This window comes from Equus przewalskii, chromosome 7 (genome assembly GCF_037783145.1).
Source record: "Equus przewalskii isolate Varuska chromosome 7, EquPr2, whole genome shotgun sequence".
Lineage (NCBI taxonomy): Eukaryota > Metazoa > Chordata > Mammalia > Perissodactyla > Equidae > Equus > Equus przewalskii.
Window position 1 is genome coordinate 55,822,214 of NC_091837.1, and position 244,236 is coordinate 56,066,449.

General features: G+C 37.0%; 1 protein-coding gene and 1 long non-coding RNA gene across 4 annotated transcripts; both read left to right on the forward strand.

Moving 5' to 3' along the window:
• The first annotated feature begins 12,993 nt into the window (after nt 1-12,993).
• LOC139084924 (uncharacterized) lies at nt 12,994-45,551 on the forward strand. Its single transcript, XR_011542863.1, has 4 exons — nt 12,994-13,059; nt 39,586-39,655; nt 41,078-42,066; nt 44,482-45,551. It is a non-coding gene; the product is annotated as an uncharacterized lncRNA (long non-coding RNA).
• Nucleotides 45,552-59,357: 13,806 nt separating this feature from the next.
• ASXL3 (ASXL transcriptional regulator 3) lies at nt 59,358-228,126 on the forward strand. 3 transcript variants are annotated; one of them, XM_070627554.1, is made up of 12 exons: nt 59,358-59,539; nt 90,775-90,857; nt 125,219-125,327; nt 126,571-126,679; nt 142,092-142,213; nt 150,590-150,707; nt 151,660-151,779; nt 161,930-162,093; nt 208,606-208,702; nt 210,605-210,710; nt 214,933-216,889; nt 219,676-228,126. In XM_070627554.1, the coding sequence occupies exons 1-12, from the start codon at nt 59,486-59,488 to the stop codon at nt 223,387-223,389; spliced, it is 6,753 nt and encodes a 2,250-aa protein (XP_070483655.1). In that variant the 5' UTR covers nt 59,358-59,485; the 3' UTR covers nt 223,390-228,126. The 3 variants fall into 3 exon arrangements, with proteins under 3 accessions (XP_070483655.1, XP_070483653.1, XP_070483654.1); XM_070627552.1 differs by having other exon boundaries at nt 59,377-59,539; nt 90,775-90,861; XM_070627553.1 differs by lacking the exons at nt 59,358-59,539; nt 90,775-90,857; nt 125,219-125,327 and adding an exon at nt 174,848-174,920 and having other exon boundaries at nt 126,619-126,679.
• Nucleotides 228,127-244,236: the final 16,110 nt, after the last annotated feature.

A 244,236-nucleotide genomic window follows, 5' to 3' on the forward strand; every position in this document is an offset into this window, starting at 1 on the left:
CCCAGTCAGAACAAAAAGAAATTAGAAAATAATGTTCAGGGAAGATTGATAATGGTAAAGTAGAATAATTCTATTTCATAAATACATTTGGCAGAATTATTGTCCTCCAAGAGTACAAATATTTTAATGTTTTGCAGGAAAAAATAAACTAATTTTTCCCCACATTGCAGTGAGAAAAGACCTAAGATCCAAATTTGGATAGTTTGGGACCGTCTTAACGGTCCATTCAATCACAGCACGGTTCATTAAGTAGATTGTGCCATGTTAGGATGGACTTGGAAACTAAATCAACTGAAAAACAGCTGATTTGTTGGTATGGCCAGGCATAGCCTTAGAAAGTGTAATAATTTCCTCAGATTTTTATAGGACTATTTCATTTAACAGAACTTCACTAATTCAAATATATGAAAATTTTACTGAAACTCAGATTCTGCCTTATCTATGAGGAAAGGACAGGCTAAGCAAATTCCCAGGTGAAGAAGATCCTAGGAACATTCAATCTGTTTGCAGCAGCTTTCAAATGCTGTGGTAGTAACCAATTGTACCACAGCAATTAATGTGCTCATTACAGAGAGACAGCCCCTACTCTAGTCCGAAAAGGAGCATCAGCAAGGCCTCTGTTTGGCAGGGCTTCTCGCTTAGCTTGAAGAACTGAAGGTACTTAGAAATAAGATTGCATGTTTTTAACAAACCAGAAAAACTTCAGTTTCATATGGCTGATTATTCCCCAGATTTGGGTATCTCACACACCATATTCATCCTGTGAAACATAGCAGCTGCCTAACATAAAGCTCTTTTGAAATATAATTAATTTATAAAACAGGTGTAACTTCTACTTCTTTGTCTCATTTTTCAAAAAGAGGCTCACATAATCTGTAATTCAAATATTATGCCAATTTCCTAATTGGTTAAATTTTACCAACATTGCTATATGAGAGGAAAACTGGTCTATGGAATATTTGAAAGAGATGAATTATTGATTTTTAAAGTTAAACACACTGTGAAGCTGCTTAGAAAAAAGAAGAATCCATGAGGGGCAGTTTGTCTTTTTAGTACCAGCTCCCTTTTCTCTGTTGACTGTTTTTGGCAGTCTACCGGGTTGCTCCCAGTCATATGGCATTTTATTCCAAAAGTTGTATTTGCAATGCCAACTTCTGTAGGACCCGGGTGCTTAGCAGTAATGGATTTAGATGAGCAACTAGCATTACTGTGATGGTGGCACAATTTTGCAGTGTTTTCCTTCTGCTGTAATAGTTCTCTGCTTCAGTACCTATTCTCCTTTATATTTGCCCAAATTTATTAAAGACAATGAAAGGAAATATTTAGTGAACTCATGGTAGCCAAGAATAAAGAAAGGAAGGGTGGGAGAAGGGAGAAGGAGAGATAAAAAGGAGGATGTGGGGGAAGAGAGAAAGATGAAAAATCAGAGAAAAAGGAATTTGATATTGTTGGTATTATAATGGGCTCCTGAGAGGCACCTGCAGAGGATGTAAATCTGAAAACCTAGGTTACAAGGGCTTCATGGCTGGAAGGGAGCTCAAGGGGCTTTCTAGGGTATTGTTAATATATTGTTTCTTGATCTGCTTTCTGATTATACAGGTAGGTTCAATTTGTAACAATTCATCAAATGGTACACATATGATATGTGCAGTTTCCAGTGTGTATATTATATTTCACTGAAATATTTTAAAATAAAACACGTGCTACAGGGGAACATGCATTATCTTTCATCTGTTTTCAGTTTACCTGGATGAAGTGCCCTTGAAAGTGACTTAAGGCCATCTATCAACTTCATACTCACATATGATCTTTTCTTATTGAAGAAAAGATACGATTGAACTTCTAAGCTTAGGTTTCAATTATGGCCGTAGCTCTTTAATAAATTAGTGGTCTGAGACAAGCCCCCCCAAGGCTGTTTTCTGTTTTTGGAAGATGTTACAGGATCATTGAATAAGATATTAGTTCTGATATGGTTTTCCCTATGGTGGGATGAACAGCCAGTCTGTTGTTTTCTGGGCTTTCTTGCTCTGGAAGTAACTAACTGTCTTCTTTGGATTTCAAGATCCATCCTTAAGCAACCCTCAAACTGGTCTTTGTTTGAAGGAATCAAACTGGTATTGTTTGAAAGGAAGCTGCGATTTTGGCAGAGTTGGGAGGAGAGAGGGCAGCTGGTAAATTTTGAGGAAGAGGGCAGAGATAGTTGGAGCCCTGCATCTGAAATGGATGGAGGAGAAGCAGGTTTTGTGATCAGTTGAGTTCTGGTTGCACTCCCATGGGTCAGTCCACAGTATCCATGGTAGCTGAGAGCAGTTTCTCAACCTTAGCCTTTTTGATGTATTGGACCAAATAATTCTTTGTTGTCAGGAGTTATCCTGTGCATTGTAGGATGTTTAGCAGCATCCCTGGCCTCTACCCACTCGATGCCATTAGCACCTCCCTCCCAATCAAAAATGTCTCCCATCATTGCCAAATGTCTCCAGGAAGCAGGGAGGGGGCAAAACCTCCTCACTCCTGTTGAGAACTGCTGGCTTACAGCAAAAGTGCTAGATATTGAACTTGGCATGCAAAGAATGGAGGGAATAAATGTCAGGAGCTTCAAAGCCACTTGCCTTTAAGTGAGCCTCTAAGATAGACTAATAAGCACATAAAATGATGCATATACAGGCTTAGTCAAGTTCAACGTCTCTAGATTGTGTACACCTAAAGCTCATATCAATCCCAAGGGTTGGGTGGTGGAGGACGATTCAGAATTCACAAACCCTGACAGGTGGGGATTAAGCTAGATTTGATTTGATTTAGAAAACTAAAGAAATGTGACAATTATTTTATGTAAGTGTCATTGTGCCAATCTCTACCTGGTAAAAAACTTAGTGGGGCTGGCCCAGTGGTGTAGTGGTTAAGTTTGCACACTCCGCTTCGGCGGCCCAGGTTCAGGGGTTCAGATCCCAGGCACAGACCTACACACCACTCATCAAGATGTGCTGTGGAGGTGTCCCACATACAACACGGAGGAATGTTGTCACGGATGTTAGCTCAGCAACAATCTTCCTCAAGCAAAAAGAGGAAGATTGGCAAAAGACATTAGCTCAGGGCCAATCTTCCTCACCAAAAGCAGAAAACAAAAACTTTGCAATGTTTCTAGCATACAGCAGCCAACAAAATTAAATGTGTTATTATCATCCCAACTTTGTAGATGATGAAAATGCGTCACAAAGAAGGTAAATAACCTTTCCAAGAACCAGAGCTAAGTAATAAACAAAATGGGTACTAAAATGAATTACTCCTTGTGCTCTTACTCTTTGTTAACAGTGTTACCAAAATTGATGATGGAGTGCCTAGGAAGTATCACTTTACCACTTCAACTTAGAAAATACAGCAACTGTTATGTTCCTAACACCCATGTTAATCATTTCAGGGTAGAAGAAAATTATATAACCCAATTTAATTTTTTCCTTGGACAGTCAAGACACCTGAAACAATACAAGAACTTGCCAGAATGAAGGTGCTTAAGTATCGAAATGACAGATCCAGCCTATATGCGCTAAAAACATTCAGAAAAAGAAAATCCAAAATGGATTGAGGTAGTTGAGGAAGGCGTCATGGGATCTGAGCTAGAAATTTAAGAATAGATAGAACAAGGAAAAAATGGGGGAAAGGCTTAGAGATCAGGAAAACAACATACGCATTTCTACTGCATAAAGGCCCCACAATCTGGTCCTAATTTTTATCCCCAGCCTCCATTCTCTTTAAAGCCCCTACGGCCTTTCCCTCTACATACACAGGCAAGCCTTCAATCACACAATTCTTCAAATGCGTCACACCCTCTCCGGACTTGCGTTCTTTATATAAGCTGTCCCCCTTGCCTGCAATCACCCTGTTCACGTCACTTAAATTCCTATTTTCCCTTCAGATTCGAAACTCAAATTCACCTCCTCATATTTCCCAAGAGAAAACCAGCAACTTCCTCTTCTCTATTCCCAACTCTGTCATAGTATCTATCATCTTATTTGGTGATGTATGCCTACACGTTCCCTGCAAAGTGTCAAATGCAGAATTTCTTATAAGTATACCTGCGTTTATCCAGCATGATCCAAAATTTTACTCTGCCCTTTAATTGAGCACCATCAAGATCTGCTCACACAAATATTCACCAGACCCTTTAAGATCATTTTTAACTACACAACTAGTACACAATTCCAGTTTCATTTCACATTTTCAAAAAAGTTAGACCTAAGTCCATAATCCCCTTTGACCTTCATCCTCAATCCGAATGTTCGTTCCCATTCCGCTGAGTAAACAATATTATGTCTTTGGTGCATATTTTGACATGTTTTTACCTTTAGTTAGTGTGTATGTGTGCTGTTTTAAATTACTTTGTGTTTGTTTTTATTTAGGTGGCATATTGTATGTATTATACAATATGTAACTTTTAGAGTCATCTGTGTTGATAACTGTAGATTGTGTATTTTAATTCATGGACGCTATTCTATGAAGGTACAATCCATGTTTGGCTTAAACTTCTTTTGGAAAGACATAGTTGGTTCTCAGTGTTTTGATAATTCAAATACTGCTGCAGTGAACATTCTTTTGCCCCCAGGCACAGATATCTAGAAATAGAATTTCAAGGTCACAGACTCAGAGAATTTATTTTTAGTCGTAGTTCCAAATTTCTGCCTAAAGCAAGTAAATCAATATATTCATACCCTAAAAATAGCCTAGGAAGGGACCTGTTTCCCTCCCCCTCCTTTTCTTTTTTTTTTGGTGAGGAAGATTGGTAGTGAGCTAAGATCTGTTGCCAATCTTCCTCTTTTTGCTTGAGGAAGATTGGCCCTGAGCTAACATCTGTGCCTATCTTCCTCTGGCTTGTATGTGGATCGCTGCTACAGCATGGCTTGACGAGTAGTGTAGGTCTGTGCCCAGGATCCAAACTCATGAACCCCAGGCCACTAAAGCAGAGCACACCAAACTTAACCACTATGCCACCAGGCTGGCACTCGTTTTCCACGTTTTTACTGACACTTTTTATTGCCATTTTTTTTCACTTTTGCAGAAAATAATCTTTTTGTTTTTATAAACATTTCTCTGATTAGACTAATTTGGAGATGGTTGATATTCTCCTAATATCGAATATTGGCATTTATGAACATAGCATAGTTCTCAGTTTATTTAGATCTATTTATATCATTGAATAAAGTTTTATTTTCTCCATAAACGCATCTTGCATTTTTTAAGGTTTTTTTTTTAAAACCAGGCATTTTATATTTCTGTTTCTGTTGTAAACAGGCTTTTATTCTACATTTTAATTTTTAATTTATTACCAATGAAGAATAGGAAAATTTGATTTTTTGCATGGGGAATTTTATCCAGCCAACTTGCTAAGTTCTTGTATTATTTCCATTGTTTTATTAGTTGATTCTCTTAAATGTTCTAGGAAGACCATCATCTTTCCAATCTTCAAGCCATTTTTTTCTTTTACTGTTTTAGCTTGAATCTCTAGCATAATGATCAAGAATAGTAATGATAACAGATATTCTGTTCTCGTTTCTGATATTACTGAGCATGTTTCTAATATTTCATTATTGAATATAATATCTGCATAGGCTATTATCAGCTTGAGAGTATCTTTCTGTTTCTCACTGAGTTGTTACCATGAATGTATGTTAGGTTTTATAAAATTTTAACCAGCATCTATTGAAGTAATCATAATTTTCTTCTTTAGTCTGTTAACGAAGTGAATTACCTTGATAGAATTTCTCAAACGGATCCATCTTTACAATGCATGGATAAACTTTCTCGGTCACTGTATCAGTTAGGAATTGTATTCGGCTACTAATAAGAGAGAACTGGCTATAGTGGATTAAACACTGGAGGGCTTATATTTCTGAAATAGTCAAGTTTAGAGTAGAGCAATTGCTGGCATTGGCTCAGCAATTTGAGGATATAAAGGAGAAAGTCTGTCTTCTCCTGGTTTTTCCTTGTAGTCCCAAGATTACCACTAGAGATGTAGGCATCATGTCCTCATTAGAGGCAGGAAAAATGAGCAAAAGGGTAGTGAGGTAATAGTAGTTTCCCAGAAGTCTTAACCTACAATTTCTTCTGACGTTTTATTAGCCACCCAACCTCCAAAATATTCAGATGAATATTATTTTTAAGCTGGTCATATTAATGACTGGATTATAATTAGGGTTTTGTTACTAAGGAAGGAGGCTGAGTGTTTAGTAGGTAACTAATTATCCTCACCACGGTCATAATACATTGTTATTTTAAAGCATTGCTTTATTTGATGGCAATATTTTATTTGTAACTCTGTGTCTCATCATTGGTACAACTCATAAATCTCATTCAGATTTCACCAGTTATATATGCACTCATTTGTGCATGGAGGAAAGGAGGTGTAGCCCCAAGCAATTCTATCACTTTAAGTAATTGCTACCACAATCAAGGTCTAGTGGTTAAGATTCAGAGCCCTCACTGCCATGGCCTGGGTTCATTTCCCAGTCAAGGAACGACACCACCCATCTGTTGGTTGTCATACTGTGGTGGCTGCATGTTATGATGCTGAAGACTATGCCACCAGTATTTCAAATACCAGCAGGGTCACCCATGGTGGACAGGTTTCAGTAGAACTTCCAGACTGAGACATACTAGCAAGAAGGACCTGGCCACTCACTTCCAAAAACACGAAAACCCTATGAATGGCAGCAGAGCAGTGTCTGATACAGTGCTGGAAAGTGAGAGGATGGCACAAAAAGACTAGGCAGGGTTTTGCACTGCTGTACCCAGGGTTGAGTCGGAATGGGCTCAAGGCACTCACAACAACAAACCATGACCAAGATACTTAATTGTGCCATCGCCACAAGACTCCTCCATGCTACTTTTTGACAGAGACACTAACTGTTGCCACCCCATCCTAATCCTCAGCAATTGCTAATCTGTTTTCCATGTCTGTAATTATGTTGTTTTGTAAATGTTATATGAATGGGATCATGCAGTATATATCCTTTTGATATTAGCTTTTTCTCTCAGCATAATTTCCTTTAGTTTCATGCAAGTTATTGCATGTTTCAGTAGCTTGTTCCTCTTTTTATTCCTGAGTAGTATTCTGTGGCATGGACCTATCATATTTCGTTAACCATTTACTCACTGAAGGAAGGACATTTGCATGGTTTCCAGTTTTTGGCTACTACAGTAAAACTGCTAAGAATATTCATGGACAAGTTTCTACATGAAAATAAGTTTTCATTACTTTGGCATATATACAGAAGAGTATAATTTCTGTGTCATGTGGTAAGTCCATTTTTAGCTTTAAAGGAAACTGTCAGAGTATTTTCCAGAATGTCTGTAACATTTTATATTCCCATCAGTGTTGTAGGAGAGATCGGGTTTTCTACAACCTCATCAACATTTGGTATTACCACTATTTTTAATTTGGCTAATCTGATAGTTGTGTAGTGATATCCCTCCATAACTTTAAATTGCATTTATCTAGTGACTAACGATATTGGACATATTTTTATGTGCTTATTTTCCATCCGTATATTCTCTTTGGTAAAACGTCAGCTCAAGTATTTTGCCCACTTTCTAATTTGATTTTGTTTTTTTGTATTTGTTTTTGTTTTGTGAGGAAGATTAGCCCTGAGATAACATCTGTGCCAGTCTTCCTCTATTTTTTGTATGTGGGATGCTTCCATAGCATGGCTGATGAGCAAAGTAGGTCCACGCCCAGGATTCAAACCCAGAAACCGGGGCCACTGAAGCTGAGCTCGTGGAATTTTAACCACTTGGCCATGGGGCCAGCCCTGATTTTTGCTTTTTAATATTGAAGTTTGAGAGTTCTTTACATATTCTAGACACAAGTCCTCTGTCAGTTATGTGATTTGCAAATACTTCTCTCACTGTGTGACTTGGTCTGTTATTCTCTGAGAGGATTTCACAGAGAAAAGGATTCAATTTTGTTGAAGTCTAATTTGTCAACTTTTTCATTTTACGGATCATGTTTTTTGGTGTCAAATCTAAGAACTCTTTGCTGAATGTCAGCAAGAATGGTGCAGTAAGGACCTCCAACAATCCTCTTGTTCATAAAAGCTGTGATAAGACACAAAATTGTCAAAACAAACATTTTCAGAACAGTAGAAATTAACCAAAGACATTCAACAACCTGGCGAGTATTTCTTCAAGCATATTGGCTGTATCTTGGTAAGAATAGTGAGCTTTGTGCTATTTTTACTTTTTCTAGTCTCATGACCCTCTCATCAGCCCATGGTAGCCTTGAAAACCTATAGCTCCACTATCATGCTGAAAAGCAAGAGCTTAACAGCCAATGGAGATGAAAGAACAGTGTTGGATCTCCTCAAAAGCCCAGTTCCCAGATAAGTGTTATTATTTGACCTGTCTGGTAGTTTCCTGTGCAATCCCTCTGGCAAGGATTGTTTTTATTTGTCCTAACATAGATCTGGCCCAGTGCAGATAGCCTTTTCCCTAGGGGTGTTTGTCAAAAACAATCAGCTTCAATTGTTTAATATCCCAGCTACCTGAGGTGGCAATAACAATTATGACAAACATCAAAGAAATCCAAAATCTTAAAAATGAAAAGCTTTTGAATGATATGTACATAGGTGACTTTGTAAAGCTCTGACATCTTCTTAGGAATCTGGAAGGCTGTGGGCATGGCTATAAAAGATCTGAGAGGGTCCTAAACTCTCACCTCTGGATGAACTTGAAGTTCTGTACAAATAGGAAATAAATGTTGGGGTGGACTTGTAAACTGCCCGCCCAAACATTAAAGTAATGTCTCCCAAATCACACAGAGGCCTTTTGCAAAATCCAAGAGACTCATTGCTTCAGGCATTTAAAAACATCTCTATCTAATCATTAGCTAACCATTAAGCTAACTGAGCACAGATTTCAGTGGCCATGCATTAAGAAGAATACAAACTTAAAAGAATTTATCCAAGAAAGCTACAAAACAAGCAAACTACGACAACAAAAACAACAAACAGCAACAACAAAAATTATTTTAAACGTTCAGTTTTCAAAAGAAATAGACTATAAGACATGAAGAGAAATAAGAAAGTATGGCTCATACTCGGGGGATAAAAGCAATTAATAGAAAGTTTCACTAAGGCTATGCAGATATCAGATTTACTAGACAAAGATGTTGAAGGACCTGTTTTAAATATATTCAAAGAACAAAAGGAAATCATATCTAAAGAACTAAAGGAAAACATGCACCTGGGAATGTCTTAAAATTTTTATCTTATTTCAGATGTTGTGTATATAAGAACAATGGAGATTGAAGTGCAAGATTTCGTAGAGTTTCGGTTTTCCTCAGAGACTGTGTGGATTCTTTTCTCTAAGATCAAAGACTGATTATTCAGAATCTTCTTAGAGTCAAGTTGAGCTGATGTTGTTCCTTCATTTTAATTAGATTGGTTTCTCCAGTTATGTTCCTAACACTCAACCTCTTACACATCTGCCTTTTAATATAGTCACTATTTGAACTGGGAGGGGATAGCTGCATTTTTGAGTCATTTAGTTCACTTTATAATTCAACTTAGGGCCTTAGAATCCAATCACTATATGAATGCACAGGACTAAGCATTTTCCCTCTGCCTCGAACTCCTTTTCCACTCCTGTTTTCTCTGTAGAATTTGGGAAGGAAGGGCATGTTGTGAAAGAATTGTTGGGCTGATCAATTCATGTTGGGACTTAGGGCTCTTCCAGATCTCAGTTGATTCCACCTCATTCCTGCAGCCTATCCATCTAAAGTAGATTGATTCTCCACCTGCCTTAACTCAAATGAGATGTTCACCTCCAGCTGTGGAATTTGCCTAAACCCTATGCTCACCTAGGAAGGGTTTGTTTCTCACTTCCAAGTGGCTATTGTTGTTGGTGTTACCGTGGAAGCAAAATTGTATCATAACCATCCTACATGCTAATCAGAAACAAAGTCTCAGTTTACTTATTAGTTTTTTGTTTTCTAATAAATATATTTGTTTTACATTTTTCTCTGAACTACAATTTCCCATATGTGTTTCTATATATGTAGTTAGCTGTCATTTATTCTAAATCTAAATATTAATGATTCCATTTTGGTGTTCTCTTTGATCTGTGACTTTCTTTTCCAAGTTCATTGGACAACATTATTATTGGCAAGATGTTTGGCTTTCATTTTGTTGTCTACTTTTATATTTATTGCATTTTGGTCAAGACATAATGCATAGTTTGTTTCTCAATTTTGGGAAATCTGTTCAAGATTATTATAATTCTAATACACAGTTACTTTTGTCTTCTAAAATTCTATAGTTTAAAAAACTATAACATCTATTTTGTGTGCAAATATTTCTTTAATCAAACATTTATGATATCTAAACCTTCTAGAGTTTTATTCACTTCATGTCTATTAATCTGAGAGAGATATTTTTAACTCTCCCACTATGACTGGATTTGTCATGTTTTTGTTGAATATTGTGAGTTTACTTATTTTGTAAGGATCATAACTATTACATTATTTTGAGGAGGAGGGTTCTTTTTATCAAAAAGAAATACCTCTCTTCAATCCTTTTAATGATTTGTGCCTTAAATTCTGAATGTTGTTGATAGAGTTAAACTATTTTCTTTTTGTTAGTATTTGCTAAAATATTTTTTCCTATTTCTTTATTTTCCATCACTTTGTTTTAGACGTGTGTCTAATAAATGAAATATAACTGTATTTTTAATACAAAGAACTAACATACTTTAACCAAACTCTTTTTATTTTCATTGTTAATTTATTTGAACTTATTCCTGCCATCTTATTTCGTGTTTTATATTTATGATATTCTTTTTTTTAACATTTATGTCTATTACTGGCCTGATTACGTTTACTTTGTTCCATTTACTTCACTATATGTATAAAAGTTTTACAGTCTATTTCTAGAATAGTGGTTTGCTTTAAATTTTTAATATGCATGCAGGATTGAATTTTTTAATAGCATTGAGATTTAATCTGTTCTCAGTCTCCCTCATATACTTAGCCTGCCATCTTGAAGCCAGATGTCTTTCCCAGATATGTGAGGTTATGCTTTGCTGAACATTTTGGGGAGGTATATTTCAGTTGTATGTCAGCGATCATCTATGCCTTTAAAATTTCTCTTCTCCAAATCTGCATTTCAGTTCCCAAAGCTTTGCTGAGTCCATACATTCGTTCCTGACCTGGTAAAAATGACAGTGAGATCAGAGGGAAATTTCCCACCAACCTGGTGAGATAGGTACTCAGAGCCAGAATTATAGCAACTAATAAAAAGGAAAGAAAATGAGTAAGTAGCTTGTTCTGCACACAAGTTTTTGGGTTAGTATAATTACTTGCTACATACTTAAAATTCAGCAGGAAAATATTTCAAGAAAAATATATCTTATCTGTAGATTGCATATAAGGAAGACAGTGCAATACCCCTAAAATTCTAAGTAACCCCAACTCAGAGATTTAAGATATATTTACCAAGTACCTATCTGTGCTACAGCTGCTTGTACAGAAATGAACAAAACAGGCATGATCTGCAGACTTTAAGCAACTAAGCACACAAATAAATACACTTGTATCAGGAGGCCCCAGCAGAGACCAAATGTTTAGGGTTTTTACTCCTTTCCATAGAGAGAGATACCAAAAACCACAATAGAATCATGCAAGAAAGGCTTTCCCATCCTAAAGAATAAGTTTAGGGACCTCGGAAGCAATGAACTATTGAATTCAGTTTTCTGGGGATAGTTAAAGTAGTTAGACCTTTTCTGTTCTAAGCATTGACAAAAAATAGTTGTCTTACCTCTAAGGAGTGGACTCCCCAGAGAGAATGTTAAAATATATACAATTCCACATTTTCCATCCTCCTCCCATAACATATGTGTGTTTATCTAAGTTACTGAAGGTGCTCCTTTTCACTAGGGGAGCTGATGCCTGTGCCCGCCTGGGCAAAGATTACTGGATCTAGGTCCCTTGGAAATGTTTGGACTGAAAAACTTCCAAATAAGAGGCTGAAAACAGAAATGAATATAGTTCTATTTAGAGATATCAAATTAGCAAATCATTGCAATATGAAATGGTGACAGGTGGGCCATGCCTTGCATTGATAAAAGATCTGCTTTCCGAATGGGATTATGAAAAGCTGTGAAAACAGGAATCATATATTTGCCGACATGAACAATTAATTAAACTAGCATCATTAGCAAATAATTAAACCAGGAAAACTAAAGCCAAGTTCATTAATCATTTTAAATTAATTATGACAATGATGTTAATAACAATTTAGCGTTTGCATTTGAAAGAACATTTTAGAAAAGAAATATGTGTACATCAGAGACTTAGCAGTAGTGACTCTCAAAAAGAAATATGAATCAGAATTTCTTTGGGAGAGGAGACTGGTTACAAATGTAAATTATTGAGGCCCACCCCCAGAAATTTAAATTTATTAGCTGTGAAAAGGGTCCATGAATCTGAATTTAACAACCTCCCCACTCCTCACACACACACACACACACACACACACACACACACTGCAATATTGTGATTTATAAGAAGTATATATATTTGGTCATTCAGATGACTGAAATATATTTCTCAGACATATTTGGTTTTCATCCTGTTTCTGGCTCACAGCTTCCAAAATCCTTAGAACATGCTGAGCCATAAGAGCAGTGAGAACATCTTTTGTTATAATCTTAGGTCGCTCATACTCAGTTCCTGAAAATGCTTCAGGGCTATAAAGGTGAAACAAGTGTCTTGTTTATGTTAATGAAGGTGACTTTGGACTCCATCCAAGGATGGGGGCTAGTTGCCAGGAGAGCTAGCCATGTGGTTAGAGGATTGGAACTTTCAGTCCTACCCTCCAATTTCCCAGGAGAGGTGGGGGGCTTGAGATTGAATCAATTGCCATTGGTCAATGACTTAGTCAATCATGAAGCCTAATGAAGCCTCCATAAAAACCCAAGAGGAAGCTCATGGGCCTTTTTTTCAGAGACCTTTCACGCTGGGGAACCAGAACATTTTCATGTCCTGCCGTCTTGCCGGGCCCCAAGCTCCATAAGGTCAGAAGTACCTTTGTTCTCAGAAGCTTCTTTGTTTGGGTACCTGGTCCTATGTACCTCTTCATGTGGCTATTGATTCTTTTCCTTTAATATTCTTTGTAATAAATTGGTAATCTAGTGAGTAAATGCATTTTCTTGAGTTCTGTGAGCTGTTCTAGCAAATTAATCAAACCGGAGGTGGGGGTCGTGGGAACCTGATTTACAGCTAGTTGGTGAGAAGTAGAAGTAGCAACCTGGACTTTTGATTGGCGTCCTGAGTTGGAGAGGTTCGTCCAAACGTCCAGTTTACAGTTGGTTGGTCAGAAGCACACGTAATAACCTGGGCTTGTGACTAGCCTCTGCAGTGGAGGGCGGTCATGTGGGACCGAGCCCTTTACTCATAAAATCTGATTCTATCTCCTGGTTGTGAGTGTCAGAATTGAGCTGAATTCTCAGATGCCCTGCTGGCATCTCAGAACTGCCTTTTGGTGTGGGGAAGCCTCCACACACACATTGTAATTGGGTCCAGGAACCCTTTCCCTACACACAGAAATGGTCATTCTGATGCAGGTAATTAATTGGGTAGATAACACTTGAAAAACATCAGTCAAGAAGGAAAACACTGGTAAAAATAAGAATCATTATATTATCTATTGTGGGTTAGCATTTGAACACTTTCGTTATATATATTTTATTTTAAAAGTTATTTTATTGTTAGATAATAAGGTTTAATTATCTATAGATAGTAATATGAAAAAAACTGTAAACTAATAACATTATTACAAAAATACACTAATATAATTAACTTAGGAATTCTAGATCTGCTTTCTAGTAAGATGCTAAAATGGCAGGATAGTTGGCTCCCTTCTCCAAGAGTAACCACAGAGAAACTAGATAGGTAAAACATCAAGAAAAAAAGAAAAGTCTGAAAGTCCTCTAGGGTAATGGAGGAATTGTTTTGCAGTCAAGTGTTTGGGAGGGCATTGATTCTAGACTTTAGCAGGACAGGGTTGACAACTTGGGGTTATTGTGGGAGAGAAAAGTAGAAACAGCATAGCTAGAGTTCTGCTTTTGTTTCTTCCTCACCATTGCCTGGGTAGAGTGTCCGTCCACAGCAGGGGTGATAAAGAATTCTGGTGCAAGTGTCTGCAGGAGGCAGCTCCTGCCAGAGAAATAGAACTTTGGGGTCATCAAATTAGCTAGAGTTCTAAAAATGGAGACTAGTGGAGCATCAATACATGGCACATTTGTTGAATTTTGAAGCAAATGGAGTAGGAGGCAAAGGAGCTATAATGGAAACCAGAGATGAATTGTAGGCAATCTCAGGAAAGAAAGACCTTTCAGGGGAAGTGGCTCCAGTGAATTACCAGGACCAGTGAACTGATGATCTGAAGCCAGTTTTACCAAGGGAGCATTTTACTGCTTTGGGGAGTTGGTGCTATAGGCTGACTGTATACGTTGTTCTGGCTTAGTAGAACAGAGGCCTCTGCAGAGAAAGCTGAGCTTTCAACTAGCACATTGGATTGGAAAGATAAAAGTAGAAAATTGTGGGGTCTCAACGCAGAAGTTGTTTCCTTTTAAACATTTATATAATTCTGAAGCTCTTCAGTGCAGAAAACGAAAAAGTTAAGCCAGAAATCTCTCAAAGGATCACAGATTTTTATGTCATTTTGCAGTGCTGAGAGGACAAAGACTAATAGCAGGAGAAGCCCTGATGAACAGAAGTATACTGTCAGTGAAAAGCCCCAGGTTAGGCCCTAGTGACAGCACAAACCCAGGGTAGCCTACCAAGCCTTTTAACAAATGTCAACCAAGCACCCAACTCTCTCTGCCTAGTATAAAACAGGTAAAATACTCTTGGGGGTATGATAACATCATCAGAAAGAAGCAACAAAAAATTATTAGTTATGCCAAGAGACAAGACAATATGACCAAGCCAAGGAGGAAAAAACAGACTATAATAAAAGATCAAATGTAATCCAGATATTAGAATTAGCAAAGACCTTAAATAATTATAATTAATATACTCGAGAGAATAAAGAAAAGGTTGTAGAAAATATTGAGTTTCATCAGAGACTTGCACAACATGAGGAAAAAATATATAACTGAGATTCCAGAACTTTAAATATAATATCTGAAACTAGAAATTTATTTAATAGATTTAACGGCAGATTAGAAATAGCAGTAGACAGGATTAGCAAACTGAAGGACAGATCAATGGAAACTCTAAAGCACAAAAAGAAACCTATCAAATGTGTAATAAGAGTCCCAGAAGAAAAGAAGAGAGAGAAAGGATCAGAAACAATACTTGAAAAAGTCATAGCTGAACATCTTCAAAAATCTCCAGGAATTCCTACATATAAATTAAAAAATAACCAATCCTAATCATGTCACAGTAAAACTTCTAGATAGCAATGGAAAAAAGAAAATCTGAAAAGCAGCAAAAGGGGGGAAAAGACACATTACCTTCAAAGGAGGAAGAATAGGACTGATGATGGAAGCTGGAACACAATGCAATGACACAGTTAAAGAACTGAGAAGAAAAACAGCCAACCTACAGTTCTTTATCCAATAAAAATATTCTTTAGTATACCTCTATGAAGGTAGAGAAAAAAAGATTTCAGATAAGCAGAAGCTGCTAGAATATGTTGCTTGCAAACCTGCACTAAAAATATAAAGCAATTAAAATTCTAGAGCTCAGCTATGTGAAGATCTTGGACGTCATCAATCCTGTCCTTACAAGACAAAAGCCTAACCTACTGAAAACCAATGACTTTTCTCAGATTCTTTACAGAATTGGGGTCACAGGGCAAACCATCACCCTGAAATCTGGAGACAGAGGTGAATACAGAGAGTAAGAGCTGAGATCTTACCTGGAGCAGAAGCTGCTGGAGCCAAAATCTGTTGGGAACACAAATGGAAATTATGATAAATTTTGGATGCTGAGTGTGGACTAGCTTCAGAGCGAGAAACTCCTGGAAAGCCCCACACTTTCATGAGTTTTTCCTCCAGGAACCCTGGCAGATTCTAATAGTAAAGATCTAAGAAAAATTCTCTCTTGTTTCTGGCATAGGGAGAGGAAAAGTATCCATTTTGAAATATACCCAGAGCATTCTCCATAAAAAAGATCTACTCTCCAAGGGAAAATACTTTACTAGAGCCTTATCCACACAATGATAAAGGGGTCAATTCTCCAAGAAGACATAACAATCTTTAACCTGCATGCGCCTAACAACAGAATGTCAAAATATGTAATACAAAAACTGACAGAACTGCAAGGAGAAACAGAAAAATTCACTATTACAGTTGAGACTTCAACACCCCTTCATCAGTAATTCCAGCAGTGAAAAAATCAGTAGGGATATAGTTGAATTGAACACACTTTCAATTAACTTGGTCTAATTGACATTTGTAGAGTACTCCATCCAACAACAGCATAATACACATTCTTCTCAAGCTCACATGGAATATTGACCACGATAGACCACATCCTGGGACATAAAACACAGCTTGACAAATTTAATAGAATAGTAATGTTTCAAAGTACGTTCTTAGACCACAATGAAATTAAACTAGCAATAAATAACAGAAAAAATAGATTAAAAAAATACTATGGTGGAGATTAAATAATACTTTTCTAAATAACAGGGGGGCCAAAGAAGTCTCAAGTGAAAATTTTAAATGTTTTGAATTAAAGGAAAATGAAAATATAACTTATCAAAATTTGTGGGATGCAGGGGCCGGCCTGGTGGTACAGCAATTAAGTTTGCACATTCTGCTTCGGCTGCCCAGGGTTCGCCAGTTCAGATCCCAGGTGCAGACCTCCGTACCACTTGTCAAGCCATGCTGTGGCAGGTGTCCCACATATAAAGTAGAAGAAGATGAGCATGGATGTTAGGTCAGGGCCAGTCTTCCTCAGCAAAAAGAGGAGGATTGGCAGTGGATGTTAGCTGAGGGCTAATCTTCCTCAAAAAAAAAGTGGGATGCAGAAAAGCAATTCTTAAAGGGAAATTTATAGCATTGAATGCATATATTAGAGAAGAAAAATATATAAAATAAAAAACCTAAGCTTCTACCTTAGGAAATTAGAGAAAGGAAAGCAATGTAAGCCAAGGCAAGGAATTTAAGCCAAAAGCAAACAGAAGAAAAGAAAAATTAGAGCAGAAATCAATAAAATTGAAAACAAGAAATTGATACAACCTATGAAACCAAAACCTGGTTCTTTGAAAAGATCAATAAAATGTATAAACCTCTAGCCAGATTAACCAAGAAAAAAAATTCTTCAGCGTTAGAAAAATGACCCCAAACAGCCACTTAGAAATGGAGAAGGCAATGAAGAGCAATGAAATAGGTGGATACTTATAAAAGTAAAGACTGTACAAAATAATAATAGTATTGAATTGTGAAATTTAAAATACATGCATAATTAACATGCATGACAACAGTAGGGCAAATGATGAGAGGTGGGTAAATAGAATTCAAGTGTTCTAAGATATAGTATTATCAGGGAATTAATAAAATTAATAATTTTATTATCTGCATTAAATTGTATATCTATTTTCTAAAGTAGAGATCTCTAAAATAACCATTAAAAGAATAGTAAAAGAATGTATAACCAGTTAAAGATGGAAAAATAAAATAAAATATTTTATTAATTCAAAGAAAGACAGGAAAGGATAGAAAAAGGAACATAAAGAGGTCTGTCACATGTAAAGCAAATTGCAAAATGGTAGATATTGACTGAAGCACACCAATAATTAAATTTAAGTGAAACAAATATTTCAATAAAAGAGTAAGAATAGCAGACTCAATTTTAACAAAATAACATGGCAATTAGAAGTGATACATCATAAATTCTATGACACAGAACATTTGAAAGTAAAGGCATGAGAAGCATTACCAGAATTACTTGGGGACATTTGATAATGATAAGGAGACAATGCATCAGATAGACAAAAAAAAATCCTGTCTATGTGTGCACAATTACATATTTAAATATGCATCAAACAAAACCTAACAAAACTAAATGGTGCTCTAAACAAATCTACAACCATATTGGAAGATTTAAATACGCCTCCTTCAATAGCTAATAGAACAACGTAAGAGTCATCCCTCTTAATTTTTCTACTCAAAAGACAAAACTTGAAACCCTAATGAGAAAAGTTTTCCCAAATGAAGAGTGATTATTTGTGGTTTTCTGACATTTGGACCTCTGCAATCACAGACCATATCTTTTCTACTCCCTTGGAACTTACAGGGCTTTATAATATGAGATCTGACCTACCATACTCATTATCTGACAGGATATCTGATACCTCCCAGAGGAAATTTCCTCACACAATGAAATAACAAGATATTTGAGAACAACTATTTGCAAAGAAAAAGAATGTACGACATAAAAGTACTTCAGAAATAGAAGCTTTAGAACAAACAAATCAAAAATTTTAAATAAATCTAACAAATTAAGTATATTAAAAGATAAGATATCTTTAATATAAACTAGAATACAAACACATTAAAAGAACAAACAGGAAAAACAATTTGAAAATCAGATAGCTGATATAAAGGGCACAATGGTTATACTGATATGAATTGATATAACTGAGGGAGAAATTAGGAATTGGAAGACCTGGTTGAGCAACTACCCAGAAGGAAGAAGTAAAAGATAAAGAAAAAGAAAAAAAAGTTAAATATTGAGATATGAAAAAATAATAAAAATAGAATTAAAAAATTATGAATAATAGAACCCCAAGAAGGAGAGCATAACAGAAATTGAAAGGAGAAAATTTCTTTTTTTAAATAATGGAGAAACATTTCCTGGAATTAGAAAATAAATGAAACAATTCATATTGCAAGAGTTCCTGGAGTATTAAAGAAGAGAAATTAGTGGGAAAAAACACCTGGGAATTAAGTATATCAAAGACAACAAGAAACCTCTAAAAGCTTCATATAGGAGCAGATCAAGGAAAGTGATCAGATCAACAACACATTTTTCAACAACATCACTGGAAGCAGTATGAAGATGGAATAGTATTTTTTTTTAAAGATTTTATTTTTTTCCTTTTTCTCCCCAAGGTCCCCTGGTACATAGTTGTATATTCTTCGTTGTGGGTCCTTCTAGTTGTGGCATGTGGGACGCTGCCTCAGCATGGTTTGATGACCAGTGCCATGTCCACGCCCAGGATTCGAACCAATGAAACACTGGGGCCGCCTGCAGCAGAGCGCGCGAACTCAACCTCTCAGCCACGGGGCCAGCCCCTGGAATAGTATTTTGAAGATATCGAAGGAAAGAAATTTGGACATGGATGCTTAGACCCAACCAGACTAATTCAAATATTACAGCATGACAAAAAGGATTCACATGAATTCAAATCCTTAGCTTTTCCCCAAAAATACTCACTGAGAAGAGTTTCAGATATTTTTTTAATAGCATTTAATAAAAAACATTTTTATTTTTCAATAAATATATGAGATGCTACAAGAAATATGAAAAAGAGATTAAGCGTGTCAATAAAGCTTGTTTTCTTTAAAAACACAGTGAACTTCAGAGAAAAGAAAATATATACATCTTACCCAGAATTAAAATCTAGATTACAAACTGAAAAGGAAGAAGGGAGCATGTGGCAGAGTGAAGGGAAAGTATTGTAAATCTATCATCTTGTTCAAGCTGAGAGATACAGACAACAGTTGAAGACAATAAGTAAAAAAAGTTTTAAAATAGACATAGAAAACATGGAATAAGATAATAAACCAAAATATTAGAATTAGTTACAAATACATTATGAAATAAACTAAACGTAAATTTTCTAAACTCACTATTCAAACCACCTTTTCAGATTGGATTAAAAAAGAGCAAAATCAGGGGCAAGCTCAGTGACGTAAAGTGCTTAAGTTCGTGTGCTCCGCTTAGGCAGCCCTGGGTTCTCAGATTCAGATCCCAGGCTGGCCAGGCACTGCTCATCAAGCCACACTGTGGTGGCATCCCACATAAAATAGAGGAAGATTGGCACAGATGTTAGCTCAGCAACAATCTTCTTCAAGCAAAAAGAGGAAGATTGGCAATAGATGTTAGCTCAGGGCCAGTCTTCCTCATACACATACACCCCCACTCCCTCACATATACACACATGAAGAGCAAAGTCAAGATACATATCATTTACAAGAGAGAGTTCTAAAGAATAAAGGCATGCAAAGACTGAGACTTAAAAATTTGAAAGCATTCTATCAGACGAATGTAAGCAACCAAAAGAAATCTGGTTTAGGTAAATGGCTATTAGAAAATTGTACTTAAAACCTACTGACATATACAACCAATGTATAACTTATCTTGGTATGTCCCACTATGGCCCCATCTTCTTGCCCAGACACGTTTCTGATCTGTGACACAGGGAAGGGTGACCAAAACAGTGGCAGGCAGTCTGACGGAGCAGAGCAGAGGTAGCTGGAAATCTGCAAGACATTGTAATGAAGAGGAGGGAACTGTGCAGAAAAAGGACCCTAGAAACCCTCAAGTCTGTTCAAAGAATGATCAAGAAGGTGTAAGCTGAATATTTCACAAAGCTCACACAGAGCTGGACACGTGTATTCCAATCAGTCAGAATAGAGAATCTGTGCAGAACACCCGAGGCATTCAGAAGAGGCCCCTGCAAGGGCATATATCAGTAGAGGGCTAAATTTCAGAGGAAAAGCACTATAAATGCACAATAAAAGTCTTAAAAACAAGCTTCCAATGAAAAAATAGAAAATCTGAATAGCCCTATGTCGCTTTAAAAAATTGAGTTTACAGGTGAAAAGCCTTTCACAAGAAGACTCTGTAGATGGTTTCAGTGATAAATTCTACAAAACATTTCATGAGGAATAATACCATTCTTATACAAAACCTTTCAGAAATTAGAGGAAGGAGGAACACATGCCAACTCACTTAATGAGAAAGCATTGCCCTGATACAAAAACTAGAAAACTATATTACAAAAGTAAAAGTTAACTTACAGGCCAATTGCCTTGATTGATATTTAAAGATCACTGCCCCAAAACAATATTTTATATTGTTTCTTTGCTAAATATCCAGATTTGATGTCCTCAGGGCAATGCACCATTGTAAGATTCTGGGTGGGTGAAGGGCAGGTGAGAAAGAAAAATCAACATGATTTTAGGAAATGGCATATATGGAAGTTCATGATCAGGAAATTGATATCTTTAAAATTTGTGTTACCTCTGATGTACTAATCTTGTAATGCTAAGCTGGATTGCTAATAATATTTTCCAAGTATCTGCTCTGTTGCCTGAACGGGATTTAAACAGAGGGGTAGACCTAGTCTCCTAGAACTCTACTCTGCTCTGCCTTTTATTTAGTTTATAATTGTGTTTTATCGACCTTTCATTTCAACTAGATTGTTTTTATTCACCAGCATAATTATCCCCAAGAAAATTTGACTTAAGAAATCTCCATTATAATTTTTTCTTCAAATATTTATTGTAGTCGTGGTTAGTTCCCTTAGGCATGAGCATTCTGTCCCCTTCTGATGAGCCGACTATCTGATCGTGTTGTTAGAATCTTGTAGCATCTGCCTCTGATAAAAGTTTCATGCAAAGTACTTACCACAGTTCTTTAAGGATAGGGAAGTGGGACTTTACCAATTCAAAAAGAATAGGTTGTTTAGTATTTTTATGCTTGCCTGCTAATAAATAGTTAATTGTGGCTTAATTTGTCTGAAAATTGATTTTATTATAGCATACAATCTAGGAGAAAATTGTTGGGGAGGTCCCTAGAGCCCTCACCTACCTCAGATTGTTGAAGAATTCAATGATAGGTGGACAAACGGGCTTGGATCAGCTCAAGTGACAAGAAGACCTCTTTAACATGAGGGTTACGAAATCTTACTTCTTACCCCTTTCTTCCTTCTCCCTTGTATTTCTTCTCTCTTCCCATAAGACAGATATTCTAATATATGCATATAGAAATTCCAATGTACTTAATCCCCCTTCAATAGGTTCTTAATGATTTTTTCAGCTGTAACAACTTCCTGAAAAATATGGCACTTTGATCATTCAAAGCTGGAGCACCTCTTCCGGCAATGCTACAGTGGCCTAAAAAATGTACCAACATTTTTAAATAATTTAAATTTTAAAATATTTAAGCATGAGGAAAATCAATTTTTAAATGTTGGTTAATCGCATTGATTTTTCAGTACCTCACGCATAGCGATTCTTTTCCTTCAAGTAGAAATCAAGTTCATTTCTTTACATAAAGGCACACACTACATCTATTTCTTCTTTGAAACTGCAACCTTAGCTGCCAGCTAAGTTCCTTGGGGGTTTTAAAAACATCAATCAGTTTCACAGCAGGAGCGAAAGCACTTTCTGAGAGAACAACCTCAGCTTAAAGAAGAATAGGCTTTGTCATTTTTTGAAGGCATACGTTGAGTTAAATTTAAGAAATTGCAAGAAACAGCTTTTCACTCACATCTGACTTTATTTGAGGAGAAAAAAAACCAGATTAGGCAAAGTGACTAAACACTTTTCATTCCCAGTTATGTCTCGGGACTGCGAACAGTGAACTCTGGTGATAGCCACTGGGAAGATTGGGCCTGGGGGCATGCCACTCCAATCCTACAGAAAAAGACTTCGTGTCACAATGCTAAGACAAAAGTACTTTATGATTCCTACTTCTCCCTGAGTGGAAACGTATTTCAGCCTCAGGTTGGACTCTTGACAGAAAAGGACCTCTAAAAATCTCAAGTGAAAGCACTGGCTTTTAGTTTATACAACTTGTGTTTTACTTATCTTTCACTTGAACGAGATCGTTTTTACTCACAAATATAATAAACACACACAAGATCTCCATTATAATTTTATCTTTAAATATTTATTACAGTTATCATTAGTTTGTTTAGGCAGAATGTGGTAGTGACTCAATTGTATCTTCTTGGTATTTTAAAGGAAAATAGAGTTTTTTAAAAGAAGGATGATAATTTGACATATCTAATAAAGCTTGGTTCAGAGTAACTTGGTTTTTACCAGTATTTTAAATAGGATGACTTGCTTCGCTATGTCATTGTCACAATATTTTGAGCAATATGCAGAAGAATCAAGGGGACACTTTTAGTCAATTAAGATAAATGTAAAAATGTGCTATTGAATAAAGCTTGTTCATTTTTTACTGTTTTTTCTTTCACAGCTATGAAAGAAACTACCATGCTATATAACAACTGAGCTATTGCTGTTTCAAAAGTTTATAAATCTGTGTGCAAAAATGCATTCATTTGTGTGGCTAAAATACGAAATAATTATTTGATAATTAACATTTAATTTCACCCAGAGTTGTTTTAAATAAACCACAGATAATTACCTCTGAAAAACCTGTAACACTTAGAAGCAAAGAAGAATGCTTTATTTCTTCTGTAATTTTAACTAGCTTTTATGTCTGAAAATGGGGAAAACAGCACCAATTGTGAAGATAGGTTAATGTTAATAAAATCATTTGAAACCCTCATTTTTAGGTTTATTGTATAAATATAAACGTATGACTAATGAGAACTCGTGTACTTTGAAAGAACAACTTGAGACTTTCCATTCTTTCTTGCAGATGTGTGCTCATGTTATTTGTCTTGCATTATTTGTTCTGACTGGCTCTGGTCTTTGAAATTATCCATTTTATCCAGAATTTATTTGTGAGAATTATCTTTAAAATTCAAATGTGCTATTATTGCTGTCATTTATTTAAATAGTTTACTTTTTCCATTAACAAGGAAAATATTGACTGAATTGGAAATAAAATAGCCTGATGATGAGTGGAGAGCCAGTGGGGAAGGGCAGCAGGAAGTGTGAACACTGTCAAGGAGGAGAAAGCATTAGTTGAGCATCGATACGAAACAGTTCAGGCCACTTGATTTTTAACCCTCACAGATACGTTGTCAGGTAATTATCATTTTCCAGTTTTTACAAAATAAGGGAACTGGAGATCAAGATTAATTAACTTGCCCAGATCAGTTCATCAATGCAGAGCTATGGCATGCAAAGCCAGGTCCGGCTGACTCCGAGGCCTATGAGATGACTAAATACAATGCTTTGATCCTTCTGCAGAGTCCTGTAGAGCTGATCAAGGACAATCTCCAGAAGAAATTGTGAAGGGGACAAAACTTTGATTTAATGTCTCAAGGATTTTTAATGCTTCATTTCCTATACCATGTCCCACATGCAGACATAGCCATTCTCACATTCACCCCAGGAGCCATCAGTAATGCGTTCCCAGTCCCTCCCACTTCTTCCTGCCCTGTTTTTCACTATTCATTCATCTAACTGGTCATTCATTCATGTATGCATTCATTCACGAAATACTCAGTGTTTACTATGTGCTAGGCACTGTTTTGGCCCTGAGACTACAAGTGAACCAGAGGAACCCATCCTTGTCTTCGTGGAATTACCATCTAATAGCATGTGAGAACAACCGTATGGAGATACTCTAATTGCACAAATAATAAATTACAATCACCCCCATTCTCCGCATCTCCATCATTAACTCCAGTCAATGTTATCTCTCAGGAAATCATCTGAAAACTCAAGTAAAATGTAAATCTGTGCATTGTATCCTGCCACATTCTCACAAGAGTCCAGATACCAATTGAAAGGTGCCAAGGGGAAGGGGGAAGGAGAACACATGACGAGTCTCTAGAATAGGACAAGAAAGGCCGTACTAATCAATGGAGCAAAAAGAGATGGAAAATGCACAGCTGAAAGAAAAACGCAGGTGTAGAGAGAGCCTAGAGAAGTGGATTACGGAGAGTCCTGATTTGCAAAATGAGCTGTGTACCATCTGTCTCTCTGCAAGACTCTAAGCCCCTTGAAAGAGGAAGTGGGCCTTATTTACTATTTATTTGTGCATCGTCGCTGTGTCACCTAGCATTCTGTTTGCACAGAGTATGTATTCTTTAATATTTGTTGAATGAAGAACAAGGAAGGGAGAAACCCAAGGTATTGGCCTAATCTGACTTAGTAATATTAAATACTAGTGATAACTTAACGGCAAGTTGTTAAGTACATATAACTCCATGCCTTCTGAATCCCACCGGACAAGTGAGTTGAGGGATCTGCTTGTGGCTTTCAATTCTTTGGCCCATTTTCTGTGATAATCATAAAGTCCATGTATTAGCCTGTGCTAAGACATTTTAGCTGTGGACTCAGCTGAGGACCATGAATGTCTATAATGTGTAATTTTCCTAAAGCCTATGATTGACACAGTAGTCTCTTGACTTACCCTCATCCCTCAAACCGTCCATGTGTCCAGCTGGATATTGTGCATTTAAATCAGGCTGACCCACTCAAGGGCCTGTTGGAAGTAATCCCTTTGGTATGCTTCTCTTTCCAACAGCCCCTTCCCTGCACCAATCCAGCGCCCCCCTGATTTCTGACATTTTGATTTGGTCTCTTGTATCTAGCCCCATGCTCAAACATTCCTCAGGACAGAATTCAATTCTCATCCGTGGACCTCAGTACTCTCTAGGTCAGTGCTTGAGATCGCCTTTCAGTTCTTCCTGCTCTTGGTTGGCTTGGATAACCATTCATGTAACCCAACCCCTCTTCCCGGAACTGCATTTCAGCCAGCGTGACCTGATATCCTGCTCAGGCCTACTCTAACTCCTCGGGAAGAGGAATTAAACTCTCACGTGCCTAGGACTCTGAATTTCCTGCCTACGTGGATGAACAGCTTGAAGCTTGAATTTAGGTTGGATTCCACAGTTGAACTCTCTCACCATGGATTAAGCTCATCCCTGCCTTTGTACTCAAATGCACACTTTGTTATCTTTTCACCCCTTTTTCTCCTCAGGTTTGGCTTATCCATTAGGTCAGCTTGGAAACAGGTGTCTTACTTTTCTCAGAATTTTTCACCACCATGGAGTCCTTCTGCTTCTTAAACTCTATGCCTTAACATCCTATGAAAATATCTGCAGAACCAATTAACTCTCAAATTGGGTAGAATATAGTTGGCCAATAGGATTTGCTATGCCTAAGACTTTCACGCTTCCCTCGTCTATCTAGCATTATTCAAGGAAACCTCAAATCATCCAGAACAACACCACCTTTAGACTATCTCTCAATTCTGAAGAGTCAACCCAACCCTCCCAGGAAAAATCTAGCAAAAGCTGTGGAGTAGGTTTTACCATTTTAGAAAAATATGAAGATGAGGCTTCAGCCCTAGAAAAGTGCCTGAGTACTGGAGGAAATACTAGAAGCCCGTGCTGCCTCTTCTCTCAGATGGTGTCCTGGGATTCTCGGATTTAAAAAGAACATAGCAGAAATGCCAGAAATGATCTCTTTCATGACTCTGAGTATTTGTGAGTCGAATGTTGGCCTGAATGTCTCTACACATCTTCGTTATCACTTTCTCTCCGAGTGTTCAGGAAATGGAAAAGAATTGACTCAGTTCAGCTGTCACTTATATCAGTGAGGCTAGTACACATTTATCCTGGTGCAAAAAGGTCTTCTAGTTCCAAGTGGCACTAGAATTAAGATATCTGAATACTTGCTTACCTGAAGGAATTGTTTCAATTTAAGACATATTTGCTTAAAAGAAAAAATAATAGATACAAGTAAGTTTATCCATGGGAATCTTTTATTTTGAATTCCACAATATTCTTGTGCCAGAGCATGTGACCATTTCTTCAATATATATCTAAATACATATATTTCTTTATTGCCTAAGGGGAATGTCATGTCTCTTTTTCCATTGAATAAATGCATATTTAGTTGTGTTTATAGGAGAATAGAAGAACATTTGGGCAGAAAAAAAGGAGGGTACTCAAGGGCAAGTGTGACTTTCTGACCTGAGATTTATGGTCTCTCCTTGATTTGGTGACAGTTATGCACGTAAATCTTTGTGCACTAAGAAGCGAATCTGTTCCCTATGCTCTGTGTTAGGTGGGGGAAAAGAGAGCTCAGCAAGAACAGATGTGACCATTCGTTACCCAATGAAAACAAGTAATTGCCATGGCAACTAGAGAATATCATGTGGGACACAAACTGACCTCTAAGACTCAGAGTGCTTTATGCCATAGGAATTGCATCTGTATACTCTCTGCTTGCGATGTAGATTTCCTTCCTATGTGAGAGTACTACAGTGTTAAAATAATTTCGTTCTTTCTCCCTGTAATACCCTTGAGTTTTATTTTGATCCAAAATTGAATAAACAGGAAAGAAAGTATAGTCCTTGATGTTAGAACTACAAAATGTACTATTAAGAGAGGAAAATAAATGGTGAACTACCATGAAAAGATGAAAGGATTCCTACTTACAAACAGCTCAGGGAATAAAAAGCTCAGGTTATGTTTGAGCTGTCCCTCAAAATAGCTACACACTGACCCAAAGCTGTATCCTTAGTCCTATTTGTTTAATCCCCGTACCAACCGCAGGTTCTTTCAGGTGGAAAAGTAATGACAAAACTGAATGGATAAATTAATTCCTGGAACAAATGGATGTGTATGTATAACGTAGATACATTAAAGGTAAAAGTAAGTAATTAAGCATTTACAACGTTTAGTACTTCTCTAGTTACAAGAATTTGTTGTAAGCATATGGCTCAAACAGGATAATTATAGTGTGATTACTCTGGGGTTAGCAATCACCAAATTACAAACAATACCCAAAACTTAACTTTTGTGTGCGGAAAGCTGGGATTAGTTCAGCCTTCACTGGCGAATTTCTCTGAATGTGAGAACAGTTTTCTAGGAGTTAAAATTGGTAAAACTTCTGCAAGTTAGATTCATTTCCATTCCCTGCCACCTGCTGAGTGGAGTCCCCAGGAAGAGCAGCGTGTGTGGTGGATGTGCGGGCTTGCCCTTCTCTTTAACTCACTGGTTTAAAGAGGCTAATTTAATCATGTTCTTACCTTCCTGCATTACAAAGGAAGTTGCTATTATCTAAAATCTGAGTACTGACTGCCTAATGTTACTCATTGCTGGAAGGAAAGGAAACATGCTAGTTAGGAATACTGTTAACTTTAATTCTGAAAAGCGAAATACATCTATTTGCTCCTGGAGCTGCTTTGATTGTGGTTCAGTAGAAATGGCCCTGAATTAGAGTAAATAGCTATTGATTCTGGCTGCATGTCCTCCGTGGGTACTGGGTCTCAGCCACAACATTCTTTGGATTTTTAGCTCTATCATGTGTAAAGCAAGAAAAAGATTATTTCCAAGGGTCCTTTCAATGCCAAAATGTAGCAACTTTGTGAAACTAGTCTTTAATCAGTGACATATAGTTCCATATCTTTTAAGAATTCAAAGTTCATTGATGTCATTCACCAGAGAAGCAAAATAATTATAATGTATTCCTAATAAGGTCATTCTTTCAAATACATTTTTTCCTAAAAATTAAAATACTACTTCTCAACCTGAAAGATAAAATGGAATTATAAGTCAAGGTGAATTGGATCATGAATTATTGATATCATATTTTCATGGTCAATCAGAAGAGATATTATAATCTATATTTTTAATAATTAAAAACAAGTCATATATATAAAATACCATAACCAATGTTAAAAAGATAAGCAACATACTAAAAAATATTTGCAATATAGTAAACAAAGATATTGTTTAAATCTAGAATGTATGAAGAATTCCTGCAGATAAATAAGAAAAGACAAAAGATGCAATAAAACATAAATAAGAGATATGAACAGATAATTTACAAAAGAGAAAGTCTGAACATCAGAAAAAGTGCAACTAAGCATAATGAAATCTCCCACTCATTGTGTTGACAAATGTTAAATCTCTGACATCATTATGTACTGGTCAGTAAGGAAACTGAAACTTGATTCACACCTGATGGGAGTGTACATTGGTATAACTGCTTTGTTCAATGCTTTAACAGAATCTAGCAACATTGAAAATATCCATACCTTACAACCCAACAATTTTCACTATCTACCCTAACAGAAAAATATCTCCCACATGGTCATAAAGAGACATATACAGTACAAAATCGTTCACTCTAAAATTGTTTATAACAGCAAAAAGATGGCTGTCAGGACAGAAATGGGTTAAAAAAATGTAGATGATTAGCAGAATGGAATAGTGTACAGTAGTAAATTAAATAAAGTTGGTCCCTACATCGGCAAGGATGAATTTTTTAAAAGCCAGTAGCAGAATGACTGAGCAACATGTCATCTATATAAAAATCTTAAAGCACCTACAAATAGTATTTTATTCACAGCTGCATACATACGTGGGTGAAAATATAAAATAAGAGCTGATAGAACTTAGATCAAATTCATAGTAATGAAAAGTGGAAGGAGGGGAATGGTGGACAGTGGAAACTTTTTCCTTTTTTTTTAAATGGGAATTTTACTTTTACTTATAATTTTTCTTTAAAATTTATGAAGCAAATAACACAGAATGCTAGTGCTGATTAATTCCTGTACATGCATGTAGTTGTTTATGATACTTCTGAGCACTTTTCTTTATTTTTAATTTTTCCAAAACTTATTTTAGAAACATGTGATTTATTAGTACACTTAAGTACTTTTATCCTTCAGAGTAAGTATAAATATTTAGGACTCTACAAAGATATTTAACTGAGTCAGTCATAGAATCTATAATTACATTTTTTGGTATTTGTTGATACTATTATTTTCTAATCATACAAGGGATAGTAAAAACTAAAATGACCACACTGCCCCTTTACTTAATTTAGTATAGGATAGAATGACTTCATTCAACAACATTGATGAGCTTAACAGATTAAACATAATCTGAGGATACAAATCAAAGAATGTCAAGAAAGTGTCTTCGAATTCTCAACTCCACTGACATGGGAAAGATGCTGTCGGATCGTCTTCTACATATTTGCACATTAGAAGAGAACTTACAAACTGAGGGACCAGACCAGAGAATTAGTGGTCTGATAAATGAACATTTCACATTTTTATTGTATTTGAAACTCAAAGAACTGACAGATTAGGGCGTTGGCTTGCTTAACATAACTGAAAGACTCTAAATTAAGAATATTTAAAAGCATTATATGTCACAAGTGAGTGGGATTGCAGATTTTGCTGAAGTGTGATGGATACCGGCCCGGTCCTTCACTGTGATTACTCAGCTAGGGGAAGAGTAAAGCCGAGTTCTGTGAACTTAAAGTCCAGCACAAAAGAATCCCCAGGGATATGTGACATTTACATTGTCTAAGAAAATGTAGAGAGAAATATTGTGATCCTGTGTAGGATATTCAGACATTAAAACAGCAGATTTTAAAAGTTTTAATTCAGATATCAGACCACTGCAAATTACAGCGTTTCCTGGATGCTATGCCCTTCAAAATAATCTGAATAGTGTCTCTTAAAGAAACAAGGAAAAAATTACCTGTACTTTGTAAAGAATGATAAATGAAATGATGGAAGGTGGGTGGAAGCCCATTAGAGGATAGTTTACAAGCTTTCTGGCTTTGAGAATTTACCATCAAAAAGTTATAAACGACTGAGCAAGCAAGGGGGAAAAAAGTCGAGCAGATCTAATTCTCAATAGGGCAAGGTTTTTACTTTCCTGATTATCTGAAACCAGAACCAATAATCTTGTTATTTTTTACGTCAGTAAGTGTTTCTCTGAAGAGGAGTAGTCCATTTACAAAAAGTGTACTTATCTGTGAAGGAGCTTATTTTCAAATATGGATCTTAAAAGAGTAAATATAAGGTTTCCATAATTGGAGCCAGCCAGTGCATGACAAAGGAACCAGGGATAAATCTAGGAAAGCGAAGTGGGAGAGTCAGAACAAGAGAGAAGGGGGAAATAAAAATTAAATTGGGATAAAATAGAGGTGGTTTGGGAAAGAATTTAAGCAGGGAAGAAAGAAGAAAAATATCCAGGAAAAGAGAAAGGGGAAAAGACCTAGTAAATCTGGGTGTTGTTGACTTTATAAGCAATTATGAAAACTGGCTTCCCTTAAATGGGTGCAGCTAATTTTTCAGGAGGACCCTGATCTTCAGATACTCACACATACAGCAAAACACTTTTCTTCAAATTAATTTCCAGAATCCTGGGAGCTAGCGAGTTATACCACATTCTGAAGAAAAGGAAAGAGAGGATTTCACTGTTCATTTTAGGACTTAAATTTAGCCTCAAGAGACCCCTCACATAAAAGTGTTAGGCCAGAGACTCCAGCAGAAATTTCTGGAAGGATTCCCCTCACCCTCTATTAGCTATGAAATAAACACCTCTCTAAAACCCCTGAAATTCAAATCTACTTGTGCTGTGTTTAAAGTAGGATTAAATGTAGTTGAAGTGGTTCAGAAGTCTTGGAGGATTCAGGTAACTTTCTCACAATAGAATGGGTTCATCCTGGAAGTACTCAATCATAGAGTTAACAGCTAAAAGGCAGATAGCATTTGAAGATTTTCATCAATATAGGAGAAAAAAATCAGGAAAAAAATCCTTCCAGATAAGGAAAGCACATCAAAAAAATTGTTTCCTATACCTTTTTCTAAAATTAGATTCAGTAACCTGATGGGGGATAAAAAACCCCACGGGGGGAAAATCCTTCCATATTAAAGGTCATTGTTCTAAGACAGTGATTTTTCAAACTTAAGCTGTATCAGTATCACCTGGAGAGCTGATTAAAACAAAATCCTGGGTCTAATTCAGAATTGCTAATTCAGTAGATATCAGGTAGGGCCAAGAATCTGTTCTCATGTGCTGTTGCTCTTGCTCTGGGGACATCACTTTGAAAACCATCGATGTGTGGGATGCACATAGTTAAACACTCCCAATTTTGTTATGGAAATTCTAAGAATTTTACCTATTTTAACAGAATTTTGGTTTTTCTCTTTCCAGCCTTCCACTTTTTGGTGATGGTGGTACAGGGTACTAGGGGGACACCTAGACAGACGGGACTACAGGATGAGAGGAGAAGGATAATTTATCCTCACTGAAGTATATTTCCCAATATTTCAACACGAAACAGCCCTCAGAGGTCAAGGGCATATTCTCTTAGAACAGATTTATTCACCAGACCCTCCAGGAAGAAACTTACCAGAAAACCATTAGGAATTGCCACAGATCATCATCACACATGACCATTCAGGCGCAACAGATTCAGTTTTTAAGAATTTGTGAGTTTAAGGAGCATAGTTCCAGTTCACACAGAGTTATAATTTAGAAAAATGTTCCAGAGTGCTCTGACATTAAAGTAAAACATGTTGAAAATATCAACTCCAGAGAAAAATCTAAAGTAATCTCTATTCCAACCACAGCAAAAAATTTATTGATCTGTATGAAGAGAAAGGACAAGAAACATGAGACCCCAAAAATGGATGTCAAGTGGGTAAGCGGTTAGATGTTTATTACCTCAAAGCAATACTTCAAATGCCTCTTCTTAAGACATGTATCATTGTTACTTGCGTTTGAGTCCTTCTTACAGCTAGACTGTAGACCCCTTGAGAACAGAGAGCATGCCTAACTTGTCTAATATTTTTCCATGACCATAACTAAATTCTGATTTTTGAGAGGGAAAATCTATTTGTGAAACGCAAGAAAGATCTCCTTTACTCACTGAAACTCAAAGTATAGATTGGAGCTGTGTAGGCTATCATATTTTCCGTAGCACAAATGCTCACTAAATTCTTAGCTGCCTCATTACTTCAGACCTCTACTTCAGAGAGTTTTCTGGTAAAACTAAGGGTAGGAAGTATTCATCTCTGTATTTTCACATTCTGCTGATCTTAAACAGGTTATGGATTAGGTGAAAATATCAAGTGACCCAGGTAAGGTACAAAAGCTAATCTAAATCCAAAAGCATATGCTCCACAAGCCCTTCTCCAAATGCTATATCAGAGCTTGGAGATTCATGGCAGCTTCCAGCCAGTGATGCGCTGGGGCTGAATCATATTAGCCCATGAGAGCTGATGGTACACATCCCTTCCCCACTCTGCATTCAGTGACAGCCATATTGGAAGTTTGAAATAGGCCATGATGAGAATATTTACAGAACAGAGTTGGCAAATCCTACAAACTGGGACTTCTGGTTTTCTGGAGAGCCCATCGTGGAAGCACACTATTGCTTCCAAGTCAACACAATTGTACAGCATGTGTTTGTGGCAAGTCAACAGGTTTCTGGACTGATTGTCCAGAGTGTGTCGCTGTTTCTTGTCTGTGTTCAAAAGGGTTCATAATATTTGGTGAAAGTGCATATGCACTCCAACTAATGCACTGCTGTGGCCTGTGCAGGCAGAGAACTTTAAGAAATATCAGGGAAACTCTCTCCTCAAACATTTGTCAATTCTGCAAAGGGCTCGTGGACTACCTAAGTTAAAGAGGCCAATACCAGATGTTTGCTTTCTGCATGTAGCAACAGTTTATCACCAGACCCTTGAATGAATCAACTTTATTTTACAAAGAAGCACTTTACTTATTTTATAGGATAACCTCAGCAATATGATCTTACGTCCTTTAACCTCTCTTAGAGCTTTTGTTTTCTTATCTTTAAAACAGAGAAGAAAATCCCTTCTTTGTTTATCTTAAAAGTTTGTTGTAAGAATCGAGAGATAGAAGCGGATCAAGAGGTAAAAACTTCCAGTTATCAAATAAACAAGTCATGGGGATGTAATGTACAGCATAGGGAGTACAGACAGAAATACTGTAATAACCTTGTATGGTGACATGGTAGCTAGATAGGGTGGCGATCATTTTGTAACGTACAAAAATATTAAATCACTTTGTTGTACACCTGAAACTAATATAATATTCTATGTCAATTTTACTTCAACTAAAAAATAAATAAAAATTAAAAAAGAATCAAATATGTGAAAGTGCTATGTAAACTTTGAATATGTAAATATTTAGTGTGAAAGGCATTTCTTAGAAGTAGTAAAGATAGCCACGCAATTTTACGCTATTTTTCTCATTTCTGATTCATATTTTGAAAATAACACATGTATCCCTATAGATAAGTTAAAAAATGCAAATTTTTCTATTTTAAGATACTATTTGGATACATTCATTTTTGAGGTTATACAACAACATCGTATACTCTTCATGTATGATTTAAAGAAATTACTGAAATCCTCCCAGATCAAAACAGCAATAGATAAAATAAATCTATCAATATAATATTCAGGGAGATAAGACATAGAAGGAAGTGGTTAATGTCAGCCGTTTACATTCTCATTTGAAGGATTTCAAAATACTCTGTCAACAATAAAATTACTCCCACCTTACAGTATTCATTGTATTTCTCTTCCAGCCTGCCTCATTTAATGAAATAAGCCACTTACTTAACTTCCTGGTGCACTTCATTAAATTAACTCTAAAATGTCTTGTTAGAGGTAATTTAGCCAAGAAAAAGCTCAATATTGTATTCATTAACATCCATTTAGTCAAAGAGACTGTGGTGGATTTACCCATAGACTAGTCCAGAATGTGTAGAAGAACTTCAAAGACAGAGCAGTAAATTGATTAGGGGATGAGGCAAAGAAATTTGTTTTTAAAACCTGAATCACCTGGCCAATTAGCATAAAATCAGCCTGTGGCTAGGACTATTGCAATCAAATGATTCTCGGTTCAACCTGCCAAAAGACCATTTTGCCTAAGGCACAGATCTTAAATAATGGAAGTGTCTGTTTTCTTTAAAACTACCACATGGATGATTCTATACGAAAGACATAATTAAGACAAGGAAGTTTCAGAAATGAAGTGAATAATTGCTCTAACGCTTTTAGCTCAAGACAGTCACTCTGAAGCCATCCACAGTCCTTTATATATTAGGGATACCTGCCCTTTAACTGTGCTGTAAATTGTAAATTTGTCTCCAGTTTGTCACTTGTCTTTAGATTGCCTTATTGTGTTTTTGTCCTACAAAGGTTGTTTTTTGGCTAAATATAGTAGAATTTACCAATTTTTCAATATTACATCTGGATTTTGAGTCATATTTAGAAAGCCTTTTCTATACCCAGGTTATTGGGGAACTTACACATATTTCCTTTTACTACGTGTATGTGTTTTTCATATTTAGGTCCCTGACCCATTTGGAGTTTTTGTCTTACAGATGGTTTGTGATATGTGTCTTCATCTTCACCTTTTTCAAAACGGCTAGCCAGTTGTCTCACCACCGTTTATTAAAAAACCTATCTTTGCCCAGTGATTTGTGATACCATCTTTATTATACACTTAATTTCCATATGTACCTTAGTCTGTTTCTGAAATTTCTATTATCCATTGGTCTATTTATGGGCCAATACTATAGTGCTTTCATTTTAGAGGCTATCTCATGTTTTAATATGTTGTGAGGCTAGTCCCTTATAGTTCCTTTTTCATTATTTTTCTAGCTATTCTTGCGTGATTATTTTTCCTCATGAAATTTAGTATCAAATTTTCTAGCTGCATAAAACTAGTTTATTGGTACTATATTGAATTGTATAAAATTAACAAATTACTTTTGGGAGAACTGACATCTTTATGATATTGATTTGTTCTGTTGAAGAGTAGGAATGTGTTTCCTTTGTACACACTTGTATTTGTGTATTTTTGGAATACTTCAAGATTTTCTTCATATTGGTTTTGCTCATTTCCTGTTAAATTTATTTCTAAATACTTAATTTTCTTTAATGATTGAAAGTGGGGTTTTTGCTACCATTTTATCTTCTAACTGGTTATTTATATATATCAAGATCATTGGGTTTTGAATACCATTTGCATATCCTGCTACCTTACTCATTATTATTTTTTTTTTTTTAGATTTTTATTTTTTTCCTTTTTCTCCCCAAAGCCCCCTGGTACACAGTTGTATATTCTTTGTTGTGGGTCCTTCTAGTTGTGGCATGTGGGACGCTGCCTCAGCGTGGTTTGATGAGCAGTGCCATGTCCGCACCCGGGACTCAAAAGAACGAAACACAGCCGCCTGCAGCAGAGCGCGCGAACTTAACCACTCAGCCACGGGGCCAGCCCCGTTACTCATTATTTTTATTGTTTGACAATATGATAATTGACTAATGTTTTTCAGATGTACTATAGTATTTTTTGCTAACAGAGAATTTTTTGCTTCTTTTCTAATTCATATGTCTCTAATTGATTTCTTATATTTAATTGCCTTGGGTAATACCCCCAGTATAGCGTTAAATAATAGAGGGGAGAGTGGGAATATTTCCCTTTTCCTGATCATTCGTATACACACACATACACACACACACACACACACACCGTATATATATATATACGAGAGACAGAGAGAGATAACCAACTTTGCATTCCTGAAATAAATAACACTTAATTGACATTATCATAGTGGACTTATCTTTATAAATATTTTGTTTATAGGTTTGTAACTTTATTTTTGTGCTATCTTTATTTGGTTTAATTATTAATTTTAAACTAGCTTCAAAAAATTGGGGGCATTTTTCTTCATTTACTCCACTCAAAACATTGTCTGTAGCATTTTATTGATCTGTTCTTTGGATATTTGGTAGTTTTCTTCCAGGAAACTAACTGAGCCTGGTGCTTTATTGTAGAATACTTCCTTAATAAATTTTAAAAAAATTTCTTCTGCAGAAATTAATGTTTAAGCTTTTTGTCTCTAATGGGATGAATTTTTATATTATTTTCCTATATTTATTCATTTAAACTAGGTTTTGAAATTTATGTACATAGAGTTTTTCAAAGTGGCCTCTTCCAATATTTTAAGAAATAGTTCTTCTGTTTCAATGTTATTAACTTCATGTCATTTCTTACTTTATATGTTTGCGTTTTCTCCATTTTTCTTTATTAAGTTCGCTAGAAGTTTGAATATATTGTTTTTCAAAGAACGAGCACATTTATATATTAGTTAGAGCTATCAATTTTTGTTGCTTTAACTCATTAATTTCTTTTTTAAAAAAACACTTTATTGAGATATGATTGACATACAAAAAGCTGTACATATTTAATACATACTACTTGATGCATTTAGAGATACATATACACCATGAGACCATCACAATCTATGCCATAAACATCCATTACCTGCAAAAGTTGCCTCCCACCCTCTTTATTTGCTATCATTGTTATTATTTTTATGATAAGGGCACTTAACATAGGCTCTTAACTTAACATGGCCCTCAGCAAATTTTTAAGTAGACAATGCAGTATTAACTACAAGACACTATGCTGTACAGTAGATTTCTAGAACTTATCCATTTTGCATAACTGAGACTTTGTATACTTTGACTGATATCTCTCTACCTCCCCCTTGCCTCGGGCTAACAGCATAATTGTACTACATAGTGATCTGAGAGGCTGTTTATAACACTTCTCTAAAAAAATTAATGATAATTTGTATTGTGAGCTAGTATATGATTAATCTTTGCAAAATTTTTATGTTTAAGAGTTTTATTCTCTATTATCACAGTGCAAAGTTTGATATACATCCATAATGTATACTAATTCATTACATTGTTTAGGTTTTCTGTGTCCTGACATATTTTGTTCTTGTGTTAAGAGTGGTATGTTAAAAATCTCCTATTATTAGTATTTGCATCTATTTCTCTTTCAGATCTTCTGTTTTTAAAGACGGATGCTCTGTTATTTGGAGCAAAAATGTCCATAACAGTTATATTTATATCATACAACACTGTTTTTCAAATCAAAATGTGTCCTTCACTGTCACAGTTTAATGCTTTTTTAGTTGAGTTCTACTTTGTCTTATACAAGAATTGCAAACTGCTTTTATCTTATGGTTCTGCTCTTATCCTCACTTTTGTTTATATCTTAGATCTACAATTGTTTACATTAAATGCTCAATGTTAGTGTTTTCCTCAACTTTTCCCAGTCAACTCTTAGACAGTTTTGTAAAAGGTGTGAGGTTTAGGTCAAAGTTCACTTTTTGGTCTATGGATATCTAGTTGCTCCAGCATCATCTTTTTTAAAAGAACTATTCTTCTTCTGTTGAATTACTTTTGAACCTTTGTCAAAAATGTATTAAGCTGTACTTGTTTGAGTTATTTCCTGATTCTCTGTTCTGTTCCATTGATCTATGTATCTATCCTTCTGCCAATACCACCCAGTCTTGAGTAATGTAGTTATATAATTTGTGAAATAAGAGTAGACTGATTCCTCATACTTTATTCTTTTTTTTCCAAAATTTATTATGTTAGTGATTCTAGTTCCTTGCCTTTCCACATAAATTTTAGAATAACCTTGTGTATGTCTACAAAAACAATCTTATCCTTTTCAATGCTTTCCTGGGGATATGTGAACATTTTTTAAGAATTCTGTTTTGATTTATCTATAGTGTTTTCTAGTGTCTCCATATAGCTTTTTTTAGTGATTGCTTTAGGTATTACATTAGATATATATAACTTGTCACAGTGTGCTAATGTTGGAATTTTACCAGTTCAAGCAAACTTAAAAACTTTATCTCCCTTTAGGTACCTTCACTTTCCCCCATTTATAATAAATTGTCTATAATATACCTACATACATTGAGAACCACATTAGGCACTGTTATAATTTTTGCTTAAACTAAACATAATTTAGAATACTCAAGAGAAGGAAAGTCTATTGTATTTATCCATATTTTTGCATAGTGTGTTCTTTCTTCCTTTCTGAGATTCAAAGATTCTCTTTTATTATTTCCTTCCTGTTTAGAGAATTTCCTTTAAGCCATTCATTTAGGGTCTGTTGGCAACAAATTCTCTTAGTTTTCCTTTATCTGAAATACCTTCTTATGGATTTTTGCCAGATATAGGATTCTGAGTTAACTATCCTTTTCTTTCAGCACTTTAAAAACGCATCTCACTTCCCTCTGGCCTCCACGGTTCTTGATGAGAAATTTGCTGTTCAAATTGGTGTTCCCTTATAAGTAATGCATCACTTCCCTGGCTGCTTTCAAGATTGTTTGTTTTGTTTGTTTTTAGTTTTCAGAAGTTTGACCATGATGTACTTTAGCATGGATTTCTTTGGGTTTGGGGCTCACACAGCTTCTTGAATCTGTAGATTTTTTTTTTTTTTTTTGCCAAGTTTGGGAAGTTTTCAGCCATTATTTTATTGAGTACTTTTTCAGTTCCACTGTATTTCTTCTCTCCATCTGGAACTCCAATACTAAGTGTTAGATCTTTTGTTAAAGTCTCACAAACACTGGGCCTCTGTTTGTCTCATTTTAGTTTATTTTCTCTCCATTGTTTAGATTGTATGATTTCTATTGTTCTATCCTCAAGTTCACTGTTTCTTTCCTCTGTCCTCTCCATTCTGCTGTTGAGCCATCCGCTGAATTTTTTATTTCACTTAATATATATTTTAAATCTAACATTTCCATTTGGTTATTATTTATATTTTCTATTTCTTGCTGAGACTTTCCACTTTGTCATTTGTTTCAAGTGTTTTTCTAATTGCTCGTTGAAGCATTTTTATGATGACTGCTTTAAAATCCTTGCCAGATAATCCTGACATATGTATCATCTCAGTGTTGGCATCATTGATTGCATTTTCATATTCAAGTTAAGATTCCCTGTGTCTTGATATGAATGATTTTTGTGGTTACCTGAAGATTTGGGTATTATGTTAGGACACTACATCTTATTTAAATCTTGTGTTTTCGCAGGTCTCCTCCGACACTGCTCTCGTGGACGACAGGAAGATTCAGCCTCCTTATTGCTTATTGGTAGTGGAAGGTCTGGATTCTCCACTCAGCCTCCTTTAACACCTGGGCGAAGGGGAGGGTTCCTTGTTACTGCTGGAAAGAGGGGGAGTTCAGGCTTTCCATGTAACCTCCACCATGAGGATGTGGCTATCACCCCTGAGCGCTTGTGAAAATCCCAACTCTCTCTTAGGTCTCTTCTGACACCACCCCAGCAGAGAAGGGAAGGGCTACCTTGTTACCACCAGTCGGGGGTGAAGGTTCAGGCTCCCCATAAGGTCTCCACTAACACTGCAGAAGAAGGGAACATATTTAACACCTGGCATGGGTGAAAGTCCCAGATCTCCACTCAACCTTTTCTGATACAACCCTGGCTTGGGGCTAGGGAGATAGTAGACAAGGGGGCTTGAGGCTCTCATTATAATCATGTGAGAGGGGAAGTATAGGCTCCCCACATGGCCTTTGCTGGCATGAGTGGGGATGTAGCCATAGTTTTTTCTGGGTTATTTGGCTGGAATAGAACAGTAATTGTCTAAAAGTGTTCTGTCTTACTAGATTGCCCCATTCCTATCCCTTTGGCTGGAGAGAGGAGGCTTTTAGTTGTTTTTTTTTTTCCGCCCTGCACCCTTTTGGTGTTTCTGGGTAGTCTACTTCTCTAACCTTGTTCGGGATATATGAGGCAAAAACAAAACCCAAGGAACTCATCACTTTAGGACTTGAGTCCCAAAGTTTCCAGTCAATTTTTCTCCTCTCTCCACCTTTCAGAGTCTTCTTATATTTGTTTATATATAATGTCCAGGGGTTTCTTAGCTGCACTTAGCAAGAGAAATAGGGAAAAATTATGTCTAATGTACTCTATCTTCCCCAAATCTGCTATCCTCACAACTATTCTCTTTATTTTATAAATAGGTTCAGCATAAGCCTAGATAGTTGGTTTTCAAAATATAAACATTTGAAATTAAATATATTTGTTCTTTCATTTATCAAATATTGGTACCTTAAAAGTAGTCATAATAATAGCTACCAGTCATTAAGTACTTAGTGTATGTCAAACACTGTGTTAGGAACTTTAAAAATAATCCATTTAATCTTCAGAGCAAACCTATGAGGTAGGGATTAAGGAAACCGAGACTCACGAGGGTTGTACAACTTCCTCAGTTCACACAGGTTGCAAATGGTGGAATTTGGTTCCAAATCCAGGTCAGAATCTGAAGTCCTTTATGTTCAGTAGCTCCTGTAACTGCCTTTAGGAAATCATAATCCACTAGACAAAGATAAGCATGTAAAACAACTTAACGGTTACTCTGAATGCAAAGCTTGACTGAGTCGGAAGCGTTCGCATACTATCTTCCAATGGCTCACAAACATTTTAAATAGTATCTTGCAAAATATTAATGCACTTATCTTCCATACTGCAATCAGATTCTTCCTTGGCTCTTTCTCTCACATACTGTAGGCATAATCTCCTTCAAATTCAGAACCACTCCTGACTGAGGAAGGAAGCCTACAGCACAGCTGCTATTGTATCATCCAATGGAACTTGGAATAGTCAAGCTCATACCCGGGATGTTATGGTCCACCATGACTACTATGTTCCTTTGTTCCCTTCTTCTCCTCTCCCAACAGACTTCTCCATTGTGAACTAAAGCCTAATCACATACGCCAGGGCAAGCCCCACATGTACACTTGGCTCCTGGTTTCAGTTTGCTCTATCTGATTGTTATCATCTTGATTTCCAATCCATGAGCTGCATGGTGCAATACTCTGCTATAGCATGAATGACATTTTCTTCGAATGACTCTCCTAGTACTTTCCTGCCAGACCATCTTTCCAAACGGTTGGATCTGTTGGGTTACTGTTACTCCTGGCAGATCTGGAAAGACGCCTTCCTGAGCTCTGACCCAAGGCAAGACTTCTTGAAATAGATGTTCTTCAAGGCATATTATACCTCCTGCTACTGTCACTGCTTGAATCACACTCAAGTTTGAAATATCCTTTATACCTGTGGTCTCCAAAAGAAAGCATGTGCCTGTCCCAGGGAACATGTAAAATCATGTATTGAGGAGCTGAAACAAATATTAGGTTGTCTATATTTCTAACTTTTTCTGAAAAAATGAAAGGAAATAGAAAAAATTCACACTTTCCTATTTTTAATACATAGTGTGATGCTGGTATATATGTCATAAACATAATGTCAGATATCCTGAAGGAAGAGAAGAAAACAAGTTACACAACAAGAAGCTCCTCTAAATCACTGATTCAGTTTCAAGTCATTCAGTGTACCGTGAAGTAATGGACTGATGGAATATAAAGTCTTTGGTAGTAGAATCTTTAGAACGTCTTGTAAAGAAATCAGGAGTGACCATGAAAACTTTTTGTACCATCAAACAGAAGTTTGAAGATTATTCAGTAGTTGAGTACTTAAAAGAGTCATGGAGTTTAAAGGTGAGTTACACATTTCTTTTTTGAACAAAAATACATTTGTTCCAATTTTGCATATCTTTTATACGCTAATACATGGCTGTCAACAGTACGCTATCCACAGAGATTAAAAAATAAAAATTTATATATACTTAGCTATTGCTTTAAGAGAGAGATACTATTTTAACAATAATTGACAAAATTGCTGCTTTATCAAAAGAATCTCATAGAATAAAAGAGAAAGTTGAAAATAGACGTCTGAAAACATTACCATCATTAAGTGAATTTTGTTGCTGAAACGATATTAAGTATTCCAGCTCTAAAGGAAAGATTTTCATATTTGGTCAAATTAAAAGAAAACTTGGAAAGAGAATTATCTAACCTGTTAATCTTCCAAATGAAGAATTTCAGTAATTTATTTTTAACCAATTGCTAAAATGATTGAAATCCAACATCTTCCAATTAGTCTGCTAAAGCAACTAATTGGCATTGGGGAAAAAGGAAATATATTCATTGAAATTCAATGAAAATCTTTGCATTATTGGTGAATGTGGTTGGAAATGTGTATTTTTATTTAGTAAGTGCAGCTGATGAGATTTTCCTTCCATTAGTTTTATGAATCTTTATGAAGTATCTTTTTCAGTTCTTTAGCCATTAGACCCGAGACTTGAAGTAAATCTAATTTAGAACTAGCTTTAGTTCTAATTTAACAGTTAATTAATAAGTTAATTTAGAATTAGACAATCTTTTAAAAAATAAGATATTTTTAATTACAGTGTTCTCTCTAAAAACTAATATTGATTTTTTTTTTTTTTGAGGAAGATTAGCCGTGAGCTAACTACTGCCAGTCCTCCTCTTTTTGCTGAGGAAGACTGGCCCTGAGCTAACATCCATGCCCATCTTCCTCTACTTTATATGTGGGACACCTACCACAGCATGGCTTGCCAAGCGGTGCCATGTCCGCACCCAGGATCTGAACCAGCGGACCCCAGGCTGCCAATAAGCAGAATGTGCACACTTAACTGCTGCACCACTGGGCCTGCCCCAAAACCAATATTGATTATTTGTATTTCAGTGAGAATAAAAATATTTGGTATCATTTCCATATGACCCAGCTATCCTACTACTGGGTATTTATCCAAAGAATGTGAAATCAACAATTAAAAGAGACTTATCCACCCCTATGTTCATTGCAGCATTAGTCACAATAGCCAAGATGTGGAAGCAACCTAGATGCCCATTGACTGATGAATGGATAAAGAAGATGTGGTATATACACACAATGGAATACTACTCAGCCATAAAAAAGACAAAAATCATTCCATTCACAGCAACATGAATGGACCTTGAGGGTATTATGTCAAGAGAAATAGGCAAGACAGAGAAAGACAAACGCTGCATGATTTCACTCATAAGTGGAAGATAAACAAACACATGGACAAAGAGAACAGATTAGTTGTTACCAGAGGGGAAGAGGGTTGGGTGGTTGGCATTGGGGTAAAGGGGAACATTTATATGGTGACTGACAAATAATAATGTACAACTGAAATTTCACAATGTTATAAACTATTATTACCATAATAAAAAAAATTTAGTGTCATTACTATATTAACTAAATAAAAAAGAACAAATATGTCATTTAATTTTTAGAACCGTCTTTTTATTTTGTAATTTATGTGTTTGATACTATATAAATTGGCTACTATACTAATATAGTGTACAGTAGTATAATAGCTGGTGTAGTGGATTATGATTTTTTAACTCAGACAAATATATTGCAAGATGACTGCATTTGACCCCGTAGGTACCCGCTAGGTCTTGCCTGAGGCTAATTGTGCCCTAGGACTCCACGTCAACGTGAACGGGAGACAAAAAAGGAGCTCCTCATCACAAACTCACAAATTTATAGCTAAAGCTACTTACAAATAAAGACACAAACACACACAGAGCGAGTGCAAAAGAAAGAATACATTAATAATTATTGAATCTATGTCGACAATATATGTGTTCATTGTTTCAGTTTTTAGCTTTGTTTAAACACTTTTAAGGTAAAAAGTTTGAAGAATAAAGCTCTTTATGTACACATCTAGTATAAAAAATTAATTTCCAATATTAATTTATTTCCTAAATATCACTTCTATACAAGTAATTATTGGGTTTTTGTCATATGAAACATGAATTTGAAAGGAAATTTTTCTGATATTTGCTTTAATTTCCAACTTCAATCTGCTCATATATATATTATATATATAATTATTAGTTTCATTTACAGCTGGAGGGTGATGTTCACTGAGTAAGAAATGTCATAGAAAGTATTTCCCTATAAAACAGTTCTAATACATTGGCATTCTAACAAAATTTATTCTTGGCAGAATACATTCTACAGCTGCTATTTATATTCATTCCATTTTAATATTTTCTTTATCAATTTGTAAACAGGAGGCCAGATAAAAAAGATGAAAAACTCAAGAGGGTTGACGCTGCTTGAAAAAAGGTGCTGAGTGCTCTTCACCACGGGAACCATCCAGAAGACAAAAATGTACACAGATTTCCAAAACAGCCTTCCAAGTCTTCAATGGCATAAAAGTTGAATTTTAGAGGTTTTCTCCCTTCTGCACATGTATAAACTGAGGACAGAAACTATTCCCTGTGAGGAGTCTTCTATACATATATCAAAAGATTTTGATGACATTATAATAACCAATTGAGTGGAGCTGGGGCAGTTTGTGATGATTTTGGAATCTCAAGACATTTACTTTCTGTTATAAAATATTAATGAAACAGCTGACAAGCCAACAAAATTATAAAGGAGCACATCTCACAGGAGAGAAATTTGTTGACATTGATTTGGACTCTGAAGTGGGTTTTATGAACTCACAGTTGTGGACGTGCCTACTATTACCTCCATGTTAATTGTGTATTCAACAAAGAGATGCAGAGTTTTCAGAAACAGACGTCATCATAACCTCTTTCATTATTCAATGTATTTCAAACCTATGAGGCAGGACAGGGCTTGGGCTGGTGCTACTTTTATTTGCTTTTAAATAGAAGTGACTTATCTGGCAAAATAAATGTGCAAAGTTTTTTGTTGTTTTGCTATTAGACATTTGTGGTTTAAATTTTTTTATTGCTGCAAGAATTCCAAGGCATGGTGTTTTTTATTAGGAAGGAAAAAAATGCCTGATGATGATCAGAAACACTTTCATGCATGGGGGTGGAGGGGCGGTACAGCAGTATAAGTTGCTAGAGCCACAGAGTTTAGGGCAAGAAACTGACTTCTAACTGCTGGGAACTGAAAAGTGACAGACAATAATACATCCCAGCAGCAGACTATATATATATTCTTTTTCAGTTCTTTATGGTACCCTTCTCCCTAGCTCCAAGAGCTAGGATGATGAGCTGCAGTATCAAAAGCAGTCTGCAATTCCACTGCATCCTGGGAAAGAACAACTGACTTCCAGAGTATTTAATATTTACTTGACTACTAATCGAACACTTGTTTACTTATCTCCTGGGTATTTTTTGCTTTGTTTTTTTTTATACCGACAGAGCAATAAAGACCTACTATTTTCACAATATATGCTTTGTGGTGCTGGGTTTTACCTGAGTAAGCTATTTAGAATATTTTTCTTTTTATAGGTAAATACGTACATCCGCAAATCAGCAGGCAGAGTTAGAGTAGAAGACTGGAGAACTCCCAGCATACAGAGGCACATGTGTCCAAAACATTTTGTTTGTATGAATCCAGATTCCTTGTCTAAGATTTAACTTCAACATTGACCTCGTTAGCACCATCTTTTAAACAACCAAATTAACTACATATACATATTAATAATTGTGTGTCAAATGACCTTTGGGAAAGTTTCAAAGATATTTCAATGGAGAAGGAACAGTCCTTTCAACATATGATGCTGGAACAATTGGATATCCATATGCAAAAAAAAAAATGAACCTAGACATAGACCTTACACTTTTCACAAAAACTAACTCAAAATGGATCATAGATCAAAATGTAAAATGCAATACTATAAAACTTCAGAAAAAAACATAAAAGAAATTCTATGTGACCTTTAGTTTGGTGGTGAATTTTTAGCTACAACACAAAAATACACAATCCAAGGAAGAAAAAATTTGGAAATTGGACAATTAAAAATTTAAAACTTCTGTCCTGACAAAGACTCTATTGAGAGAATGAGAAGACAAACCACAGACTGGGAGAAAATATCTGCAAAACCATATCTGATGAAGGACTTCTATCCAAAATACGCAAAGAATTCTTAAACTCAACAATAAAAAAATCAACAAAAAATTGGGCAGAAGATATGCACAGACAATTCACCCAAGAAGGTGTACAGATGGCAAATAAGAATATGAAAAGATGCTCAATATCATTTGTTATTAGAGGAATGCAAATTTAAACAATTAGGAGATACCACTACACACCTATTAGAATACCTAAAATCCAGAAAAACTGACAATAGGTAAGGATGCAGAGCCACAAGGAACTTGCCTTCATTGCTGAAGGGAATGTAAAATCTTACAACCACTTTGAAAGACAGTTTGGTAGTTTCTTACAAAGTGAAATAATAGTCCTACTGTATGATCTATCAATTGCACTCCTAGGTATTTACCCAAATGTGTTGAAAACTCATGTCCACACAAAAACCAAGTGTTTATAGCAGCATTAATCATAACTACCCAAAACAGGAAGCAACCAAGATGCCCTTCAATTGATGACCAGATAAACAAACTATGGTGCATCTGTATAATAGAATGCTATTCAGCAATAAAAAGGAATGAGTTATAAATGATATGAGCAATAAATGATAAATGAGCAATAAAAGATATGAATGAAACTTAAATGCATATTGTAAATGAAAGAAGCCAGTCTAAACTAATTAGGCTATATGCTGTATGATTCCCATTACATGATATTCTAGAAAAGGCAAAACTATAGAGATAGCAAACTGATCAGTGTTTGCCAGGGGTTCAGGGGGGAGGTTTGTATACAGGAGGCACAGGGGATGCTTTTAAGGTAGTGAAACTGTTCAGTATGATACTGTAATGATGGATACGTGACGTTATAGAATGATGTAGTGGAACGCAGAATACGATATGACAAAAGAACCTAACGTTATTTCAAAAGTATGAAACAATGCCATTAAAGGGGGTGGAGGGAAACATTGTTAACCTAACTAACTTTGGAGATGCATGGAATTAGTGAGAGTAAAGTCAAAAAGAACTATACAGAAGGACTGTACTCTACTTGCTGAAGTTTTTTCCCTTGGGGGTGCTGGCTAACAATTCTAATATAGCCACACAGGTATACTGGAATTGACCAATTAAATCAACACATGGCAGATGGTGGGAGCCAGGTTTCTCACTGCTGGAGTGGAAGGTTATAAATAATCAAAGAGAGAAGGCTAGACTGATCCATGTGGTAATGAATTAGTTGAGGACTAGTTGTACGAAGTCATGTTTAGCTTAATATAGATACAGACAGTTACATTCAGAAATATAGATAGAAGTATATACATAGGTTGGTATTCACACATATATTTCCTTGCTTTTTCAGCTGAGAGGGGCTAGCAAAAACACCTCAGGAGCAATAAGCATGCCTAGCACTCACATCTTGGTTTCTAATACCCTTCACCAATAAAAGAACCAGGCCTTCTTGGGCTGATGTGGTTGGTAGCGGTCAAGTTGGCGTGCTCTGCTTTGGCAGCCCAGGGTTTGCTGGTTAGGATCCCAGGTGTGGACCTACACACTATCCATCAAGCCATGCTGTGGCAGATGTCCCATACATATAGTAGAGGAAGATAGGCAAGGATGATAGCATAGGGCCAATCTTCCTCAGCAAAAAAGAAGAGGATTGACAGCAGATGTTAGCTCAGGGCTAATCTTCCTCAAAAAAAAAGAAAAAGTACCAGGGCTTCTTGGAGAAATGGCTGATTCTGGGACTGGGGCAGGAAATTATAAGATGAACCTGGAGTGTCTTATAGCACCAGAAGGTAAGGAGGTGATTAAAAAAAAATAAACAACATAAAAAGCAAAAAATACAATAATGAGAGTATATCAAAAAGACATAGGGGCCATCTGAAAGAGCTCCCAATGGCAAAAATTAGAACAATTTGAGCACAAAAATAAAGTTGCATTGATTTATAACCAAAGTATAAAATATTCATGACTCCATAATGATGTTAATAGTAATTGGAGAAATAAAATGCAGAGAATAAACAAATCTCTCATGCAGAAGACTCCAAATAATGTGTGCCCGTCTCTCAAGCATGAGCTACACATAGTAATAACCTTCCAAAAAGTAAAGTATGGAAAGGAGGGTAAGAAAAGACTTTGCAGTGGAGAAATCTGACAAACACCACCTCAGGCAGATGATCACGGGAATATCAACAAAGTGATAAATCATGTGACAGTATGTACTCTTGATACCATGTGATGAACACGGCAGTTTACCTTTGTGGTCTTCCTCACAAAAACCCAAAACCCTTGTCTTATCTTGAGAAAAACATCAGACAAATTCCAACAGAGGGGCATCCTACAAAATTCCTGAAAATGTTTCTGACCAGAAGTCCTCAAAACTGTCAAGCTCACCAAAAACAAGGAAAGTTTCAGAAATTGTCACAGCTAAGACAAGCCAAAGGAAACACGATGACTATATGTAATATGCTATCCTGCACGGGGTCCTGAAACAGAAAAAGGACATTAGTTAAAAACTAGGAAAACATGAAAAAAGTATGGACTTTATTTATTTAATAACAATGTGTCAATAATAATTCATCAATTGTGACAAATGTACCATAATAATGTAAAGTATCAGTAATATGGGAAACTGGGTGTGGGCTATAGGAGAACTCTCTGTATATCTCCATGATTTTTATATAAATCTAAAACTGTTGTAAAATACAAGGTTTATTAAATAAACATATATACTCACACACAAACATGAAGGAAACGGGAGGCACATGGATAAATTATGTCAACAATTTAACTGACTCAGTATCTTTCTTTGTGGCATATATATTTCAGCAGAATCACAGATGTAATAAAAATATCTAGCCTTATTTTCACTTTTTAACAAAAGGAGGAAAATATTTTACAGTAGAAAAAAATGGACACTGTTTTGCTGAAGTGTGCTTGGTTAGAGTAGGTGAAAATAAGAAATTTTGACTCACATTGCCTAAAGTTTCATCTCAGCTCCGTCACTTGAAAGTTGTATGAACTTTTGCAGTATACGTAATCTCTCTGCAATCTAACTCCTTCATCCGTAAAAGAGGTAAAATATATGTATACAACTAATAATGTTCTAGCATATAACAAGTCCTTATAACAGCCCCTATGGTATAATAAATGCTCAATAAATGTTGGCTGTTGTTACAATTGGCATGACCCCAAGAACCATCCATTTCCACATATGTATTGTTCTTAACATGGACAAATATTTGACTATATTGATACATAAAAATAAGCCAATAAAATTTATCTAAATGTAGCCTTATAGATGCGAAGGTCAGAAAATTCCATATTGATCACTAAGGCATCAAAAGGGAGAGTCCAAGTGCCTCTCCTTGCTTCTCCTCCTTCACTCCTTTCTTTCTCACTTTTTCCTTTCCTTTTTCCTACTCCTTTCAAATGTGGGAGTGACAGTGATTACAAATGAAATACAAAGAAAAACGGAGAGGTCATATTATAGAGTCCTGGCCTGAGATGGTTGGACTTAATTGGGCAAGCCTGAGAATTACATGAAACCAAACTGGTGATATATAATCACCTCAGTATTTCTAACTAACGTAGTGATCTTCAGAGTCACAACGCTTAACCAAAATAAGTGAGTAGAATAAATGCTGTCTTTGTTGCTTGGAAGTTCATGCATTCGGTTTATTCAGATATTGGTTAACAACTAATATGTACTAAACCCAGGGCTAATCACGGTGCAACAATACTAGCAATCAAGACACCATTCCTGTGCTTAGAAAAAGTATCCAGTTAGTGTGGAAGATGGTGAGGGTTAAATATTAAACAGGAAAGCTATTTAAAGATGTAACGGCTGAAACATTTCCAAATCTGGCGAAAACTATAAATTCAGATACAAGAAGCTCCACAAACCCCACAGACAAGGAAAAGGAAGCAAACTACACCAAGAAACTTTATAATAAAATTGCTCAAAACCACTAATAAATTAAAAAATCTTTTAAAACAGCCAGAGTAAAAAAGACTCATTATGAACAGAGGAACAAAGATGAGGACTACTGCAGATTTCTCACCAAAAATAATGCAATGAGGGGCTGGCCTGGTGGCACAGTGGTTAAGCTCACATGCTGCGCTTCAGTGGCCTGGGGTTTGCTGGTTCGAATCCCAGGCAAGGACCTATGCACTGCTTATTAAGCCATGCTGTGGTAGGCATCCCACATATAAAGTAGAGGAAGATGGGCATGGATGTTAACTCAGGGCTAGTCTTCCTCAGCCAAAAGAGGACGGTTGGTGGCTGATGTTAGCTCAGGGATAATCTCCCTCAAAAAAATTAATAATAATAATCCAAGTGAGAAGACAGTAGAGGGATTGATAGGAGTGCATTCCCACAGCCTCCTCCCACCTTTTCTTTGGCAGAAATTAACAAGTCGATTCTAACATTTCTGTGAAATTTGAGGAAACATGAAGAGCTGAAACAACTTCAAAAAAGGGAAACAAAATTGGAGATCTTACACTAGCTGATTTCAAAATTTATAATAATGTTAAAATAATTAAAACAGTGTGAAATTGATGTAAGGACATATATACAAAAGTGCAAACTAATAGCCCAGAAAAATATCTACATAATTATGGTCAATTGACTTTGAACAAATGTGCCAAGGCACTTCAATAGGGAAAGGATATTCTTTTCAACAAATGGTACTGGAATAATTGGATATTTATATGCCAAAAATAATAAACTGATAATTTTACCTCATAGCATGTACAAAATCCACACCATAAGTCAAAATTAACCATGTATAAATATTTATGAGCTAAAACTAGAAAACTTCTAGAAGAAAACATAAGCAAAATATTTGTGACCTTAGGTTAGGTAAATATTTCTTAGGTATGCCACCATAAGGACATTACATAAAAAAAAATTGATACCTTGGATTTCATCAAAATTGAAATCTTTTGCTCTTCAAAAGATACCATTAAGAAAATAAGAAGAGGGGCTGGCCCCGTGGCCGAGTGGTTAAGTTCGCGCGCTCCGCTGCAGGCAGCCCAGTGTTTCGTTGGTTCGAATCCTGGGTGCAGACATGGCACTGCTCATCAAACCACGCTGAGGCAGCGTCCCACGTGTCACAACTAGGACCCACAACAAAGAATATACAACTATGTACTGGGGGGCTTTGGGGAGAAAAAGGAAAAATAAAATCTTTAAAAAAAAAAAAGAAAATAAGAAGAGAGGTCATAGACTCAGAGAAAATATCTGTAAATCATATATCTGATAAAGGGTGATCAAAGCATTCTAAAATTAGATTAAGGTGATGGTTGTACAGCTGTATAAATTTACAAAAATAAGAACGGCGAAACATACAGTTACATTGGGTAAATTTGTGACATGTAAATTATACATCAATAAAACTGATTAAACATCAATAAAATAGAATTCAGGAAAATAGAGTGAATTAATAAATAGCTTTTCAATAATTATAGAAATTGAATTTGCTGTCAAAAACATTTACACACACACAGACAATTATAACCCAGTTCTAGGTGGTTTCAACAATGAATTCTAACAAACATTTAAGGAAGAAATGACATTAATTCAACAAAAATTCGGTAGTATTTTGGCTTACAAAGGAGGAAGAAACTCTCCAACTGGTTTTATGAGTTCATCAATACCATGATATTAAGATATCTCAAAAACACTACGAGAAAATAAAATTAAAGATCAATATTCCTCATGAGCATAAAGACAAAAGTCATTAACAAAATAATAGAAAAATGAATCCAGCGACATATAAAAGTATAATAAGCAAGACCAAGTGAGATTTACTGTAGAAATACAAGCTTGGTTTAACATTAGGAATGAATCAATATAACACATAATATTAACAGAATAATAGAAAAAATCTATGATTGTCTCAATAGATGCAGAAAATATTTTGATAAAATTTAAAATGCACTTATAAAGGGAAGGGAGAAACTGTTAGCTTTCTAGGAAAAGAACTTCCTCTATCAGATAAAGGGCATCTACAAAAATCACACAGCTAATATGATATTAAGAGAAACATAAATCTCTTTACCCCAAAGTTTGGGAACAGGCTAAGTGTGTTTACTCTCACCACTTATATTCAAAATTGTTCCAGAGGTCCTAGCCAGTGCAATAAAGCAAGAAAAAGAAATAAAATGCATTAAATAAGAAAAGAGGTATGACTTCTATTATTTGTCAACAACATAACTATAGACATAGAAACTCTGCTTAAATCAATAATAACACTCATAAGTGAACTTAGCAAGGTGACAGTATACAAGATCAATATTCAAAAACCTATTTTATTTCTATATATCATCAGGAAATAATCCAAAAATAAAAATAAAATACTATTGCCAAAACCTTGGAAAATATAAACACTTGAGAATAAAAGACAGGAGAATATCTTGCTGGGGTATCTTGTTGGGGTAGACAAAGATTTCTTGGACAATGCTTAAAAGTCCTAATCATAAAATCAAAAGAAAATCATAAATTGGACCTCATTAAATGCACCAAACACCATTACAAAAATGAACAGACAAGAATAGAATAGGCAGGAAAAAATACTAACAGTCCATTAACAAACCAAACTCATCTATGGTGATCCAAATCTGAATGCAATTATTTCGATGAGGCGTGGGAATGACTGGAAATGGCATAAGGAAACATTCTGGGGCTGATGGGAATGTTCAGTATCTTGTTGTGGATGATAGTTACTGAGGTGCATACAGTTACCAAAAATCACCGAATGGAATAGTTGAGACCTATGTATTTTATGTTAGTTACACCTTAAGTAAAAAAACAAGAAAGAATAGTAATAAAAAAAAATAGTTTTAAAATTTTACCAGAGCAAAACACTCTTTGCCTGGATAGAGAACTCAACAAGAAGTCCACAAATAGAAAGGGGGAAGGAATTAGTTTTACAAAAGGAAATTAAATAAATGATTATGGGTGAGGAAGTAGAGTTGCGATCTAGATATTTTGGATCCACTAAAGAGTTAATCACCTCTTGGTCTAAAAAGGGGGAGAGTCTCCAGAGAAAAGAATTTTCTACTAAAAAATGCACACTGATCAAAATTCTTACTAGCAACTCAATCCAGGTATTGTTAAAATGCATGATTCATTATTTTGACATCTAAATGTCATAACTATCTTTGATCCTTTTCCTTGGGGATACCTTGACTAAATGTGATAGAATGGTGGAAAGTCAGGGGGAGTGGGTGAGCAAAGAATCTCTCTTCCTGGATCTCCCTACTCTTACACAAAAGGTAATTATGCTTAGCTCCACCCTCACCCCCCTAAGCCTTACTGGGGCTCTGAAAATCCTGGACAGATTTCAGACACTGCAGGGTCATTGTTCTCTTTTCTGAAATATAGTCCTGCTGCCTTTCCTCACTGCTAGGTGGGTCTCTGAGTGGACGTGGCAATTCCTGCGCGCGCACACACACACACAGAGACACACATTTCTTTTCTCTCATCACATAAACCAGTAGACAATTGGATGGCATTTCCTTGGCTACAATGGGCTCCTAAGAGATCTTCCAGTTATTCCTGCTATTTAGTTAATCAATCATGTCACCCCATGGTTACTGGAAGCGTGTTGGCTAAGATGATCAGCCATGTCCCCTGCAATAAAACTCAACGGGAAAGCAATAAGAATTCTTTAGTTACAAAAGGAGCCCTATCTCCCCATCATTTCAATCCATCCTTGTAAAAGTTGGAGGATATTTTCGTTTGAGCTTTTGGTCCTATGCATGCAATAGAGAGGAAATTCCACCACTAGATGAATGCCTGTATACTTTATATACTTTACTGTACAACTTAAAATAGCAGCGAGGTGAAAAACTACTGGAATAAATTACTTGTTAGTGATTCTTCCCAAGTGCTTTTTCAGAGGTCTCAATAACAAAAGTCAGCCTTTTGGTAAACACGGAAACTGAGGCAAGCGGAGTATCAGTAACACGGCCAAGATTCCTTTGAATTACAGAGTCTGAGACAGTAATTGTAATCAGAATTCTAGTCTTCTCCTTTGAAAGAACTAAGAACATTCTTTCCACACAAAGATGAATTTAGCAGCATGTAATTTTGCTTCTTATCCACTAAATGTGGGATTGAATTAGAGTTTACCTACAGAAATCTAATTTGTAGTTTTGAAAATAAGCAAAAAGCTGTTAGACTGCAGTGTTGATATTCTGATCACATTACATATGCATAAGCAGATAGTATCAAGCAAAGCTTTATTTACATTTCGTAAGTGTTTTTTCATTTTGTGTAAACTAATGAGTGGTGCTGTTAGGGAATATGTGTATCCCTCTATGTGTAATGGATTAAGTGTGAGTCCTGTTAAACACTAGGCCATAAATCAGGCTGTGTTCTCTATGCCTAATTAAGGGTTTAAAGGGGAAAAAGGTAAATTCTTGAGTGAACAGCTGTACTCAGAAGCAGAGTTTATTTCACAAAGGAAGCAGATAGATAAAGCAGAAAAAAAGAGCAATTTAAGAAAGTGAAAAAGAGGAAAACTATGAAAATACTTTAGCCACTTTATTCTGCTTCTCCTCAGATTTAAGAATGCTTTAGCTGCTAAAGGGTCCAGACATAACAGGAAAATTATTTTTCAGTTAAAGCCCTGAAATGTAATAATGATACAAATTTACCAGAGAATTAAAAATGAGTGTCAAATAGCTCTAATCAATAAAAAAAAAGGAAAACCATATGCATTGACAATGCAAATAAAAGCAGCTGCGCAAAAGTTTTGAAGAAAATTCACGCTTTTTTCCTTTTTAGTTACATATATCTCTATAATTAGAATACATTGAAACCTTAAAATATTAAACTGTTGTAGATTTCACGTCAAAAGCAAAATAATCACAGTTAATCCGCTCATTTCCTAGGGGAAGAATTGTCGTGAGTTTAGATAAAATTAGTCTCAGAAATATTATTAAAACAGTTCTGTATGTTCCTGGAGTGCAGCTAATGTTTATATTCATAGAATAAACTGACTTTAAATGACTATATTGAAAGATTTGAAAAGTGTGTTACAGAGGACATATGGGATTAGAATAGACAAGGTCAAAATTCATTGGCCTTTAGGAGCTTCACTCAGTAATATCTGACTGTACATAATTAATAACACTGATATTTGGCTTTATTTCACTTTGTGTTACTCCTGAACTGCTCAGTGAAGAAAAGGAGAGGGGAAGAAAACCCAAATATATCTTGATTGGCTGGACTTTTATTGTACTTACAATAAAGGGATTAATTTATTAAATTTCCAGTCACATTTTTTTTTATCCAGTAAATATTTATTGTGGCCCAGATTATGACAAGTAACTTGCTTAGTGCTGGAGATTCAGTGAATCAGGCAGTGGATAGAGGAGATGAGGTGACCACCTTTATGGAATTTCCTGACTAGTCAGATCCTAATTGATCATTAACAAAAAATATTGAAGAAAATAAGATTGTTAAGTGTTCTTATTTGTAGAATCTGGAGATTCTGTTTATGCATAGTAAATGTAATTCAGAAGTAAAGCTCATGTTGCATGATCATCAAGACCACCTAAGACCTCATCCATCTCCCCTGTAATCCTTGCTTCCATTTTCTCCCCTCAACTTTTATTACTCCTTCCCCACCCCACCTTCTGCTCTGTCTTGTGCCTGCTGGTGGGTATGTGTGGGGGAGGGGTGGGAGAGATTTCCATTCATTCCAGACTTCCACATGCAATGGGAGTGTGGGATGGCAATGACAGCAATTTTAGTCTCTTATTTCTGCTTGAAACACCTAAACTTTCCCGTATTTGGTTAACATTTTGATTAGGATCCATGGTGAAACCTTGTATTTCCTGAGAGACCAGACATGACACAACAACTTCTGTTCCCAAATTCTTAAGTCTCTCTTCTCTTAATATTGAATTGTTAATCCTTTTCCAGTACGCCATCACTTCTATTTTGTCTTATATCAATTGCCATTTATCACTGTTTGGGTTTGATCTGGAATGAGTGTTTATCAATTGTTAAACATGCTGTAAGATGAAACAAAATAACATTCCAGGAAATGAAACGATCTGCTGGAATTGATGAAGGAGACGTGCACAACAGGAGTCTGAATTGTTCAATTCCAAACCTAAAAGCAGAAATGGAAATAAAGCAAGCAGGGAAATGGAGGGAAGGTGCCGTTCCACGCCAGATGAACTCCAGAGCTTTCTCTATCGCTGTATAACTGGGATAGGGATCTAAGAAAAGGAAGAATTTGTAAGCAGTTCTAACTGGAACTTGTGCTCTTTGAGTTATTTCTCTCTCCTCATTTAAAGAAAGGGTTCGTGAAATACATGTGTTCTTACATAAAATTTAAATGAATCCTAGCGGAGCTCGGTAGATATCATCTACCCATTTGAATATTTTCTTAGTTCTAAATTGTCCTGACCTTTACCGCACTTATATTTGGAAAAGCTTCTCTTCATTTCTACAAATGTGAATGTTCAAATCCTACCCATCCTTCAAATCCCATTTCAAAGGACATTTCCTTCTTAAAGGCTTCTTTAGTCTCCCCAGCAGAGAGTTCTTTCTTTTATAAATTTTCACATAATTTTACTTGTACATTTCTTGTGACATTCATCACTTTCTACCTCTGTTAAAAAAAGATATGCATGTAGTTTACCAAACTATAAAAGGTCTGCAGTCGATTCACATATTCCTTCCTCCTGCCACAAACATTGGTGAGAGAGTGAGCGAGTCATAAGGAAAAGAATGTACATAGGTAAATGTAGAAAAAAAGAACACAACAGTAACAACTTCTCTAGAACGGTGGCCCACCTCTATTCTGGTGCTCTGTGAGATATGCTATTTTGGCATAGGATATTCATGAGTCTTTAACCATATTTACCTGCTATGGATTATTTATACTCAAATACCCAAAAGTAGAGGTAGAATCTAAGAGTCACTTCATAATACTGGTTATTTATACTTGGCCCACTGTCAAAGAATGGGGACATAAACAACACCTTTTTGTTTTAGTTTTTTTAAATATACATCTTATATCTGCTTAAGTGGGACGATAAATAATAAGTTACTGCCAAGCAACTGAATATATGCTTTCCTTTAGCTGGCTCCAAAACTTCTTATTAAGCACTATTTCACAGAAAATAACAAATTGTATGTTAGGCTCTGATTGCTTAAAACAGGTATTTCTGAGTAGAAAACATTAGAATGAGAACACTTTGAAAATACATCAATTATTTTAGCCATAAAGAGACTTCTTGAAAATAAAAGCAGATGTGAACATGATTCAAATGTAATACATTTGAAATGTAAAGTAAAAATATAATACACCTGGATAGAGTTATGCAAATTGCATGGGTAAATTTTTCCTCCGGGGATAACTTCAGTGTGTTCTCTAAATCCATTTTTTTAAAAAAGAAAAAGTGGAAATAATCTTTGATATTTCCTTAAATTGATGCACAGTTTTTTCTTATTCTAACGAATTAATAAGCCAAATATTTTTAAAGAATTAACATAATTAGCTCTTTATGATTATGAACTGCCTCTGCTTGATTTTTGGTAATCAAACATTTTTATTACTTCAGTCATTTGACACTGTTCTCAAAGGAAACATCTTACTATAATTGTTCTCATTCTTAGACATACGTCTTTTCATTAGATGTGGATGTTCATTTCCAGTTACGAGCATTTATTTTTAAGCACTGCAGTTTAGAATAATAGAAACAACATGGGATTGGGGTCAAAAGACAAGTTCAGTTCTTTAAACTGACTTAGCAAGAGATCTTGGGTACAATGTAATGTTTTTAAGCTTCATTTTCTCAGTTGTGCAGTAGAGGGAAAAACAGATCTAACTGTGTCGTTTTCAGGATTAAATGAGATAATGTATATGAAAAAACAAAGTACTATTTACATTCCATTAGTATTACATTCGGGAAATAACCTTACGTACATAACCCAGTGTGAGTGCCCTGTTTGTTTTTTAGATACTCAAGATAAACAGACACATAATTAATGTGTGTGTCATAGAGCCATTTCTTTCTTTGCTTAACAATAACTACATTGACCTAAACAATTTACCAGCAGTTTAAGAAGTCAGAAAGTTTACAATAAACTTTGAAGTCTTAAAATATTTTTTGGTAGTTCGCTAACAAGGTTAACAATCCAACTCTTCATGCACACCAAACCTGGCAGTTATAAATAATTTTAAAACTACGCCAGCGTTAGCTGTGCAGTTTTTACATATGCATCATGTTTTACGCCACAGAATGATGACTGTAGGCTATCAAAAATAATTAGCGCTAACGCAGGGCATGGCATCGCTCCACGGCCACAGCTCTTTGGTCTTGCATTGTTTATGATGATGTAGGTGGCACAACGTTGTGTCAAGTTGCACGTTCAATATCAGTTCTGTATGAGAAGAGGCTGATTTTGTACCCTTTCGACGAGGCTGTGGGATGCCACCCAGCCAAGCAGAAAAGGGTTAAAGGAGTCCAGCAGAGGGGAGTAGTGCGGAGTGAGTGTGTGCGAGAGTGTGTGTGTGAGTGGAAGCGCACAGAACACAGCATCTAGTTGCGGAGCGGACTCGTACACAACTTCCGAAGGCCACTCTGTCCGCGGTCCTCGGCCCTGGCGGGGCCTGCACGCAGCCGCCAGCGCCCGGCGGGGTTTGGGGGCTGCTTTGGAGCGAGAGGGGTCTCGCGAGGGTTTCAGGGCGTGGCTGGAGTGGGGGGCGCGCGGCGAGTGTGCGCGGGTGTGCGCGCGCGAGAGGGCGAGTGTGAGCGCGGTGAGTGTGAGCGCGGCGAGTGTGCGGCCGCGTCGCCATTCCCCGTGACGTCAGAGTGTATTGTTGTGAGCGGGGCCGAGCGGAGCATCCCCGGAGCTGTCACCGCGGCGGCCGCGGCGGCGGCGCAGCGCGAGCCCCGCACGAGCGAGCCCGGCCGGCGCCGCCCCCGCCCGCGTCCCCAGGCCCGCCGCCGCCGACGCCCCCGCCCCCGGCCCGCCCGCCGCGCGCCGCCGCCGCCACCCGCGCGCCCCCACCCACCCCACCCCCTCGCTCCATCCCTCCCACCCGCCGCCGCCGCCGCCGCCGCCGCCCGCGCGCCTCCCCCCGCGGAGCGAGTGCGGGTCACCGGGTCACTGGGTCATTGTCTCCGCGCCCGAACCCCGAGCACCCCGTGGAATCCCCCACGTCATCATCAGAACCATCAATGAGATGCAAACATGAAAGACAAGAGGAAGAAGAAGGACCGCACCTGGGCCGAGGCTGCCCGCCTGGTACGTACCGCCCCCCGCCCGCCGCCCGCGCGTCCCGCCAGCCCCGCCGCTCGCCCCGCGCCGGCGGACACCGCCACTTTCAGCCCGAGCCGCCGCCCGCTCGCCGGCCTCCTGCTCTTTGTTATTCCGCGGGAGTGGGCTCGCCCGGGGGCCCCTGTGTGTGCGTGCGCGCGCGGAGGGGCGCCGCGATTAGCTCGGGGAGCCCCGCGCCCGCCGCGCCCGGGACCGCCCGGGACACTTCTCCCAGTACTTCGCTCTCGGGCTCGGCTGTGCCTTCGCCACGGGTGAATTTCCGAGCGCTCGGCCCCGCTCGACTTTCCTCTCTGCCGCTCCGGAGACCTTTGTGTGGCAATTACCACTCCCTCCCGGCCCCTCCACCCCCCGGAATTTCATCAATAACTCTCTGTGCACGGTCTGTGTGTATGTTCGGCGTTTGTGAGTTCATACATTTTACACGTGCATGCACAGTGTGTGTCCGACTCGGACTTGTGGGGCGTGTGCATGTGGGCTAGGTCTTTGCGTGTCTGTGTGCCGTGTCGTGTGCGTTAGGTACGCACACTTAGGCGTGCATGTTTTGTGTGGCTCAAGTTCGTTTATATTTGTAGGTATTGTGCTGTGCTCGGTGTTTGTGTGTACATTCTGTGCACGTGTGTGCAATTTGTGAGTGTGTCGGGGTGTGTGTGTGTTTGGTGAAGTTGAGTCGGTGTCATTTGTAGCGGGAGGTTATTAAGAGTGTACAGCTAGGTATGTTTTACTGCCGGCTTCCTGGGCGGTGTTACTTGGCTGCTTTTCCTTTTCTTGAACCTTTCGGAGCTTACATTTTAATCATCGAAAGAATGTCTCTATAGAAATGCTGGTTGGCAGAGGGGCGTCGGCGTCTTTGGTTTGGTGCATGTGTATGTGTGGATTTTTCTTTTTTTTTTTCACATCTTCTTTTAAAGGACAGCTGTAAATGGATTTTTTTAAAGGATATTTCTGTACAGTGTGTCTCACGGGAATGCAGGGCATTACATTTGAAGCTCAGCCTTTCAGGGTTTTGGCTTCGTAAATTAAATATTTATTCACCAACTTACCGTCTGTTATAAATTGGCCAAAAGAAAGCAGACTGCATGCAACCGGGGGATGCAGGGGAAGACCCCAGGACATGTTCTTGAGTTGACTTTGTAAAGATTGTTTTGCTATAACTGTGGTCTTTTTTTGTTTTTTTTTTTTAAGCTTTTGAATAACTACATCATGCTCAAGGAGAACATTTGTCAAAAGTAATTATCTGAGTTTGGTTGAAGGGCCTTGCTGGTATGTCTCTGGATTCTAGCAAAGGGTTTTAGATAATTGGCTCTCTTGCCCTGCGAAGAAGTGACAAAAGTCTTTCTTTTAATTGCAGTCTAGTTATTGGCATCGGAAGTGGCCAGGCCCCTTTACTTCGTCTCTTAGTTTGTAGAAGTGTGTGTTATGATTTCTCCTCTTATCTGCGATTGTGTTAATTACGAAATCACTCACTCACTGTGGATGAATGGGCAGGTGATAGTCATTCTCTAATGAACTGCATCTGGGGGAGGAAATTTATTTGTGAGGACTCTGTGAAAAGTAAGCAGTAAGTGTTAAGTAGACGCCAGATTGATGTTATCACTGAATTTTTGCTAGAGCATAGTACTTATTGTTTGCCCAGCCATTAATTCAGAATTGTGTGGGGGTGTGCTAGGATTCTGAAATGCATTATTCAGGTTCCTTGGAGTGGCAATTAAGTAGTATTATAGCGCTTCAGTGTATGTGTTTTAAACAAGTGAAAAATGAGTTGATTTATAAATATTTTTAAATAATGATTTGTGAGTTAACCGTATCTGCCTGCAGAGAATTATTTACTAAGTAACGTTATTCTGATGGAATTTAAAGCTAACCATTTGTATTGAATCCGTGTATGTTACTATTCTTGAAAGTAGTATGGTTAATTTGATCTAATCATGATATATTGGTATTGATAAATCTTGAAATAGATTTCTGAGTCACAGTTTTTTGTTAGAAGTTGCATTTTCCTTTTACAAAGTTCATTGATGGGAAGAGACACACTGGGAGTCATCAACACAAAAGAATTAATGATAGACCAGATGTCTCTATTTTAACCGGACATATTGAACTAGTAGTTATGGTAATTTTTCAATTTGGTTCAAGTTATTTTTCCCCTGGTAGTTGTACAAATGTGTATGTATTCAAAATGTGACAGTTGAAATAAAATACTGAATAAAATAGAAAGTAATTGTACTGGAAATATCCTTTTCAGAAATTTGTGATTTGTAAACGTGACTTATGATCATTCTCATTTTGTGAATAAAAGAGAAATGGATCCATTTGGGTAATAGTGACATTTTTTATGTTTTCTTTATGATTACCTAAATGCATATAGATTTAAACTCTCTTCCAAAATTGAATGAAGAAAATTTTGTTCTTATAATTGATAGTATTACTTTACACGCAATGAAAAAGCAATGCCTTTTTTGGGGAGGGGGCATTTCTGTGATATAAATACTATCATACATATTTTACTCTGCCCCTGCTGATTTTGCTGTGGTGGTGGTGGTTAAGGACTTTTAGCCTTTTCTCCCTCAAATGTTAAACCAGGTATCTGATTTTAAAAGCAAAGACTAAGGATGGACTGAAAAAATGCCGCTCGGTATGTGGTTCTTGCAATATATGAACTAAAGAGAAAGTATCTAAATTAACCTTAAGAATAACCTTCCAATTCATACAGTGTGTGTATCTATATCTCCTACTGGAGTGTGTGTGTGTGTGTGTGTGTGTGTATGTATGTATGTGATTATCTTGAACAAGAAGATATCAGGGGAGAGGAAATGCAAAGTAGATTTTTTGAACTGTGACCAGGAGCTTATGTTTAAATGTAGCTTTGCATTCATTTTTAAGGAAAATGTATATGGAAGAAGAGCAATGCTTTCTAGAGTAACTAAGAACTTCCAGTCAACAGCAGAATATTTGTTTTCTTTCTTTGTGAGAAAAGTATATGGTCTCCAAATCTGTAAACTCTGGCAACTCCAGGGATTTTGTTTGGGAGAGAGATGCAGCTCTCCAGCTCTACCAATTTGCTCACACAAGTCTGTAATGTTTGTATGTGGTGGGCTTGCTTGGCGTAGGAAAGAAGGAATGGTGCTGTAAGTTCCCTGTATTTTCAGGAATGCAATGATTATTAACAGGCTGCCATTTTAAAACAGTAATACCACATCTTTTTTCTTTTTTTTTCTTTCTTTCTGCCCTGCATCAGTTGCAGAAATTTCAGCCTTCTCCCCTCCCCCTCGGCCCTCTGCAGTTGTGGTGGTTACTTTGCGCATTGCCATTTAATATGGAGTCGGCTCCCAAACCAGATGCATTTTCATCTGTTTTATCTGCTCTTCTAAGGTTGTAGAGTCTCAGAGGATCCCACAATCACATGGAAGTATCTTCTGTCTTAATATTTGTAGACCACAATAAGAATAAAAATCAAAACCATAACTCATGTCGAGCTGGGGCTTTGACTTTAATCCTTTTGACTTTTATCTCAAGTCTTCACTCTGTTACTATAAATACAGTTTAAACCATTGTGAAAGGATCTTCATGCTTCTTTGTAAAAAATGGGGATTTGACAGGACTTTGTTTTACTGCACTAAGGGGTTTCTTTGTTACTGGCTTAACACAGAACATACTGTTATTTATATATTTATTCTAGGTTAATTCTTTTTTTTTTTTTGACACGCAAAAATGTTGTTGCTTTGAGAAGCGCTTTTTGATAGTTTCATCATTTTGTTCTATAGGGAATGCTGCTGTTAAGATAATGGTTCAATGTATTAATTTGTTCCCTGAGTTTCCTTCTATTTGTTTCATTCTTTACAATCTTTGTTTGGTCTCAGTGGCACCTGAAAATAAATCTTAACAATCTTCAATAGCTTTGTGCTTGGTAACATGGCTGATTTATTTGCTCGTGGTTTAGATACATTCACACAGATAATGAATATCAGTGGGTGGTGGGTTTTTTTTTTTTGGTAGTTCAAGGTGACCTTTGGAGAAACATTTTAAATGGCAAATTTGCCTCATTGTTGGGAGAAAACAGGCACATATCCCTTTATGCCATAGCAGGTTTACTGAAGGTTTTAAGTAGATTGAAATTTCATAAATCAGATTGTATTAAATATTAAGTAGGGGGTTTATTAATTAAAGGAAATCTGTATGAATCTTTTGCACAGAGAAGGTTCGTTTGCTTAGTGCATTGTATCTTAGATAAACTGTTAGGGTTTCTATAAAATAAAGCTGAATGATATTGGTAGCTGTTAAAACAGAAAACAATTCATAATTGTTAATTTACTAGTTGCCTTGCCTTTGTATTTTAGAAATAAGTGTAATTTTCCAGGGATGATGAACGTAAGGATGGAGGGGAGGGCATTGGTACTGCTTTTGGCGTTTTCTCATTGTGCTAGTGGTGCTTGGGTTTTAGGTGACGATCAGGCCTTAACAGTTGCGAACATTTTGACTTGAGATTTGGGGTAAGCCCCAAAGGGACACATGAGCATAATTGACAATGCTTATTGGCTTACAAGCCTGACTAACGTACTTGGCAAATGGAGTTTTATTTCCAATCTCTTACATTTCAGTTGGTTTGATTCAGCTGTTTTCTGTGATCTACACAGAGACAGCATCATCTCTTTATGTCTAGGTCTCATCGTCTCTTTTTTCAGATATGGAAGCTAAATTTTCGTTTTGCGGTTTGAAACATGGAAAAGACTTTAGCAAGCTCTGCGCCTATTTAGAAAAAAAGAGTTTCAAGTTGGAAACAAACATGTTTGAAATAATGAGAAATGTGAACTTAGGTCCAGTGTTTAGGTTGTTAATTTTTTATTTCCTGCTGACATGAAAGGGAATTTTAAGAATTGCTTAAGTTTTTCTCTTTGACAAATTATTTGGTAGCAGATGATTCCTTGGGTGTCAGAAATGGCCTCTTCTTGGCATACAGTAGTTTTCAAACTTGTAGCGTTATAAAGGAATTTCACCACAGAAAAGCTAACTTGTAAAGTAATTAAATTTAATGTTTAATAATCTAATAGTTTAAACACTTCACTGAAAGACATTGGAAATGTGAAGTATGGATCCTAAATATTTTGCGAACTCTTATGTATATGCTTCAAATCCTGGGAAGGATACAAATACATATCCTCAAGGAGTGTAGAGTTCAGTAGGAGAGACAAGAAAAACTGGAGGGTGACTGAGCAGACACCATCTGTAGGTGTCACATGAATGATCAAGCAGGTGGTAGTTTACAGATTTACAGAAGGGAGAAGCAGTATGATGTGTGGTGATTGTAGAAGGCTTAATGGATTAGGTGAAACTTGGTTTGTCTTTGAAATATGAGTAAGATTAAAGAGATCATGAGAAGAGAACATTCTAAGAAGGGAGAATGGCATGGGTAAAGGTGTAGTGCCAGGCAAGAGGATGGGTTCAGGGGGCAATGAGCAGAAAAGTCTAGAAATATCAGAAGACTTGAGGGGATAGGCACTGCAATAAAGTTGAATATTAAATTGTGATCAGGGGTTTGAAAGTCATTTTAAGACAGTTTTACCTTGTAAATTATAGCGTGGAGCTAATGGGGTAGATGGTAATAGAAAGAGAATTAACACACACACACACACACACAAAACCTGAAACGAAAATCCTTATAAAGAGGGGACACCAGTGGTCTGGGGGTGTCTCTGAATGCTTCCATTGCTTGGTAATAGAGTCTGCAAACAAAATTGATGTTAGAAACGTTTTATTATAAATAACACAACTTAATTCTGTCCCATGTCCTTTGCCAGTGCGGCTAAGTAAACATCAGTAAGTAATAATATACATTACATTTGTAGAAAACATACACAGAGCACTCTGTTTTCTGAAGTCTCTTGAGATCAGCAGGTAGCTAGGGTTACCTCAGTAACTCAGTCTCCGAGTGTGTGGTTTAATGATGTGCCGAATCTCATCACCCTGTCTGTAAGGAGCAGGGCTGGAACAGGATCTTTTTAAAATTCTGTGCTGTCTTTCTGTTTTTTTTTAAATAATACAGGCATTTTAACTGTATGAATTTAACTGATTTGTTGCACGGAGGCATAGGGAGGATCCAAGCCAACGTCAGACTTATTCTCTGCCTTGCACATTGCCTGCTTTTTATTTCTGCCTTTTTCTTTAAGCATCAAAAGTCTGCATGAAATTATTATTATTATTATTATTATTAATCTATAATTTAAAGTCCTCCCCCACCCCCTGACCCCCAAAAGTTGTCAGTAGATGCAGGCTCCTTCCTGATAGGGCTGGGGGGAGGGGCATCTGTATAGAACCACTTTCAGCTATTTGCCAGCACTGAGTGCCTTGATTGTTCTGCCTTTGTCCGCTCACAGTTGGGAGCTGTGGAAATCTAGCCAGGACTAAAACTTTCCCTGAAGAGCCCTTGGGGAACAAATAGAAACATTATATGATTAGCCACATTGTTTTCATTATTGAATAAATCTACATAAAAGGGTAGCAATTAACAGCTGTATCAGCCTGAATTTAGACACCTACCTCTCCTCTTCCCTCAATATTCCCACTTGAAGTGGTAACAATTAACTGTTGCTGGTTTTAATGTCAGCAACTGACAACACTAAATTGGGAATAGGCACTTCTCCTGGTTGATTGACATATAGCCCTCTGACACATTCTTATGTAGTTTTAAGGCAAATTCATGCCCTGGGGTTAGAGCCAAAGGGCTTGTCAGAACATTGACTTTAATAGCTGAAATATATAACTTAAATGCCATCTAAGACCTTAGCTTTGGCGGAACTTTAGAACCTGAGGAATTCTCCAAGGCAACGCAATTTATACTTAGTGGACGACAAGCTTAGATATTCGAAGATACTTTTATAAGTTTCTAGATGTGTAATTTACTTTTTGATACAGTTATTTGCCATGGGTTTATTTTGCATACCTTTAGCGTAAATTAGTCCGTGAAAAACTAGATAATGATTTTTAAAATAATTCCACAATTGGTATTTTTTTTAGCAAGTCTTCTAATTTTCTTTAGGTAGTCAATAATTGATTTCTGAATATATTATTTATGAGTTAAAGAAGGGAATAGGATGGACCCACTTCACCTTATTCAGAAGACATGACATTTCCAAGATTTTGTTAACTATCATGTATTAGAACCTATTTTAATAATTTCAAGAAGCTGGAAATTGAGATGGGGTTTGGGGGCTTGTTTTCCAGCTCAGTCATAGAGAAGACAAGATATAGTGAGGCTGTTGGTTATTCTTAGTTTTTTTTATGTGAAAAATAAAGGACTGCATATGTAATTTGTACATATACCAAAAGCTTGTTGACATGGCTGCAGAACCAAGTCACTGTCTGGACCATCAGGACTCTGTATGACCCTCTGTCCTACCTCCTTCCTCCCCTTCCCCACCATGCACACACAACAGATACGCTCTTATTTTAAAAAGTATTTATAAGAAAATTGTCTGCCTTTAAAATATGTGTTATAGTATCTTTATATTGTGGTCAGAAAGTGTCCTAATGTGTTTCCTAAATCCTTTCTCTTTAGTTTAATTTCATGTCTCTCTTAAATCAATCCTAGAAATTCAATTAAAACATTTTACATCAAACTTCTTCGATGTTCTTGTTTTTCTCTTCCCATCATTCTTCTTTCTCTTTCATGCTTGCTTGAGGGTCCCTTTCTCCTGTTTTTACCCTTTAGTGTTGATGTATCTCCAAATTCTGCCTACCTACCTCCTTTTTAGTCTCATTGTCCCCTTCCTTTGGCAGTCTCACCCACCCCAGTGGCAGTTTTCCCATAATGAGGACTCCAGCCTTGATCTTTTCCCTAAATTTCAGACTTATATTAACAGTTCTTATTGTTTATCTCTATGTACTACGGATATTTCAAATGAAGTTTATCCAGTTCTGTTAAACACTTATTGAATACCTTCCACAAAGGTGTCATGCATAGGGCACACAAAGAGGAATGTGATAGAGTTCCTGTTTGGGAGGAACTTATCTGTGTGTGCCTGAACATGTGGTATCTGTGGAGAGTGTTAAATTCTGTCTTCTAAATACAGCTCACAGTCCACTCCTCTTTTCATTCACTATATTTTATCTGGTTCTGACCTCCAATTTCTTTTCCAAATCTTACTTACTGAACTGTATTTATCTTTCTAGAACAGATCTGATCTTACTGAATCATTCCTCTGCTTAAAAACTTTTGTGATTACCTTTAAAATCCAATAGGTCATGAAAGCTTGTTTCAATATTAGCAACACTTTTTTGTAAGTGGTTTATGATTGTTTCCCCTAATATGTAGAATTTAGAATTTGTTCTCTCCATTATACATCACACCAGCCTTCCCATCTTGCAGCAATTTCTACAGCCTTAGATTTATTTTATATTATTTTAAAACACAACAAAGTATTTTTAGCAGTAGTTAATTAAATATCAACATTTTATCAACTTCTGTGTTCAACTTTATTTCTTGTATTATACTCCCCCTTATTTCTAAATTGCCTCCTTAGCAGCTTTTTTTTAAAAGTGAGAGTCTCTGGGTTCATAAACAGAGACTAAAATGTTTTTGTTTTACCCATCCCTTAAAAAAACTTTTTTGTTAAACTTTTGTATTTTGAGTTAATTATAGCCTCATATGAAATTATAAGAATTAAAAAAGAAAAGAGTGAGCAATGGCCACTACCTCTCCTGGTCATCCATACCCTCTCCCTAAATCCTTTCTATCCTCATAAATTTAATCTGAATACAGGCAAGATTGGGTGTTTAAAAGTGATCAAGAGCAGCCTTTAGAAAGGATGATTCCCCAAATATGCAGATTGCAATTAAAAAAGAGATCTTTTCACAAAGCTCAGCACATCTTTCATTAAAAGTAAAAAAAGTGCAGAATCTTGGTGGGAGAAAACAAAGAGATCCCATGTTGCTCTCAGCTTTGGGTGCTAATTTAGTTAGTTATAAAAGTCTCAGTTGACAATTTTTTACCCTTAGTACTTTGGAAATGTTTCTTCATGATGTTCTTGCATCAGTAGTTGTGATACCTTGTCTGTGGTGAGTTTGTTATTTTTTAAGAGGTAATATGCTTTTAGTATCTGAGAGTTATTACATGTTCTCTTTAATCTTGAAGTTCTGTAGTTTTAGTACTGTGTCTTAAATTTTTGTGGGTGGATTTGTCTTTATTCTGCTTGGTACCTTGAGTATGCTTTTTTTTCCCTTTTTTGAGTGTACTACTTGTTGCCTTTTTTATGCTTTAAAATTTTAATCATGTTGTGATATAGAATTTACTTATTGTATTGTATTCCCAACAGGCCATGAATTCTTTGAAATCTAAGAGTTTCCTTAGTGTCTAGCAGATTTAGCATATCTAGCTTATGGGTTGGAAATGATTTAAGAAGAATGTCGAAAGGACTCCCATAATACAGAACAGGATACAGCAATGAATGTGTTGGCTTTATCAGTCAGAAAGATGGGTTACAAGTGACAGAAAACAATTCCTACCACCAAGTAGAAAAGGAGTTTTTTGGAAGCCATAAAGTAGTTCATATAATTATCAGGAAGGATCCGAAAACCCAGGCTGGAAAAGTAGGCAGGGATCAATAGAGGCTGGGCAGCAAAAACACACAGACAAAGTCATGCTTCAAAAATAGTCTAGTTGGGATATTGCTGTGGGCATCACCACCACTACTAATGGTCACCACTGAGACTTAGTGCTGACATGAGACACTACAAATTCTCCCAGTGTATCATACAAATGTATCATAACCTGCTTTGCCTTTGCATCTCATGCTCAAATTCAAATTCACGGGCAGATGGATCTCATTGTCAGACTCTAGTTCCCATAACTGTACCTTAGCTGCTAGAGTCTGATGAGAAGCTGTGTATGGTCTCTTCAATACTGTAATGGAAACATCTCCATTTGTACTTTCATAGCAACATAATAAAGTCAACAAGATTAAAACTGACTGCCTCATCTCTTTCCCACCTCCTGCTCCCAGCAAGCCTACTCCCCCTTTCTTTCATCTCTCAGTGAAAGCTACCACCATCTTCACAGTTGTTCAACTGGAAACTTTCTTGTCATCATTAATGCCTTTTTGTATTTTTTTCCCCTTTTATCCAGTAATCACTGAGTTCTGCCAGTTTTATCTCCTTTTATTTAAATCTTCAAATCCTTTTCTTTGCATGCTACACTTACATCCATTTCCACTGTAATTTACCTTGACACAGACAGTATATGGGTTAGGGAAAGAATATAGATTAATGATGGGCCTAAAAGTCTGGCAGATTTGTGTTTGAGTATCAAATCTGCCATTTACATGTGTTTGACCTTGGGCAAATTATTTAACGTCTCTGAATTTCAGTTCCATTGTCTATTAAAAGGGAATAATAACATCGAAGAGTGGTTGGAATATTTAAATAAGATGATGCGTATAATGTGCAGTGTCTGACGTTACAAGATGCCAGTTAATGTTAGTATCTGGTAGTTTCTATCTTCTCATTAAGTTGCTGCAGCAACCTTATAACTGGTTTCACCTACTCTAGACTTGCTTCCACTCAGAATCACTGTCCTTTATTAGATGCATAACCAGTTCTTTAAAGATAACACTGGTTCGTGGTACCCCCTTGGGTCTGACTCAGTTCCTGTAGAAAACAGATGGCATTATCTTAAAGGGGTGATTAAAGAAAGTTAGGGCACAGTCAAAGAAAAGAACAAGGGATAGTGAGGTAAATCAGGAGTATCACCAGCAGGAAGTTGTTAGTACCCTTAGACTTGAAGGGCCAAGAAGAGCAGGGAGTGGTTACTGTAGTGCTGTGGGCTATGATTGTAGGAGAAGGGTGCCTGGCAGGAACTGGCTCTAGATAGTGGAATGTAGCCACTGCTAGCCCTCAGCCCTGCAAGGGGGGACATGGACATCAATACTCTGATTCCTCTCTCCTTCCACTCATTGATCTCCAGTTGGTGATTTCTATTGGCTGACCCCATCCAGAAGCCAGAGGAGATGGGATCTCCGTTGAGGAAATTTGTAGATATCAATGTACTGGGTCACAGATCTGGGTGGAGAAGGGTAGAGACTGAATCTGGAGCTGCTAATGGGGAATGTCGAAAATACTTTTTCGAAAAACTTTTTAATAGCTTCCCATTATTTTAAGAGTATTGTTCTACTTGTCGCAGAATACTTCAGGTTTGTCTTTTGCATACTTCACCAGTTTCGTTGCTTGATTCTCTTTGCATTGGCCTTCTAAACTCCAGTCATATAGAAGTACTATTAGATCTTTGAATTTATCATACTGTCCCATATTTTGCCTTGACTTTGTACATGTTGTTCCTTCTCTTTGTAAAATTCTCCCTCCTCACCCACTCCCTTCTTTTTATCTGGTAGATTCCTGCACTTCAGATTTCAGCTTCCTCTCATAAGTTGTGTGTGTTCCCAAAGCACTTTCTAATTGTGACAATATATTGTAATTGATTGTTTACTTTTCTTGTTTATTATTGTTTCCTGAGTGCCTAATGCACTACCCTATGGTAAGTTGGTGCTGATTATAGTTGAACAAACTGGGTGAATCAAAGAAGATTTTTCAGGGGAGCTGTTAAGGTTGAGTCTTTAAAAGTTTTCAACAGATCTGTAGAACTATAAAACTTATGTCTTCTTGATTTTTTTCTGTGTCATTGCTGAAATGTCACTGTATAATCTAGAGAAGGGGTCATATTTCCCAAGAATCAGTTGGACAACTGATGGATTTTGAAAGTCTGTGTCAACTTTTAGCCCACTGGCACCTTTTATTTCTTTGGGATAATAATTTGATCGTCATCATGCTTAATGGCACTAGAAAATATTCAGTTCCTGCCATTAATATGTTAGGTGCCATGTGAATGAAATAAGATATGGACCTTGACCTTCGGGAAATTAACTTAAAAAAAAAAACAAACCTTAGGGCCCAAGAGATACTTCTCTGTAAATTTAAAGTTATGTAGTATAGTAGAAATTCAATAACATAAATCTTCCATGTTTAATTTTAATAAAGTACAGTGATGATCTATAAAGGCTTGCTATGACTGCCAAAACATGAGAAGAATTACCTAGTACATTAATTACAACACAGATTGGAATTGTGTGGAAAGTAAATAATCTCCTTTACACATGTAAATGAAATATTTATAGGCTTGGTGTCATACCCTCCTTTTGAGAGTGTAGGTATCTGATATAATGATGTAATAATCTTGGTACATCAGTTATAAAATATTACTATTACTACAGTAACGCTAATAATAATGGTTAATAAGAGCTATTACTTATTGGGTAGTTATATGCCTGACATTGCACTAACTTGTTATATGCATTTTAATGTTTAATCCTAAGAGCAAACCTAGGAGGTGCATTGTAATATTATTCACATTTTTTAAATGAAGAAATTGAGATTTAGTATCTGTTAGTTGAGTTCCTCTCAGTTGCAAGTGAAGTAAATTTAACTCAAACTAGTTTATCCAAAAAGGCTCACATCACTGAGAAATTACAACTTCAATTGTAAGTGTATATAGAGATTTAGAGAATGTCATCAAGGTATTTGCATTCTGTCCATCTTTTGTCTTTGTCTTTTCTTGGCTTCCTACTGTGGGCAGGATTCCACCCAAGTCTTGGGCAAAGTAAGATTGTCACTAGCACCGCAGACGTGTATCCCCCAAGCTTAGCACACCAGCATAAAAAGAATCAATCCCTCAGGCTGGCCCCATGGCATAGTGGTTAGGTTCATGAGTTCTGCTTTGCTGGCCCAGCGTTTGTGGGTTCAGATCTCGGGTGCGGACTTGTGTACTGCTCATCAAGCCATGCTGAGGTGGCACCCTACATGCAAAATAAAGGAACATTGGCACAGATATTGGCTCAGCGACAGTCTTCCTCAAGCAAAATAAGGAGGATTGGTAACAGATCTTAGCTCAGGGCCAGTCTTCCTCACCAAAACAAACAAACAAAAAAACCAAAAAAACGCAACCAACCAAACAAAAAGAATCAATCTCTCTATTATTATTATTGTTATTGTTATTATTTTAAAATGCCAGTCCCAGAGAAGTCTTCACTTTGTCCAACTTGGCTGATATACCCATCCCTCACCAACAGAAATGGCCAAGATCAGGTAACATGATTGATTGTCACATAAGGATCACATGAAGTAGAGGATAATTACACAAAAGCACCAATAAAAGGCAGATGACAAGTATATTGGGAAAACAAATTATAAATGCCATTGCCTTCACTCCAGGGAGGGTGAATTACTTTGCTGAGCTAGTAAGTAGTGGAACAGTGATTCAAATCCATGGTTGCCCAACTTTAGGGCTCTAGACCTTAAGTATGTTAGTGTAGACATTTTCTCATTTATTCTTTCTGGTATTATTTTTATGATATTCATTTTATACTTAATGTTAAAGCCAAGGCAGTCATTGCAAAGATTCTAAGGATTTCTTTGGTTTGTTTCCTCTGAAACTTACTTTCTTAATTTAGAGGCTAGAAGTTACAAGGGGTGGTTTCTGTTCTGTTTTTTTCAGAGACCAGTTTCTTTAGAGTTATACGTGAATAATCCATATATAGTATTTATAACACAGTTTAGCACAATTTAGGATCTGAATTCACAAAATATATAATTCTAGATAAAGCTTCCAGGCACTTTCTGGATACAAGTAAATATTTTTATTCACTGTCTAAATGCCGCATTTTCTTCCTCAGACTTGATCATGATCCTTAGAGGATGTTAGTTTAGCAAAAGAGAGCAAACTTTTCTTCTCCATCATGTAGATGCTCACTCATTTCTCTGAATATTGAGGTAGGATCAGCGTAAGATAATGACTCCTTGTTTCATGCAGATTCTGTGGATGTCACAATCCTGTGGCTGTCACTTCTCGTCTGTTCATCTAAGGGCATTTCTCTTCTCCTAGAACTTAAATGAAACCAAGATAGTACTTTAGAAAATTTCTTCTCCTTCTCCCTCTGTTATTTTTTTCAGCATTATGGAAATTTAACCATACCTCTTCAGCTTGGATGAAGGTGGATGGTTGCTGAGAGTTGATGTTTATTCTTGTATAAAGAGAAGAACACATTTAATCGACCAAGATCTTTAATGAGGAAATGAGAAAAATAAAGACGTTTAAACGTAAACAAAAATGTTATCTCCTATTCTCATCCTTTCTCCAATTTTTATACATCTTTCTTGTCACTTTTTAGCTAATACTGTCTTCACAAATCAAGTTCCAGTGACTAAATAGAAGTAGAAGGACTATCAGCAGGAAAAAAATCAATAAGCAAATGCAGATACTGCATTTCCTTTTAATCTTCTAATGACTCTGCTTTTTTTTTTTTTCTTTTTGTAGAAGTCACTATTTACTGATCTCAGCTTCAGGGTAGGAAATGCAAGATTCATGAAAGTTAAACATTTTCTCATTTGTTAAAAGCTGCAGTGGAGAATGAGGCCTTTCTTATTTGGTCCAGTCTTCCCACTTCATCTTTTCATGAAACTTTCTCTCTTAGTCTATTGGTACAAGGTGAGAGTAGGAGGCAACTTTAGGGAAAGAAACAACTTCAAGTACATTAAAGGTGTCATCAGAAAAATGAATGGTGACTAAACAAACAGTAGGACTTTAATATAATGTAGTGTTTTGTTATAATTTTTTTCTGTGTATTTGTGCATTTATCTTTGTGTTGGGTAGAGTCCGCAGAAAAATAAAATGGTCTTCTACTAAGTTATTTAAAGAAAATCTTTCTCTGTCTTTAATGAATGGTTGACTGGATATTTCCTTAGAGTCAGTCGTTTGGTGCATAATTCTTTCATATTTCCTTCTTGGGGACATGTGGTGGGGTGGTACTTCTTTCCCCCTTGAAGTTAGGCATTTCATATGAGTTGCTTTGTTTCCTCTGGCCTGAAAGTTTTAAGAGCCAGTGTTTGATTCTCCTTATTTCTTTCTGGGCTGTGTTGATCGCAGAAGCTTATGACAAGATGGAATTTCAGCCAGCCTGGTTCTTGGTGGGACATATAGATTTGAGCGAGAAATAAGCAATTGTTTTAATCCACTGAGATTTCGAGGTTGGTTTTTGCTGTTCTGTATCCCTGCCTATCCTGACAGATACAGTCCTTATAGCAAAACAGGTGTTTTCATTCCAGGCCGCCTTTCACCTTTGTTTTGAGAAACTAATTGCATAATTATATGCTTAAGAGGTAAGAAAGGCAAAAGAGGTTAAGTCTCTTTTTTTCTTCTTCATTACATTAAATTGCTTGTAAAATTGTCCTCTCCAGTATTTATGCTTTGATATTTTTAAACCAGTAAACAATAGAGAATTTTCATTACAAGGAAAATTCTTTTACATTCTATCTTAAGATAATTCTGTTTATATTTTGCCATATAAAATAATTGCTTTTCTTTCCATCTGTCTACTGAGGAGGAAAGTTTTCTAACGAGAAAGAGTGGAACAATTATTGTTAAGAGGGAATTGAATTCCAAGATAGTTAAAGAGATAGAAAAAGGGCACCTGGACATTTTGAATGAGTTCAAGTTCCCAAGTCCAGACAAATTGTGTTTCATTGAAAAGGCATGGCCAGATTTCCACACCATTGAGAAGAGGAAAGCAGACACTGTAATAACACCTCTTTCTTTCTTTCTCTCTCTCTCTTTTTGGCCTTGAGGAGTGCTGGTAGAGAGGCGCACCCCTGCTAAGGGATTACGTTTCCCAGTCTGTCTCAGAGATTCCTGTCTACATTTCCCTTCCATGGAGGGCTCAGTCGCCCTCGGGCTGTTTCCCACCAGTTTCCACTCTTCTCTAGATACAGCATACAGAACTCCTGACAGCTGACAGACTCCCCATTGAGCCCTACTCCTTCATGTAGGAAAAGGGAAAAAAAGTGAAGAAAACTTGTCTTGAAAGCCTGTAGACTTTCATACCACAAGGAATGTGTTGACCATATGCATCTTAAACCAGATGAACAATGTTTGTCCAGCCCTTCAACTCCCCAGTATGCAGCCATACGTATCTGTTCTATGTTGTAAAGTAAAAACTCAAAACCAGATTTCCTAGAATTTTCTACTAATCTTTCGCTGAAATGGGGATAGACAATCCCTTACATGTTACATTATCCCTTACACGTTAAATTATATTCTTCATTATGGCATAGTTTATATGCAGGAGACATTGATTTTCACAGTGAATTCCTTCAAAATTTTTTGGCCTTTATATGGGGGTGTAGCTACTTAGTTATAATTCTTATAGGAAAGTTCACCAGTGAATTGCTAGAGTCACAAGACAGACTTTCATCATTCTGTTTCAGTTCCCAATAATATGGAGATGATGTGTTTAAGTTTATATTTCCTTTGCAGCAGGAATTTCCTACAGAATATCCCAATGTTTGTTCCCCTGTATGTTCTCTATACCTGATGGCAGGCGTACTTGTTTCTTAAAACCTGAATGTCAAGGTACTTAACAGAACTTTCAAAGCTTTCTCTACAGATAGCTTCCACGGAGAGGATCTGATTCCTTGTGGGCCTCGTGCCTACTGCCTGTAGTTGAGTGAACCTGAGAAAAACATCTGGCCTAATTTATCTTCAGGCGTAATTTAATAACGCTGAATGGTGACCTCTGGGAAAAATCTGAGTAAGACTTTATGTAAGTGCTAATTTAGAGCTGGTTAATAGGTAACTCTTATGTGTATCTCTTTCAAAGAGAGAGATATTTTGATCACATCAGAGTTAATCTTTTTTCTTCAGTCTGACATCTAAACATGACATTATAGTATAATGAGCTCCCAGCCTGGTTGTATGCAGAATTCAACTGGTAAAATCCGGATTGAGGAAGGCTAGAAAGCAAGAGGGACTATCTGATTTCATAAAGAATCTTTTGTGGGCAAAAATAAGCTTTAGTATTCGATTGCCTCCTTAAAGAGACTCAGCCCATGTTTCATATCAATAAATATTGGCTGATTGAAACCAGTTCTGTTTGCTTTGTGCCCTGATAAATATGGCCTTCATTCTTCTAGCACATAGTTTAAGAAACAGGATGGAAAAGGAGGTAGATGGAGAGGATTGGAAAACTTGGTTAATATTGAGTTGGATAGTAAATAAAGTAGAATATAAAGTATCTATTTAGCATAAATTTTGATGCAGATAATTTATATCATAATTACTTGAGTATAGTAAATCTGATGGGAGATCTTTGATTTGGTTTTTAGTATAAACAGTTATGGTAGAGTTTTATCCATGACTCCAATTGAAAACAGGGAAGCACATATCACATAAGCCTTTTGGCCTGTAGAAGGCCTCTAGGTCATAATGCAAAAATCTTAGAACACCTGCTTCATATTTTTAAAATGTTGGCCCTCTTTTTTGAAGCCTGGGATTCAGAGATTCTTTCAGCTATTACTCATCTAAGTTGAGTTCTAGGTAGACCTCTTACTGCTAGAATTATTTATAGCTTTGCCTGGTCAGTTCCTAATTTTATACAGTTGTTTAATTTTTTAACTATTGTCTCTGAATGGATCAAAGTGCATATTTGATAAAGGGCTAATAGTCTGCATTCACAAATTTTATTACATTGAAAATTTAGGTTGCCAGTGATGAAGTAAGTTTTAGCAATAGCTGCTCTTCTATTCATCCTCTAAAGGAATCAAAAATTAACATCAGACTCAGAAACATCATATATTTTGTACTTTAAAAAATATTCTATGAAAGGAACCAATTAAAGTCTTAATAGTATAACAAACACATTGCTTATTAGCATTTGGTCATGAGCAATGACTAAAACCCAACTCTAACCAATATGGTTAGAAGGAGAATTTGTTGGAAGACTTGTATAAACATAAACCAGTATAGGAGAATAAAGGTCCTCATTAACACCTGGAAAGAAGGAATGACTGTGTCCAGGATTCTCTTGTCTCTGTTTTTCTCTGTACAGAAGCCTTCTTTTCTGAGCCTGGCTTCTTCCACATGGCTAGGAACATGGCTTTCAGCAAATCTCAGCATCTCGTCCGTCACCTGGGGTTATTACCAGAAAGCAACTGAGATTTGTTTTCTTTAGTTTTAGGCTAATATATCCTGGGGAAGATCAATGATTGGCCCTCCTTGTGTACTTCCCCACCCACCCCCATCCTATCACCCCATCATTAGCAGGTAACTCTTCAGTATCTACAGGAATACGACAACTGCCATTAAATCAAAGTGGGAAAGGGCATTTTTCAGAAAAGAATAAGGAGTTGTGCACAGAAAACAATAAATTGTGTACATCAGTCCTTGTCATTTATTCATCTCGTTTTCCTTCATTAAGCAAGTTTTTATTAAGCACCTACCATATGCCAGTTACTGGAAATAAAGCAGTGACCAAAAAGAAAAAAAAAATACCGTGATAATTTTCACTACTTCCATAGAATCTGAATTATAATACCACCGCTGGAAATAGGGTAGGCAAGGGTCATTTCTAGGTAGACTAGCATTTTGAATGAATATGAAAGAAGACAAATGGTTTAGTCTCCTTCCTTTTATTTGAAATCCATTTCTAAGTCAATTAGATGTTTGCCACCCTCCCTCCCCAGTTGTGGTAAACCAGAGGACAAGTGTCTCCAGAGATGGTGATGACTTGTTTTATTGTATTTCGTTTTGGTGTATGTGTGTACTTGGTAAATATTTGTTGAATCAATGAGTTATTGAGGAGATAATGCTGTTGTCTAACTATAGTTAGGAGAAAAGGGTTACTATTAACTGTGGCAAAGCAAACATCATTGTCTTTGTCATTCTTCAACATTCAAGTGGTCAGAATCAAATAATTCCATATAACAAAGTCATTTTCTACACTTATCTCGAGATATATTTTGCAACTAATTCCTTCTGGCAGCTCCATCTGGATGCTGTGTCATTTCAGACTAGTCTGTGAGAATAACACTGAAGAATTTTCCTGACTCAGGTTGAATGATGAGTCATGTTCGTTTTCAGAAAAATTCAGTACACCTGTATTTTATTTTTTCCGCTATGCCTTGCAGTATAAGGTATATAACTGTTTCTGTTGTTTGAATACTCATTTTTCTTTTGGAACAAATTTTTAAATTAGTTATTAAATAATATGTAATTTATATAATATATACATAAATTATACCATATAGAGATTGTGTTAATGTACAATTTAAAGATTATGAAGATATTTTGCACTTCTAAATACAAAAATATAAAAAAAGGTATCAAATTTCCTCCTTCAGCTTTTGCTTTCTACTACTCTCCAGGGTAACAGTTGTTAACTGTTTAAATGTTTTTATGTGATATGAATGTGTATGTGGGGGTTTGTGTGTGTGTATATGTGTACACCACATACACTTGAATATCTCTCTATACATATTGTTCTTCAACTTGCTTATTTTTACTCATTACTTCCTCAGGGACATCCTTCCATGTCAGTACATATTCTCTTGGTAATGGCAGTACCTTATTTTAAGGGGTGTATTTGCCTTCATTTATTTAACCATCTCCCTGTTAGACTATGTCTTTTTAACAAGAAAATTCGAATAATGCTTTGTTGAATATGCAGGATGGGCTGTGAATTTCTGTAAGAAAAATACCTAAAGATGGACCAGGTTCATCAAATGGGACCCCCCTACCTTTTACATTTTAGTACTTCTGTTAAATTACCCTCCAAGTAAGTTTGCACCATTTGCTACAAGGTAGTATATTGTGAGGGTGGAAGACTTGGAGTCCACATCCATGTGTTTGAATCCTGGCTCTGATTCTCACTTGGGAATAGTCTGGTATAAGTGAATTAATATATCTGTGTCTCAGTTTTCTCGTCTACAAAAAAATAATACCTACCTTAATAGGTGATTTTGAGAATTAAATATGTTAACATAAGTCAAGTTCTTATAAAAGTGCCTAGCCTATTCCTATTGCAAAATGCTGTCTAGCATTATGTAAGTACTACCTGCTGTTATTAACACAAGCACCTTGTAAGGATTCCCAAGATATGGAAATTTGGAGTCTCAAACGATTGCTGCTTTTGAAAGTTATTCTGAGGAGAATGCTGGCTTTGACTGCAGATTTCTATGTAGATAGGTGTTTTGTCTCCCATATGTGGACAAAAATACATGTTAACCTCCTTAATTGTCATAATGTTGTATTCTGCCATCTGCAGGTCTAGTTTTCAGTGACTTTATCTATCTATAGTAGTAAAATATAAATATAAACTCCAAGTTTTTAGAGTATCTAATCTTAATTCAATCAAGTTTGAGCTTGGGAAGACTATCTACTTGGATTATTTCATCTAATTATTCTCAATTATATTTTTATGTTATATTTAGATTTTTATGAGCGATTCTACAGCAAAATTTATACATGTTCTGTGCTTGCTGTTTCTGGAACTCTCATTGAAGATCTTATCCATTACCACCCAGTTCCTATATATGAATTCCCATATGAGACAATTCTATTAATTTAGAAATAGGAAAACCTTTATCTGCTCTGACAAACTAATGTTTCTTTCATTCAGTTAATGAGAATTAACTGACTACCAGACAGCCGTTGTGGCTCTACATTTTAGCTGCCACGAAATTAGTACAGTGTTCTAGATCAGAGTCGCAGCGTCTTTATCGTTGGGCATGATTTCTCATTTTTGAAAGAATTCATTGTATTTTCTCCTTTAAATTACTGCAGAATTTTTCTTTTAAGATTTTATTTTTTTCCTTTTTCTCCCCAAAGCCCCCTGGTACATAGTTGTATATTCTTCGTTGTGGGTCCTTCTGGTTGTGGCATGTGGGACGCTGCCTCAGTGTGGTTTGATGAGTAGTGCCATGTCCGCACCCAGGATTCGAACCAAGGAAACACTGGGCCGCCTGCAGTGGAGCTCGAGAACTTAACCACTTGGCCACGGGGCCAGCCCCGACTGCAGAATTGTTTTAAGAAGGTGTGATAAGGAAAATAACATAGACGTTATATCCACTGTGTTTTAGGTAGGATAGGAAATGATGAAACATGAGCTCCAGGACGATACACTGAAAGAGTCTGCACATACGATCAGGAGTGCTGCTGCTGATCGTGGGGAAAATCATGGAGAGCAGAGAGTGATTGTCGTGGAATTGAACCACCTGGGTTCAAATCTCGGCTCCACCACTTTGTAGCTGCGTGACTTTGGGAGAGTTAAATTAACTCCTCTGTTACCTCATCTGTTATCTATAAGATGAGGGCTATAATAGTCCCTATAAAATAAAATGGTTGTGATGAGGATTAAGTGAGCATGTATGCATGTTAGAATAATGCTTGATGCAGAGTAACTTATGTGTAAATATTTGCTATTGTTATGATTATAAAAAGAAGGAAAAAGAAAATTTTTGAAACCACTGACCATTGAGCTTTATTTCAACTCTCAGTGAAATTCTAGAATGTATTATTAAACAAATGACCGTGAGCACTTAGAAATGGAAGTAGTGATTCCTGGAAGGCATTATGGATTCTCTAAGTTAATTCATGTCGAACTAAATTAATTTATTTTTGATAGGATTATTAGGCTAATACATCAGGAGGATTCCTCTGTTGGAGCCAAATTTCAGCCGGTCATCTGACATAGTCTATTGTGAAACTCTTAAACGTGATGGACAAATGTGAACGGGGTGATAGTATAATTAAATGAATTTGTAGCAGATTGAATGTCTATAGACAAAGTATATTGATTGGCTAATCAGTATCACTCTGAAAGGAGATGCCAGGGGCAGCCACAACTGTTTGTTGCTTTGTTTTCCATTGTTCAGCTTTGTCATGAATAACTGGGAGGAATACATCAAAGTCATGCTTGTCAAATGTGTGAATATCACAAAATAAAAAGGGAAACTGAACAGTTGGACAAGAGAATAATGATTCCAAAAGAACTTTATATGCTTGACCAACAACATGCAACTCAAAAGATGAAACTTAGATAAGTATTTCTCAAATTTGTGGATGCCGCAAAGTTTAGCTGTTAACCCTGCATAATCAGATATTTGGGAATAATAAGATTTTGGAGGCTGCAAAAATATATTGAAACAAACACTAGTGCATTAAACAAAGACACATTTGTGTTTCACAAGTTTGGGAAATACACTACAGAATTATGCATGTGATTTCAGAAGCAAATGTTCAGAGAAAGACCTGGAAGTTTTAGTTGATTGACAATATGAGGACTGCTAAAAAGAGAAGGTGTCATATTACATTGTATTAAAGTAATTATAGGAGTTAGATAAAAGGGAAGTAATAGTTTCACTATATTACATTTTGATCAAACTATATTTAGAATATTTATCAATGATATTTAGCTAACATTTCAATTAGTATAATTCTTAAAGATGTGCTGTATTTTAAAAGAGACATTGGCAAACTCAAGAATATTCAAAGAAAGGTGGTTTGGAAGGTAGAGTCTGTAAGCTATTTTATGTGAGGATTGTTGGAAGAAACTGAGGATTCGTTAACCTGGAAATAAAGGGAGACTGGGCCTCAAGTTGTTTTTTCTATCAGGTGGCAATATATCACATGAATAACTTACTGGACCCCATTTAGTAAATTCATATAAAACAATTACCTTAATTTAAGCTTATGTGTTAGGAATGTGCTTGTAATTTCTTACTAAATAATTCTCACATTCAAAGGCAAAAACAGGTAGTAGAAGAAGTGATGGGAAGCAGAACTTTTACTTGATGCACAGAAAAAACTTTCTAATAATTAGTAGGTTCTGAATAAATTGACTACAAATTTCTATAATAGAAGGATTTCTTTCTTTCCTTTTGGTGAGGAAGATTGGCTCTGAGCCAACACCTGTTGCGAATCCTCCTCTTTTTGCTTGAGGAAAATTGTCCCTGAACTAACATCTATACCGATCTTACTTTATTTTGTATGTGGGATGCCACCACAGCAGTGGTGTAGGTCTGCACTCGGGATCTGAACCTGTGAATCCCAGGCTCCTGAAGTGGAGTGCACCGAACTTAACCACTACAGCACCAGGCTGGCCCTGGGATTTCTTTTTCATTAAAGAGGTGTTTCACTTTTTGAAACAGGTTTCAGATATATCATCATTTAAATAATTATTAATATTTTTCTTTAATGTTTTTTAGAAATTGTAGAAATTTTGGGTGTCTCTTGCTGTCTTCTTTCTGTGTAAAAAGAGAATGTCAGCTGTTTAACAGATTAGAAACTGACTGAGGTAGAGAAAAGTTGCCAAAATCCTACAGTAAATGAGAATTTACCTCTCAATTGTGTAGAATTTCACTGGCGCATTCAGGTAATGATCACTCTCTGAACTATTCGAGGCCTCAGAGAGCCATTTCTCTACTCTCAGCTGTGCTCAGGTGTGATGAAGCTGAGCAACTAAAATAGTTTTGCTGTAAGACAGAATTTCCTTCTGATGGATATTCTGTGATACTGTATATCATAGCTTCTTGAAAGTTTGTCTTTAATTATGTATTGTTGGAAGTAAGTTGTTACTGCTGCTATTCTCTATTTTTACTTGATTTGTAACACAAGTATCACAGAATAATTTGTCCCTGTAGTGTGCTATTCTTCCTAGGTAACAGGAGCAGTATCTAAAAGAGTGCTATAATATGTAATCCCTCTTGTTAAATACAGGGAGAAAGGCTGTTGGGTCATGAAACTCCACAAAGCTTGGTGCAGGTTTACCTGTGAACCTACGGTGGAATAAGTTTGGCAGTGTCCGGTGATGAGAGATGGCAACATGTCACTAACCTGAGTTATAGAAACTCTGGTGCAGTTTATGCAGGAAATCTCAAAGAGAGACTGCATCTAATGTCCATCATTTTTTTTATAGCTTTCTTCTTTGTATTGAAAAGATTCATGTTTCCAGGCTGTGCTCATGTTGGGGCTTCCCCCCGCCCCATCAGTGGTATTAGCTAATGTTTAATAACATACTGCTGCGGGCAGTCATTTGGCATGTTGGAATCGTAAGTGCTTTACATTCATTATCTCATTGAGCCCTCACAGAATTTTTATAAGTGAGGAAATGAAGAAACTGAGATTCAGGGAGCTTAACTATCCTGTCTAAGATCAGATAGCTACTGAGCAGGGGTTCCTGGGTCATCTGACTCCAAAGCTCATAACCCTCGTTATTATTCTATAAAAATTCCTAATAGAGCGCGGCTCAAAACATCTCCCAGAATCAACTTGGTCTTTATCGAAGCCTACTTAGTAAATGCTACAATCTGGGAATACGGACGTGAATGAGGACCAAGGCCCTCGATCTCAAGAAGCTTGCGGTGTAGCTGGAGGAATATAATTAAACAGATAATGCGAATTAGTGACAGTTTTGACTGGGGCCATCAAGGGAAAGTACAGTTTACACGTTTTTCTGAGAGTTCAGGGAAATATCTGATTGTTCTTAAGTGTGAAATTGCTGAAGTGGGGATTATGAGGTAGACATTGTGTATAATATGTTGACTGTAGGCACTCTGTTTCTGTAAAACTCCTGTGCGCGAGGAGAAGCAGTTTAACTTAGTGGAACGAGCCAACTTCAGTGTCTGATGCTCTAGGACCCATCACTTACCAGCTCCCAGCTTCGAGAGCACTTGATCTTTTTGGAGGCTGCTTTTTTCCTAGGTGAAGTAGGCCTGATTCTCAAGGCTGTTATAAGAGAATTTCTGTCTCTTTTAAGTCATAATTTCACAAAGACTACTACAGCATATAATTTCCCGTAAAACGCATGCAAGTAGAAGAGAAAAATTGTAAAGCCTTAGCTAGTAACCACATATGTTAGGAGCAGAGAACAACCTAATTGAGCTGCAGATATTGGGCAGCTGGTGAGGTGCTGTCACTTTTTATGCGATTTATTTCCTCCTCTGACAACTACGGGTGTTCCAAATTCGTGTTTCTTCAAGATGACATGAACCTTTGAGGTTTCTCAAGAATAGTGGAAATAGGGAATGTTAAATATATGAGTTCTGGAGTCTATTGTAATATATGTAAAGCCCCTGGAGACGTAGCACAAAGGAGTGGTCTAATGAGTAGTAGTGGCTCTGTTATATTTAAACACTGTCATCGTCAGTATCATCTTGTATACGAGTCCTGTCCTTCCACTTGGTTGTTTTTATGACCTGGGACCGATTACTTCAATTTTGTGCATCTCAGAGAAAGTTAATCCTGCCTCCTCTATGCATATCACTGAGTAGTTGTAAGGGTCAAATAAAATAATATATGTTGTGTGGAAGCAAATGAAATAATCTGTGTTGTGTAATTGTAATTGTAGAGAGCTATATAGTGGTTTATTGCTGTAATCCCCAAAATATCTGTCTAAGACATGAGACCTTAAACAGCTAAACATTTTAATGAACTGCCAGTATGGATTGAGGGAAGACACATTAATGTTAGAAAACGGGAGACAGCCTGGTGTTTGATACTCGTTTAGAATTCCACAAATCTAAACATATATCATTGATGTGATATTAAGTTGTGGAAATCTTTTTATTTTGCAATCAAATAAGCAAGCTCAGAAAATTTTATTTCGGGCCTGAAGGACCAAAATTTTAACCATTTGATGAACAGTGGTCTAACGTGTTTATCTGGGATACTTGAATTGACTTTTCTGTTTGAGAGACACCAAGGGAATCTTGAGTAAGCCCTAAAATCTTTGAAACATTTCATTTATTAGATTAAAATGTTTGAACCTAAAACAGAAAAATACGTTCTTAGCATGGCCTGTGCCCTCGATGATTTGGTAAACCATCTCTCTCCTCTTAACTATCTCACTATCCTTTTTTTCAGGGTTTTTCCTCTCCCTCCTACTGGGACATGTAGAAGTCTAGGGGAGGAGGTTTCTGGGATAAGTTTGTCTTGCCTCAAAGCTGCATGAATCCAGGTGTCTTTGAGATAGACTCTGATGTAGTCAGTCATATAAGTACAGATGAAATCCAGTGGTGTCTATGCCCATTCTACACATCTGTTCGTGTCCTCTTATGCATTGCTAGGAAGGAAACTCGTTGTCTATGTGCTCTGCATCCCTAGCCATGGAAACTCCCCTTTTTGGAGAGCAGTGCTGAATTTGAAACCTCCTGGGGAGTACCAGTGCAGAACAAAGAAGATCGTTGAGAACTCAGAGGACTTTCATGCTCAGAGAGTGAGAGTTGAGTCACAAATAGAGCTGTAGTACAGGGGAACAATTTGTTTTACAAAGAAAGAAAGGACATTTTATGTAAAGATTGAGCACTGTGACAGACTCTGATTTGTATAGAAGAGACAGTGATAGCTGGCCAGTGGTTTCTAATTACAGTCGCTGTTGGCAGTGCTAGCTTTAATAATTCCAACTACGGACATTCTTAGGGAAACTCACCCATTTTAGGGGCTCGGTTTTGAGGAAATAAATTATAGAGCAGCTCAGTTTTCAGCAAAAATTTTTTTTGAAAGGGGCTAGAAAAGATCAGTTTTAATCCAAAGTAAATAATGTGGGAAAGAGAAAACATAGAGCTATTGAAAAGGAGACACAATTCACATTATTTGTAGAAAATATGATTCTGTACTTCTATACTATGAGAACTATTAAGAATTCAACTAGCTGTTCATATAGATAATAATTATCACAATTCAATGGCTTTTATATGTATTAGCAATAAAATGTGAGAATATTATATGAAAAAGTATATTCATAGTTGTAACCAAAAATATAAAATAATAAAAAGCTTATTACAATTTATAAAATAAAACTTAAACACATGGAACAATATGTGTAAATTTCTTAAAAATTTAATTAGATGTCTCATTTAATTCCAATCTAAATTTCATCTGGAAATATAAAGAAATGAACAATTAAAAATTTAAGAAGGAGTAGTGAGAGCAGTGTCCTATCCAGATAGTGAAGTGTATTATAATATTACAGCAATTTAAAACAGTGTGATGCTGGCACAGCAATTGATTGAAAGATCAGGGGAACATAGCAGGACTCCTGGACCAGCCCCAAGGACAGTGGTTTGCAGTTGATTCCAGAGACCCTGAAAATTCCCAGAAGTGCCGTTAGCCGTTAGAGTATGGTGGCTCTGAGCTCTCTCATCTCCACCTCAACAAGAACAACTCTGCTTTTGTGCATTTTACGTATTGAGTTCCCACATTTATATGTTAGTTTCACATGCAAAAGAATTTTTGTTGCCCTTACATTAATATATGGTAGAGGATGCCTCACTAATGATGACTGGCTTATGAAACAAATTATGTTGGGGAAACTTTGTAATAGGAGGTGGGGGCTAAAGCTTCACCTTGGTGGAAAAAGATAAATTCCAGATGATTAAAAATTAAAAACAGGTGCCAGCCCATGGTGGTTTAAGTTTGATGCACTCTGCTTTGGCGGCCTGGGTTCCTGGGTTTGGATCCCAGGCATGGACCTACACAACTCATTAGCCATGCTGTGGTGGTGACCCACATACAAAATAGGGGAAGATCAGCACAGATGTTAGCTCAGGGACAGTCTTCCTCAGCAAAAAAATAAAAATAAAAAAAGTACTTGAAAGAAATATTTGTAGATATTTGTATATTCTCCGGACAAAAGTTTCTAAACATAAAGCAGTAGAAGTCACAAAGGAAAAATCTGATGGAGTTGTTCATGTGAAAACAAAACTTTGCACATCTCCCTAAAATATCCAGAAAATAAGCAACAAAAGGAATAAATATCTATTATTAATATGCAAGACAATATTATTCTTACTGTATAAAGAGCTTTTTATGCATTAAGAAAAACAGACATATCCCTAGTGTTATATCCTGTGTTATTAATTTGAAAAAATCTTTATCCTCATTAGTATTTACAGAAGTATAATTAAAATAACAATGAATTACCACTTATTTGACCTACTAAGTTGGCTAAACAGATAATGCTTGATACTGGCAAAGTTGTGATGAGAGGCAGGTTCCGTTCTGCTTCGCGAGAGTATAAATTGTTAAAATCTTTCTGGAAACAGTTGGCAGTGTATCAAGAAACATGACAGAGCTCACATACTTTGACTCAATAATAGTTGAAGAATGTTACATTTAATATAGTCTTTGGAAATTTATTTTTATTAATTGAATCTTTAAAACAACGTAAATGCCTATCCTCAGTGAAGGGTTATGATGCTCCTTTTGAAGAGGCAGTTACATGGAGAAAAGTAAGACAGCTAACAATATATATAAATACTTTATATAATTATAATTATCTTAAAAATAATATGTATGGATAGAAGACACTAGAAGGAAAACAAAAGTGGTTGATATTCTTGGTTGTAGGCTTGTGGGTGCATTTTGTTTTCTATAATGTGGATCTGAGTTTGCATTTTTCCAGGTTTTGCTATCAGAAAGCAAAATTATTTCAAATAATTATCATCCATGGAAAAGTTTAAAACTGGATTTCCTATTTTGTCACAATTGCATGATTATGGCCCAAGCCAGTTTGAACCTGTTTTGATTATCTGCAATATTTATTGGCCCTATTTCTAGAAAAATCAGATTACGATAAATACTCTTAAAAATTGTGACTAATACTGCTCCCTTTCTTGCTGCATTGCGTCACTGGCCCCAGTTTCTAAAGAGGTAGGTATAAGCTGGAAAACAGTTGGAGGAATGTGTTACCTTCAAAATAAGTATTATGTAACCCTGAAACATGTTCCAGGACTAGTTGAATTTGAAAATATCAAGAAGGGTAATACAGAAGGTATAATTTTGCAGGACATGTGAAACTATAGCACTTCAGAGCTGAGAGACTGTTGGGGCAGTGGGTGGTTCCTCCGTCTAACATTTGGGCCTAGGAGCCTAGGATGCCATTTCACTCCGACTGTGGCTTCTTTCCTCCGTAATGTTTGGGTATGCCTGCCTGCGAGTCTGATTCGTGTCTCTGCCATGTGTCACATGATTTTGATGGTATCAATGTTTTGTTCTGTGAAGGTAATTTCTCCCTATCTTTTGTTCTATTAATGTTCACACAGCTAGTTCAGCGAAGCTTGTTCACACCCAGGAGCCTCTCCTTCTCTGTCTCCTTTCTCTGTCTTGCAGGAACTGAGGGTGGCTTCTGGTGTTTTGTGTGCCTTCATCATTTCTTCCTGCCTCTCAGCCACTTCATGATGTAATTCTTGGCACTTTTACTTCCTTTGTAGAGTAGGATGTGATGTCATAGAGAAGGGGACAGGGCTATCCAAATTCTCTCAATTGCTGGGAGGAGCTGCCCAGGTGTGCTGAGGGGCCTGTACTCAGGAAGAGAAACAGGGAATCCTCCACAGTGAGTAACCCCACTTTCAAGTGCACCCAAATTTCCCTTAAAACATTGCCCAGTACACTGGAGTTTCCTCTTCAGCCCTTTCTGGATATAATCAGTTTGCCTTTTGGACATTCCCAGTTCAGCTCAATTTTCCTCCTCTCTCTCCCTTCTCCCCTCTCTCCCTTTCTGCCACCCTGTGTCTCTCCCCGCCAGTTTTCCTCTTCCTTGCTTGCTTACTTGTGTATGTCTGTGTCTATTGACCTTCTGCCCATATCTTTTATGAGACCATTAGTGCCCCCAGCATTCCTGTCATTTGGGATGTTGCCCACCCTATATATAGTCCATGTGACCACAGCATCTCCTTTCAGTACTTCATAAGTATGCACTGTTCTACTTATAGTTCTTCTTATTTTAAAAATTGTCAGCTTTTTTGTTTTCATGTCTATTTCTTTCCCTCCTTTCTTTGTGATCTAATCCTTTCCCCTTTTCAGCTCTGTTATGTAGTTTCCTTCTTGCCTTTTTTTAACCAATGTTTTTACACTTTAGTCCTCTTCCCTATACAGCTGTGCCTGTTTCTTTTTTCCCCCTTTCCCAGTTTTCAGTGAAGCTCTCCAGTCTCCTCCTCTGTAAGGACGATTTTCCTTCTTTCCTATTGACATGCTTGTGGCCATACCCTCTTTCTAGTGTAGCTCGGATTTCTATATTCTTTAAAGAATTTACCAACTACAGTAGAGGACTGACCTGGACTTGGAAAAATGGAGAAAATTTTCTGGGAACTGGAAAGGGGAGAACAGGCAAGTGGCCCTAATGGTAAGGAGGGGCAGGCTGTATACAACTCATTGGAGGACCTTGATGAACAGAACCTTTGCTGGTGGCCTCGTTGAAATCTGGCCATTGATAATAGTAGAGATGACAGAGCTATTTTGTGCAGATATAGGAGCCTTTTCAATTTTTAGGTTTTAGAATGACCCTGTTAGTTCTTATTAATTATGATCCTTCCAGTAAATAATCACAAATTAGAACTCTAGAATCTTTAAGTTTCATGGGGCCATGACTTGTGCAAGAGCTTCTGTACAGCATCTTTAAGTAGGTGTCATCTACCCTTGGAGGCAGTCATTGTGAAGATGTGTGTAGACATGTTTCTTGTACCCAGAGGTGGTCCCTGTAGTCCAGGTTGGTGAGCATTCCTGTTTACTGCTTTCACTCCGTGTAGTTAAGTCCCTGGATAAATAAAGGAACTTGATTTCCAGGGCTGATGGTCTAATGCCTGTGGAAGTAATGATGTCCCATGTATTCCCCACTCTTGGCTTAAAAGAACTCCCTTCCACTCAAAAATAAGTAGGACAGAAGGGGAGAGAAAGAAAATGGGACTCAGTTTGTAAAACTGAGATGGGCTGAATGGGAAGAGGAAGGGGTTTACTTGAAATTAATTGGAAAAGGCAAAAGAAAGGAAACTGAGCTGAACTGGAAAACACACTGTAAGGAGTTACTTGGGTTTCTGGATGCTTCTTTCCATTTTGGCCATGAAGGATTATTTTTTCTCCTTTTTTTAATACAAAAGAGGTTGATCAAAATATGAACCCACTGAGGTTACTTCTGATCAGCACTTAGTTCTTTGCTGTGGGTAGTATTCAGGCTCCATGTTTCCAAGGTCCTGGAAATTTAGGAGACATTTTAACAGCCTGAAAACATGTCTTTAACATTAAAATACTAGCAATTTTTAATAAAGGAAATTATATATATTTATTAACTTTTTTTTTAGGTTTCACATTTCTTTTTTTGGTGTGTATGCCTTTGTGACATTTTCTGAAGAATGGCCTTTATATGTTGTAGAAGTTGCCATAAATGTCCAGAAAAAAAATTACATTCTCATTTTGGACACCTGAGCTGTGTGATGAGACCTTATTTTGATATAACAGCCCCTTCCCCTTTAAAATTTTAAGGAAACATTGCATGATTCATACAATTTTCATTTTGTATGCTTCCATGCAATAATCTATGAATCTTATGTTTATTTTTATTTTTCAGGCACTAGAAAAACACCCCAACTCACCAATGACAGCGAAGCAGATATTGGAAGTCATTCAGAAAGAAGGATTAAAAGAAACAAGGTCAGTATTCATATTTATAACATTTCCTATTTTTATTGATTATTAATTGCCACTAATTGCAAAGCAATAGGTGTATCTAGATTTTGATGTTGTAGTTGATTGTGAATTAGGTAACTACTTGGAAATTCTTTTGTGACTGCCAAATATTTGGATGACCCAAAATTTCCTTGGAACTGCCTGTTGGCTTAATAAATTACCTTGAATCGATTGGTATAGAACGTACTTTGTTAACAAAGAGCAGCACTGTGTGAATTAGCCACTCGGAGTTACTCCTCCTACTCTTTCTTGTAAGAGGAGATTGTGTTTCTGAGAGTGAGTAGCAAAAGAGAATCACTTTTACAGGCTTAATAAATAGATCCCAGGATATAAAGATGAGCTCACTCTGATAAAATTTAAAGTGCCAATGAATGTGGTTGAAAATTTAGTCCTCTTATATTTAGAACTCCTCTACTTGGAGCATCATTAATCAGCTATTGAGCCTTTTTTAAAAATAACAGTTTTATTGAGATGTGATTCATACACCATAAAATTCACGCTTTGAAAGTATACAATTCAGTGGTTTTCAGTATAGAGTTGTGCAATCATCACCACTAATTTTAGGACACTTTCATTACCCTAGAATGAAATCCCATGTCCATTAGCAGCCACTCCCCATGTCCTACTCTCCCCAGCCCCTGAAACCACTAATTTACTTTTCGTGTCTGTGGATTTGCCTATTCTGAATATTTCAGATAAATGGAATTATACAGTATGTGTCCTTTTGTGACTGGCTTCTTTCACTTAGCATAATGTTTTCAAGGTCCATCCATGTTGCAGCATAAATCAGTACTTCATTCCTTTTTGTTGCCTAATAATATTTCATTGTATGGGTATACCACATTTTGTTTATCTATGATTATCCCTTATTTTTATTTCTTTATTAGTTTTATGGTTTTGGCTTTTGTCAGTAGTTTAGGGCCATATTGATGATATTACTCAAGTAGAGAAAAAGAAGTTTGCTACAGGATAAAATAACCATAGAGTTGTCATATGTGTATGTATCATCTGTGTTACATAGAGTGAATTTTTTTTGTGTGAAGTTGTCTACCTGCAAGCCATTGAGCACACAGCGGTTGAAAGTTGGTGACAATTCAACCTGCTGAGTTACCTTTCAAATGTTTTGATTGATACTGAAATAGAACTGCTGAGAGAAATGAATATCCTCCTGAGGCCAACTTTTGCTAAAAATCCGTATTACCTATAACTCCTGTAACTGTAAAGTGTGGGTGATATCGGCCTCTGGCTGTTTAAAATGCATCTTTTGCAAGTTCGATCCATGAACATCACAATTTTGTGGGGTATAGGACTCCTAGGCTCAGATTTCCATCTCTATTTTGGAGGCTTTTTCTGCCTGAGATAACGTAACTACACTGTGTTTGCAATAATTGTTTCCCCACAAAGTGGAGGCAACAGTAGGGAGAAAAGTTGCTGACAGAGCCTATCAGCTCTGTTAGAGGTCTGTTCTTCTAAGCCAAATGTCAGTGTGAGGAGGTAGGGAACAAAATGGGGACACCTAGAAATTAATTTTCTCCTTGTTGCCCATCAAAAACCCTGAAAATATTTATGCCATTTAGAAAGCGCTGAAAATGTTTGTTCTACAGCCAAAAGAGAAGGGGTAAAAATCTAAGGATATCAAGTCCTGTCGAATGTGGGCTTTGTGCCAGAGGAATCTGCCAACGCAGACATAAAAAGCATCTCCTATAAGCAGACATTTGAAATTTGTTCCTTATGATATTCTTCTCCACAGGAGTGACTACGCTGCTGTCAGTTGTTATGTACCTTGAGATATAAAATTCCTGTACCATGGCTCTGAACAGCATTTTAATTATACTTATTATTGTAAAAGCATTACTTCGTATATTTCAAAATGCTAGTCGTCCCAGAATGGTATATTAAAGGGTTTTAAGCAGACATAGTTAACAAAACAAAAAATAAAACAGCTTTGAAGAGTAAAGAACATTGAAATGGAAAACATAACCTCATGTTCCTCTAAATACAACCCTCCCTCCACACCCTCGCCATTAGTGTCCTTCTGTAAAGCAAAAGAAACGTTCATTGTTACGAATGCTGATGAACCAGTACGGTAATATTGAAAGTACCTGCAAGAAATGCACAAGTTGAATGGGAAAGGGAGTAGGAAGAGAAAGAGACCATAGTTCTATTTAAATTCTATTCTTAAAATCAGTTCTGCAATGAAAGGCCTCAGACTGTGCATTTTCTGTTCTCCTTTCTCTCTACGTTTCTTTCAATCTCCTTCCTCCTATGAGCCGTCACCTCTTTTGGCTGGTCTATCTATAACCATTTTCCCCTTGTTTTCTAATTCTATTTTGCTTATTAGAATCAGCTCTAAAATAAAAGTAGGTAGATTTTGAGTGAGTTTTGGGCTTTCCTACAAGTTTTGTATGTTGTTTTAGGGAGTAGGTTCTGACATTTATTTTGCCTACTTAATGTACTATTTTGCTACCTTCCAAGGTCTTAAATGTTTTCCAAATATTTGAAGTAGCTGAGTAGATGAAGTGTAACTATATCTATTTTTCGTAAGTAAAGATACATTTAGAAATTCCCTCATCAAAAGGTCAAACATAGCTGTTTAATTTCTAGGTATTTATTAATGATGTGTTTTTCTAAAGTGCAGGTTTGTGATGTGCCCTGATTAAATGCAGGGGAGCGGTTGTGAAAGTTACTAATGTGGCCGTAACCCTTTGGTGGCCTCCTCTGTGGATGAGAGGTCATGTCAACGGTCCTCCCATGAGCAGCCCACCACGGTACCTAGCATTTCTAGGAAAGAGAAGGTTGAGTTTTTATCCATCATCATTCTGAATCTGGATTTAAAGGAACACCATTTGTTTGAAGTATCGTGAGGGTCCAGTACTGTGTGCCAGGTAGACCTCCTGGAGCGTTTACCTCCCTGTGCTGTAATTTTGCTCTTGGACGTTTCCCCACCAGTCTGTGAGTTCTTCATGGGCAGGAGACCTAACACTCCTGGCACTCAACAGATACTCAATAATTATTTGTTGAGTAAATAATCTTCTTTCTCAAGATGTCAATTTGCTGGCAGTTAGTGATGACTTTGGCTTGCATTTACAGTTAGAAGCTTTTCAATGTTACATGTTGTATTTTTCATCCTATTCAGTAGTTTGTTTGAATCAAAAGGAATCTAACAGTTTTGTGGCCATACCATTAAATATATGCATTGCTGATAGTCTCCAGTAAATGATCTGTGAACAAGTAAGGTTATTGTGCGGTTGCTTGTTTTCAAACACTGTAAGTGCTGCTGGGTTAAACTTGACTGACAATAAGGAAATACACCAGTAATTTTGACAAAGCCAATGTGAGTATTTGAATGTGTTCAGTATATGTGATAGTTAATTTATTTGATTGAGATGAAACTCTTGACACTTTATGCTATCTTTTCCTCTTTTCAAGTGACGCTTTAAATTACATACTTTTTATATAGACATGATAAAAAGAGGACCACTTTTCTGTCTCATGTTCTGTGTATCTTCTTCATGTTATTGATGGCATGTGTAGTGTATGATTAAATCCTATTTCAAAAACCCAGACTGAAATAAGTACTTTCCATGTATTTTAAAAATTGCATATGAATATAGTAAGTTGTCAGAACATACGTTTTTTGTTGAAAAAAATTAATAGTATGATCATAGCATGATTTCCTAGAATTGTGTTTTTTAATGAAAATGTATTTGGTAAGTTTCAATTCCCTTCTATATAATAGCATAGATGATTTTCTCAATGTACTTTTATTCTGGTCCATCTACACACTAATTTTACTGATTCTGAATGTTTTCAGGCTTCTTTTCCTTTGTGTTTGTTTATGCGTTGTCAGCAATTGATAGGACATCGTAGTTTGGAATGCTTTTTGGATAATCAAAATCTTAGATGCAGTCAAACAGCCATGTTGCTTGTATGGAGGGGATAGGAATGTGCATATTCCAGTCTACTGCTTTTGTGGATGGATATTGAATGTGCCTGTTTGGACGCCTTGATTAAACATTCCCTCTTCCTCAGGGAGTTAATGATGCTACTGTAGAATATGGTCTTGTCTGCAGTAATTAAAAATAAGTTCATAGATAAAGAGGAGTAACTACAGTTACCATGTTGGTTTGGATGACTTTTCAAGTTGTCCTAATTCTGCTTTTCTGTTTTTGGTTTGCTTATTCAGAAGTTATGATTCCTTTACAAAGAGGACTGAGGGATTTTTGGTGCCTGAGGATATGTTTTTCTCTGCTCATGTAACTTTTAAAGTGATGCTTCTAAAGAAATGGGTGCTCTGTTACAGTGACACATCCAAGGATGGCAAGGTCAAGGAGTGAGCCTTGCCAAACTTACCTAGCAAGAGCAGAACAGCTTTTCATCAGTGAGGGATAATTTCTTATGTGCTGGCCATTATTATTACAAGATACCTGTCATTAATGCAGCATGAACCATGATATACTTTTCATATTATTTGATAATAGGTAAATAATTTTCTAATGAAGACAAGGCTGTCATAATTTAAAGACAAGAAACCCCCACATAAAGCAATAAAAAAACCCTCTCTCGGATTGGAGGCAGGGCAATATTTATGAGGTACATTTTTTTACGATATTATGGATGCTTTACTTAAAAAAAACAATCTGTGTTAGATTTCATCAACCATTTACAGAACAGCGGCTTATAATTACATATCACAGTAGGGACAGGTGAAAAGGTTTATAAACACCCTCTGTTGTGTTTAGTGTTACTCAGAATGTGGACATATTTTTGATTTTGCAACGTGGAACATTGACTTGACAATGTGAGATTTTGTAATTATTCTGGTATCAATGAGGACTTTTTATTCCCGCTCATAATTCTTAGAATAAATTTGTTTTTAGCTACCTGTCTTAAGGTTGTGCATGTTTTTTGTTTTGCAGTCTCTGTTATGATATGCTGAAATTAGGATCTTCACTTTGTACTGTGGTTTGTTAAAGATGTATTTTTCTAGGGGGATAAAATGTCAGAAAATTCTATTACCATGCATAGTGACAAACAATGCAATTTCTTGGCATTTCTCTTGGTGAGATTTACGTTTCTAATTAGTGCTATAGGAGATGATTCTTTCTAGCTGCTGAAATGTTTTGTCTAGAGATAAGAAAGAAACACAAATAATTTCTACTGCAAAATCAATTCTTATCTCCAGACTCCATGTTGGCATTTTTCCTTTCATACTGAAATGGTGGTCTAGTTTTTTTTGTTGGGGCACTTTAGAATTACAGTGTTAACTCACAGTGTCATCCCTGCCATTTGCTAACATCTAATTCTCTCCTTGTATAAATGGTGTGCACAGTCAGCTACTTAGAGAGGGATAAATGAGACTATGGTGTTATTAAACAGAAATATAGGGCAATCTGTATATATTTATGTGCGTCAATGGGTGTGTGTACATGAGTGAGGGTAAGCAAGCCTTTAGAATAATTTATCTCTTAATTGACATAAAATTTTACTTGTTGTTATTACTCAGATTAGGAATCTCAATCAGAGTCATTGCTAACTCTCTTCTCCCATCCCATGGCCAACTGGTTCTTGGGTAGTGTTAGATCTACTTCCTAAGTATATCTTTCTTTCTTAGTATCCCCACTCTTTGCCATTCATTCTTTGCACTTGTAGTTTCTTAACTAGGTTAATGCAATATCTTCTCATCTGGTCTCTTTAAACCTGGTATCCTTCTTTATAAATCCATTTTTTTCCTCAAACAAACACTACAATTTATAGTAGCATTTCTTGTTTTGTTTGTTTGATTTTGTTTTTATGAGGAAGATTGGCCCTGAGCTAACATCTTTTGCCAGTCTTTCTCTTTTTGCTTGAGGAAGATTCTTGCTGAGCTAACATCCATGCTTGTCTTCCTCCACTTGATGTGGGATGCCACCACAGCGTGGCTTGATGAATGGTGCTAGGTGCGTGCCTAGGATCTGAACCTGCAAACCCCGGGCCACCAAGGCAGAGCACGTGAACTTCACCACTATGCCACTGGGCTGACCCCATATAGTAGCATTTCTTAACTGATGATCCAAAATATTCTAGAGACTATATTATGTCTAGTAAACTATGAATCAAAACATGTTGTCAGGTGTATATTTGTTGATAATTAGATGAAATCGAGTATGGTACTTTTTTCCTAGTCACATAGTATCTGAATAAATGCATGATGTTCTGATAAGGTACTCTTTATGATATGAATGATGAAAGTGTGCATTATACTTTACGTTTACATGAGATTTTGAATTTCTTATCTGGTCATTTTAATATAAGTTTGGTTCTTCCAAAAATACATCACTTAAAATGTTGTTTGTGGGCATTGTGTGTTTTTTTATGCATAATTATTTAGTTTTAAATGGTATAAAACTGGTTAAATAAGAATCCATAATTTACATGTGGATATCACTAATTGTTTAAAAATAACTGTAATCTGTCATAAATTAAACTTTCTTCTTAAAGTTACTTTTTTATAGTGAGAAAGTGATTGAAATAATTCCTCAGGAGGATGATAAGATTATATATTACTGTGGAAGCATTTCCTGAATTAAAAAATAATTGTGTGAATCGTTAACGCTACAAGGTCAGGTTCCAACTCCTTAGGACAACCCTAATCAAGCGGGACTTGGGTGGTGGTTCAGCCTTTCCAGGCAAGCATCTGATCTTACAGCCACTGCTGACCACTTGCATTCTGCTGTGAACTTTCCCCATTATCTTTTCAAGATTTGGAAATTAGAAGTAGAGCCCCACGAGGCATTCATGAACTGTGTTGTGTGTGTGTGTGTGTGTGCACGTCTGCACACACTTGCATGCACTTCTGGCAATCATCACATTGTCCCATAAGAGGCCATAAGATTGGATTGCTGAATGGGGAGGAAGCACTTTTCAGATAGAATGCTGCACACTGCGTAATAGATTTGGAACAGAACTCATCCTGGTTCCCAGATTGAACTCACATTCATAGTGACTGGCTTAGTCTGCTCGGGCTGCCATAACAAAACACCATAGACTGGATGGCTTAAACAGTAGAAATTTATTTTCTCACAGTCTTGGAGGCTAGAAGTCCCAGATCAGGGTCTGGCAGGGTCAGTTTCTGGTGAGGCCTCTCTTCCTGGCTTGGAGACTGCCACCTTCTTGCTATGTGGCCTTTCCTGGGGGTGTGTGTGCAGACAGAGTGAGCTCACTGATGTCTCTTCTTATAAGGACACTACTATTGTCAGATCAAGGCCCCATCTTTATCATGTCATTCAACCTTAGTCACTTTCTTAGAGATCCCATCTCCAAATACAGCCACACTGGGGGCTAGGGCTTCAACGCATGAATTTGGGGGTCCACAAAAATTCACTTCATAACTGGTGATTCAGAATATGGAACTTTACATTTCCAGAATTCATAGCATGCCATAAGAATGTTTGTAGAATTTTGAATATCTGATTCAATTGGAAGATATTCATAACAATATACTTAACACTGTACTGTGTTTCTGTTTTTACATACTCCTAAAATGTGTTTTCTTATGTTATTCCTTACATATAAGCCAATAGAATGCTTGGCTTAAGTTTCATGTTCAAATATAATGTGTATATTCACATAACGTAAATTGATTTGGATTTTATTTGAAGCCTTTGGTAAAAATAGCTGTGGTGACTGCATATAACCCTCAGGCATCAATATTCACTAAGGTGTGCAATTAGAGCTATGAAATGGCCATTCCTTAATACATCTTTTTATTCTGTCAAGCTTGCTTTCTCCATTCTTCCAAATAATTGAACAAAAAAGGTAATTTAGGTGATTTCAGCTTTATCAAGGTTTAGGTATAATTTACTCCAGAAATACTGAGCACTCTATAAATATTTCAGTGCAGAAATAGAAGCCGAAATGGATATAAAATTACATTGTATGTGAGTCTTTCTAAGTATCCTATGCAGGTGAAAATCTTTGGGGAGGAATAGGCATTTAACTGCAGTGATTTTATTTAATATTTTTCTAAGTGGTGTTTTTCTCTTTATCTCTTCATTTCATTGCTTGTACTCTTAATTGCCACATGCCTAAATGATTTCAGTTTTGCTTTGTTGTTTTGAACTTGACATCATAATTCAAATGCAAAACAGTTGATATGCTGACAAGGAGACTTCTTTTTATAGTTGATTTGTTTTCAGAGGAATAAAAATTATGACATTTTGTTAAGCCAAGTTTTCTAAAAGCTACAGTGCATAATTCCTAAGAATAAGTCTTCGTTCTCTCAGGACAATTAAGGACTATTTATCCCACACCTCCTGAGATGCCTATGCAGAATCAAATTGGTAATGTGGACTGGGATTCTGTCTGAAATTCAGTTGATTTCTATTAACTATTTTTTTTCCTTTAAGTTAAGCCTGTTCTAGGTTCTGTGCATGGTTCGTGTTTGGGCTCCCCTCTCTCATCAGTCTGTTGGCAGTCATCTTCTAGCCAGGTTCACAGTACTCAGGTGTGTAGGTGCAAAGCCTTGCCAGGTGCAAAGCAGTCAAATTAGAGGACATCAGGGAAATGAAAATAAAGTTGTGGAAAAGTAGATATCATAACATGGAGTTAATCAATTAAATACCTATTAAATGCCTACTCTGCTCACTGTGTAAGGTCCTGGGGGTTTTATGGAAACTTTAAGGCTGTATTCATTCCATTAACATTTATTAAGCACGTGCTATGTTCTTGAGACTGCAGAAGTTGCTGGATTAATAGGTGAATAAAATGTAGTCCCTGCTTTTGAGGATTTAACAGTATGGTCCCAGACCATTTAGTTAGGTCTTCCAACCTCTCTTCTGTGAAGCATGTATTTAGCCTAATGCACAATCATTTTATATTTTTATTTGAAAAACATTTTAAATTAGGAATTTCTAAAGTCTCTCTTGAATTCTTAATAAAATGTATGATATTCAAACATGTCAAGAAGGGTTGTCTTTACATCCCAAATATAAGCTCATTGAAGTAATGAACTCCCATTTTTGTATTCATTAATTTGTTTAACAGAATGCCAAGATACTATGCTTTATGTAGTATGTCAAGAAAATCGATGAGTAGGAGACTGATGATGAAAAGACTGCCTAATGTTTTTTGGTCATTTACTTTTATTAGGCCCAGTACTAAGGACTTTACATGAATTACCTTAAAAAAAAATACCTTTGAGGAGGATTAATATTATTATATTTCCCACTTTACTGATAGAGAAACTGAGGCAGATGACATTAAGTAACTTAAGAAAGTTCATCCAGCCAGCAAGTGACAAACCTGGGATTTCACATCTGATACAGAACCTACTGCACTTAACCTTTTAAAATACTTGTAGCCTGAGCCTAATAAAATTTTGGTTAAAAAAAGTATTGGTTATATGATTCTATTAGGTAAATACTCTACTACCACACAGCTTTTCTAATTATCAGATGTCTTATATATTACTCACTGAGATTAAAGTCTAGCTTGTACATAGGTATGTTGAGACTCTTTCAGTTTATAGCCTAATTGTAAATAGTGTTGAGGGGTGGAAAAAACATTTCCGTAACCCATTTAGATGTGGGGATGCAAAACCTGAGATAAACTTTATCTGTTATACTTGTCCAATATGAGAAGGATGACTTTTAAGCAAAGATTTAGGCTTATGGACAGCAGCAACACATTTGAAATGTGACTTCGTACTGTTTGTTTTAGAAGATAATGTGAGAGTGGGAAACATCCCACGGTAATGGGAGAACCAAGGACTTCATAGGACTCTCACCGTTTTGTTGTTGATTTGGGCCTGGTAGATTGAAACTTTTGTTTCTGGGAAACTGGCTGTGACCAATTGAAGCATATTTGCTAACAGAATGTAGATAATCCAGAAGGCAATTTTAGAAGGTGGCAGTTACTATGCTTGTGAAACAACTGAATGCAAATGGATGGGATGACTAAACCATGCTTATGCGGAAGAAGGGGAGGCTAAGTTATTAACATTGTTCTCCTTTTAAGAGATGCATCTAGGAGATGAAAAGGAGGCCCAAATGAATAAGTGAGTATAGTTTCAGAAGCAGCAAAACTGCAGTCTTTAAGAAATTTTCTTAAGCAGAGAACAATCAGAGATTCTTTATTGTTACTGGTAATCTGTATCATGACCACTTATCCATCCATCCTCATCTCATCTGTCAATCATACTCCCACTGGGAGGTATAAAAGCACTACTCTTTCCTATACATTTTTGTTTTTACAAAAGGCATACGTAAAACTTCCAGGGAGAGCATGTTCTCCTTCAGACCACTGTGCCTAGCCTGAATTCCTGACCAAGTTCTTCTCTAGTGTGTTTGCATGAAATACAACAATTTGTACAATGATTATTTTTAAATTTGTTGCTTAATTTGTGTTTATTGAAGGTAATCTGCTGGTTGTTAGATAGAGAAAAATGGCCTTCATGAAGAATTGTTAAAACAAGTTATTGCTAGTGGGATAGTCTAATGAATGGCTCAAATCTTAAATTCTTAAGGGTTAGGATTAGCAAAGATCATTTTGGAATTCCCCCACACCTCCATCCCAAGATGCAAAGTGCTGAATCAGGAACACAAAAAGTATTATTTAGAATTAGAACAGTTTTGGCTGCTCAATTCTTTTATCCATCCTTAATATTGGAAATGTTGATTTTTAAAATAAGACTTTATTATTTAATTGACTATTTTTAAACACCATCCTTTTCAGTCAGCTACTTATAACTTTTAACTGTCAAAGTTTTATAAATGTTTGTATATTAGATACAGTGGTACATTCTTATCTTTTCTCATAAGAGAGTGATGAGGAATTGTGAAATAGTGTCTGTAGTATTTTGTGTAGCAGTAGATAAGTATCTAAGTTTTAAATCTAGTTTTTCCCTTACTCAGTTTTCACCTACCTGATCACCCAGGCAATTTCTAGGTTTGTTAGAAGTGCTTCTTGTGATAAGAGAGTAGTGGGCTGAATAATTCCTAATAGTTGAGGAGTTACACCCTTTGGTAAAGTCAGGACTGGTTTACACAGGGGCCATTTACTGTTGTATTACCATCCCAACTTTAAGCCATGCTTTTGGGAATTTATTTGAAAGCAAGCTTCCTTAAAACAGGGCATTCAGAGCAGCCTCTGCTACGTTAGGATGTAATCTAAGACGTGAATGAAGTTTAACTCAGAATTATAACATTTTGTTTCTGGTAAGGACTTTGCAGGTCATATAGTCTTAAACTTTTATTTTACAGATCAGTAAACTAAAGCTTAGAGAAGATGAGTTGTCCACCATAATAGAACTAGTAAATGTCTGACTCACCTTGAAACTTAGAAGAGGCTGATCATTCAGAATTTGAGAAGAATGTGCAAAAGCCCCATAGTGAGTGAAGGCCAGACCGTATAAAGAAAAGAAGATAAATCTTCTATTCTGAGGTACTGTTAGAAGGGACATGTCTTTCAATTGATTTTCCTGAAGTGATGGGTTTTCATTGATCCGGTCACCCTCTATTACCTGATTTTATTTGCCTCCAGTACACATTTGTAACACTGTTGGCAGGAGTCCGGGGTGCAAAAGAGATTGTATAAGAATTTATACTTCAAATGTTGATCTGAAGTTTTCAATTCTGGCCTCATAGGCTCCTTGCTTTCATTAAGACCTTGCCCAAAGGAGAACAATGAGACCAGGGGACGGGGTTGTGGCTACCTTACGTTCCTGCCTCTGTGGGCCAAGGTAGAGAGCCAGTGAGCTCAGTAAGGCACAGTGCCTTAGATCATGTTATTGAGCACGCTTATTCCAGTTATTCTTTGGAATGCCTCTAATATGAGGATGACAAAAGGGCAAATAGATTTGCCTGCAGACAATTTCATGCAAACCAGGATCCAGCACCCATTGTTCTCTTTTCGATTTTCCCTGTGGACTCTTACAGCCCGCTCTGTTTCTTTATTCACATTGTGATATTTATGTTTACTTACTAAATTTTTCTCCGTTCTCTATAAAAAAATAAAATGGATAGAAATTAAATATTTATGTAGTCACAATAAAATTGAGTGGTCTGAGAAGTCCAACGGGTAAATGAAAACATTGTCAACTAAGGTGAACTTATAGCAAAAATCGAGTTTTCATTTATTGATTCTTTTTTCTGGCGTTAATAACTCATTTGAATTTTCTTTATAAATGGATCTTTAGTATATCAATGCAGTATGAAATTATGTAATGATTATTTTATAGATTAAATGAGGTTAAACCTAATATATTTTGGAGGTATCAAATATTTTTTTAAAATGAATTTATGATATGTCTTATTCTTCACTTACAATATAATATTGATCTCTGACCTTTCCACTGCCTTGGGTTGTTAAATTTAAAAATAGATTTGAAAGCCTATTACAGTTTATAGCTAATTACGTTAAACCCTTCACAAATAATTTAAATATTTTCAGATTATTTTTCTTAGGTTTTGAGAATTGGGATCCAAGAAATTACTTTTAACTTGTGTTTACTTTATAGCAGAGCCTATTTGTATAAGCTAGTGTGTAAGTTTGAATGGATATGAGAGAGTCTCAAAATAAGTGGTTAAATTAAAGTTCATTTCTCACATGACAGTCTAAAGGTATATGGTCCCAGGAATGCTGAGATAATTTTGCTACATCAGGCTATCCAGGGAACCGAGGTCCTTCTGTCTTGTTGCTCTGTTATCCTTAGGATTTTGTCCTCATTGCCATGGTCTAACATGGCTCGCCACCAAATCCATGTTTTAAGCAACAGCTGGAAGAAGGGTCACACGCAATCCCCTTGTGGATTTGTTCTGAAAGTTGAGTGCATCAGTTTTCCCCATGTCCCCCTAGGCAGATACATAATTCCAGATACATAATTCTGTTGAATATAGTCTATTGCAGGATGCATGTTCACAGCTAAAATGTGGGAGTCCTAACTGTAGAGAAAGATAGTTATTGGGGAACAACTACCAGCCTCTGCTGTATCTATTTTAAAATTAAATCTCAGGCTTGGGCTTGATTTAAGTAAAATATGTACTATCATGTTTGACATTTGAAAAAAAATTACCTATATGCTTGACTTTATGCAGACGTTCCATATATTTTCAAGTCTGTCTGACTCTCCTCAGCCTGTAATGACCTTCACCATTTCTTGTCCTCCACGCACTTCCAAAGCCCATTTCAAATGTCATTTACCACCTCTTCAGTGAAGAATTCTTTAACTCTTACTTTTAATTCATCATTTTATCTTTGCTATTCCAATATAACATAATGTGTGTGTTCCTTTATTGTAGTATCTAATAAACTCCCTCAAATTTTTTCTTCTTATAGCGGGACTGCAATTTCCTTAATAGTAGAGTTCATGTCTCATTGATCCCTCTCTTCCCCATGGTGCCCTTCATATAATAGGCTTGTGATATTTTCTGATTGAGTGAATAGAAATTTGAGTCCTAGCTCTATTTCTGCTTCTAACATAATGTGTTATCCTGGATAAGTCACTCAGTCTTTTTTTATCTTTCCCATAAAATGCGGGAAAATTATAACTCCTGATCTGCATCATAAGGTTGTTATGAAGATAAAATAATTTGGAAAATGTGATGTCAATTGTAAGATATTTGATTTATGAGCTTTCACTGTTTACTGCATTATTAGGAATTTAGGGAAAATTAATCAAGATTGAATGGGTTGTCAAGTCAAATTTGTATTCTGAGATATTTCCCAGTAGTATTTTGACATACTGGCGCAAAAAGGTTCACATTTCAATAAGGAGTATATAATATTATTTAATGCTTACTTTTTCATCTAAAATTTTATGAGAAGTTGGAAAAGGGATTCTAGTTTATCTGTGTTCTTAACTCAGATTCAGTGATAAGATTTAAAACCATTGTTATGGTTATGGTAGAGGCCAAGTTGTTTTTAATTTGATATCCGGATTTACAACGTATGAATGAGTAAATTATTTTTCATTAAATGAGATACTTTTTGGGGATCTTATTTGTGACTCAGAAGGTGTATTTCTCTAGCTGGCTTTCGTACCTGGGCCACTTTAGCCTTTTGAATATGCATTATTAATGTAGTATTTCCTCTGCTTTCCCACCCTCCAAACTTATATATGTTAACATGTAGTATCCTGTCAGTAATTCCTGCTAATTCTCTAATTGGTATGTTTTTGGGGAAAAAGATGTGTCTCATACTCCTGTGTATTTGTACTGTCCTCCAAATTGTTTGGAATTTGATTATGAAGCTTCAAATATACAAAATGAAATTTTGGAGCACACACTTTAGTGAACAAAACCTCTTTGCTATCTCTGAGAAGATCTACATTTATGTAGGAAATGATGACTTTCTTGGAAAATCTATGTCATTATTTGTGTGCTTCTGTCATTAAGGTTCTCACAGTTTTACCCTTTTTAATATTTATTGAATGTTCATAGTATACTAAGAGTTTTCCATTATACTGAAATAGTTTTACTTCTATTGAACTATTAGTTTACTTATGAGTAGTGATCTGATTTCCAGGATTCTTATAAATTACATTTATGCTAATGCCTTAGTTTCTGTTGGTTGTTAGCATCACTGTCTCCCTACTATTTATCATTTAAGATGCAGATTTTCATCTCCTCTGGGAAACTTTACCTATGATTCCCAGATATAAATATGGATCCTTTTGTGTTCCAGGGGAGGTTTTAATGTATCTTTATCACAGTTCTTTTGTTTCTATGTCTTTCTCTCAGCTTAACTATGAATTCCAGGGTAGCTAGTGACATATCTTACTCATGTCTGTATATCTTGCATAGTTCCTAAATCATAGAGGAATCTCAGCAGATCTTTATTTGGTTGAACATATATTCCTTGTAGGCATCCTGGGTGACATCTGTATAGGGATGATTTGAGAAGACTCTTATACTTACTGTACTTGGTCAGACCCTCAGGTTATGCAACAGGGGGTCAATATGTCAAACATGAGGACCTAAAATTTTAGGAGGAAAAGTGTTGTATATTGCTAAGCGCCAAGTGGACTAAGTTTGAGCTAAGCAACCAAGTAGTCTATCCCTTCTGGTATAATATTCTTTGAGTCCTTTGCCTAGGTGATCCATTCATGTTTTGCATTTTCTTTATGAGAGACATGCCACTTTTTGTTAGATGCAGTTAAGTTAGTGGAGAGTGTTCCAAAAAATATGATGAGTATCATGTTTGGTATAAATCTCAGGTCCAACCTTCTCTAAAAGGTTTCTGGATATTTGACATCAATGGAATAATTGACATAGGAACCACAGTATATACTGAGTGAGTAGAGGAGGCCATGCACCAGATGGACTTTACTGAGCTTTTTCATTTTAGTGCAGACTGAACATAACTGACAAGGATGAGATGAGTCTGGCCAGTAGAGCAAGAGAAATCAAGATTAGATGACAGAACTCTTTTAATTTTAAATGAGATTATGTATAATGAGCAGTCTTATAGATAGCCATTCACTTGATGCAAATAATAATGTAGGGTAAGTACATAGAAAATAATGCGGTGATTTAACCCATTTAATTTTTATTCTAGACACATTCTGGAAATAGAGAAATGTAGTGAAATTTTGTGCTGGGACTGAAAGTGTTGGTTTTCAGTATTACATTAGTTTAGGAGAAAGGGGCAAGCAAAAAGGAAATATATAGTCTCTAATCTTCTAATAAAAGTCTCAAGAAGGTAAAGGGAGTACATTCTCTGGTTAAACTTTGAAAATTCTATATAATGTCTATCATTTTATTTCAAAAGCTTATTAATTAAGAAGTGAGAATGAAAATTGATATTTTTAAAGCTGTTTGTTCTTACTCTTTAACATGTAATAGCTCTTGGGCCTCCATTGTTTCTTTTTTTATTATTTCTGCTATTTGAAGTTGTCATTCATTCAGCCGTTCCTGGCCCTGTCTGCACAATGAGCAAGCACAGGAAGTCCAGAGGTCCTTGATCAGTAGCGAGTCTGATTGTGCAGTCAAGGCGATGGTAGTTAGGATTATGAAAGTGGTGTCCACACAGTGGGATTCAGGAGAAAAAGGTGTGTTTGGTAATACCAAACAGAGCTTCAAGGGTTAATCTGGCATTGCTTTCCCATCTCCTGAAAAAGCCAAGTTTTTTGTTTTTCTTTTTTAATATCAGAATAGTTTGATCCTGTATACCAAGTTTAGAAGATTAGCCCTGGAAACCAATATTGTGTTTTCTCTCTTCCCTTCAGGACACAGTATGTTCCATTTGGGACCACCTCAACTACCTTACCAGGCAGCACCAGGTCTTCATATGCTTTCAGTTTACCCTCTACTATGGAAAGGATCTTTCCTTGAATGTTTATATTTTCACCTTGAGAAGGCAATATATATATACGATGGGTTAAGCAGCTGTAAATAAATATGACATAGTAGAAGAGTGGTTTGTGGGAGTTTTACTATATATACACATATATAATATTTTCCAGTCTGGTTTCAGACCCCGGCATGGCTTGGAGACAGCGTTGGTGTGTATGAAGGATCTTCCTCCAATGAAGGATTTGGGACAACTTTCCATGATGATTATATTAGAGCCTCAGCTGCTTTCGTGTTGGTCATGAGGTGATGCTGAACCGAATGCTTGAACTAGCAGGAGTGGCTGGGATTGCATTGGAGTGGTTCCGTTCATTCCTTCCGGGTAGGTACCAGCTAGTGACGTTGGGTGAAAATGGACATTGAGGGTCTTCCCGTATGGAACCCCACAGTTGTCACTCATTCCCCTGTTCATGTTTAGTGGGTTTGAGAAGACAACTGGATACCTGAAGGCTAGGCAGTGTGATTTGAATGACTGTGTAGAGGTTATGAGGGTTGATTCCCAGGTTGACGTCGCTCACATACGTTATTTCTCTTTTGTCAGTGTGACGGTGCAGACTAGAATCGAAACTGAGAAAGTGTGACTTGTTGGAAAGTGAAAATTCAGGAGGCCCTGGTGTGCTTTCTGATTTCTCTGTGTGAATTACAGTTTGTGTTAACTGTGGCCATATTTTGACTACAAGTTTATCTACACATGAAAATCCTATTGCAATGTTAGGTAGAAATGTTTTATTTTTCTTTCTGGTATATAGCCAGAGCCTTCTTCCCTGTGAACATTGACTACATCTCCATGATCTTTCTTGCTGAAATTGTAGTCTACTTGTTTACGCTTTCACTTGGGGCTCTTTTAAGCAAAGTAGCCTGACTACGTTAATATATATTTTTGAGGGCGATGGCTGATTTTTCCCAGTGAACATTTTGCTCTGTCTTCACTGAGAAGACTTCATTATTCTAAGCTTGTTTTATGAAGAATCAAATTGGGTTGTACTTTAAAGAGTTTTGCAGCATAAATACTGCCTCTCCTTCTCCTTAAACTGCTCAGGCATTTTAAGTTTTTACAGGGAATATGCTCGAGTGTCTTCAGTTTTGAACATTTTCTTCAGAAATTTGGTGCCTCTTCTTGGCTGTTTATTTATGTAATATTATTTCAGTTATTTTCCTTTGGGGTAATGAAACGCTTGCTGATTGTTGAGCATGGGAGAAGTTGATTAGGTCTAAGAGTAGAATACAGGTAAAAAGCTGAAAAGAAGAAACACAGATGTATGTGTCTGTAAATATCATTAGAACTGTCTTTTGAGTGTCATTTTGGCAAAGGGGCAGGAAACTAACATTTATGCAGTAACTGATCAGTGTCAGGCACTGAGCCAAGTGGTTTCTATTTTTTAGCTCATTTAATCCTCCCAGTAACATTGAGAAGTGGGTGCTATTTCTTCATTTTACTGATGAGGAAATTGATGCTGAGAGAAGTTAGGTATCTTGCCTAACTTCACACAATTATAAGTGGAAGATTGGATATGTGAGCCTGGGTCTGGCTGATTCCAAAGCTCAGTCTTTCCATCACAGTCAAATGTTAGACCACAGACAAATGTTAGACTTGAAGTAGGGGTCCCAAAGGAAAAAAAAAAAAGAAGAAAAAGAATGTCTATTAGAAGGCATGAACAAACCAAGGAAGAAATGAGAGACATAGGAATGCACTAGCATAATGTTTGTTTTGAAAATTTCCAGAGTTTTCTTAAAACTCGCTTTAACAAGCCAAGTGAGAAAGGAACAATTTTTGGATCATCGAAGGTTTACCATTTGAGGGATGAACAGGTTTAGAATTTTGGATTTTATCTCTTTGTTTGGACATTTGTTCATTCTCTGTTTTGAAAACAAAATAATGATACCCCACATTGGATCCTAGGAAACTATAAGATTCAGTACATGGAAGTCAATCAGATAGTTAGTAATTATCTGAGGAGAGACAGCAGTTGAAGACTAATAACAGGTGTTTGCTGTTTATAAAAGCTTCTATTTTTTTTTTAAATGTGTCTCCAAACTTTCTTTGTGGAACCTCAGTTTACCATTGCCTTTTGTGTATAACATGGTGCTTGTGACTGAAGATGTGGTGAATTTTTGTATTCTGCTTAAATAGTAATATATTTGGATTTCAGTAAATACTCGTTTTCATCTTTGGATGAAGTTTGGGTCACTATGACCAGTTTTCCTTTTTATATTGATGGGCAGCTGTCTCTTACCATCACAATAGATTCATTTCAGGCATAGCCAGAGAGAATGTTGTTTCTGTGCTTATAAACTGACATTTGGCAATAGAAAAGTACGATATCGCATGTTAAAGTTATTGTTATCCTAACATGATATACTGTTATTAATTATGTTGACAGACCTTAGATAACCACCCTCCCCACAAGAGGTTAAGCTCTTTAACTGTAATGATTTTCAACCTCAGTGCTATGTTTTATCTGCTAGTAGCTCCTGAAGTAACAGTCATAATTGAATTCAGCAACTTAAGATTTCCTGACTTAGCTTAAGTGAAATATTGATTTCATGGAATTAGGTGGCAGGTGCATTGAGGAACTATTTCCTGAAAGTTTTAAGTGGCTATATAAGACCTCAAGAATATTCATTCAGGTTAAATGAATGGGTTGGAGTTGTGCTTACTTAAATAAGATGTTTGCCAAATGGCCAGAAGCCATGATATCCCAAGTTTTGTTTTTTGAAACATTGAAAAATGAGGAGAGGTAGAAAAATATTTCTCATTGTTACATAAACACAGTTCTCTATAATTTTAGCAACTGTTTCATCAGTTACCATTTAGTTAGTTGATTAAATAGGGCTCTAGGTTTAAAATAATTTTTCTTGAATTATTACCTTGGCTCACAAATTCTTTTCCTTTCCACCCCAATTATATTCACATATCCTCCCTTTTCGTTACTGGAGTTGTTGTCTGGAGGGTCTCTGTGTGCCTGGTTGGAACATTGATATTGCTGTAAAATAACATACAGGAAATCTCGTTTTGTATAAAGATGCATTTATCCCCATGGGTCATCAAAATGCACATTTTTTCCTAAGGAAGATGTTTATTTCTGTAAAACTGAGGTAATAAATATATTATGTATTACAAGCATTGCTTTTGGAATTTGTTAATATGTATGTGTGTATAATTATATAGTTTTCAAAAACCATTAGCCTGAAACAGTAATTATTTATTCTCTTTTAACATTTGCACTGATCCTAGCATTCTTACCTTTATTTTCCTGTTTTTTTTTTTTTTCTGTACAGCAGAGTATTAATAAGGCTTGGTAGCAATCATAAGCATTTCTGCATTCTCTGCTCCCAACTTACATCTCTCATGAATCATATTTCCCTGAGGGTGAAATTGAAATAAGGACTAGGTGTATTAAATTTCCTTTAGACCTACTGCCAGATTCGGATGTATTTTTAAAATGTTGAATACAGGGTTTGAAGGATGCTTAAATTCACAGTTTTTGTATTTACTTTTCCTTTGTCAAAGCATTCTGTTTCCATAAGAGATCTTACCTAGAAATCAGGCCCTTTTGTGAAGTAAAGTTTGTTTTTCCTTTATAATTGTATCTGAATTTTGTGGATGTATTTCATGTCATCCCAAGTACTATGATATTTGAATTTCATACAACTTGTATTTTATAGCAGAAAGCTATGTTTATTAAATATCTTTAAATGGTAACACTTCTAATCAAAGCAGACAACTGCCGTTGAACAAAATGCCTTGAGAAAATAAGTGAACAAAGAAAAATGGAGAGGTAGAAGGAGGAGAAAAGAAAGCTAAATTAAATTGGTATTTGTTCTGTGGTATGAATGCCAATCTTAACAGTAGTGGTCGATTTGGTTATTTTTAGACATTTCCTTTATCAAACATTTAAAGGTAAAAATTTTCCCATAGTGAGCAAAACTCTGAGTTGAATTCTTTTGACATTCTGCTGATCAAGGAATTTCCAGTGAGTCGTAGCACAGTCTTTTGCAGTGAAGGCATAGGAGGATGAACCAGAAATGAAGCAATGGACAAGGGAATTCTGTTCCTTTTCTTTCCGAACCATAGCCATTAAAAATGATAAATATTTATTTAACATATAATGTGTTAGTTGTGTCTTATATTGAGGGAAGATATAGACATGATCGAAAATTTACATATGAAAAGCCATACCATTGAAAAAAATTAGAAAAATTCAAATCTAACGTTCAAATTCACCTTTGACAGGGAAATCGATTTTCTTAGTTAGAGTCTGTCAAATAAACTGCAAAGGAAAAGAAGGACATAATTGACTATAAAATCTTATGTGTCTTCATATTAAAAGAAAAACGTTAAGTAACAGTGGAGAAAATAGTAGTAGTTAATATTTTTAGTTAACTTGCTAAATGTATTATATAAAAGATTATTAAAACAATAAGAAAAAAAAGTGATGCCCGTAGAGCATCATGGTCAAAGGACATGAACAGAGGGAGCTCCTCTGTTAGCATATAACTAGGGGATAAACACATATGTGGATAAGCATTTGATCTTACTAATAATCATGGAAATGCAAGGTAAAGTGACTGTTGGAGATTGTGTTTTTAGTTTACCTAATAAATTAATCAGTCCCTTCACTTCACCCTAACTCCAGATGATGCTTTCTGTGTATATACTACAGGTGAGAGTATAAACCAAAACAACTCATTTGAAAAGCCAGTTGGTGTTATTTGCAAAAGGCATTACATAATGTATATCTCTTGAATTAATAATGCCACTTCTACAAGCCTATCTTAAAATATTCTTGAATATACGAAAAATGTATTATATGCACTAAGATATTCACATAAATGCTATTTCAATGATAAATAAAGGACATAATTTCAATGCTCACTGGTGATATCAGTGGTTCTCAAACTTGGTTGTACATTAGAATCATTTGGAAAGATATAAGAAAATACTGATGCCAAGGCCCCACCCAGAGATTTTTATTTAATAAATTTGGAGTTGCTTCAAAATTTTCATTTAAAAATAAATTCTTCTAATACACAGCCAGATTGAAAAACACTGACTTGAAACAAGTTCATGGAATATTTTTAATGATTCGATATATTTATGATGGTTTTGTAGTAGTATGGAAAAGGTATAATATAAAATGAAATACTGTGATTCAACCTTTAGGTAAACTATAACTTTAAAATAGAAACACACTGGAAAAATAGGCTAGAAGAAAATTTATAAAATAGAGTTGTTTTAAGGAGTTGGGATTTTGAGTGATTTTTCTAATCTTTTCTTCACTTAGATATTTAGTAATGTTCTTATATTACTTTTTAAAAGAGAAACTATATTTAAAAGAAGAGTTTCTACTGGCAAGATCCTCTAGGTAATCTCCTACTTATAGGTTATTTCTACCTATGAATACAGAGATTTATTCTGACTTCTAAAGTAATCATATCCTAAAGTTAGAGTTACACCTCGTATTATTATAATAAAATCCTCCATAAGATTCCTTTTTCCTTTTTTTATCTCAGAAATATTTCCTTAGTAGTCTTCCAACTTTTGAAATATAATAAGCTCAAGTTAGTCATTTTTCTTTCTTATTATTCTGCATCTGTGCCTATCAGTTTTCACCTTTCTAAATACCATCTATATGCTGATTGTTCCCCAATGTTTGTCTCTAACCCTAACATTAACTCTTGGATGCAAGTATATATCTAAATTTTGGATACATGTATTTAAATTAATAAGTCCACAACTAAATTCACCATACTTTGTTCCAAACCCCCCTTTTCTATATTGCCTATATTAATTATTTATACCACCATTCACCCCCAGACCCTGAAGGAATCCTAAATTCCTTCTTCTCCCTTATGTCACATGTCTATTCAGTTTCTATGTCCTACTGATTCCTGCCCCGCCCCCATATTTCTTCCGATGTATTTCTTGACTCTTTCTCCACATCTCTGCCCTACTGTCGTTGCTCTAGTGAGGTTCTTGCCATCTTCCCTGCAGTCCAGTACTGAAGTCTCCTAATTGATCTGTGTTCTTCTGGCCATGTTTCATTCTAGATCTGTCGTCATGCTAACAGAGGGACAAGGGCATTTTCCTCCTTAAAATTTTCTGGGGCTCCCCATCATCTCCTGCATGTAGTTTAAGCTCCTTGCCACGGGATTTATTGTGGTATAAACATCTCATGCACATGGCATGATACATACCTTCCTTCTGGATTCTGATCCCGACCCTGCTCTCCCTCCCACTCACTGCTCTGGAAATACCAAATAATCATGTTTCTACACCCCACATTCAGTTCTGTTCATCTGTGCCTTCTTCATGCTGCTCCCTCTACCTGGAATGACCTTCTCACCTCCATTTTGAGTAGATTAGCAAAACTTTGAAGATTGATACTGTCCACCATTGACTAGGATGGGGAAAATAGTTACTCTCAAGGGAACATAATTTGGAAGTAATTATCATAATTTTGAAAGCACCTTTTTAATTTAAAAATTTTACTTTTTGGAATCTATCCTAGAGAATTCTATCTTAGTCTGTTTGGGCTGCTATAACAAAATACCATAGATTAGGTGACTTATAAACAACAGAAATTTGTTTCTCATAGTTTTGGAGGCTGCAAAGTCCAAGATCAAGGTGCCCCCACATTTTGAATCTGGTGAGGGCCTGTTTTCTGGTTCATAGATGTCCGACTTCGCATTAAGTCCTTCCATGGGAAGAGGGGGAGTACTCTCTGGGGTCTCTTTTATAAGAACACTAATCTCATTCATGAGGGCTCCACCTTCATGACCTAATCAGCTCCCAAAGGCCCCCACCTCCAATTACCATCACATATGAATTTTGAGGGAAGCACAAAACATTCAATCTGTAGCATATATATAAGAAGTATATACCAGATTCCTTCTTGCAGCACTATTTTACTGGGTAAAATTAGATGCAAACTAAGTGTTAAATAATAATGAAATACTTAAAAAATTGTTACAACATATCTACTCCATAGGATATTAGGAGTGTTATGTATTAAAAGCATTCAATATTCTATAGAATATTAAGAGCAAAAAATATTCTGTGGGAGAATCTCCCAGTCATGTTATTAAGCAAAAAAGCATATACTTACCAGTATGCACTATGTGCTCTCATTTGTGTTGAAAATAAATTTAAAATATCAAACCATGGAGTTGAATATATGCATATACTCCAATGAAAATAGGAAAGCTCTGGAAGAAAACATGATAAAACTTTAACAGTCATTATTTCTCAAGCAGTGGGACGACGGTTGGGGAGAGCTCAGAGAAATTTGGTACTTTTAACTCTGTATAATGATGTACCTTTGTACTTTCCATGTATTTATTTATTTGCTTGCATAAAAATGTTTAAACATTAGCATAAGTTGAATCAAGGGAAAAATCTGATGAAATTAGAGGGAAGCCAAATTGTGGGTGAAAGAACAAAAATCATCAGAAATCTTTTTGTTTGTTTGTTTGCTTTGAAAAATTTTGAAAATACAGCCAAATACCATAGACCAACAACCGCTAGCTGGAATTAGCAATTGTGGACATGTTGCCATAGTTGCTTTGGATTTCTTTTAAATAAAGTCTAGCAGAAAAAGCTGGAGTTCTTTGATTTCCTCCTCCGAGGAAATCAGTGTCATAGATTTACTGTATACTATTGGAGTTCAGAATTTTCTAGTTTTACTAGGAATGTATGGTAAAAGTATATCTATAGCTGTAATCTGGTGCTGAACATTTAGTTTATTGACAGGGTTTTTTCCCTAAAACAAATAATGTCTCTTTGTGACTGTGTATGAGTTTTCCCTGAATTTATACCAAAAAGTGGAATTGCTGGTCTATAGAGCGTGCACACTTGTTTTTTTCCACTAGATATTGCCAGATGTCTTTCCAAATTGGTTGTGTCAATTTATATTCTCATTAAAGTGTATCATAGTTTCTATTTCTGGACACTCTCAGCCAAAATTTGGTACTGCCAAGCTTCAGATTTTGTTATGCTCTGTAAATTGTGAAATGTTAGCTTATCAACAGCCCCTGAATGTTTTCTGAGCGTCCAGGTCTGGCAGAGCCCAATGAAGGGAACTCACAGAAGCCTAATGAAATCGGAATTCTAAGGAGCTAGTTTCCATCAAGCAATGCGGTATTAGACTGCCCAGAACTAAATGTTACAATCATAGGACAGGCTGTGTAATGCCTACAGAGGTTCAGAGATGGTCATTATGGACTGGAGAGGTAATTAGAAGTTTTTAGGAGGTAAAGGCGGGGGGACCTTCACAAATGAGAGAGAACAGAGGGTATTTAAAATGAAGAGAGTATGAAGGCAGGCAGCATGGCTGAAATGAACAGTAGGCCAATAGTCAAATCATTGTTAATTGCCCTTAAAACCTTAACCAGAAAGGGTGTGGTAGAGCTTTAAAGCGTACCTATTTTAAGCTCATCGTCTTATAGATGAGGAAATTGAGGCCTAGAAGAATGAGGTCAGCTTACATAAGTCACTTAGCCTATTATCAAGTGTCAAAAATGAAATAAGCAGGGGATTTATTGGTTTATTTAACTTGGACATCCAATACATTGATCTTCAACATGACTAGATATTGTGGGAGTTCACATGGTATCATCTTTTCTCCCCCTCTTTTCTTTCCAGTTTTGCTCTGCTTTCCTCTGGTTAGCTTGTTCTCAGCAGGCTCTGTCCCTGTGGAGGCAGAGGTAGGCACCAGCTAATCTTTCTCATACCTTTACAGTTTATGTTCCTACTGAAAGTAATGTGTGCTCTTTCCCTTTTTTTCTGTATCAGTTTTCCAAAAGATGCTCAAACTCTCACCATTTGCCCAGGTCGTTTAATCTGGCTGGCCTTCCTGGTAGGGATATCAGAATCATCTCATTGATGGCTAAACTGGAATTGCATTGCCGAGGAAGGGAAAGTCTCTAAGAAAGGAATGCAGGGCACGCAAATACGAGATGGCCACTGTAGCCTGTGTGGTGTGTAGGGTGTTTGACACACGTGATTGAAGTCAAGAGTTTAAATAGAATATAGATCATCTTCATTGCAGATGCTTTATGTCCACAAATCCGTGATTATAACAACTTTTATAACAGTGATTAAATTCATCTCATCAAACACCTTTTGAGTAATTGGGATTGCTTGTCAGATAATACAAGATAAATAAATATGCGTCTATCCCCTATGGAGTTCCCAAACTTGTTGGAAGTAGTAAGTGCAGGAAAGTTAGAAGTGTGAACAATTTTGATGAAAAGAAAACATGAGAATAGTTGAGTTTGTAGTGCAGGAAAGGAGATGCCCTGGGATCGCAAAAGGCCTCACCATATGGGTGCTAGTTAAATATTTTATTTCCCGTGGTAAATGGAGCAAGGAATGGGATGCAGTTCCAAGCAGAGGTTTTCATATGAACCGAAACAGAGAGATGGGAAACCATGGAGGCACAGGATTTACTGAGTTGGATGGGATTATAGAAGAGTGGTCTGAGTTGGGGGGAGTCATCTGAGAGTTGGAGAAGATGAAGATGAGGTGGGTGCCAGGTGTATTGTAGAGGCCCCTCATGCAGCCTGAGGAATTCGTGCTTCCTTTGGTGGGCAGTGAAAACCACTGATTTGAAAAATAGATACATGGCCTGAGGAGTCTGGGCAGTGTTTTTTTTTTTTTTTCTTTATTCTTTTGGTTTTTGTTTTTTTAAATAGGAAAATTGCTCTGGCACCGGTGGGTAGGCTGCAGTGGAGCAGGGAGACAGTGAAGGCAGGCTTTAGGTTTGGAGGGCTGTGGAGCCATCCTCTTGTGATGTCAAGATTGTTTGAATTAGGATGTGGAGGAAGTAAAAATGTAAGTTGAAAGGCGAACTTGGTCGAGGCAAGAATAATGTGAATAGTCTGAGAGGTGCTTCAGTCCTGGGCACTGAAGAAGAGGGTTGTACCCATCACGGAGCGAGAGAAATAGAGAACTGGGAGACACAGCTCCCCTGGGAGGGATGAGTAAGATGATTTTTGTGTGAAATAACATATTACAGATATATAGTATTTTTAATTATATGTGAATACTATTTGTATATTTTTCAGTGCTATTTAAAATTCCTGGATATGTTTTTCAATTTTATAAATTTGCACAGGGAAAAATAATCATTACACTGCATTATTTTTTCACAGAGAAACTGATACTTTGTGTACCTTTAAAGTAATTTTTTAAACATTTGGCTAATAAAATTGAACATTCCTGGGATTATGACTGCTAGGTACTTTTCCCTAATGATCCTAATCATAAATGTAGAATAGCGTTTCCCCAAGTATACTTCTTGGCATTCTGTCCATAATAGGGGCTGTTGCTAAATATTACGTGGAGAGGATTTTTTTTATTATACATGCTTAGGAAACACTGAGTGAAGCAGGTTTCTTGAGTTAAGTAGGACTTTTCAGACGTTAGTATACATTCTTAGTGTATTTGGTGAGTTTGCAAGAGGAGAATGCAGTCCGCTGCTTCTCTGAAACTTGTTTGACAAATTTCAGGGGCATCTCTTGGGACTAATATCCCATAGAACACATTTAGAAATGCTGCTGTATTAGCCATTGCTAACAAGATGGGAGGTTATGAGTAGCTACAAGTAGAATAAAGAAATTTACGTTTTTATATGAAACTAGTTTATCACTCCAAATATAGTTACAATGTCTGCTCTTTAGTATGTGAAATTCACTATTTTGTTTTAGAAGATATATTTTTTGGCCTAATTGAAAATATTCTCATTTTGGTTGCAATGATGGGGAAATAGTGTAAAGGTCTGAAGAGCCGCCAGTGGCCGTCAGTTGGCTGACTCTGCATTAGAGTTGGTGACATAAGAAATCTGCCTGTGATCACATCTCAGTCATCTCCTTGGAATAAACTAAGGATAGTATTTAAATTCCAAATGGTTTTCCTCTTGTTATGCAACAAGCCTCAAGGCTCCTTTTTCTTGAATCCCTTGTCATTTCACATGTATTCAGAAAATTCAGTTCAGCTCAGCCTGCATTTCTATTATGTGCAAAGCATTGTCAGATTGCGAATTTGTTTCAAGATTAAGTGACATATAATATACTCAATAAATGTTTTTCAGTTAATGGATTGTATTATCCTTTAATGATTCGATTCTACAAGGAAGCATTGCAATTATGCATCTGAATTCTCTGCCTTAGTCTCTCAAAGTTCTTTCTTCCTTAGTTTTTATAGGTAGCCCTACCTGAGGAAGATAACCAACAACATCATCTTCTGCAGCCTAGTTCTTTTTTCTTAATGACAGTTCCTATTTTTTTTTCAAGGTATGCTTTTTTTTTCTTTTGTTTTTTGGTGAGGAAGATTGACCCTGAGCTAGCATCTGTTGCCAATCTTCCTCTTTTTTTCTTTCTTTCTCTCCCCAAAGCCCCAGTACATAGTTGTGTATCCTAGTTGTAGGTCATTCTAGTTCCTCTATGTGGGATGCTGCCACAATGTGGCTTGATGAGCAGTGAGTAGGTCTGCATCCAGGATCCGAACTGGCGAACCCGGGGCTGCCATAGCAGAGTGCACAAACTTAACCCTTTGGCCGTGGGCCAGCCCTACCCTAGTTCTTTTTAACACTTGAAATCTACTCTGGGGGAGTCTTTGCTCTAGGTGGCATTGAGTGAAGATGGAACCAACCACCTTACCATTTACCAGTATCTGGCTTTTCTTTGTGTGTTCCTTTCAAGTGCCAAACTCTTTTTTACTCTCTAATGTTAATTAAGTAGAGGAGGCAATTCTATGGAGGGACAATGTGGGATAATGGAAAGAGCTTTGAAATCAGAGTAGAATTTAGATTTCAGCCACATCACTTGGCTGTTATTAGATTTCAGAAAGATTGTTAGCTTCTGAGCCCCAGTCACATCTGCAAAACTGGGAATCATGCTTATGTCTTGTGGTGGCAGTAAGGAATATAGATGGTAGTTGTGAAAGCCGGGTCACATCAGAGATGGTCAGTAAATGGTAACTACAATAATAGACCTTTGTTATTATCATTCTTTCCCCTCCTTCTTTACTGAATAGGTTATTTTCAATATTATTCCCATGTGAAAGGCTACAGGAGTGTGTGCACTCTCGTGTCTTCACTTATTTTTGCTAGTGAAACAAAAATGAAATTAGACAAATTCTTACCTGAACCACTTCTTTTTTTCTTTTCTGCTTTATCTCCCCAAACCCCCTCTGTACACGGTTGTATATCTTAGTTGCATGTCCTTCTAGTTGTGGGATGTGGGACGCTGCCTCAACGTGGCCTGACGAGCGGTGCCATGTCCCCGCCCAGGATCCGAACCCTGGGCTGCCGCAGCGGAGCGCACAAACTTAACCACTTGGCCACGGAGCCGGCCCCCTGAACCACTTCTTTAAACAAGCTATGAAGTATTTAATTTCTTTCCCTTTGCACCTCTAGATGTTGGCTACTTTGAGTACTAGTAGTAGTAATAATAATAGTAGCTCACAATTTTTGAACTCTTAGAATATGCCAGACACATTTCTAAGTGTTTTACTTGTTTTAACTCTTTAAATCTTCAGAATAGTCCCCTATGAAATTGTGGCATTTATCATCCACATTTTGTGGTTGAGGAACCTGAGACCCAGGGGAGGTTACAAAGTCCCACAACTGGTAAATGATCTAGCCTCGGTTGAGCTCAGGCTGACTGGCTCCAGAGGCCGGTCTTATTCACTGTACTCTGTTGCCTTTCCTTGTATAGCAGTGGTAATGTGGCATGTGATGACATGCACAGTGGTAGAGAAACAATTGCCAGTATCTGGCTAAACGTGCAGCTTAGTCTGTATTTGATGTTTATAATCAAAGATAACCACCTCACCTCATATTTTAGTTGGAAGTCTTTAAAAATTATAATTCAGGTCATATGCTTTGGTTTACACATTTATAGGGCTAATTCTTAATTTCCTTATAGATCCTATTCTAAAATAATACTAAGCAAACTTTGTTCCTTATAGTAATATTTTGGAATTCTTGTCTCCTGAAACAAAAGGTCAATTTACTGATGGCTGTATGCGTGACTCTAGTCTGTCTAGGGGAGGTTTCGTAGTGTCTATAAAGTGGATAAAAGGTCTAAGTTCAAATGTCTGTTTATATTCCAAGAAGAGTATCTTTTTATATTGTTCAAGCCCATCAGAGCACAAGTTTAAGTTTGGAGTCTGAAATTGTTTCTCTAAAGTTAAAAATGAAATTGCACAACGTGTGTCACTTGGTAATTATTTCTTGCCTCAATATCCCTACCTCATATAAGAGTGCTGGGACTACGTTTCTAATTTTGCCTTAGAGATGTGCTGAATATTGAAAATCATGCGGATGTTCTTCATGTAGAAATATGCAACTATCTTCCTTTTAAATATGACACATTTCTTAACTCGTTCTTATTTATTTATATGTTTGTTGAACTCTAATATTTGTTATGTCTCATATGTCAGTGCTCATTAAATACTTTCATTAGTGATCTTTTTAGTGGGACTTTTTAGTGGGAAATCAAATTTCAGGGTTGCTGTAGGTCACTTTTTGGCTCACATTTTATGTGCTGGAATTATTCAGATACCATATATGAAACACTCTAGCTTTTAAGGTTTTATTTTTAGTCATTTTAGGGAGTTCCAGACTAGCAGTAATATTTCTCAAGAGTAAGAAGTTAGTTTGGCCTTGACTTTCTAGGGTAGCTTTTAATCGTCTAGGCTACTGATATCAGCTGATGTACAGTGTGGCTAGGTGTGTTCAGGAGTCATGCACATTCTCTGGTAGAAATAGTTTATTCCTCTCCGTTAGTAGGGACATACCCATTGAATATGTAAGTATATAGACAAATCCAAGGGTGCATTATTCATTTTCCACATTTTAAAATCTTCTTGTGAAATGTAATGTATATAGAGTTAAATGCACAAATACTAAGTAAACAATTTAATTTTCGCATAGTGAACACAAAGATCCTGTATCAAGAACTAAGACATTACCTGTACCCCAGAGGCTCACATAATTTCCTCTTAAAAATATATCCTTTATAATTATTTTCTCTAAGCTATCAACACTGGAAAGACTTGAAAGGAGCTATTATTAATTTGTTTGAAAGGAGAGTGGACATAAATTGTTTCTATTAATTTATATTAGTAGCACTTAACACAATGACTGCCTCATAACACTGCTTAATAGTTGCTTCTTGAATTTGTTGAACTTTTAGACTTATGTTGTTCAGGATTAATTTTTTTGATGTTCTCATATTTGAAAAATGAACTTTAAAAATGTTTTCAGGAAATAGCTGTCATCTGAAATTTTTCTTGAGAGATACTTAATAAAATAAAGTAGTTTAAGATTTGGATTACTGAAACATTGTCTTATAAAGCATTATTATTTTATATATAAAGAAGCAGAGAACCACTATTATGATATTTTCTTTGTCATGCCTATAAATGTTCTTCGAATTGCATTGTCCGGGTATTCTTTCTGGCTAAAATTATTAAAATAGAATGGCCATCCATTCCCTTCACTACGTGTGTACTCTTAGTAAGATTTTTGTGTTCCGTCAGCAATTCGATGTGATAAAGCAATGGGTTTTCTGTAGTTCACACAGCACTGGGGCTCTGCAAAGCATCTCGGGGGTTCTTTGATGTCTAGACAGTTTAAATTATGCCTGCTCCCCTGCCTCCAAATTCCACCCCTGTTCTGCTTCAGGGGTTGTGGGAAATGAAAACAAACCAGAAGGGTTCCACAACCCTACCGTCTAGGGACAAAAACAAACAAGGAGAATAAGCTGTCTATCTACCCTGGCAGGTGTATATGAAAGGGCCCAATTATAGGGAATGGCAGAAAGAAAAGAATTGGGGACAAATTTTGTCCTGTTATTTACTTCTAATTATATTCCTAACATGGATGTACATGGGCATTGTGGACAAAATGAAAACATTATAGAAGTATTAGGGAAGAAAGTAAAAGTCACCTTTTACCCCAGTCCCTCAGTTTCTTCCTCCCCACCGGCAGCCAAATCTAAGAATTTGGTGTGTCTCTTGTACATTGTCCTATTTATTGAATGGTAAGATGCAGAATTGTGTTTTAAATTGGAAAACTAACTTTTCTTCCTTTCTTTTTTCTTTGTTTTCCTTTTATAAATTGGGACATCATGATTCTTCCTATTCATCTTTTTAGAAAGTAAGTAACATTTGAAATTTTATAGATTTTTTTTGTTAAAACATTGATGTTTTATTATTTCCTATATACATATTCTGTTACAGCATTTTTAACTTTTAAATTCTGACTGAGGTGGTTAACTGTGGCACAGTTGACCCACAGTTCATCATTGTAAGAGAGATGTACATAGATCTCTTCCCAAAGCAGAACAAGACATGCTTGCTAGTTCTCTCTTTTCTGAGTATAAAAATTGTTGAGAATAATAGCAATAAGTAAATAGTATGAAAGATTTTTAAGATACACTTTCCTACGTATATTCTGCACAGAAGGAAACAGTTACCTTTTAATAAGCATTTAACTGTTTTGATGCTAATGTTTTCTTGTTTTTAAATAAAATGGACCATATGATTAGTTTTTTTCTGTAAAGAAATGCAAGGGATATACTTAAAACTACATGACTATAATCAGTGTCTATAAGCCAGTGATTTGAGTTGTAAAATTTGTATTTGGCTGCAAAATATTCTCTTATTCTTCTGAAATGTAAATGTTGAATAGTTTTGAATTAAACAAATTTTATATGTTTGTTTTGGGAAAGATTTGCAAAAATTACAGTAGTCATTGAGACTTTTGGAGATATAGTATCATGTGATTGTGAACTAAATATTTTTAAATATTTCCGTAGTAAATATTGCTTGAGTTAATAAAAAGTATAATTTAATGATATAGTCATACTCAACAGAGTTTATTATTTCTAAAATAATAATGCTTATCACTTATGTTTGTAGCAAGCATAGCATTAAACTGCTATTAAATAATCAATTTATCTTCTACAATTCTTTTGTTTACTGTACCTTAGAAAGAAAATGTAAATTACAGTGATGTTAAATTATATTTGTTCAGTATTTTTTAGTTGTCTTTGTCTGTATTATTCTTTAATAGTCTAAATCTGATTCCAGGAATTGTGTATTAGGACCTTAGGAATAAAGAGTAGGACAAATATGTGTGATGTTTGATGTTAAGTGGACAATTTTATTGTTACATTTTTTAAAGTCTACGTTGTTTCATTTTTATGTATTCTATTTTACTTGTAGCATTAACATCTTCTTGCCAAGTCTCTAGAGAAAGTCTGTGTTTCTGACAGTTTCACTAAATTAAAATGCCACAAATTGGCATAATAATTCCCAGCTTCAGATTGTCTATGCTTTTGTCTGAAGAGAATAATAATAAAAGTATATATTTTGCAGTGTTCAGTATAACATGCATAGCATTATTTATCTGGAGTTCATTCATGGGCAGATATTTCTGGGGAGAAGAATATATTTTACTTTATAAGGTATGCCTGGCCCACTTTAAATATGAGCAAAAAATCTTTTGTGAGGAAAAATAATGAAATGAGGTCTGTAAGCTTGTAGAAGTCTCATGAGGAAAGATATTCCATAAATGCACAGCATTATTACCATACCATGTGTCCGTTAGTGTTCAAGCTGCATTGTTCTATGACCAAATTTATTTTAGGGCCCTTACTTCCTGTCAGACCCAATGGAATCATATTGACATATTGGCACAGAGAAGCTGCTTCCTAAAATAATGGAGTGTTTTTATTATTATAATACTTATAAACCTTTATGACCATAATGTGTGTATGTGCTGACTTGCTATTTAGTATGTCGTGGCAACTCAGCAAATCCGGCTTTTTCATTTTACTGGAGAGTTTTTGTAGGAGGAGGTTTGATAGTTCTGGTTTTTAGAAAACTTTTAATTTTGTAACTTAAAATTATGTTTCTATCACAGAAATTCAAACTTTGAAAGCTTAAAGACTAGATTCTCTTGTCCCACAGTATTTTGGATTAAGTACCTAGAACCCCTAAGAGGTGAATGCGGTGGAGTAGGGCTTCAAATCAATATTGGTTCAACTAAATATTCATTGATGTTTTAGCATATTAGGAAGTAAAATATATATGAAAACATAACTAAATGAAAGTAATAGTTCTAGCTCTAAATTCTAGTCTGCAAAAATATCAGTTTGCAAACAAAACACAAAAAATGCTTTTGTGGGCATACGTATTATACATTCATAAAAATCTTTAAGTATATGAGTAATTTCAATAATGTTTGTACATATATGCTTTGATGTTTTTAATCATCAGTTTAATGCTGTTTGATTTCTTTTAAAAAATCTGTTGATTTCATAATTCAGTCACTTGCATCTTTACTACAGAACATAATTATTAGCTGGGCAGAATTCCCAAACACATATTTTGTTATTTGACACATCTAAGTGAGCAAAGGTTGTCATTGTAGAAGCTGTTTCAGAGAGATAAACACAGATAGAGATTTTTATTTGGCCTTGTGAGAAATGCAATCCTGTGAGTAACTTAAATACTTGTAATTTCAAATCAGTTCTTCCCTGGTTTCTTATTATTCTTTTGTTGCTTTTCAACCTATGGGATGGAGCTGTCCTTGAACTTGGTTTATTTGATCATTCAAGTGCAGCCATCAAGTTGTCTGTAATATTTGAAAACTGAGGCTTCATGGTGTTATTTGTAAAATAATACCACATAAACGTTTGGGCTTTGGTTTCTTTGAAATACGGTGTTGGTTGCTTTATGAATAAAAGCATAATTTCAATTCAGGAGACTTTTTGCCTGAAGCCTACAAGACAGATGCATCTGATTAACTTTGGCAAAACTGGACTGGCCTGTTATTGTAATGTAGATGTTTTCGGGGTTGGGAGGGTATTTTAAAAAGGCATGCGAGAGGGTCTTTTTTTTTCTGTTTTAAGAGACTGAGAACAGTTTTGCTACAGAAACTGTCTCCGACTGCTTCATTTTCACATACTTTTATTTTCTAGTGGAACTTCTCCATTAGCCTGTCTGAATGCAATGCTTCACACTAACACTCGAATAGGGGATGGAACATTCTTCAAAATCCCTGGAAAGTCAGGCCTCTATGCTCTCAAAGTAAGTTGTTCTGCATATTATGTCTGTTATTACTATGTGTCATGCATTTTTTCAGACATGTGAAGGTAAACAAAATTAGATTTGGGTGAAGGGTAGAAGACTGACCCCTATGCCTTTTAAATGTTTTCAGATGTCTTAAAAATGGTTTCATATTAAGAATAAACAATGACATTTTTCTTTAAGGAAAGCATATCTGTGGTTTTGCTCTAACATATGGTAATGGAAAATAGTTGTGGCTTCCTTAAAATTCTTGATTCTTAAAAATTTACATGGAAGAGTGCCCTGGATCATCAACCAAGAGCTTAAGATGAACACAGTTGCCATAAACTATTTGACTTAATGACCATCAGTTGATATACAGGCTTCACACCTGTATGACATTCTGTCTTTTATATAAATAAGAAATTTATCCATTCTCCCTGGAAACTTGCTGATTTAAATCAGTTATTTAATTTTAAAACAAACAGTGATCTCAAGGAAGTTTCACTAATAGTGCATTGTTATATGAGAATAGAGAAATAAAATAAACTTCAGAAAACTGAGTCTTAATTATTTTAGTTTAATGCCCATTCTCATCTAGAATGGGAAATGCCATCTATGATGCACAATTCCAGAGGACAAAAGCTGGTGATCTACACATGGTTGCATAACTTGAAACCAATGAAATCCATGTATTATTTCTTATAAATTGAAAAGAAGGCACCGCTTTAATAAGTGATGAATTACATTTAAAGTTCATTTATTTCCTTTGAGAAGATTTTTTTTTAGCACTAAAAGTTATACTGGCAAAGAAGCAGGGGTTCTTTCTCAGCTACTGAGCATCAAACTCTTGTCACTGTGTGTGTTTCAGAAAATAACACAGGTTAATCAAAAGGACTTGTGTTAGTTCAGTTGCTTTTTGTAGCTGCTTGGATGTTTCATTTACCAATTAAAATTCTGAGTTGTTAATCCACTTCCTAACATACGGAAGAATGTAGAATTGAGAAAAATGGAAACAACATATGTCAAAAGCAAACTTTGTTTTTGTATATATTTTAAAAGGTTATCCAAAAAATCAGCTGTGGCAATGTGCTTTTCCCAGGCTTTTTCTTTTCAAAGAGTGATTTTACATTAAAAAGTAAATCAGTATTGAAATTCCAAATCGCAAGTAACTGTGATAATATGTTAAGACTCTGAAAGTATTTTGAATGTTTTCCAGTTACTGATACATCTCCATAAATCATCATTTTTTAAAATAATATAGAAAGAAGAGTCATCATGCCCAGCTGATGGAACATTGGATTTAGGCTGTGAGTCTGAATTGGATGGCACAGAAATGGCAGAGGCCAATGCCAATGGAGAAGGAAATGAAGGTAAGTGTGTGAATTTCAAGATGTAAACCCTGTTCTCTTAAAAGTTATATAGAATTCCAATAATTCACTGATTGAATTCCTACCATTCCTACCATTATAGATTGATATACCATTATTGATTGAGTTTTCTTCCAAGTTTGTACCACCTACTTAGATTTATCATCGAACTATTTTGAGTCAAAATGTTAGCACCTAAGAAAAGTATATAGTTCTTTGCTTTTTGTTGTTTAACTGTATGGATTTTCCTGAATAACATTCTTGAGTGTTATCGGTGTGTTTCTCCTGCAAGGCAAGAGGGTTACTGGGGGTGTCTGGTGCTTTTATTCATATGTGAGGCCTGAGAATGCTAATGTTTTATTTCTGATTGTGCTGATTTTTCCTGTGATCACAAGTAGTTTTATAGTAGCTTTGTTTCTAGGTTTGCCCTTAGTAAATTAAGGTTAGTGTTAACATTCTTTACAGTGAAACAAGGGCCAAATAAGTTACATTCTTGTGAAACACTTGAAAAGTGGGCGACCCTTCCAGAATTCTAGGGGGGGCATTTTTCACCTCTGAATTCTAACCATGTTAATTCATTTTTATCTTTCTCAAGACATTTGCATTATGATTCTGTTGGTATATGTAATTTCTATACTGCAGTTTTGGCAAACATTTGTTCCACAAAAGCTGCTATATTTTTTTCCACCCTACCCACGTCCCCTCAGTGACCCAGATCATGAATGGGGAGGAAAACTATGTCAGTAAAGTCTCTGTCGGTGGACTCATAGAAATCAGTAAATTATCTTTAAACAAACAAACCTTAAAGGATCCTTGCAGAAATATCGTATTTCAGTAATAGCCCAAAGCCATTCATTTTATTAATGACCATAGGAGTCCCTTTGTATTCTGACTGGACACTCCTGCCCTTTAAGCTGGTGTGCTTTCTGATAGTCCCCGTGAGACTGACTCTGCTTCAGCCCCTATCTGATCTGCAGCAGAGGTTGTGAATTAACGTAGGAAACACAGAGTCTTGTCTTAGTAAAACAGCTGAAGTCAGCTTTGTAGACTTTTTTTTTTTCACCAAGTTTCATTTAATTTGATGTCCCTATTCCTATACTTTTTGAAGACTGAAGTCAACTCCCCACCAATGTTGTGGTAGTACTGTGAACTTTGGCAAGTCCTTGTGGTTAGAGAGAGAAGAAAGCAGAGATGCACGGCAATTTCCGGCTTTATGGAAGGGCTGGTGAGTGGGGAAACACTTCTCCTTCAGTAGGATGAATAGGACTCTCATTGGGTCATTCCTCTTGTACTGCCTGCTTGCTGAGCACTTGCATGCTCTTTCTCTGCCATTGCATATATTGGGGTTCTGCTGTGTGCTAAGTACTGTTCCCAAGATCACAGTTATGTTTGTGAAAATAAGAATAAAAAGGGACCTCTCATAGATCTTAGGTTGATAAACAGATAATAAGCAAAATAAATATGTAAAATGTATAGCTTATTCAGGGCTGACAAGTGATATGGGACAAGATAAGGAATAAGATTGAGAGAGAGGCCTATATTTGAAAAAAGACCTGAGGAACGTGAGGGAGCAAGTATTTAATGGGAGAGAGTTCTAGGTAGAAGAAGCACCAATTACAAAGGCCTTGAGGCAAGAGAGTGCCTGCAATGTTCTAGAAACATCAAGGGCCAGTGTAGTTGGAGGCCAGAGTCAACAAGAGAGAGGGTATGGTAAGATACGAAGTCAGAGAAGTTATGGGGCCAGATTGTATAGTACCTTGATATTGGCTTTTGTTTTGAGTGAGATGTTAAACCATGGTAGAGTTTTGAGCTAGAGAGACAGTGATCTCATTTAGACTTTATCAGGATCACTAAATATAAGAAATATGTATAGGGAAATGAGGACAAGAACAGGGAAACCAGTTAGAAAGCTACTCTTATAATCTAGATAAGAGGTGATGGTGGTTTGAATAAAAGAAGTAGCAGTGGATGTGATGAACAGTGATTGGATTCTGGATGTATATGAGGGTAGATCCAACAGGAGCTGCTGAAATTAGTGTGGTTATGAAATAAAGAAAGGAGTTGGAGATGACTCCAAAGTTTGAGTGTGAGTAAACAGAAGAGTAGCATTGTCTAACTTACATGGAAAATCTGCAAAAGAATCAGTTTGGGGCGGGAGCTTAGTTTTGGACATATTAGGCATGAGATCCATTTTCAAATCCAGGTGGTTATGTTAAATAATTGGACTTATCTGTCTTAAATTCATGAAAAAGACCTTACTGGAGATACACATTTGGAAGTGGTCGGTTTATAGGTGGTATTTAAAGACAAGAAACTGCATGAGATCACCAAGGAACTGAAGATAAATAGAAGAGCCTCAAAAACTGAGTTTAAGGGGTACCTGAATTTTAAGAAGTTAGATAGATTATAGGAACCAGCAATGAGACTGAGGATGAATGGCCAGGAGAAGGTGTGTGTGTCCTGGGAACCAAGTGAAGAAAGTGTTTCTGGGGAGGAAGTGACTCAAATGTGTCAAATGCTTTTGATATGTCAACTTATAATGAAGACTAAGAAATAACCATTGGATTTAGCTTTGTGAGGTTATTGACGAACTTTGACCATGATAATTTTTGCTCAATGGTGAGACCACAAGCCTGACTGGGGTGAGTTCAAGAGAATGGGAAGATGGAAATTTGAGACCCCAAGTGTAGACAATTCTTTCAAGGATTTTTAAGGTAAAGGGAAGGAGTGAAATGAGAAAGTGACTAGAAGGGAAAGTGGAATCAAGAGGAAGATTTTTTCAAATATGAGAGAGAATATTAGAATAATTGTATACTGATGGGATGAATCCAGTTGAGGAGGAGAATTTGATAATGAGGAGGATGTCCTGTTGCCGTGTGCTTGATTAGGTGAAAGGGAGTGAGATCTCTTAAACACATGCAGAGCTTGGCCTTATTTAGGAGTATAGACAGGTGCTCTAAGGAAGCAGTAGGAAAAGTCAGGGTATTTGGATAGAAATGAAGGTAGGTGAGTTACTGTAGGAGGGGCTTATGGAAGTTTGCTTCTATTGCTTCATTTTTCTCTGAAATAGGAAACAAGTTCATCAGCTGGGGATAAGGATAAAGGAGGCAGTTTTGTAGATTTAAGGAGAAGATATAAAATGTTTGTCTGGAGTCTGACAACATTAAGGACTCTCTTAAGATTGCAAGTCCTGAATTTAATGAGACCAGTCAGTTTGGGTGTACATTTTTCTCTAGTCGTATTCATGGCCACTGTACAAGTGCGGAGTAGGTACAGAGATGGATTTGACCAGAGTTAGGATTTTTCCAGGTGTGAATGATGAAGCAAGACAGGGACAAAGGAGTTGAGGGTGCATGAAATGGGGTAGTTAACATCACTTTTCATGGAATTTAAACTGGTTGCAGAGGTGAGTGAAGACATGATTGTGTGAGGCATGGTGTGAAGGAGGAAGTCTCCTTGGGGTGGAAGGATTGTTTCATTTGGTGTTCTAGAGAAAATGAGTTAGAAGGATAGGTGATGTGAGAGTGGAATGCATGAAACTGAGTTTAGGATAATATTATGGAAGGTACGTCTGAGATTATAGGAAAGGAGACAGCTAGGTTAAGGGCTGTCGTGAATGGTTCAGCATTGTGTTGACTCTTCAGAATAGCCTGGCTGAGGGGGCCATCAGGGACTAAAGTTCAGCAGCCCTCTGTTTGCCCAGCTTAGTTTCATGGGAGGGAGCAGTGTCTACCTAGAGGAAATGTTACCTTTCCTTATTTGCATAAAGATGTTGTAAAGGCTAGTGGTGGTCCTGACATAAAATATTAAAGATTCATATGTGTGGATATTGAAACAGACAATTATGGTAGAACTAGCATTGAAAGAAGTGAGATTGAGGAGCTAAGATCTTCAATAAGTGGAGAGGAGTAACCCAGGAGTTGGTAAATAAGTACAGAAAAGAGGAATAATTGATACTATAGTCTGATGACATGAAATACAATGCTGGAGGCATCTAAGCCTAGAGGTCACTTCTCCTCCCATTTCCAGGCCCAGTGATGCAAGAAATGTGGGAAAGAAAAGGGCTACTATCTGAGAGAGTTCCAAGGGAAGTAGTGTCCATAGGAGAGAGCCAGGTTTTGTAGATCAAGATGCGAAGGGAGCGTCAGAGAAAAGGTGGAGGTTATGGGAGATTTTGCTAATGACTAATCCTGAATTTCAGAGGAAACAGTGGGAGGGTTTCAGTGGCTGGGAGGGGATGGGGGACAGGGTGAGAGCAGTCAGCCAATAATTAAACCAAAACAGGGATAAGCAAACTCCCTTAATTTGAAATGTGAATAAGTACTTCACAAAATAGCACATACCCACACATCTCCAGCTAATGTGACCAAGACTAGATTTCCTGGCCTCTCCTTTGAAGTTGCATTAGGAAAATTGCTTTGGGGAATTACTGAAAGAATACTAAATAGCTTATTTCCTTGAGTATTCCTTGACTTGCCCACTTTTGCATCTTATTGCCAACCACAACTCCTTGTAGAATAAGTATATTTCCTATCCATGTAAATACCATATAGTTCTGTGTATAATCCATTAACCTAGGTTAGAATACACTTTCAAAGCTAGGTATTGAAAATATATTCAGTGCTTACAATGCCCAGCTTTTGTAACTTGGTTACATGTATATTGTTTTACTCCTCATAACATTCCTATGAGACAGTCAGTCTTCCTAGGCTCTGTTATTTTATTTTTCTATTTTTTTGTTTTTATTTTTTTACTAGTGATGAGATAAACTTAGGTTAAATGTCTCATCCAAGTGGCAAGCCCAGGTAGACGTGGCTGACACCAAAAGCCAGGCTCTCACCTGTTTGATACTCTTCCCAGAATTACAGGGGACACTATTAGCCAGGAGTCATTGATGCAATTTGCCTTTCCAACATTTGTCCAAATCTATTCTGATTATAAACTCGAGAATTTGACAAAGAGGAACCCCTGGCTTATTCAAATCAAGGAATGGGATACCACATGATATCTTACAAATCTATAATAAATTCCGTGAAACTGAACCGATTTAGGTGATTCCCTTGCTTACTCTGTTTCTAATACATATTTGAACCAGAAGTTTAGAATGGATGTAATTTCCACACTTCTTACAGCTGTACAAATATACTTTGAAAATATAATCAGAGAGAGAAGGTGAGGATGTGTGGGGGGCTGTGGACATGGGAGAAAGGACAGGGAGAGAGAGAGGGTGAAGAGGAGGGTCCCACCATTTGTTTTGTTTTTTTCTTTTAGTCTTTATTGCCCTCCTCCTTTCCCATTCCTCCTTTGGGATGAAAGAGTAGGAAATATTGAGGTGAATAATAATGATCAATTGGTAAGATGCCCTTGTGGCTATCCGAAGACTGAGCCTCTGTTACCATAGAGTTATTTCCAATTAACAAAGATTAATTGACATTTGCTGCATCATTAAAGGGGGTAAGCAGAGAAGTGTTTGAAAAGAAAGCACTTTACAAAAACTAAGAAATCTTCGGACCTTGATTCCAGTCAGTAACGTTTGAGTCCTTGGGTAGAGTTAAGATAATAATAATAAGGCTTTAGTCCTCTTCTTGCAATCAGTTGGCCAGCAAAACAGATTCTTTTTAAATGGGAGATGCTTTGCCAAGATGTTTTGTTGAAAAATTTTACAATGTGAGAAAAGTGGTATACTGTTGATTATAGAATTTACAAGACACAAAACTATAATTATGTGTTATCTTTCTTTGACTCCTAAGCAGCTTCTCAAATTAATAAGAATTAGACATACAGACTCGAGAAAGCAAACTCTTCAAATTTTACAAGCCCAGCTCTAGAGATCGAAGAGTGATTTAGGTGAATTATTTGATATATCTTTGTTGACAAGCCATGACCATTTATGCCAATATAAGTATAGATCTATGTCATCCAAAGAAAATATTTTGAATTTTATGGGCTATTTTAGTCAGAGATTGATGGGTATGTTTGTGTCTGAGTTGTTTTCTGAACATAATACATTGGCATATCATGATTTTGCTCACATGTGTTAAGTTGACTTACAGTGCGTTGCTGGCTGCAGAACCCATACATATTTTATATGAAGTGCTCCCATCACTAGATAGTCTTCATCCTCTTCACCTTCTGTTTATAAATTGTTATTAACAAGAAAAAAAATGTTTCTCTTTTTGTGGCCCTGATAAATTTCATGTTTAAAATAAAAAGCAACCCTCTTACTTAATTTTGTGAAATGAGGAAACTGGAGAATGTACAATTTTCATCCACAGACATCAAAAAAGGTTCTGCTTGTTATTACCCTTAATGGCTTTGAGGGAGGAAGCAGCACTCGAGTGGGGGAATTAGTATTTTAAAAGTCTCTATTTAGGGGAAAAAATTATAGAGAACGTATATCCTATGTTTTAGTCCTTAGATCCCAGGGTAAATAATGATTCCAACATTCGAAGAATTTTATATGGTCCTTTTTCATTATTCTTTATGGCCAGTTTTATAAGTGGGTTTCTGATTGTATGATTCTTGGCAGAGTTGTGTTAACTTAATGAAACATTATTCAGTTCTCTCTCTGTTTTTGTTGGCTCAGAGGCCACAGTTTGAGGGATCTTTTTTCAAGAGTGAAAAGTGCTTTAAGATGGCCTGAAGTGTGTGGATGGGATCTCTGTTGAGACATCAATTACACACAGATGAGCAGCTTCCTGCAGGAAGTGAGAAGTGTACTAATGAAGGTTCAGGCGCCCTCGGGGAGTAGTCATGCTGACAGTTTAGCAGTGGTGATTTTATACTAGGGTAGGGGAGAGGAAAATGAGGGGACTGTGGAGTTGTGAAGGTAGTATTTTGAGTAACTTTGGAGGACGTTGCCAGCCTGTTTGGTGTCTCTTTCCTGGTGGTGTTGTTGGGCTTGTTTTGTTGGAGGTTTTTCAGTAGCTTGTCTGTGACTACTCCAGTGGGATTTTCCATAGGATGGTGTGTGTGCCTTCATCTTTGTGTTCAGGATCAATTTCTACCTGACACCTGTTCCTAGGAATGCTGTAGATGAGTGAAGGGAATGCTTTAAATGGCTGTACCAGGTTTCTTGATTTTCTTAGGTTAAGCTAATTTGTCTTTTATCCAACATCTGCATTTTCATTAACAGCTTTGTTAGCTCATGGGGACACCTGTTCTCACGTTGGTGGCCTAGAGAAACTTAAGTATGTGAAAATTATGTTGTTTTAGTTACACATGGAAGAAAATACAGAGGAAAATGAATACTCTTCACAGTCAGAAATGACCATTGGCAGGATGTCAGACTTCCTCTGCCCACTCTTTCTCATCCTCCCCTTTCATCCCAGCCCACAGCTTTCACAGTTCATGAGAAGTATGAGGGACTTCAGGAGGTCATGCAGGCCTGGATCCTCTCTCATGCTAGCATTTTACTTAAACCAGTCCATTCAATTAGATGGTATTCTAATAGTAACTGTTCAGAGAAATAGAAATCTCACAGTCTCCTTTATATTTGTCTCCTGGTGTTTTTGATAACCTTTATGGTCAAGAATTTTTTTCCTTATGCTGAAATCTTTTGTGCTTTTAATTAAACTCATTTTCTCTTTTTTCCTTGCTGATGATGAACAGCTGGGCATCATTGAGATACCACCCCTTCATCTTAACATCTCCAAATGACTTATCCCAGCTCTTTCAAACATTGCTTATAGATATTATTTCCATTTCTTTTACCCATAAGGGACTTCTTGTTCTTACATAGTTCCCCTTGAACTGTGAACTTTATTCTTGTGTAAATGGGTTTTGGTCAATTTTAACAGCCCAGAGTCATAGAGGAAAATAAAGTTTTCTTTTTAAGTGCAGATAAAGCCACCCATTTAAGTGTACTTTCCCCTTCTTTTCTTGTGCTATGAGAGAAATATTTCATAATATAGAGAGAAAGATTGGGAAGAGAGTATGATCTCATAACAAAAACAAACTCCCTCTCAAATAAAACGCGAATTAAAGGTATTCCCCCAATTACTCATCTTAACTAGCCAAATTCCCCTTTGATTTATAGAGTTTGTGACTGGTATATAGGAACAAAGCACTCATGCTCTTAAGAAAATAAAGCACTTTTTCCATTGATGCCAGACAATCCATTCATTTTTTCTCTAAACAGCCACCTGAATACCTTATCTGACTCTCTTTCATTGTACACTGGAGTTATCTTTTCTGTATTGAAGTATAAAGTAATTAGTAGCGATGCCCACGAGTGAGAGCACTTATCTTTGACCTGTACCAACCTTTTAATGAAATTCTTCTTGCCTACTCTTTTCTATTTCTCATTTTCGAGGTGGATTAGTGTATTTCTGTGTAGATGTTTCAGGAACCTGATGCAGTGTAGATCACAGGTGTGCTATATAAAAGAAATAGCGTCTAATGTTTCCCCCACACAAGCATCTTATTGTGTTATAACTCCCCATATTCTGAGAGGAATCTGTATTGGTTTGATAGTAGGAGGATTTTGGTGGCTAAAAGCTGGTACCTAGAGAACCTATGTGCTTTTCCTATTAAATATTCTTGTTTCTGATTTGAGTTTCTCTTTTCTCATCTGAGGTTAAAGGGATATATTTATGGATATCCAGAGACATTAGTATAACTAAATTGTTCTGGTGATAAATTGAGTGCTTGTGAGAGGGATTCCTGTAGCTATACTTCCGGTATGTAAATGTTCCTCCTAGTTACCTTTGGAGCTTCAGTGTCCTGTCCAGTGGAAACCAAAGTGTTTGCGCATCATTTGTGGACATAGCAATGAAATTGCAGGATATCCAATTTTGGGATATCGGATGAGTATCATTTGTAGCATATGATTACATCTTGTGGGAGTGTGTTCTTGTCGATATACATTGCTGGTATATTTGTCATCTAATTCACCATTCCTCTTGGTTTATTGTGCTCTCTTTTCCGCAAACCTCTTCTGCTTAAGAAGAGGGCTTCGTTGGGCTGATGAAGCAGGCTATAAAATTTAGGTAAAATTTCCGTTATATAAAGTATATTTAGGTCACAGACAATATCGTTCTAAATATTTTCGAGTATCAATATTTATTTGGACACTTTCTCCCTTGGAAGTTTCTTAGGGGAAAATTGCTATTTCCGTTATTTTATTGCTGGTGTTTCTCTATTTAATTGCTGGCCCTTCTTGGCGTCTTCTACCCTTTGGATGTTTTCTTTTAATGCAACAAGGGAAATTGTTTAAATCCTAATAAGGAAAGCTTTGAAAGAGGCAGTTGTCCTTAGTCTGGATCCAAAAAGGATTAAGGAATTATGTTTTCTCCAAAAGAAATGTAGTCCAGGAAAGATTTAGTTGGGGTCACATTGGTTGGGCTGGTCGTCATTAAGTCATTTTTAACAGATTTTGGCATGTATTTTATTGCTTTATGTATCCAGAATATCTGATATGTATAATTTCAAGTGTGAGTATAATAAGTAAAACATATTGCAATCCAAATATAAGCTTTTTTGATTTGCCATCTGGGGATACTTCTGAATTATCTGCTTATTGATCTTTCAAAGCAAATTTTAGTTATTACTGCTAGGTTTTCATAGACTTGGGTTTCCTTAGGTAGAGTTAATAGTTCTATGCCATTGTTCTTTGAAAAAATATATTTTTTAAAAAACTTATGGTCTCAAAGTCAGGTCTTGGATCTTATTCACTGTTTTTCCCCCCTGCATTTTATACAGTGCTTGGCATAAAGGTGTTCAGTAAAAGCTATGTAATTGAATGAATGATTAATAAATAAGCTCCGTCTAAGACTCAGCCTTCTTTAAAGTGTGATGTGATTGATTTCTAATGACATGCTGTGGTGTTATCCCTAATGTACTGTGTGCTCTCGGACTTAAATTTTTTATTTATAAAAACTGTATTAAGCATGTAGTGTATCTCAGGATCATTTCTACTGAAAACTGTTTTGAATTGAGAGCATCTAGTTTAATTGTTCAGAAAATTGAAAGGGAGTAGTTGGAGGGACAACTGATAGAAATGAAATTGGCCAAGGGGTGCCCGTCTGCCTGCCTTGATGAGACCTTTGAGCACGTTACCTCACATAGCCTGTTACTTATTATGTGGGTTGATGGGACATAGAGCAACTCATCTCTTTGTTGCGGTGACTATGTTATGCTCAGATCCTGGTCTTTTCTGTGGTCTGCCTCCACACAGCTCCTGCCGTTTCAAGTAAGCATTGTGATTTCTAATTTTGACTTTTAAATTATATTTATTTTTACTTCGCTATGCAAAACCTCCAAACTGTGATCTTCCTCTCAAAATAAGGCAATGAATAAGGACAGCAGAAGGAAATTTAGTGGCAGGTCATGTGACTTGCCACTGACTTACATAGGACATTTTGTGGTTCGGTTTTCATATTCTCCCTAATTGACTTCAGGATAATTTAAGAAAAATTTTAGGGGCTGGCCTGGTGGCATATTGGGTAAGTTCATGCACCCTGCTTCAGCAGCCCAGGATTTGCAGGTTCAGATCCTGGGCGCAGACGTACACACCACTCTTCAAGTTATGCTGTGGCAGCATCCCACATACAAAATACAGGAAGATTGACATGTATGTTAGCTCAGGGACAATCTTCCTCACCAAAAAAAAAAAATTTTAATAAGCCTTCTGATTTCAAGTAAAAAAATTCACTTTTTATGTATGCTTTTCCATAATGAAAAACTATGCTTTGCTGACCTCCCCTTCCATGAATTCTTATTAAAAACAGTAATTGAAAGATAGCTTTAAAAATAGATACTTTAGATAAATTTAATGAAAATCAAATTTGACAATTTAGTTTAATAAACATTTATAGATCGACTACCCTATGCCTATGTTTGCACTCTAAGTCCCTGAGTTGCTGAGCCTGTTGCCGTGAGGCAGACACAAGCACCAGTGTTGCGGGGACTATTCTGAATTCGTACACCAAGTGCCAAGGACACATGGGCAGGAGCAGAGTAAGTCTACCTCAGGGGCTAGGGCTGTCAGGGAAGCTTTAGGGGAAGCTGTTTGCGTTTGGTCTGTCAAGATGAGTTTACTTGATAGAGAGATGGAGAAGGCTACTCAGAAGAGGGACAAATCAGAGCAAGTGCACCAAATACACCAAGTATATGTGTTGGGAAATACCACAGGGTCTCAGTTAGCTGGAACAGAGAAGGTAGGAGTTGAGGAGGTGGATAAGATGTGACACTCGAAATAGAGACAGAGTCAAGATTGCATTCTGATTTCTCCCTTTGTGTGTCTGGTTAAAAGTTGAAGCCCTCTTGTACACCTGTCAGTGGATTGGTAATAGGATTGGGGGGACTATCACTTATACCCTGTCTCTAACACTTTAAAAATCTGAGCTCTAACCCGTATTTTCCAGCTCCATCCATCACCTTTTCGAGTCAAATGGTGAGTGAAAGAAAAGGATGGACAGGGACAACTTGGAGACTCTGAGAAAGGGGCTGAAATGCAGTCTTGCTGGGACACAGTCACCAGTTCCTCCTGCCTTCAAGGCTGTCTCATGATTACCTGTCATGATTACCTCCTGAGCCTTCCAAATGGGCTATTTTGGAGGAGGGGCTTGGAATCTGAGTGTGAGTGAGAGTAGAGGCAGATGAGCAGCAAATACTGAGAATCCCATGAACAGTTTGAATTTAAAACTAGCAGATTAACTTTTAACTGTATTTCAGTTAAGGCAGGCAAAGGCGAGCAAAATGTAGACAGAAGTAACATTTCTATACCTTTTAAAAAATGTTTCCTCATCTTTGGTTTGTCCACCTACAAAAGGGCAGGCAGTCTTGTGGGATTTCGAGGTATAAAATCCTGGCATTCATTTTGTGATGGTGCCAGTGCACAGTTAGGGAAAAAAAATCTCTCATTCTGTTCAGAATGCCAAGAAGATATCACTTTCTAAGCTGCATGTCAATGTTTGATATTTATTGGATAAAACATCTGTCCTAGTTCTTCAGTTTCCTGGCTCCTGTTGTAATTTCATATACCGGGAATTTCCCCTGGTCGTTTCTTTAACATTAATTTTTCTTTGGCTTATATTTCAGTGTCCAAACTCAGTTCCTTTAGATAAATATTCAGGCAACGCTTCAAAATAAGCCTTGTATTATTTATTTATCACATCTGTTATTTAAAAAGCTGTAAGAATAAGTAAAAGTGAAAACCATGTATTTTGTCAGAATATGAATCTGCATGAACCTACATGATCCAACTGCTCAGTGGGTGTTTGACTTTCAGTCACCCTCCTTTTATGCACGGCAAAAGAATGAGTAAAGTCACACATGTGCCCAGGTTAAGGGTCTATATTTGTCGCCCCCCACCCCCGCCCTGACAGACACACTGTTTGGAGCCTATGGATACATTACATTGTGGCCCATCCATTTTTTTTCTTTTTTGATTTTTTTTCCTTAAAAATAAGGGTTTTTTTTTAATTGAAAGGAAAACTCACTTATAGATTTTATTTTCTGTTACATTTACTTTCTTTAAGATTCTATAGTTATTTTGTCAGAAATAAATACCTAGGGAAAAATGGTTTGAACCAGAGAAATAGGACTATGTTCCAGGAAGAGGAATTGGGGAGGAAAATGACGATGTAGTGAAGGAATTCTCATGATGCTTCATTTGAGTCTAGGATGAAATGTAAGATACAGCAAAATCGAGATGGCTTAAAGGAAAATGAATCATCTTGAGAAAAAACTTCATAGTGTTCCTTAATGCTGTTTTAGTTTTATTGAATTTCCGGGCCCTAAATTGAAAAGAATCTTTCTTTTGGAAACACTATATATAAATAAATGTGAATCACTGTTAGCATAGTGCAGTAGTGAATTTAAACAAAACGGTACAGTGTATTTGCTGATCCTGAAATAGGTATCACAATACTCTGTGGTTTCCTAGGTGAGAGAGGAATTGAGCAAGTTGTAAGTTAGATGGATATCCGTTATGCTTAGGAAGGACAGCTGATTGTGTACTACTCATTGTAGCAGTCAGAAAATATCAGGGAGATAAGGCTTGAAGTTTATATGCACTGATTCAGCATTCGTTGTTTTTTGAGCCTGCTGCATTGGGGTTTACCTTTGAAACACTTACGAATGAAGTCTTTTCCTAAGAAAATGGGTAAATTTGTTTAGCTGTCCAGTGGGCAGAAGCATTCTCATGTTTTCCTTAAATTCTCTAAAAGCCGTGTACTACATTTGGTTATCCTTTTGAACTAGTAGGTTTCCCTTTCTCTAGGTGGGAATACTGCTCTAAGAATGTGAAAGTAATAAAACATATTTGCTAATGCACACTCTACTTCTGCCTGGGCTTACATTACATCCATTTAGGTCTGTTCATTTGGGATCATATATCCTCTCTGCCACCTTCTTCTCACCTCCTCAGTTTATCGCACTTCACTGAGACTTCAAAACACTGAAAAGACCGTTTATGTAATCGGTATAAAAATAAATTTATCTTTACAATATAAACTGATGATTACTTCTAACATTTTTTGATAAGCTTTGGTGAAGTGTTACAAATTACTCTAGTGATCATTTCAAGGAGAGAAGTCTAGGAGCCATAGTTTATGGAAGCAGTGTTATAAAATGTTTCTTAACTAGAACATTTAGACTGTTTTAAGGAAAAATGTCATAATGTATCAAATAGAAAAAAAGTCACCTGGTCTTTAATTCGAGGACTTCTCTCACTATATCCATGGGCAAATCCTTTTGCTACTTCAACCATAGTATTTCCTGGGTCAATCACTCTCACCTACAATTCTCAATTTTTTCATGTCAGGGGCTAAATGACTCATTCCCCTGCTCTTGTTAACTTCCTGTTTCAGTACTTCCAACATGATGCAAGTAGATTAAACTTCTTTAGGTATTGAATTTTCTGCATCAGTTCTTGGCTTTGAGGCCAAATAGTTCAAGTAGAAAATTATGGGCTTGGCCTTGGATCCTAGCTCTGTTGTTTCCTTCGCTATGTGACCATGGGCAAGTTATTGAGCCTTTCTGAAGTCTAGTTTTCTCTGTCCAATATGGAGATAATACCTTTCCATCTTGTGAGGAAGCTGTGAGTATGGAATGAGATCACATATGTAAAGCGCCGGTATTAATAACTAACAATTATTTTATCTTGCGAAACTTGTGCATTTTGGCTTCCTGATTACTTTCTGTATTAAAACAAGACCTTTTCCCCCCAAACATTCTCTTTCATGAACCACATTCTCATTTCTAGGCAATATGTACTTGAGCCTATCTAAAGCAGCTTGAGTGTTCTCAACATTGTGCTTGTGCATATGCTTCCATTTTTGACAAGAATAATTTTTACTCCTCCACCTTCCTTTAAAACTCTCCACCTTCCTTTAAAACTCAGGTCAGAATCCTCCTAAGTTACTGTTCCCTTGGAAAATTTTCTTGGATTAGCATTAACCCTGGTGCCCTTAAAAAGTCATATTTTGAGCTTTTACAGTATGTTCTCAGTTATTTTCTTTTCACTTCCTCTTGTCTCCTGCCTTTGGCATATGCCTCCCTTCTGCCACTAATCGTAGTGCTTCCTCACTTTGATTTTTCCAAATAACTCTTTCTCCTCTAACATGCACAGAACAGGACCTATATCTGTGCTCCTGCCAAAGTCACTCCAGTATTAAACCTGGTCTCTCAGGTGCAGTGTTTATGGAACTGAAAAAAGAGTTTTTGCTCCAGCACAGGTTTCATGGAGCAGAAGGGAAGGTGGCCCCCTTTGGTTAGTCATGTCAGCAAGACATTTGTCCTTCTAAAAGGCAGTCTTTTTGAAGGAAATGTCTTCTGTAGAATAGGCAACAGGAAAGTTTGACTCTGGTGAAACTAGGCATATTATATTGTAATCTGCAGAGGGCATGATTTTCTTGAAAATAATTATCCTAAATTGACATCCAGCATCTTGGATTTCATTTTTCCTTCTCCATGCTATGTGACTTGGCCTATAGGAGAGGATAAACATTCCCCAGTAGGTTATAGATTCTGTAGAAGGAAGGTTTTTAAATAGAAGAATTGTAATACCTCTGAGGTTGGTAGATTTAAAACAATTTCATTAATTTAGATTATTTCTTCAGAATGCTAAGCATTGTCCAATCTCCAGATTCAGAAGGTATCTACTGACACCCAACTCTTGAGGCAGACTTTGTGTTCTTTTTTATGTCCATACAATAGCCCTATGACATGGAAATTATCATCAATTAGTAGGTAAGGACATGGAGGCTTAGGGAGGTTAAATGTAACTGTGGCCACACAGTTATTAAATGAGCCCTTCTTTCAAATCTAGATACTCTTCTTTTAACTGTGCTATTTTGCTTTATTTTAGGTATCCGTTTTCAGTTGGAGAAAAGCTCCGAGTGAGTTAATTACAGTGGATATAAAAAAAGGAATTCAAATTAGTAATATCATTATCTCTCTCTGTTTCTAGTTTGTGCAAAGCAGGTAACTGATGAAGCATCTTCCACTCGAGATTCAAGCCTTACTAACACAGCAGTGCAAAGCAAATTAGTGTCTTCCTTTCAGCAACACACCAAAAAGGCTCTTAAACAGGTAAGATAGCCGGCATTTGTCCTTTGTCCTTTGGTTCTACCTACTTGAGGTAGTGGGTTTTATGTGGAGAAAGTAAAATTAAGTAAGAACGTAGCAATCAGAAAGCAATAGGGGTGTCCTGAATTTACCCACTTCCATAATATTCAGTGTACTGATTTTAACCTATGCCAGAAACTGGGAGAGGCTTGGCTGAGAACTTTGATGGGAAATAGAAAATGTGCTTGGAAAAATGTGCCTGGAAACAAAAACTTGTATTAAGATTTTTTCTGTCTGACTTATAGTAAACATACTGGGTTCATAAATGCATTGCATATTTTGAAAATAATGTCTCTATTTATAGCCCCTTTTATCTAATAGTTGACATAAAAACTAAACCAATAATTTCTTTCTCATTACTGAGATGCATTAAGTTACAAATAGGAAAAGGAGTAATCGTGGTTTACTTACATCTGGATATCCATCAGTGAGTGTTTGGTGCTGAATGGAGGTTGACTTTGCAGTGTCATCCTGATATTACATAAGCAATCTTGACCTGTGTGTCCTTGTCCAGAGATGATGGTGGGAGGTAATGGTTATAAGGTTGGGTTTGGACTCTGACATACCCCAGTTTCAATCCTTGCTACTCAGTGTGTGACACTGGGCAAGCTACTTTTTTTCTCTGAATCTCAAATTCCTTCTCTAGAAAATGTGGAAAATAATAGTACCCTTCACATGGGAGTGATCTGAGAGTTAAGTGAGGTGATACGTTGAAAGCATGTGGTGGAATGAGTGCCTAGCCCATAATAATCACTCTAAATGTTAGTTGCTGCTGCCCCTCCGGCAAATGCTGAATTGTGCAGAGAAGAGAGAAAGAGATGCTGTGGTTAGATGAGGACATGGCATGATGGTATACTAACGATGTCAATAAATGAGAGACTGACAAATTTAACCCTGAAGTCGTGGTTTTCCCTGTGTAACTGCTTTTTTCTTACATTGTTTATTTTGATCCTTCTATGACAACCCCCTCCACCTTACCTGTTGCTGACCCCCAGCAGGTCTAGGAATAAAAGTATCATTCTAGTGATATATTTAAAGCAAGGAAAGAGAAACCATGTTTTTAAATAAAGTTAAAAGTTTTCTAAAAGCCCACCAACCTATAAAACTTCTTAATATTCACATTCCATCTCCTAGACTTAAAATGCCTCCACCTACTTCTCTCTACTTCAAACAAGGAAACTTAGGAAAGAAGCTTAACATTTTTATACTGAATTATGTTACCATTTTCTGTATTAATTATTGAAGTTGCAGTATTCCCATTCTTTGGTATTATATTTAAGGTAATAATAGTGTTTCATCCTACATAGGCAAACAATCTTTCCTGAGCTTGCCATTTATGTCATTGTTCTTGTGAAATGTTTTAGACACCAAAAACCAAAACTGAATTCAGCGTTGAGATTCTTTTTAATTGATGAAATAAAGGATGGATGATGGTAGGGAAGCCTGGAGAAAGGCTTATTCAGGCAGCAAAGAGGATGCAGATAATAAAGTACTAACTAGGATAGAACAAAAGATGCGAAACTGGATACTGGTAGTCATAGAATTTAAGAAACATGGATGCGATCATAAACTAAAATCCTACTTCTGAAGAGCAGTGATTTAGAAAATGTGCACACCATGAAATCTGCCTGTATGTGAATGTGAAGATAAAGATTCAGATCTCTGTATTGTTATGGCTCATTATTTTTTACTTTCTTCATTTGATTTCATACCATTTGAATATTTTTTACATTACTAAAACATTACACGGCTTTGAGGTAGTGGTTTTTTGGTTTTGTTTTGTTATGGAGCATGTGTTCATGGGAAGTGCCACCTGCTTGCTTAGGATCTAAGCTTTGTTTTAAGAATCCTGTCCTGTAAGCTTTTTAATGTCCTGAAACATCTATTTATTAACTTCTTAAAACTTCCTATTGTATAACCAAGTAACAAATTAGTTACCAGGAGAATATGGCACAATATATAGAAAATATGCTAATGTTTGATTAATAGTCAAATTCATATTGGACATACATTTAGAAGAAAAGCTGTTCTTTGCAGAATTTTGCCCAGATTCCCTGTAATTGCTGAATTTCTTAAGACAGCATTTCAAAAATTGACTGAACATGCAGCATTTTAAATTGTAGCAGTCTCAGCAAATCTGCAGCTTTCTATTTTTTGGATAGTTGAATGGCTATGACCATGTAGAGTTCTTTGTAACTGTATATATATCCATATATATACCCATATATATAGGTGTTATGTATTTGTGAATGTATGTTTTGTGTGTATATGAATATGCATAAGTCATAATCTCATGAATGTATGACCAGCTGAATGACTCTAATAATAATTACATTAGCTGACATTTACTTTTCTGAATTCTAGACATTCTGCTCTGCATTTTACAAGTACTATGCCATTTAAACCTCATATAAATCCTTTAAAGTATGTACTAATGTCCTCATTTTTTCAAATGTGGAAACTAAGGCCCAGAGAAGTTAGATAACTTGCCCAAGATTGTCCAGTGAGTAAATCTTGGAGATGACACTTGAAGCCAGAATCATAGTTTCAGATTCTGCCTTCTTAACTAATACTGCCTTTCAGCATATAGTATGTAATAGGCTAGATGAATTTTTGACATTATCCAAGGAAATTTGCATTCTTGAGTGTTTGTATAGTGTAAGGAAAGCAATACAGCATAGCCATTAAGAATATTCTTTCTAAACACAGACTGCTTATGTTTAGTATCAGCACATATTAATGGTAGGCACTCAAATATGTGAGCTCTTATCATTTTATTAGAAGTATATTCTGAGGTAGTAGGGCTTTAGTAGTTCAACTGTATATTGGCTATTGTTGATTCTTAGAAAGATGTAGGTGAAAAAAACAAAACAAAACCCAATAGCTTTATAAGATAAGTGTAGTGAAAAATAATAATTTAAAACAAACCTCCATGCAAAATAAGCCAGACATATTCTCCCAGATCTGAAGCCCCCACACCACAACCATATGAAGCATGTTGCTATAGAGAATGAGTTCTTTTACTTTGTAATACTGTTAATTGCAGTGTAATTATAGGCTGGACAATATGAAGACTGTAACGCCCCTTGGCTATTGACATGGAGTATTTTCATTGCTCCCGAATATTTGGGTCCCTTTGGCTTTCTAATCATCAAAATGTTAGTTAACATGATATGTTGGGTGTGACTGCATGAATAATATATTGTTATTTCAGTAGGGTTTTTTTCTGAATAAACATATTCAGAAGCCTCTGGAGAGTAGCAGATTGCTGATTATCACCTTGTTCCCTATCTTCTTTCTGCCTTGTTATTTTAGTTGTAATGATCCTAAAAAGTATGAAATGATTAGATTTTGAATTTTAAGGAAGGATAATTAAGAAAGATTAAATTTTGGAAGTTTTTAAACAGCGGAACCAGATGAAAGATTAAAGAAAGATGAGATCTGTTATGATGGGGTAACATGATGGAGAATAGAACCTTTCTATGTCGTTCCTATTGGCCCATTTGCCTGCCTTCATTATTTATTTAGGGAGGTAGAAGTTATTCATAAAGTTGCAGGTCCTTTTCCCTCTTCATATCACAAAGCAGATATATTCTTGGTATTTTGCTTTAGCTTTGTATGTTTGACCAATACTGTGAAATTCCAAAGGTTATGTTGCATGATAGCAGTTTCTGAACGTGGGTGTTGACATTTAGCATCCACTAGCAACAATGCAAGTTGTTGGTGCCTGACACAGCCAGCTGTTTCATATGTGTGTATTTCTAATTATTTTAGCATTCACAGCATGTGATATTTTCAGATTTTTCCATGAAAGGCTTATTGCATTCAATGCATTCTTAAGTTACATTGTTGGTGGTGTTTCTCTGTTAAAATAAAGCAGGCATTACTTGTTTATGCAAATTTCAAGTTAACACAAAAGCCTCTGATTTTAGATTTTATTTTATTTTTCCTCAGGATGGAAATGAGAACTCCTCCGTATTTTTAGAGTTATCTGACAAGCTTTCTGTTTCAAAAATAAAATGTGTTTATCTAAAGGTTTGTCGTCAATTTTTATAAGAGAATATTATGATACGTCTCTAGAGGAAAGTGTGCTCAGTCTGCATCTTTTGATTTCTTTCTTTTTGCTTGAAGCCAGAATTGTAATTGTTGTATGATATGGTCTTCACTTTTCCTAGATTGGTTTAGCTCTGTCATGTTTGTTTCCTTTCTAAAATAAGTTTATTTCCAAGTTTAAGCCTGTAAATTCCTTTCATACTGAACGGTACCTGAAAGCACTAGACTTGGCAAGTCCAATGGACTCTGTGTAGTTTGGGCGTGAGGACATTATAATGTGGGCAACTTGAAGGTACATTCCTTCATCGTGGACTGCATTCACACTTGCCATCTGCTTGTTTATTTAGGTTTTGATATTGCTTCTTTCTGGATTTGAAATGACAGGATTTAAAGTTGTTCAGTGAGATATTCCATTAGCATTCCAATGTAAAGCTAAGGCTTGAGTAGTTGGAGGTGCTTCATTGATATCATCCCCCTAAAATGAATCTAGACTAATATAGTAAGACTTAATATGTAAATCCATGTCAAAATAAAACCATGTTGTAGATGGAGCAACAGAGCCACCACTAGCTAATTAATACCTTTGGTGTGGAATAGAAAAAGCTACCCCCAAACCTAGTTGCTGTGAAAACAACAAAGTCTCCTGTTTCAGGTTACCTTTGTGCAGAGCAAACCTTCCATGACTGTCTAAAGTGGCCCTCCTAATCTTATTTTCTTAATCTATTACATGGATTTATATTTTCCAGTCTGTGGGATACCCAAACTTAGATAAATTACAAGTTAAATTGCATTTAACTTCTATTATATTTATAATATAATGTAAAATAAGAATTTTCTTTATCTCTTGAAATTTTAGCTAAAGCTCAAAGTTGAGGACGATGAGGTACAAGTATACCCTGTTGTGAAGGGAAGTACTGGACACAGCCTTGAAGGACTTAGTGAGAGAAGGCTAGATGGCCTGGATCATCTTCCAACAGCCTATTATAAAATTGCTCTGTGGAGTCCCTATTTAAAACATCTTACCAACACTATTGTCTTTGTTTTATAGGGACATTTACCCAAGTAATTTATCCAGCATTACTCAGCTAGTTAGTTAAATCTTTCTCTGACTCTATAACCTTGCTCTTAACCGTTGTGCTACTTGGTCATTAAGACAGCTCTGCAGCAGCCCCCATTCCCCTGCAGGTCAGCACATTAGGAGAGGGAGATTTTGATACCTTTCCTGGGCAGTGATCAGGCTCACTTATTTGGGAGAGTGAGGAGCACTGGGAATAGTGTTTAGTGGGTATCAATGATTGGTGCCTTCAGGCTGAGTTTGGTTCAGAGTCATCTTTGTTTTGTCTGGCACATCGTTTAAAAACAGGAAAACTCACCTAAAAGTCCTAAAAATCCAGTTGTGTTGCTTCTCTTGAGTCATTACTGCTCCCTCCAGAGGGGTATGTGCATTCCCACTCACTCCAGCCTCCCCCTCTGTCATTGTCTTACCCCAGCCAGTGTGGTCCAAACAGCATTGCACATTTTTCAAGGGCTTGTGAGGAGACACACAGAACATGTGGGAGTCATCAATGTGCACACAGTTGCAGAAATACAGTTACATAACAGGAAAACCATGAACAGCTAGCTTCTTTACCTGCAGGTTGCATGCCTCACAAGGAGAGACCAGGAGTCAGTGTAAGGCAGGAATCGCTACAGGACCTGCCTTGTGAACACAAGTACCAGAGTTCTCCTATTTGGAGCCAGCTGGACTATGCCAGATATCTCAGTTGAGTCAGCGTCGTTTTCCACCCTCCATCCACATTCTGATCTCCTTGAGGGTGTTCCCAGTGTCCCAAGTCAAATAAATTCTGCTTTCTAGAAAGTGAATTGGAATCTTCAAGGTAGCCTAAAATGACTATAAACGCAGTCAAGATCCCCTTCTGATAGCTGACCTCTGACCCTCCTCAGGGTTTACCTAGTAGCCTGCTGCTTGACTACTGTGACCAGCGTCATAGTAAACAAAAACTTCTCAGTTTTTGCTTATTTGCCCCTAGAAATGTATTTGGGGTCAAATATAATGCTTGTTTTTCAGAGGTATCAAATAAAAGCGTATATATTTTTAATATACTTAATCATTTTTCTTATATGGTGGGCATGTAGTTTTTGTCACCTACAGACACATGATGTTGTATTTTAGTATTTTTAAAAATATTGTATTGATAAGTATTGTTTGAATTTCTGAGTAGAAAATATATATTCAGAAAAATATTATTAAATGGGTTCAGTACTGATTAGCATTCCTTTATCCCTACCTTGGCTCCAGCTTGACTCTTTAAAATTCAAAATAGCTATGGATTTTTCTTCTTATTATTATATTATTACTGTCATTATTTCTTTCTATCCAACTACTAATTATTCTATAGTGGAGTCTTCTCAGCTCTCAAGATCGAGGACAAAATTTTTGTTACTTTAATTATTATTTACCACAAATGATATAAAAAGGCAGGCTGTCTTTGACTTTATGATTCCAGCTTCTAGGCCTCTGGTTTTTTCACCTCTTTTTTCCTTAATCAGCATTTTCCAAAATACACCTCCCAACCCTGACGTCAAATGAACATTTTTAAAATGCCTATTTCGATTGCCAAGGGGAATAGTGAAGATCTATGATGTATAGACTCCTAAAAACTGATCACTCTCTGTACAGGTTTTGTTGTTTTGTGAAGTCTTACATAGTGTGCAAAGATGGACTAAATTGAAACTTAAGGCCCTGTGTTGCCTCATTCTGTTTCATTGTTAGTTTGATAGGTTAATGTCTATAAAGGGCTTTGAGTTCTTATACAAGGCTAGAGAGATGTCTGCAATTATGTGCACACCTTGATGAAAGAAAGAATAAATGTCTTAAAAATTTTATAGCACACATTCTCTTATTAGAGATATTAACAGCAAGCTAAAGGTGAGGAGGATGGTATCTTATTCATCTTTGCATCTCTTGTCCCCCCACAGTGCCTGGTACTTTCTAAAAGCTCCGTAAATGTAAGAATTGAAGTGATGTCTCCTGTTATCATTAGCAACAGTATCATTTTTAATAGATTTCCCAAGCTATTCACTTCCCCATCTGGTTTTAAATCTCTTCTGAATATGTCTTCTTTCATTTCGAGGGTATTTAATTTGTCTCTTCTGTAGTTATTTGATTGCTAAATCTTATGATCAACAAGTTGGATGTTCAGCTAATACCGTTTGCAAATAAAATGACATCCTTTCTGACAGCAAGGAGATATACAGTCAATGCACTATTTCAGGAGATTATGGCAGCTGTTGGTCGAAGAACATTAATCAAGTAACTGTGATGTTATAAAATTGGTACAAATTACATCGGAAGCAGCGATAAAAAGGTTCGAGACTGTCTCTGGTCAGCCTTTTAACCTTTTGAGGAGTTTTAGCATTCCTATAACTGTGAATTTAATGTCTTTTCAAGTTTTGTGTACTTAAGACCCTTTTTATTACAGGTAATTTTCTGCGTAAAGCCATCAGCAAGATAAGCTGTATTTCAGAACTTTTAAATGTCTTTTAGTACATTATCATCACCATGGTTGATTCATTTATGAAACACAGAGCACTCCCATTTGGAGAGATTTATTCTTGTATCAATTTTTTTCCTGGATTTGCCAGAACACCGTCATGTTCGTGTTCTGAAGGTTAATGCCCAAAGTCAAGCAGACAGAAGCCAAGTGCTGCAAGGTTTCCAAGATTAGGACTGATTCCCTTCACAGAAATAAATGATTCCTGCCATGTTCAGTGATTTTGTGCAGCGCTCCCCACGGCTGAGTGAGTGCATCAATACTGTAGTCCTTACCTGCTGTACATACTGATGACACTCGGTGTTCACTTGATTGACTGAGCAGTGCACTGGAGAGGACGCACCTGCAAGAGAAGTGCAGACACATATATTTTTATCCTGGTCTCGAAACATTTATTTTACATTTATTTTACTTGGGAGTCATGGTTTCAAATTGCATGAGCTCTCAAGCCACACTGCTAAGGTAAAACAAATCTTTAACTGCTGCTTTGTTTTCGGAATTATACCGAAAATGGTCTCAGGTTTATACCCTTTTGCCAAAGCCTGATTTTATGCTTTTGAGGGAAAAATCACATAAAGGTGACTGTTAAGAATCTTGACAAATCAACGACTCTGTGAAATTTAAGTCTCTTAAGAGGTTCTGTCGAATCATGGGCAAATTGGATCGTTTAATTCAATTATGAGAAATCACTTTGGCTTATTTTTATGTTATATTTTATTATCCTGTTTTGTAGGCTTTGAGGCAGCAGCAGAAAAGAAGAAATGGAGTCTCAATGATGGTAAACAAGACTGTTCCTCGTGTTGTTCTGACACCATTAAAGGTGTCTGATGAGCAGTCGGATTCGCCTTCAGGTAAAGAGCTAAAATATTCTATGCTTGGCCAGTTTCTTCCCGGAGGAGACTTCCTCACTGACAGAGATGTCATGAATTTTCTCTAAAACTGAATAATATTTTCACTTGAGGTTTCATTTTATTTTTTTATACCTCTGACTCAGTGATTCAAAAATATTTTGAATATTTCACTCTTTAAAAAAAAAGGCACCAGCTTGCTCATCATCAAAGGATGTCATTTGCTAATGTCAGTAGGTGTTAAGAAAATGTGTAGTACTGCTCATGGATTTTTTTTGTTGTTGCTTTGGCTTTTGTTCGAATGTTGAACTTTAATGGTGGACCACATGCTGGTACGTAATGCCATCAAAAGCAGTGCTTCCGTGAGTGTGAATTTGTGTTTCAGTCCTCCGCTGCAAAATCAGGAATCCTTGATTAGTTTTTGTGTTCCGGCAACATTCTTCTCACCTCAGCGCAGCCCTGACCTTTTCTTCTAATTTACCTTCTGTCACTTTATCAGCTGTGTCCCATTCTATTTATAAATTGATGTTTGCATTTTCTGTTCCTAGTTCAACATAAAGTTATTAATAAAGACATGGTCTGTCCCTCTCTTGAAGCCTGTCTTCTTCCTTCATCTCTTTGTGTCTGGCTTGCATCATCTCTAAATAGTACAGTATTGTTGAAACTTATTCGTGCATTTTTACAAAAGATCTGAGTGTTTCTTTTAAAAGCTATCAGATCAGTGCACGTGTTTTTGACTCCACTATTAGCCCATCTGTTCTTGCTTTTTGTCCTGTTTGATTGATTTATTGGGCTTTCTCTTTACATCCAGTAGAGGAATCAGATTGTAGTCCAAGGTAGTGTATTAACTGTTGGAAAAGGAGATTATATCTACAGTTTTTAAAACAATTTTAGATTTTTCTTTTCAAGGACAGCAAAAGGAAGATAATGACATAATAACTATTTCCTTTTATAGGATCCGAATCTAAAAATGGTGAAGCAGACAGTTCAGATAAAGAAATGAAACATGGGCAAAAATCTCCTACAGGAAAACAAACAAGTCAGCACTTAAAACGATTAAAAAAGTCTGGTTTAGGTAAGTGTTCAGTAGACTATGACATTTCACATTTTAGAGATTTCTATCTTTTTGAATGAAATTATAGAAAATTCTTATAACTTTTTTTAATGGTTAAACAAGAAAATTTAAAAATCTTTTCAACATATCTAAAGCAAAAAGGGTGTTAGATAAGGAAATGTAGTTTCAAAAGAATGATCTTAAGCATGTTACTAAATTTCTGAATGATATATTGAATGAAGCAGAGGCTAAAGATAGATTTAAATGATATGTGTATTTAAGTAATTATCTGCCAGGTCATGATTCTATCTAATATGCAATGTTTTGTTCCTGCAAGTGGGTTTCACTTTATTGGAATATACTGTATTGGGGAAAAAATGCAACTTTTATAAATTGTTCATTGAACAGGAGAGTACATTTTCATTGGGGTCTGCTGCAGTAAAACCGCTCTGCCTGCCTTTTCATCTGTGCTGCTTGAAATTATGCAGTAGTGCTTGTCTGAAAAATAGTGTAGAATTGCTGAGAAGTGTGGGAGACACAGTCCATGGGTCTTGCAAGTCAGCACCAGGTTTTCCTCTGAAGATTTCCTTCTTCATAACTTTTCATCAGGAACTCAACAGCAGCATTCAGGGAAGAAGGGATATGAGAGTTAAAAAGACAAAAATGAACCTATCTTAGGCTGCACATTCTAATTCTCGACCTAATCAGCCTTGTTGGATGTCTAGACCTAAGGGCTTCATTTCTTTCTCTTAGTTATTTCATCTCTGAGTAAGGATAATGATAATGACCTGGATCAGTGTAACATTTTCTAAAATGGCTGGTAGAAACTACAAGTTTATTGACCTGAACTTTATTACTGGTTCTGCACTTACTTTCTTGACAATTTAGGGTAATTCTTATTTGCAGAGTTTATCTGTTTGTAAAATTCAAGCAAGATTTTAACCCATTTATTTATTTTTTTAGTAAAGATTTATTGATTACTATTTACCAGGCATCTTGCTAAATCCTGGGAACAGAATTTCAATAAAAATCTTTGAAGAGGATTTATATATCCTTAGATAAGAGATCTTTGGGAAAGCAGAATTTATTTTTGTTTTAAATTCTTTGAACGTAGTATAATTACCTTTTTTGCATTATTTCCAAGGCTAAATAATTTATAGTTATTGTCTAGCCCAGAATGTAAGACTGTGTTTGTGTATAATCATACTTACATATACACTGACGTATATTTTCTAGTCTTTTGAGTATTTTAAAGTAAATACTTTAATATAAGTGGCTTCTGAAATAGAAAACTATAATGGGAGAGTGATATGTAAAGAATGTACTAAAAAAAACCCAACCTTCCACCCAAAATACCATGGTATGATATCCTAAGTAATTTAAAAGTCAGTGACCTTCAGTTAAAAATGGTCTGCTACCAGCTTCAGTAAAGTCAATGCCGTATCATCATTTAACAAAATTCAAGGCACAGGGCCCTCCCCGTTTATGTACATAGCTTGCTTCAGGACTGGAAGTTGACACAAGCATGTGCTCTGTTACCAGGATCTTCTCTGGTGCTCAGGTCTTCAGCCAGGATCTCTTGTTCTGATTGTTGTTACCTAGAAGTCCTGCATGCCGCTAAACATCTTACAGCTTAAAAATTGTATAGTAAGAGTGGTTCAGCCAACTTTTTAGCAAAGTAAAAAGGTGATAAAGGAGACCACCATGTTCTTTTTAACTTGCTTTCTTTTAGACTACAAAATAGTAGAAATAATGAAGCTACTTATTGAAGGAATGGAGAAGTGAAATCATATTCACTGCCCATATTTAATGCGACGGTCTAAGCATTTTGACAAGTTATCTCATTTAGTCCTCACTTCAGTTATGTACAGTAGAATGATTTCCATTTTGCAGTTGAAGAAACTGAGGCCCAGAGGGTTAAGGAGGTTCCCTATAAATGATGCAGCTAAGATACAAGTTAAGGCATAGCTAGCTCCAAGGTCTAAACCATTGACCTTGGATATGGTCTGAATGTCAAATCATCTTGCCCATGCTGTAGACCTGTAGGCACCACTGAGGAGCAGCACACCACTCTATGATGTGATAAGTCAGCCATAGGTGTTAAAATGCAGGTACCCTAGTTGCACGTAGAAGGAGAGCTAGCAACTGTAAGATTTCTTGGCTGATCCTGTAAAATCAGATGGAGGAAGAAGGTGGGATTTAAAATAAATCAGTTAAGGTAAAAATCTGTCAAAAATAAACCAAAGGTGATTACTGGGAAGGAACTATGACTGACTGACCTAGCAGGCAGCTGAGTGGAATGGCTTATTTTGTACAAAGGAAGTCACTGGTACTTAGTAAGTCTCCAATATCTGCCCAGCTATAAAATGAAAAGTGAAAAATGTAAAATGAAAGAAAAAGCCTTAAATGTGACCATCTCCAGACAGTAACCCCTGTCTCTTTTAGAAAGTAATGTTTTTGATATTCTCTGACCTTAGGAATCTTACAGAGTAAAAGATTGTTTATGCTGTGAAGCATTTTAGAATCAGGATGGTATTTAGTATTCCGTAAGGCATATTTATGTACATTTTGCTCTCCCCTCTTTGCCAGTATGTTGTTAATTCCTTGGAAATAGTGACCTTCTGTCCATCTTTGTAGTCCTTACTGCACCCATTACATCCATCCTGTTTTGTAAGTGCTGGATAAGTTTTGTATTAATTATTTATAAGTAACTGAATGGGCTAATAAGTTTGTCTGGATAAATGAGGCATCCTGTAGGTAACACAGCTACGTATATACCCTTGATTAAAAACCATCATGTGCTTCTGGGGAAGCTCATTCTTTGTTGAACTAATGTATGGCTGCAGAAACATTGCAAAGATGATGCCATCCAACATCCCATAGCCAGCCAGCCAGAGAGAGCTGGTTTTCCCTCATCTGTTTCTCCCACCAGAGTCGGGCATCTAATTCATAGTTTCTGAAATGTGGTTTTAACCTTCTCTACGTAGAGGTAACTGTATGTAAGTCCTAACCTGTTGAAACCATTGTGGATTAAAACAAATGCTATAAGTTTGTTCTAACTTAAATTGGTAATTCTAAAACTAAATCCAGTCAAAATCAGACTGTTGGGTGTAAGTCTAAATTTTCATCCTCGTTGTGAGATTTTCCTAACGATGTAAAATAATTCTGATTGTGCCCTGAGTGCTTCCTTTTGGTCTGTGGCAGTTAGTTAATTTGTCACATTGCAGGATATTCACCCTATTCAAGGTATAGGTTTCACCTGGGTCTTGGAATTTCATGTCTGTAGCCCAGGGCACAATGGACCCCAGACTTCCCTGAGGACTCTGCAGTACGGGACCCACTGCAGACCTCCTTGGTTCCCTTCATGTGCTCAGCTTCCCTGGGGAGGGTTAGGAGCATACAGTAAAAAAACTATTGAGCTTGCGCCGGCCCAGTGGCGCAGCGGTTAAGTTCACACATTCCGCTTCTCGGTGGCCTGAGGTTAGCCGGTTCGGATCCCGGGTGCGGACATGGCACTGCTTGGCACACCATGCTGTGGTAGGTGCCCCATGTATAAAGTAGAGGAAGATGGGCACGGATGTTAGCTCAGGGCCAGGCTTCCTCAGCAAAAAAGAGGAGGACTGGCAGCAGATGTTAGCTCAGGGCTGATCTTCCTCAAAAAAAAAACTATTGAGCTATGACATCCCTCAGTCATTCTAGTTTTGATGGTGATCTTGAAATTCCTGTGAGAAATAGATCAGTCAGCATAGGAACCCATTAATTCTGACAGAGTTGTTTTGTTTTGTTTGTTCTTAGCCAGGGTTATATATGAAAATTATGGCACTGTTTATCTGAGTAGCTCTGATTCAATAGATGTTGTCACATGGGGTGAGTGAGTGCAGGTGAAAAAAATGGTGGATCTAAAGAGTATTTCTCTGATGAAGTTATAGTAAAAAACAAACCAGCAAAACCTTGTTGGTCCCGCACCTACTTCTAAATCGTGCATGGTGGAAAACCTTATTCTGATATGCATAAAAATGAATATTAACAATATCCACAAAGGCTCTTTTATATCATAAGTCTCAAAAATTATTGTAACAGTTAATATTAGACTACCAAAGAATCAGGCAGTAGAAACTGCATCTGGTGAGATGAAAGGTAGGTGACAGCTGAAAATGGGTTTGAGGTCTATGTTTTTCTTATCTAATCAGTAGTTTTAATATCCTCTCTCCTTGTCTTAGCAAAAGGTGAAACTCATTTAAAACCTCCCTGTGGGGAGTTTTCTGAGATAACCCTGGTGTATTATCATTTCACCATCTTCAGGGTACTTAGAGGATGGATTGTGACCATATAAAAAATTGCTTAACGATATTCTTTCTTACTACTTGTTTTGTATTAATTTCTCACATCTGTCCCTAACTAAAATGTAAGTTCCTTGAGTTAGGGGTCATTGACCAAACCCAGTTTTTAATTATGCTTCTTCCTACCCAGTCACACAGTAGGAGTTTAAAAAGTGCTCCCTAAACACGTAAGCTTCTAATGGATGTGTCTGAGGGGTTTTTAATAAATGTCCTCGCTAAGCCCAACTTCTGGGATTCATTCCAATATATTTTATTTGGTTTAATCTTTTTGTTATGAAGAATTACAACTTTGCTGGTTTCGTAAAATGTTACATACTTTTAAAGTAAATTAATGCAGAAAAATAAAAATAGAATTTGACTAATACCCTAAATCCTATCATCCAAAATAATTTTCCCAATGTTTTATAAACATTGTTTGACATCTCTTAATGTGTATCCATAGGCAGAGATTATCTTAGAAAAAACTGTATTATACCATTTTAATTAAGGGTACTAAACTTAATTAATTTCAGGCTGAATAATAAAAAAGAACAGAAGTAAAACCAAAAAACAAAATTGCTAAACATTGCCACAAGATATATTCATATCTAAAACTTCTCTCCCAAGATATTAAAATTAAATTGAAACTGAAATAAAAGTGGTTATCTTTTTAACTACTCATTCAACTTCAGACAATATATTATAAAGGTTGGGGAAATAATTATACTTCTGGTCTCTCCTTCCTCCATGTTTTTATTATTTATATTATTTTTTAAACAGGTTGATAACATTTATATTCTGTTTTGTAACTAGAATCCCCATAGTTCTTTAACCCTGGTACTATATTTTAATGGGTTCCATGCTCCCCAAAGGACTTTTTACACAGTTTCTTCTTTTGTTAGGGCTACGTGGATTCATGTTATAGAGGATTAGATTTTGTCCTCTGATAAATTTTCTGTCCTTAGACTTTACTCTTTGAAAGCCTGCTATTCTTTCCTGAGCTCTTTCAGAATCATTCCTCTCTAATTTCTTTGAGACGAGGAAGAAGTCTCATTTTGATCTCTTTCTGTTTTTCTTTGGGCAGTCCCTCTTGTAGCAAAAGGCGCTGGTCTGCCTCTTGCTCCACAGGGTGTGCTCTTTCCCTCTGTGTGTGCTCATTTTATGCATAAATCCTGTGTGAGTTCCCTTCTGGGAAACCGGAGTCTTTAAGCCAGTAGACTACCCACTGATCAGCACGTGCGCCAGAGTCTGCAGCCTTTCCTCAGATTGGTGGTCTTCCAACTCCCTTTGGTCAGAATAATAGGGAATTTCCCTGACCCTGATTGGACGTGATTGCCCATGATTTTTATCATGAGGTCAGCCTAGCATCTTCTTGTATAGCGTAGACTCTCTCTGTGTCAATTTGGCAATTGTTACTTCTCTTTCCTCCTCTCGATCTTAACTTCTTTACACTCTCTAGTGTCCAGGAATTAGACCCTACAATGACTACCTCTTTCTCTTCCTCCTGATACTGTTAGGGAGATGAGGTACCAGCTGTAACAAGATAAGACAATCAGATATAATTGGATTGTTCTTAAGCCAATTAAGAGTAAGTGTGAAAGGATAATTAAAGTGGAATTAAATATCTTGTGTGGCAACAAATTGAGCAATAAGTTCATCTGTTGTGTCTTTGTTCCAAAACTATAAAACATGTTTTGCTTAGTTGGACATCTTTGAAATAGCTCTTCTTTTGACTTTGTCATAAAAGACTATGTACCTCTCCGAATCTTCTTTTTTCTATGATATTCTTAAAGATTTTGAACTATACCAAATAGTAATCAACAGGATAAATCCTACTTCTCATGTTGCCCGTAACATGTTTCAAAATTTTATAATTTTCTCATTTCCCCAATACTCCCTCCTAGAGTCATTCTTGGTAAATGACCTCACCTCCATCGTATTGAGAATATTAGGCCGTAAATAAGAATAAAGCAAATTTCTTACCTACGTTTTTCAACATTTCTGTCTCTAGGTTTTGCCTTTGCTTCCTCTGCTGAGAAAAGAAACTCCTTTCTAATTCTCTTCTTGTGGCCTATTTTTTTTTTTATTGTGAAATACTTCAAACATACAGAAAAATACAGATGCTAATAAAGCAGACATCTATATACACATCACCTTGACTCAACAAATGTTAGGAGCTTGTCAGATTTACTTTAGATTTAAAATGATAGATACAACTTTTATACTTTTTTGTGTTTATAAGTGAGATTGGCTGATAAATTTTCTCTTATATTGTCCTTGTTTGTCCTTATTTTGGAATAAAGTTTATATTAACTTCATAAATTGTATTGAAGAGCTTTCTTTCTTTACTTATTCACTGGAATACGTATAAAGTGAAGTGGTGGGAGAGTTCTGTGATATGTTAGTAAAATTCATCTTTAGAGCTATTTTATACTATCTGCTTTGTGTGTATATGGGGCAGGGGGCTGCATATTCATTTTTTTGAAGCTTTGACAAATTTACTCAGATTTTCTGTTTCTAAGTTAAATTTGAAAATTTATAAACTTAAAATAGTTTATCTGTTTTCAAAGATACTGGCTAAAGTCATAGTATTATGTTATGCTTTTCAAAATCTACTTACAATTATATCTGCTTTTCAAATCTATCTTATATCTCAAATTATATGCCTACCTTTCATTCCTATTCATGTTTATTCGTGTCATCTCTCACTAGACTTAGACCTATTTTATTAGCGTAATAAAAAGAAAAAACTTTTTTTTTGTTGCTGGTGATCTTCAATTGTTCTCCGTTTCTGTTTCATAAAGTCCACTCTTATTCTTACAATATTTCCTTCATTCTTTCTCAAGTTTCTGTTCTGTGGTTCATTTATAAAAACTTCTTGATTTGTACACTTAATCCTTGAATTTTCAATATTTTTCCGCTCTCTAATGTGACAATTTATGTTTCAAACCAATTGAGCTGCATTTTACAAATTTTGGCGTTGTCATTTAGAATCCAAATATTTTGCAATTTCCGTTATAAATCTTTTTTTCTTTAACTTATGAAGTACTTAGAAGTGTGCTTTTGAATGTCCAAGTATATAGTGGGTGTAGGAGAATTGGAGAGTTGCTATGTCTGTTTTATAGATACCTAATTTTATTTCTTTGTGGAGAGATATTTATACTATTCTTCAGTAATTGTTGAGCCTCAGTGGTCAGTTTTTTTTTTTTTCTTACTCTTTCTTGAGTACGGTCAAAAAATTGCTTTTTCTGCAGGGCTGAGACCAGTGCCCTATTTTAAATTCATTAGTTCAATTCAAGATTGATTATTGAGTTGTTAATGTCATCTGTGTTCTTAAGACACGTTTTTTGTCTGATATCTCAGTTTCTGGTGAAGTATGTTAAAACTTCCCATTAACATTGTATAATGCCAATTTTTCTTTTTTATTCCCTCAGTTTTAAATTTTGAGTACTATGCTGTTTAAATAGATGCAGGCATAAGGCATTATATTTTCCCAGTGAATTATTCCGTTTACACTTAAGGAATGATCTTCATCATCCCCAGTAAGGTTTTTTACCTTCTCTTATCTGATGTTAATATTGTAGTATTGCTTTTTGTTGTTTTGAATGTTTACCTAGTATCTTTTTGGCTTATCGGCTCATTTTCATCCATTCCATGGGATTTTTATTTTAAGTATATCTCTTGTAAGGAGCATATAATTGGATCGTGTTACTTTTAAATCTAATATTAAAATCCATTTATATTTATTTTGATTGTGTTGCACTAAATTTAAAATTTTTTTTTCTCCTTTTGTGCCTTCCATTTGATTGACTGAGTTTTCCTTCCATGTATTTATTTGGAAGTTAGAAGTCTTTTTCATTTCTTCCAATGGCTACCTATAGAGTTTTAACAAAGTAAAGAAGTAATCTGTATTGCTCTTGTTCCCAAATGCCAGAATTTAATGGTGCTGTCATTTCAGTTACACCTTCCCATCTTGCATGCAATTATTGTCTACTATTTTATTTCCACGTTATTTTAACTCTCATTAGTTATTTGTCCTATTTTTCACTGTTCGTGCTTATTTTGAGTTAGTCATATCTGTTAGCCTTTTGGCTTACCATTGCTACTGCAGCCCACTCCTTCCTTTTTGGATTTAATGTCTTTATTTGTTAAGAACATCCACTAGTGGTTATTTCAGTAAGATTCTCTAAGGGATGGAGTTTCCCTTTTGGATACTGAAATGTTCTTGTATCACTACTATCTTGAGAGACTTTGTTATTAATGAAATTCCAGATTGACACTTCTTGTTTCTTGGACCTTTGAAGATATTCCACTGTCATCTGTTGTTTATTGACAATAAGCTTTCTTTGTTGTCATCCTTTTGGAGGTAATCTATTTTTGTTCAAAATTGTTTTAAGATGTTATTTTTATTTTTGATGTTTTGCGATTTCAGCACATCGAATGGTGGAATGGGTATTTATCTTTCTTGAGATTTCATGTATTGCTTTATCTGAGGACTCTTGCCATTTTTTTCAGTTCTAAAAATTTCAGCCATTAGCTCTTTAAATATTGCCTCTCTGTCGTCTGCTGTTTTTTCTTTCTGAGATTCCCATAAGTGTGCATTCTGACTGCTTCTTCCATTCTCTGTATTTCTTCTCTATTCTGTTTTTTGACTGATCTTTTTTATGCTGCATTCTAGTTTTATCAACTATTTTAATTTTTCAATAATTCTTTTCTCTGCTATGTCCATTGAATATTTAAAAATGTTTTTTAAAAACTAACTTTTCATTTTTAGAAGTTCCATCTGGTTCTCTTTCAAATTTGCTTATTTTTTTAACCATAGTGTCCTGTTTTTATCATATTGGTTTTTATTTCTTCTTTTGTCCCTAATTATTTAAAACAAGGGCCAGAGAGTAAATGCTGTAGGCTTTGCAGGTCATACGATTTCTGTCACAACTAGGCAGACCAAGACAATATCTAAACAATTGGGCATGACTGTGTTCCAGTAAAACTTTATTTACCAAAACAGGTATTGGACTGGATATAGCTCATGGGCCATAATTTATTGACCCTTGATTTAAAGCATAGTCTGTTAAAATCACAATGAAGTGGTCCTCTTAACTCAAGTAACTGAGAGTGGTAACTATCCTGGTTGATGCATCAGCTGACTGTCCCTTATGGTGGATCAGTCTTTTGTGTGTCATAATTTGAGTTGTGAAATCTAAATACAGCCTTCTGGTGGAGGTCAGAGTGCTTCGAGGATTATCCTTCAAAGCATATTGGTATTTCAGACCTCACAGCTAATGTTTTTATAAAGGATTACTTTTCAAAGTATTACCCTCAAAATACCTTGAATAGGAATCTTCTGAAATAATCCAGCGATTATTGCTCTTCCTGACACATGGGGAGCACACAGCTATCAGCTCCCAGTGCTATCATCATCTCTCTCAAAATTAACAGCACTGTTGTTATTGTTATCATTGATCCTAGGTCTTAGAGAATCTACAAAAACTGTAGTTGTTACCATTTATGCTCCCAAAGTTTTTGAAACTTCTGATTAATTGGAAGATCAGAATTAAAATACTTCTCTTTTAGACCTACTGCTACTGGGAGTTAAAAATATAGATAGTATTGAGTGAAGAATACATTATGAAAATAAAGACAACTAACAAGACAGAAACACAAGGAAGCTTTGCAGATTTCCTTCTAAAATATCATTTTTAAAAGTGATAGAATTAAAAATGTTATTGAGTAATAGAATTAAAAATGTTATTGAGTATCTATCAGTGTTCAGTATATACTTATGTATGTGTGCACCTGCATGTTTTTCCCAATCTATAGTAAATTTATGCTTCTCGCTTGTTCAATCACAGGACACTTGAAATGGACCAAAGCTGAGGACATTGATATAGAAACCCCAGGATCTATTCTTGTCAACACTAACTTGAGGGCATTAATAAATAAACATACGTTTGCTTCCTTACCTCAGCATTTCCAACAATACCTCCTGCTTTTGCTCCCAGAAGTGGATAGGCAGGTAAGTAGAAGTTTTAGACATGTAGTATTAGTCAATAGTTATATTATTAAGAGACAGGTCTGTTATTGAAGATGACTAATACATGCATGGACCATTTTGTAATAACATGTTATGTAATTTACATACTTATTGCTAGCATTGGTGTATTTGTTTAATCTACCAAAACAGAACTATTTTTTATTATCAGTAGTGAGCCAATTCACATTTTAAAATACAGCACATTGCCTTGGAGTGAAAACGACAGACCTCCCCACATTGGAAAGGGAAAACAAAGAAATCAAACATTCCATTATCAAATAAATCTTTGAAGTAGCTGCTCCTTTACCCCGAGGGAATATTGAAGTGCAGCAATAAAAAGCCAGGGTTTCTAAGAAATTATGTAAATGTTTTTATTCTCAACTCTTTCCAAAAAGCATTTAAAATTTATGTTTGCAGTTGCCTTCTGAGAGTCTATCATCCTGAATATGATTGCCTATAAATAATCACCTTTTATCTTTTTTTTAGTGTAACTAGAAATGCTTTAAATGTATTTTTGAAAAGCTTCTAAAATAAGGAAATACAAATATAGACCTATAATAGCAGGCATCAATCATCTTCTCAAGCTGTTTCCTTAGGAAAGAAAAGGAAAAAAAAAGATTTCATCACATAAACTTTTATTAGATTTCACAAAAAATATTAAATGGTGACTAGGAAACATTTCCTTGTGATTCTCATTTCAATAAATTTTCACACTGTATATAGTTTCCAGTTGATGGACATAATGCATGTGTGTTTATGAATTTGCATCTTAAAATGATAGATACATCTATAAATTGAAATGGGCAAAATTGGTTCAATATTTCCATATTACTTTGAATAAATTTTCTTAGCTTTTTATTTGATTCTGTTTTCTACTAACACCCATCTCTTTTCATACATACTTAAAATTTGATGTGCTACAGTTTTCTTCCATTCTGATGTATCTCTTTGGTGGAGATTATTGTTTGAGTTTAGAAAAATATTATTTTGGGTGCAATTTTGTTGATTTGGAGTTTGTCTTCATCCCACAAAAATTTGTTTAATATTTACTATGAATATGATATGTTTTAGGTGCTTTGGAATAATGAAAAACAGTAAGTGCCTATTATATGTTTATTGAATCAATGATTAAATATGCTCTAGTTGGATACATAAGCCGTATTTGTGAATAATCAAAATATGAGACAGAAACGGGTAAGCTTAGTGGGGGAAAAGCACAAAGTATATTGAGCTTTCATATGCAGAGGGGAAAAATCAGAGACACATTTAAGATCCTTGAATTGGGCGCTTGAGATATAGGCAGAATCTGAATAAAATAGATGGAAATGTACCAAGTGCAAGGTTTGAAAATACAAAATCAAAACTAATTTTGTGGGAGTCTGGATAATAGGAAGAACAGTGCAAATGAATCTGGAAAGATAAATTAGAAGTCAATTTTGGAATATTTCTTGACTATGAGACTAAAGAGTCTGAACAGTGTTCTTCCTGTGTTTGCAGTGCAAAAGCCATGGAGGGCCTTTGAGCAGAGCTAGAATATAATAAGATTGTTGCTTTTTAAGAAAATTATTCTGGCAGTACTGAAAGGGAATGTTAGAGATGGAAAGCATGAAAGTGGAAAGAGTTGTTAGAAAGCAATTTTAGTTGTTCCAAAAAGGCAAAATGAGGACTTGAATTTGGAGAATAATGTTGAAGTTAAAGAGGAGAAGGATAGTGCAATCATCACCATCACCACCACCACCACCATCACCGTCATTATCATCATCATCATCATCATCATCCAGTGGTAGCAATTTTACATTTTGTCAGATAACACTTGAAGCATGGTATAGGAAGAAGCCACTGATGATTCTTGGGTTTCAAGTTTGTATAACTGAGAATTGAGTTCAGGCATTAGGAAAAACTTTATTTTGGGGGGCAAGGGAAAGTGATTTATTAGCTACACAACTATTTCCTCCACTTCAGCATATATGTGGTTTATCTATTTACAATTCTGTCTCCTGCTCTTGGAATAAGTTTTGGCATATATATTTTATTCAGCCTGTAACAGTTTCTGTTACTGAGTTTTTTCTAGTCACTGTGAGAAATATGAATAAGGCACAATTCCTGTCCTCAAATATTCATCAAATTAGTCCTCAAAAATTTAGTCCATTGGGAAATTATTTCTTCAAGAAATATTTACTGAGCATGTATTATGTGCTACATACACTTTTCTAAATACAGAGGATACAAGAATGATTCTTGTGGAGAAATAACAGAAGAGAAAGACAACCTCATGCTGAAATACAATACTCTTTGCTCATTACTGGGAAAGAAGTCTAATAACTAGACGACGTCCACACCAAATTTAGTATAAGACCAGGCAGAGTAACATAAATGTCAAATAGAAGTATAAAGTCCTCTAAAGATGCAGAGGAGTAAGAACTTTAATCTGAAAATAGTATTGGAGAAGATTTTATGGTAGCAGACATACTTTAGTTGAAGCTTGAAGAACTGATAGGTGTTTTGTAAGTAGAGCCAAGGGAAAGTGAATTGCACAGAGGAAGAGCATGTCATTTACAAAGACTTGATGCTTGTGTGTTCCAGAAGATTCAGTAGTACAGTATAACTGGACCATCTTGCAGGGAAAAGACATGAGATACTGTGCTGAAGGGTAGTATGGTCTACAACCTTGATGACCTGGCTGTAGACTAAACTCTTTGAACACTTTCTGAAACCAGCTGGTACCATCAGAGAGGTTTTCACATGAGAAATGGCATGCATAGAATAATTTAAACAGTTGTTTTAGTGCCTAGACATAGGTGAGGGAAAGAAGGATAAATACAAAGGATAAATACAATTCAGTCTCTGTTTTCTCTTAGGAGTCAGTAGCCGTGGGAATGATGGATTGGACAGCAGAAAGATGAGACCCTGTGAGACTGGGTTAGAGACAATTGCAGTAGTTGAGATATGAGATGAGGGTCTGATCTTGGACATTGGCCTTGGAAATGAAAAGAAGGCACTGAATTCCAGGCATATTTTTCAACCCAGATGAGTAGGAATAAATGACAGATTGCCTGTGGGATGGGGTTGTAAAAGGTCTAGAAGGCAACTGGAGATCTTATCTAGGGTGACTTGGGAGGACAGAAAGGCTCTGTGAGCCTATCAGCATTTGCTACCAAGAAATTTAGAGCTCTCTCTGTCTCTGCCCTGCTGGAGGTGAGCTCAACCCTCTCTCCTAGCAGAAAGGGACAGGCGACTTGATGCAACAAGCTACCCAAACTGCTGCTGTTTCAGCCCAGCTTATAAATATCCAAATGTGGATGTATACCACCAATTTCTGGGCCAGAATGACTAGAAAAGGCATGGCCCATGCCCCAGCCCTGGAACATGAACCTGGAATATGGAAATGTGATTCTGATTATATAGATTTATTTGAGCCACTGGAAGGTACTATAATTATGTGACATACCTAAGAATTTTACTTGTATGAAAGCTTGTCTTAACCTATTTTTACTAAATCTGAAATTCCCACCTTTCTCATTTCCTTTCTTTGACTACCCTGTTTCTGCCTGATTTCTCCCCTGAAGCAGCCCTACAGGGCCTCCTACTCTGGGCCATAATAAGATGAGCTTCATTCCATTATTACATCTTTAAAATATGGGAAGCTGGTTTCCCATTTACCTTGCTAGTGCCAACTGTCATTAAGCCAGCCTGTCTGGTATTTTGTTTTTCTGTATTTGTACTTTTCTTTCTTTTTTAGAGGTCTGTTTATCTTAGATTAGATTTTTTTTACATACTCCTCGTTGTTTTATAACATTGTCACATCTAGTTTTATATTTAATTTTACTCTCCACCATTATATTTCAAGTAACAGAAAATCAAACTCAAACTGACTTAAACATAAAGGGGATTTATTGGCTCAGGTAATTAGAAAATAGAGGTTAGAATGGACTTCTGGTTGTTGGTCCTGGAATTCAGTTATTATCAAGGACTCATTTAATTATTATTTTAAATAAATTAATTTAAAAGCTCTTCTCTTTTGTTGTTGGCACTATCCTAACCTAAACCTCTTTGTGATAGGATGGCTGCCTGAATCAAAACATGGGTGCTTGCCTCTTGGCTCACATTCATGGGGAAAATACTTCTGTCCCTGTATTTCAAAGAAAAGACCTGTGATTCACGCTAATGGTACTACTTAGATCACATGACTGATACTGAGCCTCTTAATTACCAGTTTGTATGCACAGTAAGCCAATCACTGAGACACCTACACTGGAGATGGAGAAAGATTTATTCCAGTTGGCCAAAATGAAAAGGTGGGAGGATAGGTTCTCTCAAATCTGCCTTAACAAAAGAAGAAATTGGAGTCTTTGTAGAGCTAAGGGGCTTGTGAGGAGGAGTTTTGGAGAAACAAAGGGAAGTCCTTTTCTTTCAATCCAGATAAGCCCTTGGACAACCAGTCATCTGGGTGCAGTAGCTGGGGGCGGGTTATCTGGTGGTTGTAACTTCCTTAAAGGTATTCTTTTTCTTCTGCAAAACATGCTCCTAAATCCTTGTGACCCTTGAGTCATCCCTCAAGTTAAGAAAACAGCAAATTAACGAGATTAACTTCTTTTCATCTCTGTCTGTGTTGGGAACAAGGTTGAAGGCTAACCATGTTCTTATTGAATGTTTATGGTAACCCTCAGTAGTCAGCTTCATGACCACTTCTTAAACAATGACTCTAGCTGAGTAAATGGAATATGCACATTGGTTTAAGGCAACCAGGCCTACTTTTGAACCTTAGAGTACTCACCATCTCCTGAAGCAAAATGGTACGCTGTGGTAGAGGTCAGGGATCCTTTAGAATTCTGTTTTTGGGGGAATTCTGTTAGAGATGCGTTGGGATATGGGGAGGGAGAGATGCTTGGTAGGCAATTAATAGTACCTACTGTAGTGGGGTAGATACTGAGTTTGGTTTTAATGTGTTGGGTTGAGATGCTTCTACTACATGAAGTGTCCAGAAATGATTGTATTTTCGGGTTTTGAAACTGGAGAAGATGGAGTTAGTGATAAAATCTACCTAGATTATTATGTCAACTGTGGGATTTGATGAGACTGCGGGTATCATAGTCATCCTAGAGGAACACAGATATTTGTAAGAGAATATGATAAGAAAGAATATGGGAAGGAGCCAGGGAATAGATAGAAAATAGCAAATCCAGGAGGGATTATCAATGTGGAGATTATGCACAGGCAATAGTATCAAATGGACATTAGGAGGTCATTGGGGAGCCAGTAGGATGTCTTTCCTTTGTTCCTCTAGATCCTGCCTTCAGCCTCCTTAACTCTGCTTTGCTCCCATGAGGCTAACCCATATATGGACTCCTGCATCAGGAGGAGCTATGCTTTCTGTCTTCTTTTTCTTTTTTTTAATGTTGAAATAATCATAAACTTTCTGAGAATTTGAAGATACACTGGAGAGTAAGTTTCAAGGCTAATTATCCATTCACTTCCCTCCCGCCCCAAATATATTGTGACTTTAAGGTTTTTTCTACAAACAAGGACATTCTCTTACATAATCACAATGCAACCAGTCAAGATCAGGAAATTAACAGTGATCACTATTACCATGTGAGTCTTAGGCTCTATTCAAGTTTAGCCACTTATCTCAATAATGTCACTTTTAGCAACAAGATCGAGTACAGACTTTGTCATTGCATTTAGTTGTCATATCTCTTTAGTCTCCTTTCTTCTGTAATAATTCTTCAGTCTTCCCTTGACTTTCATGATTTTGACACTTTTGAAGATTGTAAGCCAGTTTGAGTTCATGTGATGTTTCCTTGTGATTAGATTCAGATTCTGTGCCTTTGGGAAAGATAAGATAAATGATGCTCTATTCTCCCTGCACCTATTAGTTGGCACACAATTTTGATTTGTTCCAGTAGTGATATTGTTTTCTTGATCTTTTGATTAAAATGTATCTGCCAAGCTTCTCCAGTGTAAAGTTACTTCTTCCCTCTTTATAATTAAATAGTATTTTCTGAAGAGATTCTTTTAAACTGGGTAAATATCCTCTTCCTCTTCAGACTCTCAATTTATTAATTTATTTATATCTGTATGGTTTCATTGTTTTCTGTTTTTTTCTACAGGTTATTGTGCTCAAATTGTCCCACATTTGGTCACCGGGAGCCTGTTCAAGCTGGCTCCTGGGTCTTCTGACATGTCTCCATCACTCTTTGAGCACTTCATTACTTTGAAGCACATCAAACTGTTCCAATCTCATCTTAACTTTCCATGCCCCAGCCCTGGAATATGAACCCTTTCTCCAAGGAGCCATGGTTCCCTTTAGTGGAGGCTGGTGTTTAGAAATCAAGATCTCACAAAACGTGTGCTCTTTGCTATTGGGGTGTTGCTGCTCCCAGTTCTAGGTCAGAGTTAGAAAATATATGTTTGTATATGTGTGAATGTGTACATACATACGCACGTGTGTATGCATGTATGTTTGTGGCAACACCTCCTTACTTCTGTGTCTTGGAGACAAGGAACATCCTATAGAAGAAAGAGCATGAGCCTATTCACAATACATAAACATAGCACAATTTATATCTACATGTATTTCTATATGTATCTCTATATCTCGTCAATCATGAATTCACACTAATGCCTCCAATCCTAATCTAAGACTCTGTGGTTCATTGTAGTTTTATCCCTTTCCATAGCTGTCTAAGACTGACAGTAAGAAACCCAGTTTCTGTTACCCATAATATATCTAAATATTTGATTAATCCCCTTATAGATCACCAATCTTCCATCTTGGCCACCATACCTCTCCCATGTGGATGGTCTCCTTACTGCACTCAGGCTCTGACTCTCCATGGTAGGCCACCTACCCACCCATCCGGCTTGGGCACCTGGCACCTTCCCCTTTGTGCTTGACCTCTGACACTGTACATCAGGCCAATCCTCTGTGCAGGTACCCTTCTCACCATCCTCTGTCTCTGCAACCCCTCTCCAGGACTCCCCTCCATATGGATACCTACCTCATCCACTAGGCTCTGTGCTCCTACCCTGGGCCATCATGGGCCCCTCTGCTCCTTCTCTAACACAGGGGCCTATATTGCTTTAAGCTTCTGGCCTGAATTATTCAAGAGGGAGAGGAGAAGGCCCTCTGGATTCTAAGTAGGTTTAGCTGTTGGGGAGCCCCAACAGGCTTGAGTGAGATTGAGCCCCTCACCTTCCCTGTGTGGTCAGCATGGACTGCATCCATTGACCAGCTCCTATCAGAAGGTCCTCTCTCTGTCCAAATTATGATAAGCACCTTCTCCCCTTACCCTTCAGGTGAAATACTACCCCCCATTATTAGCCCTTTTTACTGCACTGTCTTCTATGGTTTTGCTGCACCTTGATCACACTTTTATAAGTAGTTACTTTAATCTACTCTCTTCGAATGAAGCTAACTTGAATGAGCCATCTGTGCCTGCCGGGACTCCTGACTGACACACCTTTTGAGGAAATAGAATAATGTGGAAATAAACAATTATAGAATTATATGGCTGTAAGCAAATTCTAGTGGTTTTGGGAAGGAATAGGATATATAGTTCATGCATTCATTCAACCAATGTTTATTTAACACCTATCATGTGCCAGACAAGCACTGATGATACAGACATTAAGAAGTCACAGTTCCTATCCTGAGAGAAGTGATGGTTCTAGAGGAGAGAGAGAGATATAAAAGCCTAGAGTTACAGAACTGTGTCAGTGGTGGTATACGTGTTGTGCTACGGGAACAAAGAGGAGATAATTGTATTCTGTCTGTGGGAGTTAGAATAGGCTCCAAAGAGAAGGTGTCATTTGAACTGGATCTGGAAGGATGGAGGAAGTTTACCAGGTTAAGAAGTGTGGTGGACATTCCTACTAGAGAAAACAATATGTGTCAATAATAATATCTATTACTTACAATGCTAAGTCTCCTACATAGATTATCACTACATAGATTATCCTACATAGATTATCACTAAGCCTTACAATAACTCTCCTGAGTCCACATTATTAACTCCACTTTATGTGGAAACTGAGGGTCAGGGAGAAAAAATGATTTATCTGACTTCTTCTGAATAAAAACATGGGAGCCAGAATTTGAACACAGATTCGTCTGACTCCAAGTTCATGCTCTCTCCCCTAAATGATGTTCCTTGCCCCCAAGACACAGGCAGGGAAGTATGCGATGTCTATCAACACATAACTTGAGATGCCTGGCATAGAGGGTGAGTAAGTTGAGGCTAGGAAGGTAAAACAGAGCAGGCCTTTAACAAAGGCCTCATGTGTCAGTAAGCAATGTAGGACATGCCAAGATTTTACATTTGGAGCATAAAGTTATTAGATTTATAGTTTAGCAAAGAGTTTCATTGGAGGAGCGAAGCATGCAGAGGGAGATCCCCACCTTCCACCTTGCTGTGGGTTAGCAAACTGCCTTCCTTCCTGTCGCTCAAACCTAAGCTTTCTGTTCTATCGTAGCCTCTGTGCTTGCTAACAGCTCTGCTAAGAATGCTTTCCCAGCATCTTTTGGCAAGGCCACCTCATTCTCATCCACCCAGTGAGTCTCAACGTCATCCTTACAAAGGCTTTTCTTGTCTCCCCTCCCATCTAACATACCCTCGTTAGTTGTTTCCTGTCTTATTTTTCTGTTTATTTTCTTCTCTGCTCTTATTATAGTCTATAATTAACTTGCTTATGTGTCTGTTCACTTGTCTTTTCTCATGAGAATAAAAGCTCCAGGACAGTAGCTTTGTTTCTTATATTCTCTGTGCCTGGCATGTGGTAAAGTCTCAGTAAATATTTTCTGAATGGATGAATGAGTGAGTGAATGAATGAATAGAGGCTGGGAAACTACCTATAAGGCTAGTTTAACATGTCTGATAAACATAAGAACTTTAGTGAAAGCCGTTATAGGATGAAAAAGAAAGACCTAATTTATGAGACATTGAATTAATTTGTTAAGGCTGCCATAACAAAATACCACAGACTATAAGTGGCTTAAAAACAGAAATGTAGGGACTGGCCCAGTGGCAGATGGCACAGCGGTTAAGGTCTTGCACTCCACTTTCCAGCCCAGGGTTCACTCATTCCTCGTGCAGGCTTACATACTGCTTGTGGAGCCATGCTGTGGTAGGAGGAAGATGGCCAATGATGTTAGCTCAGGGCCAGTCTTCCTCAGCAAAAAGAGGATTGTCAGTGGATGTTAGCTTAGGGCTAATCTTCCTCAAAAAGAAAAAATGTATTTTCTCACACTTCTAGAGGCTTCAAGTCCAGGATCAAGGTGCTGACATGCTTGGATTCTCCTAAAGCCTCTATCCTTGGCCTCCAGAACGCCGTCTTCTCATTTGTCCTCACATGGCCTTTTGTCTGTGTGGCTGCATCCCTGCCGTCCCTTCCTCTTTTTGTAAAACACCAGTCAGATTGGATTAGGGCCTAGCCATTGTGACCTCATTTATGCTCACTTACCTCATTAAAGGCCCCGTCTCTGAATACAGTCACATTGGGGGTTAGGGCTTCAACATAGGAATTTTAGGGGGGCAAAATTCAGTTCCATGCAGACATTTTAGAAATTAAATCATCAAGACTTGGTAATTGCATTTGGAGCGGAGGGAGGAATTGAATACACTTTTCAGGCAGTGTTTATTATGCATTTGAAAATAGCAAAGGATTGGTACATTTTTAAGCTAAGGTAGACTTAAACATGTTTTTGTTCTAAAAATTGAGGCAGTTGACGGGAAAAATTGAAGACAGCAGAGAGATGATTTGATTTATTGACCAAAGTTTTAGAATAGATGGGAAGGGTTGGGGACTATAGTGAAGAAGCTGGTTTAGAAAAATTGTGTTGATTTTTGATATCAGAGAGAAGAGAAGCAGGAAAAAGGAGTGAAGAAATAACTGAATGTGAAGAGTGCAGTGGAAAGTGAGGGTGATGGTATATTTGTCTGTTCGGAAACTAGAGGGTTAGAGGTTTCAGGAGAGTAAAAAGGCTTTGGAAAGCCACTTGGTGGATTCTCCAATGGATTCATCCTGGGAACACTGTGGTTGCTGAGCAGCGTTGAGGCCCCTTTTGAGGTTAGGTGGCAGTGGACACAGTTGGTCAACTTATGTGTTTTTCACCCCAACGATGCTAAATATTTGTGCACTTAGCTTGATAATAGATGTGTCGGAGAGGCTCAAATTGAAGGAGCTGAGTGGTTTTAGGAGACTTGTGGGCAGCTTATTGGAGTGGTTGATTATGGAGTCCAGGCTGGATAGGGAGAAAAGTAAGGTCAGAAGGGCTTAAGTAAGTGGACATCTCAGGGAGAGGAAAATGTGAGTTCAAAGGAGGGAAGATATGTTATGAATGAAATGTCATAGAGCCTCAAAATAACATGCTTCAAATATGATCAGATTTTGGTAAACACATGAGTCAAAACCCACAGCATTTCGGTTCAGAGATCAAATACAAAGAAACCAAGGGGTCAGAGCAGCATTGGTCAGTGCTAGTGAACAGGTAGAATTGTAGCTAGTTCTTCATTCAGTCCCCTTGTGGGAATGTTGGCTTAATAAATTCAGTGCTTTGGGTTGTAGCCAGACATGCTTTTGTACATGGCTCTCTGCAAGATGTGCTTGGAGAATTTTTAGAACTTTCTTGATTATACATAGCAGATCCCTCCTTTCTTTAAGAATTTGTACTTTATAAACTGTCTACATAGAGCAATTTTGTGACCTTTTAAAAATATGTGGCAGCTGGTGGAATAAATGTCAACTAAAGTGGAGTCATATTTAAGTTTTTATTACACTTTCGTATTGAACATCACTGATGAATAGGTTGTTGTCATTTCTGTCATCTGTATCATTTTTAAGTGATGTTCCTCTCTGCCTCCATTTGGTGGTATTGGGGCTATCAGGGCTGTCTCTCCAGATACTTACAAGACCCTCCCCCAGCTGCTTCTAAATAAATTATGCCTATTATTTTTTTTGTCCAAATGGTAATTGCAGCATTTCAATCCATTCTTACTAATCTCCCAATTTTGTTCTGCATTCATATCTGTGTGTCTATGGTCTGTTAAATGACTGGCTGCTGAAGGATATGTACTGTGTAGGCTCTTTAAAATCCTATCTAGCTTTGTGCTCTTCAGGTTTTTTCACTCACTGGCAATAATGCACATAATTTTAACTGTGGAGAATGTCATTAAACTAAAATGGAACATTTACACAGTCCCTTTTGCAGAGAATTTTGGACTAGGAAAATGAATGTGTGTGTCAGACATTTTACAGCACATGAGAATGTGATTTATTGATTTCTGATGGCTCTGTTGGCACCAGTGTATATATTTAAAGAAGTCACGCAGGCTTTATAAATGCAAATGGGAAAGGGCTTTCCATCTTTTTCCTCCGTGGAAATAGCTCATACATTTGCAATAACTCAGGCTCCTCTTAGAGATTGCTCTACGTACTGTATATATTGATTTAAAAATTATACTGTTATTTTATTCTACAAATAGCATATATAATGAAATGTCAATTTACCTAACAGATTATAAAAATTCAGGAGCATTAAAGATATGAAAAAATGCTAGTATCTTAAGCCTTTAGGTAAAAGTAAGGGTGTACTTGAGATGTAATTATTTTAATGGAACTGACACTTTGGCTTTTTCCCTGCTTCTGAAAGCGTATCTTAAAGTACTTAGGAAATCCAATATTCCTTTAGCCTAAGTCACTTACTGCTGATAGTAAATCATCATGGCCGAAGATAACCTTGCAGACCACGCCTGGATATTTCCATTCTCACCATTTATGCTTATGGAGGGAAGTGATTTCATCTAGCTATTATTCATTTCTTTGTCAACTGGCTAGTTAGCATCAAATCCTGTTTATCAGTATCTGCTTCAATGTATGTCAAAAAATGTTTAGACTGGATTGAATTACGAATGTGCGAGTAATTGCACATAATAGGCAATCTAACAGATGGAGCTTATTTCAGTCCCAGGCATAGGTGGTTAATTGAAGAGCACAAACTCATTTAACCTGGAGAACATCCCATTTTGTGCGTTAAACCACTTTTTTCCTCCTCTATATAGTGTAGGCTACTAAGTGGCAACCTCATAGGCTGAGAGGATGTCTTTGGCTATGTATGATCAACTACTACTGGCATATTGGATTATTAAATATTTAATATTGTCATCTAATATTTACATAATTACCTTTTTGTTATATAAATTACTTAGTAATACATGTATGCATAAACTTAACTGCCAGTTTATAAAGGAGCGGAGAATAAGGAACTTTAACCTTGCTTTATCCCTCAAATGACTAGAGTGTGAGAAATGGAGTCATTCATGTAGCAGATTACACATCAGTACATCTCATTTTAATAAGGGACATTCTAATGCCAGCATCACCAAGGACCATTATGAACAGCTGTCCTGCAGTGACACACCCCTAAATTAGGCTTAAGGGTAGAAGGAAGAAAGCTGATTTCACTAATTAAATCAACTTCAGAACTCCTGGTGGTTATTAAACCCTATTCGAAAAATACAGTTGCCTGAGAAAATACTTTGATTCCATTTATAAAATTTATTGAAGATCATTATAAAGGAATAAAGGATCAATTATAAGTAGGAAGCAAACAGTATAGTAATATTTGAAGCTCTGGATTAAGGTGGCAGTATAAATATGCATATTTAATTCCCTACCCTTGTTCTAAGTTCCCTTTAAAATATACTGGCTTTTTCCCATCCTTGTATTTCCTTATCAGTCCTGGAACCTACGTGAAGAATGCTATCCAGATGCCAAAAAGTGTGAGGAATTTCTGCAGGAGATAATTGAAGGTGAGACTAGATTGAGCTAAGAGATTGCCAAAATGAGTGACTGCCTGGAAAGGGAAACTGGGATCTGACTGGAAGGGACTGTAGACTTGCCCTAGCCAAAACCAGCTCTGAGATGTCAGGGCCAGAGGCAAGGGGAGAACCTTCAGGAGGAGAAATCTCTCTACGGACTCTGCTCTCCGGGCATGTTCACTAGAATTTAGTCTCTAAATTGCAGAAGTTTACCACTGCAGAAAATATCCTTCTTGTATTCTGTGTCCAAAGGCTGCCCATTTTGCTAGCCTAGGGAGGCCTAGCCTCACTGATGTATCTTTAAATATATGGTTAATATGTTCTTTATTAAAGAAGCCATCTGTGCTCCTCACAAATGCCAGTCCTCTGCTTGGGAAGCGTCAATGAGGTAAACATGCGCTCTTTTCTCATCCCTTATCTGAACCTGAAAGATTTGTACAAAATCCAACAGTTTCTGACAGAAACCATCTCAATATCTAATACTGACCCAACACCTACCGACCTCTCTGCCTTGCGATGAAAAGACAGATCAGTAATGTGACAGAGGAAGGGTTTGGCTGTTCAAAAGGGAGACCCAGGGTTATAGTTCAGAGAACAAGACCCTCTGTGTGTTACTGAAACAGGATAAAAATGATTTTAACAATATCTATTAATAAACTGAAGGTGATTCAGGAGAATTTGGTTATTTTTACAAATGTTAATTGAAATTTTATGGTGGGCTATGCAGTGTGCTAGACATGGTGGATATTACGTTACATGAGACTTTCATGCATCCGCCTTCATGGAGCTTGGGGTCTAGCAGGAGAAACAACATGGAAGGAGTGAATGTACAGGAAGCTCCCTGGGAATATCGTTGTCAAGAAGAGGGAGACAGCTGTGAGCAGGCATATGAGTGCTCTTGACGAGGTTGTTATTTGAAAACAGTTTGATGCTTGGAATCTTAAGATATATTAGGCAGAACCAGAGCGGCGCTCGGTCTATGGCACATTCTTCCCCATCACTGAGGCACGTGTTTTTCCAGTCTGACTCGTGAGAACACACTGTGGGCACAGGGCCCTCTTATCTCTGTTCATTTCAGGTAGTTCTTCCCAGCCTGTGGTTGGTTTCCTCACGTTCATGTAGTGATAAACATTCAGCTGAAGAACTCCAGCATTTTCTCTCTGTGGTGCTCTGGTTCTCTTCTTTTGTGCTCTGATTCTCTTCCTGTGAACTATAACTGGCTTGGTTTCCCCTGACTCTCAGCTTCCGTGTCTCATTAGCCCAATAGACGGATGGTGTACACCATTTACTGAGGAAGGTAAAACTGGAAGGAGAGCATGTTTTCGGTTTTGGACGTGTTGCATCTGAGGTGCATTTGAGGAATCTATATGGAAATTTTGAATAAGAAGTTGACTATATAGGTTTGAAGGTTAAACTAGAGTTCTAAGCTGGAGTGAAAAAAATTAGCTGCCACCAACATATAGATGTTAATTAAAATCATGGATATAGATAATGTGCAGTATAGAATAGAATGAGAAGAGGGCCCAAGACTAAGACTTGAGATTTCCAAATCTTAATGACTGAATAAAAGAGATTAACCTTGTAAAGGAGACTGAAAAATAATAGCCAGTTAATGTGAGGTAGAGGAAAACCAAAAGTGTGTATCACTGAAGTCAAGAGAGTGAATATTTAAGGAGGAGGGTGTGATTTATTTAATTCATAAGTATTGAATAAGATGAGGATTGAGAGTTCAACATCAGATTTCACATATGCAGTGCATCAGTGATCTTGACAAGAACAATTTTGGAGGCATGGTGGGGAGGAAAAACTAGTTTGGAGTGGCTTCGAAAGAGGCTGGAAGGAGAGGATTTGCATAGAACTCCTTCATTTTCTGCTGCATATAGAGAGGAACAGAGAAATGGAGCAGTACATCTTAGAATTTCTTGTTGAGTACATTGAGGCCATTTTTTTCTAAAATTGTTATTATAAATGGAATTTTTTTCTGTAATATAGTTCGTGAGTTTTGTGTATATGAAAGCTATATTTTTCTTATCCATCGTACTCAATTTTTGATAGTTTTTAATGTTTTCATTTTATGCTCTTGAGTTTCCCAGGTAATCATTTCACTTAAGAATGATCATTTTGTCTCCTTCTTTCTAATTGTATACTTTTTAGTACCATTTAATTTATTTATTAAGGAAGAAAGCCAGATTGAGGTAGGATGAGGATTGAGTTAAAGAAGAAAAGAAGTAGAGAGTATATACATATCTTTCAAGAAATTTAGTTATGGGGGCCAGCCCCGTGGCCGAGTGGTTAAGTTCGCGCGATCCACTGCGGCGGCCCAGGGTTTCTCTGGTTCGGATCCTGGGCACGGATGGACATGGCACCGCTCGTTGGGCCATGTTGAGGTGGCATCCCACATACTACAACTAGAAGGACCCACAACGATAATATACAATTATATCCTGGGGGGATTTGGGAAGAAAAAGCGGAAATAAAAAAAAAGATTGGCAACCGTTGTTAGCTCAGGTGCCAATCTTTAAAAAAGAAAAAAAAAAGAAATTTAGTTATGAAGTGGAATAGTCATAAGGATAACTGGAGCAGCATAATTTAGGGAGAAAGATGGGATTTTGTTTGTTTGATTTATTTTTTCACGTAGGAGAGGATTTAGTATGTTTAGTGATCAAAAGGATAGAAGTCCCAGAAGGAGCAGTTAAATAATCAAGATAAAATGGAAATTGATTGCTTACTATTATGATCCCTTAAAGGACAGGGGTGGAGAAGGTAGTGATCAAAGTGCTGGTGGAGAGATTTTCTTTAGAAGGAAGGCAGAGCCACCATTTCCAGAAAAACAAAGGGAAGAAGAAAGTGGGTGAAGAAGATGGATGTTAAGTTTGGTAGTGGAAAGTCCAGGGACTTCCTGTCTGATCCCCACAGCTTCTTTTCTCCCCTAGAAAAGAAGTCAAAATCATGGACAGATAGCGATGGGCAGGATGAGAATAAGAAGGAAGGTAAAAAGCTTGAGGAGAATGGAGTTTGAAATAGTCATTGAAGAGCGACAAAGGAGTTCACTGAAAGAAGCACAGTTGTCTGGCTAGAAAGTGATAAGGGACCCAGAGTTGACTTAATTATTAAGCTTGTCTGCTTAAAGGAGTGATGTTTTTCCAAAAGTACTAGCTGTGGAATCAGAAGGTCTACTGTGGATTGGGCTTTTGTCATATGGGTATATCTAAATGATGAGAAGGGCGAGAATCTTAACATGGCAGACCAGAAAATCTAAACTTGGAAAGAGGGGGAATGACGCAAGAAGAGTGACAGTTGGCTGGGTGAGAGTAAAGGGATGAGTGGACAGCGGGTCCTAATGAGTTCATGAATGATCATAGTAGGAGTATATGGACGAGCAGGCTGGAAGGAGGGAGGTGGGTCAGCATAATGTATATGTGATTAAATGTTACAGCGATAAAGAGGTTTAGGAGATTTTTCCCAAAACATTTATCATCTTTTGTCTTTTTTTTTAGTTATTAGTAGCTCTACAAAACTCTTAGTTTTCCTTTATGATGAGAGGTTTCATGTCTAGCTTGATATATTCTGAACAAGATTGGCACAGATGTTAGCTCAAGGCGAATCTTCCTCAAGCAAAAAGAGGAAAAATGGCAACACATGTTAGCTCAAGGCAAATATTCCTCAGGAAAAAAAAAGAATGTATTCCCCAAATATCCTCCAAAGTATTCTGATCTTTTTTTATATATATATTTAAAAATTTTTTCCTTTAGATTTTAGAAGGATGAGTCCTGCAGTTTTTTTTTCCCCCCAAGATTGTTTTCTCTATTCTGGGACCCTGAATTTCCCTATGGATTTTAGGAATAACTTGTCAATTTCAGCTTGTCAAAAGAAGCCAGCTGGAATTTTGGTAGGAATTGTCTTAAATCTGTAGATCACTTTGGAGAGTATTACCATCTTAACAATATTAAATCCTCTCATTCATCAACATGGATCTTTCCATTTATTTAGATATCCTTTAATTTCTTTCAACTGTTTTTTAGTTTGCAGAGTGTAAGCTTTGCATTTCTTTTATTAAATTTATCCCTTAGTATTTTATTATTTTTAATGTTATTGTAAATGGATTTTTTTTTCTTAATTTCATTTTTGGATTGATGAGAAGTCAACTGTTCATGTCATTGTTGTTCCCTTGTACATAACAAGTCATTTTTCTCCTGCTTTTTTCAAAGTTCTCTTTTTGGCTTTCAGCATTTTTACTATGATATATCTGGGTGTGGATCTCTTCACATTATCTTGCTTAAAGTATGTTGAGCTTCTTTGATTTGTACATTAATGTTTCTTATTAAATTTGGGAAGTTTGGACCATCATTTCTTTGAATATTTTCCTGCCCCTTCTCTCTCTCCTCTCTTTATGCTACTCCTGTACCCATTTCTGGGTGCACTTAATTGTGTCCTACATTTCTCTGAGGCTCTGTTCCTTTTTTAATTCTTTTTTCTCTCTCTTCTTTAGGATGCATAATCTCTAGTGCTCTGTCTTCCAGTTTGCTGATTCTTTCTTCTGCCAGTTCAAATTTACTACTGAGCCCCTCTAGGGAAATTTTCATTTTAGTTTCTTTAACTCTTTAATCCAGAATTAACAAGTGGTTCTTTTTCATAGTCATTTTCTATTTTATTGATATTCTCTATTTGATGAAACATAGTCGTTGTACCTTCCTCAATTTATTTAAACATGATTTTATTTAGTTCATTAAAGATATTTGTAATGGCTGCTTTGAAGCTTTTTTCTGTTAAATCCAACATCAGGGCCTCTCACAGGCAGTTTTCTTGCCTGATTGTTTTCCAGTTGATGGGTCACTCCTGTTTATTTGTGCCTCCCTCCCTTTCTGGACATTTTACGTTATATCTTGTAAAATCTGTATACTGATCCAACTCCCCTCTCCAGGGATTCTTTTTGTTGTTGTTTTCTTATTAATTCGATTAGAGACTTGACTGGATTATTTTATTGCAATTGATTTTCCCTGCAGTCTGAAGCCTCTGATGTTGCTTCTCTAAGGGCACAGCTTTGGCCATGATCATAGTCATGCTGGAGCTCTCTGTTTCTTTCCCTGACCTCTCTGTTAAACTATTATAAATACCTATGTTAAATGCAGTAAGTGTTTAAAGTATTTTTTCCTTAAAGAAGAAGAGTATTTCTTTTGGTTATAACTTATTTTATCATTATCATAATTTTGAGGAGTTTGTTAATATTTGCTTTGGGGAATGGGATCATTAGTTTATATTAGGTTTTCAGTGGTCACAATAAAATTACATTTGCCATTCATAAACATTGTGAGCCTGCTTCTAAGTGTTCTGTTTCCTTGGTAAGCAATGGGGATGAAATTCATGGGTAGATATAGTGACTGTGCTCAAAGATTTTGCAGTCTCATTTGGTAGGCATCCAGCACTTAGGCTCAATTAGGCTCCTTAGGCTCTAACTGCTTTATTGTTTTTAACAATGCCCTGGGGCATAAATTTCTGCACAGTGTGATCCAATTAAACTAGAACCCCTCCCCCCACTTTGCAGGGATAGTTTTGAGGCCAGTTTTTGAGGTTTGTTTGGACCCTAGGAGGGTGCTTCTTAGCTGTCTCTTTCCCTGATTCTCTCTGGTAAACTAGTTGACCTGTGGTTTAGCTTGCTGCTTTCAGAGAGCTACCAGTCTCCTCTTAATTGCTCACCAGCAAAATATCCAGTCGTTTCAAGAACACCCTTTGGCTTGAGCTTCCCTACACTCTGTTTTAAGTAAAGTCAGTTCCTTCTAGGAGACCTTAGAAGCTCTCTGTTCTTATGGACTCCCTCTCCACCTGGGAAAAATCTAGAAGCACTGTTCCAGAACTTGGGACAAGATTGACACTTTCTTCAGTAGTAGAGCGTTGGGTGAAGGTGGTAGCCTCTGGTCTTCTCATCTTGCCTCTGCTGGGATGGAACCTCCACTCTATGAGTGAGCTGGATGAGGGCGTTCAGGGTCCCAGGATTCTTGGCTGCCATACCTGGGGTAGAGCCACCACTCCTGCGTGATCACTGGGGAGAGAAAACGAGCCCCTGACCTCTTGGCTATGCTTGCCAGGAATTTAGCCTCTGCAGCTGAGGGCTAGAGGGGATGAGAAGTGCTATTGACTTGTCCCTCCCATTGAGTTACTCTATTCTTTACTGGGAGCTTAGAGGAAAGGGAGCCCCTCTTCCTGGCCACACCACCTGGAGAGGAGCTTCTTTCACAGGGACCTGTTGGGTGGAGGAGTGGGTTGGGGTTTAAGTGGCACAGAGTCTTGCTGTAGTTACCAAGATTTAGTAGATTTTTTGAATAACTGTTTCTTCATTTGCTATATTCTCTTAGGAGAAATGGTTGTTTTTTAAAATAATTTTCACCAGTATGGTGGTTTCACTGGGGAATGGGTTCACAGAGCTCTTCACACCACCATTCTGCAACTGGAACTCTACTACTTTTAGATTTTTAATGTAACTTTTATATATAGTAATAAATGTTGGTTCAAATTGTTTTTCTTTGCTGTATTACAGAGTATCCCAAAGCCATTTATTAAATAAACCATCCTTTTCCCCCAAATGGCATATTAATAATGCATGGATATTTTGTTATGTGTTCTAAGGTGGTAGGTATTCAATGAAGAATACTTTTTCAATGAAATTCAGATTAACATCTTATTTCTATGAGTAAAAACACCTCAAAAAACTGCTTTAAATTCTTCTTATCATCTTAGATTACATTTCACATTCAGACTTCAGAGAGGAAAGTTGCAGTTTTGCTAAGCTTTTTTATATTGTGGAAGCTTGTAAAGAGAGGGTTTTGGTAAAGTATGGATAACCTGAAGACACAGAGAGCTTGAGAGTTTCCCTTATTAATACTCATATTAATTACTTGTGGTAATTGTTTAAAGTACCCTTTCCTCAAAGAAGGAGAATATTTCTTTTGATTATACCTTTAATTTATTATTATTTTCTATAATTTTGAGGAGTTTATATTTGTTTTGGAGAATGGGATAATTAATTTACATTAGATTTTCAGTGGTCACAATAAAATTGCATTTTGTGTCTCATAAACACTGAGCCTGTTTCTAAGTATTCCATCTCTTTGGTGGGCTGTGGGGATAAAATTAATGAGTGGATACCTGTACTCAAGGACTTTACAGTCTAGAAGACAAGTCATATATGCAGTCTTCAAAAAGGGTTTGCTAAGTTCTACAACAGAAGTATGCCATTGAAATGTGGGAGTTCAGAGGTGATAATGATACTTAGAGTACACGTATGTTTCATTTGTTTTTCTTGCCTAAAGTAATTTTGCATCAAGCCTTTATAGATTTGTTTTTATTAATTGATGTTTTAGTGCCAACGTTTTGGTTATTTAAATCTGGTGTTTTGTACATAGAGATATCATTAAATAAATGGTGAGTGAAACAAGGAAAGAATGCATTGATGGAGGGTTGAGGAAATCCTTCATGTGGTTCAATTTCCCCATTTTCTTTAATCTCCTCTTGGGATTGTTTCCAGAATGTTACTTTTTGTACTCTGTGTTCTCATTTAAATTATTCATCTAATGTTTTATCTATTCAGAGATTCCATTGAAAGGAAAAGAAGGAAGCTAGGAAAAAACCTGTTAAACAGGACTGAATAAGCTCTTATTGATCTCAGATATTATTTGATATGTTTAATAGCTTTGATATGTTTATTATGTTAATATATTTCAGTGCTAATATAGATTCGATTCTTAAGAAATATTTTTGTTTTCTGCATATCTTAAAATACACATGCATACGCTTTATATTACAAAAGACAAAATAGCTTTATAGCATTAATGAAGCTAACATTTATTGTGTTTTTAATATCAATTAAGAATACATTTCATTGGGGAAAAAATAGTATTGGGATGCACCAACTTTACACAGTTCCATTTCCAAAACTTGAAGATATTCTGCAATTTTTTTTATTTAACTGAGAACGTTTTCTTTATTACCAAATGTTTGACAATTTTATTTAAATTAAAAGATATCATCAATTAATTATTATAAACTTTCACTTTGTATAAAAGAAACTATATTCAGCAGCAAAGTGAAGTTTTACTCTAGATTTTTTAAAACACATACCAAATGACAGATAATTACAAAAAAGGTTAAACCTACATTATGTTAAGCGAGCTCCTGAATTTACCCTGGTCATTTCTGATTTTGTCAATGTTAGGTCTGCCTCAGTCACCACATCGATCTTTCTTGCTGTTCAGTAAGTCAGCTATTTCTTAAAATGAGCGAGTAATGGAAGGAAAACATAATTATTCCTTATTTTTATGTAAATGTTTTACTGAATTGGAACATGCATACTGATAAGTGCCCATCTGATAATTGCATGGTTTTATACATTTTTAAAAAGTGAGCACACCCTTATAGCTGGCACGCATAGTTTTAAAGAGGGGGCGTTCCCTCGCACTTGGAGCTCTTCTTTGCCTCCTTCAGTTAACTGTCACTCAAAGGAACCCGCGATCCCGACTTTTATCACCATCGACTAGTGTTGTTTGTTTTTGAACTTTATATAAATGAAATGATTCAGTGTGTACTCTGTTTTGTTAAGCTAAATGTTCTGTTTGTGAGATTCGTACATTTTGCTGTCTGTGGCAGTAATTAATTCTCATTGCTGTGTAGTGTTCCACTGAGTGATCATGCCATGGTTTTCTCATGGGTTCTCTTGATGGACATTTGGGTTGTTTTCAGTTTATGGCTGTTTTGAGTAACACTGCTCTGAACACTTTGTTTATCTATGTTTTTTGGTTCCCCTACATCCAAAAATCCTTGGGGTATATGCCTGTGGGTCTAATTGCTGGATCATAGACTGCATATATTGCATATATTCAGTGTTTAAAAATAGTATTAAACAGCTTTCCAAAGTGGTGACCCCAATTCCACCAGGAGTATGTGAACATTCAGTCTATTCCACATCTTTACCACGACTGGATATTGTCAGTGTTTATAATTTGTGTGTGTGTGTGTGAGGAAGATTTGCCCTAAGCATACATCCGTTGCCAATCTTCCTCTTTTTTTGCTTGAGGAAAATGAGCCCTGAGCTAACATATGTGCCAGTCTTTCTCTATTTTGTATGTGGGATGCCTCCACAGCATGGCTGATGAGTGGAGTATGTCCGTGCCTGGGATCTGAACTTGCAAACCAGGCTCCGGAAGCAGAGCACACGGAACTTTTAACCACTGAGCAATGGGGCCAGTCTCAGTGTTTATAATTTTATGTCGTGGTTTTCATTTTCATTTCTCTGGTGACTGATGAGGTTGAGCAACATTTTATATGTTTTTGGATATTTGGATATCCCCTTTGGTGAATTACGAGTTCAAGTCTTTAGTCCACTTTTTTTATTGGGTCATCTTTTTCTTATTGATTTGTGGCAGTTCTTGTGTATTGTCTTTTGATCCTCTAAATAGTGTCCTTTGATGAAGAGAAGTTCTTAATTTTAATATACCAAATTTGTTGATATATTAAGCCTTTCTGTATTATGATGACAGATGTCCTTGTGATACCTTTACATTTAGATCTAGAAATCACCGGGGGTTGAATGTGAGTGTGGTATGACATACAGATTGTTTGATTTGTTTTATATGATATCCGATTTGCCAAACACATTTTATTGAAAAGGCCATTCTTTCCCCCACTGCAATGCAATGTCACCTTTGTTAAAAACAAGTGACCAGATATGTGTGCTTGTACTAGACTCTATTCTTTTACATTAGTCTTTTTGTCTGTTCTTGTACCCAAATCATCTTATTTTGATTATTGGTAGCTTAATATCTGGTAGAGGCAGTCCACCAAATTTGTTTTATTTCTTGGTTATCAGTGGCCTTTTATATTTTTGTAGAAATTTTGGAATAGTATCAATTTCCATAAAAGTCCATGGTTTTAGATTAGGGAATGCATCAAATATATAGACCAATTTAGGGAAGAGTTAAAACTTTTGCCACCTTGAATCTTCTAATTCATGAATCTAGCTTGTCCTCTTGTTTATTTAGGTCTTCTCTAATGTCTCTTAATAACTGTGGTAGTTTTCTTAGGAAAGGCGTTACACATCTTTTAATAGGTTTGTTCCTACTTAACTGCTGATTTTTTGCTGCTATTCTAAATTGTTTCTGTTTTATGTTGAAGAGATAGAAATAAATTTTTATATATTGATTTTTCCCCGTGAATGTGGTAACTTACTAATTCTAAAGTGTATAGTTTCTTATGAATTCTCTGAGTATACAATTATGTTGTCTCTAATAATTACAGTTTTATTTATTCTTTTAAAATGCTTATATCTTTATTACATGATTGCTCTGGATAATATCTTCAGTACAGTGTTGAATAGAAGTGGTGATAGCTTCCACCTGTATCGTGTTTTCAATCTCAGGAATAAAGATTTTTCTCTTTCACCTTTATGGAGGGAGCTTAATGCAGATTTTTTATAGAAGTTTTTTATCATATTAAGGAAGTTTTATTCTTTTCCTAGTTTTCTGAGTTTTAATCACAAATAGTATTTTCTGCATCTATTAAGATGATTGTTTTATCCTTTATTATATTAATGTGATAAACAACCAATTGTTTTTCATATAGTAAACAAAGTTTTATTCCTGGAAGAAACAAAATACACACACACACAAATGCAATTTGCTAATTTTTGCTTAGGATTTTGACTTTTATGTTTGAGGGAGAATTTGGCCTGTAATATTCCTTTCAAGTAATGTTCTTGTCAGATTTTGCTAGTAAAAGTAATGCTGGCATATTAAAATCACTTAGTAAATATTCTATTTGATGGAAAAGTTTATAGAAGATTATTATTTCTTTTCAAAATATTTGGAGAAATTCACTTGTAAAGTTATCTAGGCCTTGAGATCTCTTTGTGGAAAACTTGTAATCATAGATTCAGGGCCAGCCCCATGGCCTAGTGGTTAAGTTCGGCACTCTGCTTCAGCGGCCTGGGTTTGGGTTCCCAGGCACGGACCTATAGCACTCATCGGCTGCCATTCTGAGGTGGTGACCCACATACAAAATAGAGGAAGATTGGCACAGATGTTAGCTCAGGGTGAATCTTCCTCAAGCAAAAATAAGTAAATAAATAAATAAAATTGTAATTATAGATTCAATTTCCTTAGTAAATGTAGAATTTCTCTTAAATTCAGTTTTTGTAAATTGTTTTTTTGAGAATTAAAAAATTAACAGCTCTATTGAAGTATAATTGACATAAAATAAACTGCACACATTGAAAGTGTACAAGTTGATTAATTTTGACATATGTATACATCCATGAAACCATTACTACAATTAAGATAATGAACATATTCGTCACCCCAAAGAATTTCCTCATACCCTTCTGACATCTTTACAATAGTCAGTCTTCCAATCCATAAGCATTGTATGTACCCCGTTTCCCCCATTTACTTAGATCTTCTTTCATTTTTTTTAATGTTTTGTAGTTTTCAGTGTCCAGCAGGGTTTTTCAACCTTGGCACTAATGCTAGTTTGTGCTGGATCATCTTCTACTGGGAGGGTGGGCAGTGGCTTGGGGAAGGCTGTCTGTCCTGTGCAGCATAGGATGTTTGCCAGCACACCTGGCCTCTGCTCACTACATGTCAGCAGCATCCCATACCTCTAGTCCTAACAATTAACAGTATTCTCTAGATATTGCTGACTATCCTATAGGGGACAAATCTCCCAAGGCCAAGAGGTTGAGAACCACTAGTGTAGATGGTCTCACACATGTTTCATTTGGATTGATTTATTTCAAAAGGGTGTTCACACTATTGTATATAGTATCTTTCTAAAATTTCATTTTCTATTTGGTGCTGGCATTTAATGATGACATTGATTTCTATGGATTATGATTCAACAATTCTGCTAAATTTACTTGTTATGCTAATAATTTTTGTCAATTTAGGAAAAAAACTTGAGCTGGCACTTCAAAAAGCATGTTATGAAAATGGTCAGTAGACATGAAAAGCTCAGCTTCATTAGTCAAGTAAACACAAATGAGACTGTGATGAAATACAACTACACATCAAGGAAAATGGCTAATATTACAAGCAAACAAACATAAAAATAAAAAAACATATGGGGCTGGCCCGGTGGCACAGTGATTAAGTTTCCTGCTTTGGTGGCCTGGGGTTCCCCTGTTTGGTTCCAAGGTGTGGACCTAGCACCACTTGTCAAGCCATGCTGTGGCAGATGTCCCACATATAGATTAGAGGAAGATGGGCACAATGTTAGCTCAGGACCAATCTTCCTCAGCAAAAAGGGGAGGATTGGTGGCAGATGTTAGCTCAGGGCTAATCTTCCTGAAAAAAACCCCCAAACATATATAGACCATAACAGATGTTGGTGAAGAAGTGAAGCACATGGAACTCTTGCTTTACTGGGAGTATGCAAGCACTTTGAAAAATGCTTTGAGAATATTTATTGAAGTTGACCCAGAATTTAAATTCCTACGTTTATAACCAATGGAATGCTATATATATTTACCAAAAGACCTGAGCAGAAATGTTTATACGGCCAGACTGTTCACAAGATTCAAAACCTGGAAACTACTGAAATATCCATGAACAGCACAATGGACAAAGAAATTGCTGTGTAGTATTTCAGTGTGAATTTACCACAATAAGAGCAAATGAACTACCTCAACATGCAACAGTATCAGTGAATCTCACAAGTATGTTGAGCATGAGTGCCCAATACAAAAGTATATGTACTGTGTAATTCCATCTCTGGAAAGGCCAAAGGCAAGCAAAACTTATCCATGGTGTTATATTCTCCTTGGGGATTAGTACCTGGGAGGTAGCACTTCTGAGTGCTGTTACTGCTTGCTCTTCATCTGGATGCTGATAACATCAGAGTGTTCAGTTTGTGAAAATGAATCAAGCTATATTCTTGTGATTTGTTCACTTTCTATATATGTTACACTTCAATAAAAAGTTATAAAAACTTTTTAAAAAAAGTATTCTTCCCATAATTTGGCTCTGTAATAGCCAATTTGGTCTTTCACCCTTGCAACTGGAGTTATCTTGCTCCTCCTTCCCACCACCACTTCATAATCACCACCACCACCCCTAGCCCATCACACCATGAGGTTAGTAGGTCTGGCTTCAAAGCTGAGTCACAGCTTTTGATCTGGATGAAGTGTGTTATTTTTCCCCTACTTCTTGTACCTTGTTTCATTGGTGACTCATTAAGGTCAGCTAGGAAACTGTAATTAGCATTAGTTTCAGTTTAAAAAAATGCATCCGTAATTGGATTGTCTTGACTAGAAAGAGTTGTTCATGATTAACTTTTTTTTTAATTTGAGTTTTCTCTTTCACTTGATCATAGTTCACTTGGAGAGGGGTACTTATGAGCTTCCGAATTATATGTTCAAAGACACGAAAAGTAGATTCTCCCTCTTAGTCTTATTAAAGACCTATATCTCTGTAGTCATCTTTTTAAAAAGTATTGATTCAAACCAATATAAATTTTCCTTGAATTTGTGTCCTTGATTTGATTATCTAATTTAGAATTTCCTACTTATTTAGATACAGATCTCTTGGTGAAAACTTTAATTTCACTTTCTCATTTTTTCTTGCAAACTTGAGAGAGTTGTGCATCAAATTATTTTCTTTAACCGTATAATGTACTATATGGATTTTCAGTTTACCTGGCCATATTAAATTTTTTATTCTATTTCTTTATTGAATATTTGGAAAATTTTGTTTATTTCAATGTTTTTGGAAAAGAAATATTTTACTAAGCCTTTATTTTACAAAAGTTTTAAAAAATTATAAAATAAACTTAGATATAAAACACCTTAAGTCTTATGCATATCGTTGTATTTTTTCTCTAATGTTTTAAAATGTTCTTATTTTTTTTCATTTTCCCAGATTTATTATTTCGCTTAGATTTTCTATTTAGTTTCCTGTATTTAGTCCAAGAGAGCAATTTTGTCATTTTAGAATGAATGTAAATATCATAGTTTTTCTTGAATTGATTTCTAAATTAACTAAATTACATCTTATTTTGTAAAGAGATGTTTGAATTTATTTTATTGCCATAATTTCTCTACTCCTTTTAGGGAAATAGATCACTTTTTATTTCTAATGTTGACGGCATTCACATTTACTCTTTTTTTTTTGGCCTTTATATGCAAATTCGATGAATATTCTTCCTATTTAATTTTTTGATTTGATTTTGTGCCATATGCCTCAGATTGGCTTTCAAATTATACATGATTTTCTTCCAGAATTTAGTTTGGCTCCCCTTGCCTAATTGTGTACAATATTTATTTAACTGCATTTTATCCCCGTTTATGAGGTAGGAACTATATCATGGGCTATCTGAACTCCCAAATGACACATTGTTAACTTGTCAGTGTGCAGTTATTATTTCATTAGATGGAAACATTTTTCAGTTATTATGATAATGAATTGTGCCAGTGGTAACTGATGTTTAAACAGTTTGGAATTTTAAAAGCCATCTCTCCCCTTTATCATTTGAGTACATTTGGCAGTTGATTTGATTGTTTGCACGTAGGTCATATGTGGCCTGTGGGTGAGAGCATATGGTGGCATCAGATAGCTTTGTGTTGGGGGCAGGGACTGTGTGTGGGTATCCTTTGCAGGGGCGATGCTGCATTTTTACAGTATGGCTTCCCTAAGAATGCCTCTTAGGGCTCCCACATTCTCACATTTTTTACCTAGTCAGTTGTATATCATTCAGTGATACAAAACTTCTGTCAAAAAGATTAAAATTCAATGCATTCCTACAGTTGCTGGAAAAAACAGCGATACAGTCGTAAAATGTGCAATTCTTATTTTCCTGTGTTTCCGTACTATATGAAATTAATTAAGTAGGTCCTCATACTCCTGCAATTTCTAGTTGATGGACAATAGATTATTCTTTAGGTATTATTGTTTGCTTGCTAAGATGAGATATAGAATTCAAGGGAAAACAGATAATGTTGTTTTGACAAAAATTTGAGAACTATTGTTGATTCTACAGTTGCTGTTATTTTGCTAAACTTCTTCTCATACTCTTTTTAAGTGTATTTTTTAATCACGAAGTACGGTTTTGGCTCTTTGTTTTCTACTTTATAGATTTACTGCAAGATATGTTTGCTTTAGAAACTCATCCTTTTTAATTGACAGAGAATATGGCTGACGGTATTTTAGTAATTCCTGCCATTTAAAGAAGAATCGTATTATAGTTTTAGAGTCTAAATGATTGTTACTCCTGGTATTTACATTGACACACCTAAATAAAGCTTGACATTCATTAAGATTACTTGCTTGCAGGCCTGAACAGAGAGATAAGAGATATGGAAGAATTTAGGTTTTCGGGGAAGGAGCCAGTCATTTAATCATGCTTTTATACTCCAGAATACTTGTCTGTTTTGCCTGTAGCTTGCAAAATTGGCTGACAAAATGAGTTTCCTTGTAGCTGCTCTAAAACAAAAGCCCTTCTGATATTTTTTAAGCTAGTTTTCCTGAGAGACTTTTTAGCTGCCCCCAACTTCTACAAAGTTTTTAGCTCAGAGCACCAAAAAAGGCTTCAGGGGTCTATTAAATGCCTGAAATGCCGTGCAGCATTTGTGTGTGTGTGTGTGTGTGTGTGTGTGTGTTCACGCGCGCATGCATTTGCCTATTTGTTTGTTTATTTCTAGGGTATTTTCGTCAAGGTAGAGACTATGTTGCTGTAACAAAGAATTCCAAAAAAGGGCAGCTTAAACATGATAGCACTTTTTCTCCTGTGTAAGAGCCTGCAAGTAGACACTTGGCCCATGGTAATGAGGCAGGTCTACGCTTCAGAGTTGCTCATTCCCCAGCTGGCACATCCACATTCTAGCTCAAGGATTGCGGAGGGCAAGCTTACACAAGTAATGCACAAGGTACACACATCACGTTTGTTCACATTCTCTGTTGAGAACTTAGTCTTATGGTCACAACTACCTGGCAGAGAGTCTGGGAAATATTGTCTCTAATGTTGCTGTTTGTTATTATACGCGAATGAAGGACGGAGCGAATAGTGGGAGACAATTAGCAGTCTGCCACACAGTTTTCCTCCATAGTTTTCATTCAGGGCAGAAAAGTCATTGTGAACCCAAACTGTTTAAAACCCCTGTTGTGGAGTAAAAGTTCTCAGAAGCAGTGACCCTATTTTAAAATGCATATTTTGTAAAGCCTTTTTTTCCTGTCTTAAAACAAAAGTCACAGAAAATGTAACTTTCCTGCACACAGATTTTTAAAAATCTATAAATAATATGGTGTAATATACAAAATGAGTAAATTATTTTTAATAAATCGTTGTGTGTTTCAGTATGTAAATGGTCAGCCATGCACCTCTGCGAAGGCTCGTGGGGGTAGAATAACCACAAACACACACACAGAGAACGACTGATTGCCATAGCTACAGCTGGACACTGAGTAGTAGATTGTTGGCAGAAATGCAGAGTTAACTTCAGTAATGCGGTTTTCCATGAACAACTTTTATAAAAGTTCTGAACACAGCAAATTGCAGTATTCCATTAGGTGCATTGCTGGAAAGAAAATTCAGTATATGTTAAAACCCATGCAAAAGGGCAGTGTTAGAATCCAGTCTTGGATCACCGTAGCAGGTGTTTTCCTTGAGTGCATGTCCGCTGAGTCGTTTGTAAGGCATATGGAGTGCAGAGCAATTCTCCATTGTGTGTGGCTCTGTGCACATTACAGGGCCTCTGCATCTTTCCTCTTTGTCCACTAAAGGCCAGGAATGCCCCCATAATGTGAAAGCAACCCCACCAACACACACACTTCAAGTGGCATTTTTAGTTTTAGAAAGTTTTTCCCTTAGAAGTCGTCTTTGACTCTTGCCCTTTCAGTTCTCCAGTGGTAACCCTGCGCCCACACGCACTCTCGTCCTTTGCATCTCCGCAGTGTCTGTGCACGTGTTTCGGTACAGCCACCTTCGAGGATTCAGATTACCTTCAGTGCAGGTGGCCACCAGCTCACAGAATCACACCACTCATTGAGCTTGTCTGCATCTGCTTTTTTAAACACTATTTCACCCTGTTTCCATTAACTGTCACTTCTTTGGGCTTGATCTTCGGATTTGCTGTCATTGTTTTTTTTCCCATTCCTCTACCTATGTCGTAGAATGTTGGATCTGGAAGAAATATTAGATATCTTCATTTTGATCATTTCATTTTACATACCTTTTAAATGAGTTTCATACAGTTACAGTAGCTTGCCCAAGGACATACGGTTAGTTCTGTAAAGTGGGCCAAGGGTATTTCTTAGTGCGCCCATATTTCCCTTGAGAAGCAAGCATCCTTTTTATTCTGTTTTCCCCAACTCAGCTTTAGACCCTAACTTATTTACTGAATGGGTGGTATTCTCCAGGCCCGTGGTGTACACGTGTCTCCCCCGGTCCCCATACTCACACGCCCTAGTCTCGCCCATCTTCTCCCCTGGTCCTTCTCTGTGTGGCTCATGATGAATTCATTCTGGAAGGACCTGTGTCATCTCCCCTCTATTTCTCTTTGCTTAAACTTGCTTATTAGTGTGATCTTGAATCTGCTTCTTGGTAGGGACCTTTTCAAGCCCCTTGTCCATTTTTTGATGACTGGTTTAGTTAAAATTTATAATTGGCAGAGTCACTTAAGCGGGAACAAGTTGAGTACAATGCTTTAAAGTACACTGAGCATGAAGGAAGGTGGGAGGTTCTTCCACCTGGCAGCAGGTCCCTCTCTTCCTTCCACATACCCCCAACAGTAAGTGACTCAGGACACTGGACATGAAGGTCAAGTGAGGTCTCAGTGTTTTACTTTATTCCTGCTCCCCCGTGAAATACTTCATGCTATTCATACACTGGGGCTGAACACTGTGTTGGAGACCACTGTTTTAGATTGCTCGCATAAGTTCACTGAACTAACTAGGTTCTGCACGTTTTTAATTTAAATTCTGGATCTACATGACCTTACTGAGACTTTTTTTAAGCTCTCCGTTTGCTCTGGATTTTTTTTCCTTATTCCTGCTTCTGAACCAGCAAGTTCTTTAAAAACTCAGCAAATTCATTCCTAACACTCTAGGACCAACCTGGCATGTACAGGTCAGCTGTGTACATTAGCGTATTAAAAAACTCAAGGCCTACACATTTCACCCCACTATTATCTCTTTCTTGTCACTTTAGCCTTTTTAAATGTCGTTTAGACATTTTATCACATTCAATTTAGCCTCTGTTATCCCTCAAACCACAGTAACTGGGGGAAGGGTAATTTGGCCGTAGGGACTGGACCCAATACAGACTTGTAATATTCAAAAATACATGTGAGTAATGCCTGAGACATCACCTTTGTATGAGTAATATTTGTGTCTTTAGTAATGATGTTTCTATTTTTATCTTTAGTTTTAGAAAAGATCTTTTTTTTCATGTTTATTGAGTATTTACAGAAAAACCAAGAGTGTCAAAACTAGTTTTATATTTTATGACCTCTTTACATTTAAGAAGTGTTGGGGGGCTGGCCTGGTGGCATAGTGGTTAAGGTTGTGCACTCCACTTCTGCAGATCCTGGGCACGGACATACACACTGCTTGTCAAACCATGCGGTGGCAGCATCCCATATATAAAATGGAGGAAGATAGGCACAGATGTTAGCTCAGGGACAATCTTCCTCAAGCAAAAGAAAAAGGAAATTTGAGATGCATAAAATTAAAAATGAAACTTTTGAGATAGAGGTAAAGAGACACATGGCAGCTGATAAAGAGAAAGAGGAAGGAGTGTGGTCATTATATCAGAAACCCCCCTAGTGAAGGCCCTGTGTTCGAGAACACCACTTATTTCAAAGATTCCTGAAATCAAAGGCAAAAGACAAATGCTAAAAGTCATATAAACTTTATTTTTTTAAAAAGGAATCATTAGTTTGCATGTAAGAGGTGCCAAGCAGTGTTTGAATAATATTTCAATGGCGATTCTGTAAGAATGGCGAGGACATGGTCCACAAAGGCCATTTCTTATCCTTACCTTTGACAGCAGGTTGAGAATTCATTGAATTAGAATTTATAAAGATGGGTCAATTCAGGGATAGAGTAATAAAGTAGAGTCCAGCTCTGTAATTCTCTATTGCTCTGACTTGCTATACTTTAGATACTGGAAGGCAACATTTCCTATAGAGCATCAGTCTCACAGAATGTTCTATGGGGAGCAGTACTTTGAGTTTTCAGGAGTTTGAGAAAAGCTGCATTGATTTGCATAGAAAAGTCTCCAACTCTGTAGTGATGGAAATTGCTGAACTTTTTGTAAACAGTATTTCTCAAATTTAATTTTTATTTATTATTTCCCTAGGAACATCTCATGGGTTACTCTTATAGAATGTATTTTGGGAAGTGAGGAAGTAAAGGAATAAAAGTTTGGCATATTGCTAATCTGTGACAGAGGTATTTCAAATATCAGGTGACGGAGAGACATTCTCTGTTACTAACACAGGGAGAGTTTGTGTTTTAGAGTTTTCATCTAGCTGAGTGTCAGCGAGATTTAGGTGGCATGTTGGCATTTTGTTATGAAAATTTACAGGTTGATTTGGAGTCTTATCTGTATGAAACTCTACCCTTAGAGTGTGCTGTAAGTTATTAATTTGCATTGCAGTCCAACTTTTTTCATGGTCTTTGGCTTTCTTTGCAAATGGAATTTCTTTCTCCAGTGAACTGCACCCTCTCTTCAAAGTGAAAAATGTTTAATAGATTACTCAGTGTAATACTTTTTAGTTGTATTTGTTTGGCCTTACTTAGGTTGCAAGAAATAGAGATCTGCTGGGGAAAAAAAACAAAAAAACTTTAAGTAATTACGGGGAAGGAGGAGGAAAACATACACTGACCTCTCTGATCTTTTGGTAAACAAGTGTGGGGTATTTTGGTTCCTCTCAAGATCTCTCTTATGGTATTTCAGATCTTATTCCTTTCCCTGAGACAGAGAGGAGGTGATTAATTGATTCTGTTAAGTCATAGAATGTCGCTCTGTGATAGCTTTGCCTCTGGCACTGATCTCTGGACCAGTCAGCTATGGCCTGGGTAGTAGGACTGATTTTGCTTAAGGCTAAGGGGCTGATTTCTCAGAAGTGGGTAGGAGTGGTCAGGTGACCAGCCAGCACTAAGGCAGCAAAGCTTGCTCAGTATACCAGATTCTCCAGCTGAGAGACCTCCTTTCAGAGCTGATAGTCCCTTCCAAATGTTGCTTCTTAGACATCATGGTATCTGTATTCAGGTGCTGTACACTTAAGAGGATTTTAAATTTTATTTTTCTAATTGATTTAATATATTTTTATTTTAAATTTTAATTTAAAAAAATACTACATATGAGGACATACTTGAGAATTCTGAGATTTACAAGATCACCAACTAAGCACTCAGTAAATAATGGTTAGTGTTATGTATTAATCTTTTAAAATTTCCCTCCTCATATGTAGTATATTCTCAAATTTCGCTCCTCACTAAGTAGTATGTTGGGTTCTTTGCATTTATTATTCCTAATGCATGTAACAGCTTTGCAAGTGTGTTTGCTTTTCCCATTTGAATAATGAGACAAACAGAGACTCAAAGCTGTTAAGAAAGTGGAGCATCTTCAGACAGTTAGAAAATGCAGAGCTAGGATCAGCAGCCCGATTTTCTGACTCAATCCAGTCCTCTTTGCACTGTGATGTGTTGGGTTACTTATCTAAGGAGTATACCAAGGAATGTCTTGTGTATATATATCAGATGGTTGTTTGTTTGTTTTAATTTCTTAGAGGATATTAGAGGAACCAGGATATACATAAAATTTAAATCCTACCAGAGTATTCTTTCCATTTTCTGGTTTTTGTACAACTGATTGATTTAATTGGAAAGATGCATTATTCACATTTTGAAATATGTTGTAGTAACGTAACTGTGGTGTTGACAACCCCAGGTGAAAGTTCAGATCCACTGTCTGCTTTTTTTTTCCTCTGTCTTACTTTACATCAAAGACAGTAACTAAAAGTATCTCCTGCTGTCTGTATGTTCCTTATAAATCAGTTGTTTATACACCCTAACAAAATTGTCTTTTGGGCATTGGCATTGAAAGACTGGGTAAGGTTACATAGATGCATCAAACAGTGATACAGCTAACTGCAACAAAAATTAGTTTATTTAACAGTATTTATTAAGCACCTACTCTGTCATGATCCCTGCCCTCATGGAGATTGGTCTGCTCTTTTTCTTTATAATCCATCTTCTTTGATAATACTGCTTAGAGTCCTGTATTCTCTCCCCCATGCCATAGACACAGGTACACTCAAACACACCCATCAACAGATCATTTTCTTTCTCAGCTGATAAAGGAGAAGCAATCAAATGAGTTTTCTTCATCTCCCCTGTATTAGTTCTGTGTGCTGTGTAACAAATTACCCCAAATTTACTGTCTTAAAATAGCATGTTATTATCTCACAGTTTCCATGGGTTAGGAGTCTGGGCACAGCTTAGCTGATTTCTTTGTTCAGAGACTTACCAAGCTAAAATTCAGGGGCCTGGCTAGCTGCATTCTCATTGGCCACTTGGGATCCACTTCCCAGCTCCTTCAAGTTGCTGGCAGAATTCAGTTCTTCACAACTGTAGGGTTGAAGCCCTCAGCTCTTACAGGTCACTTCTCTCCATAGGCAGTTCACAGCATGGTTGTTTGCTTCTTTAAGGCCAGCAGGAGAGTGTTTCTGCCTTCATTGGTTAAGATGGAGTCTTACATTACATAACATAATTAAGAGACTGACAACCCTTCACCTTTTCCATTTTCTTTCTTTCTTTTTTTTTCTTGGTGAGGAAGATTGGCCCTGAGCTAACATCTGTTGCCAATCTTCCTCTTTTTTTTTCTCCCAACAGCCCCAGTACATAGTTGTATATCCTAGATGTAAGTCCTTCTAGTTCCTTTATGTGGGATGCCACCACAGCATGGCTTGATGAGCTGTGTGTAGGTCTGCACCCAGGGTCCAAACTAGCAAACCCTGGGCTGCCGAAGCAGAGCATGCAAACTTAACCACTACACCCCCGGTCTGGCCTCTCCCATTTTCTATTGGCTAGAAGCAAGTCACAGATTCTTCTCACACTCAAGGAGAGGGGACTGTAGAAGGGTGTGACTCAGTGGGGGTGCCCTAGGGTGTATCTGTCACACTCCCTACCAAATAATAATAACTATTATTATAGCTAAACTGCTTGAGATCGTTCCCTGAACCAGCACTATGCAAATTATTTTACATATATTTGTCAATTTAATCCTCATAAAACTCTATGAAGTAAGTAGTTATTCTTAGTTTACAAATGATAGAACCGAAACATGGAGAAGTGGATCCTCCAGCTAAGAATATCAATTTCATCCAAAAAAAAAGTAAACAGGCAAAAGTAACAAACTTTGTTGCCACATGTTCTTTCAGCTACCACACTCTCACTCCATTTCCCTTCATAACAAGATTCTTTGCCGTCCTTTTCAGAGTTTTGATGGCTTCTCCTTCTTTACCCGCCCCAGGGCTCACTCCTCCCCATCGTTCACATACACCTCTGCCTAGAAATTAATACCTCAGAGAGTCCTTCCTGCACGCACATGCACCTTGAACATTATCTCATTGCACTTGTTACTTTGCCTTCGGGGGCCCATACACAGTTTGTCACTGCAATTTCATAGGACAGGGACCGTGTCTCATTTGTTTATTGTTGTATTCCCAGCACCTAGCACATAAAGGTTTTGAGTGGAAGAATGAATGCTTATGTGTTAATTAAAGGAAGCCATATGGTATAAGGGAAAAAGTATCGTTTAGGGGGATCAAATCCTGCTTCACCAATTAGCTACCTCCATGGTTGTTGTAGGTACTATATTAGTGACAGTTATTATTATAGTTATTGAACAATAAGTGGATTGGGGCCATTGTTAAACTAGCGAGAGGAGGTAAGAGGTACCTTCAGGCATAGATATTAACAGACGACAAAGGGGGAACTAAAGGCATACTAGGTACCCAGGCCTGGGGTTACTTAGAGCATCGTTTCCTTCTCTGGGCACTTACCATACTGTAATAATGAGCAGCATCCTTTTCTGTCCCATCCCAAGTGCTAGGCTCTTGTGGCAGCAGAAGCTGTCTGTCCATTTCACAGCTCCTGGCATGTAGTAGATTCTTTTGAAATGTTTGTTAAAGAAATGAGTGACTAATAAATAGTCACTTAAACACAGCTGTTCGGTATATTACAAGTGGAAACAGTGATTCATTGATTCTCACTACATTATCACATAACCTTATTTTATCTAGACAAGAACATGAGCTTGATTTTCACTAAATAAAGCATTAGTATTCTGTTTCATGGTTGAGTACATTGGAAATTTGATTTTTTATTTTCTTCCCACAGAGAGAACACTGATGAAAATACAATTATATAAGAAATTGTCTTTTAAGACATACACACATTCTCCTATTTTTTAAAACTTGTTCAAATTTTGTCTGCATTTGGATTAAAAAAAAAAAGCACTTCTCATCAAGGCCTATCAGATTGTCCCAATATGTGGCCAGGAGTTGTCCACAAAGTGTAATAAAAGAGATGAACCATAAATATCAAAACATACTCCTCTACTTTTGAGAAGTTGATTAACTCTTGGTTTGTCAATGACTTTACGTTTGCCTTTAGATTTCTTTATTTCATTTATTCTCACCTCTTCCACCACAGGCTACATCTCTTCTGAGTATTGGAGACGTTGTAGCACTTTGAATAGAGATTCCTCCCCCTGAAATTTGAAACAGGATGATTCTTCCGAAAGGTGGCAGAATGTGAAAGTATAGAATAATCTCATTAGAGAATGAATTTGGTTTTTAATAATAATAGAAGATTAAGGGAAATTCTATGTAAGTATAGTAATTGAAATGCAATAATTTAAACCTTTTAAGAATTAATGTCAAGGTTCTCTTTCTTTTTTCATGTGTCTCTAATATTATATACATCCCTCAGACATGGTTTTCCCAATTGTATATGCTCAAATTCGTAGCAGCAATTATGAGAAAATCTTTCTTTTCTCTTATTACCAGGCAATTCCTTTTGCCCATTAATTAGGATCTGAGGAATTTCTTGCCAACAGGTCTTCCTGTAGGGGATGGCCTCCCCAAACTCTGATTGAACATCTCCCCTGTGGACCTGGAGGCTTGGGCAGAGTCGTCTGGTGGAAGGGAGAATGGTTCTCTTCGAACATGCAAGAGATTCCATTCTAAAGGAGACTGTTCTTAGCCAAGTAGTTGCATTGCTTATAAATTGTGTTTCTAGAGGAAGAAGAAAACTGCATATATGTATGGGGTTGTGTGTGTATGTATGTGTATGAATGCATACACACATATGTATATGTGTGTATAGATACATGTAGATAGGGATATATAGAAATACACATACATACATATGTATGTATATTTTTTTAATGAGAAGGCAGTAATCAAGTCCCACAAGACTATTTATCATGATGCCATCTTATAATCTTCTTTAGTTTTCCAATCCCTTTGCAATTTACATACACAAAAGTCTCATTTAGTAATTAAATGTTCCTATGTACTTCTCCCGACCCCTCCTCTGCCTGAAGAATTTCATTCTAGTTAGAATTAACATCTGGTAGCATCCCGGGCGTGGTGAGCCTTCCGTCTCCCAAACGCTTCCGTGCTAGAGTTCTGCCCCGGTGCTTAGCAGTGGTCCCCAGAGCAGCAAGTACTCAGAAGAAAAGGAAGCAGATCAGCTCAGAAGAGAGTCTTTTATTATAAAATCAATTTTAAAGCCCTGTCATAGCTGTGGCGACACAAAAAGCCTTCCTCTTTTCCATCTAAATGTTGTTTTTTTGGTACTATTTTCTTTTTTTCACTTTAGCTTAATTCAGTGAATATATTTTTAAAAATTAGATGTAGAGAGGATGGAAATGGTGTAAGATTTTTTTCTTTAATCTCTATATAATTCCAAATATTCTTAATTACAACTTTATAAGGACAAGCCTTATTTTTTTTAAGAAAAGTTGTTACACATATTTATATTTTGATATATTTTTTAGAAAGGAATGTCAAATAATTGTTTCCTGCATTGGGTTGTGAACTTGAGGGTGTTTGAGCTTGTAGATTAAAGCTTATTATGTCATCCTTTATAAGTTTTCACTATTTTATGTATTTATTTTGAATATTTGATTCTTGTAAATCCAGCGGTTATCCCACATCCAAATCTGAAATTTTTGTCCATTTGTTCAACCTTGATTTAGTATCTAGTGTGTGCAAACTCATAGTGCTATGTTTATCTCATTTGACAGCTTCTGACAATGATACTTTCACACCTCTTAATCCATTGTTTCCCAGATTGTATTCTGGAGAGCACTTGTTCCATAAGATATTGATAATTGTTCTGTGAGAGGATTACAGGGTTAAAACCTTTGGAAATACTGCATGATAGATATATTCTTAGGGGTTTAAAGTAAATTGTAGCATATTAGAGAATACTTACAGCAAAGAAAACTAATCTTATTTCGTAAATACAGGCTATATTTATTGGATGGTGGAATCGATTTCCTTTTAGATGGATTACCCATTAAATTAAAATTACCGATTAAAACTCCTATTTTGCAAAGCAGAGTTCAGAAATATTGTCTTAGTGCAGTTTGGAAATAGCATTCAAAAATTATTGGCCAAATTGTCTTTAGTATATTGCTGTCCTATCTTTTTTTACTGATAGTATGTCTCTCAGCAGCCCTCTTTCATTTTTATGCCTAACTTTGTGCTGAAAGAATTACATTTTCCCTCATGGATAAAACTTGAACATACTTACAGAGCCTCCTGAGCCATCTGAATCATACTTAATGGTAAGATACAAAATGAAAACTTACCCTTTAGAGAGAATGATTACCCTGACTTTCATTCTTACTGGAGTGTGGAATACAAGGGCACTGAATGCTTGATCAGGGTACAAGAGGGTCAGTGGTTAACAGTTCATCTGCTCATTACTCTCTTGCTATTGCGTTAGACTCCTGGTTGGGCTCTCACTGCCTAGGTTGTCTTTGCTCTAGAGACTCTATCGATTGCGTTTATTGGATACAACAGCTAACCTGGTGTGCTGCACACGATATTGACTTGAATAATTCTACATGGCTTGATAGATATTAGCACACACACAATACAGATCATCTTCTTGAAACACTTTCTCCCCTTGCATCGATGATGCTGCTTGCTCTGATTTTCTTCCTACCTCTGACTGTTTTTTCTCAGTCTTAGGATCTACTTCTTTTACCCATTCCTTCTATCTTGGTGTTTCTCAGGGGTCTGCTTTGTGCCATCTTCTCATCCTTATCCATATTTTCAACTATACTTTTATTTGCTAAAAATTCCTAGTTTTTGGCTGGCCCCATGGCCGAGTGGTTGAGCTTGCGCGCTCCGCTGCAGGCAGCCCGGTGTTTCGTTGGTTCAGGTCCTGGGCATAGACATGGCACTGCTCATCGAGCCACGTTGGGGCGGCGTCCCACATACCGCAGCTAGAGGGACCCACAACGAAGAATATACAACTGTGTACCGAGGGGCTTTGGGGAGAAAAAGGAAAAAAATAAAATCTTTAAAAAAAAGAAAAAAAAAATTCCTAGTTTTCTGTGTTTAATTCCCTCACTGTTGAGCTTCTTGCCCTAGTCTCAGTTATTGATTAGCCATCTTTACTCAGGTACTTTCAAGATACGCTTGTGTCAGCATATCCAAAGCAAAACCTATTATTTCGTTGTCCAAAATACATCTCTTTCTTGTGCCTTTTCCTGTCCTGGTATCTGCTACTATCATCTACTCAATTATCCAAGCCTTATACCTGGGAATCATCTTTCACACGTTTGTCTCATTCACCACCTACACACATGCTCCTTCAGCCCCATCATTTCTGGTTCTTGTCCCTCTCTTGAATATGCTGCCTTCTCTTTACTCCCACTGCCTGAACAGTCTTAAGTCTTTCCATCATTTATTTCTTGGCATTCCCTTGAAGCTTCTTGACAGGTGTCCCTGTCTCTAGTCTTGCCTTTGTCCAGGGCATCCTTTACACTATATGCAGGATGATATATCTATGACATCTTCTAGGAATTATAATCAGTATCTCAACCTTAGTTGGTTCAAGATCAGACCTCCCCTTCCCGTAGTCTTCTCCATTTTAATAAATAGTGATTTCATAATTTTAGTTGTCAAGACCAAAAGTCTTTGGCATTATCCTTGCCTGCTCTCTTTCTCCCATACCACACATCTAATCCATTATCAAGTCCTGTTGGCTCAAACTTCAGAATATAATCAGAACCCAACCATTTCTCACTGCCTCTACTGCTGTCACCCTTGTTTAGGCAATTGTCATCTTTTTCCTGGATTACTGTAATAACTGCATACTCGTGTCCCTGCTAAGTCTTTTTATATTCTAAAACTGTACTGTCTTATACTGTAGCCTCTAGCCACCAGTGGCTGTTGAACAATAGAAATATGACTGATCTGAATTGAGATGTGTTATAAAAATACACACCAGATATTGAAGAACTAGAATTCAAAGAGAATGAAGAATGTCTCATTAACAATATTTCATATTGATTATGTATTGAAACAATAACATTTTGGATAGATTGGAATAAATAAAACATGTTAATAGAATTAATTTTACACGTTTCTTTTTACTTTTTCCATGAAATTACTAGAAAAATTAAAATCACATGTTGCTGACGTTTATATTGCTATTGGAAGCTCTTCTCTGAAGTCTTTTTTAAACATAGCAGTCAAAGCTATCCTTTTGAAATGTTAGGTCTCTTCATTTCTCAGGCCAAAATCCCCCAAAGGCTTTCCAGGTCACTCAGGGGAAAAGCCAGTCTTAGAGTGGGCTACAAGGCCAGCATGATCCTGTCCCCTCAGCCTCTGTTTCTCTCACTTGGCAATGCCTCTCCACCTCTGAAGGCCTCCTTGCAAGCCCCACCTGAGGGCCTGCATTCACATCCCTTCACTGAGCACACTCTTCCTCAGATGGCTGCCTGGCTGCTTCCTCACTTCTTTCAAGTGTCTGCCCGAATGTCCCTTATCAATAGTGGCCGTAAGAGGAACCCATCCGGAACACCCTTTCTGCTCACCCGCACACACTCAGCATGAACCTTTTCATCATGTTTTGGCTTCACTTTGAATGGCTCCCCGTTGTCTGTAGGATGAAGTCCGAATTGCTAAGTGTATCTAGGTGTCCCATTCTTATTGAGCCACCTTCCAGCTCTCCAGCACATTTCTCACTGTTTCTTTAAGCAGCCCACATACCGTGCATTCTGAATCACTTGCAAGAAACCCATTAAAAGAAAAAAGTGATAAAGAATATATTAAAGATTTAAAGGATTATTATTAAACATAGATGTATTCTTGTACAGAATTAACATTCATTGATCCTCAAACACTGGATAGTGTGCAAGTAGCAACAGCGTTTTAACCCTTTGAATTCCACTGACATGCATCCCATAAAATATTTGTTAATATAATCAATACCAAAGGCAAATAATGGTATACCCACTAATAAAGAGTTTAAACCTTTGTAAAAGGATCTCTATACGAATGTTTCCCTTTGCTAATATCTATTTTCCTCTGTAACAATTACTATGATCAGAGTTTTTCTCCTCTTAATTAAAAAGGAAGCATAACTTATCAATAGCTTACTGAGACACTTCACCACAAGAGAGTTAGGGGAGTTTTTAGAATGAACATTTCCCTTATGGGTAATCAGAAAAACAAAATTTATAGCTCAGGGCCAGCCCTGTGGCGCAGTGGTTAAGTTTGCACGTTCCGCTTTGACAGCCTGGGGTTCGCTGATTTGGATCCCAGGTGCGGACATGGCGCCACTTGGCAAAAGCCATGCTGTGGTAGGCATCCCACATATAAAGTAGAGGAAGTTGGGCATGGATGTTAGCTTAGGGCCAGTCTTCCTCAGCAAAAAGAGGAGGATTGGCAGTAGTTAGCTCAGGGCTAACCGTCCTCAAAAAAACCCCAAAAATTTATAGCTCAGAGATAAATAAATAGATAAACCTTTCAGAAATGTTTATTGTTCTAGCTCATTAAGATGTTATGTCTTTGTGGACAGTATTTCTTAAAGGCCATAAAATTAATAGTGTATTTTAAAAGTTTTATTGGTACGTATTTCCTCAGTCTAATTTAGCCCTAGTGTTTAATTATGCTGTCTTATACAGACTGGAAATCTGGCAGTTAATATTATTTTTCTGTTTTAAAAGAAAAACATTTTCCTTCAGGGCTAGCTTCCATATTCTTGAATGTGTTTACTTCACACTGCCTTGTATTTTCATGCGCTGAGGTCTTGAGACTCCATCAGAGCTAATCTGGATCTGGTGTTTCTTTGTGTCTTAAAATTATGCTGAAATTTCAATTAATAACTAATCTCATGCCCCTAGCCTGGCAGAATACACGAAACTAAAATCCTGCATATCAGCTAGCAGAGTTAAATTTTAAATCTTTCACTACACAAAGCAAGGATAGTATAATAAACCTTTGCTGAGTACCTGCAATGTCCAAGCATTTCATGGACAACAGAAGATCCTGAGGCACCATGCATGTCCTCAAATGTAAAAGAATTCTCACCTTTTCCACTGTGCCTTCTACAAATGCACTTTATAGCAAATAAATTCCTTTACCTCTCCAGGAAACTTGCCTTCCACCTACTAGTCCTATTTAAAATCTGTGCAGTAAGAATATCTCTTCCCTTTTTGTCTTCCTAAATGGAGTTGCTTTTTCTCAAGGCTCCCAAACCACAAGGACAGATATTCAGAATCAGTATTTGCAGAAAGTTTCAGACTTCTTAGAGGAGTATCATTCAGATGGACTGTCTCCTCCTCATCCTCCTCGTCTTTGCTAGACATCCTTGATGACAGTCTTTGAAGACTTGTACTCGAGCTCGGCTGCCTTGTTCATCACCGCATCTCCTAGAATCATCCTGAGCATGTTCAGTGTCTCCCGAAATACTCTTCCAGTGCCTTTACCCCCTGAGTCCTGAAGCTCTTCACTCAATCCTGAGCATGTCTCAGACTTGCCTCTTTTATCATCTTTTGTACCCTTCTAGAAGTGTCTTTGGATCTGTTTGTTCCTCTCAATTCCATCCTTTTCACAGCCAATAAAGTCATCTTTTTAAACACAGATATTTTTAGGCTATTCCCAGGCTTAATCCTTTTCAGTACTTTCCCATTACCTAGAGCAGTGCTTCCCACTTTTCCACATTGAAAAAGGTAGTAAATATGCAGGGGTAAATTGAGGGGGAGACTTGGACCTGGAGGCCACTAACCTGGGGCCTCATGCTGATTCGAGCCTGCCTCAGGCCTCAGGTTTACCTTCTGGTATGTTCGCTGGGCCACCCCCACCTAGAGGATAAAGCCCAAACACCTTAGCTTTGATGTCTTAGGATCCTCCCCTGCCCTTTCCCTCCCAAAAGGGAGTCAGGAACAAGAACTTGAGTGCAGGTAGTTTGGAAGCAGAAGCCAGGGATTAGAGAGTGTGAGGCAAGGAGAGGAGAAGTCCTCTGAACAACTGGGGCTCAATTTGCTCTGGACTCTCTTAGAAAATGTGTAGAATGAGTCACAGAATTGTCCCACAGAAGGACAATAGAGAACAGGACCTTTTACCGCAGGCTCTTGTCTCCCACAGACCTCACGGCCTTCATGCTTCAGAGGAAGTCCTAGAGTTCTGTAGGCTAGGGTGGAACAAGTGTGTTGAACTGGTTACCCCAGCTGCTCTGTCATCACGCAGGCTAGATGTTATGGAATGAAGCATTGCGAATGTCTGGTACAGTCTACCTCCGTATCACTCAAATCTTATTGTGCTTCATGTTAAGTCTGCTCTGTCACTAACTCTTTAAGGAGTAGCTCGTCATGATATTTTGGAAAGGAAAAAGAAAGAGCGAGACTTACGACCAGAGGATGAGGGACCAGCTGCAGGCTCCACTAGTCTCAAACCGGTCTTAAGCTGTGATTGAGGTTCACCATCTCCCTTCTCTGACACCCATTTCTGATTGTCCTCCCCTTCGGCCAGCACTTCTGCTAGCTTGCCTGGTGAAATGGCCCAGACTGTCATCCCTTGACTGCCTTGCCCTCTCAGGCTGTCGTTGCTGTAATCCATGTTCACTGTTACCACCAGGCATGGAAGCACTGGGAGAGATCCCAGTGACTCCCCAGCATTCCCAATATCCTCCTCTCCACCCCTACTCTATAATAGTTATCTTCTTTCCTCATAATGATGAGGGCTGTTTATCTCACCTGCCCAGTAACCCCTTTATTTGCCTGCTGATCCGCCAGCAGGAGAGGCTCAAAGTGACCGAGCAGAGCTTTAGCTACAGTGGAGCCCTTACCGTGTCCACTAGTGCAACGGTGCTCAACCAGAGATGGTTTGCCTCTAAGGGACATTTGGTGATGTCTGGAGACATTTTTAATTGTCACGTCTTGGAGAGGGGTTGCTAATGGTATCTAGCAGGTAGAAGCCAGGGGTGCTGCTAAACATCTTCCAATGCACAGGATATGCTCCCACGATAAAGACATACTTGGACCTAAATGACAATGGTACCAAGGTTGAGAAGCCCTGCCTTAGTAGAAATGATTCCCCCTTGGGAACTTGGACTTCTAATCTCACATAGTCTAGAGCTGTGGGGACAGGAAGGACGCAGTCTACAAGGACATTGGGAATGATGGTGAAAATGTTCATTCATTCCACCTCTTGGTTCTCAGACCTGTGTATTCTCACTTTCGCGGGCACGGCACCAAATATCATCCATTGGTTCAGTGCATATGTTGCATTCCAGAGGCCAGTGTCCTAGAATTTTCTAATCAAAAGATGAGAAGCCTGGGACATTTATCTACTCACATTTTGGAGTTGTGGTATGACCATGAGGTGGGACACTGGCACGGTGATGTAACTGTACGTTACAGCTATGCTGAGCTCACATAGGTGGAAGAGACTTACAAAGACCAGAAGCATCTGCTAAATGTTGAATATATTCAGAATATAAGGGCAGGGACTTTTTCTTTATTGTCACTGTATTGCCATCACCCACACAGGTGCCTGGCGCATAGGTTCATGTGAGTGACTTAGTAAGTATCTGTTGAATAAAAGATGAAAAAACTGTAAGGAAACATTGAATCAATGAATGAAGTCTTGCCTGAAATTTTCCAAATGTATTGAATATTTTAGTGTGGTTATCAGTATATTCTTAAATGAAGAAATTCAGGATCTTAAATCTGTGGCTTCTCTATTGATGTCATGATGGTAGCATTCAACATATCTCATATTTTTGCACAGTCTCTCTCTTTTCTGGATTTGATTGGCCATTATCCAGGTTGGAGTAGTTAGTATAAAATTTACTTTTAGATTCAGTATTCTCCTTTACTCTTGAATGATGGTTTAGCTGACACATTCACAAAGGCATTATTTGAGTTAAATTTTGAAAGAGGGATGGTGTTTCAATGGGTGAAGATTGAGTGTAGAGAAGACCACAGAAAACAAAAACATGGGCATAAGAAATTTGAGTGTGTTTTCAGGTAACAGTCACTAATTAGAGCTTAGCATATATGAAATGTGTATATGGGAGTAAGAGGAAATCTTTGAAAATATAATTGGAGCTACAGATTGCCAGCCCTTTGAGTACCAGGCTAAAACATCCTCACGCCTTCATAAATGGTCAAGTTACTGATTGTTTATGATGTCCTGCCTCTACAACAAGGTCACTCTCTGACAGTATACTATATGCTTTGTCCCTAAGAGCATTCTGTCCAAATCCTGTCAGTCTCTCAAGACCCTCACCAGTTTCACCTCTGGCATCAAGTTCTTCCTAACCACCCACTCTGTCCACCTAGATATCTTTCCCTAGCTTTTGTTTTGTGCACTTCTTAATTCCCACTCACCTAACGCTTGGCATTGTTTAACTTTTTGGGTGTTTTATCTTCACTCCTCGGCTACATAAGGAGCCAGTCAAGGATGACGCTAATTCTTTTTGTTCCCTATGTCAGCATGCAGAATACATGTGCATAGAAAATGCAGTAAATAACTGGAAAATTAAAAGCATCCAGTTCGATGATGCTTATCTGAATCTTTTCTGTACATGAATTAAAAAAACATAGTATGCTTGAGGGAAAAGGTTAGTTGCATATAGTTGCACATATTTTAAACTTTGCTGTGTACTTCTTTTTTTGTGTACATCCAAAGAGGTTAGAAGAGTAGAAGGAGGGTATGTATGACAGTGTGGGTGTATTTGTTTTAATATGCTTCATAACCTTTTGTTGCCTAAACCCCAATTTAGAAAACTTAATTTTAAAAACTTAATCTAAAGATATAAACATGTTTATTTTTAACTTGGTACCATTTAAGGCATAGTAAAATAAGGATATAAAACTTTTTAGATTAAACCACATGCATTTGTTATACTCACCACCAATAATGGAAATGGCTAATAAAGGTTTTTTAAAAATTGATGTATTTTGTCATTACAGTAGTCACTGTAAACAATGCAGTTTTCATACCTGCAGGAGATTTGTCTTTTGTTGGCTTCCTTCCTTGCTCCCACCCACACTTTCTCTCTCACACACAAACCATTCAGTTTTCACTTCTTTACAGCCTACTTTTGCTTTGAATTCTTCTTGATGGAATCTTGTTTTTTGTCGGCTTATTTCCTAGATGGGAAGTGATGGAATTTTACGCCTCAGTACTTCAGCTCTAAATAATGAATTCTTTGCATATGCAGCACAAGGATGGAAACAGCGACTGGCAGAAGGTAAATTTCTGTCTTCCAATGTTAGTTGACATATTTGAGTACACATACTGTACTAGGCTGTGCACTTTGCTCTGATTTCCAAGTCTTTTGTTCTCCCTGAAGTGTACTTTAGTTTAGTAAAAACTCACATCCTATTCCAAATGACTTCACTAATTCTTTTGTTGCGTTGACATTTTTGATGTCCGGTATTTTTGAAGAAAGCATGACATTATCTGGGACATAATAAGAATTTTTGATATAGCAATATTTTCTTTGGAATGGTAATTTTAATTACACTGTTTGATGCATTATGTAATCTCTTAATGTCCTGGAACCTAAAGAATCTTCTTTTAATACTTTCTTCCCCTGAAGCCACCACTTCTCCCTATCCTTCCTTTAGTCATCAAGCTTCTTGAAAGACGAAAAAATACCCAATGCTACCACATTTTTACTCCCTAACTCACTCAAATTGTCATAGTTGAGTGTGGCCCCACTATATACAATTAAATAATTCCTGCTAAAGAATACTAATGGCTTTCTAATGGCAAAGTCCAGTTTTTTCCTCCCAGTCCTTACATTTCATGTTCCTTCTTTAATATCTCATTTGGTTTTTACCCTGTCCAATTTGAAACCATCTACGTTAGACATTCATAATATATTTTAAATTGTTTCCTAGGGCTACATTTCTGACAGCCTTTTCTCAGCTTCTTTCAGGAGCTCCTGTTCGTCCGTCTGATGGGAAATGTTGATGTCTCCACACCATTCTCTTCCCTGATATTTTCTTTTGTAACTGAACATGTTCTCTGAGCAGCCTCATTCACCACTTTGGTTTCACCTCTGGCCATAGGCTAAGAACTTCCAAATGGGGGTCTAACTCCTCTTTCCTAATCCTTAGTGTTCTATTCCAAGTGCCTGCTCAGTCTCCCTTGCTGATATCAGACATCTTAAAACCAAAATGCCAAAATTAAACTCACTATCTTCCCTTTAATATCTATGATTCCTTCTGCTTTTCTCTTTCTATTAATGTCACCACTGTCACATGGTTCCTCAGTTTGAAACCTTGATGATATCTTTGATCCTCTTCCAACTCCCCAGGTCCACCTGGTCATGAACTATTGATTGTGCCGTGAATCTGAATCCTCTTTAGCCTTCCCACAGCTACTGTTGCAACTGTGATCTCCATCTCTCATCTATGCTGTTCAGTAGCCACCTCGCTGGAGTCCTATAATTTCTTCACCTTGTTTCTAAGCTGCTTATTTGGCCATATTCCTCCCTCACTGAATGTCACCAGGAGCTCCCTCTGTTTCTTATGGGAAAAATTCAGAACTCTTTTTTAACACATGTGTTGGTTGATTGGCTTCAGCCTATCCTTTCCCATTTCATTTCATCCAACGTTCTACTCACAATTGGCCACTCAAAAGAACATAAATATACGTATTCATACCTCTGTGCCTTGTAAGTTAATGACCATAAAAGCCTGATCATGCTTCAAAAGCTAACTCAAAAATCAGTTCCTGTATGTTATTTTCCCTAATCAATTTAGACAGAATGAAGTGCTTTCCCTTCTATACTTTCATTACATTTATTCTTATGGCCTCTACACGGCCTCTGGCATTATATTATAGTCACCTGTATGCCATTTCTCTCAGTAGGCTGATTTCATTAAGGACAGTGAATGTACACATTGTCATTCGCAGCCTCTAGCATGCAATACATTTGCTAAATGTTGTTGTAGAGTTCATCTATGACTCAATGACTGTTTGAGTGATGTTCATAAAAAGAGAAGCTATAAAAATATTATTAGTACTCAACCTTTTACTTTTCAACATCCATAAAAGTTTGCTCAAATTAATTACCTGTTTTCTTTATTTATTGCAAAAGGTATGACCACTTTTGCCCAATATATAAGCGTTTTCTTTCTAGGAGAGTTTACTCCAGAAATGCAATTGCGGATAAGGCAAGAAATTGAGAAGGAAAAGAAAACAGAACCTTGGAAAGAAAAATTCTTTGAAAGGTTTTATGGAGAAAAGTAAGTACTAGAGCATTTTCTTCTCATTTCTCTTAGAAGGAAATGAAAATGTAATTCTCTGCTTCACACAGCACACTCATATGCTGTAAAACTTAATAAGCCTGTGATAAAAGGCAATAGTCCCTCAGTGTAAGAAATTGCCGGTAAAATTATAGTGGCATATCAGCACTTAAATTTTAAAAAATGCATTTTCAAGGGTTTATAACTTGTCCATGAAAATTCATTTTGGACTGAAAATAGCACATGAAATCCTATAGAAGTCAATTTTGACTTCTTAACTGGATTTTAGTAAAAATCTCCTGTTTTTAATCCAAGTATTTTCATTAATGAATACTTTAGGGATCAGTAGTTTTAGATGCATATTTCATTCTCACATTTTCCAAAAATGTTGACTCTGCATATGTATTTATTTATCCTTGTTTTGAGGAGAGGCTGAGATATTATCCTTCACTGTAACTATCTTCCTCCTTGGGCGTAACCTGTTTTAACTTACTTTTTGTTTGTCTGTGTGTTTCTTTTTAAAATAATACCAGCCGCACATAAGAGTTGTAGTGACTGAGCTAAACTGAAAGTAGTTTCTCCTTTGCCTCATGGTTAACAGAGACTTATTCTACCCGGGCAGAATTAGAGTCTCATAGACCAGCAGATTCCTGAGGAAGGAGTAGGGATCGAGGAACATGGACAGTAACTTTAGATCCTTCTTCTTAGTAGAGGAATTTGTGCTTTAACTTCCAGAGTACAGTTACTGCTTGTGAGTTGTTGTTTTGTGTCAAAGACACTGAGGTGGTTGCAGCTAATGAAACCTGTACCATTTGATCTAGTTTCACAAATTCCCCTCTGTCAGTGGGGAAAGCATGCAAGAAGGAGTCTCCGTGAGAACGCTTCATGAAGAGGAATTGCATGATTGATCAATACCCTGCTACTGGCCCAACTAGCAGTACTCTCCAGTAGGAAGTCTTGCTGTTAATTGCTGTCCTAGGACTCCTGGATACATATATATATTTAAACAAAACTAGAAGGAGATAATTAACATCTTTTCTCAAATACTGAAAATGTGACAGGCTAGTTATATGCCTTTATATGTAGTCACCAGCAGTATTGTTCAAGCCTGGCTGCATCAAAATCCCCATTGGAGCTTTTAAAAAGAGAGAGAGATTTCTGGGAGCTACCGCAGACATATTGATTGAGAACCTCCCGGAGTTGAGCCCAGGAATCTGTATTTTTAGACACTCTGCAGGTCGTGCCAATATCCAGTAGGATGAAGAAGCCTGGAGGGTGACACCGAAGACCACTCAGGAGGCCTCCCTCACCTTTTGTCTGACAGAGGGAACGTTGGGAGCACTCTTCAGTAATGGCCGAGGCGTCACCGAGTCAGTTACCTCGAAGGCACTTGTCCTTAAATTTTGTTGACTGTTGAACTCGTTCTTTTATTAATTCAACAATCTTTATCCAACATCTCTTCTGTGCCAGACACTATCCTAGATGGCAGAGGTTCAGTCATCTGTAGGGCTTCCTAAGTCTTCCCCCTTACAGAGCCTACATTTTAGGGACCTTACATTACAGAGAGTTTTCCTTCATTCAACAGATAGTTGTTGAGCCTTCGCTGGCTCTGAGGTTTCTAGGAGCTTTGCAGATATTCACTTAATCTTCTCAACAATCCTATAAGGTGGATATCATTATTATTTTTATATTAAAAAAATTTAGGAACCTGTAAGACAAGGAAACTAAGTAACTTTCCCATAATTACATAGTGTGGTTAAATAATTTACTCAGGGTCTTAATCCTGCAAATCCTTCTCAGAAAAATTTGCACACACACCATTTTTTACATGAAATTTGGGGGCTTCACAGATTCCTGTGGATATCAGGCTAACGACCCCTCCCCTGGAGGGTGACAGCTACAATACTGTGAGGAAACATGACTCCCTGTCACCATCGCTGAGCTCCAAGTACAAACCCTTGACCCTTCAGTTGCTGTAGTTTATCCATAGAGTTTCTGTCCCCTTACATCACAGGACTTCTCGCTTGTTCTTTTCTGTCTTTGATTATACACTGGATGACAGATGTATTTCGGACATTTCATTGACTGTCCTTCTAATTTTGTTACTTTTTTTATTTTTAAGATTGGTACCTGAGCTAACAAGTGTTGCCAATCTTCTTTCTTTCTTTCTTTCTTTAATTTTTTATTTTTTCTTCTTCTTCCCCTAAAAGGCCCCCAGTATATAGTTATATATTCTAGTTGTGAGTGCCTCTGGTTGTACTATGTGGGATGCCACCTCAGCGTGACCTCATGAGCGGTGCCACATCCACGCCCGTGTTCTGAGGTGGCCAAACCGCGGGCCTCCAATGCAGAGCGTGCGAACTTAACCACTCGGCCATGGGGTCGGCCCCTGTTATTTCTATGTTACCGGCATTCCCCCAATATGTGAGGGAGTTTTTCTAGCATCACTTTTCAGTGGTGTGACACCAGGTGCCTTTTCATTGCTCTAAGTTTTCCCAAGAATGTTGCCATACAAACTCATCTCAAGTTAAGGTCTGTCTGATTTAGTTTTCTGCCTTTTGTTTGAGACCTTTATTATAGCTCTTACTGGCTTACTCTGCTTATAATATGGTACTGTTCTATATTCATTTTAGTTACTTAGAGAGCACCTGTATATATGCTAACTCAGAATTATACGAGTTGGTCTGTTGATTTATGGTCTGGGCTTCTGGAGGTCAGAGTTTTCCTTTGTGTGGTATGTGGTGTGCTCTGAGCATCTTCTTTCTATGCATTATGCCGTCTTTAAAACTATTCTCATGGAAACAATAAAATATTGACATAGGCATATTTTATACAGCACTGTTTTCCATATGATATATACATCCTTGTTAATCACCTGCAGAAATTTGGTTGCCAGTGGATGGATTCTGTATGTTCTATACCTTACCTTGTATCTGTGGTACCTCTGCTTAACCTAGCCCGAAGGGACCTTATTTCTAGCTGATTATTCTGCTTTAAATTTATCTGGAATGTACTTATTCTGCTCCTCTCAGTATAGTATAGTTATAAATTGTAGCTTTGTTCAAGCCCATTTTAGGGAAAGCTGAAAGAAAAGAGATTAATTATGAAGGCAGTATCTTCTTTTTAGAGCCTTCTGAATTTTAGTAAAGAAGACAATGGTCCAATACCCAAAAAGTGTATTCAAGTTTATTTCCCTTTCATATTGAGGATTTGATTTAAGTAAAAGGTTAAAGTGGATTTCACTGAGGCATTTTCTTGTACTTATACTGTTTTAGCTGTGTGTCATCACTCAAATGCATTTCCTTCTCTGGAAATGTTCTCTCTCCTGCTTTCTTTGTCAATGCCTGACTCTAATTTAACTTCATGTAGAACACCATATTTCTCTGCTCTCTGATGCTGATTTTGTAACTTAGTATGGCAAGAAATAGTGATTTACAATGTATTGGATTGTAATTCTGGTTAACTTTATTTTATGACTTGAGCATTCAGCTGGATTGTTTCTTGATATTCTTTACTATCTTTTATGGAATATCTTTACAGTGAGAAATCTCCATGAAAGACTTTGAAAGTCTTGCCTCATGCAAAAGTAATCTGGTAGGATCAGTTTTGATGATCCCAAACATGTTTTGATATTCTTTAGTGAAATTTCCATATTGTCTTAGGTTAGACACTTAAGTAATAAAACAAGGCGATTGAGTAACACCTCTTATGTTGGTTTAAGAGAACTTAATCTTTGGAAGTCATTTTAATTTCATGATTTTACAACACACCCATCTTCCATTGATTTAACTATTTGGTTATATTGCGTTCTCTGAAGACTACACTATTATGTATTATAAGGACATCTTTCTGCTTTGTGACTTTAAACAATTTTAGATGTTATACATTCTTTTACATTTCTCCTCATATTTTCTAATCTTTTATAGTATGTAATTTTCTTATCCTTTTACTAACTACCTTCGTAAGGTTCATATCTCCTTGCTTATAGAATAAAAACGTATACCTTTCTCAGCTGCAAGTTGAGTTTAATTTAGTTGTGATTATAAAAGCAGTAGAAAAACTAAGCCTTCATAAACTATATAAATTAAGCGTGTTACATAGTGACTATAAAATTAATTTGATGTATTTACTTTTATTGAATATTATACTTGTGAGAGATCCAAGTTATACCTTTCATGTTTTATCCTGGAACAATAATTTAATATTCCTAATTTCTGTTCAGGTTGGGCATGTCAAGAGAGGAATCTATGAAGCTCACTTCTGGACCAAACAATGATGGAGCTGAAAGTGGTTCCTCATGTGGGACCTCTGGCCTTCCAGGTCTTTCTGCACAGACTCCTTTGGAAGAACAACAGCCAAAAAGCATGAAAAGTCCAACATCTCCAGAGCCTGATTTCTGTGCTACACTTTGTCCTATGGTAGATGCAGGTAAAGATGTAATGGCAGAATCAGAATCAGAAGACGTCTTGTTCCCTGAAGAATCTGTGATTCAGGAGGAAATTGCAGAAGAGGTAGAGACTAGTATCTGTGAATGCCACGATGAAAATCATAAGACGATACCTGAATTTTCTGAGGAGTCTGAAAGTCCAGCCAACTCTCATGAAGAGCCCCAAATAGCACCTCCTGAGGATAACTTGGAATCCTGTGTTATGATGAATGATGTTTTAGAACCATTGCCTCATATCGAAGTTAAGGTGGAAGAGAAATTAGAATCCCCCCAGGAAGAAATGTCAGTTGTTATAGATCAACTAGAAGTCTGTGACTCTCTTGTTCCTTCCACTTCATCTGTGACTCAGGTCAGTGACACAGAACATAAGGAGCCAGAAACTTCAACAGAGATTAATACTCCAGAAATAAAAACAGGGTCATCTTCTTTAGAAGGCCAATTTCCAAATGAAGGAATTGCTGTGGATATGGAGTTACAGAGTGATCCTGATGAACAGCTTTCTGAAAATGCTTGCGTCTCTGAAACTTCCTTCTCTTCTGAGAGCCCAGGGGGAGGCTGTACCAGTCTGCCGTCCCCAGGAGGGGAAACCCAGTCTACTTCAGAAGAATCGTGTGCTCCAGCCTCCCTTGAAACAACGTTTTGTTCTGAGCTGTCTAGCACTGAAAATGCAGACAAATATAATCAGAGGAATCCCACTGATGAAAACCTTCATGCATCTTTGATGGCAGAAATTTCTCCAATATCCACTTCACCTGAAATATCAGAAGCATCTCTAATGTCCAATTTACCTTTAACATCAGAAGCATCCCCGGTATCAAATTTACCTTTAACATCAGAAACATCACCCATGTCTGATTTACCTTTGGCATCAGAAACTTCTTCAGTGTCTTCCATGCTTCTCACATCTGAGACCACTTTTATAGCCAGTTTGCCACTTCCTTCAGAAACATCTCCAATTTCTAATTCTTCCATGAATGACAGAATGGCGCATCAACAAAGAAAGTCACCTTCCATATCTGAAGAACCACTGTCACCACAGAAAGATGAAGCTTCTGCCCCTGCCAAACCCCTGGGTGAGAGCCATGTCTCTCAGCAGAAGACTCTGTCTAGTACTCCTGAACCCATCAAAATGGGTTCTTCTTCCATTGCTCCTGAAGCATTTCCATCTGAAGAACTGCGCAATAAGACCCTGAGTCAGCAGCCTTGTAAATCGCATGCTGAAACTGAGAAGCCCTATCCTGCTTCAATTCCAGAACTTCCTTCTACAGAAATGATAAAAGTTAAAAGTCATAACGTCCTGCAAAGAACAGAAAAGAAAGGGGTGTCTTCACCCTTAGAACTCTCTGTCTTTTCAGAAGAAACAGAGAGTAAGGGAAATGAGCTTACATCCGCTAAATTACAGGAGAAGCAATATGTCTTATCAGTGGATAAGGCTTCGTATTCAGAAGGCTCCAGAAACAAAATGCATAAGCAAGGGAGCTCACAGAATCGGTTGGAGACCTCACATACTTCCAAGTTGTCGGAGCCCTCCAAGTCACCCGATGGGATACGAACTGAAAGTAGAGAATCCGAGATATCAAAGAGGAAAACTGCAGAGCAGCACAGCTTTGGGATCTGTAAGGAAAAGAGGGCTAGGATAGAAGATGATCAGTCAACCCGGAATATATCATCTAGCAGCCCACCAGAGAAAGAACAGCCTCCAAGAGAGGAACCCAGGGTTCCACCTCTCAAGGTATGGTATTTAAAAAAACAAAACAAAACAAATGGCAATTCCATAGCTAGGCTTTTCCTATTTAGATACTTAAATTTTGCAAAAATAAATGAGGTTTTCTTCCTTCCAGGTTTTATGTAACAGTTTATAATCTAATACTCCCAGCACCAGTCTGATATTAAATGATTATTTTTGAGACTGAGCATTGAGTTCATATGATATCGCATGTGTATATTTAGGCCTCAGCATTTAAGGGAAAAGAAATCAAGAGTGAGAACAGGGCCTGGAGGAGCCCACAGGCCCCTGAGATACAGGATCTTCGGGGGATTCCAAGGTGTAGGACAGAAACCCACGTAAACGTGGGGAAACTTGAAAGATAATTTGGTGTCTTATAAAAGTTTACTAGGACTAGAGAAAAAAATAGAAGTCAGAGGCATGCACTAAAGAGATGAAGGTGCTTGTTTTTCCTCCATTCATTTTCTAACAAACACTAAACACCACCATTGCCTAGCAGAGAATACCTGGCTTATGGAAAAGCGTCATTAAATATTTTTTGAATAAATCAGTGGAGTTATTTCGCAAACCCTGAGGGAAAATGCTGTAGATATGTAGGAATACAAATCCTATTTTTTTTTTATCTCCAAGATAGTAAATAAGTATTTAACTTCACAAAATAATAAAGCCTATAGACAAACATTCCTATTTATATACTTTCTTTTGATCCCAGGTAGATTTTAACTCTCAGAAAACAAAACTTTTATTTAATTGGCTCTGCCTAAGTACACTGAAAATTAAGGTTAATTCAAAAGAACCTCTCTGTTAAATAAAAAGAAAAATTCTGCCCACTATAATTAATTTATATTTACTTGGTGTTTTTATCTCAATCCATTTATATTGTCCTACAATTAAATGGATTACCCCATCGTAGGATTGGTCTAGAATTATAACATACTCAAGCTTTATTTTTCTTCATCTCTTTCTCTGTTTCGCTCTGCTCTCGCATCTACTTTTTGTGTGTCCTCATGATTTCCATAAGGTTGACTTTGAGAGTGTGGTTGTAGTTATTGTATTTAATAAAGCAGTCCCTACTAAATATGATTCTAGAGATGGAAAAGATGAAGAGTAAGCTCCAATCAAAACCCTGTTATGAATTTTAATTTCTGAAGCAAAGGAAAGAAAAATGTAAGCATGCTTTTCATAGGAAATATTTTTAAACATACCAGTCTAGTTTTCTTTTTGCCAAAAGCATATTTTCAAAGTAATATACACTTTATGTAAAGATAGATAGATAGATAGACACTATAAGTATATTTGATGTTTGTTTGGCCTTGAGCTCTTGCTTAAATATCTCGAGGCTTAATTTTTTAAATGTTTTTAATTTTTTAAAACAAAGGAAATATTTAAAAGGAAAAATTGAATCCACTTGCTAAATTCATCTTTTCTTTGGAGCCTTTGGGTTAGGAGAGAGACATCACAAGTTGGCAAATGAGAAATGAGATAGCTCAGGAAGACAGTTCCATCTACCAAAGTGCCAAGGCATGATTCCAAATTGATAGGATCTTATAGTATGTGTCAAATGTTTATAATGTAAATATACATATGTTAAGAAGAGAGAGAGACATGTTTTCTAGGAAAAGCTTTTTCTAGAGGGGAGCAAAAGGAAGCATAGTACCTGTCAGCAGCACTGAATGGGGAGCCTGAAGACACTCTCTATCACCCACTAGTTATGTGACCTAGAATGGTCTACCTTATCTCCCTGGCTTATTTTGTTCAAATGTAGATCTAGGGGCTTTAACTAGATCCCTTTCATCTTGATAAATCTATGAGTCCAAGAATGTTCTTAGTGACTAGAGCATCACAGGCATTGCTGTAGGATGTTGTTCTTTAGGTCTGGGCCTCATGGAATTTGGTGATATCTTCCAGTCTCTTAATTAGCATGGGTAGATGAACAGCGTGGTTTGGGACATTTATGAAATTCAGCAAATTGTGGATTACCAACATCAAAAGAAACTCCCAACCCATACTTTCTTTGAGAGGCAGAAAACCAGAGTTGCCCGTGCTTTCATGAAAACATAGTGATAAAATCCCTTTGGAAAGCAGAGTACTCTCACACACATGGTCTTATTCCATCTTTATAACAGTTCTGTAAAGGAAATAGGCCAGAAATAACTAGTCTCATTTTACAACTGAGTTTACAAACTCTTATTGTGTGTTGATGTGTATAAGACAGTGTGCTAGGTGATATGGGAGTACACAAAACCATAGAGTCTCTGGCCGACGGACCTTATTAGAGAAACTGAAGTACACAGTGATTTGCGTAGAAGCACGAACTTCCTTTGAGGAAAGCCAGGATGAGAATTCTGGTCTCCTGACCTCTTGGCTACGGCTTTTTTCTTTGTGTCAAATTAAGACAGATAAACTCAAATAGAGATAAGGTCCCAGTTTTTCGTGCCAGCAAGGAAGATAATTTAAAAGCTATCTCGACATCTTTTTAGCTAACCTCATTTTAAGCAGCATGAATTTTGTTTCCATTTATATGAGGCATTAAGATGTTTCATTTCCATGCCAAATGAAGTCATGGGTTGATGTTTTTATAGATAAAAAACAGAGATTAAAAATTTTAATTTTCACATTCATGCATTTATTGTTGCTTTATACCCTAAAGGCCCCTTCAGGGACTTAGGTGTCGTTTGCACGATACTATGAGAGAAGGCAGGTACTCTCCTCCCTTGCATTATCACCTTCTGCATGCCTCCTCTGTGATCATGTACCAGGCACTTTATCTCTCCATTCTCCCCTTCCTGTAGATCCAGCTTTCCAAAATCGGGCCACCTTTTATCATCAAGAGCCAACCAGTCTCCAAACCAGAGTCTCGAGCATCTCCCAGCACATCCGTCAGTGGTGGGAGGAACACAGGAGCCAGGACCCTCGCAGATATCAAGGCCCGAGCCCAGCAAGCAAGGGCCCAACGAGAGGCAGCGGCTGCAGCTGCTGTTGCCGCTGCTGCGAGCATCGTCTCCGGAGCCATGGGGAGCCCAGCAGAGGGTGGAAAGGCGAGAACCTTGGCACATATCAAAGAACAGACAAAGGCGAAGCTCTTCGCAAAGCATCAAGCCCGCACCCACCTCTTCCAGAACACTAAAGAGGCCCGGTTGCCTCCACTCTGCTCAAAGGAAGGGCCTCCAAGCTTAGAAGTCTCTTCTACTGAAACGAAAATTGAAGGTTCAACTGGTGTCATTATTGTCAATCCAAACTGTAGATCTCCTAGCAACAAGTCTGCGCACCTCCGGGAGACCACCACTGTATTACAGCAGTCTCTTAACCCGACGAAACTTCCAGAAACTGCCACTGACTTATCTGTGCATAGTTCTGATGAAAATATACCTGTGTCACATTTATCTGAGAAAATTGTTTCATCTACCTCTTCTGAAAATAGCAGTGTGCCCATGCTTTTTAATAAAAATTCTGTCCCTGTGTCTGTTTGCAGCACTGCTATATCGGGAGCAATTAAAGAACATCCCTTTGTGAGTTCTGTTGATAAATCCTCTGTTCTAATGTCTGTTGACAGTGCAAACACTACAATTTCTGCTTGTAATATAAGCATGTTAAAAACCATCCAGGGAACTGACACTCCATGCATAGCCATTATACCAAAATGTATTGAAAGCACTCCTCTTCCCGCCACTTCAGAGGACTCCAGCTTATCAAGTTCCATGGATGACAAGCAGTTGCTAATATCAAGCAGCAGTGCTAGTAACTTAGTCTCCAGTCAGTACACCTCTGTGCCAACTCCCTCCATTGGAAATAACTTGCCAAACCATCTCTCCACTAGCTCTGTCTTGATTCCCCCAACGGGAATTAACAACAGATTTCCTTCTGAGAAGATAGCCATGCCTGGGAGTGAAGAACAGGCCACCATATCCATGGGTACCACTGTGAGAGCAGCCCTCAGCTGCAGGGACTCAGTAGCAGTCACAGACACTCTGGTTGCACGCCCACCTGTCGCAATGTTTACTGGAAGCATGCTTACAATAAACTCTTACGATAATCCTCCCAAGTTAAGTGCTGAAAGCTTGGACAAAAGTTCAGGGCCTCGAAACAGGGCAGATAATTCTGGGAAACCTCAGCAACCTCCAGGGGGCTTTGCACCAGCAGCCATAAACAGATCAATTCCCTGTAAAGTCATCGTTGACCACAGCACCACGCTGACCTCCACTTTGTCTCTGACTGTCTCCATTGAAAGTGCAGAAGCCAACTTGGACCTCCAGAGCAGATCTGTGAGGACAGAAGCATCCGTACAGCCCATAGCATGTCCTCAGGTGTCTGTGATTAGCAGACCTGAGCCAGTTGCAAATGAAGGCGTAGATCACGGTTCTAGTTTCATTGCTGGTTCTGCAGCAAAACAAGACTGTAAAACGATTCAAGTTGCCTGCACAAGTCTCCGAGAAGTACCCCTTGTTGTTCCAGATAAGTTAAATGAGGTGACTGCTCCTAGTAATAGCTTTGCTGAGCAGGCACGTGGCCCAACCACTTTCAAAAGTGAAGCAGACACAACCTGTAGCAATCAGTATAATCCAAGCAATAGGATTTGCTGGAATGATGATGGGATGAGGAGCTCAGGACAGCCTCTGGTTAGTCACTCTGGTTCAAGTAAACAGAAAGACTATCTAGAACAGGGCTGTCCAAAGGCTGTCAAAACTGAACATGCCAGCTACTCGCACATGTCAGAACTTCACCCCAGGAATCTCATAACAAATGTCTCTCTCCCTGTGAAGTCTGAACCTCATGAAGTGGACAAGGGCTTTAGAATGGACACTGAAGACTTCCCTGGCCCTGAGCTGCCTCCTCCGGCTTCAGAGGCAGCCCCTAGTGTGCAACAGGCACAGAACTTGAAGGCTCCTACCTCTGGTCCCATGGAAGAGGCGATTTCCTTGTCTACAGACACCCTGAAAAGAGTTCCCAGTGCAGGGAGTTCAAGCTGTCGTCTGTCGTCTGTGGAGGCTAACAATCCCCTGGTGACACAGTTACTACAGGGTAACCTGCCTTTGGAAAAAGTGTTGCCGCAGCCCAGATTGGGAGCCAAGCTTGAAATCAACAGGCTTCCTCTGCCTCTTCAAACTACCTCAGTGGGTAAAACAGCACCAGAGAGGAGCATTGTTGAAATGCCGTCCAGCTCTCCAAATCCCGATGGGAAGGGCTACTTGGCAGGGACTCTTGCACCACTCCAAATGAGAAAGCGAGAGAACCACCCCAAGAAGAGAGTAGCCAGGACTGTGGGGGAACACACTCAAGTTAAATGCGAGCCAGGGAAGTTGTTGGGGGACCCAGATGTGAAAGGGGTGCCTTGTGTCATCAACTCGGGCATGAATCAGCTAGGACACAGCCAGCCATTTAAGCAAGAGTGGCTGACCAAGCACTCCATGCAGAACAGGATTGTTCACAGCCCTGAGGTCAAACAGCAAAAGCGGCTGCTCCCCTCCTGTAGCTTCCAGCAGAACCTATTTCATGTTGACAAGAATGGCGGCTTCCACCCTGACGCTGGTACCTCACACAGACAGCAGTTTTACCAAATGCCTATGGCTGCCAGGGGCCCCATTCCTCCTGCAGCTCTGATACAGGCCCCTGCCAAGCCCCCAGTGGGCTGTAATGCATTTGCCTTCAGTCGGCATCTTGAACAAAAGGGATTGGGAGAGGTTGGCCTTTCTTCAGCCCCTCACCAGCTAAGGTTAACCAACATGCTATCCCCCAACATGCCCATCAAAGAAGGGGATGACGCAGGAGGGGCTGCACACGCAATGCCAAACAAAGCACTGGTGCATCCCCCACCCCCTCCGCCCCCACCCCCTCCCCCTCCCCCCCTGGCGTTGCCCCCGCCTCCCCCACCGCCACCTCCGCTACCTCCACCTCTTCCTAATGCAGAAGCCCCATCCGATCAAAAACAACCGCCAGTTACCATGGAAACCACTAAGAGACTTAGTTGGCCACAGTCCGCGGGCATATGTAGCAATATCAAATCGGAACCTCTTTCTTTTGAGGAAGGGTTAAGCAGCAGCTGTGAACTGGGCATGAAACAAGTTTCCTATGACCAGAATGAAATGAAAGAACAGTTAAAAGCGTTTGCGCTAAAAAATGCAGATTTCTCTTCCTATTTGCTTTCTGAGCCACAAAAGCCTTTTACCCAATTAGCTGCTCAGAAAATGCAGGTGCAGCAACAACAGCAGCTCTGTGGAAATTATCCAACAATACACTTTGGTAGCACGAGCTTCAAAAGGGCAGCCTCTGCCATTGAAAAGTCCATTGGGATCTTGGGAAGTGGCTCCGCCGCTGCCACGGGCCTGCCTGGTCAGAACGCTCAGATGCCCGCTCAGAACTTCGCCGACAGCAGCAACAAGGATGAATTGGAACTGAAATGCTCTTGCCGGCTGAAAGCCATGATTGTGTGCAAAGGCTGTGGGGCCTTCTGCCATGACGACTGCATAGGTCCTTCGAAACTCTGTGTAGCTTGCCTGGTTGTGCGATAAGAGCTGAATGAAAGATGCAGTATCCCTTTTCAACACGGAAAAGCCAAACGGCATCAGCAGCAACAAATTGAATAACTCAGTGCTTTATATCGTGCTAATTTATTTTACTTTGGAACAGAGCCTCTCTTCTCTATGGGATAATTACTTTCTTGCATTTCTCGGAAAGGGGAGATGGCATCCCACCCTAGTGGCTCAGCAGCATGCCTTTTACATAGTTAGCTACCATTCCCAGCTTTGGAATATCTCTGTCTGTGTGTACACAGGGCACTACTCCATTTGTTTTTTTAAGATCCAGGTGTAGATAGGAAAAGGACATTTTTAATTACTCAGTACTAACCAGAAATGCAGATGTAGGCAGAGAATGGGGAACGCGATTAAGGTGGTTATGCATCCTTCTGTAGATTGACCATTACAGCAGGGGTTTGCACAGCGGACTCTCTGGACCTACCTTCACCACAGTGGTTAAACCATTTGGAAAGGGGAATCTGATTTAAATGTGTGATTCCTTGTGTTTACGCATATCACAAAAGATCCATTAAAGGAGGTACGCTGTTAATGAACTCCACTGTCCTTATTCTCTTTTCTCCCTTTTTACTCTTTTCAGAGACTGGGGGACTCTCTGAATCTGCCTTGGACGCTGTGCACACTGTAGTGAAATGTTTCTTATACCTGAAATTGCAGTGCAGGCCTCATGCCCGCTAATCTGCCTTGAACCCTTTGACACCTGATACCGTAAGATCAGTTGGCCAACAGAGAGCTGTAGGCCCAGAGGAACTCAGAGCTTCACGTGTGGCTTTTAAGAACAAAGTATTTAAAAAAATGCCTAAAATTCAAAGCAAACAAGTGAAATGCTGTGTATGCAAACTCACATAAATGGGTTGACAATGTAAATATGGTCCATTCTGTTCACTCTAATATAATTACTAGATCTTAAAATTTGGGGGAAAATAATTGTAGCCCTTTAGTGATGATACCAGTGCATTCTGGTTTCTGACTTTGCAGAAATTGGCCGCCTCTTTTTTCAAGTGTCATTAGTGATACAAGGGACTGCAGAAGGCTGAAGTGTTGACATTTTTCTGAACAAGTTTTTTCTCATGATTCACGATCTGTATAATTATAGTTGACTCTTAAATAGCCTTTATTTAAAATATTGTTCCAAGCTTTGCATGTTTTGTTTTTTTTCCCCTCAGGTGAATTCAGTACATTCTTCATATTTGGGGGAGTGGAACTGCTTTCGAAAAAGGGATACTGCATCTTACAGACACTGTCAGTGTTTATCGAGTCAAGTCTGAGTGTTGAGTATTTGAGCGACATTCCATAGACTTTGGCCACCCTCAGGTCAGAGAACAGCTGTAGTTCAGGAGGCTCTGTTCCCTAAAGCAAGTTCAAAAGCACATGCACATTGTGGGAAGATGAAAGACAACAAAGACCACGCCCATTTAACTTCAGCTTACAGAGCACAAAATGTGGAGTGCCATTAACCCATTGGTTGACTGTGGCTGTAGAATGAAAAAAAAAAAACACGGGGGAAAAAATCATCTGTATCGGGGTTAAGAATGACAGATCTATTCATATGGGATCATCCTAATCAATGTAAACTTTTGATATTTCCTTAAAGTACGTCTTAAAAATTTACTAGAATGAGCCGAAATTACATTCCTGGGGAAAAAAAAAAAACCTTGTGATTTTTTATAGTGATTAACCATGGCGTATGTTTTTATTTTCTCCATATTTATTGTGATGTTGCCAAATTTTGTTAGGTGATAGAGACATCGTTTTTATTAACAAATTGCTGATAGTGAAAGATACTTTATCTTAAAAAGGAAGAAAGCAAAGAAGGGCCTGCCTCTGGCCACGATGCGGTGCTTCAGTCCTGTCACTTCTGTTTTTCATATTAAAATTAAGAAAAATAACGACTGAGAAAATTAGCAATGCACTTAACCAGCCCTTTCCAAGGAATGCACATAAGTTCCAGCGGATCCTAAGTTCGCTCTGCACCAGGTTGTGTTTGGGTGGCATCCTCGTCAGTGGTGTCGCTATGGTCTTCTTGGTTCTGATATTGTCTTGGTTCAGAAGAGCATGCTTTACTCTCAGAGGGACACCCCTAAAATATAGACACTTGCATGCCAACTCCTTTTTCCAGTTTCAGTTGCCACTCTACCAGTGTCAGATACTGTCCACACCAGCAGATTTAAAACTACCGCATCAGTAACTGACACGGTGTTGAAAGAAACTCCAGTCTACAAAACCTTTGCACTCTGTATATGAGGTCCAATCGAGGCTGATGTGACACTGAGCTCATAATCAGTTCCATCCTCGTGGAACACTGCCTGCAAACTACTTAGTGGGAATAAAGAAAAGTGTCCTTCTGTACGTGTTGATTTTTCACAGAATACGTTTGGAGAATCACTTGTTGATCAAGCGTGGATCCTATCACCCAGGTCCAAAGAGCATAATTTTTCTCTGCCCTTGCTCTTTATTGCCCCAGTTTAAATTCCTAGTGTTCGCATATGGTTTATATTACTAAAAAAATTAACATCTTTGGGTTAAAAAAATAATGGAAAGAAAAGACGTTTAGAAGTAAAATGTGAGTCAGATATTTTACAAGCGTCCATTTAATATATATACAAAAGCCAGTATATTTGGATTAGGCGAGTAGGTTTAGTTTCCTGATTTCTACAGGTGTCCGCCTATGTGCAAAGGAGTATGTTATTATGGTGTAATGTGCAAATTTTAGCATGTGCATTGTCCTGGTTCTTGGACACTATGCTATCCCTATCAGGAATAGAACTTGCACATGTAACATGTCATTTTTTTTTTTTTTTTTATCACAAAGGATGTATTTCCCTGAGTAGCACTTTTGGAGCAGGGGAAGGAAGAAAACTATTAGCTATTCCCTAATCCCCCTCCTATTTGATATGCATATGCCTGAGATGTATAAAGACATTTAGGTAGTTAATGGGCATGTTAATAAGAACGTTCTGATGCAAATTCATTTTCAAAATGAAAATATTTTTCCTTCCCCAAAGTGAGAATAGCAGAAATGTTGGTGAACTGAGCACCATAGTTATATATAATATTGCCCTGCTAAGGTCTAGTTGGAAGAAAAAAACTTGAAAACAAACCTATGAGGTTGAGCCTGGTTGCTATAAAGACTTTGTGGTGGTGTGTGTTTCTGGGATGAGCTCTAGATGGTTTCGTTGACTTCTAGACCTTGGATATTCTTACTGGTTCAAAATAAACATACAAAAACAAGCTGGTGCACCTGGTGCTTCATAACGCAGTCAAGAGTAAGAGTCTGTGATGCTGCAGCCCCATTTCTTTTACAAACTCGCACAATTTCAAAAGAGGAAGTTACTGTGGCCTTGGCTTCCCAGTTGCTCGTTGGCCTGGTGAAGTCCTGGGTTACAAAGCTGAATCCCCACGCAGGGTGGCATCGTCTCTCTGGTGTGGGGGCTGAGCACCACACTAGCGCCTGGTGGCAGCAAGCCCGCCCAACACGCAGAGCCCAGAGTCACTGTCCGTCTGTGTTTCTAGAGAACAATGTGAAGAGTCCTAGAAAAGGAACTCATCAGACTGTCAGGGGCCTAAGTAGCCAAAATGTCACTGAATATAAAAATTGTGTCGTCTTCAGTCCTCATGCTTTGTCACTGTAAAGCAAACAAAAAGCGTTTTTACTATAATTTAAAGGAGCTGCTTTTTTATAGCACATACTATTTCGCTTTGTACTATATTTGATAGTTGCAGAAGAATTTAGACTGTAGAAGAACTTTGTTGTATTTGTACTGTTCATGAATGTTTCAAAGGAAGTGCTTTACTTGGTTGCCATCATTTTCCTGTACTGCTGTATTTTCCCCTTGCTTCATGGAAACCTAATCTGACTCATATTTTCAGTATAGCATTCTTTTATGATGTGTGTTTGTGTGTATTTTTTTTTTTTTGGTCAGTATTCTGAATGTTTACATCTGTTCGACATTAGCCATTTAATGCCTTTCTTTAAAGGCGGTATTACTCCTACAGTGTAACAGCAAAATGTGAAATCGACCCGAACATAACAAACGCAGATTGGGGGCGAAGGCCCTGGACCTACATAGACGTTTGATATCAGCATACAGAAAAGTAAAACCCTCCTTCAGTCCTCTACCAAAGAATATATTGTTCCCACAGGAAAAACTCAGAAAAGGTGTGTAAAATCCTCAGAAGGGGGAGCAGTTGATTCAGTGAGACTGCTACAATTTAATACTGTTATGCTTGCTTTGATACCTGACTAAATGTGACTGAGTGCAAGAAGCATTTACAAAATTTTTAGACAGTGTTTTGTTTAGAATTCAGGGATCATGCATTCTTTAATGGTGCTGTTTGTTTTTTATTTCTTTTCTACAAAGAAAAAAAACGTTGCCTACAAAAGTGACTGCTCACAATACCATAAGTTAAATGAAATGAAATGTTTGTCTCTTCATGTTTCTCTGTTCTTCCCGTTCTCAAAGTAACAATTTGGGTTTCAATATTAAAATATTCTGGAGAAAATAAAGAAATTAAACATTAAATAATTGTCATTTTTAATTTTTATGAAATGTAGTTGTATATACATGAGCTGTACTAATAAATACTTTGAAATTTTTAATTAAGAAAAAAATGGGGAAAAAATATGCTCTTACATTATCTACCCTGCTTTTTTGGTATGACAAATTGCCTACATACAATTATAACTTTTATTAAAACAGAAAAAAACCAAAACTGAAATCTCTTTGAAATTAACTGTATCTGTGATGTTCATCATTTAAAAATATGTTTGGATCTTGTTTTCATAAAGATCTTATTAATTCTTTATACCAAAAGACATTCAGGTCAAACAAATTGTTACTACCATATTTAATTTTAACTTTCAAAATGAATTGACTTTTCAAATTCTTTTTTAAAAGAATTGGTCTGGTTAATTTTGTTTTATCTTGCATTAAATATTACAGCTAGAGCTATTTGAATAAAATGCTGTGAACCGTTAAAACAAAATTGCCTGTTATATTTACATTGGTTAAAAAATATGCATATCTTTACAGTAAGATGAATCGGAAAGCATTAAACGTAATTGGCTGTTAAATTTGAGTTCAACTGTTTTCATCTACGGGGAAAATGCCGTCTTTAGCCACCAGATGGCGAAAGAGGATGTTTACATTTGGAGGAAAAACAGCAAAACATGTTTCTTCCTCCTCCAAAAAACTAAATTATTATAATAATAAAAGACCTTATGCAAGTAAGTCAGTGGAAGATAGATACTTCTAAGTTTCCTTACGTTATTTGCACAATGATGACATTCCTTTTTTGTCTTATATTTTCTATTAAAATATTTTCAAACGTTTTCTTAATTTTATTTAGAGTTGCAGAATTTTTTTTTTTACTGTTTTCCTTGCGGTACTCCACAGGTATCATCTTGTCCAAAATTCATTAGAGGAAATAAAACAGTGCAGCATTCTTTAAGCTGACGTTTGTTGAAACTGACCGCGATGCTTTATATGTTTTATTTTCGTATAGTAGGTACAATTATACAATTTTTATATAAATATTCCATTCTTAATACTTTAAAGTGGCCTAATGTGAGTAACAATTGCTCTTAGGATCTAAAGTACTGTATGTATGTGTATCCATCATAGTCCTTATCTGAGAACTAGTGATTTACCTGGTGATTCCTCAGTTTTCACACAAAGGCTTCATTATAATCAAAGATCAGTACACTATTCTCAAGAACCTAGCCAGGAGAGTAGTTGATACCACAGTGTTGGGCTTCTTTCTGCCAAGTCAGTTGAACAGAAATCCTAGATAATCTTTCTCACCCCATAAAATTATTTGAAGACTTAGTGCCTAGACTTAGTATTTCAAGTTCAGATCACACACAGTTATCTACAGTGACATGCAGAAATGAAAAGCTGGAATAATCCAATATCACGTCACAGCCAATCTGGAAGTCAAAATTGATCAATGAACCTAGGTTTCTTCCCTACAGAAACTTTTATCCAAGTTGCCAATGCAATTAATTACCATACTCTAATTAGAGAAAGGTCACTTGATTTACAAAGCAAAAACGGAATTTTTTGCCATTTTATTTCAAATAGTTTTATTTCAAGCTTTGCAGATATATTAAATATCCCATTGTGATACCTGACTAAAGCTGATGTTAAAAATTTTTAGCAATCCTGCAAGGCATCAACCAATCCAAGCAGATGCCAAACAAGTCAAAAGAGATGGCCCTATTACAAAAACCAATGAAGATTGGCTGAATATCAGTTCCATGAACAAGGAGCTTTCTGAATCGGCTTTCATCAATAGAATTTATACTTAGTATATCCATTGCATTTATGGGAGTTTGTTTTTGAGGTAAAGTTAAAATTTTCATTTACAAATTGATTTGTGTATTTTTTTTAAAAGAAATGGTTTAGAGATGGTTCAAAGGTGAGCTCTAACCAAAATGCAGTGAAATGTCTGGGAGTTGCCCTGTTTTGCTGTTTCCAAGCACATGTTCAGTGGACACTCCCCATAAATAACAACTTGGCCAAAGGGCAGGAGGACCAGCTGCTTTCACAGAAGTTCCTGGACACCTGAGGTCACGTAAGATCCATCTCATTTTCTGTGGGCTCATCACAAAGACTTTATTACTTATCATGACCTTGTAAATTGAAAATAGGTTTCACCTTTGATCCAGACTTATATCTTTAGTAAATTATAGTTTTATTTCTGGAAAACACTGTGTTCCAAATCCTTATTCTTCAATGATGAGGGAACGTGGAGGGACTTCCGAGGAGTCCAGAACTATGGTTCTATATTCCTTGATTCATTTGGCTTTTAGCATCCAGGTCTGGGAGGCTGGAACATCTTCCACCTAGAGGAATGCGTGGTTGGCCTCAGTGACTTTGGGAACCATATGGGCTTCTCCTGTATGTGCTCTCCCTATATAGAAACCACAACATTTGTGCATGTCCATTTATATAGAAATAAAAAACATGATTTCTTACTGTAATATAAAATTCATTTGCCAATCCGTTTAAATCTCAAAGTGACGAATCGAAAGGCTCAGTGTGTCAGTAGGGGCAGTTCCTGATGGCTCCTAAGCCAAAGCCACTGAAAAATTTCCCCCTCTTCTTCCTTTAACCTGGGGGTTCAATGTAGACTTTTTTTAATACTACGCGTTTTTTGGTAAAATAATCTTTATGCATCCCGGGGAAAAAGCTATGGGAAATGAATTGCCATCTTAAAAAGAAACGTTTAAGAATTCAAAACATTTTTTAAAGGTACGTTTAGAGTAGGAGTCTATGGATAATTTATTACCTCTAATCTTCAAACACCTAATTCCCTCGCTGCCAGAGGGCTCGTTCAGAGCATATCACACGTTTTTGACCATGAAAAGCATAGTGTGAGATTGGTAGCAGCTAGTTTCTTTCTTTTCATATTTTGACTTTGGAAAGTTTCTTTTCTGGAAACTTTTTTGTCCAAAAAGCTTTGCTTGACAAAAACTGGGAATAATCAAGGACACTACCCTTTAAAATGCCAGTTTTTAAATTTTTATTCTCTCAGGAATAAATCATTTCCAAGTTGTTAGCCTTCATGATCTGCATATGAAGGAGATTTTATAAGTTCTTTTCATATAAATAAACTTAGAGTTTATCTGTATCCTACACCAAATATGGCAATTTCCGAGACTTGTTCCAAAAAGGCAGATTGTCTTTATTAAAAAATAATAATAGATAATACAAGTGAAGTGCTGTGTGCTGAGTGCTGCAAAGTATTTCATAGGTGTTAATTATCACATTTATCCTTAAAAAAATCCTATTAGGTAGGCACTGTTGTTGTATTCATGTAATAAATGAGGAACCTGAGGCTTAGAGAGTTTAAAGAAAAAAAGACACAGCTAAGATATGGGGGATGAAAGAAGGTTTCTCAGATACCAAAGCTCATCCTCTTATTTGCCACAAGATTCAGTAGCTGTTACACAGACTGCTAAGGACTGGGGATACTGAGAAAAATCAGAGGGTCCCAAGCCTTGAAAAACATTATAGGCTGGTGGGAAAGATGATAAAATGATTTTAATGTGACAAGAGTATCCCAAGATATGTACGAGGTGCAGTGGGGCAGAGAGCAACCTAGTGGGTGAAGTCATTTAGGATTGCCACTGGATGAGAATGGAACCTGCAGAGGAGCATTCATTGCCCACACCTAACATAGTTTCAGGGCAGTCCCACCTGAGAGAGGGCATGCTCTTCTTTGTCGGCATCCCAATCATTTCCCTTGAAATGAACATGAATGATAGCTGTTACCACAGAAAGAAGCCAATTGGGTAGCACCCAGTGGCCTCTGACCCCTTGTCTGTCATCCTGTCCCAGCTGTAAGAACATGACTTCAGGTTATTCACATTCCTATTCGGTGTCTGACTCACCATCTCCCCCACAGGACAAAGCCATCTTTTATCAACTCTTACTTATAAATATTTCTCTTAAAGCCATCTGGCAAGTTAATATTTTAAGTATTTTAATAAGTAATTATTTGAAGATGTGTCAAACATAATACATTTATTTATAAGGTTAGACTGTGTGAGAAATTGCATTTTGCTGTTCCCAAAAAGAGATCCTTTAACTTCCCTTTCTTCTTAAGGAGAGTGTGTCATCTCACTGAATATACAGAGTTTACTCTTTGACCCTCCTTGTTTGTGAGGGGATTCTGACAACTAGGGGACAATTTAGGTGCCAATATTCATCCAATATTCAGTGAGCAAACATTTTTCTCATGACCATTTCTATGCGAGTTGCTGTATGACACTGGATAAGAGGTTTTGCTGATGGCTTGATTCTTCAAGAAAAAGAAAGTCACCAAATATTTCTTTAGTGTGTTGTGCTTCAGCATTGTGCCGTGAAACACTGTCATAAGATGGAAGGAATTGTCTCAGAAAATCTCATTCAAACATACTTTTCCAGGAAATATTCTATCTCCTAGAATAGCTTGGGCATAGATGGGAGGAAAAATCAAGGGAATGGAAGTTTTGGAAAGATAAATCTCCTCTGAGTCATAATTTAATCTCTTGACTACTTTATCTAGGTTCAGAGTCAAAACATTTAGGCACTGTAGTATGAGAAGCAAAATACTATTCTGCATCTTCTACTGCAGGAATTATGCTTTCTCACTTAAAACGGAAAAATAAAAGAAAGAAAGACTCCTTTGCATGGAGGATGGTTTGTTACCATATTTGGCTCATCTAGAGAAAACAGCACAGACGGCCTGGTATGCTTCAGAATTGTGGTTTTGTGTCCTGTGTAATTCACCAAACAAGGTAAGTCTGCATCTGCTTGTTTCACTTTGGGTTCCACTATTGTAGTAATAGGTAGCAATGTGCACTAACATTCTTTTGTCACTAGACCTTAGCAGGAAAATGAATGTTACTTTCTAACTACATTAGAGATTATTTTTCCTATTTTTACGTTCAAATTAATGAGAGGATGCTTAAAAAATGCCTTTGCAAGCTCAATAAAATTTGGGATGGCTTGATTTAGAAAGCTCTTCAGAGATTTAGTAAATCATTTCTGTTTTTTTTAAAGTGAATATCAAACTAATTTATCAGAAAGGAAAAATTGGGCTCTGCAATTGGCTATTCTTACACGTGGTCATTTATTAAAGTATTGTCACAGCAGATATTTCTGTGTATAATTTGCCTGTGAGGATGGATGTTTAAAATGCACTTCAGCACATAGATTTGACTTGTTCTTATGATTTGCAGTTGGCTCATATAAATATTACCAAGAATGAATGATAACTTTAATAATGGGAAATCTGATTTCCTGACCCATAGTTCAGCAAATAGATTTATGCAAATCTGAAGAGGTTAGCTCCTACGTGGGAAGCGATGTCTCCCTAGACTGTGCACAGTCCGGATTTCTGCATTTCTTTTTGATCATTTCCTGAGTTATTGTTTATAGTTAATGGAGAACTACCATTCTTTTGTGGTGAGCGTCATGTATGTTACTGGACTGAAACCTACTGAAGACCAGGTGTAGTAACTCATCTCCTTTGTTATTTTTAGCAGCTTCCATTGTACATAATATAGGATAGTCCATTCATGCACATAACAGTGTTTATATTGTTGGCTTTCTTTGTGCCAGACTCTGTCATGGCTGCTATAAATACCACAATGAAGAAACAGTCAAAAATCCCTGAAGGGAGACAGGCAATAAAGAGTTCAGACAACATACATTTTACATTTGAAAATGAAACATGCTATGAAGGAAAATAAAACGTGGTGAGGCATAGGGAATATCATGGTGTGGAGCTTGTACTGGGAAAGCCTCACTGGGGAAGTGCTGTGGACTGAATTGTGCCCCCCCCCCCCACACACACACCCTAAATTCATATGTTAAACCTCTAACCCCCAAACGTGACTGTATTTGGAGATAAGGTAAAGAGGTAATTAAGGTTAAATGATGGGGCCGGCTCCGTGGCCGAGTGGTTAAGTTCCTGCGCTCCGCTGCCGTGGCCCAGGGTTCGGATCCTGGGCACGGACATGGCACCGCTTGTCAGGCCACGTTGAGGCGGCATCCCACATCCCACAACTGGAAGGACATGCAACTAGGATATACAACTGTGTACAGGCGGGAGTTGGGGAGATAAAGCAGAAAAAAAAAAAAAACGGTTAAATGAGGTCATAAAGTTCAGGCCCCAGTACTATAGGATTAGTATTCTTATAAGAAAAGATACCAGAGTGCTCTTGCTCACTGTCTGTCTGTCTCTCTGTCTTTCTCAATCTGCCATGAAACGACACAGTGAGAAGGCGACATCTACAACCAGGGAGAGAAGCCTAAAACCAAATCAGCCGACAACTTGATCTTGGGACTGCCAGACTCTAGAACTGTGAGGAAATAAATTTCTGCTGTTTAAGCCACCCAGTCCATGGCATTTTGTTGTGATTGCCCAAGCTGACTGGTACAGGTCACATTGGAGTAGAGAATGGAAGAAGGTATGAGGGGGCAGGAGCATGCCGGGTGGACGTCTGATGGAGAGGCCTTCACAGTAAAGGCAAAAGCAAATGTAAGGCCTTGGGTCGCAGTATGCTGTGGTCGATAATTTACATCAAATTATGTCTAATTCTCAGAACGGCCCTCTAAGAAGTGGTGGCTCCTACACATGGCAAAATAATGAACTTTCTAGGCTTTCCATTTTCCAAGGCTCTTACAAGACTGTTGGAATCAGCTATTTCCAAAGGCCCAACTTGAGAAGAAAGTGTAACTTTCCCAATAAATTATTAAAATCAATTATTTTTCTTTTGCTCATGTTGTTAGAACTCTAATGAAAAGCTGGATTATTTATTCTCCAAGCAAGATAGGAAAAGAGCCTCGTGTATCATTTCGTCTAGGACCTTGCCTGTTCTAAAGCCACCTCTGAGAGCTAAGAACATGGTATGACCCCCATTTTCAGATGAGGAAAGTAAGAGTCAAATGTACTGTCACCTGGAAAGGACCCTCTGACTCCAAAGGCCATGCTCTTTGTAAACCACGCAGTTTTAGGTACGTGTGAGAATGCATGAACTGCTCCACGATCAGTTTCTTTGCCACAGCCCCTTTCTATTTGTGAGGATCTGTAACTTCTAAGGCAGCTGTCAGTAGAGATATGTTTTTGTCTCATGGAGCATTTTATTACTTTTTTTCAAAACCTCCAGATAAGGTATTCACCACCAAATGCAAAAGCTTACAAAACAATCAAAGAACAAATAAATCCAAGGTTTGCCTCTCAATAAAGTCTATGACGTATAACAGCTTCAGCTCTGAAGTATTCTCTTACCATTATAAGTAGCATGGGGAAGAGACGAATCAGTAAAAATACAATAACTCTTTATCAAACCAGAAAGAAACTTCATCTACCTACTGCAGCCTGACAGAGTACCAAAGTTGAATGAACACAGGTCATAGCACCAGAAAGACTTGTCTGAATTCAGATTTTGATGTTGACAAACAATGTAACCTGGGTTAATTTACTTAATCCATCTGAACCTTTGAATTTATTCATACAGATGGAATTATGGGAACCTAGCAAGATTGTTGTGAGGGATAACAATCCATGTAAATGATTTAGCATACTGTTTGTTGGATATTACACTCACTATAAATGATCTCTGGTATTCAAAGAGGCATATTCTTCTGCACAGTGTCTCCAAAGCCTGCATTTGAACGTTGCAATTGGACTCCTGATAAACACCAGCATACCCTTGACATCACCCTAACCTTAGGATATATCATCGTTTCCATTTAATAAAGGAAGAAATGGAGACAAATGAACTGTAAATGCTTTTCCAAGTTTCTACATTTCTTATTAACATTCTTGTTGAGGTCCTCTGACGATACAGTTTTATTCAGAGTACGAAGGGTTCTGAAACTTCAGTGTGCATTTAAATAGCTCAGATAACTTGTTAAAATGCAGAGATCTGGGTCTCAACCTTGAAGTACTGATTTAGGACCTTTCCAAGTAGTTCTGATCAGAGACTTGTGATCAGAAAGCTGAAAACACATTCCATCAGGATCTCTCACTATATAAAATATTAATTTACTGCTTAACATTGGAAGGTTGAAACCCATCAGCTACCTAGCCTTCAAAATTAGCAGTAGTTGTCTATAAGAGTAAATATTAGAAAAACTGGTAAATAATTGTTAAATGCTTAACAAGAAGGAATTGCTTATACAAATTGGTCTAGCTGTATGAAGGAATATTCTATCACTAAATATAATATTGTAAAAGGGTACTTAATAATACAGGGAAATAATTCATGCTATATTAAATGAAAAAAAACCCCCGAAGTTTAAAGTATTATGCAAAAAAAGACCTTATTATTGTTATTGAAAAAAACAACAAGGACTGGCCCCATGGCTCAGCGGGTAAGTTCTCACGTTCCACTTCAGCAGCCCAGGGTTCGCTGATTGGATCCCCACTGCAGACATGGTCCCGCTTGGCACACCATGCTGTGGTAGGCATCCCACATATAAAAGTAGAGGGAGATGGGCATGGATGTTAGCTCAGGGCCAGTCTTCCTCAGGAAAAAAAGGAGGATTGGCAGCAGTTAGCTCAGAGCTAATCTTCCTCAAAAAAAAAAAAAAAACCCAACAACTATACATCAAAAAAGATGGTATATTTAGGAAGTATATTAATAGGACGTGACTATCAATGGTTAATTTAGGTTTGTGGATTTTGCGTAATTTTATTCTTTTCCTTTTGTGAATTCTTCAATATTTCTTTTTTGAATATATAAGACTTCTGTTTTGCAGGTTTTTAAAGCCATTAAAAGTAATGGCAAGTTTTAATTATTAGGAAAACAACTTATGACAATCTACAAAGTCATCCTGAGTAGTATAAAAAATTTATGTTATATTCAGAGAATTTTGGGTGATAAGGTTTAATGTTTTACATATTTGTTTTCTCAAAGTTGAATATACTACTTTACATTAGAGAGATGTTAGATGAATATCTATCAAAAGACATTTTGTTGAAAATAATGTCTTTTAGTATGCTAAACAGTAAGAGATAGGATAAAAAAATTAAAAGGTATATTCATGCAGTATATTTGCCAAATTTCTGCTGCCACCCAGTGGCTGCCCAGTCTGTTTTACATATATTGTTCACATAAGTAATTGACCAGTGAAGTTGCAACACACCATTCGTCGGTAAAATCAGCCTGCCCCAAAGAAGCAGTGATTTTCTAGCTCTAAGAATGACCAGTGAAACCACATCAAATAATGGAAAATTCTTTCAATAGATCAGCACTAAGATGTTTTGGGTCCACATGAGGAACTTGCCAACACACCCTGTTTGTTCCACAAATTCTAGAATCTGTTTCTTGCTATAACAATGGAGTCCTTCTTAAGCTAATGTTCCGTGAGTCTTGTGCAAGGGAACGTTGCCACACAGTACCAGTTGTTAACTCCTGCTCTGTGAATTGGATTCAGTCACTTTTAACTCTCAGAGAAGAGAAAAGCTGAGGATGAGGCCAAATTACACTTGGCTGTCCCCAGAGGTCAGCCAGCTGCTGTTCAACGGGGGCATAGCTGGACAAAAAGGGGCTGGCAGGTCTGCTAATAGCTGAAGCAAGGTCCCCAGACTATGGTTTAAATGAAAATATGTAAAGACAGGAAGAAAAAACAATATCTGAACAAGTTCCAATTCCAGTGCAAAGAAATTTTAGAAAACAAGCAACATTTAGAAAAGCAAATGAGAAGAGTAAAGGTCAAATATGTAAATCAGTGTTTGCATAGGTTTGCAAAAGCCTTGAGATACGAATGGAGAGATACACACTAAAATATTATCATTGCTTGCATGATATGGGTGAAATAAAAGAGGAAAACTACCTTCCTCCCCTCTCTACTTGTCTAATTGTTACAGTGAATGTACATAGCAATAAATATAATTTTTTTAAGTCCGTGAAATATTTATTGTGACATTAAGGAAAATATAATAAGCACTGGTCTAGTCTCTCCATGCATTTCACTGGGTAGGAGGAGAGAAAAACAACCTGGAATTGTCGACAGGGCAGTAAAAGGGTCATTTTTCCCAAAGGAGACATGAATGCAAGAAAGGATGAAGGTTGAGAAGCCTGAACACAAAGAAGGGCAATTTGGGGCCCAAATAGCAACCAAGTCAAACAAATGTAAAGTGGAGACATCTTTTGATTGAAAGGCAACTCGCAAAGTTGAAGCCAATACTAAATCAAGTTTCTGAAAGGGCAGTGTCAAAAAGTAGTTTAGGAGCCAAAGGAAAGTGAATAAAAAAGCACTTGTGTGGAATAACAGCACGTTTCAAATTCTGTTGGAACCACAGTGACCTGCGAAATTGGCTCCGGAGAAAGCAGAATGGAAAACCCTTCAGTAACTGGGAAAATCACACTCAGGCTTGGTGCCTATGAGTTATTAATTCTAAAGCACTGAAGTCAATTGTAAAGACTTGAGTTTTGAGTATCAGGGTGTTTCCTTCCTGCATAGATGTCTTTTTGACCAGGCTGTTGTTTTAAACTTAGAGAGAGAAGCATGATTTTCACCTGATTTTTTTTTTTCTTTTTTTTTTTTTGTCCTAGGGCTCTTGTCTTTATGACACCCTTTTGGTCTGGCTTGTTCCTGACAGATTTTTGCTTTTGGGAGGCTGTGACCTCAAAGGCTTATGGAGACCTAATTGTTATTTCTTCTTGGAGAAATAACAAACCTAAAAGAGGTAACAAACCTGAAAGAGGTAAACTTTTGATTGCCTTTTATTGACTAATTTAGAAACATAGTGATTTATGTTGTTAAGTAAAGAACATGTAAAATGACTTGGCACATGTTTGTTTAAGTTATAGTTCTGAAGTGTTTGAAAATTGTTCATCAAGATTTATCTTGTTAGTTTCATAACAGTAACAGTTGATAAACGTATAAATGATGAAACTACCAATGTTGAGTAAACAACACAGGAAATACATTAAGACCAATTAAAGCATTTGTTTCTATGTCTTTATAAGATTGAATACTTGCTGACCACCTGTATGCAACTGTCTTCCCCACTCACCTCTCTGTCTTCCCTGGACCCCAATTTAGTTTGCTCTGTATAATTATCATTACCAAAAATAAAGCTTGAAGAGTAGCTTGAGATAAGAATAAAAGCAGAGCAATCAGTTATATAACACAGGTGTGATGCTTTTATATTTTTCTGATATCAAAATCAGCTCAAGTATGAGATTGTTTTGCTTTTTCTTAAGAAAGAAAAGAAAGATGAAGGCAAGAAGGACTCTTTTCAAACACAAACTGTCTTCAAATAGTACTGAAATCCACTTGAGATTTGATCCATATCACTATTACTTAATTTATATTGTGATATCCTGAGACATATTCTCATTTACCCTTGTAAACAAACCAATTTAGGTGTTAGCTTATTAAACCTTTATCTCTTATGTGTCTCCACTCTTAGTTCCCATCTAGTAGTTATGTATTTTATACCACAATCAATTGTATTGACTTGAATCAAAGTTCTTAAGTATTAGTATGCCAAGAATCAACTTGGATGCTTGTTGAAAAGGTAGATTCTAGGTGTCTTCCATCAGAATTGGTGTATCAGGAATGAAATCCAAGAATCTATGTGTGCAATAGGCAATTCAGGTGTGACTGATATACATAGCCTGGAGATTTAGAGAGTATGTGATTCTCATCTGCTTTTACTATATCCTGACATTTGGCGTAACTCTAATAATCCCTTTAGAACTTAATAATTCCTGGAGAAAAGTTAAAAAAGTTAACAGTGAAAGCCATAGTATGGATACCTCTGTACAGGTAACCTTACATTGAAGGGGATGATTTGTTGGATTTGTAGGATAAGTATATGGGCTGGGACTTTGCAAACATATGAAATGAGTTCATTTCACAGTTTTGCACATATGCAAATACTGTTTTTTCATTTCCCTTGCTTTTTTAGTTTAGTTTCAGCTCCAGGGTTTTTGTCTCTTCCATTTTGCCTTTTTAATTTATGTGACTGTTCGCCCCATAGGCAGATGGGGGATAAAAATAAGTTTTTGACAAATTGCACTCTGGGTTTTCATGTACTTAATAATTGTTTTCTATTAGCCTTTTCACTCAAGAGAATTTTACTTGAAAAGCAAATGTGTACTACTAGTTAACAGTGAAGTCTCTTAGCTTTACTTTATTTTCCAACTTATAATCAGCCCTTATGCCGAATCATCTGGAGTGATGTAATTATTTATCTCTTCTTGTAGAAACCAGAAGTGTGTAGCTCTTGAAAGGAAATTTCTATTTATTTATTTATTTATTTATTTTTATTGAGTTCATAATAGTTTACATCAATGTGAGATTTCAGTTTTACGTTATTTCTTGGCTATCACCACATAAGTACTCCCCTTCACCCCCTGTGCCACCCCACCCTCCTTCCTCTGGTAACCGCTGAACTATTTTCTTTGTCCAAGGACTTGTTTATATTCCACATATGAGTGAAATCATCTGGTGTTTGTCTTTCTCGAACTGGCTTATTTCGTTTAGCATAATTCCCTCTAGGTCCTTCCAAGTTATTGCAAATGGGATGAATTTGTCTTGTTTCTGGCTGAGTAATATTCCATTGTATATATATACCACATCTTCTTTATCCAATCTGTTGATGAGCACTTGAGTTGCTTCCACGTCTTGGCTATTGTCAGTGCTGCAATGAACATAGGGGTGAATATGTTACTTTGGATTGTTGATTTCAAACTGTTTGAGTAGATACCCAGTAGTGGGATAGCTGGGTCATATGGTAGTTCTATTTTTAGTTTTTTGAGGAATATCCATACTGTTTTCCATAATGGTTGCACCAGTTTGCATTCCCAACAGCACTGTATGAGGATTCCCTTCTCTCCATACCCTCTCCAACATTTGTTATTTTTAGTCTTAGTGATGATAGCCATTTTAACAGGCATAAGGTGATATCTTAGTGTAGTTTTGATTTGCATTTCCCTGATGATTAGTGATGTTGAACATCTTTTCATGTGTTTATTGGCCATCTGTCTATCTTCTTTAGAAAAATGTCTGTTCATCTCCTCTGCCTACCTTTTTATTTCCTCTTCTTTTCCCCAAAGCCCCCAGGTACGTAGTTGTATATTCTTAGCTGTGGGTCCTTCTAGTTGTCTCTGCCCACTTTTTGATCAGTTTTTTTGCTTTCTTATTGTTCAGCTGTGTGAGTTCCTTATATATTATGGAGATTAACCCTTATCAGATATATGATTTGCAAATATTTTCTCCCAGTTGGTGGGTTGTCTCTTTGTTTTGATCCTAGTTTCTTTTGCCTTGCAGAAGCTTTTTAGTCTGATGAATTCCCACTTGTTTATTCTTTGTTTTGTTTCCCTTGTCTGAGAGGACATGGTATTTGAAAAGATCCATTTTGTTCGATGTCAAAGAGTGTACTACCAATGTTATCTTCCAGGAGTTTTATAGTTTCAGGATGTATCTTCAAGTCTTTGATCCATTTTGAGTTTATTTTCATGTATGGTGTGAGATAGTGGTCTACCTTCATTTTTTTGCATGTGACTGTCCAGTTTTCCCAACACCATTTATTGAAGAGACTATCTTTTCTCCATTGTATGTTCTTGGCACCTTTGTCGAAGATTAGCAGTCCGCAGATGTGTGGTTTTCTTTCTTGGCTTTCAGTTCTGTTCCATTGATCTGTGTGCCTGTTTTTGTACCAGTACCATGCCGTTTTGGTCGCTATGGCTTTGTAGTACATTTTGAAGTCAGGGATTGTGATACGTCCAGCTTTGTTCTTTTTTCTCAGGATTGCCATGGCAACTCAGGGGCTTTGATTACCCCATATAAATTTTAGTATTCTTTGCTCTATTTCCATGAAGAATGTCTTTGGGATTCTGATAGGGATTGCATTGAATCTGTAGATTGCTTCAGGTAGTACGGATGTTTAAACTATGTTTATTCTTATAATCCATGAACAAGGAATCTCTTTCCGTCTCTTTAAGTCATTGTCAATTTCTCTCAGTAATGTCTTATATTTTTCATTGTATAAGTCCTTCACCTCCTTGGTTAAATTTATTCCTAGGTACTTAATTTTTTTAGCTGCAATTGCAAATGGAATTATATTCTTGAGTTCTCTCTGTGAGTTTCTTATTGGAGTATAGAAAAGCAACTGATTTTTGTAAGTTGATCCTGTACCCTGCAACTTTACTGTAGTTGTTGATTACTTCTAACAGTTTTCCAATGGATTCTTTGGGGTTTTCTATATATAAGATCATGTCATCTGCAAACAGCGAGAGTTTCACTTCTTCCCTCCCTATTTGGATTCCTTTTATTCCTTTCTCTTGCCTAATTGCTCTGGCCAAAACCTCCAGTACTGTATTGAATAAGAGTGGTGATAGTGGGCATCCTTGTCTTCTTCTTGTTCTCAGGGGGATGGCACTCAGTTTTTGCCCATTGAATATGATGTTGGCTGTGGGTTTGTCATATATGGCCTTTGTTATGTTGAGGTAATTTCCTTCTATGCCCATTTTGTTAAGAGTTTTTAATCATAAATGGCTGTTGGATCTTGTCAAATGCTTTCTCTGCAGCTATTGAGATGATCACGTGGTTTTGATTCCTCAATTTGTTGATGTGGTGTATCATGTTGATTGATTTGTGGATGTTGAACCATCCCTATGTCCCTGGTATGGCCCACTTGATCATGATGTATGATCCTTTTGATGTATTGCTGAATTTGGGTTGCCAAAATTTTGTTGAGAATTTTTGCATCTATGTTCATCAGCAATATTGGCCTGTAGTTCTCCTTTTTTTGTGCTGTCCTTGTCAGGCTTTGGAATCAGAGTGATGCTGGCCTTGTAGAATGTGTTAGGAAGTTTTCCATCCTCCCTAACTTTTTGGAATAGCTTGAAAAGGATGGGTATTAAATCCTCTATGGAAGTTTGGTAGAATTCCCCAGGAAAGCCGTCTGGTCCTGGGGTTTTATTCTTTGGGATGCTTTTGATTGCTGTTTCAATCTTTTCCCTTGTGATTGGTCTATTAAGATTGTCTGTTTCTTCGTGGCTCAGCTTTGGGAGGTTGTAAGAATCTAAGAATTTATCCATTTCCTCTAGGTCATCCATTTTGTTGGCACGTAGTTTTTTGTAGCGTACTCTTATAATCAGTTGTATTTATGTTGAGTCTGTTGTTATTTCTCCTTGTTCATTTCTGATTTTGTTTTTTTCAGCTTTCTTTCTTTTTTTCTCTGTAAGTCTGTCTAGGGGTTTGTCAATTTTATTTATCTTCTCGAGAACCAGCTGTATGTTTCATTGATCCTTTCTACTGCCTTTTTTGTTTCAATAGCATTTATTTCTGCTCTGATTTTTATTATTTCTTTCCTTATGCTACTTTTGGCTTTGTTTGTTCTTCTGTTTCTAATTCAGCTAGGTGTAATTTGAGATTGCTTATTTGGGGTTTTTCTTGTTTGTTAAGGTGTGCCTGTATTGCTATGAATTTCCCTCTTAGTACAGCTTTTGTTGTATCCCATATGAGTTGGTATGGCATGTTATCATTTTCATTTGTCTCCAGATACTTTTTGATTTCTCTAATTTCTTCAATGATCCATTGTTTGTTCAATAGCATATTGTTTAGTCTCCACATCTTTATCCATGTCTCAGCTTTTTTCTTGTAATTAATTTCTAGCTTTATAGCATTATAATCAGAGAAGATGCTTGTTGTTATTTCAAGTTTTTTCAATTTATAGAGGCTTGCCTTGTTTCCCAACATATGGTCTATCCTTGAGGATGTTCCATGAGCACTTGAGAAGAATGTATATTCTGCTGTTTTTGGATGGAGTGTTCTATATATATCTATTAAGTCCAGCTGGTTTAGCTTTTCATTTAACTCCACTGTTTCCTTGTTGATTTTCTGTCTGATGATCTGTCCAATTATGTGAGTGGGGTGTTGAGGTCTCCTACTATTATTGTGTCATTTTTAATATCTTCTTTTAGGTTTGTTAATAGTTGCTTTATGAACTTTGGTGCTCCTGTGTGGTGGTGCATAGATATTTATAAGCATTCTTTCTTCTTGATGGACTGTCCCTTTGGTCATTATCTGCTGCCCCTCCTTGTCTCTCTTTACCTGACTTATCTTGAAGTCTACTTTGTCTGATATAACTATTGTGACATCTGCTTTCTTTTGTTTGCCATTAGCTTGGAGTATCGTCTTCCACCCCTTCAGTCTGAGCCTGTGTTTGTCATTGGAGCTGAGACGTGTTTCCTGGAGGCAACAAATTGTTGGATCTTCTTCTTTAATCCATCTTGCCACTCTGTGTCTTTTTATTGGAGAGTTCAATTCGTTTAAATTGAGGGTGATTATTGATGTATGAGGG

Bases quoted from the DNA above. Each gene is read 5' to 3' on its own strand.
- ASXL3 (XM_070627554.1), top strand. From the start codon at position 59,486: ATGAAAGACAAGAGGAAGAAGAAGGACCGCACCTGGGCCGAGGCTGCC. The intron at 125,328-126,570 runs GTAAGTTGTTCT...AAAATAATATAG, and splicing joins CAGGCCTCTATGCTCTCAAA to AAAGAAGAGTCATCATGCCC. The intron at 208,703-210,604 runs GTAAATTTCTGT...TTTTCTTTCTAG, and splicing joins GAAACAGCGACTGGCAGAAG to GAGAGTTTACTCCAGAAATG.